This window comes from Ictidomys tridecemlineatus, chromosome 5 (assembly GCF_052094955.1).
Source record: "Ictidomys tridecemlineatus isolate mIctTri1 chromosome 5, mIctTri1.hap1, whole genome shotgun sequence".
In the NCBI taxonomy this organism is placed as follows: Eukaryota; Metazoa; Chordata; class Mammalia; order Rodentia; family Sciuridae; genus Ictidomys; species Ictidomys tridecemlineatus.
The window spans coordinates 136,532,355-136,820,712 of NC_135481.1; the positions used below are offsets into that span (position 1 = coordinate 136,532,355).

General features: G+C 41.0%; 4 protein-coding genes, 1 non-coding gene and 2 pseudogenes across 14 annotated transcripts; 3 read left to right on the plus strand and 4 right to left on the minus strand.

The window, feature by feature from the left end:
• Positions 1-5,508: 5,508 nt before the first annotated feature.
• Positions 5,509-5,581, minus strand: Trnar-ucg (transfer RNA arginine (anticodon UCG)). The gene has a single exon. It is a non-coding gene; the product is annotated as a tRNA-Arg (tRNA).
• Positions 5,582-5,792: 211 nt separating this feature from the next.
• Polg (DNA polymerase gamma, catalytic subunit) lies at positions 5,793-23,130 on the plus strand. 7 transcript variants are annotated; one of them, XR_013439433.1, is made up of 24 exons: positions 5,793-5,963; positions 6,666-7,442; positions 10,185-10,380; positions 11,473-11,637; positions 11,748-11,894; positions 12,044-12,123; positions 12,909-13,091; positions 13,183-13,325; positions 13,485-13,614; positions 14,444-14,680; positions 15,648-15,768; positions 15,978-16,064; positions 16,347-16,454; positions 16,909-17,069; positions 17,742-17,795; positions 17,899-18,016; positions 18,463-18,598; positions 18,687-18,933; positions 20,227-20,349; positions 20,497-20,665; positions 20,797-21,005; positions 21,901-21,998; positions 22,127-22,227; positions 22,666-22,721. XR_013439433.1 is itself a non-coding variant. In XM_013356317.4 (24 exons), the coding sequence occupies exons 2-24, from the start codon at positions 6,826-6,828 to the stop codon at positions 22,722-22,724; spliced, it is 3,684 nt and encodes a 1,227-aa protein (XP_013211771.2). In that variant the 5' UTR covers positions 5,793-5,963; positions 6,666-6,825; the 3' UTR covers positions 22,725-23,130. The 7 variants fall into 7 exon arrangements, 4 of the variants coding, with proteins under 4 accessions (XP_013211771.2, XP_021578572.2, XP_013211772.2 ...); XR_005730016.2 differs by having other exon boundaries at positions 21,909-21,998; positions 22,132-22,227; XR_005730017.2 differs by having other exon boundaries at positions 21,912-21,998; positions 22,132-22,227.
• Positions 22,229-103,757, minus strand: Fanci (FA complementation group I). The gene is made up of 39 exons (XM_078051181.1): positions 103,109-103,757; positions 95,720-95,889; positions 94,844-94,946; positions 78,074-78,146; positions 72,613-72,743; positions 71,911-72,067; positions 71,753-71,810; positions 69,878-69,919; positions 68,992-69,115; positions 68,398-68,483; positions 66,472-66,598; positions 64,064-64,153; positions 63,331-63,467; positions 62,356-62,536; positions 60,276-60,363; positions 52,346-52,476; positions 51,625-51,695; positions 49,671-49,785; positions 47,801-47,923; positions 45,157-45,225; positions 43,375-43,476; positions 42,120-42,290; positions 41,913-42,034; positions 40,999-41,163; positions 40,246-40,425; positions 35,000-35,166; positions 34,595-34,680; positions 33,666-33,782; positions 31,784-31,835; positions 30,859-30,986; positions 30,693-30,761; positions 30,419-30,512; positions 29,920-30,104; positions 29,058-29,111; positions 28,919-28,978; positions 26,118-26,189; positions 25,087-25,182; positions 24,101-24,208; positions 22,229-23,056 (listed from the first exon to the last, which is right to left on the minus strand). Exons 3-39 carry the CDS (start codon positions 94,925-94,927, stop codon positions 22,997-22,999), a joined length of 3,975 nt encoding a protein of 1,324 aa, XP_077907307.1. The 5' UTR covers positions 94,928-94,946; positions 95,720-95,889; positions 103,109-103,757; the 3' UTR covers positions 22,229-22,996.
• On the plus strand, positions 53,189-55,536 carry LOC101969844 (ras-related protein Rab-2B-like; annotated as a pseudogene).
• LOC120887063 (small nucleolar RNA SNORA40) lies at positions 76,943-77,050 on the minus strand (annotated as a pseudogene).
• A 47-nt stretch (positions 103,758-103,804) lies between the features above and the next one.
• On the plus strand, positions 103,805-115,341 carry Rlbp1 (retinaldehyde binding protein 1). Of its 2 annotated transcripts, XM_021722899.3 has the most exons (9): positions 103,805-103,973; positions 105,747-105,764; positions 106,531-106,633; positions 106,846-106,974; positions 108,613-108,817; positions 110,650-110,828; positions 112,273-112,431; positions 113,898-114,008; positions 114,318-115,341. In XM_021722899.3, the coding sequence occupies exons 3-9, from the start codon at positions 106,622-106,624 to the stop codon at positions 114,474-114,476; spliced, it is 954 nt and encodes a 317-aa protein (XP_021578574.1). In that variant the 5' UTR covers positions 103,805-103,973; positions 105,747-105,764; positions 106,531-106,621; the 3' UTR covers positions 114,477-115,341. The 2 variants fall into 2 exon arrangements, with proteins under 2 accessions (XP_021578574.1, XP_077907310.1); XM_078051184.1 differs by lacking the exons at positions 103,805-103,973; positions 105,747-105,764 and having other exon boundaries at positions 106,442-106,633.
• Positions 115,342-122,022: 6,681 nt separating this feature from the next.
• On the minus strand, positions 122,023-226,401 carry Abhd2 (abhydrolase domain containing 2, acylglycerol lipase). 3 transcript variants are annotated; one of them, XM_005320128.5, is made up of 11 exons: positions 226,267-226,401; positions 204,293-204,392; positions 201,748-201,947; positions 166,664-166,839; positions 161,950-162,117; positions 146,041-146,224; positions 136,628-136,720; positions 133,220-133,330; positions 131,310-131,379; positions 129,780-129,864; positions 122,023-127,889 (listed from the first exon to the last, which is right to left on the minus strand). In XM_005320128.5, the coding sequence occupies exons 3-11, from the start codon at positions 201,939-201,941 to the stop codon at positions 127,693-127,695; spliced, it is 1,278 nt and encodes a 425-aa protein (XP_005320185.1). In that variant the 5' UTR covers positions 201,942-201,947; positions 204,293-204,392; positions 226,267-226,401; the 3' UTR covers positions 122,023-127,692. The 3 variants fall into 3 exon arrangements, with proteins under 3 accessions (XP_005320185.1, XP_077907309.1, XP_077907308.1); XM_078051183.1 differs by lacking the exon at positions 226,267-226,401 and adding an exon at positions 224,590-224,715; XM_078051182.1 differs by lacking the exon at positions 204,293-204,392 and having other exon boundaries at positions 226,267-226,392.
• Positions 226,402-288,358: the final 61,957 nt, after the last annotated feature.

Sequence of the window (288,358 nt, forward strand, 5' to 3'; positions counted from 1 at the left end):
ACATGAAATGGACTGCTGCAGGACCCAGCAGGTGTAGGTCAGGGCTGAAGGTCAAAGCTGTGCTCATAGTGTAGGTGGCACTATGCTCATCTTATAGTGGTCACTGCTAGTTGGGCTTGCCCTGTCTAACTGTGACAGCTCAGGAAGTGGAATGCACAATTCTGGAACTGGCAAAAAGGTCGCAGGGATCGGCTAGGTCTCAGAGACCATGGACTTTTCCATCCCTCAGGAATGAAGGGTTCTTCCATCTGGGAGGATATGTGCCCAGATGACATGGCTTCAGGGATGGAGCCTTATGGTATCTACCTGTATAGAGATTTTTTTTTTTCAGCAATTGATCAAAATGTCACTTCTAAAAGTCAATATTTATTTAGTGTGTGATAAAAAAGTGTACAAAAGTGAACCGGAGTTGGCAGTACATGTAGATTGAGATTCTTGGAGTTACTATTATTACTTTTTTGAACCCAAGGTTGTTTATCCACTGAGCTACATCCCCAGTCAGTTTTTTGTGGTTTTTTTTTTTTTTTTGGTTTTATTTTGAGATAGGATCTCACTAAGTAGTTAGGACTTAGCTAAATTGCTGAGGTTTGTTTTGAACTTGCGATTCTCCTTCTTCAGCCTCCTGAATCATTGGGATTATAGTTGTTTGGCACTAAACCCAGCTAATTTTCTTCTTTTTTTTAAAGCTGGGGATGGAACCCAGGGCCTAAAACATGCTAGACCAGTGCTCCATTACTGAGCTGCACCCCCAGTTCTATCATCCAAAATGTTAAAACTAAATTGTCTTATTGACCTTTTAAGCTAAGAGACCTTAACTGAATAGATCCTTTTTATGCCCTGTTAAGAAAGTGCTCAGGGCTGGGGTTGTGGCTCAGAGGTAGAGGGCTCACCTAGCACGCTTGAAGCCCTGGGTTCGAGCCTCAACACCACATAAAAATATATAAAATAAAGGTATTGTGTCCAACTACAACTAAAAAAAAAATTTTTTTAAAAAGAAAGTGTTTAGGGCTGGGGATGTGGCTCAAACGGTAGCGTGCTCGCCTGGCATGTGTGTGGCCCAGGTTCTATCCTCAGCACCACATACAAATAAAGATGTTGTGTCCGCCGAAAAACTAAAAAACTAAATAAATATTGAAAAATCTAAAAGAAAAATTTTAAAAAAGGAAGTGTTTATTTCTCCTGATGGAAAAAATTATTTTCAGGTATGGAGTTTTGTAAACTGGTTGACTTTTTTTTTAACCAATATTTGGTATTTTAAAATTTTACATGTTAAAGTAAATGATATATATTGTGTTGTATATTCTAATATATAAATTACATATTGTATAGTAATATGTAGTTGCATATATTAAAATTGTACATGATGAGTGATAGGCGTTTTCAATTTATGATAAAATATCTATTGAGTCTCTTTGAAAAATAGTTACTTGTATCAGTGACAGCTCCAGGACCCTAGATCCTTGGGGAGCTAAGGTGAAATTATAAGGGTTTACAAACAGCAAATTGCAAAGCACTTTTTATGTGGAAGAATCTTATGTACAGCCTAGTCTCATCTCAGTGAGATTTCCTTCAGTAAAATTTAACTGAAGACATTTAAAAAACAAAAAGCTCATTCATGCTAGGTGCAGTGGCACATTCCTATAATCCCAGCTACTCAGGAGGCTGAGGCAGGAGGAGCATAAGTTCAAGACCAGCCTAGGCTTCTTAGCAAGACTCTGTTTCAAAAGAATAAAAAGGGCTGGGGATGTAGCTCAGTGGTAAAGCACCCCTGGATTGAATCCCCAGTATCAAAAAGATAGAGATAGACAGATACATAGATAGATAGATAGATAGATAGATAGATAGATAGATAAGGAAAAAAAAGCTCATTAATTTGGTCAGCAAATATTTCATGGATACCCAATCAGTAAGGGCTCTTTCCATCACAAGTGACAGAAAATCAAGTCTATATTAGTTAAAGCAAAAAAGAGGCCTTTGTCATTGAAAATTTCAATACTTATAATATGAAGGAAGTACTGTTAATTTTTTGAAAGGCCCAAATCGGCCCAGCATCGCTAATAAGCCTAGTTCCTGACTCTTAGGACCAAGTCAGCTCCTCAGCCCTGGCCAGCAGCTGCAGAAAGATGACTGTTGGTGTGAAAAAGAACAGCAAACATCTCCTCTCTGTGTCAGGTTGTATAGCTAGAGACACAAAAATGGAAAGGGTCCCATTTCTTCTCATCAGGAAGCTTCCCAATCACCAAAAAATTATTTGAATTTCCATCATAAATTCTCTTTTTACCTGCCCTTAAACTTTATCCAACCAACTAGATCATCTTTTAAAAATAGTCTATACCTCTCATCCTGAATATCACACACTGGTCATGAAGCCACATACTGATTTTACCCCATATGACTATTCTGAGGCTCAGGACTATACTGAGGCCCAGCAAGGCAGGACCTGACTACTCAGATGCTGTTCTCAATGCTTTATATGCAGACCTCTGTGAACCCTGGTGGCAACTCTGTGAGGTTGCTACTGTAAAATGTGCCCCATTTTACAGACCAGGATACTAAGGAACACCACATAAAAATTAAAAAAAAAAAAAGGTACTATGTCCAACTACAACTAAAAAATAAAATATTTTTTAAAATTAATTAATTATTTAAAAAATTCTGGGGATGTGGCTCAGTGGTTAAGCACCCCTGGGTTCAATCCCTGGGTCCAAAAACCAAAAATAAACAAACAAAAATCAACCCTTAACACCCTCTGCCATCTCCTCATACAGGTCCTCCTGCTCAACTCCCTTGGGGGTCCCGTTGGTCCAGGGGAAAGGAGGAAAATGTGAATAAGTTCCCAGATTGCTTTCTGACAGCTACTGGAGGGCAATTATTAGCTCCTAGGATGTTATGCAAAACATTCCTATGTGGGTCAGTCGCCAATCAGAGTGGGATTTTTGTTTTCCCAAACTTCCTTCTCTGCCTAGGGGGCTTGCAGAAACACTGGTAGCTTTGGAATCATACAGTGCTCGGTTCAAATTAGGCTGAGGACTCATTGTGTGCTCTTTGGATGAGTCAACCTTCTACTTCTTACTAGAACCTTTCTTTTCTTCTCTGTGAAAGAATTAATAGCAGTATCTACCTCATGGGATTAGAGAGGGGATTAAATGAGGTGGAATTTGAAAGGGTTCAGTCTGGTTCATTTGGAAATGGAACTCTTGATAAATATGAAGCAATGATATTTTCTTTCTGTGGCAGAGGCTACTGAAGCTGGGGCTTGACAAACACGGAGGAATATTGTAACAAGGAAGTAAGTACAAGAGAGGGATCCTGGAGGAGCTGCTGCCAAGGGAGGGGTTCTCTAGTCAGTAGCATTGAGGCAGAGCCTTCCCCAGCCTGCATCCTTAGCACCAGGACGTGCTGCCCACCAGGAGTTCAGAGTGTATGTGCCGTGCTGTACACTTATTGATATACTTGACCCTAGAACTGATCTCTCTGTGTTCGAGTCCCAGTTCTACCACTTATCAGCTATGGGGCTCTGGGCAAACTTCTTGACCTCTCTGTACTTTGATTGCCTCATCAATAAAAGGGAATAAAGCCAGTATTTCTATAGAGCCCAAAGTGAGCCCTTGGAACAGGACCTGGCATACTAGTAGTAGGCAGCAGTTATTATTACCAAGTTCTTGAACAGGTCACAGAATGAGATACAAGGCCAGTCCCTGTGGGAATTGACAGCAGTAGAAGGGGGAGATTTAAAACGATCATAATTTAGTTACAAATGAGGAACATGCTTTGAGGGAGTGTTTTGATGGGGACAGGGTCTTAATGAAGTTTGTCTCTTATTACGTGGGGAAGAGGTCTGGGGGACTGTAGGGAGATGTGTCTTTTTTTCCTCAGGGATTACCAGTAAGGACAGACTTTTCTAGGTTAAGGGGAGCTCCCAGAAAAGGATGGAAAGTGGAGGAACTTTGAGCAGAAAGACCTGGAACTTGGCAGGAAGGGCCTATTCCTCCAGCACCCTTCCTCAGCAGGAATGAGTGCCAACCATTTTTGTCCTTGCTGAAGATTCCAATTCCAGAGTGAGGGCATCAGACTCCAGAGAGGAGGGCATTTTGATGGCCATCTCCTAAGACAGACTCTAGAGGCAGGATTGTTCTCCCAGTGGACACCACACAGACCAATAACAGTATCTCCTCTGAAGGGGCAGTTAGGCCAAATGTTCTTAAATACATAAAACACACAGGATTATGTAGGAAACCAAACAATGAAATGTTAGGAAGGAACAAATAGGTGACATAACACCTGTGCTTTTGTATTAACTCATTAAATCACAGGGTCTAGAGTGGTGGCCTGGTAATACTGCTATCATGAAGTATTGTAAGATGAATGTAAACAATATTTTGAAAAATCTGCAGCAATTTGATGTGTTATGAAAATATCTGGGATTGCTACTAGAGAGAAAGTCACAGGTATATCTAAAACCACTGTGGCTGCTTGCCTCAGCTCATAACTGAAAGGGATGCTAAGTTTCGATAAGAGAATAGAAAAGTAAAAATTATTTATGTTGAGAATCCTGCCTTAGGCATTTTGTAAAAACTTTTCAATGTACAAGGTTATGGGAAAACAAACAGAAAACCCCTCTCACCTTACAAACCCTGCATTTCCAGTTGATCCTATTCCCCCCCAAACAAAACAAAACAAAACACTGTGAGTACATTAAGTACATCTAAAAAAGTGTATGAAATCTATTTCATACTTTAAAGAAAAGAGCAGTGTATAGAGGAATCCAGGCTCAATTCCAGTAGGCCAGGGCTTCCCATTGCCCCTCCTGGTGGCAGGAGCAGCCTGGTCTGGCATCAGCACGCAGGGCCTCAGTACCCACTCCCAGAAAAGGTCGACTTTTCAGGTCCAGTCACATGCACAGGTTGGTAGTGGACTAATCTGCTGTGAGCCTTCGTTTCATCTATGCAGCTAGATCTCCAGACTCCAGCCCGGAGGCTCTCCTTATTTCTCATAGGCCTTATTGTGAGGGGTACTTTTCAGTTTACCAACCACAAAGTGCTGCAAAAGACGACGGATACCAAAACTTGACACCACCTGAAGGGGACATGGTTTGACTGTGCGTGTGTGTGTGTGTGTGTGTGTGTGTGTGTGTGTGTGTGTGTGTAGTTCAGGACCTGAGAGCAGAATCCAGGAAACCTAGCGTTTTTCCTCATCAAAACAGCCCAGGACAAGGAGAGGTGGCGTGGGATTGTTTGGGCTGATTAGAGCCCCTTAGCCCCTGCCATCTATCAATTGATTATAAAGTAGGGATGGTTGTGCGTCTTCTCCACAATCTTCCACCTGGGTAGGTGTGCTGGCTATGGTATGTTTGAGAATCTAACAAGCCTGGAGCTTCTCAGTGGGGCGCTGGAAATGATTGAATGGAGGAAGATTCCCAGATTTCAGCGAGAGAAGGGAAATGAGCGAGAACACTTGCTGTCTCAACTGGAGCAGAGTATGAACTAAAAACTGAAAACCATCTCTTCCCGACCGCGGCAGGACTCGAACCTGCAATCTTCTGATCCGAAGTCAGACGCCTTATCCATTAGGCCACGCGGCCGTTAGCAACACAGAATGCTCTGCACAACTTACAGTGTCATAAGCCCACTGGTTAGCTGAGACCAACCCACCTGTTTCCTGGAGGGGGGTTGAACCTCGGTTCCCAGCGTTCCGCAGGGAGGACCCGCCCGGAAGTGCCCTTCTCCCCCCGCGGGCGGACCGCTCCATTGGCGGCCTTCCTATTGGTCGCGCTGGGAGTCTCCCGCCTGCTTCTCAGGCCGCCCCGGGACCTAGCGGGGCGCAGACGGGAAGTTGCGGCTGCCAGCGAGGCGGACTGGTCGTCGGAGGCCACACACTACCTGGCGCTGCGCAGGCCGCGCGGAGGGGACCCCGTGTCGTCAGCCTAGGGTCGAGGCAGGCCGACCGGGAAGCACCTGGCAGAGGTTTCCGGCGGGTTTGGCGGGGGCAGGCCGGTCGCCGAGGGGCTGTGCAGCCCCCTTCTCCAGGAAGGGAGCTTGCCGGGGCAGGGCGGCGGCTAGTCCCAGGGCGCACCGCGCGCCTCCGGGGCTGCCCCTTCACCCCCTGCAGGGCGCCATCGGCCGGGTCGTGGGTGGGGCGGGGGGACCGCGGCCTCCCAGCGGGTTCGAACCCAGGCGCCGGATTCCCAGTGCGGGGGCCCGGGCCGCGGCGCTCGCGACAATGGCAGCTACCATCTGCCGACTGCTTGCAGAGGGCAGGGCTGCGCGATGTGTGCGCCCTCTATCACCCCAACAGCAGTCTTCTGTGGCAGGTAGACCTAACCCCATTCTACAGAGTAGGAAATTGGGACCTAAAGCGCTTGCCCAAGGTCACACAGCTCGCGATAGCCGGAACCGGGGTTCGAGCCTGCGTGGTGCAGCTCCAGAATCTGCACTCTTAACCTGTGCCGCAGCTTCCCCAAGCTTGCTGATGAAGCTCTAAGGACCTCAGTTTCCTCAAGAGGGGTATTGCCATTTCCCAAGGTTGTTTGAGACTTAACAGAAAACATACCTAAAATATCTGGCATAGTGCCTTGGACGCAGTAAATATCCTAGGAACGACGATTAATAATACAACACATAATGTATATGTAACAAATAACACTTTATATCATCTATCTCCTTTAGGATTTGTGGGAGGAAGGCAGGCATGGTCAGACCCATTTCACTGACAGGAAAACAGAGACAGGACGTGTCTCTCTCCAAGTTTTTCACCCAGTAAAAGCAGCCAAACTGGAGGCCAAAGCCAGGTGTCCTGATTCCCAGCGGGGGGCTCCCTGCACCAACCATGAGCCGCCTGCTCTGGAAGAAGGTAGCCGGCGCCACCGTCGGGCCAGGGCTGGTTCCAGCAGCGGGCCGCTGGGTCTCCAGCTCCGTCCTCGACCCCGTCCCCAGCGACGGGCATCTGCGGCCTCAGCAGCCGCAAGTGCCATCCTCGGAGGGCGGGCAGCTGCGGCACAACCCATTGCACATCCAGATGCTCTCGAGAGGGCTGCACGAGCAAATCTTCGGGCACGGAGGGGAGATGCCCGACGAGGCCGCGGTGCGCCGCAGCGTCGAGCATCTGCAGAAGCACGGGCTCTGGGGGCAGCCGGCCGCGCCCATGCCAGACGTGGAGCTGCGCCTGCCGCCGCTCTACGGAGGCAGCCTGGACCAGCACTTCCGCCTCCTGGCCCAGAAGCAGAGCTTGCCTTACCTGGAGGCGGCCAACTCCCTGTTGCAGGCCCAGCTGCCCCCCCAGCCCCCGAGCTGGGCCTGGGAGGAGGGCTGGACCCGGTACGGCCCCGAGGGGGAGGCCGTACCCGTGGCCATCCCCGAGGAGCGGGCCCTGGTGTTCGACGTGGAGGTCTGCTTGGCAGAGGGAACTTGCCCCACATTGGCGGTGGCCATATCCCCCTCGGCCTGGTAAGTAGGGGCCAGGGCCAGGGCACTTTAGCACACATAGGGGGCCCAGCTTAATGGTTCAGTGGACACTGTTATTGAGCTCCAGCTATGTGCTAGGACTGCTGGTGTGCTTTAACCCTTGTTTCATGGGGCTCACTTTCTGGTGGGAAGGTAAAAGTGGGAAACACCTGGGCAAACAAATGTCAGTGATAATAGAGCCATTCAGAGAATTACATGGAGTGTTCTGAGACTTACGGGAAATCACTCGAAATCATCGTGATTGGTTGCCTGTACCCTTCCCCTACTAGCTTCATAAGTGAGTCTGAAAGACATTGAAAGGTGTTTCTGTTTGGGCATGGTGTTGGTTAATTTTGGGCAGGAGAAATTTCCCTTTTGTGGGATTGTCCCAGGCAGTATAAGACATTCAGCATCACCAGCCTCTCCCATAAACTTCAAACAAATCCCAGCATTTCCAAGTACCCCCTCTAGGTGGCATGCCCTTGGCCATCCCAGCTAAGAAACATTGCTTCCTTCCCCCCAGCCTCCCAAGCAGGCATTTTGATCCCAAACAGGTATATCCAATCTCTCTCTTTTCTTTTTAAATAACTTTCTAAGTGCTACCCAAGTTTCTTTTTCAAACAATGATGGCAGTACTGTTTCTCCCCTTTTTTATTCTTCATTCCAGGATTAAAATACTATTTACAACCTTAATGCTTTCAGGCATGGCCAGCAAAAAAAGTTGGCAGTTTCTTTATTCCTATTGGAAGCTACATCTTTGTAAAGAAAGCTGCGAAATGTTATATATGCAGTTGAAAATGGTGAAAGCATGGCTAAATAGATAAGGTAGGCATTAATGGCTGAAAAGAGCAAAACTAGATGATTTCACATTGATTTAGTTCTAGTTTTAATAAGAATCACAGTGCTTATTATGTAACTTGATGGTCAAAGTGAAGGGGAATACCAGCCATCATTAGAAAAGATGAAGTAGGCTTTGGTGGCTGAAAAAAAATTAGGAAACCAGTGACAAGAAGGATTTATTTTTTGATCTGTTGGTCATTTTTGGCCAGTTAAAGTCCTTTTTTCTTTTTATCTCCTCTTTCTCTTTTACCTCTCCTTTCTCTTTCTGTCCTTCCCATTCTGCCCTCATACTCATTCCATTCTTGCCAGTGGTGCTGGGGGCATTGCTTAGTTTGCCCAACAGCAGAAGTCATTGCTGAGGCCTGAGCATAGACTGGGACCTTCTTTCTAGTAGTCTGTGATGGGTGTGGGGAGGTGCCAGATGGTGTCCCTATAGCAGTCCACTTTTAAACTGGCACTCCCTGCCACATGGCTGTGACATTAGGTACCTCACCAGCCCATGGTTTCCAGGGGATAGAGGAAAGCCTTGGACAGCTCTGAGCCTTCTCAGGGCAGGTTCCTAAAGGCTCTTGGTAAGGGCTTTGGTCATCAGGCTAAAGAGACATCACTCAGGTCCCTGGCATTTATTTGAGAGTTACATGAAGACTGTAGTATTAATGACATGGATTCCAACTCATCTTAAATTTATCTAAGTATTTCATTTCAGCTTTCTTTTTTTTTTTAATCATAAATAAGTTGTTAAATCATAAATAAGATGGTTCCATGCATAGCTGCAGACCTGTGTGTTGACAACAATATGACTTTTTATTGTAACTAAAGCTTTTATCATCATAGCCTCAAATATTTGGTATTTAGCCTTTCTTCAGTGTTGTTTTTAAGGGCTTTGACATGCTGAATTTAAAAGGGAGAGGGTTGTAGTTTGAGTCCCTTGGAATATTCCCATAATTTGGAGGCTGAGTTAAATTTTGTTGTATTTAAAATTAGAAACCTCTTTTTGAAATAAACTAGTTTTATGTAGTTTGAAACTATTGAGGCAAATCACCCTTCTTCCTTTCCAAAAAGGTTGCAGGGCACTCCTTTGTAATGTTTTGCGGTTGATGTCCACACATGTGGCTTCATCACTCTGATGCCAAGTGGGACTCAACCCTTTGGAGCATCCGTGGCTTCCAACAGGCCTTTTTCAGTGGCCTTTGCCTACACTTAGCCTTTTGAATCTTGAGCAGACTGCAGTCTTCTCCTGAGTCAGTGTCAGGCCCCCACAGGCAGCACTCATCCCGTCTCTTCCACCCCCACCCTAGCACATGTACATACATTTTCTCATTCTGGCACTTTCCCTGGTCTCTCACTGAGGGTGGTTGCTTCTGTAGGGTGCATGATTTGCTCTTTGTCCTTCAGAATCTTTGCAGCTGTCAGATGACTCATCCTGTACATGTGTGCAGCATTTGTCTTTTTTTTGCCACTGTCAATTAAAACAAAAAATCTTCACTTTGGGTTCTATTGTATTCACCTATATCTTTTGCTAGCACTTTGAACACAGTTTTGTGTTTAAAGGAGGTTTGTCACATTTGTAAAATACCTCAGAGCCGCATGCAGATTCTGAATACTGGGTCTTGCAAGGGCCTCAATGGCCTAGGCCCAGCACCTGCATGTGGCACCCCGTATTGTAGCACTTAGCTCCATTTTCATCTGTGAGAGTTTGAAGAAGCTTTGTATTTCCTCTCCACAGTGTACACACGCACCCTGCCCCACTTGACCTGAGGGTGAGGAGCACCCCTTGGTCTCACTTATATCCCCAGCCACTAGAGCAGGACCTGGCATGTGGTGGTGGATATGCAGTGGGTGATATAGAGTAGAAGTTTAATGTCTCCGTGTACCTCTCACCTGTATACCTCTCACCTCCCTCAGGTATTCCTGGTGCAGCCGGCGGCTGGTGGAAGAGCGTTACTCTTGGACCAACCAGCTGTCGCCGGCTGACCTCATTCCCCTGGAGGTCCCTGCCAGTGCCAGCAGCTCCACCCAGCGGAATTGGCAGGAGCAGTTAGTGGTGGGACACAATGTTTCCTTTGATAGAGCCCATATCAGGGAGCAGTACCTGATTCAGGTAAGGTTCCTGTGAACTCCAGGTTCTGATACTGGATAGGCTAAGAGCCCTGTTCTCAGTGGCTAAGGAAAAGATTGCTTTCCTGATCACTCTCTCCATCCCCAGAACAAGTCTGGTTCAGAACCTGAGTGTCACAGAGTAATAATGGCCCTTATCTCTGTGTGGTGTTTTATAGCTTAGTAGGGGCCTTTGGAAGCTCTGAGCCACAGCCTATTCTTATTCTGCTTCAGCCACTAATGAGCAGTGAATATCTCTAAGCCTTAGTTTTCCTTTTTTGTATAAAGAGCACTAATAGATGTGATGGTGCACATCTGTAATCCCAGTGATTTGGGAGGCTGAGGCAGGAGGATCACAAGTTCTAGTTCAGCCTAGCAACTTAGTGAGACCCTGTCTCAAAATCAAAAGGGCTAGGAGTGTGGCTTAGTGGTAGAGCACCCCTGCATTCATTCCTCAGTATGTACATGCATTTGCGTGTTCATGCATGTACGCACACACAAAGAAAGAAGATGAAAGTGCACCAACAGAAGAAGCTCCTTCATGGGATTTTTTTAGGAGAATTTGAACACACATACATGTCAAACATTCAGAACTGTGTCTGGCATGTGGTGATGACATTTCTTAATTTTATGAAAATTGTTTTTTCACTATGCCTTCACAGTAGGCCTAGGAGAAAGAAAGGCAGGGCAGGGGAGAGTACTATTATCATAGAGCTAAGGGTGCTGAGGCTCAGACAGCCTTGTTGAGCATCTGTGCTCAGGGCCACAGAGCTTGTGAGGGGCTGGGACTGGGGTCAGACTGGTAGCTCCAAAGGTCTTGTTTTGACCATTCTGTATCCAAGTTGCTCAGAGTGGTTGCTGGAAGCCAGGAAATACTTGCATGTTGGGATCAAGCCAGGCCTGATGCTTCAAGGATGCCTAGGATTTGGGAGGCAGGCCCCTCAGGTCAAAGGCAAGCATAAAGATTTTGTGCCTCACATGTTGGAGACTTCTACAAAGGGAGACTGAAGAGCTCAGATGGGGCTGGGGTTAACACCACTGAAACAGTGGCTGGCAGACCCCTGCACTGTAGCCTACCCCCACCCCCATCCCCCAGGGCTCTCGCATGCGCTTCCTGGACACCATGAGCATGCACATGGCCATCTCAGGGCTGAGCAGCTTCCAGCGCAGTCTGTGGGTGGCAGCCAAACAGGGCAAGCACAAGGCCCGGCACCCTACACAGCGAGGCCAGAAGTCCCAGAGCAAAGCCAATGGCCACGTGGTGAGAATACATTTCTGGTGGGCAAGCTGCTTTGGACCCCCTCACCAACCAGCCCACCTGTCTGGCTTGAGGCCAGGCTGACCTGCATGTCACTTTCTCTGGTCCTCCAGATCTCATCCTGGGACTGGATGGACATCAGCAGCATCAACAATCTGGCAGACGTGCATCACCTCTATGTGGGGGGACCTCCCTTAGAGAAGGAACCTCGAGAATTGTTTGTCAAGGGTAGCATGCAGGACATCCGTGTGAACTTCCAGGTAAGGTATTAGTGAGAGGGTCCAGGGAGTTGGGCTGTGGCAGACCTACAGTTGTACTTGGGGAGGTGCAGCTGCCAGGCCTGACCCTGAGACCTGGCAGTGTTAATGGATGGCTGCCCACCCTGCACCTTCCTGTCACCTTGTTCTAGGACCTGATGCAGTACTGTGCCCGGGACGTGTGGGCTACCTATGAGGTTTTTCAGCAGCAGCTGCCGCTCTTCTTGGAAAGGTGAGGGGAACCTGGGTGGAATCCCTGGGGTTGGTGGGTCCCAGGATCCAGGCCCACTGTCATCAAGTGGCACTGGTTCTTTCTCAGGCTGGGTACTTAGCCTTTCCAGATTCAAAGAGTGGAACCCCTCTTTGAATCTGGAAAGGCTATCTTAATCTGGTGGTATCCATGTGGGCCCTGGACTCTGTTTTTACAGAGGCCCAAGGGGTTATACTCATATCTCATGTGTATGGTTCCTATTTATCAAGCACCTGCTCTGCCCTCAGAGAAGCCATGGGCTTCACATCTGTTCTGCTTGTTTATTAATCAGTGAATCTTAGAAAGTGTTCAGTTATAAGTGTCAGCAGATTTCATTCAAAGTTTGACTGTGATATCTTCCTCATTAACCTTAAGCAAGTTACTTGGTTTCTCTGAGCCTCAGTGCCCTGAAGACACTGAAATACTTCACTCCCCATTTGTGAGGTACATATGTGATCATTGGTGGTATAGGGAGAGTTAAGACTAAAATCACTCAAGTGGCAGCCAGTCTTTCTTTTGTGATGTGTCATTCCCACTTTACCTCTGAGAATGGGATATCATTCCTATGTTACAGGTGAAAGAACTGAGGTGCAGATAGAAATGACTGACGCAGGGCTAGGTATAGCGGAGCAGGGATTTAAGTTCCCATTTGACTTTAGAACTGTACCATGGGGTTGGTTGCGTCAAACTTGCCAAACTAGTTTAGGCATTGGGCCAAAGTCTTTCCTCTTGTGGTCATTTACAGCAGCCCTGGTATTTTCTCCAAGGTGTCCCCACCCTGTGACTCTAGCTGGCATGTTGGAGATGGGTGTCTCCTACCTGCCTGTCAACCAGAACTGGGAGCGATACCTCGCAGAGGCACAGAACACCTATGAAGAGCTCCAGCGGGAGATGAAGAAGTCACTGATGGACCTGGCCAATGATGCCTGCCAGCTGCTCTCAGGAGATAGGTAGTCAGGCCTCTGGTGGGCAGGGGACAGGCAGGCATGAGGCCAGGCCTTTGGCTCAGCCTTAACCCTCTCTGGTGGACTGGCTCTGTAGGTACAAAGAAGACCCCTGGCTCTGGGATTTGGAGTGGGACCTGCAAGAGTTCAAGCAGAAGAAGTCAAAGAAGGTGAAGAAGGAGTCAGCCACAGCCAGCAAGTTGCCTGTCGAGGAGGCTGGGGATCTCATTGATCGGGAAGGTGGGGAGCATGGTTGGGAGATGGGGAGGGTGGTCCCCAGGATGTTGTTAGGACTCAGGGAACCCTTGGAAGTATTACCCCAGCTTTCTGGAGATGACAGAAGTGGGTAGGTCTTCCTGAGTCCCCCTGGTCTTGACTGTCCTCCCCAACTCTGCACAGACCCCGGCCCCCCCAGCGAGGAGGAGGAGGTTCAACGAGATGTCATGGCCCATGCCTGCTTGCAACAGCTGAAGGGCACCACAGAGGTGCTATTGCCCAAGCGGCTCCAGCACCTTCCTGGACACCCTGGGTGAGCCCTGTTCCCTCTAATATATCCAGAGGTTGCCTTTATGCCATCCTTAGAACATCTCTCGTCTGGGCTCCAGTACGAAAGTGGCATACACTTTTGCTGCCATTGATAACTTTGCATGTGTTTACTCTGATGCCACCAGCTTCCTAGATTCTCACAGTTCAGTGTGCTGAGCACCTACTGTGTGCTGCCTGCAGCAGGAGCAGGTGGCAGGCCAAACCAGCACAAGTGATATGGAGATCTGTAGTGAGACAGTGAGCAGTGGTGTGGCAGTTCTGACTGTCTGGGGAAATCAAGGAAGGCTTCCTTGAGGTGACCTTTCAGAGTGGAAGAGATGAAAAAAAAGGCAGCCAGGTGAATATTAGGGTACCAACTTTGTACTTTCATAACCTAAGAATGAGTCCTCTGGACATCTTGCTAGCCTCTCCCTGGTAAATAGCCAGTGCAAGAGATGGAGCTCAGAAGGATCTGGTGTGTCTTGAAGGCAGCAAGGGGTGGGTCTGACAAGTGGGGAAGGCAGATCTGCACCTTCTGCTTCGAGGATGCAAGAGGCTCGGGAGGGAGCCTAGCTCTGGATGGGTGCTTGTTGATCTTGAGTCCTGATTAGTTCAGTGAGATTGACATAGGGTCTTTCCTTTGGAGATATGTGAATTATTCAAGGAGATTCCATAGGGCTAATCAAAGCATCTGAAAGGTAGAGATAGTGACTTGTAGGTCTGGGTTACTAGAAAGTCCTAGGACCTTGAAAGGTGAGTGGGGAAGTGGGGTGGGGGGACTTCCTTCCCTCCCCACATCTTCTGACACTGCTTTCCTTTCTGGTGAGGAATAGGTGGTACCGGAAGCTCTGTCCACGACTAGATGACCCTGAATGGACCCCAGGCCCCAGCCTTGTCAGCCTGCAGATGCGCATCACACCTAAACTCATGGCACTGACCTGGGACGGCTTCCCTCTGCACTACTCAGAGCGACATGGTTGGGGCTACCTGGTGCCTGGGCGGCGGGACAACCTGGCTAAAGTGCCAATGGGCACCACCCTAGAGTCACCTGGGGTGGCCTGCCCCTATAGGTGAGGCTCACGCCTGGGCTCCAGGGAGGAAAGGGTTGGAGAAATGACGTCTACTCAGGTTAGTGGGAAGAGCTGGGGTCCAGGAGTCTGGGATCTAATTCTTTTTCCATGACTTCCCTGCCCCCCTGGTAGGGGTATTGAAGTGTCCAAGTTGGAGGATAAAGGTCCTGTTCTTGGTCCCAGCAGTGTAGCTGCACTCACAGGAACATGAAAAGGGAGGGCTCTTGGAAAGTACAGGGTAAAGGGGCTTGTTTTTTCTTTCTTTCCTGTATAATTTGAGTACTGCTTATGTGCCATGCATTGCTAATGAACCTTTTCGGTGCTTACCTCATTTGTGCCCCGAGTAGCCCCATGAGATAGGATGGTGTCCCCGTATAATTTATATTTTTGTGTGATGTTTGGGCATAAACCTAGAGCTTTGTGCTTCAACATGCTGGACAAGTGCTTTACCACTGAGCTATACCCAGCCTTGTATTCCCATTTTATAATCCAGTAAGTTAGTTAACCTTTTTGTGATCACAAACCCTGAGCTTTTGACAAGCGGGTATTGGGAAGCCATGGCACTTAAAGAGGCCCAGAATTACTTAATTAGCCAGGACAGCCTGAGTCACTCTTCGTTTTGCTTTTGTATCAGAGTGGCTAAGATGAGCCTTGTTCCTTTGAGCCCATCCATGAATGAGTAATAGGACCAGCCCAAAGTGGGGCTTTGAGTCTTGACTTCTCTGCTCTCAGCTCTTCAGGCAACTCTGGTATAAGAGGAGCTTGGATTTGAATCAGACCAGGCCTGAAACCTCAGCCTGACACCAGTGTGCTGTGTTTGTCATTTCAAGTCATTCCCAGTCTAAAAACCAGGAAGTGCTGTCCACTTCTGTCTCAGGATTGAATATAGGGAATTGTGGGAGGCCCCCAATGAGTCACCTGGCCAAAGTAGCATCCATTAATTAGGCTGCTGCTGTTCTCTGCCCAGAGCCATCGAGTCCCTATACAGGAAGCACTGTCTTGAACAGGGGAAGCAGCAGGTGGAGCCCCAGGAGGCAGGCCTGGCTGAGGAGTTCCTGCTTTCTGATAACAGTACCATGTGGCAGACGGTGAGGGGGAAGGCTCTGCACCTAAGCCTCAGGGGTGGGACGAGGTGTCTCTAGTCATTGCGGGGAAAGGTCTGCCTTTTGGGTGGGGGCTGGCACTGGTTGTTCACTGCATACTGGCCTGGGGTGTCTGAGTGCCCTGCAGGGTAGGGCTTGTGGATCCAGGCCCATATAGCCCCCTGCCTCTCTGCCTTGGTCTTTGGGCCATCCAGGTAGAAGAACTAAGCTGCCTGGACATGGAGGCTGAGGCCAAGATGGAGAACCTGTGTGCTGCAGAACTGGGTCAACCCCAAGCTCTGGTGAGCGAGGCTCCTACTTAGGGGTTTTCTGGGTGGGTACTGGGTGGCAAGGGCTTCTTCTTGTCCACATAGCTCTTCCTCACCAGAGTTCCCTAGGTTTTGGGGGGGGTTTGGAGAGACTACCTGGTGCCCCTGTGGCCCCATACATGTTGGGAAGCCAAGGAGGAAGCCTGAGACCTCATGGCCTTCCTGTCATTTCCCAGCTTACCTGCTCACAGTTTCAGGCCCTTGCTGAATGCAGGTTCTGGAACAGGGCCTGATCTAGGTGTGTGGCCCCCACAGACTACTGCTTGTGGCCCCAAGGCCAGCCAGCCCAGTTATCATCATGGCAATGGACCTTACAATGATGTGGATATCCCTGGATGCTGGTTTTTCAAGCTGCCTCATAAGGTGTGTGGCCTGCTTTATGCTTGTCCCATGGTGTCCTGTGCTTGCTCTGCAGTAGGCCTCCAGAGTGACTTAGACCAGTAAACTGTCCTTTTTGAGAGAATGTTAGTATTCATGGGATAGTGTGCACTTTGGGGCAAATGTTGCTATCTCTCTAAGCTTTCATTTTTCTTCTAAAAATTAGATGGTGATGGGTTTTGATAGAATTAAAAATGACGTGTCTCACACCACATCTGAAAAGTTTTATTGATTGCTATTGTTGAGAGGAGCCAGGTTTGCTTGTTTCTGTATGTTAGTACCTGGCTTTGTGTGTGTGTTGGCAGCAGGAAACAGTTGAACAGACAGATGCAGTCAGAATTACCATGGAGAGCTTGAGGTTCTGTTGGGAAGAGCCCAGGGGCTCGCTCTCTGAGGTCTACCCTCTGCCTCCAGCCCTTGCTTCTTTTCCTCTCTCTAGGATGGCAATAGCTGTAATGTGGGCAGCCCCTTTGCAAAGGACTTCCTGCCCAAGATGGAGGATGGCACCCTGCAGGCTGGCCCAGGAGGTGCCAGTGGTCCCCGTGCCCTGGAAATCAACAAAATGATTTCTTTTTGGAGAAATGCCCATAAACGTATCAGGTGGGATGCCATGGGCAGAGAGGCCCATCTGCAGTCCTAGGACTCCTTTCCCCCCTATTCCTGTCCTGGGGTCCCTGACTTATCCTGGGCTGCCACAGAGGCCTGGCTACATGTCCTAGTACCATGTTCCTTGAGCAGGTCTTTTATCCTCTCCAGCTTGTTTCCCTGTTTATGTAAAGAGAATCATATTGTAGGACGTATTGTATGATGGCCCTTCCCTGTTCTAACTGAACCACTTGGTTTAATTGCTGGTGCAGTGGGATGTGGCTGAGGATCCTGGAGGGTTAGCTGTTCGGACTGGCACATAAATTCATCTTGAAGGCCCCTTCCAAAGTGGTTGTGGCTACAAGCACACTTATGAGTAGAACGTGATGGGTCTATCCTAGGTGTTGGGTGAGGCGTGATGGCAGGGGTGCCTCATAAATACCTTGGGAGACGAATAAGAAGCTGCCTTGGATACTTGCCAGTTCTCAGATGGCTCATCCCCTTGGTTGATGTTTCGTAGGACCTTGTGTAGAGTCAGGGGCTACTCTGAGTCAAGTTAGTAGGAAAAGGGTTGAGACAAGGCAAAAGAAGAGTTTTCAGCAGCCCAGAAGCTAAGTGGGTATGGGCCATGGTGGGATGGTGGATTTGGCTTCCTAGGGCTATGCCTTATCCTGTCTGTCTTCACAGCTCCCAGATGGTGGTGTGGCTTCCTAGGTCAGCTCTGCCCCGTGCTGTGACCAGGTACATATGGCCTGCTACATGATTGTGGAAAGAGAACTCAGTGGGACATAGCCTAGGGCCAAAGCAAGCTGCTGATATTCATTGCCACTCTTTCCCATCCTAGGCACCCTGACTATGATGAGGAAGGCTGCTATGGGGCCATCCTGCCCCAGGTAGTGACTGCTGGCACCATCACCCGCAGGGCTGTGGAGCCTACATGGCTCACTGCTAGCAATGCCCGGGTATGTGTCCTCTGCATCTTTGGCCTCTGTTCTTCCACTCAGGTCTTTAGAAATGAGGAGCTCAAAGGGCCTTTGGGGTTTAGCAGGGGGCATGAAAAGGAATCTGTTCTGAGCCAGGCAGGCTATAATTCACATCTGGCTTCGGGACTCTTGTCCGTTCCCTTAGCAACATGTTCTGGTTGCCTGCTCGTGGCCACAATACCAGGCACAATAGCCGCAACTGTTTAGATTAGGTCAGAGGCCATACATGGAATAGGGGTTCTCTATCTGCCTCATTGCTGAGCAGTAGCCCTCACTAGAAATGTGGAATTTTGAGTACTGCTGTCATTATCTAAAGACATTCCCTCTAGAAAGGCCCAGCATATTCCCAGTTAACTTTGGCTCCAGGAATAGGAATAGGAGTATCACCTGGTATCTAGGTGAGCCTGACCTCACTCTTTCTGCAGTCTGACCGAGTAGGCAGTGAGTTGAAAGCCATGGTGCAGGCTCCACCTGGCTATGTCCTTGTGGGTGCTGACGTGGATTCACAGGAGCTGTGGATTGCAGCTGTTCTCGGAGATGCCCACTTCGCTGGCATGCATGGTGAGTCTTGCAGGGGCAAGACAGCCCAAACCCTCAGCTAGGCCAACTGTTTCTGAGCTTCCTTTTTTACTCCTGCTTTGTCCTTTAGGCTGCACTGCTTTTGGGTGGATGACACTGCAGGGCAGGAAGAGCAGGGGCACTGACCTACACAGTAAGACAGCTACCACAGTAGGCATCAGCCGTGAGCATGCCAAAGTCTTCAACTATGGCCGCATCTATGGGGCTGGACAACCATTTGCTGAACGCCTACTGATGCAGTTCAACCACCGGCTTACGAGGCAGGAGGCAGCTGAGAAAGCCCAGCAGATGTATGCTGTCACTAAGGGCCTCCGACGGTGAGGGTCCTTCTACCCACCTTACTGCCCAGTCTCAGGCCTGCTTTATTGCTGCCATCTTTGTGTCACCTGAACTATCTCCCTCCAAAGCTTTGTGACCTAGCTACAGGGTGACTTGTCTTTGGAACTGTTTGCTTGTTTTTTCTGAAAGAGGTAAAGCTGTACTCAGGTTGTCACTGAGTGATAGCACTTCCACAGCTCTGGTTACACAGTATAAACAGCATAAGAGTCTTAAACTCAAGTGCCTGAGGAATGAGCGCATGAGACAAGAGTTGCCAGGAGAGCACTGTGGGTAACTGCAGAGTGCCGACTGATTCTGACATAGGAGAAGCTTGACCAGGCTTCCAGTTTACTTCTTACCTGTTCCACATACTTATACTGCACTTAGAGCCCTCACAGGCTTCTTGAGGAGGAGAGGTACAGGAACATTTACAGCTTTGTGCAGTATAATGAATACGTGTCCACATTTAATTAGCTCACTCAGTGTGGAAAACTAGCTTCCTCATAAAAGAACAAAAGTTGATGAAGTGGCAAATGGGGTAGCAGTGACTGTCAACATCAGTGCAGGGAAGGGGAGCCTAGTATTGTCGTAGGGGGTGCCTCATAGTTGCATGAGCTGGCTAAGGTCACACCGCAGTGTGTGCCTGGGGAAATGCAAAGGGCAGAGAAGAGAAAAGGTTTAGGCTTAATTGTGGAGATTCTAAAGGCATCAGAGAAGTTGAACCATAGGATCAGACAGTGACAACATTCAGGGGACAAGCCTAGTGGTGTGCATGATGGACTGAAGTCTGGGGGTTAAGGAGGGTAAGTAGGACCTCCCTATTCTCTGCTTCTCCAAATGCCTTGTACTCTTGAAGCTTCGAGTAATATGTTTTTACCCCTGGCTAAATTCCTTAGCCAGGGCAATTTAGCAAGACCCTGTCACTCCCCTGAAATCTGGAGTGATGGCCATTGCTGCCTCCCAAACACACACAGTGTCACTGATCATTGGACAGTTCACCATCTCAGGTATTAGGACAGTAAAAATAGTGATAGCTCTTGCATTACAGACTGTCCTTTATTGGGTACCATGGTGTAGCCCAGGCTTTGGGGCTACAAATGCCCAAATTCCTGTCTGGGCGGCTCCTCTTCCTTGCTGCATGACCCCAGGAAGTCATTTGAGCTTTTGTTTCCTTCTCTGAAATAAAGCCCTGTGGGGGAGAGGTATGACCCCAGGGCTGTTTTGGCAACTGAGTGAAGTGGGTATGGCACCGAGGTGCTCCTATAGGAATCATGGTGGTACACTATCTTCAGGTATCGACTTTCTGATGAGGGCGAGTGGCTGGTGAGACAGTTGAACCTCCCTGTGGAGAGGACTGAGGATGGATGGATTTCTCTGCAGGACCTGCGCAAGATCCAGAGAGCAGCTTCAAGGAAGTGAGAACTCTGTTTAAGATGGAGGGATGGGTGTGAGGTGGCTCCACAAGAGCTGGGTGCTTTGATTTTTCTTTTTTTCTTTTTTTTTTTTAAGCTCTGAAATGTTGAAAGACAAAGCCTATTCGTTTCTGCTCCTGCTTCCCCCAGGTCATGCTGGAAGAAATGGGAGGTGGTTGCTGAGCGAGCATGGATAGGGGGCACAGAATCAGAAATGTTCAACAAGTTGGAGAGTATAGCCACATCAGACACACCACAGACCCCAGTGCTGGGTTGCCGCATCAGCCGAGCCCTGGAGCCCTCAGCTGTCCAGGGGGAGGTAACTTGCCAACCTTTGAAGCAGGAGTGGGCACCACCAGTTTGACAAATGGGGCCAGAGTGGAGCTCCTGCCTGAGCTCTTAGATTCTCCACCCCAGAACTAACACCTGTGCCCACCTATCCTTCCCTAGTTTATGACCAGCCGTGTAAACTGGGTGGTGCAGAGCTCTGCTGTGGACTACTTACACCTCATGCTTGTGGCCATGAAGTGGCTATTTGAAGAGTTTGCCATTGATGGACGCTTTTGCATCAGTATCCACGATGAGGTTCGCTACCTGGTACGGGAAGAGGATCGCTACCGTGCTGCCCTGGCCCTGCAGATCACCAACCTCCTAACCAGGTATGTGGGGCCTATGGCCTCTCTGGCTCAGCCATGTGTTCCTTTCTTGGGTCCAGCTAAGCAGCAGTTTTAAATTTCATCAGCCCAGAAATGAACGTCTTTTAGCTTTTATCTCTAATTTTTAAAATATATTAAAGTCCTAAAAAAAAAAATTGGCCTCAACTTTTTAAAACAATTTGTTGGATTTCAAAGTGTCATATACCAAGGCTAGGTCACCAAACTCATGTTTAGGTCAGGGGAGTTGTTCCAAAGAGTAGTTCTCAAACTTTTCCCCTAGGAATAATACATTTTCCTCAATTCCTAGAAAAGTGAAATGTTTTCCTTTCACCCGTAAGTTGGGTGTGGTTGTACACACCTGTAATGCCAGAAACTCAAGAGGCTGGGACGGGAGGATCAAAGTCTGAGGCCATCTAGGGCAATTTAGCAAGACCCTGTCTCAAAAATAGAAAGGACTAGGGAGTGTAGCACCCCTGGGTTCAATCCCCAGTACAGAACAGAACAAAACTTCTGCCCCATAAATGTTTTCTTAAGTGCCACAAGTTCGTTAGTAGTCAGAATAACAGAAAACCCTGCTAATGGGGAAACTCGAATGTGAGTGAAGGAAACACTTTATTAGTTGAATTGTATTTTCTTATAGTAAAATGGTATTACCATTCCATGTTGCTCTGCCACCTAGAACCAGTTTGAAAACCATGATCTGTCCTGATTAATGGGTAAATAACAAATGTTCACAATGCTAACATTGTCACCATTGCCCTCTTAATTATCCCCTATGGGGTTTACTTAACAAAGTCTTCATTTACTGCTCAAACTCTGGCCCAATAATTGGAAATAATTTTATATCAATAAAGTGTAACAAACCGGAAAATGTGTGTTGTCCATAATTGCATCTCAGTCTCTCAGCAGGAGGCGTAGGCTGTTTGGAGCAGTGCTGCCCTCCAGCTCCCTGGTTGGGACTGGGGAATTGGTGCAGGGAAAGCTCTACTGTAAGGGGTATGTGATGGTTTCTCCTGGTTTTACAGCAGGGGCATGACTGAGAGGGGAGATTGGGTTTCTTTCAGGTGCATGTTTGCCTACAAGCTGGGTCTGAATGATTTGCCCCAGTCAGTCGCCTTTTTCAGTGCAGTCGATATTGACCAGTGCCTCAGGAAAGAAGTGACCATGGATTGTAAAACCCCTTCCAACCCAACTGGGATGGAAAGGAGATACAGGATTCCCCAGGGTGAGCACAACACATTTATTCCTCATATACATACAAAAGTGTGGGGTGGGCCAGAAAGTACAAAGTGGTCTTTGGTCAGAAAACAGGCAACTTGAGGCCCCAGTGAAGAAATCTACTCATGCAATATTCCAGGCTATTTCAGTTTATAAGGTGCCCTAGATCCAAAGTGAATGTGATGTTCAAATCAGAGGTCTGTTTCTAGAAAGCAGTTCATTTATACCTGTCCTTTCTTCAACCAAACGATAAAGTTTTAATGGATTTATTGTATAAAGTCAAAAGTGCCTTTGTTTGGTGTTTGTAGCACACATTTTTTTTTTTTCCCACCTAACAAATCAGAAAGCTTATTTTCTATTTGACCTTAAGTTAGGTCCTTTTCTGATTTCTGGGCTCTCAGTTATAAGTCTCAAGGCATCCTAACCAGTTTGCACTGTCTTTCAGGTGAAGCGCTGGATATTTACCAGATAATTGAACTCACCAAAGGCTCCTTGGAAAAATGAAGCCAGCCTGGACCATAGCTCTGCCTGGAGGCACTGTATTTGCTCCTGTGGAGCTTCATCGGGGCAGTGCAGGCTCCAAACTCAGGCTTTCAGCTGTGCTTTTTGCAAAAGGGCTTGCCTAAAGCCAGCCATTTTTCAGTAGCAGGACCTATCAAGAAGACTCCTTCTAACTGAAGGTGCAATTGATGCCAATATGGGTGTGGGCTGTAGGACACTGTTATGTTGGGCAAAAAGAAAGCAGACGCCCCAAAGTTCACACTAACTCAGGCACTTCATTTTTTTCTTTTCTTGGCTGGTTCTTCATTCTGTCCCCTGTGCTCTGATACAGTGCCCTAGAGGAGAGAGAGAATGTTCTATCGTGAGACACCTGCTCTAAGGCAGTGGAAATAAACACAAAAACCCTGTACCTTCTTGCATCAAAGCCTGTTATCAGTCATGTTGCCCCACCGCCATCTTTTTCTACTCATGGGAGGTAACTATGCTGAAAAAAGGGAGGGAGGCATTCCAAAGTAGACTAATTCCCTTAGGATATCTGTTACACTGGGGAATCAAGGGACAAGATGTTAGCCTCAAGAATAAAAATGCTACAGGACCTTCCTGCTTGAATGCAAGAAGGTTAAAGGGAGTGTGGGTGGGGCCAGGGACATTATGGCCCTCAAGTGTGATAATCTGAAATACAGGTTCAAAATTTTTGAGAATCCAGAAAACCAGATGCATTTGTTACTCCTAAGGATACACTGGGCCCTGTTTCAAAGATGCTAAAGGGATGGGAGTATGGTACTGTTAACTGGTAAAACTAAAGAGAGGAACAAGCAGGCATGCGAACAGAAGGAAGCACCACCCAATCTAAACAGTAGCCCTACTCTGAAGGCGTGTGTAACAGGAAGCAAACTGGTTTCCAACTCAGGATGCTAGCTGGTTGTGGTCCACAAAAAGACTGTCACCATCCTCTTCCTAGAAATATCTACCAAAAAGGTTATAAAGTGTGAATTGGATGTTGTTGTGGTGGTGCACTCCGGTAATCCAGTGACTGGTGCAACTAAAGCAGAAGAATCACAAGTTTCAGGCCAGTAGGGGCAATTTAGCAAGACCCTTAACAAAAAGACTAGAATGTAGCTTACTGGGAAAGCTCCCCTGGGTTCAGTCCTCAGTACTGAAAGAAAAAAAAGTTATGCAATCTGGCAACTTAACAGGATTTTGTTGGTTCTAGCCCCTCTCTTGAGATTCCTTAGCTTTCATCTTTGCCTGACCACTTCTTAGCCCTTTCTCAATCTGCTGGTTGCTTTTCTCCCACTAATATGCGGTTGCTCCCAAATAGGCTACTGTCAGTAAGTTGGGTAGGGCTTGCTGTGCTCCAGACGGAGGTGGCTACTGACCTCTTCACTTTCATCCTCCCTGTCCTCTCCAAGAACCATGTCCAGGATGTTTCCTTTGATCTTGAAGTCTCGTGAGGTGCTGAGCTTCATGTGCTGCATAAGGTTCACCTGTGACAGGATTATAAGCATGAGGCTATTTTTTTACTCAAAGGTCATGCTGAGGATAGATAGCTTAAGCCATATTTAGTGTACCTGACAACCCCTTCAGTTCCTACAGTATACTATATTTCACTGCATAGTTGTCACTGCATTCGTGTATATTTACGAGTATTCTCTCTTCCTACTTTTTTTTTTTTTTAAATATTTATTTTTTTTTAGTTCTCGGCAGACACAACATCTTTGTTGGTATGTGGTGCTGGGGATCGAACCCGGGCCGCACGCATGCCAGGCGAGAGCGCTACCGCTTGAGCCACATCCCCAGCCCCCTCTTCCTACTCTTAATACCAAAACCAGTTTGGTAAACAAATTATTTTTAAGTATTTAAAAAAAAGACTTGGGGGCTACAGTGGCTCAGTGTTTGCCCAGCATGTGTGAGGCACTTAGGTTTGATCCTCAGCACACATAAAAGTAAATAAAGGTATTGAGTCCATCTGCAACTAAGGGGAAAAAAAATTTAAAAACCGGTGGGGATAGAGTGGGTTTGAGATTATAGCTTAGTAGTAGAACATCCCTGGGTTCAACCCCCAATACCACCACCAAAAAAAGTTTCAAGTAATGCTCACTCCCCACTGTTTTACCAAAAAAACCCTCCAAAAAACAAAACAACAACAATAATCTGATGATTCTGCAGTGAAAAACAGTAAGCACATACCCTTTTGACCACTTTCCCATCAGTTTCCTACACAATGTTTCCATTCAGGCCATTAGAGCAAAGAAACAGGAATAAATAGTTCAAAATTTTCCTCCATTACAGTTGTGCTGCTTCAGTTTGCCAGATCCTCTCAACAGAACAAATGTAAATGGTAATAAACAATATGCATGTTTACCTTAGACTTTTTAGAAAGGTGGATCAGGAATTTTTCATACTGTTCAATGGCAAAAATGAGGTTAGGGATTGGCTTGGTTTCCCGAAGGACTCTGGCCTAAGGGTAAAGAACACAAGATGAAAATTTCAAGTTCAATGGTTTTTGAAATTTTCCTCTTTAACTGCCATGGCTTTGAAGAAAAACTAGTCAATCATCCAATAAAATGCTATTTATTTATATATATATATATATTTATATATATAATTATTATAAATAGATATTTTTTTATATATATACTAATATTCTAAGACTTGTAGCAATTTAATCTCAGAAGATCTAAATGCCCAGATTGCACTGAATCTTTCAAATTATAATTCCTAAATATTTGATACTGAAAGATTGGCAGGACCATTTGCAGAAACAAGTCTACTTCCTATTCCTGAAACAATGAGTAGCACTAGCTCTAGTTCCTTTTTCTAGTCTGCAAATGAATTTTCACTGCTGGAATTACGTATCTATTCCCTCAATCTGAATTATAATGTGTAGATCCTTTCAAATGTTAAGGTATAATTGTTCACATTTTTCAAATCCACAAATACAGACACTATACATTCTTTTTTAAAAAAAACTTATAAAAGAATTTAGTAGCGGACATTCACATCTGTATTTATGTCTACATAGAATTTTCCAGTATAAATGTACTATAACCTATTTAGCTAGTCCCTATTAATGGACATCTTTAATATTGTTTGTTGTCTTTCAAAAAAAGGAGCTAGGACCATCCTGTACCTATGTCTTTACATTTCTGTGTCTTAAAAGTAGAACTGTTATACCAGTGTGTGTGGGTCACAAAAATTAGTTACATCCTCTTCAGAGCTTGTACTCATTTTTGCCTTGGCTGGTAATGTACTGGATACTCATTTTCCTGCACTCTAATTCTTTGATTTCTTAGGAAGCACCTTTTGTGCTCACCAGCTTTTCCCGAAAACAATTTTTATGATCAACAGAGAATGATCAGCACTATACTCTAAGAACCAGTGTCAGCAGCTTACCATGGCAGTGGCAACAGCAGTTTTCTCCTTTTTCTTCTCTCCTGTATATTTCAGGTTGTTACTCTTCTTATTCTAAAGAAATAAACACACATTCTCTCATTCCTAAAGATTTTTCTGGAGAACTAGAAGATTAGTGGTTATTTTCCTAAAAGGTAATTCCAACAGATAGTCAAGAGTAAATTTGGGTGAACAGGATAATCTGTGTAATAAATGCTGCAAGATGGGGAAATTTTGTGATGCTTTATAATCTTAAGATGGCTCTTTTAATTGTTGGGAGGTATAGTGTCTGACTGTTCTTGGAGCTGGCACATGGAAAGTGAAGGCAGGACAATCATTACTGTACTGGGCCAGCCAAGGGACTTGTGAAGGTACAAAAGGATGGTTAAAATGGGAAGTGTCAAGGTGGCAGCAGGAATAGGCATTTTCCTGTTGAGTAGCTGTATAAGAGAAAGGAAATTAAGGGAGCTATCCAGGAGCCAGTAATATTCCCACTTAGAGGTTATCACTACATGTCTAACATGCACTGCAGTCAAACTAGATGGGGTCAATTTTCAGATCTGCCTCTTACTAGCTGTCTGTCCTTGGACATTTCAAATAACCTTTAATTTAGGGATAACTACTGATCACAAAACAGCAGGAAGAATGAAGTGACACATGAAGAGAGCTTAACATGACAGGCATTAGGAAAGGCAAATGTAATCTAATAAAATGAACAAAGTGACTTTGAAATTATAACAAGGGTGGTATATGTAATCTAATAGCAGTGTCTCACTGGCTGTCATCTGGAACACTATTCTTCCAAATGATAATGTTTATTACTAAAAAAATGTTCTTAAATAGGTTTGAAAAGTACTATTGAACATACCCTCAGGACCTTTAATATGCTAATGCACACTACAAATTAAGATAAATATGGGGGCTGGGGATGTGGCTCAAGTGGTAGCGCGCTCGCCTGGCACGTGTGCTGCCCGGGTTCGATCCTCAGCACCACATACAAACAAAGATGTTGTGTCCTCTGAAAACTAAAAAATAAATACTAAAATTCTCTCTCAAAAAAAAAAAAAAAAGATAAATATGGTAGGAATATTTCTCATAGAATTTTTTTTTTAATTTCACCTCAGTCTCTACAGGATACTTCCAGAAATGTGGCTTTGCAGGCATCTTTAAGACCTGGCTACGGGGGCTGGGGATGTGGCTCAAGTGGTAGCACGCTCGCCTGGCATGCGTGCTGTCCGGGTTCGATCCTCAGCACCACATACAAACAAAGATGTGGTGTCTGCCGAAAAATAAAAAATAAATATTTAAAAAAAAAAATTCTCTCTTAAAAAAAAAAAAAAAAAAAAAAAAAAGGACCTGGCAATGGGGGAATTCAAAACCCCAATTTAAGAAAGGAGGGATACATTCTCTTTAGAGACAACAGATTTGTTTGACAGAATGGCATGCACATAAAAATTTATGAGCATGAAGTTTGAGAAAGTATGTCTGCAAGCATTTGGGTGAGATAAAAAAGACTAAGTACAGCTTGATGAGAATAATCTATAGACTGTCTGGCCAAAACAGATGTTCCATTCCAGAGAACCTCAACATATGCACATTCCTGCGAATTCTTTCAGATAAATTTTCATGACAGTCCACTTGGTCACTAACTGTCAAAGACAAGGAGAAGGTAAACTTAGTATACATAATGAGGGAGAGTACCCACACAAGGGTGTTATGCCTATGATGTAGGGACAGTATCAAGTGAAGCATCACTACCTAATGTGCAATCTGGGGTTGGGAACAGCACTTGTGTCCAAGTTGGGGACAGCTCAGTGGTAAAGCACTTGCCTAGCATGCATAACACCCAGAATTAAATTCCCAGCGCCTTGCCCCCCGCCCCCCCCAGTCATAATCCATTGTTTTAATAAAGGATTCTAGAATCTTAAGATTTAACTTGGTGGGTCCATTCTGGTTCTTTAAAGATCAGTAACAGTCCTACAATATATTTACTACAGAGCCTAAGTGGCCTTAGGAAGCCTCCTATCACTTTTGCATTTAAACCAGTGGTTCTCAAACAGGCAATTTTGCCCCTTAGGGACATTGGGCAATTTCTGGACACATTTTTAGTTTTCTCAACAGGGAAGAATCTGCTACTGGAATCTGACAGGTAGAGTCAGAAATACTGCTAACCATTTTCAAATGCACAGAACAGGCCCCACAACAAAGCATTATCTGGTCCAACATGTTGATAGTGTAAGGTTAAAAAACTCTGGTTTAATGAAAGGGTAAAGGAGATTCAAGTACTGAAAGAATCTATTGTTATCTAGGATCAGATGAACTACTCTCTTCAAACCCTGAAGGAACCTATTACTTTATTAATTCAAAGAGGGAAGAAAAAGAGTATAGACAAATGAAAGTGAGAGCAGCAGCACTTTCAGGAAGGTAGAGGGGCTTTTTCTAACACCACCTAATCTCAGCTTTCTTCAGGTGCTTGCAGCTTCTTTACCCACATTCTGAAAAGTCTTTAACAGCATGGACTTCCAATCACACAGAAATGAACCAAGTCACTGAGTCAAAGTTTATTCCTTGCTCCAAAAGCTAGCATATCAAATGCTTTTTTTCTTTAAATTAAAATTATTTACTTAGTGTGAATAAATATCTTCTTGCTGCAAAGCCCCCAATTCTTAGATTGGTCTCAGATGAGCATTTCTATCTTATGGTAAGTAGGGAAGAAACTCAGCTCAGGTGACCAGTCAGCCCCTTGGGAACATAAGGAACCCTTTCTTGAAAATCTATTTTGATACTGCCTCTGAATCACTTACCTGTACGTAAGAAATGAAAGAATAACACAAGGGAGTCAGATGAGAACCAGATAGCTTCACCTGCAGCACAGAAGGAAACCAATGTAACCATAGCAATAAAATGCTTCCCCTATTCTTAGGAAAATCATTTTCAACTTACCAGCTTTTCCATATTTTTTGGAATTCCTCCAGAACTCCGACACACCTGGAGATACTAATAAAAAAAGATTACAGATTTAGTAAATTACCCTATGAAACTACAGGTGACTCTTACAGTGAGCCTATGAGTGACTAATCACCTTTACTAGAGAGGTAAAAGAAAAATTCATTGAGAAGCCAAGACACAAGGCTTCCTTTCCTGCTCCTTCAAAGTTTCAAAGCTTCCCAGAAAACAAGCAATGGAGGGTTTCTGTTTCTGACTTTCTCAGCTCATTGCTTTAAAAATACTTCAGGCCAAGAGTCCCTGCATCTAGAAAATCAGGGACTTGGTTAATTCTCTTAAAAATTCCCCCCAAAAGAGGCTCTTAGTATTTCTACTAGCATCTCAATAGCCACAACATTAGCTAGAGCTACATATTCTCAGACCTGGCTACACTACTGGTACAATGTGGGTTGGTCTTTTTTTTTAAAGTTGTCTGTGCATTTTGGATCTGTTGATAAAACTAAACTAACTAGTTCCTATCACCTTCTAAATCTGTTGAAGATCAGAATACTGAATGAACAAAAAAAGAGTTTCTTTGAAAACAGCATTCACTTTCTATCAGGTGCTAAAAATTTCACATACCAGGGAATAAAGACCTTTGAAAGCAAAATTTACAATTACACTATCAAATGTTTTCCTTTGGCTGTGAACACACCTGCCACCTACTGAGCAAACTAAAAATGAATCCATGACTTGCAAAGGTAAGGGCAAGAGCTCTGTTTAGGGGCATCCTGCAGCAGTAGGCAGCTGCCTCAGTGTTACATCCTGGCTAGCTGGGGTAGAATGGTGGGATTGATCTGATGGTCTCTTAGCTACTCACATATCTGACAAGAGCTGTAAGGATGGTGTACATTTTGCACAGGTCCTTTAACAGAGTGTCCACGCAGCTGCCTGATGGCAGGGCTGTCTGCACCAACTCATGGAAGAATGTAAGCAGAGTTCCCAATTGTATGATGATGGCTTTCTCAGCAGGATTATTTTGTGGGGTTGCTTGAGAAGTTTCTGCTTAGAGGAAATGAAATTGGCATATTTCAACCAGTCTTATTTTCTAACAGTAAAGAAGAACTAGAAATCAACTAAATAACCAATAGTTAGAAAGCTGGTACAGAAATGAGCATTCATTGTGCAGAGTGAATTGACTGTCAGTCTGTCATAGACTATTACTACCTTCTTCATCACATCAGAAATCTACCTCAAAACCAAGTGAAAAATATAGGAGACTTAACTCAAGGGTTCCACCTTTACACAGTGGTCTAATTTAGATTTGGATGGCTTTGCTCTTGTCACAATTCCTGAAACTCCACCTGAATTCATCTTACCTGACATGGTTTCTTGGCTCACTTGTCCCTTAAGCTTGGTGATCAACCAGTCTACTTCTTCTAGGACTTTCTCAGCCTGACTCAGAACAAGTAACTATGGAAGAAAAACATGCTTGACATGGTTCACTACACACACAGCTGTTGGGGGAATACAATAACCATGGCTTCTATAGGTAGGTTATAGGCCTCCCAACAAAAACCATTACAAATGACTCTATGAAGTACAATGGAAGAAAGACAAAGCTATTTCTCATGGACGGGGATCAATACTTACACAGATAGTGGGGGCAGCCGTTTTCAAATTCACCATTGCAAAGTGGTTTGTTTTTTCTACTTCTACATCCTGGGGAGGGAAAAAGAGGTAAGTCCTAATAGCAGTAATGCTGATCCCTTGACCTCCATCCCACACAGGCTGTTATACTGAAGGTTTGCTATAGTACTTGGTCTATGTCTCCAAGTTGCCCATGAATATCCTGGGACAGGTCACGTAGCAGGGTGACAGGACTCTTATACAAAACATGCAGGCTAAAGAGCAAGTTCATCAAGCTCTTGCAAAACGAGGCATCCTCTAGGAGTATGAAGGAAAGACAATTCAAAGGTAAGTTATAACCCAGCAACTCCTTTGTGTGACTGTACACACATGCCTAACCAGCACATGTGGCTTATCATGTCCAAGGCACAACCAACAGTCCTAGTGCTGCACATACTCCAAATAGCTGTACGACAACTGCACCCTTTTATCCATAAGTCCTATTACTAGTCCTAGTCATTGGATCCAAGTATTCAGATCAAGACCCCTCTCTTTCTCATCCCACCAAGAAAACTTCTATCCTGGCTTTTAACATCAGATTACTTTTGTCTAATTCTTAACTTTATCTAAATGGACTTATACAGCATCTGACTCTTTTGTTCCCCATTATGTTTGTTTGATCCTCTCGATGATGTTGCTGTAGGTCTAGTTAGTTCATTCTCCCTGCTGCATCGTATTCCACTGTGTGGCTATATCATAGTTCCTTTATTCATTCTACCAATGAACACTTAAGTTTGTTTTCACCTATTAAAATAGTGCTTCATTGATAATTGTTCCATGAATTTCTTTAGGAATGGAATTGTTGGGTCATAGACTTATATTTAACTTTAGTAGTTAGATATTGCCAGTTTTCCAGAGTGGTCATACCAATTTACACCTCCACCAGCATTAAATGAGAGGTCCAACTGCTCTACAGACTGGTCAACACCTGGTATCATCTATCTTTTTCCTGTTGACCACTCTGGTGAATATGTAATGAATATTCTTTTCTAAATACTAATTTGGTGATAATGATTTTACATAAAGCCTTTAGATAATGTAGCAGGAAAACTTACCCCGGCTGTTTTCCTTGCAAATCTTAGATGTCCAGGATAACATCTGCACAAACTAAACGAAAAGTCATTCAGATATTAAAGAAATATGCTAAGAATGGGGGTTGTCAGAACAGAAGAGTCCTAGTCCTTTCTGAGCCTAAGCAAATCACCTGCTAAAGATAAAGTCCAAAATTACAAATATTTCTTTTGGTACTGGGGACTGAACCCAGGGGCACTTTCCCATGGAGGTACACACTCATCCCTTTTTATTTATTTGAAGACAGAGTTTCACTAAGTTGCTTAGGCTGGCCTTGAACTTGTGATCCTCATGTCTCAGGCATGTGCCACTGCTCCTGGTGAAATTGTAATTACAAGACAGAATATGATTTAATTTTGAACATCTATGCCCTCATTAAGGGCCAAAAGGTCCTGGGGAATGGATCTGAGTCCTTGTATATGGGTTGGGTTTTTTTTTTTTTTTTTTGGGGGGGGGGGGTAGGGTTTTTTGTTCTCTTCTTTTTTGGAACTGGAGATTGAACCTAGGGCTTTGCAAATGTGAGGCAAACGCTTTGCCACTGAGCTACATCCCAGCACTGAGTCCTTGTATCTGAAGCTTCCTCTGCCTCCACTGTGCCACCACTGAGATCTCTCTTTTTCCTTCCTGGCCTACATACTTCAGACATCCTTTTTTTCTTCTTTTTTTTAATACTTGTTTTTTAGTTGTAGATGGACACCATACCTTTATTTTATTTATTTATGTTAATGTAGTGCTGAGGATTGAACGCAGGGCCTTGCACGTGTTAGGCGAGTGTTCTACCACTGAGCCACAACCCTAGCCCCATACTTCAGACATCTTTAAGGATATCAGGCTAACAAAGATGTGAGGAAGAGGAAGGGCCTAACCATAAGGATATAAGAATTAGCTCTTAGGAGCCAAAAGGTCAAAGGAGATTAGAACAGAATGGAACAAAAGAAGGAAAAAAGAGAGGTAAGGACTTCAACTTGATTTCCTTGCAGAAATCGAGGAAATTAGGAAAAAAGATATAGTAGGAGCACACAGGATTCCCTGGCTGCTGGGAATGTTCTTTACCATCCTAATGGGAAATTACTCCTGATGTAGACCCAACAGGTGTGGCCTTTCTTACTTTTCATGTGTGTATACACGCATTTCTGCGTGTACGCTCACATGGAGGCACAATTATATGTATATGTGGGCACACCCACATATATATACATACAACCTATCTAAGCAGAATGCTTTTTAAAAAATATATATATTTTTTAGTTGTAGATGGACACAATATCTTTATTTTTATTTATTTATTTACTTTTATGTGGTGCTGAGGATCGAACCCAGGGCCTTATGCATGCAAGGCAAGAGCTCCACCACTGAACTACAACTCCAATCCCAATGCAGAATGCTTTCTGTTTTGGGTCTATGGCCATGCTTTTCTGACTCAATCATCCTTTGTTGAATTTCCACCCCCGCCCCGGCCCCCCCCCACAAACTCAATACCAAGTAAGTTGAGAAATCCAATTACTGAATGTCAGCTACCCTACTGATAATTAGCATACTTTAAACTTAGAAAATAAAGGAAAACACCAAAACTGGGGAAGAACACAGCTTAAGAATGTTGAAGGCATCAAAGATGTTGTTTTTTTCTGTAGTGTTTATAGTTTACCCTGGACAGTGATCAAATAAAAGTACAATCTTGTCCTTATATGGCTGTATGTGTTACGATACAAATAATATATAGGAAAATACATCTTATGGTTTTATTAATTTGAGTGTAAATTTAAATATATTTAAAATAAGCTAGGCTCCAGAGAGAGATCTTTTACTACGCAATACTCCTTACCTTCTGAAGGCTGGTAAATGGGACTGAACAAGCAGTGCTAGTACCTGAGGGGAGGAAGGCTCCAGTAGCTTGGACAAGTTGGAGAGAACACTGACTAGGAGGAGGGCTTCTTTACTATTAAAGTCTTCCTCTTCACTGCTAAGTAAATTCAATAAGGACCTCTGAGGAAGGAAAGTATGCACAGAAATATCAATAGATATATTCCAATCAGAGAGAAGAGACACCTAGTTAGACATTTAAGACTGTGACAGAAAGAATCTAAAGCTACCAAAATTCCAAGAAGACACAATCTGAAAATGACCTTGCTTTGAACCTGTTTTCAACTACAAACCTGAAAAATTTATTGAAAACTATGGACTCTTTCCTCTCCAACTTCCCACCAAATATACATTAAGAATAAACAACATACAATTTCTGGTGGTTCTTATCTCTCTGAAGCCTATCCACTAAACTCATGTTATGTTTAGAATAAGCCCCAAACCCGGCATTCCCTACAGATCTTCTCTGTTAACTTAAATACCACGTGTTTTTTTCATTTGTCTTTCCCTACTATGATGTAAGCTTCATATTTCACTTTTGTTGCCTGCTGTATTCCCAGCAACACTTCCTGATAAGCAGTAGAAAATTTAAAATTTATTAAGTAAATGAAATCCTTATGATAGAATATCTTGATATTTTGACAATTTGTTAGAAACTAACAAGTTCCACTGTTAATTTCTACATCATCTGACAAAGCTTAATCATACCACAGACTCAAAATAAAAAATCACAACACCTATCTGAGCTACCTCTTCATGTCATCTCAAACAGTGGTTCTCAGAGGCAACAGGTAGGATTTGCTTAGATAAAATACACATTAGGATCCTTTTAAGAGCTGTTCCATTGATTCAATGTTGCAGGGGGGAAAAAATGCTCTATTTGTTCACATTCTGCCCTTTGTAAGAATCTTCAGGCCAGTACAACAGCTTCTTACCTGAAACTGCCGGATCTGGAAAGCTGCTCTTTGAGTGACACTGACATTTGCATCTTCTCCCTCATCTCCTTCCTGATCTGTGACATCTAGAAACAGAAAGAACTCTATTTGCTCTGAAGGTGATTCATTCCGTTTTGGACTTTTAAAAAGGTAAAATTTAAGAAATTCAAAAAAGTCTGGAGGCAGATTTAAGTGTATTTCTAACATCCTTCAGTTATTTTACATTCCATTTTCCAGTTGTCATTAAAATGTAAACTATTAAGTATGATCCTGTATCCACCAGTTGTTACTTCTCAACATCAGGACTGTACTCAGGTGTCCTCTGGTAGGTGAACAAATATGATTAAGGAGCATGGGTAAGAAGAAACCTAGAACAAGCAATTTTGTTGACACTGAAATGCCCACCTAGCGCCCTGAGGAACTGCTGGATCTTGGGCTGATAGAACTGTTGCACAACACTGAATATCTTTTGCAAACCCTCCAAGCACAGCAGTGAGATGCTCTTTCCTTTCTCTTTCTTTGCTGAATCTTCCACTGAAGTAGGGATTGAAGTGTATCTCCACAGCAAGACTCTGAAAATGGAAGGTGTGACAGATCATTTTTAAAGACTGGACTTTTCATTAAAGTAAATTTACATACAGTAAACTTTGTATCCTGGAAGTGAACAGTTCTATGGATTTTTTAAAAGCTTATACAGATGTGAAATCTCCTCACAATCAAGGCATTTCCATCACTCCGAAAGTTCCCTTGTGCTCCTTGGTAGCCAACGCTCTCACCCATTTGCTAGCAACTACTGATCTGATTTTCTGTCCCTACAGTTTGACTTTTTACAAAATACGTAAAAGTGGCATCATTCAACTTATAAGTTAAAGTCTGGCTTTGTTAACCCAGCATATGCTTTTGAGATTCACCTATGTTGTGTGTATTAGTAGCTTATTCTATTTTTCTGCTGAGCACTATTCCATTATGTGGTCCATTCACCCGTTATTCATCCACTGGGAACACTGGGATTCTTTACACATTTTGCTGTTACAAATAAAGCTGCAATGAATCTTTGTGTGCAACCCTTTACATGAACAGTTGCTTTCATATATGGCAGATCAGATAGATTATATGGTAGGTGCATACTTAACTTTTCTTCTTCTTTTTTTTTTTTTATCAGGGATTGAACTCAGGGACACTTAACCTCTAAGCCACATCTCCCATCCTTTTTGTTTTTTGAGACAGGGTCTAAGTTGCTTAGCAACTCACTACATTGCTGAGGCTGGTCTTGAACTTGCAATTCTCCTGTATCAGCCTTCTTAGTGGGATTATAGGCATGTGCCACAACATCTGGTATGTACTTAACTTTTGAAGAAACTGTCACACTGTTTTCCAAAGTGGCTGGACAATTCTAAACTTCCACTAAAAGTGTATACACTTTGATATGATCAATCTCTTAATTTTAGACATTCCAATAAATGCTTAGTGATATTTTTAAGTTTTGTTTTTAGTTGTTGATTGGCCTTTATTATTTATTTGTTTATATGTGGTGCTGAGAATCAAACCCAATGCCTCACACATTAGGCAAGCACTCAGCCACTGAGCCACAATCCCAGTCCCGTGCTTAGTGATATTTCATTATGACTTTGTTGTACATTTACCTAAAGGTCATGTCATCTATGTGTTTAGTTGCCATGTCTATGATATTTTTGGGTCAAGTGTCTACACAAAAATTTTACCCATCTTTTTAACTTCCCCGTTGTCCCTGTAGGGTGGGGTGGGATGGGATAGGTGGAGAATATGCTGGGGACTGAACCCAGGACATTATGATGCTAGGCAAGTGCTTAATCAGTGCTATACCCCCAGCCTCAACCATTTTTAAATTTAGCTGTTTCTTCTTATATTAAGTTTGAGAATTCTTTATATAATTCTGATTATCAATCCTTCACCAAACATGTTTTGCGAATATTTTCTCCTTATCTATGGCTTGTTTTTTCTCTTAAAGTTTTAGGAAAACAGAATTAAGAGTATTTCTCGGGCTGGGGAAGCTCAGCAGTAGAGTGCCTGCCTAGCACACGTGAGGCACTGGGGTTCAATCCTCAGCACTACATAAAAATAAATAAATAAGATTATTAAAACAAAAAGTACTTCTTATTTTCTGGATTGTGCTTTTTTGGTGTTACAGCTAAGAAATTTTTGCCTAAAAAAAAAAAAAAAGATCACCAGATTTTTCTTTTTGTTTTCTTCTATATTTAAGTATCTAATCCATTTCATTAATTTTTAAAACACGGAATGAGAAATGGAGAAAGGTTCATTCTAGATCCTTCACCACATAAATTTTAGAATCACTGTCAATTCTTACAATAAAGCTTAGTAGGAGTTTTTATTTGAGGGGGTTGCTGGGGATTGTATCTTTAGTCTCTGTATGCTAAGCAGATATTCTACCACTAAGCTACACTCCCATTTTCCCCTTGAAATTTTGACTGGGTTTATGTTGAATCTGCCAGTATTGAATCATTCATTCATATACAATGTATACATTCATATACAATGTCTATCTTTTAATTTACTTGGGGTCTTCTATGATTTCTTATTAATGTTTATTATAGTTTTCATCATACAAGTATTGTATGTTTATTAGATTTATTGCTAAGCAATCCATGATATTGTGATGCTAGCATAAATAGTTTTTAAAATTTCCATTTCCAATTATTTACTGCTGGTGTGTTAACTAAAATATTTTTATACTAAACATATTCTACAACCTTGTTAAATATTTAATAGATTTAATAACTTTGAAAAACTCTTAAATTTTTTTTGAGAATGTTAATTGCCTATGAATGAAGACAGTGTCATTTCTTTCTTCCCAATTTGGATGCCTTTTCTTTCTTCTTCTGCCATACTGCACTGGCTAGGATCTTTGGTATGATGTTAAATAGGAGAGGTAAAAGTACAAGGTGGGAAGGAAGTATTCAGTCTTTTCATCATTAAATAAGAGTTAACTATAGGGTTTTTGTAAATTCTCTTTACTGAATTGAAAAAAGATCTATTTCTAGTTTTCTGAGACTTATACCATGAATTTATGTTGAATCATAATTTTCTATACTTATTGAGATGATTCAGATAGTTTTCATCCCTCAGTCTGATATTCGAATTACATTGGTTGGTTTAGTGAACCAAACTTGCATTTCCACCCAATTATAATATTCTTCACATTGTTAAACTTAATTTGCTTGTCTTTTTTGCATCTATATTCATGAGGGAAATTGTACATAATCTTTTCTTCTATAAATGTCTTTTTCTGGGTTGATATTACTAATCTCATTAAAGTGAGAACATGTTCTCTTTTATCTTCTGAAGTGTTTGTACAGAATTGGTATTATTTCTTCCTTAAATATATACCTGGGGGTAGGGTGGGTACCAGTGGTTGAACCCAGAGACACTTAACCACTAAGCCACATTCCCAGTCCTTTTTATTTTGTATTTTGAGACTGGATCTCCTAAGTTGCTGAGGGCCTCACTAAATTGCTGAGGCTGGCCTGGAGCTTGCCATCTTCCTGCCTAAGCCTCCCAAGCTGCTGGGATTACAGGTATAGGCATGTACCACTGTGCCCAGCTGGCCTAGTGTGTATTTTTTTTTAAACATCACTTCCACTCTTTTAAAAATATTTCTTTGATTACAGATGGACACAATACCTTTATTTTTATGTAGTGCTGAGGATTGAACCTAGTGTCTTACACTTGCAGGGCAGGTGTTCTACCACTGAGCTACAAACCTCAGTCTCTTGGCTTAGTGTTTTAAGAGAAAAAGAAAAAAAAAAATTTTGGGGGGGGGGTACTGGGCATTGAACTCAGGGACACTTGACCACCGAGCCACATCCCTATCCCTTTTTTATATTTTACTTAGAGACAATGTCTCAGTGACTTGCTTAGTGCCTCACTGCTGCTGAGGAGGGTGAATTTGAACTTGTGATCCTTCTGCCTCAGCCTCTTGAGCTGTTGGGATTATAGGCATGTGCCACCACTTCTGGCTTAAGAGAAGAATTTAAACCTCAAGTTTAAATTCTTTTGTAGAAGTTGTATTTACTCATGTTATCTAATGCTTCTTGAGGGACCTTTCAAGAAATTTGGCCATTTAACTCATGAAGTTTAACACACAAAGTTTAACACACACAATTTTTTAATAGTTGTAGGATTAATAGTGATATTTCCTCACCCTCACTTTTGATATTTGTATTTTGTGTCTTCTTCCATTCTGATTAGTCTGGCTAAGGTTTATTAAACATATTCATCTCACAAAAAAATAGTTTTCTTTCATTTTTCTCTATTATTTGATTTTCATTATCAATGATTCTGTTTGTCATTATTATTTTCTTCCATCTATTTTCATTTTAATTTACTTTTTCTATTAATGTATAAGCTTTTATGGAGATTTAAAAAAAAATCAACTGCTATAAATTTCTACCTGAGCTGGGGGCAGTGGTACACACTTATAATCCTAGTGGCTCAGGAGGCTGAGGCAGGAGGACCCCAAGTTCAAAACCAGTCTCAGGAACTTAGGATGCCCTAGGCAACCTAGGGAGACCATGTCCCAAAATACAAAAAAAAAAAAGTGGGGGGAGGTAATGGCTGGAGATGTGGCTCAGTGGTTGAGCCTCCCGGAGTTCAACTCCTGGAAAAAAAACACATCTTCCTAAACAGTACTTTGGCTGGATTATACATATTTCATATGCTTCATATTCATTATCATCCTTCAAAGACATTTTCTAATTTCCTTTATGACTTTCCCTTTGACCTTGAGTAGAGGTTATTTAGAAGTACATTTAATTTTCAAATATATGAGGATTATCCCACTATCTTTTTTGTTTAGTTCTATGTGGTTAGAGAACCAACTAATCTCTATTTTTAAAATTTTCTGGTTTGTTTTATGGTCCAAAGTACAACTTGGTAACTGAATCATGCGTACATAAAAAGACTGTGTACTTGGAAGCTGTTGTTGAGTGATTTAGGTCAATTAAGTCAAACTGTAAGACAATATCGTTAAGGTCTTTTATTTCCTGATTTTCCATCTACTAGTCTTGCTCATTACTGAGAAATGACTAATAAAAAGTTTATCTTCAGGGCTGGGGTTGTGGCTCAGTGGTAGATGCTTGCCTAGCACATGTGAGGCACTGGTTTCGATCCTCAGCACCACATAAAAACAAATAAATAAAATAAATGTACTGTGTCCATCTACAATTTAAAAAAATATTTTAAAAAAAAGAATTTGTCTTCAATTTTATTGTCCCTCTCAGCCTTGCCCACTTTATGTATTCTGGGTCTTTGTCAGGAACACTTACATTTAGAATAATTATGCCGACTTGATCAATCATTTTGTTTTGGCTGTGCTGGGGAGGGAATCCTGCACCTTAAGTAGACAGGCAAGCACTTTACCATTGAGCTACATTTCCAACCCTGATGAAATCATTTGTTCATCATTTAATAATATCCTGACCTCTTTTTTACACGACTAACAACCTATACCAAAGTAGGATTAGGAAAAAACCAACTTCAGTGATTGTACTTTTGCTCTTTAGGCATGTCCAACCTCAAATCACCTTCATTCACATTCCTCTCTTGAAGAATCCATGGCAGATAAGTCAACAAGTTTGAGACAGTAAGTGGCTTACCGAGTTATGTCACAGAGGTTCTGAAAGATCTTGTCTAGGTTTTGGCCATCGGGGCCACTAACATGTCCTGTTTCTTTTAGCTGCTGCACCTTCTGCAGAGCAACAGTCACTGCATAGCGCATGAACTCATTGTTGGACCTCAGAACTGACAGGCTCTCTTCGTGACTTTGGGTACTATCCCTAGAGAGAGAAAGAAAGAGCATGGGGAAAAGAGTCCTCTATTGCTACTAGGATCTGCAATTAGGCTTCCTAGGGAAGAACAGCAGCAGCCAGCAAGTTTTAAATGGCAGACTCTATGAAAGCCTTTGCTAGAGTTATTGCCATGGTTGTTCTTTTACAATCATTCTTAGTGTCTGTTTTTTTCTCTCTCCTATAATTCTTACTTTGATAAAATTTAAATGTCTAAGTTTAAATAGATTTTCTTTTTTTTTTATTGGTTATTCAAAATATTACAAAGATTGCAGAATCACATCGGTTACACATCCACATTTTTACATAATGCCATAATAGTAACTACTACTGGCATTCATCTCTCTAGTTAGTCCATTGTTTCTGCTTTTAATAATTTAAAGTGCCTCTTTAAAATACCTACTTGTGATTGTCCAGCTTTCATTTTAAGAAAATTTAAGCCTCCTTACATTTCTTACTATATATATAGCAATATTTGTGAATCTAAACTAATACAAGTGAACTTGCACATGAAGAATTATCTTTACTAGGCTGTCGTCTTTATACAATCAATTAGAACCTTACCTGAAAAGAGCAGTAAGAAGATCAGAAACAAATTTCATGGACAAAAAACTATCATTTGTTTTGTTGGTCATTTTAGCTTTGCCTTTGCCAGCTTTTTCGATAAGGATATCAGAGAGTTTCTTGTAACACATGAATAAGCTCAGAACCTCCTCAAACTTATTCTTACTGTGTAAAAGGAACAGACAAAGATCAGAATTATGGTTTGATGTTACACATAACAATAAGGAAATCACAACGCTTCTTAAAATGTCATATTTTAGATATAACATTATAAATGAGTGGACCATCATTAACATAAACATAACACTCTCACTCATACACTGATCTATCTAGATCCCCTTCCCCCTTATTTATACTTTGTCAAAGCAGAACATATGAGTCCAACACTAGCACTAATACAAATTTCTATTAAAATGGGGAGTACTTGAGTTCAAGGTCTGGTGAGTTTTGAATAAATTAAAGCCTGCTAGAAGACAACATTCCTGCCTGGCATATTCTTCAATGTTCTCTGATAGAAAGAAAATAGTTTTGTCTTAGGCTAGAATTCTTTTTCTTTCTTTCTTTTTTTTTTTTTTGGTACTGGGGATTGAACTCAGGGGCACTCAACCACTGAGCCATATCCCTAGCCCTATTCTATATTTTATTTAGAGAGAGAGTCTCACTGAGTTGCTCAGCGCCTCGCCATTGCTGTGGCTGGCTTTGAACTTGCGATCCTCCTGTCTCAGCCTCTCAAAGCTGCTGGGATTACAGGTATGTGCCACCGTGCCTGGCTTATGCTAGATTTCTGTTTAAAAGATATTATAGTCTGTGGTCTATTTAGTGCCTAACCATATTGTGAAGAGTTAAAAAATCACATCCATTTGTATTCATGATATATTCATCAAACTACTAATGGAGTCACAATAATATCTTACCTGAAATTACTTATGCAGAAATTATATTCTATTAGAACCTCACAAACTCCCATCACAAGAAATGCAGAGATATTATTTTTGATGCCGATACCAGTGCTCTGAGAAAAATCTGCTGATTTATCCTAAAACCATAAGATAAATATTAATACATTAACTTATTAATAACAGTAACTACATTATTCAATAGATGGAGGACTTAGCCATTACCAGTTCAAAGTCTTCCAGCTCACTCTTAATCATTCTATTAGTAATAGACTCCAATATATCATCTAGTTCTTGGTAGAATCCCTCTTCTTCTTCCTCATCTCCCTGTTGCACTGACACCACTCTACTTTTATACCAGGCCAAACAATGCTGAATACAACACAGCAGATAATCCTGTAGAAGAAAAATAAGTAAATAATATTTTTATGAGTTAAGGGATAACCCAAGACACTACTGAAAATCAGTAAATAATTCTTCAGAAAGCTTAAGTAAGTTATTTGTTGGCATTACAAATCAAGTCTATCTGAATTTAAAAAACTGGGAAAACTTAATTGAACTAACAGGCATTGTTTAACAGAACTTTCTCAAAGAAACTGGTCTCATAAGTAGCTGACATTTCAGAATGCAACATCAGATATATTATCATTAGTTTGATAGAAAAAATCCTGGAGCCAGGTTGTGAAGTTAAATGGTTTCTAATTCCTTTGAGTCCCATTTTATGTTGAGGAAGCATCTTAAGTTGGAAACAAAATGCACATCAAGACAGGTTATGACAACTGAAAGACTTCCCTCCCTACTGCCACAAGTTCTAGGTCTCTGGGGCAGGAAATTTCAATTTTTGTTCTTTTTTATGTCTTTCTAATACCGGGTAACATGAAGAACAACCCATCCTAGATCCTTTGAAGGTCTGACAGAGCTCCAATCTAGCTCAACCTAAACCATGTACTTTCTCCAACTAAGCAGGTCCCTGGATTCATCTACTCCTGGGTGACATCCCCATTCTGAAATAATGGAGATAAACACTTATTTAAATACACTTATTTAATGTACATATTAACAGATAAGATGTTCCTTGATGTGGTGGATGCCATGATTTAGCAAAGTGCCAACATGAAGTAATTTTACCAATAGATACAAAGTGCTACTGCGTCAGAAATTATTTATTTATTTGGGTACTGGGGATTGAACCCAGGGGGACTTAACCACTGATCCACATCCCAGCACTTTTTAAAACTTTGAGACAGGGTTTTGCTAAGTTGCTGAGGCTGGCCTCAAACTTGGCAATCCTCCTGCTTCAGCCTCTGGAGATTACAGGCATGCACCACCACATTTGGCATTCAGCAGTGATAAGCAGGGAAGATTTCAGAGTAAAAATTCACTGTAAGAATTAGGAAGAAATTTTCACAGATCTCTTTCTGAAGATCAATTCTACCATTATCAGTAAAAATAACGGTTATAGGAGGAATAAAAATCTCACCAATGGTTCTTGTAGAGAGATCTGATCTCCCTGGGTCAGAATACAAGCTTCTAATTTCAGAGGAGGCAGCACATCAGGTTTTGACTCATAGAACTGTTTTAACTGTGTATAACAAGGGGGAAAAAAAAGTCATCACTGTTCATTAATACTTTTTTCACTTTTTTTTTAATTTTTATTTTTTGGTACTGGGGATTGAATTCAGGGGACATCTTACCACTGAGCTACCACCTCAGTCCTTTTGTATTTTGAGAAAGGGTCCACCATGTTGCTACAGCTGAACTTGAACTTGTGATCTTCCTGCCTATAGATCTGGGCACCACCATGCCCAGCTACATTTTGCATTTTTAAACTGGTCAAGATAAAGATTATTTCATATCTTATGCCTTCTTAAGTGTCTAAAGAACAGTACAGCAGAATTTGTATTGCTTTGTCTCAACTAGATCCTTTGGCCTTTGCTTCAAGCATAGTACTGATAAGAGGCATCTTTCCTATTTCACTTCCAGCATACTCCTTCACACCAATTCCTAAACTTGCACGGGAAATTAGCATTTTCAGTATAGTGTGGTATTTAAGAATATAGGCTCTAGAGTTAGACTAGTTGAGCCCAAAATACCAGAACCACCACTTATTACTGATTTTGATAAAGTTATTTATACCTTGGTTCCTCATTTGAAAAATAAGTATACTGTTAATATGAATGCTATATAAGAATTAAACATGACAACAGATGTAAAGAGCTTTAATCCACTACTTGACATACAACAGAACTGAAAAAACAAATGCTGGCTATTATTCTTTTTTTTTTTTTCCCTTTTCCTTTTCAAATCTGTATTTTAACCTCAATTGTGAAGCACTGCTCTTCCTTCAAACATAATTTTATATTTCTGTTAAGTATGTGACTAAAGCTTAATTATTATAATTTGAAAGATAGATATTATTAATCAGGATCTAAGTTTTATACAGGATCAATGTGAAGGCCCAGTGAAAAGCTTTTTGGATAGCAAAGGACCTTCCAATTATCTCCACACATTGAGAACTTAATTTCAAATGGAGCTTCTTCAGAATTATCACAGAACAATGACAAAACTAGTAAGCAAGCACACATGCTTATTTTCTACTAAAATGATGGACTAAGGGTCTACAACAACCCTTCTGATAAGAGAACAGTAACAATTACTGGCATATGAATTGTATCTTAATAAAGATTCAAATTAGTGCTTAATTAATACTGAAGAGTAAAAAGGTCTTGTTAACACCAGATATTTTCCACCTGAATTCTTCTCATTAACGTCAAAAGTAAAAGGTCTTATTTACACCAGATATTTTCCACCTGAATTGTCATCTTGATGGTCTTTTGAAATATTTCATAATTTTAAAAATCTTTTTTAAAATTAAAAAATACAGAAAATAACCTAACAGTTATCCATGTACGTGTCACTTGGATTGGACAGATGTCGACATTCTGCTCTATTTACTGTAGATTTCTTCTTTCTTTTAGAAAAAAAACATACAGATATAAATGCTAACAGCATTTGTAAATAGTTCTTCAAAAGGTCTCTGACTTAGGATATAGATTGCTAATTCACAGGGCTAATAGTTAAATGGTGGCAATATGGTAGGTAGTAAGTGGTAATTGACACAAAACAACCCAGAAGAGCATGACATACCACAGGCAACACAGTGTATTACTTAGGAATTATTTTGTTTTGAAAAGTCTAGAAAAATTCAATTGCCTCTCAAAGTCTCACCAATTTTCCTGTAATGTACATAAATACATTTTACCTGTGATAGCAGAGTCTGCATGATTGAATTAGCCAGTTGAGAGTTCCTTCGAAGAACATCATAGAAACCCTAGAAGCAGCAGAGAATAAGCTCTTTAACAAAAATGTTTTAAATAATCATAATTTTAAAATACTATTTTAATCCTACTTTTAGTTCTTTGATAAAGATGGAAACTCTATTTGCTAGAGGGAAAATGATTTAGAAAATTTAGATTATTTGTCTGCAGTAAGAGAACTCTGATTTCCATGAACTGGGTTAATGATCTCACCATAATTCTAACATTTTTTTTTGGGGGGGGGGGGGGTACCAGGGATTCAGTCCAGAGGCAATTAACCACTGAGAGACATCCCCAGATATTTTTTATATTTTATTTAGAGACAGGGTCTCGCTGAGTTGCTAAGTGCCTCTCTAAGTTGCTGAGGCTGACTTTAACCTCATGATCCTCCTGTCACAGCTTCTTGAGCTGCTGGGATTTACAGGTGTGTGACACTGAGTCTTAAATTCTCATAATTTTTAAGCAAAGGGTCAATATGGCTTTGGAGTACTCTCCCCCTTCAAAGTCAGGGATGTTCTAAGCTTCTATTCTTTTTACTTATCCTGTATTAGTGGCCTTTTAGGACATTCTTCCCACTTAGTTTATAGGGCTTCAAGGCCCTAAATACCCAAATATACATGATCTTTTTTTTTTTTTTTCCTATCTAAAATTATCCAATATTGTTAAAAACCACTCAGACTACACTTCTGGGGAGTTTTTTGGAACCTGCCAAAGAGGTTGTACAGCTCATCTCTGAGAAGAAGCAATAATAATTGACCAAAACTTTTTGTTTCAAGAAAAGCAATGAAATGATGGAAGATTAGCCCCTAGTAGGCATTAATATATCTTATAAGGCTTAATAATAATAAAAAGATGCTTGTCTTGGCACCGAAATATATAAGCAAAATAAAGGGCTAGCACACAAACATAATAGTACACATAAAGGAGGCAACTGAACAACTGGTTAACCTGAGGGGGAAGAGTTAGCTCCTTATAATGTTAAAACAAATTCCAGAGGAATTAAGTAACTAAACATAAAAACAAAAGCCAAAGCAAAAAATCCTAATTTGGAGAAAATGTTAGTGAATGTTCATAGGAAGAATATAGACTCTACATAAAAACACTAGATACCCTCAAAGGGGGAAAAAATAGATTTAGGTAGAATGCTTGCCTAGCAAGTGCAAGGCCATGGGTTTGATCCCTAGCGTACTCTGCTCCCTGGAAAGAAAATAATAATTAAAAATAAAAATAATAGTGCTTGCAAAGGTGTGCCATGAGACTAATCTTTGACCCAGAATGTGGTCAAACATTCATTCATACTAAACAACTACAAACATCTGAAATGCTCCAAAATAAGTTTAAAATACTCTATATTTTAAAAATATATAATTTGGCATTAAAAATCATGTTGTCCGATGGGCACTGTGGAGCACACCTGTAATCCCAGGTACTCAAAGAGGCTGAGAGGCAGGAGGATTGCAAATTTAAGGCCAGCCTTGGCAACTTAGTAAGACTCTGTCTCAAAAACAAAAACCAATTTTTAAAAGGGGACTGGGGATGTAGCTCAGCTCAGTGGTAAACTGTTCCTGGATTCCCCCCAGTTCCACAGAAATAAATAAATAAATATGCTGTCAAAGAATTTAATGAAGTGGGAAAATGATTACAACGTAATGTTGAGATAAAATCTATATAAATCTCATTTCAATTTTGCATAAATATGTATATACGAATGGTGGGATTAGCAATACTACAACATAGCATTTTTATATTCTCTCTGTATGTTCTACAATAAGCTAAAAAATTCAGTGCCTGGCAACTCCTGTAACTCTATTTTAAGATGAAAAATGAAGGTATTATAATAGCTGCTCTGTGAAATAACTTCTACTTAATGTACTTGTTTAGAGTATCTAATGCTCTTTATTCCTTCCATGAAACATGTGCTGAAATATGACTTACTTAATGCTAGAAATGTACCTCCATACCACATACTTCTGTTCCCACTAGGTGAGTTACATGCTAATACAAGTCAGTAGTTTTAACTGTCCACTAATTTTGGCAATCGTACTGCCTTTACAATTACGTAATTTAATCATATATTCTATAAACAGCTGGAAACCAAATGCAAAAAAGAGAAATCTTGTTCTGATAAAAACTAAGCTGAATATTTTAGAAAGATTTTAAAAACCAATTTCTGATGATTAGGTAATAAGCAAATTTAAAAAGCTAGGGAAACAACTAAACCCATCGAAAAGGTTTCTGTACTAAGTCTGTGTCTAGAGTATATTCAGGTTTTTTAGCACTTTAAGTAAACAAAAATTTGAAATTATAGGCAATAAATTAAGGGTATTGTTTATATGAGGAACAAGAAGTTACAAATGTCAAGCTTCCTCTTAAAAGACTAGCAAGTTAATGTACATTTAAGTATTTCAAATTAAAAGTTTAAGATGTAGCAACATTTATGATTTCTTATCTTAATTTTTTGACTATCACAATCTTTTGGTCCTAACTGTATAAGGGCATGACTCATGTATTTTTATATCCAAGAAAAAAATTAATTTCTTAGTTGGGGATAGGTAGGTTTGCTACATTCCTTCCATTCTACTGACTTACCTCATAAAGCATAAGTCGAACATCAGCCTGCTGGCCTAAGCATCTCCTCAAACTATCCATGATCTCAAGGCAAAAAGTTTCATTGGCAACAGAATTATAACGGCTATGAATATCCACATGAACCTAAAAGGAAGAGAGCCTAGTTCATGTCCATCTTACTAAGATAGTTTTCATTAAGGAGTAAAATGAGACTATATTCTTGTTCAAAGAAACATAGACTGAGCTTTCTCTATGCTAAAACCCAGAAATGAGGCAGACACTAAAATCACTATGTTTATGAACATCCCCTAAAGCAATAAATAAACAAATAAACAACCATGGGCAAGTTATTTAACCTCTATCAATTAGTTTCCATATACTTAAAATGGGAAGGATAAATGGGGGACAAATAAATGACACCATTCTTCATATTAATTTAACAAAATTAACCTTTTCCCCCGTTCCTTAGGTTTCCTTGACAATGTCAGCTGCTAGGAAGCATTAATAATCTTATATTACTAGAATATAGCAATCAGAATGTACATGATTTTATTTAAAAGGCCTACGACTTCCTGAAATACCTTTAGTAGCTAAAAGAATCTACCTCTTCCACAAATTCCAGAGATGTTCAGAGGAAGAGACTTTTGTTTAGAAATGGACATGACAAAGAACTGATATTCTTTTTGACTTCAAATAAAACTAGCAAGTACAAAGAATTTCTTAATCCGTACTTCAGATACAGTTAGGTAGCTCATACTGTCTGAAGTCAAATCCTAGTTCTACCCTTTACTGGTTACATAAATATAACCTTGGGGGGTGGGGGTATAGCTCAGGGTCAGAGTGCTTGCCTATCATGTGTGAGACCCTGAGTTCATGAACATTCCCTAAAGCAATAAATAAACAAACAAACAAATAACTTTGGGCAAGTTATTTAACCTCTATCAGTCTTAGTTTCTTTATCATTAAAATGGGAACAATAAATGGGGTACAAATAATGACACCCATTATGCTTCATATTTAATTTAAACTGTATGTTACTGACAGGTTTTATATATTATACTAGAGCAATAAAAGATTCCTAATAAAAATGCTAATTATGTCTATTTATCAACTCTATAAGATATCATTGAAATCATGAAGACAATTTTATTGCTCCAAAGCTCAGATTATGAAATTACTATAAAGTTTCATTTTCTCAGATTACATGGTTTAGTGGTGCATATCAAATATACTTATTTTAAAAATGGGTACAATAATACCAAGCCTCAGACAATGACAATTAAGATTAAATGATAATAAATACTTAAACAGTGTCTAGAACAAGGATATTCAATAACGATATTATGAACCACAAATATAAGCTACTTATATAATTTAAAAATTTCCAGTAGCCACATCAGAAAAGTAAAAGGATGTAGTAAGTTTTTTTTTTTTTTTTGGGGGGGGGAGGTCCAAGGATTAAAGCCAGGGGGGCTTAACCATTGAGCCATATCCCCAGCCCTATTTTTTTTTTTTAATTGTATTGGAGAAAGGGTCCGAGTTGCTTAGGGTCTCACTAAGTTGCTGAGGTTGGGTCTGAACTCACGATCCACCTGCCTCAGCCTTCTAAATTGCTAGGATTACAGGTATATACCACTGTACCTGGCTTGAAGTAAGTTTTAGTATTTTATTTAACCCAACAGATCACAAGTATTATAAACAATATAAAATTAATATAAAATAATTATTGAGGTAAGTAGTAACTGATACCACAACCATCATCATCTTCATGACAGAACTCAGTTTCACAATAGGTTCTTAAAACCATAATAGGAATTTTTTAAAAGTAGTTTTCATATTATTGGCTTCTGCTTTAATGCTCAAACTAAAAGTCAGTGTGAACAATCCTTACCTGACTGACGCCAATAGACTGACTGCACTGAGAGGATGACAGGCTGCCTAAAACTTTAAAGTTCTTCAGGAGCAGCAAAAACCCAGCAACTGCAGATTTTCGGGCATCAAGCTGGCTAGCTCAGGAATACATAGAGAAAGGTTAACAAATAGCATTAATTTTACAGGAAATATGAATATCCAGTGAGTCCCATGCAGAAAAAAAATACATATATAAAGAATGAAGCAAAAGCCGGGCACACTGGCACAAGCCTGGCACACTGGCACAAGCCTATAATCCCAGCAGCTTGGGAGGCTGAAGCAGGAGGATCACGAATTCAAAGCCAGCCTCAGCAACCATGAGGTGCTAAACAACTCAGCGAGACCCTATTTCTAAATAAAATACAAAATAGGAGCAAGGATATCACTCAGTGGTTGAGTACCCGAGTTTAATCCCTGATGCAAAAAAAAAAAAAAGCACAAAACAATCTGAATTTATATTCTCTCAAATTAACACATCAGCTATTTAAAGCAATTAGCAATACACAAACACAGCCAATTTTTTTTCATTATCTTCTTCACCTCGTGCCTTTATCTGTACTTTCTTCCAACCTGCTCTCAACTCTTTATTGGGTATGAAGTAGAGTGATGGGAGGTCATACAATGGGCTGCTAACTCAAATGAAAGTACTGAATGGTAAAGGAAATTGCTTGTTTTTCTGTGTCCAAAGAAGTGCTTCTCTTTACAGGCTCCCTTTCTTCACAGAGGAGTGCAATACTTTGTGCTATGTAAACCTTCTATCCAGAAAAATTACACATTCTTCTACAGGCTGAGGCTCCATGATTAACTCATGTTACACATTCTACAACATGCATTTTCGGTTTGGTGAGGAGTAATACAATACTGACAATTCTTGCTGAGAGCCATTGCCAAGTAGGAATGACGCATTGCAATTTCCTTGTCAGCCTACCCAATGTTGCTTAGAGGAAGGACTCTCCATATTGGACCCTGGTCATTTGCAGTGACATTGCATGAGAAAGGTGACCCTGCTCAAGGACCAGGGTGAATCCCAGTTTAGGGAGGATCCCGCTCCTTGGGTTTAGGGCGGTTCCAGGTTTAAGGTGTACCCTGCTGGGAATAGGACGTATCCCGCTGCCTCAGGCGAGTCCGCTCCTTGAGTTCCCCTTGAGTTCTCACGGGATTCAGAGAGTTTTTTGGGATACAGAGCCCAGTGGAGGTGTGGATTTTGCCCAGAATGTGTGTAGAGTGCCAGTGTGAGTTCGGGAATAAAGAGTTGCTGTTTGAATCTACAAGGTGTGAGTGGCTCATGATTTTGTGCCCAGCCAGACTGTGGCAAATTCTAGAACAGATAATAGCAGCATGTGTTCCTCTGAACATCTGTAATATCACATGGCTAATGTGATATTAATTGGGCATCTTATTCTCCAAATACGAAATGCTTTCTACATATTACTGTCTTTTAGAATATTTTATTACCATCCTGGTCCATGACCACAATCCTTATGTTCTTGAAAACCGATATTCTTACATATATTCTTAACTAAGATTATATGTAAGTTCCCTTTGGAACTGTTGCCAGCTCAGATTTCAGGGAATTTGGCAATGAAACTTTTTCCTGGAGCTTAATTCTAGGAGTGGTACAGCAGAGTACTTGAGATCATAAGCTTTGATGTTAAATTACTTCCATCATCAACTACTGCTTGACTTTTGGAAAGCTACTTAGATATTCTCTAACCCTAAATTTCTTTGTCTATGAAGTGGAACTGCAACATTGTTCACTTCACAGGGTTGCTCTAAAAACTAAATGAAAAGAAGCACAATGCCTTACTGGATGGGCATGCTCTGGTGGGTTAGGAATTTCGTGTGAATAGGGGATACTGAGAGATGGCAAAGACAACTTTTAGTCCCAACGCTAGAAGGCATAACTTCCTATGATTTCAAGGAATGCTACATACCTGGCAAACATAGCCTTCCGAAGGACAAGTATCAGGGAGTCTCTCATTGACATGCTGACTTTGAGAAGTGGCTGAAGGAAGAAAAATTACTGGTAAAAAACAGAATGAGTTTGCTTATTTATTAGCTCATTTCTTCTCAATATTGTTAGCATTTGCCTTATATAAAGAACTTTGGTTCTGTTTTATATACATGTTTTAATGTTGATTACATTTAATAAGAATAATCATATACTATGAAACAATAAATTGAAACTGATTTTGAAGATATTTGTAAACCATTGTATTCAACAATTTAAGAGAATTTCAATTACTTCAAAAACTTGAAAATGAATCCAAGGAGGGGCTGGGATTGTGGCTCAGCGGTAGAGTGCTCATCTAGCATGTGTAAGGCCCTGGGTTTGATCCTCAAACCCAGCACCACATAAAAATATAAATGAAATGAAGGTATTGTGTCCAACTACTTATAAAAAATAAATGTTTAAAAATAAAAAAATAGAAAAAAGAAAATGAATCCATGGAGAGCAAACAATGCTATGAAGAGGAATAAAATTGAAAACAGTCCAGCTCAACACTCTTACCATTTTACTACAAAGTTTTCTATAGAAGACTCAAGGGAAAATAGGATTTTGTGGACATTAATATTTATAAAGAAATGTATAAGACTTCCATTACACACTTAAACCTCATTTTTGGCAAGTTAACTTTGATATCAAAAACTTACCTGCACTGCCTTAAGTAGGCCTTGTGCAGTCTGAAGAGGCAGGAAGGACAAAAAGTCAAAAGTTTCTGTGACTTTAGAAGAACAGCTCTGAAGGACTAAGGGTGCATATGTGATGATATTTGAGAGCAAGTCTGAAAAAAAGAATCTATAGTCACTTACCTCAAATAACTATTTTTTAAAAGAGGGAAATAATATGGGGAAAGAAATGATAAAAAAAAAAAGTCTTGTTTCCTTTCTGAATTATTCAACAACATAAATTTCTACTTATCAAACATACTGTTTCTCCAGTCAATGTAGTCAGGACACTTCAACATTTTTTTGTGACAGTAAAAGACTACAAAAATTAAACTGCCAAAAAGAAAGGAAGAAATCCAACATAGTGGCTAGACAAGTAGCACATCCTCGTTTTTCCAAGATAAAATAAATCAATAAACCAATAAACATTTATAAATTTTATTACATGCAAGTGTAATATGGACCTATCAAGAATATCGAAAGCTTAAACTACGGATCTCTCTTCCTTCAAGAATTTGAAGAACGATAGTGAATCTCACCATCATGTACATCCACAAGACTAGGGTCCTAATTAGAATATTCCATGCTTGTATAATTATCAAAACGGACTTTGTCATACATAACAAAAAGGACCAATTTTTTAAAAAATAAGAAGGAACAACCAGGTTCTGAAAAATGAGTACCATTTAATGTTCAAATGATCACAGAATGGTCTACTAAATATAAAAATACAAGAAAGATAAGAATAATACTTAATCAGAGGATGAAAGGGAAACCAATGGAACTTGGGTGAAAAAGAATTCAGAAAAGTAAATCATTGAAGTTAATATGGGAAAAATAGGTTAGGATCAACTGAACGACCTGAAGTGCCAGGATGAAAAGCTGATAATTTTTTTTTAAGATGTTGATGGATCTTCATATTATTCATTTATATGCAGTGCTAAGAATCGAACCCAGTGCCTCACACATGCTAGGCAAGCGCATACTGCTGAGCCACAACTCCAGCTCCAAGAGCTAATAATTTATTAAAGAATATATTGATGATTTCAGAACAATAGGGTAGTTTTTTTTTTTTTTTTAGGAATACTAATATGGCACCAATATGTAGTCTGAAAACCATTTAGGAAGCTACGGGTCAATAAATTTAAGAATTATTGTCAAAGTATGTTCTCTAACTGCAAATTAGGATCAGTAACAAAGATCAAAAATGAAAAAAAATTTCAAATATTTGGAAACTAAATATACTTCTAAATAATTCATAAGTTTAAATACCCACCCCCCACCAAAAAAAATCACAAGGGAAATTAGAAAGTATTTGGAACTAAATGAAAATGAAAAAATTGATGGGATGTAGCTAAAACAGTGTTTAGAGGAAAACTGATATCTTAATGCTTACACTGGAGAAAAAGTAAGATTTCAAATTAATGACAAAAGCTTCCCATCAAAGGAAGAATAAATTAATCTCAAAGTAAGAAGAAGAAAAGAAACAAAACAAATAAAAAAGAAATGAAAGTGAAAATTACAGAAATTTAAAAACTCAAAAGCTGGTTCTTCAAGAATTTCAATAAAACCAGTAAATGTGCCAAACTGATAAGGAAAAATAGATAATACACAAATTATGACTCTTGGGAATGAGAAAAAGGACATCAACACAGATTCTTGAAGCATTAAAGGGAATATACGGGCAAGATGTGGTAGGACTGCAAACCGGTAAACCCAACTACTTGGGAAGCTGAAGCAGGAGGATAACAAGTTCAAGGCCAGCCTGAACAACTTAGTGAGACCCTGGCTCAAAATTAAAAAATTACAAAGACTGAGGTATGTAACTCAGTGACAGAATGCTTGACTCCTGTGTATTTTGCCCTGGGTTCAATCCCCGGGGCTGAAAAGAGAAGGGGGGGTGGTGGGCGGGGAGGGAATATTCTGAACAACTTATAGCAATAAACTTGGAAAAAAATGATCAAATTACTTCTAAGATAATTGGAATAGTCTATTTGTATTAAAGAAATTGATTTTGTAGTTGAAAATCCTTTCCACAAGCACAAGGAAACTTGGAATATAAGAGGAAAAAAGGGTAAATGTGGGTAAATATAATAGATGAGAAGTTGGTATTTTTCTTCCTATCAAAGGTCAGAAGGTGAATATTTTAGGCTTTATGGGCCTTATAATGTGTTACAACTACTCTGTTGGTCTAGTGTGAAGCAAAACAGTTAACACCTACAAATGAGCATGGCTATGTTGCAATAGTATTTGATTTATGAACTCTGAGATCTAGATTTTGCACTTCATGAAACATTCTTCTAATTCTTTCAATCATTAAAAACAGCAAAGCCAGGCATGGTGGCTCATGCCTGTAATCCCAGCAACTGGGGAGGCTGAGGCAGAAGGATTGCAAGCTCAGTGGTTAAGCACCCCAGGGCTCAATCCCTGGTACAAAAAAAAAAAAGGCAAAAACAAACAGAAAGGAGAAAAAACAAATAAGCAGCAATCAATGAAACTAAAAATGAAAAATAAAAATCAAACCAAAACCTCATTCTTTGACAGATTATTAAAACTGTCCTAGATGCCCAGAGTCTAGCAGCTGGAAAGTTCTTAGGCCTCATGCTTGCATATACATCCTCCTCTTTCAGTTGTGGGGAAGTCATGCCTCCTCCTGCAACTTATAGGCAAACAATCCCAGCCTGTCCATGACCTCACAATAGGTGTGGAGTTCGGGATCCATGTGGTCAACATTAAATCAAACAGCAAATCTGGGATACAGACAGGCAAGAATCCTTTCATCTTCCACCTGTTCCTACTACAGGGGAACAGTTGGAGCATTGCTGGTATATGACATTACAAGACATGAAACCTTCAATCACCTGGCCTCATGGTTAGAGGATGCCCACCAGCATTCTAGCATGTGGTTTTCATGAAAACTGGGAATAAAGGTGACCTAGAGTCCCACAGGGATGTGAAGAGAGGAGGAGGAAAGGCCTTTGCTCATGAGCATGACTTACATTCATGGAAACTCAGGCGAAACAGCCTGCAATGTTGAAGAGGCCTTCATTAACACAAAGAAATCTACAGGAAGATCCAGCAGGGTTTATCTGATGTCCACAATAAGGCAAACAGCATCAAGATTGGGCGCCAACGGTAGATTTTAACATCACGGGGACCTAGCACCTTCCAGCAGAACTGCTATGACACAGAGTGGGATTCTGGATGCCATTGAACACTTGGCCCAAACTTTTTTTTTTTTTTTCCTGGAACAGCTTCAGATAAATAGGCTTGAAGAAAAAAGTCTTACTTGCTCTGGCTGAGAGCAGCCTCTTTTCAAGATGTGATAATTTGCTTTTCCACTTAAAGAACGGGAGATTTGAGGACCTTCCTGACTTGTCCTTCTTTAGGGGCATGAACACTCTCTATAGATTGGGGTTCTTTTCATTCTCATTTAAATTTCTTAAATGGTAGGATTCAAAAATAAAGAATTTAATAAGCATATATAATATGCTCCCCACCAATAATTAGAAGTAAGGGTCAAGTATGCTCTGTTTGAACACTTGAGATGACCACGATCTGGCTGGCCTTAGGATATAAAATAGAGCCACTGCACAGGAATTTCTTTTGAGTTTTTTTTAACTTCTTTGCTCTTGAGGGTCTACTTGCCACTTTGGAGTTCTTGCAGAAAGCAGTTCCTTCTATTTGCTCACAGAAGCGGAAAGCTTCTCTACTGTCTTGACTGCTGCTTTCTGTCTCTTACATACCAAACTTGGGGGAAATGGAGTTGGTCCTGGACTTGTGGCCACTTATCCTTACCTAGATAAAATATTCATTCCTTATTCATTTTGTTTAGGGACCAGATCTAACATTGTAGTGTCTTTCACTGAACTGACTTCTACTGTTTCATCACACTCACTTCGTAACTAGATATATTGGGACTCTCTGATCAAGCTTGTTTACTGAACATGGTATATTTATTTTTCTGTATCTTTGCACATGCCCTACTCTCTACTAACACTACCTTTTAAAATCCAACATTTTTTTCCTTTAGGAAGCCTTCAGCAACTTTCCTAGGGACTTCTAAGTAAATATTTACATAGTACCCCTTAGCTTTCCTATGTTGGCTAGTCATATGTATATTTATTTGTATGTATGTTACTTTGTAAATATATTTTATAGTAGTTTTATACATAGAAGTTGTGTCCTCATATAGGTTATAAGCTCTGTAAAGGAGAATCCATGTCACCTTTTTATTTTTAAAAACTACTTTCCCCACCATTTCTTCATGGGTGCCTAATGCTACTTGTGATTATAGAATTTGACCAACACACCTAAAAACTTAGGACACTGACTTTAGAGGGAACAAAAGATCTTAGAGTCATCTCCATAATTCCTTCTCTCTTCCACCTGTTTACCCTGGGTTATACATTCTTCTTTTCCTCTCCTGCCTTTCTCTGGCACATAGCCTCCATTCTGTGCAGTTATCTGCCAAGCAATCAGATAACTGGTTGCTTCTTCAGCCTTTCTCCTTTTCAAATCATTTAATACTATCCAAGCCATATTTACCTTTGCTTTGCTCATCATATTACCTTCTGGGTCAGCAGCTTTTTTTCCTTGATATCTCATTTTCTTCCATAGTTCTGGGGTCTCATGAATTTTTATATTTTTTGTTGTTAATGAATGAACTGTTACATTATTAAATACATGCATATATTCCCCCCCCCCCCCCCCGCAAAGAAAGAGCTGACAAGTCCCTAGCTAGCCAGGCTGAAAAGAAAAAAGACAAATTACTGGGAATGTCTTGATTCACAGATGATGTAACTTCTATGTACAACAGCTTACACTGCTGTATATCTATATGCACAATTATAAATAAATTAAAAATTTTAAGAAATGCCTTACATCTATCTCAAAAGCATGTAAAATACTTAAAGATAATTCTGATAAAGGTATGCAAAGATCCATGCAATGAAAACAAAGCCATATTGCAAATAATTAAACAAGGTCTAAATAAATGAGAAATAAATGTGTTCACAGGTTAAAAGACTCAATATTGTTCAGATCCCAAACTAATCCCAAAGACTCAAAACAACCTCAATCAAAACTTGATCAATTTTCTCTAAAAATTGACAGACTGGAGTCTAAAATTTATTTGAAAATGCAAAGGACCTAAAAGATCCAAACCCATTTGAAAAGTAAAGTTCAAGGACTTAACAATATCTGATTTTATGACTTACTACAAAACTACAGCAATGAAAACAAACACTGACACATAGACCATTGCAATACTTCCTGAAATAGACCACACATAAATGGCTAGCTGATTTTTTAACAAAAATACCACTCAAGGGCTGAGGTTGTAGCTTAGTGGTCTACCACATGTGAGGCACTGGATTTGATCTAAGCACCACATAAAAATAAATAAAGGTATTGTGTCCATATACAACTAATAAAAATTTTTTAAAAACACTCAGAAAATTATTTTAAAAATTAGTCCAAAAAACAAGTTTTGACAAAACAACAAGATACTTATATGCAAAGTAAGAAATTAAAAACATTAAAATCCCTTTTACCTCACACCATAAACAATACTTAACAAAAATGGATCACAATCTAAGGATGAAAGTTACAACTATTTAAATTCTACTAGAAAACACAGGAGAAAATATTAGTGGTCTTTGGTTTGGCAAATATTTTTTACATTTGACACGAAAGTAGCAATCATAAAACAAAATCAATAAACTGGACTTCACTGAATTAAAAATTTTTGCTTCTTAAACCAGTATAACCAAAAATAAATAAATAAATAAACAGAATGGGTGAATATTTATTTGAAAACATGTGCAGTCAGACCTCCATATGAACAGATTCCATCCCGACAGGTTCCCCATCTATGGATTTAATCAACCATGTATAGAGAACTTGAAAAAAATGTGATTTTTGTTGCTGACATGTAGTTATGTCTATGATGATTATATTTGTACAAAGCATATATGTTCTATAATGGTTATATTTGTACAAAGCATATATGTTCTATTCTTTCTTACCATTTCCTAAACAATACATAAAAACTATGTATATAATAACTACACTATATTAGTATCATAAATAATTTAGAGATGATTTAAAGTTTATGAGAGGATGTATATAGATTATAGTAAATACTATACCATTTTATATAAAGAACAGAAGCACCTGTGGATTTTGGTATCCGAGGCAGTCCTGGAACCATTCCCTAATGGATACGAGGGAGATGATTATACCTGACACAACTTATTTAGAATATATAAAGAACTCTTCAAATACTAAGGCAAACATCTCAATTTTTTTAAATGGGCAAATGATTTGAATAGTCACTTGCCCAAAGATGATATACAGATGACAAACATATTAAAAAATGTTCAGCATCATCAGCCACAATTAGACACCATTATTAATATGAGAATGCCCAAAATTAAAAAGGATGACCATACCAAGTATTGATGTCAATGTGCAAAAACTGGGAACACTGCTGGAGAAATGCTGAATGGTACAACCACTTTGGAAAACAGTTTAACAGTTTATTCAACTGTTAAACATTTATTATATAATACACCCGATTCATTGCGTGTTTTCCCAAGAAATGAAATCATTATGGCTACACAAAACTTACAAACATGGGCAGGGGTTGTGGCTCAATGGTGAGCATTCGCTTAGCATGTGCGAGGCCCTGAGTTCAATCCTCAGCACAACATAAAAATAAAGGTATTGGATCCAACTACAACTAAAAAAAAAAAAAAAAAAACACACAGGAATGTTCAGAGTAGGTTTTGTTAGCTCCAAACCAGAAACAACCTAAAATATCTTCAGGTGAATGAATGAAAAAATTAGTTATATTCTTAAGATAAAATACTAACAACAAAAAGGAATCAACTATTGATACACATAACACAAATCATAGATAAATCAAAGAAGAATACTATGTGAAAGAAGTCATCATCCCCACCAAAAAAGTTATGTACACTACATCATTCCATTTGTATAAAATTCAAAAAATGGTATTTAAGGGCTGGAAGTATAATTCAGTGGCAGAATGTATGCTAGCATGTACAAGGCCCTGGGTTCAGTCCCTAGTGTGTGCGCGCGAGCACACACGCACACACAACATTTATAGTAACAGAAAACAGACTAGAGATGGAGAGTGGAAAAAGAAGAAACTGAGGAACAGACTACCAAGAGACATCAGGAAGCATCTGTGGGTGAGATAAATACATCTTGACTGTGGTAATGGTTTCACATATGTATACATGTATTGAAAATAATCAAACAGTTATACTTTCAATCTGGAGATTATTATGCATCAAGTATGCCTTAATAAAGCTGTCAACAAAGGGAAAAAAGCAGAATAAACTATTAAGTATTAAACTTTACAGACATTTAAGGATAGAAGAAAGAAAAGTTCCTATTAAAGAAAAAAAGAAAAAAAACTGGCCACAGGCATGAAAAGCAAACTAGTAGTCACCAGAACATCTATTTAAAAAGTTTCAGGAAGTTGTGAACAGACCGAATGAAAGAGAAACTAAGAAAATTGGTGACTGAGAAAAAGGCAATGTATTTAGATATTAGGAGATATGTACTAAACCCAGCAAATTTATAAGTCACCAAAGAGATGAATTCTGACTTCAGAATGTCTAGGTCTAAGCAGCTAGGAGGTCAACAAATAACAAAAAAGCAATCATTTGAGAAGTATTTAAAAAAACAAAACAACAACAAAAAAAAACTAATGAAAACTGAAAGCACCCCTCATTACTTAAATGTTCCTTTCCTTACTGATAACCACAGACAACACAGATGTATATGTCAAACTGGTATCACAATCAAAGATATTTCATTAAACTCTCCTGCATCATAAAGTATTTCCCAAAATCTTATCCATGTTTTCAAAGTTTAGTACCTAAGAAATGATTGATGGGAGAGGATGCTCTGGTAACAACCCTGTTGAGGACTTGCTCCAGAATTTCTTGTCTGATCATCTCATGGATCTAAAAAGAATAGAACCAACAGAATACTCCTGAGTGACCTTCAGCTTATAAGGTCATCAATGCATACCAGGCAGGATGAGAATAGTTTGAATATAGGTAAAACTCAACTGTTTTATTCTAAAAAAAATAAAATAAAATTTAAAAGTCCATTAAAATCTTTTAAGAAACATAAAAAACTTAACTTATTCCTGTTTCAAGAAGCAAAACAGCTGCCTGGAAAAGATCCATTCTAAATTTTCATTTGAATTTTAGTTAAAATTCTTACTTGAACTTGATTACTTTGAAGTACAGATTAATTTCTGTCAGACTTCAGACTACTGGTGACTTGTTAGAAATACGCTTTAGAGCCTGGTGCAGTAGTACACGCCTGTAATCCCAGCAGCTCAGGAGGCTGAGGCAGGAGATTCACGAGTTCAAAGCCAGCCTCAGCAAAAGCTAAGCAACTCAGTGAGACTTTGTCTCTAAATAAAGTTTTAAAAAACGGGCTAGGTTGAGTGCCTCTGAATTCAATTCCTGGTACACGCCTCCTACTCCCGCAAAAAGAAATATGCTTTAGAGATGCTTTGAAAAAGCCAACATCTGTGAAATGAAATCAAATGGATCTTGTTTTGAAAATCATTAATTTAAAACAAGAAGTTATTCTAAGAATGTTTTTAACTATTTTATTATTTAAAAGGTTTATTTATATTAAGTACATTTACCTCAAGAACTATGCCATTTACCTCATAGTTTTGGATCAAAACACTAGATTTTTTTAAGTTGTTGATGGACCTTTTATTTCATTTGTTTATATCAGTGCCTCACACATGCTAGGCAAGTGCTCTACCACTGAGCCACAACCCCAGTCCAAAACACTATCTCCAAATACTTGTGGTAGAGTTATATTAAAACAACTGAATGTCAAAAAGATAACTTAGAGCTGGGCACAGTGGTGCATACCTGTAATCTCAGTGGCTCAGGAGACTGAGGGAGGAAAAATGCAAGTTCAAAGCCAGCCTCAGCAATTTAGCAAGGCCCTAAGCAACTCAGCGAAACCCTGTCTCTAAATAATATAAAAAAGGGCTGGGGATGTGTCTCAGTGGTTGAGTTCAGTCCTTAGTTGGGCAGGGGTGGGATGCTGGGGGAGCTGGGGTTGTGGCTCAGTGGCAGAGTGCTTGCCTAGCATGTGGGAAGCACTGGGTTTAATTCTCAGCACTGCATATAAATAAATGAATAAAATAAAGGTGCATCAACAACTAAAAATATATATGAAAAAATTTAAAACAAACAAAAAAAGGGCTGGAGATATTGCCCAGTGGTTAAGCACCCATGGTTTTAATCCCTGGTACCAAAGAAAGAAAAAGAGTTAATTTAGAGAAATCACTAGCAAAATTTTTAGTATCAGATGTGACCATGCTTTTTTATTTCAAAGGAAATTAATTTTTTAAATTATTTCAAGAGATTATAAACTTGAACTTGATTACTTTGAAGTACAGATTGAGATAACAGTCATAATTTGGTAATAATGTAAAAATTTATTAATGTCACATTTAGGTTCTTCAAAAACAATGAACCAAGCAAATTCTTCAAGTCTAATGTTCTTTGGTGACCTAAAAAGTATTATGAAATAACATTAAATTCCTTTTATGTACAAGGAATAACAGATCAATCAGACCCTGAGAAATACAGTAAAAAAAAATAAGCAAAAAGTTAGAAGTGATCTGCTATTAGAGGAATAAGAGAAAAAATACATGTAGAAGCTATAATCAAATTTCTATGGTGTGATCCAAAACAACAGGATAAGTGGAATACATGAAAAATGTAATAAAAGAATAAGAAAGCAATTCAGCAAACTGGATCTATAATGTGCCTTTACCAACCTAAGCTCTGTCATAAATACTGTCAAAGTACTAAACCACAAATTTTCTTACCTTCCAAACTCCCAGACAAATGTCCTGCTCTACTGATATCACTTAAACAAAGTAGGAAATTGTTGCCAAACTAGAGTCTCACCTTAAAAGTTTCCAATAGGATATTAGCTCCAAGCTTACATGTACACTGGTTTGGCATTTTAGAAAGACTAGAGCTGGTTTCAACAGTTTTTCCATCAAGAATCTTCTTTGGCCCATATAAATCCATTAAAATGAAGCCAAGTTCTACCAGTCCCTGAGTAATATGATCCCAACTATGAACACTACAAGAAAAGAAAGCATAGTTAAAAAGAAAAACCTGGAAAGACATCTAGTTTTACACTCACTGCTATGTTACACACTCTCTAATAATTGGACGGATAAACCAATGCACTTCACGTATGAATCTTTTCATACAACCTTATCTGGCAGAATTCTGAATTCCTGAATGTATAGTAATGGGAATGAATTGGCAAGTGGTTTTCATGGACAACCAGAACAATAAATAAATCTAAAAACTACAAATACTCAAAAATATATATAAGAAATTAGAATATTTCAATGAATTAATCATTAAAGATTTCCATTTATTTAAAAATTAATTTTATTCTCATTCCCCTAATACTGACAATACTTACATGATATATAAACTTACACACCTCCCTCTCCCCCTATACTGAGATTCTCTAGGGCTGAAGCCATACTATCTAGCAGAAGGTTGGCTAACAAAGGTACTCAGTATATATTTATAACATAAATGAATAAATAACCTGGTTCCAGCACATGAGCTAAAACTATAAAAACACTTTTGTAAAACCGTAGACTCTTTGGTGATTATACCACTTACTGTTACCCTTTCAAGTGAAAGTGATAAGCTTATAAATAATCTTTATATCATTGTGTCTAGCTGTTTAACAGTAATTTGCTTGACCAATTTTAAGGGATTAAAACTTCATATTATGAAATCAACAGTTGTAATCATCAGTTTTCTTTGATGAGTCATAAGTATGGTGCCACATTACATTTTCTAATACTAAATACCATGTACAAGTATTTGGAATATGGTTCACCAACTCACCTATTCTTTACCACTTCCAAGATCATGGTTGAAACACAGGATCTATGGGGTACTAGATTCTGAAGAAATTTTGAGCCTTGGAGTAGCTGAAGATCCTTAAAGCTTTTCACAATGGAAGTTTTTAAAAGATCAAACACCTAATATGATGGAAGAAACAGGGAAATGAAACAAAATTATTGCTCATGCTGTGAATCTTAACCCTCTAACTGTTCCTTTAAGCTTAAACTCACATTTATCCCTATGAAAACTGTCTAGATGAAGATGACACAAATGTGACTTTCAGAGAAACCTAAGAATTGGAGAAATGCCATCTTTGATAAGAAAAATATATCATATTTTATAAATATTACCCAAGATCTGGGAACACACATGAGAAAAAGTGGCAAAAGATTTTATTTTCATCTTGTGATGACTATATTCTCACATTTGTTTCAACTCAATCAGGTCCAATTTTTTGGAAAGTTACAATGCAATAAAACTACTGGCAAATATCCATGGATACTTCCCATTCTTACTATGTAGGCTATGTGATATTTCCACCTTTTTCCTCATTTTACCACCTGGCTTACCTCACAATAGAAAATAGTTGTAGACCAAGTATCTGAAGTTTTCTAGAATCCCCACAGAACGGGAGTAGAATTGTTTAAGAAAGGATAATAACAAAAACAATTTCTTGTATATTTTCTTATCAACACAGAAGTAACCAAGATGTCATTAAAAAAAAAAAAAATACCTGTTCCTCAAATCTCTGTATTCTTGTTACAGAAAGAAGAAGAGCAATACTGAAGGGACATAAATTATTTGAATCTCCTTGCTGTCCTGCCTAAAATAAACCAAAAAAGAGTCATTATTTACATTTTAAAAAAGAAAATCTATACACATAAAAAGCATAAGGTAGCCTACTTAAAAATAGGCCCTTGAATGGATTCACAAACCTAAATGTAAGAGATAAAACTATAAAACTTTTAGAACTGAAAATCTTTAAAACCGTGGTCTAGGTAAGGATTTCTTAGACATAATATCAAAACATAATTTATACAAGAAAACTGATGAACTGGACTTCATCAAAATTAAAAACTTTTGTGCTTTAAAAGATACCATTTAAAAATTGCAGCCTGACACGGTGGTGCACACCTGTAATCCCAGCAGCACAGGAGGCTGAGGCAAAAGGATTGCCAAATTTAAAGTCAGCCTCAGCAAAGTGAGGTGCTAAGCAATTCAGTGAGACATAGTTTCTAAATAAAATACAAATAGGGCTGGGGATTTGGCTCAGTAGTTGAGTGCCCCTGAGCACTCAACTACTGATATCTCCCCAAAAATAAAATTTAAAAATGCAAAGATAAGTTAGAGACTGGGGAAAATATTTGCTAAATATACCTGATAAGTATATACACAAAATAAAGAATATATACCTGGTAAAGAATATTTTAAAAATCCTTACAACAGTATGACAAACACCACAATCATGAAATGGGCAAAATATTTGAATAGATATCTCACCAAAAACATGACAGCCAATGAGCATAAGAAAAGATACTCAATTATCATCAGTCATTAAGAAAATGCAAAGTAAACCTCAATGAGATATTACTTCACACCAATAGAATACAAGAAAAAAATACAATAAAAAAAGACACTATAAAATATTATTGTAGGATGTAGAGAACAGAAACAGAAACCTTCCTACAATGACAATGGGAATGTGAAATTATATACACCTACTTTGGAAAACACTTCCGCAGTTGGTTAAAAACTTAAACATAAGCCTGATTTGATGGCATATGCCTGTAATCCCAATGATTTGGGAGCCTGAGCCAGGAGGTTCAACAAGTTCCAAGGACAGTCTCTGCAACTTAATGAGTCCCTAAACAACTGAGTGAGACTTTGTCTCAAAATAAAAAATGAAAAGGGCTAGGAATGTGCCTCAGTGATTCAGAACCCCTGGTACCAATTCCCCAGAATCACTCCAAAACCAAAACAAAAACAATTTTTAAACATAAATGTATCATACAAATCAGTAATTCCACTCCTATTTCTCTACCCCAGAAAAATGAAATATACACCCAAAGATTCAGATTTAATTTTCAAAATAGTATGATTCCTAATAGCCAAACAGTAGGAAAAACTCTAACTACATCAACTGGTAAATAGCTAAACAAAACTGCTATATCCATAAAATGGAGTACTATTCAACAATATAGCTACTATAAATAGTTAGAGATGATAAAAGAATTATTGTTAATTTTCCCAGATGTGAGGATGGTATTGTGTTAACATGTCCTTATTCTCGAGAGGCACATACTGAAATATTCAGATGATAAAGAATTATGGTTTCTGCAACTTACTTTTAAATGACTTCGGGGGGAGTGTATGAGAGAGAGAAAGAGATAAGACAGATAAAACTGGTAAATCTAGATGAAGAAAATACAGATGCTTTCTGTGCTACAGAGTTTAAACTTTTCTGTGGATTAAAATTTTCGAAATAAAAAGTTGGAGGAGTTGGGTGCAATGGAGCACGCATATGCCTGTAATCCCAATGACTCTGGAAGATGAGGCAGGAGGATTTCAAGTTCAAAGACAGCTTCAGCAATTTAATGAGGCCCTCAGCAACTTAGTGAAATACTGAAAAAAAAGAACTGGGGATGTGGCTCAGCGGTTAAGCACAGAAGGAAGGAAGGAAGAAAGGAAGGGAGGGAGGGGGGAAGGGAGGGAGGGGGACGAGAGAAGAGTTGGAGGAAAAAACATAAATGTGTCCTTTTGTTTAAGAATTCAAAGCACTTCTGAATTTTTCTTTTTCTGCCTCACAGATCTAATGTTGAACGACTTAGCATCACAAAACTCTACTAGAAATAAGCAAGACCCTAATTCAAAAATGATGAAAAGTGAGGAAAAAGGTTGAAGATCACATAATAAAATTAGATTTTGATCTTGCTGATGAATAGTCCTCAGTTTTTTCTTTTCTAGCACTAGAATGTTTAAAGGAAAGTTTTAAAATTTCTGGTTTGCTTAAGATTGGGGTAACATGTTTTCAATTTCAAAGTGAAAAAAAGAGATCCTCTCAACCTAGGGCTCTTCTATTATAATATTTGTTTTCTGTCATTAACTGACATAAAATGGCTTAAATTCAAAGTCTGGTGCTACCTTTACATGTTTCAAAAGTTCTCTGCCTAGTTCACAGTCCAATTTGATGGCAAACACAATGTGCAGAATAATGGTGCCTTCCACATGACGAAGTTCACCTGATGGCACGGTAACAAGATCCAGCAGTCTAAAAGATTCAATAGTAAGATGAGTTAGAATGAGACATGCAGATGCTTCAATGAACAAGTAGACCAACTCAAGTTGAACTCACACAATCACTGGAAGCACAAAGTAAGTACAAAATATTGGCCAAATTATATTGTTATATTGTGTGTATATATGAATATGTAACAACAAATCTCATGTGTAATTATAATGCAACATTAGAAATCATGGAGAAAAAAGTAGCATGATAAACAGATTCTACTGCCCCATTTTCTGCTCCTCTTTAGAACAAAACTTACTGAAAGTATTCTCTATAGTCATTATTTTTACTTATCTCATATTGTCTTCCCAGTTCAACCCCATTCAACCAGGTTTCTGCCCTCTCTTAATCCCACCCTCAAATGCCACTTGACTCTTCTTACAAGGGTCAAATAACTGCTAAGCTGCCAAAGCAAATAAAGTCCCATCTCAATAGATTTAACAATTAACTACTACTTCCTCAAAACACATTCTCTTAGCTTCCAGGGCACCGTCACTGGTCTCATCTCAAAATTCTTTTTTCAGGACCATCTTCCCCTATTGCTTAACCTTTAAAATTTAGAATGCTTAAGAGTCAGGCTTGGATTTCTTTTTCTTCACACTTTCCCTACATAATTCATTCCATTCAATCCCATGGCTTTAGTCCCTTCAAATCTGTGTCTCCAGTTCAGTCTCTTCTCTACAATTTAGGACTACGGCTCCCATATCTATATGGAATGCTAATATACACATCAAACCTAAAATGACCAAAATTAAGCTAATTTTCTGTCCCAAACCTGACACTGTCAGCATTAATTCGCTAAGACTGCTTTCTAATCAATTGATCAAGCCTAGTAACTAGAAGTTATGATACAGAGGAACAGCAGACTGCACTATAGCTAACAGAAAGAACTCTTCAAACCAAATCTCAGGCCCACTACTTTATGGCTGTGTAACACTGTGAAATTCCTTAATTTCTTGACTCTTGGTTTCCACGTCCACAAAATGAGGCAAAATAGCATTGTGAGGTTTATAGTGCTTATAACTGCACTAATACACAATAAGCACTCTACAAATGCTTGCCAAAAAACAAAAACAAAAACAGGGGCTCAGTGGTAGAGTGCCTGCCTAGTATGTGTGAGGCACTGGGTTTAATTCTCAACATTGCATATAAATAAATAAATTAAATACAGATCCAACAACTTAAAAAAAACCCTCTTATATATGTCACTGCTTTTGTATTATTCCTTCACCTGAGAATGTTCTCTCTGATTTACATGTTGTGGTTCTTATCATTCAGGCTTCAGTTAAAATAACATCTTCTCAGGAAAAGATTTTCTTGATCCAATCTAAAGTAACTATGCTGTCACTATCACATCACCCCTTTGTATTACCTTCATAGCATCTTCCACTCTGTTTTCTTTCCACTAAAATGTAAGCTCAATAAGAGCAAGGAACTTGTTTGACTGGTTCATTAGTGTGACCACAGATCAAATAACTTTGTGGCACAGAGTAGACATTTAATAATATATAGGTTTTAAACCTACATGTTAGAGGACAATTATTGCTACTTTTCTGGAAGGTAACAAATTAGAGAACTGAAGACACTGCATTTTCTTAATTATTTATCATATTTTCTTAATTTCTCTTTATTATTATCTAGGAGAGGACTACAAAAATTCAGTGCTGAGGTTCTAAAGAAAGGACATGAAAAAGAAGGCAACAGGCAACAATAAAGAAATTAAAATATATAAGATGAATTTGTAAAAATAATATTTTTATCTATTTGTCTATATTACTCACTCATCACCACTTTTTTCCTCATTGTGCTGCTTATCCAGCTCATTGAAGAAGGTTATGATTCCATCCAAAATGCTCTTCCTGCTTCCCTAGGAGGATAGGGGAGATAAATTCTTCTAATTTAAGGATAAAATAACCATGCTAAATCAAAGTACTTTTCAAGGGTCTGAGGATGTAGTGGTAGGAGACATAGCTCAGTGATACAGCACTTGCCTCAAATGCACTAGGGCCTCAGCACTGCAAAAAAAGTACTTTTCAACCTAAAGGATTATAAAATACAGATTTACTTAAATAAACCTCAACCTAGAATCATAGGTTTAAACAGAATTTAAAATACCTTAGTGTCTGACTTTAAGGGGCCTATAGTTAACCCTTTCTGAAATCTCTTTCTTTTGCTACTAAAAAGAAAACATATTAATGGCAGAAATAACTATGTTTTCTTTGCCCGAGGAACATGATCTTTTTACTAAACTAAATCACCACACATAAAAACAAAACAGCTATGGCCTAGTACATAATCAGCAGTGTGAAAAAGCTGAATGGTGATAATTGGTTCAAACCACCAAAATAAAAGAGAAATCAATTTTTTTTAAATACCTTTGAAGAGAGAACAAGAAGCTGATAGACCAAAGGTGGTATTTCTTGAAGATTCAACTTGGAGAACATTTTCAACACTTTTCCCACCACAAATTCCACCTCTTCTGGAGTCAGAGGGACATCCCTATAGATCAAAATTTCAAAGGCTCTAGCCAGAACTCAACCGCCTTGTTTTTAGAAATTCAATTCAGTGCTAAAATTCCATTAAACATTTTCTTAAGAAACAAAATTTGGGAGCAAGAAATAAAGAAAATTTTAGAATATTATAATTATTCCTTTTGATTTTTCTCTTATAAAGAATCTTTAAGGGAACCAATAACTTTTCCTAAACAAAGTCATCTTGGAAAAAAAAAATCAGTATTACATTAAATAATTAAGCTGGACATGAGGGTGTGTGTCTGTAATCCTAACTACTCTGGAGGCTGAGGTAGGAGGATCTGAGTTGGAGGACAGCCTGAGCAACACAGCAAGACCCTGTTCCAAGAAGATGAAAGAAAACTAAAGTCAAAAAGGAGGTGGGGGAGCTGGGCATGGAGGTGCAGACTTGTAATCCGAGTGGCTTGGGAAGCTGAGGCAGGAGGATCATGAGTTCAGAGCCAGCCTGAGCAAAAGTGAGGCGCTAAGCAACTCAGAGATACCCTGTCTATAAATAAAAAATACAAAATAGGGCTAGGGATGTGGCTCAGTGGTTGGGTGTCCCCGAGTTTAATCCTCAGTACCAAAAAAAATGAAAGAGGAGGTGGGGGAGAGAATTCCTTAAAAGAAAACAAGAGGTACCAATATGCTTACTCAGAGGATAGTGACCTTTGAGCTTGCTGTTTTTCAATTTCTAGCAGGTAAGATCACAAAGCAGAAGATAAAGAGAAAAAGGAATAATGATTCTTACTTGAACATGGAGGTGAGTTGGATTACATACTGCTGATCCCATCTGGTTAAAGAAAATGACAAAGAACATGAATTTATTTCATTTTAACTTATTTATACTTAATTTTGTAAAACTAGTGAAGAGGTAAAACAAAATTAGGGACATTTCAAGTTTAATTTTGCAACACTTGAAACCAAGATTTTTAAAATACCATTTAGAACAATGATTTAAGTGTCAGTTTTTAACTTATCAGACTTAGAAAACCAAAGTTTGATGAGATTTGATTCCCAGAATCAAAAAATAAAAACCAAAACAAAATTCATGACACCCAGTATTGGTGAGATTATGGAAAATAAACACTATTCAAATACTATTTTAGGGAATGTAGGAGTCGATAATACTTATCAACTTTAAAAATGCACATAACCACAAACCCACCCAACTTACTGTTTGAAATACATTCCATATACATGCTTATAAAAGGTCATCTAGATGTATAAAAATAGAAATAAATAATCCAACAATCAAACATTAATCAAATAATATATTAAAATACTATGAAATCACTACAATGAATTCAGAGTTGTATTTACATGCTGACATAAACAGATATGTTAAATGAAAATGAAAAATATAAAATATAACGTATACTGAATAGGCACCTTACCACTGGACTACTCCCTTCCCTTTATTTGAGGAAAGGGTCTCACTATTAATGCTTAGGGTCTCAATAAGTTGCCCAGGCAATCCTCCTAGCTAAACCTCTCCAGTACCAGGATTATAGGAGTATGCCAACATAATCATTTTTAATAAAATTTTTATGTAATTAAAAACAAACAAACAGGGGCTATGGTTGTAGCTCAGCACTTGCCTAGCATGTATGAGGCACTGGGTTCAATCCTCAGCACCACATAAATATAAATAATTAAAATAAAGGTATTGTGCCATCTACAACTAAAACAAAAAAAAAAAAACAAGCCAGGCGCAGTGGCGCATGCCTCTAATCCTAGCAACTCAGGAAGGTGAGACAGAAGGACTCCAAATTCAAGGCAAACCTCAGCAACCTAGTGAGGCCCTAAGCTACTGAGACCCTGACTCAAAATAAAAAAAGGGTTGGAGATATGACTCGGTGTTAAGCACCTCTGGATCAATCTCCAGTACCAAAACAAATAAACCAAACAAAAGAACAGATGGACACATTAATTATAAGCCTAAAATAATTTACATCACGGCTCTTACATAAAGAAGTCTTGGATATTCTCTTATTCTTTTTAACATACTCAAGTATAATCACTGTAGTATGTAACTTAGTATTCTCTTTATTTTACCAACTATATATAATAAAAATTTTTCATCTTTGAAATATGCCTTTATATATTTCATTCTTAATAGGTATAAATTTCATAGTGGCTATACCTTAACTTACATAGCTTAAATGTCAGTTATGGTGTGCTCACTTGGGTCATAAGTTTCCGTGTTGAACATATTCATGTGTAAGAATTTTTTATATACTGGTGTCTTAACTAGGTAGAATCCCAGAAATACAATAATTGATTAAAGAATACAAACATTATTTTGTATTCTATTCCCTCAAAAAAAAAATTTTTTTTTTTTAGGGGCTAGGGAGATAGCTCAGTTGGTAGAGTGCTTGCCTTAGTTCAATCCCCAGCACCACCAAAAAAAAAAAAAAATTGAAAGATGTGACATCAAGACAACTTTCTTAGCCTTAAGGATCTTGGGACTCCAAATAATGCTACTATGTTAAAATGAACATTAATATGCGTGTTTAAAATGGCCTAAAAACCTCACAAATGTAAATTCCTGAAATAAATGATAGTCATTTTTTGTCCACTTGTAGTTCTGAGAAAGTTATACACATCAATGACAAAGACTGACCTGCCAGAACAGAGGGTGTTAATCAATTGCTTCTTACATTCTTCCCCACTCAATTCACCTAGAAGTGCAAAACACACTGTGAAACAAATCTGATTATGTGGGGAAAAAAAAAAAAAATCTGACTAGAGAAAAAGTCACTAGAATTGGAAGAAAATTACCTTTTCCATAAGATAGATTTTCCTTTTTAGTAGCCAAGGCAGTGAGAATGATGGGCAGTAACTCCAAAGATTTTCCATTCACTAGGCTGCCCTCTTTGATAGCATCAATAAACTCATTGGCTAATTCAATCAGTATCAGTCCTGGGAAATGGTAAGCCTAAAAGTTCGAAAAGAAAATCTTAAGTAGAAATCCAGTGTTTGATATCTCTTTCTAAGTAATAAGTCTTTGCTGGCAAACTGAATTGATGTTGAGACCCAAAACAGACCCTATAAAGGATTCACAGAGGGCTAGGAATATAGTTCAGTTGGTAGAGTGCTTCCCTCAAATGCACAAGGCCCTGGGTTCAATCCCCAGCACCACAAAAAAAGAAAAAGAAGATTCACAGAATCAAGTTGCTATATTACATATTTGTAATTGTAAAGATTTCAAAGGCTAGAACCCTTCATCAGTTCCTTAATGTTTTCAAATATGTCAGCTCTTCAAGGAGATATATGCTCAGGGTAACAAAAAGGTAATATATACATCTAGGTGGTTCATAACCCATTCATCCTAGGTGGTTCATAACCCATTTGTTTGTTTGTTTTGTTAACATTAGCTCTTATTCATAAATAGAAACTATGCTAGGATTGGCACAAAAGTTTTCCCTCCCTCAACAAATTACAACCTTTCAAAACAACTATCCCCAAACAATTCTATCTTACCTCCAACATTAGTAATCCAATGATCTCAGCTGCTACTTCTTTCTGTAAATCTCCTGATTCTACCAACTGGATACAACAAGTGTATACCTTACGTCTTCTAAGTGCTCCACCTTCCTCAGAGCAGGGAGAACCTTTAAATATATGGTAAGGAACAAGAAGGAAAAAAAAAAAGTCTTACAAGGTTAAAGGGTAAATAAGAAAAACAAAGAGCTTTATAGTTTATAGAAACAGAATTATCAAACTACTGATTATTATCAGCAACACGTAGGGGCTTTGAAAAAACATGCTCAATGTAACCAAAGTAAAGGGACCGAAATAACATCTTTTCTTCTTCCACTTATTAACTTAAAAATTACATAGTACAGGGGGCTGGGGTTGTATCTCAGTGATAGAGAGCTTGCCTTGCATTTGTAAGGCATGGGGTTCAATTCTCAGCACCACATTAAAAATAAATAAAGGTATTGTACTCATCTACAACTAAAAATAAATAATAATAATAATAATTATTATTATTGTTATACAGTACAGGAGGAGGAAGCCTTCTAGTATAACTTGCAGCATTTGGGGAAACTACAGTAATCCTAATTTAATGCCTTTAATATACTTCATTTCAAATTGTCATCACTAAGTGATATCTATAGGAACAGCAAAGTAACAAGGACCCTAGAAATTTCTCTCATCTATAAACAATAAAGGAACATTGACAGAAATAAGCAAAATCAACCTTCCAGAGCTCTGAAAATTAAGCAAAGGATTCCAATAATCCAGAAAGTGTCTACTCAAAAAAAAACCAAAAAACAGTTGAGGGGCTAGGATTGTGGCTCAGCGGTAGAATGCTCGCCTAGCATGTGCAAGGCCCTGGGTTCGATCCTCAGCACCACATAAAATAAAATAAAATGAAGATATTCTGTCCAACTACAACTAAAAAATAAATATTTAAAAATAAATAATAGATAATTAAATAAAGATGTTGTGTCCAACTACAACTAAAAAATAAATATAAAAAAACCTTAAAAGTTATTTTTTAAAAAAAAGAAAAGAAAAATAGTTGAATCTCGGTTAAAAACAACAAGCTTTGTGGCATTTTAACAACACTTCAATCCATTCCTTATCCCTATAATGTTAAAAACGGAAAGACATCACATGCTCATGGAATGGAAGATATGAATTAAGATAGCACTGATGGTGGTGTACACCAGTAACCCCATAACTCAGGAGGCTGAGGCAGGAGGATCACAAGTTCCAGGCCAGCCTTAGTAAGACCCTGCCTCAAAATAGAAAAACAGCTAGGATGTGACTCACTGGTAAAGCACCTCTGGGTTCAGTCTCTGGTAAAAAGATAACTTTGCTTCTCAAATTCATGTAAAAATTCAACAAAATATCTCTAACAACCCAACTTCCTTTTTTGCAGAACAAGCTTACTTTAAATTTATATGGAAATATGAAGAACCCACAATATCCAAGACAATCTAGAGAAAGCAGCACAAAACTCAAAAATATTCACAGTTCCTATGTGTATAACCTACTACAAAACTGACTTTAAACTTTCAATTCTCCTGCCTCAGCCTCCAAAATAGCCAAAATTACAAGTGTGTGGTATGACACCTGGCTCAGGCAATTTTTTTGGTACCAGGAATTTAATCCAGGAGTGCTCTACCACTGAGTCACCCTGTCCTTTTTACTTTTTATTCTGAAACATGGTCTCTCTGAGTTGCTTTTAGGGCCTCACTAAATTGCTGGGACTGGCTTCGAAGTTTCAATCTTCCTGCCTAGGCCTCCTGAGTCACTGGGTTTACAGGCATGTGCCACCACTCCCAGCTCAAGCAACAACTGATAAGTGTTAAGTGGAGGAATAAAATGAAACTGAACGTCTACCTCCTATCATACAAAAATCAACTTGAAATGGTTAAAAGATCTAAATGTTAAGAGCTAAAGCTATAAAACTCTCACAAGAAAACACACGCACAAACCTTTATGTTCTTGGTTTAGGTAATGGTACATGAGATATGACACCAAAAGCACAAACAAAAAAATAAGTGGATGTCATCAAAATTAAAAACTATGAGCTTCAAAGATTACCATAAAAGGAAAAAAAAAATAGCCAGGCATGATGGAGCACCCAAGTAATCACAGTTACTCAGGGGGTTGAGGCTGGAGAATCCAAGTTTGAGACCAACCTGGACAATTTAGTGAGACCCTGTCTCAAAATAAAAAGGATTGGGCGTAATAGTTGCACACCTGTAATCCCAGCAGCACAGAGGCTGAGGTAAGAGGTTTGCAAATTCAAAACCAGTCTCAGCAACTTAGCAAGGCCCTAAGTAACTCAGCAAGATACTGTCTCTAAATAAAATATTTTTAAAAAGGGTTGGGGACAAGGTTCAGTGGTTAAGCACCCTGTGTTCAATCCTTAGTACGAAAGACAGACTTGTACCTAAAATATATAAAAAACTATTACAACTCAATATTTTTTAAAAATCTGATTTTTTAATGAGTAAAAGATTTGAAGAGACAATTCTTCAAATATATACAAAAGATCAGTAAAGCACATGAAAAGATGGTCAACAAAATTAACATCACAGAAATGTAAATCAAAGCCACATACCACTTAAGTGCAAATAATTAATAACAAGTGTCGAAGAGAATGTGGGAGAAATCAGCATCCTCATACAGCCACTCTGAAAAATTTGGCGGTTCCTCAAATAGTTAAGCATAGAATTACCACATGACCTGGAATATTCCCCCTCCTGAATATATACTCAAGATACATAAAAGCATGTGTCCACACAAAAACTTGTACATAACTGTTTACAGCAACATGTTATGGTCAGAAATAGGTCATCAACTCATGAATGAAAAAAATTTGCTATATACAATGGAATATTATTTGGCAGTAAAAAAAATAAGATGCTACAACCTAGATAACGTGTAGATAAGTAATATTCAGAATAGGCAAATCTATAAAGACAGAAAGTAGATAAATGGCTTTTTAGAGCCAGGATGGACTGGTAGAGAGGTAAAAACCAATGGTACAATTTCTTTTAGGGGTAATGAAAACTATTTAAAATTCACTGTGGTGATAAATGCACAACCCTGTGACTACACTAAAAGTCATTGGATTATGCATTTTAAGGAGGTGAACTGGACATGACAATTACCTCATTTTAAAAATTTATACACTTTTGGGCTAGGGCTGAAGCTCAGTGGCAGAGCACTTGCCTAGCATGTGTGAGGCACTGGGTTTTGATTCTTAGCACCACATAAAAACAAAACAAATAAAATAAAGGCATTCTCTCCATCTACAACAACAAAAAAAATTTTTTTAATTTATATACTTTATTATTTATTTATTTAAAGAGAGAGTGAGAGAGGAGAGAGAGAGAGAGAGAGAGAGAGAGAGAGAATTTTTTTAATATTTATTTTTTAGTTCTCGGCGGACACAACGTCTTTGTTGGTATGTGGTGCTGAGGATCGAACCCGGGTCGCATGGCAGGCGAGCGCACTAACGCTTGAGCCACATCCCCAGCCCTAATTTATATACTTTAAAAAGGTAAATTTTTTTAGTATATGGATTATCACTCTTCTTTTTTGGGGGGAGAACTGACTACCTCATGCATGCTAGATAAGTGCTTTATTCAGCCCCCTATCACCCAGCTTATGTAAATCAATAAATTTTTATTTAAGGAATTTCTCATTGTGATTCCTTTACTGCCATCTCATCAATGCCCCTTTTTAAAGAACATGCTTAGGGGCTGGGGTTGTGGCTCAGCAGTAGAGTGCTAGTCTAGCATGTGCAAAGCACTGGGTTCAATCCTCAGCACCACATAAAAATAAATAAAATAAAGGCATTGTGTCCAACTAAAAAAAAAAAAAAAAAGAAAGAAAGAAAGAAAAAGAAAAACCAATGCTTAATCTAGTTGCCCCATCAGCCATGCCACCATTCTTTTTTTTTTGCAGGGAGGGGGGGCTTCTATTTTGACTTGAATTATGGACAATACTGATAATGATTCGATTGCTGAAACCTTCCTTAAACATCAATGAGTTCAAATCATACTAATTTCTATTATTACTCTCAGGAATAGTGCAGATGTGGAATATGCCAATTCGACAGGCAAACATGATCCAACACATTAAAATATATTTTCAACTCCATGAATCATTTTCTGAAGACAAAAGCCTCTAAAAAAGCCATCAGACTATCACAATATGAAAACTGGAATATTGAATCAATGTAACTGAGATTCTCTCAATACCTGTGCTTTTCATCAATCCGTTAATCTTAGAACTATCCTTTTTAGTTATCAATATCTCATCATTAAGCTGTTTTAGATATAATAGTCCTGCTTATATGTATCAAAACTCAAAATGAACAATGAGTTTTGGGTTGCAAAAAAGGCTATGTTTTGGGACGGGATTGTGGCTCAGCGGTAAAGTGCTCGCCTAGCTCATGCGAGGCCCCGGGTTCGTTCGATCCTCAGAACCACATACAAATAAATATAATAAAGATATTGTGTCCAACTACAGCTAATTTTTTTTTCAAAAGCTATGTTTTTCGCACTTGTCTTTGTCCAAAAGGTATACAAAAACATAAGTGCTCCCCACCTGGCTCTTTTGAGACAGGTCCAGTTAAGTTGCACAAGCTGGCCTTGAACTTGTGATCCTCCTTCCTTAACTTCATGAGTAGCTGGAATTATAGGTGTGCCCCATAGCAAATAGCTTATATCTCAGTTTTTAAAATGTCATCATTAGTTAGTTATTGGTCATATACCTAATAAGAGAACTAAAATGATTAAAAAGATAGTTTCCACAATACTTGATAATTCATGCAAATTCAAAGCAAGGTTTTCCAAAATCTGTTTTTAAATATAGTCACAAATTGGGAGTTCTAGTAATCTGTTCCAGGATTGTCTAACAAATAAACCATCAAATGCCACTGATCATCCATCGTTACCTTTTCTCTGGTATTTCTACAAAATATTTTGCAAGTTTCCATGAAAGTTTAGTCAACCAATTTTGAAATTTCTTTTATGAATAAGAGGTTGGGCGCAGTGGCACATGCCTGTAATCCCAGGGGCTCAAGGCTGAGATAGGAAGATCCCAAGTTCAAAGCCAGCCTCACCAAAAGTGAGATGCTAAGCAACTCAGTCAGACACCGTCTCTAAATAAAATACAATATAAAGCTGGGAATGTGCCTCAGTGGTCGTGAACCCCCGAGTTCAATCCCTGGTACCCCCCCCCAAAAAGGGAAGAAATCAACAATACAATCTCAGGTAGACACTCCAACTCCCTTTAATAAAATATTTTAGTATTCTAAACAGGAAACTGCTGCTTTAGTTGCTTCTGTGAAACACCAGAATATGTTCTAGTAGCCTTCAAATAGTAAAAGAAGCAATAATTGCCAAAGGTAAACAAATCTAGCAATGAACACAGTAAAAAACAAAAGTAAAATTAATTAACTCATTACCTTTGAAGATGGCTCTCAGGAGTGCTCCAGGAGCATTTCCTTTCACTGCTTGATTTTGAAGGAGATTAGTCAACTGCAATGAAAAAAAAAGAAAAAGCTACAAGACTGGTCACAGCTCCTTTATCCCAAAAACCTAAACACTCAAAATGGAAAAAGCACTCATCTGTCTGGTTCAGATCATTCAGAGACTAGAAGTACCTGAAAATAAACATACAGGGGATGAGACTGTAACTCAGTGATGGAGTGCTTGCTTCCATGTGTGAGGTACTGGGTTCCACAAAATATAAATAAATAAAATAAAGTTATTAAATAAAGAAATAACTTCGATCTTTACAAAAAATAAAAATTAAATATACATACATTTTGGATACCAGGGATTAAAGCCAAGGGCACTCAACCACTGAGCCATAACCCTAGCTCTTTTTCTATTGTTGAGACATGGTCTTACTACGTTTCTTAGGGCCTTGCTAAGTTGCTGAGGATGGCTTTGAACTTGCCATCTTCAACCTAACTGCCTCAGCCTCCCAAACTGCTAGAATTACAGGAGTGTAAAATCTATTCTACAAACATTTACTTAGAAGCACTTGGTATTGTATGGTTTTGAGATTAAATTCATCAACAAATATTTTTGGTGTATTTTCTTCTTTCTAGGGCCAATACAAGGATGAACAAGGGATGTGCACAAAGTAATTTTACTTGGTTTCTAACAGAAGAAAGGATGACAGAAAAAAATGTAATGGAAACAGAAGGATGAGGTAGACAATAATTTCAAAAAGGGAGGCAACTTCAGTTACAGTAGTTTTAAGTTTCTCTTATGTAAGTGACATTTAAGCAGAGACTTGGAGGATAAGAAAGAGCTAGTTATACAAGGGGAGGCAGTATCATCACTGCAAAGGCCCTGAAGGAGCAAAGACCTTGGCCTATTCAAGTACCTGAAAAAAAGACCAAGATAGGTGGAGAGTAGTAAGAAAAAGAATGCCAGAAGATGAGTTTGGAGCAACAGGCAAAGGATTATTATGAAAACTTACAGGCTATGGTAGGAATCTTAGATTTTAAGTATAAAAGAATTAGTTACTAAATGGGGGGGAAATGGAGTGATACAACAGATATGAAGTCAATTTTGCTCCTTGTGTAGAGAATGGCTTGTGGGGATATTCACAAGTAAAACAGGGATATCTGATAGGAGACTGCTATTATGTCCCAGCAAGAGAGAACAGTGGCCAAAATCAAGATGACAGCAGAAGAAATGTTATAAGCTGAACTGTGCCACCTCAAATTTCATAAGTTCTAACCCCAAACACCTAAAACTATGACCAAAATTGGAAGTCAGGTTGTTTTGAGCCCTAATTCATTGTAACTGATACCCTTTTTTGTTTTAGTTACACATGACAGTACAATGATCTTGACATATCATACATTTGAATCAGATGGGGTATAATTTCTCATTTTTCTGAGTGTACAGGTTGCAGAATCACATTGGTAATGCAGTCATGCATATATATAAAGCAATAATAATGTCTATTTTATTCTGTTGTCCTTCCTATCCCCGCTTTCCCTCCCCTCCCCTCCCATCACTTCTCTCTACCCAATCTAATGTGACACCCTTTTTTTTTTCCCCTCACATTGTCATACATGTATTCTGTATAACAATGAGGGTCTCCTTCCATTTTCCGTGCAATTCCCCTTCTCTCTCCCTTTCCCTCCCACCTCTCTTCCCTATTTAGTGGTAATCTTCTTCTCATGCTCTTCTTCCCTACCTCATTTTGAGTCACCCCTCTTATATCAGAGAAGATATTCGGCCTTTGTTTTTTAGTGATTGGCTAACTTCACATAGAACAATCTGCTCTAATGCCATCCATTTCCCTGCAAATGCCATTATCTTGTTATTTTTTAGTGCTGGGTAATATTCCATTGTGTATAACTGTCACATTTTTTTTTATCCATTCATCCATTGAGGAGCATTAGGTTGGTTCCACAGTCTAGCTATTGTGAATTGTGCTAATAAACATTGATGTGGCTGTGTCCCTGTAGTATGCTGTTTTTAAGTCTTCTGGGTATAGTCCCAGAAGGGGAATAGCTGGGTCAAATGGTGGTTCCATTCCCACTTTCCAAGGGCTCTCTATACTGATTTCCAAATTGGCTGCACCAACTTGCAGTCCCACCAGCAGTGTCTGAGTGTACCTTTTTCTCCACATCCTCACAAGCACTGGTTATTGTTTGACTTCATAATGGCTGCCATTCTTACTGGAGTGAGATGGGACTGATACCCTTTAAAAAGGGGGAAATCTAGACATAGACAACATGTATACACGGAGAATAAGACAAAGATAGAAAGCAGGTGTCAAGGAACATCAAAGATTGCCATCAAATCTGCAGAGACTGGAAGAGGGAGGCAGAACAGATTCTCACAGCCCTCAAAAGGAACCAACCCTGCCAACACCTTGATCTTGGACTGCTAGTTTTCAGAACCTTGAAAAAAAAAACTGCATTTATTTGAGCCATCCAGTTTGTGGTATTTTCTAACACAGCCTTAGCATACTAGTACAGGAGATGAAGAAAAGTAGATAATTTCAAAATATATCCCAGAACTAGGAATAGAAATTCTTCATAACTTGGTAGGGAAGGGGTGCAATCAACAAAAACTCCTAAATCTATGGCTTAAGCAACTAAATGGATGGATGATGATAACATCCAAAGAAAATGGTGAAATTTTGAGATCTAAATCACCTTGAAGATTACCAAAAGAGATTTCTGGGCTCTACCCAGTTTCTGATTCAGCTGGTCTTTCATGGGCTCCAAACCACTACTCTGAGATATTCAAGTGGAGATGCCAAGTAAACAACTAGATATATCCAAATGGACCCCACAGGAGAGTTCCATGGAAATAGATAAGAATATCCAGGAAGATTAACTTGAAGACAAGATAAACACCAACAGTTAGTCATTAAAACAAAAAGTTATATAAGGGGAGGCAGTGGGAGATGAGCAAAGCAAGTGAAGTCAGTAACCCACAAGGACAACCCAGAGAGAGGAGTGTCCCAGAAGTCAAGACTAATAATAAACAATAAATTTGATCTCTACCTCACCTACATAAATGTGGTCTTCCTAACCAGAGTCCATCTCTCCTTTCTTAAAGGTATAAGAAAGTATCTGACTGCTTTTGTCTGAACTCTCCAAATGAGAACTGATTCTCAGGGATGATTATTGTCCTCCAGGAGAAACTAGACAATATCAGGAGACATTTCTGACATCACAATGAAAGGGTGCTTCTGGAATCTAGTAAACAGATACCAGGAACCCTACTAAACATCTCATAATCCACAGAACAGCTGACCACAAGAAATTATTATTCAGTCCAAAATGCAAACAATGCCAAGATTGAGAAACTCTTGAGGTTTTTCCAAAAAGTTCAGTTTCAACACAAGTCAGTATGGCATAAAAAATAAAAAAGCTGTACTCAGAATTAGAAGACCTGAGCTATGAATTCTAGCTATGCCATCTACCAGCCATATAACCTCAGGTTAGTTATTTAAACTGTTATATGAGATCATTTCCTTAGCTCAAAGGACTAAGATGATGACTAGAGAACCTTGCATAGGACTCAGATTACAACAGGCAGTCAACAAATGTTAACTTCTTTTCCCTCTGTCCCCTACTTCCTTTCCTTCTCCCTCAATTTATATCTTCAAACTTCTTAAACTTTATACAGCTATGCTGTTTGGTACTGGGGAATGAACCCAGGACTACACACATCCTAAGCAAGAGCTCTACCACTGAAGTAAATCTCTAGATCTTTTTATTTTTAGATATTGTCTTGCTAAGATCCCCAAAATGGCCTCAAACTTGTGATCCTACTGCCTCAGCCTCCCTAGAAGCTGGGCTCACAGGTGTGTGCCACTGATGCCTGGCTCAGTAATGCTTTTAACTTCATTTAAAAATTACAAGTAGACTAAGATTAAGTATTCTTGTTACTTTAGAAGCCTGTAAAATTTTTCTTGTCACTGGCAATCTAGAACTACCAAGTTAACAGCACAGTCCAAATAAAGTATAAATTGAAAAAGAAAAAAAGGGCTGGAGATATAGCTCAGTGGTAGAGCACTTGCCAGCATGTACAAGGTCCTGGGTTTGATTTCTAGCATCACAAAAATAAATTCTCATTTTGTATAGTCTGATGTTTCCACATGGTTAGACTGAGTTTATGGAATTTTAACTGGAACACAGGTGATAGTGTATTCTCAGAGGATCACATGAGGAGGCACATGGTATCTATCTGTCCGTCACTTGGGATATCAATTCTAATTAGTAAGGTGTGTTGCCAGAGTTCCCTACTTTACAATTATTTCCCCCTCTCTTTGCAACCAGTAAGAAATTTGTAAGGAAATAATTTAAAACCATGCAATCATCTTGCCACTCATCTAATTTCCCCTCTATATGATGGAATAGCCCGCACAAACTACCTCTGCCAGGTTATTAAAGTCAATATTACCAGGAATGACAATCATGAGCCCAGTGATATATACTGAGAAGGGCATCACCATTTTTGTGATCCTTTCATCAGGGATATAGGGCCTAATAATAATTAGCCTAATAATTAGACCATAGCAAACAGACTCTAAGACATTAAAAAAAATAACTTATGAATACTCTCCATGACTCTCAAGATCAAAAGTGACATAAATTAATTCATCAAAGTAGCAAGATATAAAATTAACACCCATAAAATCAACTGTGTTCCTAAACATCAGTAATGATAAACTGAAAGAGAAAACAAGAAAACTACCAAATTCACAACAGCCTCAGAAAAAAATATAATATTTGGGAGTCAATCTAACAAAAGAGGAGAAAGGCCTCTACAATAAAAACTATAAAATGCTAAAGAAAAAATTAAAGAAGACTTAGAAAATGGAAAGATATTGGATAGTCAGAATTAATATTGTCAAAATGGCCATACTACCAAAAAGTGTTACATAGATTTAATGTAATTCCTATTAAAATTTCAGTGAGGTTCTTCATAGGAATAGAAAAAGCAGTCATGGAATTCATTTAGAAAAACAAGAGGCCTAGAATGGCCAAATCTATCCTCACCAAGAAAAGTAAAGCAGGAGGCATCACAAATACCAGACCTTAAATTATACTATAGAGCTATAGTAACAAAAACAGCATAGCACTGACACCAAAACAAGACATGAAGACCAATGGCATAGAATAGAAGACACAGAGACAAACCCACATAAATACAGTTATCACATACTAGATAAAGGTGCCATAAACATTCATTGGGAGAAAAGATAGCCTCTTCAACAAATGGGCTGCGAAAACTGGAAATCCACATGTAGCAAAACGAAATTAAATCCCTCTATCTCCCAATACAAAATTCGACTCAAGGATCAAGGACCTAAGCAGTAAGAGGAAGAAAAAGTAGGCCTAAATCTCTGCTTAGGAACCAAATTCTTCAACAAGATTCCTAAAGTGCAAGAAATAAAATAAAAAATCAATAAACAGGATGGTATCAAACTAAAAAGCTTCACAGCAAAGGAAACAATCAAGAATGTGAAGAGAGAACCTACAAAATGGGAGAAAATCTTTGCCACCTGCACCACAGATAAAGCATTAATCTCCAGAATATATAAGAACTCAAAATACTTAACACCAAAAAACAAATTACCCAACCAATAAATGGGCAAAGGAACTGAACAGACACTTCCCAGAAAAAATATAATTGGTCAACAAAAACACCAAAAAATGCTCAACTTCTCTAGCAAGTAGAGAAATGCAAATTAAAACTTCACTGAGATTTCATCTCACTCCAGTCAGAAAGGCAATTATCAAGAATACAAGTAACAATAAGTATTGGCAAGGATGTAGGAAAAAGGTACACTCAAGCATTGCTGGTGGGACTGCACACAGTGCAACCATTTTGGAAAGCAGTATGGATATTCCTCAGAAAACCTGGAATGGAACCACCATTTGACCCAGTTATTCTACTCCTCAGCATATACTCAAAGGACTTAAAATCAGCATGCTATAATGACCCATCCACATAATGTTTATAGAAGCTCAATTCACAATAGCTAAGCTATGAACCAAACTAGGTGCCCTTTGCCCTTCAACAGATGAATGGTTAAGGAAAATGTGATTATAACACATACAGACAGATACACACCCACACATACACACACAGGAATATTACTCAGCCATAAAGAAAAATGAAATTTTGGCATTTGCCATTAAATGCATTGAACTGAAGACTATTATGCTAAGTGAAATAAGCCAAACCCAAAAAAACAAAGAGGAGGTATATTCTCTCTGATATGTGGATGCTAACACACATGGGGGGGGGTGTAGAAGTACTCTGGATTAGACAAAGGAAATGAAGGGAAGAGAGGTTGGGAATAAGAAAGACAGTAGAATGATTTTAATCAAACATTACTTTCTTACATTCCTATATGAGTACATAACCAGTGTGACTCTTATGTACAATCACAAGAATGTATGTGTGTCAAAATATATTCCACTGTCATGTATAACTAGAAACAACAAATAATGAAAATAAAAATAAAAAAACAAAGCAAAAAAACAATCAATAGTGACAAGGAAAAGCTGAGAATTGTTGCTGACTACAGATCACGGAAAAAGGACAAGTATGCACAATATGGAATTCTAAAACATTAAGAAAACATTAAAAAAAAAAAAAAATCAGCCAGGCTCGGTGGCACATTCCTGTAATCCCATCGGCTTGAAAGACTGAATCGAGGTTCAAAAGTTCAAAACCAGACTCAGCAACAGTGAGACGTTGAGTGCCCATTGAGATCAATCCCTGGTACCTCTCCCCCAGGAAAAAAAAAAAAAAAAACAGTGTGCACATATGAATAACTAACAATAATGAATTCCACCATTATGTACAGCTGGAATGCACCAATAAGCCAGCCAAACCCAGCGGCTAAGAAGGGTAAGGAGCATCTTGAGTTCTATGCCAGTCTCAGCAATTTAGTGAAGTCCTAAGCAACTTAGCAAGACTCTATCTCAAAATAAAAAAGGCTGGGGATGTAGCTCTTTGGTTAAGTGACCGTGGTGTTCAATCCTGATAACCAGAACTTGTCATCGTGATTGCAAAATGCTGATTTTCCAACTCTAGCACTGTAAGCAAGAGATCTCCCTTTTCTTCATTTTTAAAAAATGATCAGAATGGGGGCTGGGAGTATAGCTCAGTTGGTAGAGTGCTTGCCTTGCATGCACAAGGCCCTGGGTTTGATTCCCAGTACCAAAAATAAACAAAACAAAACAATAAAAAAAAAAGATTAGTAGGTCTCCAAAATGTTTTCCAGTAGTTCACAATTGAACTTACTAGTATAATAACCCCAGACTGGCCCAATGGGAGTCCTTTCCAGATGGCCTTGTGACATGTCCACATTGTCTTGAGCACTTCTTACTTCCTGGTCAGTAAAGTTTTCCAAGTTCATCTTGTATCCATCCTGCGCACCCATGAAATCTACCATTTCTCTGAAATGCCTGGTTCCCTTGAGTGGGGAATGATTATCAGAAAGCAAATAATTAGATGACACATATGCTTATGGCTACTGTGGCATCTTTGCTTTTTGGTTCTTTCAGTGGAAAGCTTAGGAAAAATATGGATGCATATACACATACATACAAAAATACACAAGCAAAAGTATGTATATACAAACACACATTTGAGAAATCCTAAGTGTACACCGATACTTTTATTTTTTTTCTTTCCTAATATTTTATTTTGAAACAGAGTCTCACTGGCCCAAGCCAGCTTTGAACTTGTGACCCTTGTGCCTCAATCTTCTGAATAACTAGGATTATAGGCATGACCACCCCCTCAGCCAACATTTTCATTTCTAATTTATTCCCACAGGGTTCTTTCCACCCTTCCTACTTTCCATATTTGCATGTGCCTTCTACCACCTTCTACCCTAACTCCAGATGTCAACATACATACTTATCTGCTAACTATTTGATACATCCAAAACAGTTCCCAAATTGTTTCACCCATACTAAAACAATCAATCCTACTAAAGAGTTCAAGTTTATTTGCACTCCCCCCCACCCTGTCCAAGATAAGTTATGGTATTATTTCAAAGTTTTTTCCTGTAAAGACACACAGACCTTGTTTTATACAAAAAGTAGTACGATACACATTTTGCACTTTGCTTTTTTTAATTAAATATTTATTTATTTATTTTAAGGAGGGAGAGGGAGAGAGGGAGAGAGGGAGGGAGGGAGGGAGAGAGGGAGGGAGGGAGGGAGAGGGAGGGAGGGAGAGGGGGAGAGAGGGGGGGAGAGGGGGAGAGAGGGAGAGGGGGAGAGAGGGAGAGACGGAGAGGGGGAGAGAGAGAGAGACGAGAGAGAGAGACGAGAGAGAGAGAGAGAGAGAGAGAGAGAGAGAGAGAGAGAGAGAGAGAGAGAGAGATTTTTAATATTTATTTTTTAGTTTTCGGCGGACAAAACATCTTTGTTTGTATGTGGTGCTAAGGATCGAACCCGGGCTGCACGCATGCCAGCCGAGCGCACTACCGCTTGAGCCACATCCCCAGCCCTGCACTTTGCTTTATTCACTTAATTATATCTTCTGGAAATCACTCTTTCAGTTATAGATCTCTTCCTGATACTTTTTTTTTTTTTTACAGATTCAAAATATCATAACGAATAACATAAGTGTATATTGCTGGAGGTATAGCTTTTTTTAACTCTAATTTGTTATTGACAGCAGAATGCATTACAATTTATATTATACATATTGAGCATAATTTTTCATATCTCTGGTTGTACACAAATTAGAGTCACATCATTCATGTCTTCATACATGTACTTAGGGTAATGATGTCCATCTTATTCCACCGTCATTCTTACCCCCATGCCCCCTCTCTTCCCCTCCCTCCTCTTTGCTCTGTCTAGAGTTTGTCTAATCCTCTCATGCTCCGCCTACAACCCCATTATTAATCAGCCCTCCTTATATCAGAGAAAACATTCAGCATTTGGTTTTTGGGGATTGGCTAACTTCACTTAGCATTATATTCTCCAACTCCATCCATTTACCTAAAAATGTCATGATTTTTTTCTTTTAATGCTGATGGTATTCCATTATGTGTATATATACCACATTTTCTTTATCCATTCATCAACTGAAGGGCATCTAGATTGGTTCCAGTTTAGCTATTATGAATTGTGCTGCTATAAACATTGATGTGGCTGTGTCCCTATAGTGTGGGTATAGACTGAGGAGTGGGATAGCTGGGTCCAAGGGTGGTTCCATTCCCAGTTTTCCAAGGAATCTCCATACTGCTTTCCATATTGGCTGCATCAATTTGCAGTCCCACCAGCAATGTATGAGTGTGTCTTTTTCCCCCACATCCTCGCCAACACTTACTGTTGTTTGTATTCTTAAGAGCTGTCATTCTGACTGGAGTAAGATAAAATCTTAGAGTTTTGATTTTCATTTCTCTAATTGCTAGAGATGTTGAACTTTTTTTTTCATATATTTGTTGACTGATTGTATATCATCTTCTGAGAAGTATCTGTTCAGTTCCTGGGCCCATTTATTGATTGGGTTATTTATTTTGGTGTTAAGATTTTTGAGTTCTTTATATATCCTAGAGATTAGTGCTCTGATGTGTGTGTGGTAAGAATTTGTTCCCGGGGCTAGGGATGTGGCTCAAGCGGTAGCGCGTTCGTCTGGCATGCGTGCAGCCCAGGTTCGATCCTCAGCACCACATACAAACAAAGATGTTGTATCCACCAAAAACTAAAAAAAAATAATAAATATTTTTAAAAAAGAATTTGTTCCCAATTAGTAGGCTTTCTATTCACTTCACTGATAGTTTCTTTTGCTGAGAAGAAGCTTTTTAGTTTGAATGCACCCCATCTGTTGATTCTTGGTTTTAATTCTTGTGCTACAGGAGTCTTAGTAAGGAAATCGGGGACTAATCCGACATGGAGATTTAGGCCTACTTTTTCTTCTAATAGGAACAGTGTCTCAGGTTTAATTCCTAGGTCCTTGATCCACTCGGAGTTGAGTTTTGTGCATGGTAAGAGATAGGGGTTTAATTTGATTTTGTTGCATGTGGATTTCCAGTTTTCCCAGCACCATTTGTTGAAGAGGCTATCTTTTCTCCAATGTACCTTTTGGGTGCCTTTTATTAAAGATAACTGTAGTTATGTGGGTTTGTCTCTGTGTCCTCTATTCTGTACCACTGGCCTACAAGTCTATTTGGAGGTATACCTTTAGGGTAAATTCCTAGAAATGGGATAACTGGGTTGGATACAAATACTTATGTAGTTTTTTTAAAATATTACCAAATCCTAATAAAGGTCAAATCACTTATCATTTCTACAAACATCACCTTGCCAACCAGCATGTTGTCAAGTAGTTCAGTTTCTATAGAGAAACATTATGTTTTATATTTCCCCTGCTATGAGTGTTAAAGGCCATTTTTACATGTTTCTGTGATTATTCTGTGTCTTTTTTCTATAGGATTAAATCTTCTCTTATTATAAATTAATATAAATTAGGAATTTTGAACTTTTAGCTGTGATTTATTGTAATAATTGCCAGGTTTGTCAGTTATCTTTACTCAGTTGATGCTATTTTTAGCCAGGCAAACTTAAATTTATATGTAGACAAATACGTCAATCTTTTATTGCATCTAGATGTTGAGCCATAGAAGGCTTTTCCTTGCCCTGAGGCGAAAGAGGAATTAATTATGTCTTCTTCTACTATGTATTTAGATTTTTTTTTTTTTTTTAGAGAGAGAGAGAGAGAGAGAAAGAGAATTTTAATACTTATTTTTTAGTTTTCGGCGGACACAACATCTTTGTATGTGGTGCTAAGGATCGAACCCGGGCTGCACGCATGCCAGGCAAGGGCACTACCGCTTGAGCCACATCCACAGCCCCTTAGATTTTTTTTAATGTTTATTTTTTAGTTGCAGTTGGACATAATACTTTTATTTATTTTTATGTGGTGCTGAGAATTGAACCCAGGTCCTCGAACATGCTAGGCAAGCGCTCTGCCGCTGAGCCACAACCTCAGCCCCATAGATTTTATTTTTACATGTAGACCTTTTGACTAATTTGGAGCTCACGCTCAAATATTGTGAGGGTTGGTCTAATTTTACCAATGTCTACACAGCTGTTTCAACATTTATCAAAGGCTATCTTTAACCCAGAATTTTGAAATGCCATTTTTTCATACACTAGATTTTACATACTTGGGTCTATTTTGAGACATTTATTTAAGAGACATTATCTATTTTATCCATTATATTTTATTCTGTTCTTGCTATTGGATTCCATTATCTGATCATCTATTCATGCATCAGTACCACCTTCAATTATAGAAGTTTTTATGTTGTTTGGTATTTGATAGGGTTAGTCCTTCCTCAAAACTCTTCCTTTTCAGTGTTTTCCTTAACTATTCCTGTGTTTTATTTTCCTACATGATTTTTATAGTCAGTTAACCTAATTTCACAAAATAGCTCACTGGAATTTCAAACCTCATTGTATCAAATTCATAAATTAACTCAGGGAAAACTGACATCTTGATGAGATTGATATTCCCTAATCAAGAATAAACGATATCTTTCCAGTTGTCTATTTTTACATCTTTTATGTTTTATAGTTTTCTTCATACGGGAAGAGATACTTCTTAAGTTTATTAGCACTTTACCTTTTGTATTACTATTATAAACGTGACTTTTTCTTTCACTATACCTTTTAACTGGCTATTGTACGTAGGAATATTATTGATTTTTACATATTCATTTTATATTCTGCTACCTTGATGAATTGTTTATAGATGATTTTTATCACTGATTCCCCAGGGGTTCCCAAGTACACACCTTCTCTAAGCTAACTGTATTAACTAACAGATCAGAACAACCAGATCTACATTAAACCACAGTGGAGACAGCAGCATCATGGCTTTGTTCCTGGCCTAAATAGAAAAGCCTCTACAGTTTCCCATTAAGATTCTCACTCTAGGGGCTGGAGTCATGGCTCAGTGGTAGAGTGCTTGCCTAGCACCTGTAAGGCACTGAGTTTGATACTCAGCACCACGTGAAAATAAGTAAATAAAGGTATTGTGTCCATCTACAACTTAAAAAAAAAAAAAAAAAGATGCTAGAGTCAGCATCTATGTTTTATCATATTAAGGAAAAAGCCACCCCGTTCCTGTGGTCTCAAGTTTTTATTAGGAATGGTTGCTGAGTTTTGTCAAAGATTTTCTCTGATCTAAATCATAAGGTCTTTATAGTAACACACTTTTTAATATTGAGATAACCTTTATTCTTGCCATTAAAACCCTCCAGAGATAGGCACAGTGGTGTACATCTATAATTCCAGTAACTCAGGAGGCTGAGGTAGGATTATAAGTTCAAAGCCAACTCAACAATTTAGCAAGTCCCTAAGCAACTTAGGTCTTTTCTCAAAATAAAAAAATAAAAATAAAAAAGATGTAGCTCAGTGGGAAAGTGCCCCTGGGCTCAATCCCTAGTACCAAAACAAAAACAAACCTAAACCAGATCATGGCATGTTGTTTTTTTATTTTTGGTACAAGACACTGAGCCACATCCCCAACCCTTTTTTGTACTTTATTCAGAGAGAGATCTCACTGAGTTGCTTAGCACCTCACTTTCACTGAGGCTGGCTTTGAACTCACCATCAGCCTTCTCAGCCCCTGAGATTACAGGCATATGCCACCATGCCCAGCTGGAGTATTGTTTTTTTAATATGCTGTTGAAATCTGTCCTGATATTTAGGATTTTTTTTGTCAATATTTATGAAATTAGCTCATGATATCCTTTTTCTACACTATCTTTATAACGTATTAGGGTATGAAAGTTACACTCGATTCCAAGATTTTAGAAGTCTTCCTTCATTATTTAAGCTCTGAAACAATTTATGTAGTCTTAAGACTGTCTTTCTGATCTCTAAAACTTTGTTAGAAGTCTCCTATGAAACTATTTGGACCCTGGGCTGGAGCATAGTTCAGTGGTACAGCACCTGCCAGCAAGCACAAGGACCTGGGTTTGATCCCCAGAGAGGAAAATAGCAACTACATGGGCCCTGGGTGAAATAATTCCTTGATAATATTCTTTTTTTCTATGGAAACTGGCCTGGTTATACTTTTCATCCCAAATTGGGTCAATTTTATCAAGCTGTATGTGCCTAAGAAATTATCAATTTCCTCCAGGGTTTCAAATTTATGTGCATAGACAGAATAGTCTTATTTTTTGAGATTTTTTTTTTTTTTTTTTGCTGCATTCATATAAACAACTTGTCTCTTATCATTTCTTATTTTGTGGCTTTTTAGTTTTTTCTTTACTCCATTGTTTTGATTACAATTTTTAATGGTTTTTCTTTCAAAGAACAAGAATTCTTGATTAGTCTGATCTATTATTTTTCTATTATATATTAATTTCTATTTCTATTTTTAGCAGTTGTTATGGTTTATGAGATGTTCCCCTTAAAAGTTCATGTGACAATCCAAGAATTTTCAGAAATTAACCTAAATCAATGGTTAACCCATTGGTGAATCAAGAACTTGAATGGATTACTGGTTGGTAACTAAGCAGGTAGGGTGTAGCTGGAAGTAGGTTACTAGGGGATGCCCTTGGGGATTATATTTTGTCCCTTACACTCTCCTCCTTGGCTGCCATGAGCTAAGTAGCTTTCCTCCCTCATTCACTTGCCTAGTCATGCTCTGCCTTCCCCTCAGGTTCAAAGCAATATAGTGGGGTGTCCATAGACGGAACCTCTGAAAACTGTGAGCCTAAAATACTTTTTCTTCCTACAAGTTTTCTTGTTAGGTATTTTTGTCATAGCACAAGAGGAAAAGTGAAAAGTGGACCAACAGTAGTTTTTGTGGCTTATTATTGTTTAGAGCTTTTTTTTCTAGTTTTTTGAGTTCACAATTTTTTTAATATTTATTTTTTAGTTTTAATTGGACACAATATCTTTATTTTACATTTATGTGGTGCTGAGGATCAAACCCAGTGCCTCATGCATGCTAGGCAAGCACTCTACCACTGAGCCACAACCCCAGCTCCCACAATTTCATTTTCACTTTATTTTTATTAATATATGTGATATTTAACAATATTTCAAAGATTTTTTTTTTTTGGTTCAGGAATTTAACCCAGGGGTGTTTTACCACTGAGCCACATCCCCCACCCTTCTAATTTTTTTTTCCTTAGTTGTAGACAAACAGCATTCCTGTATTTATTTTTATGCAATGCTAAGGATCAAACCCAATGCCTCACACATGCTAGGTAAGCACTTTACAACTGAGCTACAGCCCCAACCCCCTTTTTATGACTTGAGACAGTGTCTCCCTAAGTTACTTACGGCCTAAGTTACTGAGGCTCACTTTGAACTCATGATCCTTCTGTCTCAGCCTCCTGAGTTGCTGGGATTACAGGCATGCACTATCACGCCCAGCTCTGATTTGTAGTGTTTTCATTATCATTATTTTCAGAAATCCTGTAATTTATTTATATATCTCTTTTCACTTGAGTTATTTAGTTGTATTTTAGTCAGGGTAGAAAGACCTTTGTGGTTTTATTTTTCATTTCCAGTTTGACTGCACTGTCATCAGAGCATGGTATGTAATATTTCTCTTATGGGGTCTACCAAGTTTTCTCTTTGTGCTCTAGTACTCGACATAACTAATATCTATGAATGTTCTTCTATGTGCTTAAGACACTCTTTTATCAAAGTACTCTCCACAGGCTGTAAACATTCTTCATATTTTCCACCTCTTTACAATCTGTGATTTAGATTATTTTTCTGTTATATATTATTATATTTAATAATATAGCTTTGTATTCCACTTTATTGATTTTTTTAACTGTGTTTGTTTATTAAACCATCTACTGAGGTTTTTGTTTTAAGAAATTTTCTTTTTTTTAAATTCATTCTTCTTGTTTTTATGGATTCTATTCCTGCACTTACAGCTTTGAATATGTTAAGTATCTGTTAAATATTTAAATTTACTTTCAGATTGCTCTATTTTCTCTAGATTCTTAAATGTGAATTTTCCCACTGCCAGATCTGAGGATCTTATCAAGGAACCTCTGAGTTTTATAATTTTTTATTCTGAGTTCATCTTCTGTGACATCTTATTAAGTGAACTAAATATATACACTACTGAAATGCATTACAAATTTGAAGAAAAGGGTAACTAATATAGTAGTCAACAAAACCAGGACACAAAAAAAATAGTGGTGTAAAATGAGATAACTAAAAAAAAAAAAAAAAAAAATACCCAAAAGATAAAAACATTTTTTATGGGTTCTAAGAACAAACTACAGAATTTCAGAGATGAAAGAAATTTAGGCTAATATCAATATATACAAAAATAACTTAAACAATGAGGCAACAGTATGACATTATGGCCCAAAAAGTTGATTCTGCCTTAATGGAAGAATAAGGGAAATACTAACAGTATTACTCTACTTAGTGATAATACATCTGGAACCCTGTGTTCTAATTTGAGGTATAAAACTGTAAAGGAAAATGCTGGGAGAAGAGAAATGTTCAGAGGACAGTGACTTTGCTGGTGAAGGGACTTATTGTCTATTAGATTTTAGATCCATTACATATGTTACATCATTTCATCCTCACAAAAACTGAGACAGCCATCTATTTATCATGAGTAAGAAAGAGAATATTATTTATCCACATCACGGATTTTGTTCTAGTTCTTATGGTATTTATTTAATTTTAGGGTTTTTTTTCCTTTTTATTTATTTTTTAGTTGTAGGTGGACAAAATATCTTTATTTCATTTTTATGTGGTGCTGAGGATGGAACCCAGAGCTTCACATGTGCTAGGAGAGCACTTTACCACTGAGCCACAACCCCAGCCCCTGCTTATTTAATTTTAAAAGACACATAATGTTACGGCTTCCTTTTGGAAGCAGGTAAAATACAGATTCTAAATAATGTAAATGCTTTTAATCAAATCTTGTCTATAACATGATTCACAATGCAACTCATGCAATGAGCTCTCAAAAAACTTCTGCAAAAGCAAAACTGGGTAATTTTAAGAAAAAAACTCAGAAAGCATCTCTACCTAAATTCCCAGTTATTACATTAGATAATAGATGCACCTAGTTTCTATGACTACAACAACCAGCACATAACAATTCCCTTAAAAACATTATAACAACTTTATGTGTGTTTAAGGTTCATCTTGAAGAGGTTTTCTTTTCCAGGCAAAAATCTGCACAAGCTAAGACCAATTATTATAGAAAAAGGAGTAATATATTGGGCAAGAAGAAAAAAAAACTGGAAAGGAAGATTAGAAAGAAATAACAGCCTAACATATGGGTCATTATTATTACATTTTATAATCATGTACTTAAAGTGGAGACTCAGGCATTAATTTTCTCTTTTACTAATACTTTAAAAATATTTTGCTGCTTATGAATTTATTTTTGTTAGAAAAATATAAATCCATAGCTATAGCCTAGACATTTTTCAAACAGGGTCCATTTGAGAACCACAAAAGTATACTAATTTGTACACATGCAAAAAGATTGTATTCCTATGCTATTTAAGGTTTAAATTTGGTCACAAATGTTGTTAACTTGTGCATTTCACGCACTCTCCTCTTTACATCTATGATTTGTTATCAAATAAGATCGTATCTCCTAAGGAGAATGGTATGAAGATAAAGCAGCAGTAGAAGTCTTCTACATTTGTTGATATTTGCTTTTAGCAGAATATGCTTGCCAATACTCACATCATCATCTTTCAGGGTTTGAAGAAATTTCTGCAGTTTTTCTGCTGTCTTTTCTGCTGCTAGACATAAAATTTTCTGATCCATTTTCACTCATATCAGAGAACTGTAAGGGTGAAAAAATGTCAGAGCTGGATGAAACTTCCAGAAGTAAACAAGCTTGATTTTTTTCCCCCCTTTATTGTCTTACAGACAATACACATACTGGGCAGTCAACAGATGAAGTACTAGTATGAGTTGGTGACTATCCTAACGAAAATAATCTCAAGAATTCCCTGGAATTTCCGTATTAGGAACTTGTAATCTAATCAAGTGGTTCAATAATTTTTGCCCACGTTTTCATAATCTACTCAGCATACTGCCTAGAACCAAATACTGTCAAATATGTAATACATTATAAATATAACACACTATATATTATCATAAATACGTAATAAAGTAATATTTGATAAATGATTAGTAGTGGAAATGCTAAATTCCAACTAAATAGTATAAAAAATAAAAAAAGTGGAAAAGCTAAAAATAAGTGGTCAGCCGAGTATATGGAATACTCGGGAAGAAAAATATTGCGAAAGCCCAGGCGCGCGGCGGGAAACCGCGGGCACGCCGGAATTCCCAGCCATAGAACTTCAAGAAGGCCACGTTAAAAAAAAAAGAGGGGAGCCTTCTTGTCCTAACAGACCTGCGTCTCCCAAAGACCGAGCCCCAACGCCCGGCAGCGCGCGAAGCAGCTCCACGAAGCCACTTCAGCTTCGCCGCCAACACAAGCTTCCAAAAAGCCCGCTTCCGAAAAACGCCACCACACTTCCGCCACCCTCAACAACAGGTCCCGCCCCCGCGGCTCATTTCCGCCGCCTGGCGCCCGTGGATGGAATATACCATTGAGGCCTAGAGGGTGGGGGGATCCTTCCGTCGATTCCACTCACAGTCGGAAAGAGGTGCACAGTGAGCATGCGCAGTGCCTGGAGCGTTGTGCAGTGGAGTGGAAGTAGTCACTGCAGGAAAGAATTATGAATGGATGATCCCGCAGGCCTTTGCATTGAAAGCAGCTGAAAAACAAGTGGGTTACATGCTCCACCTGTGTTCTGGAGCAGAAGCCCTTCCACCCTTGTGTAATCTGAGGGTTTAGCTCACAACCTGGCCGAAACAGTTAATATTTAATAAATATTTGCTAAATTAATACATGAAAACTCATAATGTAGCTCAATGGTAAAGCATTTGCCTAGCATGTGCAAGGTTCTGGGTTTGATCCCCAGTACAAAAAAAAAAAAAGTAAAAGTAAAAAAGAACACCTGACAGTAGAGTGAAGAGCAGGAAGGGGTAAGATGAGATTTGAGATTCTCTATTTTAGGTGAGGGAGCAGATTGTGTAAAGGGCCTGAGGGCAGGTGGGAGAAACAAGCTCTGAGATCAGAAGGCGAAGCTGCTTGCCACTTTTGAAGCTTCCTTTGAAAACAAAAGGTTCAAAACAACAATAAAAAGTGTTAGCTCCCTTCCCCAATCTGTTTCTTATTTCTCAAAGACCTGAACAAGAAGAAAATAAAAGAGGAAAGGAGAAGAAGCAGGGTAGTAATAATTCCTAAAAACTGGCCTTTTATCATTAGCAAATTTGATTAAGGTCTAGAGATTATCCAGTTGTATCAATGCTCAATTCCTCATTTTGGTCATTGTACCATGGTTAGAATATTTTAGACTATTTTTGAGGCTACTGAAGCCAGATTTAAAGTTAGGTAGTTAGTGTAGTTAGGTAAATCGGGTCTAATACCGAGTGAAATCTAAAATGGAGGCCATGCTGGGAATGACTCAGGGAAAACACAGGACAACTCATGGAATGTTAATGAAGTTCCGAAAAGGGCCTAGGCCAAAGTCCACCTGGAAGTATTAATGAACAGCCTCCGACAGATTTGAAGACAGCCCATCCCTAAGAAATGTTAATGAGCCCATCACAAAGAAGTGATAATGAAGTCCTTCCTGCTCAGACTACTTCTTTGGCCCTCCTGTGTCCCACCCCTGGGGCCTTCCAACCTACATTCCATCACTGAAAGAACTATAAAAAGGGAAAACAACCGCACTTCCACGGATTCCACCTCTTGGGTCCCCTTCTTCCTCCGGGAGAAGTCTTTTCTTCTGTCCTTTAATAAATTTCTAATTTCTACTCTGACCTTGCCTCGGCATGCTTCTTTGGTGTTATTCTTCAACATCGGGGAGCAAGAACTCGTCACCGGTCAACAGCGGTAACACTACTATAAAAAATATCATAGATCAGGTCACTTCTAAATGACAGAAATTTAATTTCTCAAAGTTTCAGAGACTAGAAAGTCCAAGATCAAGTTTAGGTAGATACAATGTCTGGGGAAGATGGCTTTCTCAAGGTGACTTCTCTCTGTATCTTCACATGGTAGAGGGGCAAGATCCTGTGGGTCCTCTTTTATGAAGGCCCTCTCTTTCCCCCCAAAGGCCCCACCTCCTAGTACCATCTCTGTGGGGGGTTAGTATTTTTAAAATATATTTGTTGATGGGGGAACACAAATATTCAGAACACAGCAAAGAGAATGTCTCTGTTTGTAGGAAATCCACACTGAAAGCGTTTGCAAATAGAAGAGCATCAAGTCAGCAATTTAATGTAAAGCAAAGGTGGTAAAAGGCATATGAGAATTCCTTGTACTATTCTTGTGCTTTCTCTGTAAATCTGAAATGATGTCAAAATTAGAAGGTGAAAATAAGGGGCTGGAGGGTTGGGATTGTGGCTCAGCGGTAGAGCGCTGAAGCCAGATTTAAAGTTAGGTAGTCAGTGTAGTTAGGTAAATCGGGTCTAATATCGAGTGAAATTTAAAATGGAGGCCATACTGGGAATGACTCAGGGAAAACAGGACAACTCATGGAATGTTAATGAAGTTCCGAAAAGGCCCTAGGCCAAAGTCCACCTGGAAGTATTAATGAACAGCCCCCAACAGATTTGAAGACAGCCCATCCCAAAGAAATGTTAATGAAGCCCAGGATACAGCCCCCAACAGATTTGGAGATAGCCCATCACAAAGAAGTGATAATGAAGTCCTTCCTGCTCAGACTACTTCTTTGGCCCACCTGTGTCCCACCCCTCGGGCCTTCCAACCTACATTCCATCACTGAAAGAACTATAAAAAGGGGAAACAACCGAACTTCCACGGATTCCACCTTTTGGGTCCCCTTCTTCCTCCAGGAGAAGTCTTTTCTTCTGTCCTTTAATAAATTTCTAATTTCTACTCTGGCCTTGCCTCAGCGTGCTTCTTTGGTGTTATTCTTCAACATCGGGGAGCAAGAACTCGTCACCGGTCAACAGCGGTAACAGCGCTCGCCTAGCACGTGCGAGGCCCTGGGTTAAATCCTCAGCCCTACATAAAAATAAAATAAAGATATTGTGTCCAACTACAACTAAAAAAATTTTAAAAATAAAAATGAAAATAAAAGGGGGCTAGGATTGTGGCTCAACGGTAGAGCGCTCACCTAGGTCCTCAGCACCACATAAAAATAAAAATAAAGAAAGATATAAAAAATAAAATAAAACACTCGAGTTACAAATCTAATAGACTGCTCTGATCTGTGAATAACCAACAAACTAAACCTGAGGAGCCCTTTCTGCCCCTTTCTGAGAGGTGGGTACCTTTTTTATTGTCTTCCTTTCATCTCTCTTCTGTTGTTATCCTGCATCACCCCCATGCTATGGAGCCTCTGGGGAACTCCACTCCCCACTCCATGACTTTCTCCTTTGTCTCCTTGGCCACTCACTTTCTCAGGTTACATCCTGAGTCTCCGTCCAAGTCACCCTTCAGACAACTTCTCACTCAGTTACTCTATTCAATACTCCTATTCTCCAGTCTTCACTGCCCCTCACTACTCCTCATCTTTAACTCCAAGATGTAACACACCATATTTGTACTAATATCCTCAACTTGCCTGCTTTTGCCTTTCCTGCTGTGTCATCCATGCCAACCCCTAACCCCATGAGACCTGCCATATTGCTTCATTGATACTATACCTGGCTGCTGGAATATACTGGAAAAAATCACATGAGTACCCTGTAAAGTCATTGCAACCAATCTCAAAGGAGTCTTCAACACTGTCAGACAATCTTCCCTGGTAAGTTTATTCTTTCTGGGCTAGGGTTGTGACTCAGTGGTAGAGCACTTGCCTGGCATGTGTGGGGCACCAGGTTGGATCCTCAGCACTACATAAGTATAAATAAAACAAAGGTATTGTGTCCATCTACAACTAAAAATATTTTTTTTTAAGTCCTGGGTTTAATCCCCAGAACCAAAAATAAATAAATAAATAAAGTTTATCCTTCTTTTCTACAAGAGGATTATTTCAAACTTTTCTATCTCTTCCTTTATTCTCAACAGATAACTTCACTTCCACTTGACCAGAAAAGAAAAGAAAAAAAATAGCCTTTTTTTTTTTTCCCTGTGTAGTAGAAGTTAAGATCATCTCCTTGCAATAAAAGCAGAGATGGGAGCTGGGGTTGTAGCTCAGTGGTAGAGTGCTTGCCTAACTAGCACACGTGAGGCCCTGGGTTCTATCCTCAGCACCACATAAAACTCAAATAAAGATATTGTGTCCACCTACAACTAAAAAATAAATATTAAAAAAAAAAAGAACAGATGGGAGCATGTCTGTAATCCCAGCTACTAGGGAGGCTGAGACATGAAAAACAAGTAAACAAGTGTGAGGCCATCCTGACAAATATAGTAAGATCCTGTTTCAAAATAAAAAATAAAAAGGAGGGGATGGGGATGTGGCTCAGATGGTAATGTGCTTGCCTGGCATGCAAGAGGCACTGGGTTTGATCCTCAGCACCACATAAAAATAAAATAAAGATATAAAAAACTAAAAAACAAAAAATAATTGTCCTACAAATGTGAAATAAATTTATTTTTAAAAATAAATAAATCAAAAGGACTGGAAATGTGGCTCAGTGGAAGAATGTCCCTGGGTTCAATCACCAATACTGCAAAAATATACAAACAGAAATGGAAAAAGTCTCAGGAATCCTTCTAAACAAAACAAACCCTCTGATCTGCATTGCCCTTCAGTTACCCCCCCACCCCTGCTCCCCCATCTGCTTTTGGCCAAATTTCTTGAAGTTTCCATCCATACTGTCTGTATTTTCCTGTCTCCTATTCACTCTTCTGTCCTTCTCTGCTTCTTAGCTCTATCAATTCACCAAAACTGCTAAAGCCAAGATCATGGCAAACCTTCTTGTCTAAAATCCATTGGATTTGATCCCATCTTGACCTCTCTACAACACTGGGTGAAAGACGTTAGCCCAGTTACCTAAGGCCAAGATATGAAACCAAGATACCAGGCACCAGGCATGCTTTCCAGACAACCGGTTGAAGAACAGAGCACCCACATCCTGGGGCATGAATGAATAAACAGGAACAGATAAGCAGGAACAGAAAGAATAGAATGCAGACCTGTGGTTTTTGGAATGCAGACCTGTACCCCCTAGGTGGCCTATATGCTAGATTTAAACAAACCAATAAGAAACCTGTTGCTTCCCGCCCACGCGAAACCTGTCCTAAACCCTATAAAAATCTCTGTATCCCCAAGCCCGGTGTGCCAGTTCACCAAAGCTCCGGCTGAGGTTCTGCTGGGCACCCGCAGGCGCCTGTGTCCCAATAAACCAACCTCTTGCTTTTGCAGCCAGTGTTTCGTGTGATTCTCCTTGGACAGGGATACGGGGGTCTTTCATTGGACGGGGGTCTTTCATGGGCACCCCTTTCCTTCTAAGCCACACTCCCCTAATGTGTATCTTCTCTGCTAGATTATGTGCAGTAAGGGCAGCATCTCCCCAGCACTTGGCCAGAGGCTGGTACATAGTTGGTGCTCAATCAATATTTATTAAATTGAAATCAAAATGCCTGGTGTGGTGGTGCATGCCTGCAGTCTCAATGACTTAGGAGGCTGACAGCAAAATGATGTCACCTTCTCCAGGAGAGGGTTGGGGTGGGAATAGGGCAGTTGTGACTTCCCTGAGCAGCCACACCAGGGCCAACCTTGTGTGTTGAACGATGAGAAGGCTTTAGAATGTGTGACTTTGGACAGGTCCTTTTCCTCCCCACCCCATCCCCTCTCAATTGCTTATTCTATAAAAAAGGGATTAGAGCCAGGTATGGTGGTGCACGCCTATAATCCCAGTTACTTGGGAGGCCAAGGCAGGAGAATCACAAGTTCAAAGCCAGACTAGGAAATTTAGCAAAACCTTGTCTCAGTATAAAAAGTGCTGGCGACGTAGCTCAGTGGTAAATACCATCTCAGTGGTAAATACCCCTAGGTTCAAACTCCAGTTCCATTTTTTAAATCCTATGCTTTCTAACCCACATTTGGAAGGATCTGATGAGATAATGCTGGTATGGTGCCTGCCACAGTACAGAATAGGGCACAGCAAATGTGAGCCTCCTCCCTTGCTGCCTTTAGTAAGGCAGAGCCAGGCAGGCCAGGGAGCCCACAGTTGTTTGCCAGCATGGCCAGCACAGGTGTCTGGGCCAATGAGGGCAGCGTCTCCTTTTTCACAGTGGCACTATTGTTCTGACCAGAGAAGCTAGAAGGGAATGTGACTCAGGATGGGGAGAGGGCAGGGGTATAAGCAGGAAAAGGGTTGTGAGCAAAAAGTAGTGCTGCAGAAAACTCTTTGCCCCAAAAAGGACTGCTAACATTCGGAGATGCCTGGTGCAGTCCAGTACCATCAGGGCTGTCCTTTAACTTGACAGTGTTCCTGACACACAGAAATATTCTCCACAATGGAGTCCATCACCTGGCTGGCATTGTCAGAGCCTTAATTCAAATTAAGTTTCTTAAATAAAATTTAAAATTTCAGTTCTTGAGTTGCATTACTCTTTCTTTCTTTCTTTCCTTTGTTTACTCGAATTGAACTCAGGAGAACTTTATCACTGAGCTATATCCTCAACCCTTTTTATTTTGAGACTGGGACTTGATAAGTTGTTGAGGGACTTGAACTTGCAATCTTCCTGCCTCAGCTTTCCCAGTTACTGGGATTACAGGCATGTGCCACCACACCCAGCATATTACTCCATTTTCAACTGCTGAAAAACTACAGGTGGCTAGTGGCTGCCTTATGGGACAAAGCAGAGGACTAGGCCCCCAGGGAGCAGAATGATAGAAATAGGGGAGTGGTATCACCATTTGTGTAGAGGATTTGGAGAGAAAACAGCCCTAGAGCCAGACAGCAGCTGGAACAGGAACCCAGGGAATGGGCTGTAAAAAACAAAGAGCTGAAGGCGTCTCAGACACAGCCCAAGATCTAAGCACCAGGCAATGCAGCCTGCTCTAGAGGGAGGGGTCCAGAGAGACAGGTGAGGAACAGATGTTCCTCAGGTGTTCCTTTAGGGATACTCCCACAGCTCCCCCACCCAGGTGTCTGGAGAGGCCACAGAAAGGTGAAGAGATCCCAAACTTGCCAAAGTAGGAATGAGTGGAAAGGCAAGAACTCTGTTGGGGGGAATTGGGGCTGGGGATGTAGTTCAATGTTAGAGCAAAGCTTTCCTGGCTTATATGAATCCCTGGGTTTAATCTCCAATGCTGAAAAAAACAAAACAAAACAAAAAGACAAAACAAAATTAAAAAACCAAACAAGCCAGGCAAAATAAAACAACAACAATAACAAGCCAGACAGAGTGGCACCTGTAATTTCAGCTACTTGGGAGACTGAGGCAGGAGGATCACAAGTTTGAGCCCAGCCTGGGCAACTTAGCAAGCCCCTGTCTCAAAATAAAAAATATAAAAAGGACTGGGGATGTGGCACAGTGGTAGAGCATCTCTGGGTTCAATCCGTGTACTGCAAACAAATACACAAAGAAAAACCCCCAAACAAACAAAAAAATCTCTGGGAAAATAAAGAAAAATATTTCTGAGACTGGATTCCACAGAATAACTGTACACAGAATCTTGATGTTGCCCTGGGCACCTCTAGATTGCAAAACCAGGGCCAAGGAGGATTGCAGGAAACTGCTTGAACTCAGACCAACGATGAGTTTTAAACAAAGGGAACTGTCCAGTAATGGAAAAATGGAGCTCCCCACCTTTAGAGTTCTTGACAGAAATGTTCTAAAGGAATAATCTCTCCCACACCCTAGTGGAATACCAAAGCAGAGACTGAGGGGCTGCAGAAGAGTTTCTTGCTGTACACATGGTTGTACTCCTCCCCTGGGGTGCCTGCTGATTCTGTATTTGGAGTAACTATGAACATTTACAGCATTTAAAGAGCACTTACCAAGTGTCAGGCATCTAAGTACTTTGCTCCCTAAAGCTGTGATCCTGGTCTTCTGGTTATTTCCACCTCTCAGATGGGAAACTGAGTCAAGGAATGGTGTAGTAACTTCTCACAGAGACAAGGTGCTGAAGCTAGGATTGAAAATTGGGCAGGGGCTAGAGCTATAGCTCAGTAGTGGAGCACTTGCCTAGTGTGCAAGAAGCCGAGGGTTCCATCCCCAGCAACACACACAGAAATTAAAAAAAAAAAAAAAAAAGGAATGGGCAATCTTGTTCCAGAACCTACACCTACCACTGCACCATACTGCCTAGAAGGCAGGTGGGCCTGCTTTGTCCTCCCTCTCTGCTCAGCTTTCACCCTCTACATCTCCCACTGGTCCCCTTTTCTGTGGCCTTCAGAGAAGGTGGGCCACAGGTCTGGATTTGCTAAGCTGTCATTGCATCTGGGATCACGTTTATAATTTCCCTTCACCTCTTTCCATGTCCTGTCCAGGCGGGTGCTCTCTCAAACTCCCCTGGGAGCTCAAGGAGAAAGGGCAGGGAAGAGGGGATGGGGCTGGCCTAGATCCCAGCCCACGCTGGCTTCCGCATGGCTAAGCAGGGACTCCGAAGCAGAAGCACACAAAGGAGGGCTTTGATACATCTGCAGCCTGAGGCCTCTCCCCTCTCTTCCCCCGTGCTTCACTTGCCCCACTCTGGGCCTCCCGTGAGCCCGATTTAATGGGAAACTGTGGGCGATGAGAAGTTTCTTGTGACACACTAATCCTGACCTGCTGACTGGGCCACACCCCCGGCCGAGGCAACCTTCAGACCTCCAGGGCATTCAGGTACCAGGTGGCCCCAAGGAGGAGCTGCTGACCTGGCAGGTAAGTCAGTACTAGGGGACTGTCTGCGCCAGGGAGCCCTAGACAGGGGAATCAGGGATGGGAACGGGGGACCACATACTGCCCTGCCTGTAAACTGAAACCAGATGGCTCTTCTCCGGTTAAGCCATACCAGTCTGATGGCAGACTTAGTAAATACAAATACAGAATGCTTAGTTCACTATGAATTCAAATGTACAACAAATACTTTTTTTGGTCCAAGTATGTACCAAATATTGAAAATTTTGTATTTTATATGGTGATACTAGGTGGCAGGGAACCATATCAATATGAAGTGAGAGACGGGCATTTTTCACTGTATATAGTTAATAAATAAGTATTTTAAAAAAATCAATGTTGAGGGCTGGGGATGTAGCTCAGCAGATGTTGCTATCCCAAGCTGAGGCAGGAGGATCACAAGTTCAAGACCAGCCACAGCCAATTTAGTGTGACCTTGTCTCAAAGAATAAAAAGACTCAGGGATGTAGCTCAGAGGTAAAGTGTCCCTGGGTTCTATCCCTAGTACCAAAGGGGGAAAAAAATTAAAAAGGAAGAAAGAAAAAGAAAATAAACTTAAAAAATAAAAGCAAAGTTTATTGCCTGGGCATGTTTAGGAAGAGTTGCTAGTTGCTGCATTGACTTTATATTTCTAAGAATTAGTATCTTTTTTTTTTAAGTTGTAGATGAACACAATACCTTTATTTTATTTATTTTTATGTGGTGCTGGGGATCAAACCTGGTGCCTCACACATGTTAGGCAAGCGCTCTACCACTGAGCCACAAAAGCAGCCCTAAGATCTAGTATCTTGTCCTTATGATCCCCTTAACAAACTGAGGATGTCTAGTCACTAATCTCTCCTACCTGAATTCCTCAGGGCAGTTGTACTGGCCTCTCCATTCCTGTTCCAGAAGACCTCAGGGGAACATGGCAGCATTTCAGTCTTTCTGTCTCTGTGCCTACACATGTAGATGTCTATCAGCCAAAGAGATGATTTACATTTGGTTCCTGTGGTAGATTCCAGTCCCCACAACTCCCTGCCCTTGCTGGGACTGCAGAGTGGGAGGGGCAGGAGGTGGGAGACCCTCAAATATTCCTGATAATCCTCCAAGTCTCTCTGTGCAACTTAGGATAATGCTTGGTATGATGCTAAGAAAGGGAAGAGGAACAATGTTCTAGAGCGAGACGCCTTGCTGGGCACATTAGAGAAATTATAGTGTTTTCATGAGGATCCTGTTTGGTGGGTACTGTTATTATTCTCAATTTGCAAACAAAAAAAAAAACTGAGGCTTAGTTAGATGGCTTGCCTGAGGGTGCATAGTGGCAAAGGACAAAGCCTGTTTCAAATCCAGGCCTAAGACACCAATTTTTCTAGGGAGTTTGTCTGGAGATGTCTTGGTTCTCTTGACATAAGACAGACTTGGTATGGGGCAGGCATGGGTTCAAGTCCCAACTCTACCATTTAGCAACTGTGAGTAGGTGACTGAACTGACTGATGGAATGAGGTCAGAGGCAGCAGCAGACGGTAAAGGAACATTTAAGCAGAAGAGAAAATCTGGGAACAGAAGAGCTGCCATTAAAAGTCCCTAGTGGGGGCTGGAGATATAGTTCAGTTGGTAGAATGCTTATCTTGCATGCACAAGGCCCTGGGTTCAATCCCCAGCACAACATTCACACACACACATAAAAGAAGTCCCTAGTGGGGAAGCAGGGTGGCATGTGGGCACTGCTTGTGTATACATTATTTAATTATACTTCCAATCTTTCCATCCCAACAGGAAACACCCAAGACTGAGGTGAGATTCCATAATTCTCATGTGGGAGAGACGGAACAGAAACCCAGGTCCAATTTCTCTGCTGCCCCAGCTGCCTCTCCATGCCAATAGAAGTCACAACTTAGATTTGAGTCCTGATCCTGGCTATTTTGGGTTGTATTACCTCGGACAAATCACTTAATGTCTTGGTCCTATTTCCTCCTATATAAAATAGAAATAATAATGCCAGGGCCTGAATCTGAGACAATGAATCTGAAATTATTTAATGCACCACAAAGTACTGAACACATACCCAGAATAATGACCATGAAACTTCACCAGCACTCCTGAGAATGAGTATGCTGAGGACAGGGTCAACCACGAGGCTGGGAAATTTCTGGGGTACCCTTTGGGCTAGGGAGGAAGAGCCTCAGAGGCAGTAGGGATTGTCTTAACCTGCTGTGATCTGAAAGAGATAGGAGCCCAACTCCACTTTTTTTCCTAGCTGGGCCAACTTAATAGCTGAGGTTTGAGGCATTTGTAGGTATGCCCCTTCCCAGAGCAGTGCTTCCCAGCATGTGGTCCAAGAACCTTCTCCTTCAGAGCCACCTTCAGGAGTCCTAACCTGGAAAGCCCTGGGCCCTGCCCAGACCTCCAATCAGAATCATGGGGGTGGGGCCCATGCAGCTGCCTTTCTAACAAATGCCCCAGGCAATTCTAATGCACTTGAATGTTTGAGATCCACTATTCTGAGACAATTGTAGAACAGACTCTCTACTGCCACTGCAGTGCTGACTTCCTTTCCTAGGTCCAGTGTGTGAAGCAGTCAGGACAGAGGAAGCAGGAAACTTTTTTTTTTTTTTTTTTTGGCCAAGGACTCAGCGTCTTTCAGAGGCAATATGACAGAGGTGGTAAGTACCCTGGTTCTCCTTCCCTTTTGCCCTCTTTCCATCCTTTCCTGCTTCTCTATCATCTACACCCTACAACTTCTCTGTGGGCCCTGCTCCCCAAAAAGGGAAGGTGCTTACCAACAATCTTGGGTTCAAAAGTACTAGTTTAGGGTCTCAGAAGTCCTGTTTGCCTGGCTCACTCAGGCTGCTGTCTCTAACTCTTCTCTATGCAGGTGGGCACATTCCGCATGGTCCCTGAAGAAGAACAGGAGCTCCGGGCCCAGTTGGAGCAGCTCACAACCCAGGACCATGGGCCCGTATTTGGCCCGTGCAGCCAACTGCCCCGCCACACCTTACAGAAGGTGAGGTGGCAGGTTTACGGGCTAGCCTATGGGGACAAAATGGGGTTGGCATGTGCATATAAGGGTTAAGGACAGGATAGCATCCTCAATCCTATAGAAATGGTCTAGCTTCACTCTCCAGGTCATCCTGGACCTGATAGATTGAATTGTTCTAGCATTCATTCTAGAGTTCAGGGCTACAGCAGCGGGCAGATCTGCATCCAAACTAGTTGAATCCAAGACTAGACTTGAGCCTCTGGAGTCAGATACGAGCAGCGCTGGTTTGAATGTGGCCCTTGTGAATAAGCATCCAACTGTTGCCCCACTGGACAAGCAAGAGGACTGAGATCTGGAATCTGACCTGCTGAGTGATCTTGAGCAAATAACTTTCCCTCTCTAAGTCTCGCCTTCTGTAACTATGAAAGATGGTTGTTGGATTGGCTCAGAGATCATGAGACTCTGTGGAAGTTGGCAGAATTGCTTTGGGGTTACTGGAGAGGGTGAGAAGTGGCTGAGCTGTGCCTGGGCTCCTGATACCCATCCCTGCATCTCTGAACATCTCAAAGGAAAAGTATTCTTAGGTCCCTCAATTTGACTCAGTTTCCCCTCATGCTGATCAGGGAGAGAGCTGCCTGAGAAGTGGGAAGGTTTCCTATCTTTCCCAGCAAAGGGAAAGAAATGTGCAACTGTGGGGCGGTGGGGGGTGGGCGGGGAGGTGAGGAGACAGGGAGGCCTCTGCTGGGGATCTTTGTTTTTAAAAAGATCAGAATTAAGTCTGGGAGGCTAAGTGTGTGACCCAACAGGAGTAGGGAGTCTCATCTCCACTCCTGTGTGAATGACCTTCACTCCAGCAGCCCTCAGTCTACTCATTTGAGAGATGGGATTTTAAGAAAACAACCCAACCAGGTATAGTGCACACACCTGTGATCCCAGCAACTGGGGAGGCTGAGACAGGTGGATCGCAAGTTCAAAGTCAGCCTCACCAAAAGCAAGGCACTAAGCAACTCAGTGAGACACTGTCTCTAAATAAAATTCAAAATAGAGCTAGGGACATGGCTCAGTGGTCAAGTACCCCAGAGTCCAATCTCCAGTACCACCACCACCCATCAAAAAAGAAAGAGTGGGCTCAGCAATTTAGTAAGAACTTTCCTCAAAAATTGAAAGGATGGGGCTGGGGTTGTAGCTCAGTGGTAGAGCACTTACCTAGCATGTGTGAGGCACTGGGTTTGATTCTCAGCACCATATATAAATATATGAATAAAATAAAGGTCCATCAATGTCTAAAAAAGTAAAGGAAAATTAAAAGGGCTGGGGTTGAGGATGATAAAGCACCCTTGGGTTCAATAATCCCCGGAGAAAAAAACAAATGAACAAAATCTAAACATGATGAGTTATGACAATGATTAAAAGGCATAATTCATTTAAAGAACTTTACAGAGTGCTCAAAAAAGGAGTAGTAAGTGTAGGTAGTTACTGTAGAACTGTAGGAACGCTTAGACTGTTGGCCATATCCTGCGAACAGAGCCAGGATGAACGGTTTCTCCAAACACCCTAAATTGAGAGGAGGCCAGTGCAGATGCTACCCTTGTGGACCCCAGAGGCAAGTCTCCCACAGGGTGAGGCGAGCCTCATTACATATGCCCTTCTCCCCTGTTGTAGGCCAAGGATGAGCTGAACGAGAGGGAGGAGACTCGGGAGGACGTGGTGAGAGAACTGCAGGAGCTGGTGGAGGCACAGGCCGCCTCTGGGGAGGAACTGGCCGTGGCGGTGGCGGAGAGGGTGCGAGACAGGGACAGCGCCTTTCTTCTCCGCTTCATCCGTGCACGGAAGTTCAACGTGGGCCGCGCCTACGAGCTGCTCAAAGGTGAGATGTGCGTGGTAGAGGGACCCTGGTGGGGAGGTGGGGCAGCCGTGGGGAGGTGGGAGGAGGGCATGAGGAGGGTGTCCATCTTCACCCAGGCACCTTGAATGTCCTTTCATGCTGTGGGTTTGTGCAGTGGGAAAGTCACTCTCTCAGTCTCCAAGTCCTTCTCAGTAAAATGGGAATCTGTGTGTGAACTAAACAGCTTCCAAGACCCCTTTCAGCTCTGTCAGTGAATGAATGAATGAACGAATGTCTATATCAGGACCAGTTTCTTAGAGGAATATCTTCTTTCCCAGCCTTTGGGACCCAATGGAATTCCAAATTTGAATGAGGGGCTAGGAGTGTGGCTCAGTGGCAGAGTGCTTGCCTAACATGCTCTAGGCCCTGGGTTCCACATCCTCAGCTTTGCTAAAAAAGAAAGAAAAAAAAAAAAGATGACAGAGTGAGGAGTCTCCCCCAGGATTCCCCCACCACCTCCACCGCCACCATGATTTGACTTTGGAATGCTCCAGAGAGTCATAGGTATGAGCTTCCCTCTTGGCAGTTACAATGGAAGTGAGGAGGGCGCTAACCCCAGGGTAGTATTACCCTGCCCCTGCTGGAAGGAGGAAGCGTTTTCCTAAAAAAAAAAAAAGTCAAGTTTTTGATTCCTGGATAAGGAAGGGTCTGGGCAGGCCCTCTCTCTGCAGGCTGATTTTCCTTTTTCTTACTTCTTCCTTCCTTCCCCAAATTTTAATTCAGTACTATGCTGTGCCAACCACTGTTTTAGGCCAAGGAATGCAAAACAGATAAGAATCCCTTTCCTTTGTAGGGCACGGGGGAACACACCTGTGATCCCAGCAACTTGGGAGGCTGAGGCAGGAGGATGGCCAGCCTGGGCAACTTAGTGAGACTCTGTCTCAAAATATAGTAAAAAGGGGTGAGGGGTGTAGCTCAGTGGTTAAGCACCCTGGGTTCAATCCTAGTAAACCCCCCCACCGAAAAAAAAAAACAACAAACCACAGGCATCCTCTGCCTTCATGGAATTTATATTCTAACTGTGGAAATGAAAAATCAGATAAGTAAAAGCATATAGATTATTAGTGACAGGGACAAGGAGAAAAATAAAGGAGGTGGATAAAGTGGTCAGGAAGCCCCCAGTGCAAAGTGAGACCCTAAGAACATGAGATGTTTGGGAGAAAAGCAGGGAACAACAAGGCAAAGGCAAGGTGGTGGGATGTGACTGGAGTGTTCTGGAATAGTGAGGAGGTTGGGGTGGCAGGCACCAAACTTGGCAAATGCTCTCCGAACACCTCCTCCAGGTCCAGCCTCTCCAAAGTTCATGTTTGGTGGTGCAAATAGCCACAGAGGAAGGGACCTGTTCAGGATAGGTGAGGATGGAGTTTGTGGTCAGTGGAGGTGTTGCTGGAATCAAGAATGGCCTCTGCATCTTCCTTGGGGTTTGGATTTTATCTTTGGGGCTTTACTACAGCCCTGTCTACACCCTCACTCAGCTAACCCTGAGCCCAACTGAAAAACCTGTGCCTTGTCCCCATGGGAAAGAACATAACCAGCAATAAATATCCCTGTGTTTAGGACTACATAGTTTACACCCTGAGTCTTGTTTGATTGCCATACCATTTGGTGAGATAGGACAATATTATCTTCCCATTTGTTGGAGAGGAAAATGGAGCTCAAATAGATTGAGAATCCTGTTTAGCTACACACAGAATGTGGAGGAGCCAGGAAGGAGCCCAGGTCTTCTTCTCCCACACTGTGTGCCTCCCTGGGAGGTGGGATGTATTAGGGTGGGGATGGCTCACTAAGGGGGCACTGGGTTCTTTTTCCACCAGGCTATGTGAACTTCCGGCTGCAGTACCCTGAACTCTTCGACAGCCTATCCCTGGAGGCTGTTCGCTGTACCATTGAGGCTGGCTACCCGGGTGTCCTTTCCAGTCGGGATAAGTATGGCCGAGTGGTCATGCTTTTCAAAATTGAGAACTGGCAATGTGAAGAAATCACCTTTGATGAGGTCAGTGGGAGCTCACCTGGCTCCTTCCCACCCTGTGGGTGAGCTGGGCTTCCTTCCCTAATCCTTGTCTCTAGTGAACCTTCATTCCTGATTCCTCAGGAAGCAAGGCCTATGGTGGGGAAAAGACAGGCAGCCACCTGTCACCTGGCCCTTCTGGTCAGGGGAAAATTCCTAGGATGTGCCAGGGCAGCTGGAAAGCCCAGGAGCTTTGCAAGCAGGGATCACTGGCCAATAGTACATGGCTGTCCCTGAGTGTCGCTGCCAAGTGCCAAACCGGGGCAGCAGCTGTGGGCCACGAGCAGAGGGCAGCCCTGCCAAATGCTTAAAGCTGAGAGAAAGAGAACAGGGATTAGTGGACTATGTGGGCTGGAAACGATTCTAGAAAGTTCCATCCTATTTAGCAGCTTGAGTTCTTTGTACTCATATTATGCGATTTTGTTTCTTTGAGCCCTTAAGAGGGCTGCCCTGAGCGGAAGAATTAAGGTCTATCTTGGGAGAATTTTGACATGTGCCACCAATGCTTAAATAGGTTACTTAAATTAGAAAAAAATAGTACAAACTCAATTTAGAAAATGTTATCTAGATATCCCAACACAACTTATTTAAAAGTCCATCTTTTCCTAATGACTTGAGGTGTCACACTTACCATAGTCTATATTTTCGTATGTACTTGGGTCCATTTCTGGATTTTCTATTTCGTTCCATTGGTCTCTCTTTTTATTTTTATTGTGGTACTAGGGATTGAACCCAGGAACACTGTGCCACTTAACTATATTGCATCCCTTTTTATTTTTTATTTTGAGACAGGCTCTTGTTAAGTTGCCTAGACTGACCTTGAACTTCTGATCCTTCTGCTTTAGCCTCTTGAGTTGCTGGGATTACAGGTGTGCGTCACTGAACCTGGTCATACACAAGTATTTTTCTTATAAAAATAGGTCCATGTTGTACAATGATAGACCATGAGCATTTTCCTGTATCGTTAGTCCTCTGCATCATTTTAAACTTCTCTGTGGTATAAATGTACCATAATTTCACCAGTCCCTTATTGATGGACAGTTAGGTCCACTGGTTCCACTATTATAAGTATTTATGTTGAGTTAACCACTTTGGTGTCTATCCATGAATATAACATTCATTTTTTGGGCTATGTACCCACAGAGGGGAATGGTCCTACATGGAAACCTGTGGCAAATTCCTCCAGTAAAGAATGTACTGGGTTGGGGCTGTAGCTCAGTGGTAGAATGCCCGCCTCACATCTGTGAGGCACTGGGTTCACTCCTCAGCACCACATAAAAAGTAAATAAATAAAGATATTGTGTCCAACTACAACTAAAAAAATTAAAAAAAAAAAAAAAGAATGTACCAATTAGCTCTTCTTTCAGGATCTTAAACCTTAATCATCTTTGCGGGTTGGATCTTATGCCCTGTCTACTCTGTGCTCCAGATCTTGCAGGCCTATTGCTTCATCCTGGAGAAGCTACTGGAGAATGAAGAAACTCAAATTAATGGCTTCTGTATCATTGAGAACTTTCAGGGCTTTACCATGCAGCAGGCCTCCAGGCTCCGGACTTCAGATCTCAGGAAGATGGTGGACATGCTCCAGGTGAGGCCTTGGGACCTACCATATAGGAACCTCCACAGGTGGAGTCCTGAGAGGCTAGGCCTGGTTTCCTAGATTCATGGTGCTGGCTGGAACCTAAGATATTGACCCTCTAGTGCCATAAAGAACAATGACAACCACAGTCCCAACCACAGACACTTGCACATTGATGGAAAGTTTGCCTGGTGTACAGTTATTATGTCATTGGATCCTCCAGAGTGTTCTCCCTCTGCTTTTTTTTCTTTTTTTTTTGCAAACCTAGAAACTGAGGCTCAAAATTTTAAGTGACTTCTCTCAAGGTCACATGGTAATAAAGTGGTAGAGACTGGACTTGAAAACATACACACACACACACACACACACACACACACACATATACATATATTTGGTACTGGGGATTGAACTCAGGGCACTCAACCACTGAGCCACATCTCCAGTCCTTTTTTATTTTATTTAGAGACGGGGTCTCACTGAATTGCTTAGGGTCTCACTAAGTTGCTGAGTCTGGCTTTGAACTCGACATCCTCCTGCCTCAGCCTCCTGAGCCACTGGGATTACAGGCATATGCCATCATGCTCAGCCTGTTTGTTTTTTTGAGATAAGATCTTGGTAATGCTGCAAAGGTTGGTCTCAAACTCCTGGGCTTAAGTGGGCCTCCTACTTCAGCCTCCCCAGTAGCTGAGACTACAGGTGTGCACCGTGATGCCCAGCTTAAACCTACATTTTCTACCTGGAATCCCAGGCTTTCTGTCCATTATATCATGCTACCTCTCTTTGTGAATTTACCCTGAAGAAGGGATATCATCAACTCCCTGATGGCTACTCCTATATATACTGATACGTCAGCCATCCTTTCTTAGAGCTATTTTAGAGCTATTCTATGTGTATTGGGAGAGTTGAAAGGGAGGGTTGTCAGAAAGGTGAAAAGACAATGAGTCATGACCATAGTGTCTCTGTGGTCTGTAATAGTTTGCAGTCCACTTGATGAGCAAGTGGGTCTGAAAACGCTGCCACTAAAAAACCAAGCAAGTCTACCATTTCATTTATTTTTTAATTTTAATTTTTAAAAATATTTTTATTAGTTGTTGATGGACCTTTATTTTATTTATTTATTTACATGCAGTGCTGAGAACCCAGTGCCTCACACATGCTAGGCAAGTGCTCTGCCACTGAGCCACAACCCCAGCCCCCATTTTATTGTTCAATTAATTGTAGTTTTTTTTTGTTTGTTTGTTTTTAAATCTGGGGGAGAGGGTTGGGCATGTGACTTCTGGTGCTTCCTACCTGCCACTTGGAGCCACAGTGAAGCCGGGGCTCCCTGCTAGCTGGCCTTCCATGGGGTGTTGGACTAGTTGGTCCTCATGCCATGAGGAGAGGCAGTCCCTGGGATAGGGGGTGATGGGGAGCTTCTGAAGTCATTAGGACTGTGGGGTTGGGGGGTTGTCTGAAAACACTCTCTGTCACTGCAGGATTCCTTCCCAGCACGGTTCAAGGCCATCCACTTCATCCACCAGCCGTGGTACTTCACCACCACCTACAATGTGGTCAAGCCCTTCTTGAAGAGCAAGCTGCTTGAGAGGGTGAGTGCATGGCCTGCCAGGCAGGTGCTGGTGAGCTAGTGAGTGAGTGTGGGGCTGGAGCAGGAAAGAGCTCACAATACAAGAGGGGTGAGAGGGCAGTGGGATGAGGACCCCACCGGAGCCCTTCTTAGACTGTGCCCTGTTCCCAAGCTGAGTGGATCCCCCTGATTGCACAGCATGGAGGACAGTGGAGAAGAATGTCACCAGGCAAGATACCACGATGCGGCTTTGTCCCTCTGTCCCTCTCCTGCCCTCATCCCTCATCCTCAGGGCACCTTTGGCTTAGCTGTCTTCCTTGCTTCCCTGCAGGTCTTTGTCCATGGAGATGACCTCTCTGGCTTCTTCCAGGAGATTGATGAGAACATTCTGCCAGCTGACTTTGGAGGCACGCAGCCCAAATATGATGGCAAAGCTGTGGCTGAGCTGCTCTTTGGCCCCCGGATCCAGGCTGAAAGCACAGCCTTGTGAGGACATGTCCAGCCATTTGAATTGTAGTTAGCATCCCTGGGCCTCTCCTCAGCCACCCTAGGCCTCTCTTCAGCCACCCTGGGCCTCTCCTCAGCCACCCTGGGCCTCTCCTCAGCCACCCTGCACCAAGGCTGGGAAAGGGCCTCCTGAGGTGACTTCCTAGGATTAGGTGAGCTCTGATGTCACCGTTTCCCCAAATTTGGGTCAGGGCAGTAAAGCAGAGGGAATTCCCTTGGAACAGAAGAATTCAGGCAGTTATATCTCCATGTGCCTCTAAAGCTATGGGACAGTGACTTTTATGTGAGGTTGCATTTCAAAGATTCTAAACAGGCTTCTCAATAATTTTTTTTTTTTGAAACAGAGTTTTTCTAGGGTCTGTGAAAACAGGCAAAGAGGCTGGGTTAAAAGCCTCCCTCGCCCATACAATTAAAAGAGGGAGGATTTAAGTTCAAATGATTTAAGTTCAAATGGAACACAGTGACCGTGGTGACTGGTTGACAGGCAAGGGGTTTTCCACAGAGAAATTCAGGGTGGAGGCAGCCTTAGAGCAGCTTCATTCTGGGATGACCTGCTCCCCTTGGTCAGGTGCAGTCTGATGTGTGCAATGATGGTTAGGAGCTTGGACCTCTTCCCAGGGTGGCAGTCATGTCCTCATCTGTCCTCCTTTCCACACAAAAAAACTCTCCCCTAGACCCCTTACCTTGATGAATGGTTTTACTTAAATTTACAGGTGATAATTTCTCTGAGCATACTCTCAGTCCTCAAGTTATACAATTAAACTCTTCTTCGCTTTAGTTTCAGGCACCTTGAAGTAATGAACTTATTAAATCTGCATGTTCTGACAAATATAAATGCTTTCCTCCTACGGAGTTGTCTTTCCTCCAGTGCTTAGAGATTTTTGAGTGTGTGTTCATTTTTGTAGTTGAGAAGCCTCTGCTGAGCATGTGACTTCCTCTGGCTCATCTGGCAAAGGGCTCCCAACCGTTGACAGATAATTCTCCTAAGATGCTATATTTACTTTCCCAACTGGAAGCAGACTCTCATTGCTATTGTCTGGCTAATGGTGATAGGGAAGGGTTGACTGCCTGGTTGCAACCACTGAGGTATCCCAATAAACCAAATCAAGATTTGTCTGCCCCAGCTGGTGGAGTAACCTTACTCCTTGCATGTATGAAGCACATTTGATGCTCTACCCACTGTTTGTGGCAGGGCCTTCCACTTGCTTTCACACCTTCCAGAATTTCTCTTATCTATAATGAGGCTATGTACATGTAAATGTGAACAAATGTATACATTGATCCCTTTTTCCATTCCTAGGGTTTGTAGTCTATGCTTATTACCCAAGTAACTTGTAACTTCTTTTTTTTTGGGGTGGGGGGAGGGTACTGGAGATTAAACCCAGGGAAGCTTTACCACTGAGCTACATCCCAAGTCCTTTTCAGTTTTTATTTTGAGACAGGATCTTGCTAAGTTGCTAAGGCTGGTCTTAGATTCGCAATCCTCCTGTCTCAGCCTCCCAAGTCACTGGGTTTATAGGTGTGTGCCACTAAATAACAGTAATTTCCTTCTTTATAACATTCACAGTCAAGATGAGCACAGTGGTGCACATCTGTAATCCCAGGCTGAGGCAGGAGGATTGTGAGTTTGAGGCTAGATTTAGTAGTATAGCCAGGGCCTAAGCAACTTAGTGAGATCCTATCTTTAAAAAAGTGGGGTGGAGCCAGGTGTGATGGAGCACACCCCTAATCCCAGAGACTTGGGAGGCTGAGGTAGGAGGGTTGTGAGTTCAAAGTTAGCCTCAGCAATTCAGCGAGACTTTCTTTCTAAATAAAATACAAAAATGAGCTGAGGATGTGGCTCAGTGGTTAAACACCCTTGGGTTCAATCCCTGGTACAAAAAAAAAAAAAAAATAAGAAAGAAAGAAAAAGAAAAGAAAGAAAAAAAAACTGAGATTGGGGTTGGGGATGTAGCTCACTGGGAAAGCTCCTGCCCTGGGTTCAATCCCAAGTACCCTTTCCCCCAAAATTGCAGTTAATAAGCAATGGTATTTACTTCTGAACTGGAGGAGGAATCAGTAAATTATTATTGTGGGTAGAATGAGAGGCTGCTGACCAGTGAGGATTTTCCCTCAAGCCCCTGCTTCGCTACTTTTTAAAAGTTGAGCCCCTCCTCCCTTTCAAATCACTTTGACGTGGAGTCTTGGCATACAAATGTAAACAGAACAAAGCTGCCCTGGTTAAAGGGGGCTCAGCAGCTTCAGTGCCCTCACCCTTCAGGATTTCCTAGGAACCTCTGGCACTTAGAAGGCATTACAAGTACAACAACCTGGGCAACTGTGTCCCAGGGGCAACTGAGTCAAATGGTGACAATGGAACTGACATCTGCCAAGATGGAGGGCACTGGAACCCTTTAAAGGGTGTCGCTGGCACAGTTGGGATGGGGATGGGCTGAGTTAAGGAATATTTTTTTTTAGTTGTAGATGGACACAATATCTTTATTTTTTTTGTTTATTTTTATGTGGTGCAGGGGGTCTAACCCTGTGCTTCATGCATGCTAGGCAAGCAGCTCTACCACTGAGCCACAACCCTGTCCCAGGAAATTTTTTTTTTTTTTTTTTTGGTAGTGCTAGGGGTTGAACCCAGGGCCTTGGGCATGCGAGGCAAGCACCGTACCAACTGAGCTACATCCCCAGCCCGAGTTAAGGAATTTAAAGGAATGAAAGCTGGGTGTGTTGGTGCATGGGGATGCACCAGAAGAGCCCTTGAACCCAGGAGTTGTGGAGACCAGCCTGAGCAACATAGCCAGACACTATTTAATAAAGTAAAATAAATCAAAAAATTAAAGAGGTGGGGGAAGGGAGGGAGAGAGGAGGAAAGGAAAGAGGAAGAGAAGCGGAATTGTTGGGGCTGGGGATGTAGCTCAGTGGTAGAGCACTTTCTAGCAAGCCCAGCACCAAAAAGGGGGGAAAAATTTTAGGAAATATTTTTTATGTTCTCCATATATATACTTCTAATTCTTTTGAAAGAGTTACATCCAAATCTAAGAGAACCAGTGGTTGATCCTGTCTGCTGACTCCCATCTCTCCCCTATCCCTTAGTTAAGCCAGGTGCCCTCCTGGACACAACCAGGCCGTCCTGATTTGTGGCAGTTCAGAATTTATAGAGTGGTCAGGATGGAGAGAAAGCGGCAGGCAAGTGCTAGCCAGGAGGCTCCTGGGTCAGCCTTGGATCCTACTTAAACTCTAGTATCTGAGGTTCCTCTTAAAGTTAGCAGGGCTGGGGGACCTAGCTCCGGGTTCTTTACCATAGCCTGGGGACTCTGTGTGACAAGAAAACCCAGTAGGTTTCTCAGGGAGAAGCCAGAGGGTTGGGACCCACTGAGCCTGCTCTGACTGTGAGCCAGCACCGCCCCCTGCTGACCCTGCCTTGGCACTGCCCCTTAGGCAAGGAGGGGGGCTGGCTGGCCAGATCTTTTCTAGGAAGGTGGTGCCACCACCATTGGGAGAACATGAGTGAAGATCACGAATATGAAAATATGACATACTCAGCTCCCACAAAATCCCAGCTGCTTATGTGTGCAAGTCCTACACGTGCTTTTTCCCCACCTGACACTCACATGAGAGAGAGCACAAGCGGGAGAGTGAGCATAAAAATACTCCTGAAAGCCACAGGAAGCAAGAATTTTATGACAACCATTTGGTGCCCAAGTGACTTCCTTTTGGAGACATCTGGGGTGAGGCAGGGATTCTGCTGCAAACGGCAATTGGAGCACAATGCGAGGGTGGAAGTTTGTGGCAATGTATTGCTGCATCCCCACATAGCCCCTTGGAGGAATGAAGACAGCAGACTCTGGAGGCCATTCATCCAGGTGTGGGTAGAGGTTTCACTAGAGAAATGTCCTCCAAGCCTCAGAGAGTCTCTGAGCAGGATCAGCCTCGGCTCGCATCCTTGAGTTCACCAAGTTACTGGAGGAGGCTAGTGCTGCCTGGTGAAGCTCCTGGAAGAGGTGTGTGCCTTTGTCATAGTCAAGCCAGCTAGGAAAAGAGGTGGACAGTCATCTAAAGGGTGAACTGGGCCATTTCTGATCTCTCTCCTATGAAACTCAGCAGTGTTGGTTTTGGAAGCTCAGCGGTTCCCCAGGAACCTCACCATTCACAGATCACCTGTTTAGAGCTCACTAGCAATGCATAATTGTAGCCCCACCCTAGATCTACTGAGTCTGAACCTGCATTTTTATAGCAAGACTCCCAGGGAATTGCCCATTAAAGAGCTCATCAAAACTTCCAAAGCAGTGGTTTGCAAACTTCCTGCCAGTTGGAATCCTCTGGGGAAGCTTTAAAATTATTTTACCCTGGGCTCCAGCCACGGGATTGGTTCACTTGTTCTGGCATACAGCCTGGCCATCCATATCTTTCCAAGCTCCCCAGGTAGCTAAAATGTGCACTGCTAAAGCACTGTGTATAGACATATGGAGAAGGTGAAGATGTGGAAGCTGGCAAGTTTTTTGTTTTTTTTTTTGTTTTTTTGCTACTAGGATCGAACCCAGGGTGCTTTACCATTGACCTACATCCATAGCCTTTCTTTCTTTTTTTTAAAAAAAATATTCATTTTTTAGTTTTAGGTGGACACAACATTTTTATTTTATTTTTATGTGGTGCTGAGAATCGAACCCAGTGCCTCACGAAGGGCTAGGCGAGCACGCTACCACTTGAGCCACATCCCCGGCCCCATCTTTCTTTCTTTTTTTTTTTTTTTTAATTTTATTTTTTAGTTGTAGATGGACACAATATCTTTATTTTTATTATTTTTAAATGTGGTACTGAGGATCGAACAAAGTGCCTCACATATACCAGGCAAATGCTCTACCGCTGAGCTATAAACCCAGGTCCTATTCTTATATTTTTATTAGTTATTAATAGACCTTTATTTATTTGCTTATATGTGATGCTGAGAAAGGAACCCAGTGCCTCACACATGCTAGGCAAGCACTCTACCACTGAGCCACAACTCCAGCCCCCTTTCTTATTTTTTGATAGAGGATCTTGTTAAGTTGCTTAGGGACTTGCTAAGTTGCTGAGGCTAACCTCAAACCTGTCATCCTCCTGCCTCAGCCTCCTGAGTTCCTGGGATTACAAGGTGTGTACCACTACACTTAGCTAATATCTAAGATTTTAAAGGCAAATTTTGCACTCGAGCAGAGAGGAGAGAAAAGCAGGGATGCTGAAGCCTGGCTCTTTCAGCCTGGGCTACAAAAGTCCAGGTGGGAAAGCAGCAGCCATAGGCCAAATTTCCTAGAATAAGAGCAATCTCCTCCCTGGGGCTGTGCTCAGAAGTAGCCATGTCATTAGGAAGAACATGTGTGATTTCTCAATATGACTATATTAATAAGGAAAAAATTAGGTTCAGGGTTTGATGGTGCACACTTGCCCAGAAATGTTTTGGAAACTAAACCTCTCCTTATTTTCCCTGAGGAGACTTTGGCATAGAGCTCCCCACGAGGACACTTGTCTTCTAGTTTCTACACTGTCCAGGAGATGATTTATGAGTGGGAACCAAACAAAGTCAAAACCACTGCCTGAAATAACAGGGACACTTTGAAAAACATTATTTGAAGCCCCTCAATATTCTGAGGCAGGCATTCTTATAGTCATCTTACAGGTAAAATATGAAAAAAATTTTATATGCAAATAAATACAAATATATTTATAGGTTTTGGAAACTAAATATATTAATTTTTTTGGAAACTAATTTATATATATTTTTGGAAACTATGTGTGTGTGTGTATATATAAAACCTGTAGGATGTGTGTGTGTGTGTGTGTGTGCACATATGACCTGCTTAGGATTAAAGGGCTAGAAAGTGGTCAGGATGGAACTCTAACCCAACAATTCTGGTTCTGAGTCCCTCTGGCTGTTACTACTTGTTTCAAATATTTGCTTCATTTATTTCTGGAGGTGGAGGAGGTGCAGGTAGAAAAGGGAAAGAGGAATAAGGAAGTAAGAACTTCATTTATGTCAGATCTGGGTCCCCAACCATCATCAGATAAAAGAGGAAACAATTTTAAGAAGAAACCAACCAGTGTTCAGTAGAGGTACTGATATAATTCCAACTAGTCAAAAGGAAGTTCTGGGTGGCACACAACCATAGGAGAGAGGGATTTAATTTGTCTCCTTTGGGGAGATTTTCAGTAGTTCAAGGCTAGACTGCTTGTAATGTCTTTCAACCACTCAGATAAGTGGCTGGTACCTTCCTGTAATTCCCTCTAAGGACAATTAAGAGAGAAATGAAGAGGGGAGATGGTCATACAGAGGGCCATCCAGTTAGATGTTCAGTCTTTACCATGGGAAAGTAACTCCCTACACAACCAGAGCTGAAAAGCCTATTAATGAAAGGTATAATTGAAAAAAATATTAGCTGTATTGGGGCAGCAACAAATGCTAAAAGTTTGCTTAGCAGAGATACAGCAAAGGACCACACTGGCAAGCAGTTAGCACCTACTTATTCAATACCCAGGAGCTGAAATCTCTTCTGTTTTTTCCTTTTTTGTACTGGGGATTGAACCTTGGAATGCTCTAACATCAAGCTACATCCCCGATGCTTTCTGAGACAGAATCTTTCCAAGTTGCCCAGGCTGGTCCTTAAGCTTGCAATCCTCCTGCCTCAGTCTCCCTAGTTGCTGAGATTACACGTGTGTGCCACTGTACCTGGCCCTTGTCGTGCTTTTCATAGGTAGTATTCTTTCCAAGTTTGTTTTCTTGGATCAAAATAGTCTGGTTATTTTGGGAGACAGACTAGAAATGGGGAGAAGCTTGTTAAGAAGGATGATATATTTGTAGCCTGATATATTTTTTAAATATTTATTTTTTAGTTTTAGGTGGACACAATATCTTTTATTTTATGTGGTGATGACAATCAAACCCAGTGCCTCATGCATGCTAGGCAAGCACGCTACCATTTGAGCCACATCGCCAGCCCCATAATCTGATATTGATCTTGCTAATGCCTATCTTCCAAAGCCAACACTCTCCACCTGACCCAGCTCAAAGGCTTTTCATGGCCCAGGAGGGAGGAGGGCTCTGAGTGCAAGGCTCTTGTGGGTGGGATAGCTCTCTTGGCTGAGCTGTGCCCGGCCCTGGGAGACACTTTGCTTGGGTTCAGAAAGATCCAATCACCACCAACCAAACCAATACCATTTTGATTTAGGTAACATTTGGCTAGTTATCTAAGAATGATACTGGAAAATCACCCAAACCATGCATGGCAAACATTACCTCCATCTTGCTTTGCATTCCATCTACATGGTTCACTTTAGCAGTTGGTTAAAATGTTGCCATCCTCACTTTATCAGTTCTTGGCTTTTTTGCCTGGAGAGGATGGGCTTGTGAGGACTCGTGGGCTGGTCGTATTTTTGGTATCTGTGTGCAAGGTTGGGTTGACATCAGTTGTGAGGAAAAACTGGTGTTTTGTGCATTTCTATTAAGCCCACGCTTTGGTGAAGGCACATCTACTTGGTTTTACCACTACACAAAGCACACACAGCCATGCCACATTTTTTAGACTTTATTTTTTTAAGTAAAGAAATTCAGTTGAATCAAAGATAACAAAATTACAGTTTTGTTTGTAATGATCTTTGTTCACCACCACACAGAATCATATAGAATCGAAAGTAATATGAGAACACAAAATGATCAAGGACACCATCATTTAGTATAATTTCTTAATAAAGGTAAATATCCTCATATTTAGAAAAAATTGCATTGCTAGTTGCGAATCTTAAACACCTCGGTGCTGAAGGATCCTGTTATTTCCCCCCAAAGATCCAGCAGCGTGGAGGCTTTCAGAACACAAACTCAAAAATACAATATTTTCAGGGCAGCATTTAAAAGTTTCAGAAAACCCAAAGAGAACAAAACAAAACGAAATGAACCAGAATCAGGAATGTGAAAGTGATGGTTCTCAAAAATCAATCTGAAGCAGATCTGCCAACAGAAGAATGTGGTTGAACTGAGTCTAACCAGGAAAAAGAGAGATGCAAACTGGCGCCCCCCCACCCCCCTCCCCCACACCCACTAAGGCAGCTGCAGTGGCAGAAATCAGAAGCTCAGGTACAGTGAAGGTCTTCCTGAGGCAGTGGGAGAGACCCAGACCATCTGGAACTGGTTGGAAAGGTGACAGGATTCTACATGGACTTGTGCTTTAGGAAAACTAAAGTGGCCAGAATGAAAAAAAAAAAAAAAATCTAACTCCTAATACCCAGGGACTTGGTCCACTTACATGGCCAGCCTGGGAGAGAAGTGGTTGGCACTGGGACCAAGCAGGTTGCAATTATTCTAGGCGACTGTTGGCTGCTGAATGTGAATGGTCTGGGAGGAGAATGCCCATTGAGACTAAGGGTATTTCTGCAGATACTATAGGTGGTCTGTCCCCAACTTATGGCAATAGTGGATTTCTTAGCTAATGGGGACCAAAAGGGAGAGAAGGTAGTTATGGATTTCATTACTAATTGATAGGAGTTCTAGTTAAAAGCTGAGAACTTTGTGAAACTCAGAATGTTTGACTTACTCCACCAGTGAGAAATTAACTTCAGCTTATTTATTAGCGATCCATGAAAGCTCTACCAGCATATGCCTGGAAAAAGGTTCAGAAAACATGGTGGACTGACTCTTCCAAAAGGGTAGCATCTATTCTGGGAGCCTGAGAATGGGGAGCTGGACTCCATGGCCTGAATTCAAGAGCCACGATGGAGGATGCTGGCTGCAGCACCCAGAAACGGCAGTAGCAGTGATGCAGGCACAGCTTTTGCTATGGATGGCTTTCCAGTTTTCTCTGCCAGCCAGCTTCAAATATAATTTGGCAAAAACAATCCTAGTTTATGAAGGATGGGGTACTTCCCTCTGCTAACAGGTGGAAGGAAAATTTGTCCCAATTGGTTGGCTTCTACATGCCACAGGCAGGCCACTTTTCATGACTTTTTGGAGCATCCAAGTAATCCAAAGAAGACATATGCCAGAGATGAGGGGTTTTGGCCCATCTGGATCATGTCTATTGTTGAGGGGTGGGAGGTGGGGACAGAACATAATAAAGAGCCTGCAGGACACTTGAGGATACTTTCTGGTTTTGTTTCAAAATTCCATAGCAGAAGAATTTTAATTCTTCCACCATGATATTGTAATACCAGGGGATTTTCTACAGGTGTGGTAAGGCTTTTGGGCAAAGAAAATAATTCCAGATGATACAGTGACAGAATGCTGCAGCAAAATGCTTACTTATGACTTTCCTGCCTTCCTAAAGGATGAAGACATGAGTCCTTCATGTCTTCATTTAGTGTCAGGACACTAGATGTGGTGTTTCAATGGTCTTTACTTTAAGTCAAGGCCACAGGAAAAGCCTCTCACATCTGGAACACCTGTGTGCTTGGCAAACACAAACAAAAACACACGTATCATTTCCTTGGAGCTGGCAAAATCCATCTCAAGTCACCTAGTTACAAAAAGAATTCTCATTTGATGTCAGAAGCTCAGCTGCCTACAAGTTCACTTCAATGAAGACTATGGGATAGAATGAAAGCCTGGGCAGGAAGGACTTCTGCCTTGGGCATTTTCCATGCTCTGCCTGATCACACTGAAGGATGAAGTTATTGTCCTCATCCTGATGGCCAGCACCTGCCATAGTCATGAGACTGCCCTTAGAATAGCAAGGATACTGCAATGACAACTCCCCTTGGGAGAGAAGCCAGTGAGACACAGGGCTTTAGAAGCTATTCAGGGGCCTAACCAGGAAAAGCTGAATGCACAAACTCCCTCATTCAAGTCCCTTCAAATAAGCTTTGGCCGATGACATGGCTGTTTGTTTCTACCTGCAAGGGCTTGAAGAGGCCAACTTCAGGCAAGTGTTCCACAAAGATCAGGCAAATGATATGTAAATTAAGTCGTCTTAGGATGGCCTAAGATGAGGTGACAGGCTCAGGCATGTGAAGTGACTTGCCCACTTGTCCAATGTGAATCAGAGACATTAGGGATGAGAAGCTACGTCTCCTGGACTCTGGTTCCCTAATACCAGGTCAAGAAAGGAACATTCCTTTTTAGTGTATTTCCACTCTCACAGTGGGGCCTAAGGTTCCCTTATGCCTGAAACGCTGCAGAGAAGTTAACAGAATATTGTAACAACAAATAACTCTCTATCTTCATTCTGGTCTGGAATCATTGGTGCAAACTCACCACAAAAAAGAGAAAAGGTTTTCTTCGAGTCTGTTGAACTCCCTTTTAACATACATGTATCAAAGAGACCCAATGCACTTTTTTAAGACAGGCAATACTAATTTGACTGGGAGCAACGTCTTTAAATTATCTGGGGGGTGGGGGGAGCAGGGAGCACAACTGGAGAAGAGTGGGGTGCTTCTTTCCCTTGGTTTCTGACATATTATTCCTGCCACAGAATTGTCTAGACCTATGCAATTTATATCCTTAATTTGATTTCAAAATAGAATATTCAAACACTTTCTGAAAATCCAGGCTTGTTTCAGCCCAGCTAAGACCTTCATAGCAAGAAGAGCATTCACATTATCATCAGAAAGGAATGACTTTGGGAAAAAAAGCGAGGAAGCCCAGAGAAAGGAGAAAAGATGACCTACATATAAAGTGCTGCTCCCTCATTTATTAGGCAAGTTTGCATCTCTACATTCAGTGCCTCTGTGCTCTCATTCAGGGACAAACAAGAATTTTCCTGTAAGACAGCCACAGTCATATTCTCATTTCCATGCCTGAGAGCCTGAAGCTTGAATAAAGGGCTTCAGTTGATTTCATGTGAACCAAAATGGAATGTAAGTGCCATTCAGAGTTCCACACTAAAGAGATTTCAGCTGGGACGTGGCCCCCCAGTCCTGGGGGTGGGGAATTCCGGCTGTGTGGCAACAAAGGCTCTGCCCCAGCCTGCCTCTCCTGGGGTGGGAGGCTTCCAGGCCTGCCATACAGGCCAGCTCCTGGGACAAGCCCGGCCCCCCTTCCTGTGTGTGAAGCCTCAGGACTGTTCTCCTGGAGGGAGGGGTACCTGGGCCACTACTTCCATAGCAGGTCAAGGATGTGGCCTCAAACAAGTGAAAGGAGCCCCTCACTTCCAAATGCTGATTCCATCCTATTAAGTTATTGCTTGATGGACCTATTTTAGTAAAAAGTCTGAGAAACGAAAGTATGGCCCTAAACCCAGATTACAGATGTGGGTGGTGGAGAGAAAAGCAACAGAGGAGAAAGACTAGCTTCCAAATCGAGGCATAGATAATAAAGTGCCAATTTGTGCTAAAAGAACATGAAGAGGAGATGCGTTAAAGAAATGTCAACTTGGGGGGGAAGTTGTAATGACAGGATTTAGCAAGTGTGAGAAATTATACCAAGACAAAGTCAAGACCACAGTAATCTCAGTCTTTTGAGATAATGGCTGTTTCTGATGTTATTAGGATGATCTGGTGATTGTCAGAAAACAACTTCAGGTTACAGATGTAATTGTCACAGTCACTTGGGCCAATGCCCAAACTGTGGCCACAGGGGCTGGCATTCAGGTGCCCAGGTGGCTCCCTTTATTCCTTAAACATCCACACAGACCACTTATTCCAGTCTGTCCTGGAGCCAAAGGAGATGCAGCAAAGAAAATATATTTTTTTAAAGTATTCAGGCAATTTCACTCATAGTTCTATTTAATTCCAGATAGCAACTGCTGATTTTTCAAAGCACAGGGTTCTTAGATCTTCAAGTACCACAGGATGGGAGAAAAGAAGTACTTGAAACCTATAGTGATATTTCCACTTGAAAAGACATTTCAGAAAGATCTAGCCAACCAACAACAAATAGAGGCTATTCATTTAAAAATCCAGTTTCAAAACAACACCCTCTTTGGTTGGAAATATCTTTCTTCTTCAAACTCGGATCCAACTTTTGAATTGTTCAGTATCAAAAGCCAGAGTTAGAGGGACCTGGGTTAAAAAAACTAAAATTACAATTAAGTGCTCAAAAAACCCCCAAAATCTCTTTATATGAAATGTGGGGGCGGGGGGGGGTGGCAGATAGGGAAAAAGAAAGGTAAATGCTTAGCCTGGGAGAAGAGCTCCCAGCCTCGCCTGGAGGGATGTTCTCTCAAAGCTCAGTAAACTGAGTTTGTCATTGAACTTAGGACTGGTGGTCATCTCAGCAATCTACCTGGTCCAAGTCCCTCATTTCATAGGCGAAGAGACTCAAGTCCAAAGAGACTTATCCAGGGTCATATAGCAGGTGAGAATCAGAGCCAGGGCTCAGCCCAAAGGCCCACTCCCACTCAGGGTCCTTTGTGGGGACACTACACTGATTACACAAGGGCAGCTATGCAACAGGCCTTGCTGCTCTGGAGGCCCCTGGGAGCAAAGAGACATCAATGACGATGAATTTCAATAAAATGAGCCACCAAGATGCTTCTAATTTAAAGGCGCTATAGAACAATGTGTCCCAAATTTGCCTCCTGATGAGAATCCCTTGGGGCACTTGTCAAAAATTAAAATCTCCAGGCTCCTTCCCAGACCCAATGAGTCAGCCTCTCTAAGGGGAGGGACCTGGGAGGCTGAATTTTTAAAAAGTGTCTCAAGCAACTCTCAGCAGTGGCAACAAGGTATGAGGGGACTGTCCTAGTGGATGGTGAGGGAGGAAACTTGGCTTGTGACTCAAGTGGAATTTCCTTTGCCATTTAAGAGGCTGCACTCTGGCCTGGGAATTGCAGGCTCCCAGATTCCCAGGCCGAGTCACATCTTCAGCATTGGCCCAGAATGGTGAGCTTTTGTCAGGGTCTACATAGGACACATACAACCACCACGAAACGACATATATCCTTCACTGTTCTCAGGGAAAAGCCTTTTGATTGGCAAAGCAGAATGGCTGTTCAGACACATTTTTAATAGGGAAACTAGATGTAATTGGCTTAAAAGCAATCAGAAGCTGAAAAAACCGGACAGAAGGGTGAGAACCCTGTCATTTGTCACCATGGCTAACAACGCAATGGAGAAAACCAGTAACTAAGCACAAAAATAGCCTGGAGCTCCCAGGGAGAGCCTCCTACTCAAGACACCTGTGCACGATGGGGCCCCGCTGATGATCGGAGGTCAGGTCCAGGTCGCTGAGGGAGATGGGAGACCTGAAACAGCGGGCAAGGGGACGCGGGTTCCAGAGGAGGGTTGCTGGAGCGCGCCAGAGTCCGGAGGCCTCACTCCAGCTCGGCCTCCATCTGCTCCGTGTCAGAGCACTGCGACTTGTTTCGTTCCCACTGGCAGATGGCATTCGCATACTCCACCACCAGCTTATCCATCCACGTCAGGGGTTCGGGAAACAGCACAGAGCCCTCAAAGAAGCCCAGGTGGCCCCCATGCAGAGGCAGCACAAACATGACATTCTCCCGTTTCTCTGCAGGGGAAAGGCAGAGAGTTACCGCACTCTAGTTAGCTTCAGGCAGGAGATGTGAAGGGGAGTGAGCTGGCTGGGATGGCCTGGGCTTTGCTAACAGGGAAAAATCATCTAAGTGGGCATCTAACCTCTGCTCTCACTGCCTTGTTCACCAAAGTTGGCCAGCCAAGACAGTGGAACCTAGCTAGCTTTGGGACCCGCATGCCTTTGGGAAGAATAGGCGTTGGCTTTAGAAATCCTTGGAACTCTTTTAAGTGGTTCTCAAACTTGGCTGCATATTAGAATCACCTGGGAAGCTTTTCAAGCTCCCTAAGTCTAGGCTGCACCCAGAGTAATTAAATCAGAGACTTAGGGGTGGGAGAAGAATGAGCAAGGGAGGGGAACCCAGGCACGGGTATTGCTAAAGCGCTCCAGGTGTTCGGTTATGCTTCCCAATTTTGTGCATCTGGATCCACCTGGGGTATCTTGTTAAAATGCAGTTCTGATTTAATAATCTGAGGGTGGGCGGACCCTAAGGAGAGGTTCATAACACTCAGAGTGTTATTTCCTAGAGTATAAGGAGAATTCAACAGAGTCAATCATTTTTCATCCCACTCATTTATCTTTGAGACTAAGACTTAAAGCTGCAAGTTGTGTTAAAGCCTGAGCTGCCAATGCCACATGCTAGACAGCCATTCTGGGTTAATGACCTAGAGCTTGACTTTCTGATTCCATATTTAGGTTGATCCCACAAGGCTAGTAAAGGCCACTACTGAAAATGTGTGTACATGGGGCAGACAGGGGCAGCCAAGTTTAATAGGAAGCACCTGTCTTCCCAGGGGAATGACTGAAGGGCCCCCTGGCTGGCTTTCCAGGGCTGTTTTCTAGTCTTACCCACTTAATTCTTGCTCTTCAGTTGCTGTTTTGTAAGTTTCTATGTGACAGCACTTGCGCTGTGAACATCACTTAGAGCTCCAGAAGGGGACAAGTGCTGTTGCTTTCTCTCACTGCCATGCACTTGTGGGTTGCACTTGTGCAGTGAGTCTGTGGTTGGATGGGGGTTGACAGGAGACAGATCCTTATCAATGTGACACTTGTCCTACACACAGCCTCCGACCTGGGCAGTGTAATAGGGCCCTGGCAGTGGTTCCTTTGTCTGCTCTACGATTTACTCTCCTGAGGGTCATGGGAGAATCAGAGGTATAGCTCTTCCTCTGGTTATTATATGATATTTGCAAGATTCATATAATGGTTTCAATGTCCCTTTCATGCACCAAGTGGTCATCAGTGAGGAGTGTGGAGATGATGTCCTAAGGATCTGAAATTACACTGAAAAGTAGCTGTGCAATTTCCTATCAAATCCTCCTTCTAAGCTCTCTGTGCTTTCTCTTTCTCCTACCCCACTGAGGATGGAACCAAGGACTTTGGGCATGCTAGGCCAGCACTCTATTTTCCCTTTTAGCTTCTTATTCAGCACGAAATGAGACTGTGCTCACATGAGGCACAGTAACATTTCCATGAGCAACATTCTTTGCCATTTCAGTTGCTTATATTTTTATCCCTAAAGCAGATGGAGAGGCTGTCACCAGAGGTAATAGAACTGGCTTTTTTTTGTTTTGCTTTTCAGGTCAAATTTTACATGTAAATATCTCTGAAGTCAAACTCTCCTACTTAATGAAACCATAACTCTGAGACAATAATTCTGCAGAACACCAAACTGTCTTGGTGATAGACATCAAGGCATCAAGGATGTTTCTGGCTCCTGAACGATGATACTCTGCCTAGGCCCTTCACAACTCCAGAACTTGGAGGATAGGCGTGAACTGTCCTTCCTTGAAGAGGTTGGTTCCTAGAGCTAAAGGAATAGTGAATTTGCTGAGTGGTTCGGGGAGCAGAAGAAGAAACACTTACCTGAAAGGGCCTTTGGAATGGTTAGAAGGCTTTCATGCACCAAGGGATCATCAGCTGCATTAACCAGCATGAGAGGCACATAAATCTACAACAACAAAAAGTTGAATGAAATGATCAATTCCCTTTTCTAGATCCCATTGATTTAAGGTTCAGAATCACTACCAGACATGTCTTTGAAGCAAAAGGAAGAGGGTCACAGATTGGCTTGCTAAACAGATGGGATAAGGATGCCTGGTATTCACTGGCAGTAGGCTGAGTTACAGGTGCCACTGTGATCATCACCTGGCAGCAGGTATGTGCAGGGGCAAAGTTCCCAGTGTCCTCAGGTACTGAAGAGAGGGGAGTGCCGAGTGGCATTCACTGTCAAAATAATTCTGATTGGTCTTCATAGTGTTTCAAATTAGTCACACATTTCAGAAAAATGACTTTACCAAGAGTTATGTGCCTACTCATTTGGTTTATATTGTGGGAAAGGAAAATGAAGTGCACTCCATTCCAGACAAAAAAGACTTTCCAGAAGAATCTGAAGGTTGAAATTATGAGTAGGCTGGTGAATAGCTGGGGATCTTGGCAGGATTGCATTCAGTATCCACTTTAGGTAAAACAGCCAATGGTCTCCTTTTGCATTTGAGTGGAAATGAGATTTTCCTGAACAGCCATGCCTAGTGAATGGCTGTGCTTTCCTGGAACTTTCTGATATTGGCTATACACAGCTCAACATTTATATAATGGCTTAAATAAATATGCCCAAAGCTGGGGTGATGATGCTAAAGTAGCTGGGAAGGCTACTAAAAGAGCAGAACTTTGATACACAATTATCTGCTATAGCTGGGGAAATGGTGAGCCAAACCAGCAGGTGGACCCTGACAGAGATAAATGAGAAGTTCTGTGATTGTATAAAAAAAGCAGTTGTGCCAAGAGAATAAGAGAGACTGGCTTGGTGATGGGCTAGGTCAAAAAGTATGTGGGAATTTTGATTAGCCACAAATTTAATACACACACTTATTGTAGCTGCTAAAAAAATGCATTGATGCAAACCAGTCTACTTAATCAACAGACATGCTCCTTATCATTTGGATAAATACATCCATTTGACTCTATACTCACTGGATCATGGCAGGAATTTGGAATTCCGTTCTAGGCACCACACTAACAAAATACATAATAGCCAAAAAGAAGGGTTCAGGATGATAAGAAACCTGGAGCTCCCATGAAGAAGGATGGTAGAAACTGGGTAGGATTACACTACCAAAGGGAGTGTAAGAAAAAAATGGGGTGTTGCAGCAATAAAAAAAGGCTTTCATATAGACTTGGGAGCAGCCTGGTCTAAGGGGTGGTTCTGGGATTAGTGTATGGTGGTCACAGAGGGACACACTTTGGTTTAATTAAAAAAAAAAAGAGTCAAAAACTAGAACAGATCCAGCTAGAGTCTGGCTGAGCTTCCACTAGGAAATTTAGGAGGTATATTTTTGTACCATGGATGGAGCTGGGTGGAGTGACACGAATTCTGAGCCAGTGTTGTCTACTCACCCTGTGCAGGTACCTCATGCAGCTTTCTTCCTCATAATACTCTTTCAGGGAGTTATAGCCATGGAACTTCCTGGAACATAACAAAAAAGAAAGAGAAAAAAAAAAGAAAAGGAAAAAGGACAAAACAACATTTGTCATAAGATGGAAATATTGAGCTGATTATTATCTAATTCTCACGCTAACTCACTGCATTGGTAGAATATGCACAGGCAGCCAAGTCTGGTCTAAATGCTGAGTTGATTTTATTACCACTCTAGTTTCTATATTAACTTGTCCTATCAGCAGAACAGGTAGCAGTGTTTAGGGTCAAGAATGCTGGCTTTGGCATCTGAGTTCAAATCCTGGCTCTGCTACTTACTGGCTGCGTGACTTCAAGAGAATGGTTCATCCTGTGTAAAATAGGTCTGAAAACAGGAACTTTTTGATGGTGCTGCAATAGTAATTGCACTTAAGTGCTACTAGCCTGGTAACTGGCTGAGAGGAACAACTCAGTGTCATCTATAATTATTAGTGAAACATCAATGAAACCATAAATCACCATAGAGAAACTTAATTCAAAGGCTACAACTTTCTTTTCAAAAGAGTTCTTATTGGTCACTTAAATGGGAATAAAATGTGGAGCAGTAATCAGAGACAAATTGACACTTAATAAAACCTTCAGTGCACCAGCCTGAAAGTCTTGTAGTTTGTTTTTTTGAACTAGGATTGAACCTGGGGCACTTCTACCCCAGCTGTCTTTGACGTCTTTGCCAAGAAAGCTCAGGCTGGACCATCAGGGACTCTTGCTGTGTAGACATCATCTCCAGTACCTCTGTCCCTGTGAAATCTGTCCCTTCTCATCCTATTCCTCCAGTATGACTGGTGAGAGATCTGTGAGGAGGTTGCCAAAACTGATATGAATCCGCTACTACCCGACATGATTATGAAGGAAGAAATTTATAAAGAGTTGAGAACATTCTCTTTTGGGCTTAAAAAATTGAGAAGATGAATTGAGAAATTAAAATTATTTTTTTTTCTTATTAGACACCACAGTAAGTCACATGCCCCATCTTAAGTGGGGGGCGGGGTATGGTTCCTTCTACTCTTTTTGAACATACCAATAATTTCCTAGTGTCTATTTCCCTTGAGAAACTGTTAACAAGCACATTTCAAGGCTACTTGGTATAAGAAGGCTACTAAAATCTTGAGAAGAAGAAAAGTAGAGTTTTCACGTCCTCAGGCCTTTCTCTCCCTATCGATTGGATAAATACTTGTTTGCTTTAGGTCACATCAAAGGTATCAAATGATTATTTAAAAAGGATGATCTTTTGTGGTCAGAGATCCACACCTTTTCCAGCTAAGGCCAACTTCTGTCAGACACTACTGGCAGCAGGAAAGAAGACACTGTGAGGGTCGTGTTACAGGCGCCAGGAGGGGCCAGGCAGGTGGAGAGAAAACAAGTGAAGTAGGCAGGGTTTGCATCTTACACAGAGACGTCTCCTGCCCCCAACGTAAGAGGCTCTGTCCATTTTGCTTGACACACACAGCTTTCTTGGTCTTTGTTTTTTTTTTTTCATTTTTGATGGTAACGTCACTTCCTTTCCTTCCACTGAGAAGGCAGGTTTATGTGACACCTGATCTTGCCCTGGTCCTGAGGCAGAACAGCCAGGGGAAGGACTGAGGGTGACTAGGGTGTGCACACCCAGCCCCTTGACTCATGTCAACTGTGCCATGTAGGACGAGTTGTCAGACCCTCTACCTATTTCTCAAGAAATTAGAATTTTTCTGTTAAATCTGTTTTTAAACACTGGCTGCTTATTCCCTTACCACTAAAGTGGGAAAAGCAAAGAGCTATGCTGGGCAGAGCTGGCCTGCAGCTTCCCGCCTCTCGGCCCACCCCCAAGCATTCCTCTCCAGCTTCATGGACCTACCTCATCACGTTGTCATCAATCTGCATCAAGGATGTAGCTGTGTAGAGCCGGCTCAAGTCCGTGTCCTCCAGGCTCTGGGGTTTCTTCACATGGTCTCCAAAAAGGGCTTGCCTTGGGGGAAGACACAAAAGCAAGGAGAAATTGACCAAATGATATCATTCTATTGAATGCATGTATGAACATGTAATAATGAATCCCACTATTATGTATAATTATAATACACCAATAGAATTAAAAAAAATCACATGCAGAGAGAAACCAACAGAGCCTGCTTCCATGTCCAGAAGCAAGTCCGGAGAGTTGTGACCACATGAACCAGAGTCCATGTGGTAAGTTAGAAACATCCTTTCAGCCTTTAGAATGTCCTAGAGGATGAACCTGAGTGGTGATTTTTGAAGAACGTTCAGAAAGATGAACACAAAGACCTTACTGTCCTCTTGGGGGCACTAGAAAAAACTAAAGATTGTGTGTCTGAAACTAGCTGAATATTACAGGACCTCAGCACAGAGGAGGTATCAGGATGAGTCCTGTGGTGAGTGGTGGGTAGTGACTTACCACTCACCCTTACACTGGTATTGACAATGACTCCTTTGGCAGGGCCCCTTGCCCTTTATGAGCCATTTATGTTGCTTAACAAGGAAGACAACGATAACCTATTCAGCATTTGGGTAAATCAACATCACCCAAAGACTTAGCTAAAAAGCTGTATAAGATCATTCCTTGGTATCCATGTGCGACTGGTTCTAAGACACCTCCCCACCCCAGATAACAAAATCCATGGATGCTCTAGTCCCTTCCATAAAATGGTGTAGGATTTATTTAGTGTGTGTGTGTGTGTTTGTGTTTTATTTTGGGTTGGGGTCTCACTGCGTTGCCTAGCCTGGCTTTGAACTCCTGGGCTTAAGTGCTTCTCCTGCCTCAGCATCCTGAGAGCTGAGATTATGGATGCATCCACAAACATGCCTTGCTTTAGGATTTGCACATGACCTATGCCATCCTCATGAATACTTTAAATCATCTATAGGTTACTTATAGTAATTAACACAGATGCTACGTAAAAGTTGTTGTATTGTTTAGGAAACAATGATAAGAAAAGTTTGTACATGTTCAGGACAGATACAACCTTTGTAGGTCTAATATTTTTATCCACTGTTGGTTGAAACAAGGGATGAAGAGCTCATGTAGATACAGAGCCAACTGTATTCAGTACAGTGGTTATTTCTAGGGAGAAGCAGATCCATCTTGAGAGCAACACAACAAAGGGGTCAAAATGTACATGGTAGCCTGCTCTTCCCAGCAAGAACTCTCAGTCACACAGCTAAGGGAGGAGTGAGTTTGCTTTGAGGTTTGGTTCTATGGTAGGAAAGTGTCATTACAGAAACTCAGTGTTCTGCATATTTTCACAACCTTTCCAAAAGAAGACAGATACATTACTCTAGCACTTATTTTTTTCAAGATAATTAGGAAGGGGCTGGGGCTGTAGCTCAGTGGTAAAGTGCTTGCCTCACATGTGTGAGGCACTGGGTTGATTCTCAGCACCACGTAAAAATAAAAAAAGATATTGTGTGTTCATCTACAAATAAATAAATATTTAAAAAAAGATAATTAGGAAGATTATCTTATATATCTATGGGACAGGGTTCACAAGTTAAAGTTTTTTAAAATTTCAGAGTATCTGGATTTAAAAAAAAATAATGTTTATTGTTGATGGACCTTCATTTTATTCATTTGTTTATATGTGGTGCTGAGAATTGAACCCAGAGCCTCACACATGCTAGGCAAGTGCTCTATCGCTGAGCCATAACGCCAGCACAGTATCTGGCTTTTTATAGAAAAAGTTTAAAAGATAAATATACTTATGCACATTTTTACAATTTGTTAAGAATCACATAATGAACTTTACAGACCATTTTATTTATTTATTTAATTTTTTTTAATATTTATTTTTTAGTTTTCGGCAGACACAACATCTTTGTATGTGGTGCTAAGGATCGAACCCGGGCCGCACCCATGCCAGGCGAGCACGTTACCGCTTGAGCCACATCCCCAGCCCCTACAGACCATTTTAGTAGCAAGACCAAATCCTTTAGCAAAAACAGATCTTGTCTGGAAGGAGTCTCGCTTGACTCCGGAAGTGTAGAGGGCAGAGGATTTGGATGTGGCCTTGGTGCCCTGACTCTGCCTCTTCTGGAATAATGACTCTGGCAAATCTCCGGAGTACCCACTCAGTTGAGTCACACCCATCTCAGTACATGGCTGATGCTCAAACTACATGAACTGAATGCAAATAGTTGATTATTATAGTACAGGGACATAAATGTCCCTCTGTTCTGTATCCACCCAACATGAGGACCTAAGGATATGCCTGGCAGCTTGGCAGCCTGAAGGGCTATAAGCCTCAGCCTTGCTCAGGCATCAGGTGGCCCATTCACAGGAAGCCCCACCTGGGGTCAGGCTGGAATGGGCAGCACAGCATCTCCATTTATTTATTTATTTAGGTACCAGGGATTGAACCCAGGGGTATTTAACCACTGAGCTACATCACCAACAACCCCCTTCTCCCCTTTTTTAAAAATGTTGAAACAGGGCCTTGCTAAGTTGCTAAGGACCTTGCTCAACAACATCTCCTTTTAACCATTGAAAAAAAGAGACTGAGAGCTGGGCATGATAGTGGACACCTATAGGCCCTGCTACTAAGAAGGCTGAGGCAGGAAGATCACTTGAGCCTAGGAGTTCAGGGCCAGCTTGGGCAACATAGTGAGACTACTTCTCAAACAAAAAAACCAGAGATTACAAAATAGATCACTTAGCTTGATTGCTTTTCCTAGTATAGTGACAAAAATCCCTCCAAAGTGTAATTTTTGAGTGCTCATGATGTGCCAGGCTCTGGGAAAAATCCAAACAAGCCCAAGCCCTCCAAGTCTTCCCATGTAGTTTAAGACCCAGGATTCACACAGGGGAAGCTGTAGAAAAGCAACCTGGCAGAGGATGAGACCTGAGATGGGCCTTAAAGGATGGGCTGGGTCTGCAAGCAGAGATGCTAGGAAAGGTAGTCATCAGGGAGGAAAAAGAGATGGGAGCAAAAACAGTAATGATAATGACATAATTATTGCTAATATTTGTCTCAGGCTCCTGTTCTCCAGGCACTGCTCTAAGTGCTTGATGGGTTAATCTGAGAAGGCAGGATGAGCATGATGAATGTGGAGCAGCTCCAGCCTCGAGCACGCAGGAGCTGACACTTCAACCTGAGCCTCCTGTCACAGCTGCTTGGGCAGGACCCCAAGGGCCACCACCCTGTTGTTTTTTTGTTTTGTTATTCTGGAAAAACAGGAGTTCTGGCTTTTAGTGATTCCCAAAACAGCTCAGAAAGAAGCCATGTGTTTCCTGAGAGAATGGAAAGGGCCATACCTGTGTGAGAGAATGATCTTCTTCATGTTGTCAGCCATGAGGAAGTTGTAGAAGCGCCGGCACTGGTCCCACTGCATGAAGGTTTCCTGGGCCCTGAAAGAACCATGGAGAGTGAGAGGGATGTGGTGGGGAGGTTGGGGTGGGTGCAGGCCAACTGGGGGCTCGTGCTGCTGCAGTGAGATACTATCATGGAGAGTTCTGGTTGTTCAGATGCTGGGACAGAGGCTTTGATGTGCATTGCTCAAACTTCTGTAGAGAGACCAGTGGAGGAACCACCATGTGCCCTTGAAGTTGATCTCAGCAGGACCAACTAGGGCCAGAGAGACCCTATTATTTGTGAACTATGCTCCTGACACTTGTCCAGCCAGCCTTCCCTTAGTCATAGAACTTTCCATAGTCTGCTTTGATGGCCATTTGAATACTTTCTCCATTTGACTTCCTACCCTGCAGGCAAAATTATCTGGCTTAACCCATTTTGTTCTATCATCCCAGATGTGAAATTTCCATAAAAACTCAAATATAATATACAATTATGTAATAATAAAACCATAATATTATAATAAAAATAATACAAAATATAATAATATATAAACTCTACATTATGATTTCCAACCAATTTTAATGCACCTGTGTCAATTTAAATGCAATATTTGCAGAATTGAAAACTTGGGACTTAATGGGTTAATATTGGGAGCCTCTAAGGTGAGGGTGGATGTGAAGTTTGGTGCAGAGAAAAACCTAAAAACAATTTCTCTTGTTGCTGTTTGAAAGGCAAAAGAAAATCATAAAATATGACCTTATCCAAGCAAACCTTTTTTTTTTTTTTTTGGATTAGCCTTAGAATATCAGAGTGGTGAGGAGACAGAAGTGAAGGCAGGGAGGCCAGTGACACCCCCTAGGCATAAGGGAGCTGGCTGGGAAGTCCTTCTGCTGTTAGGGCTATGCACGGTTAGCCTACCTGTTGAGGGTCATCTTTGACCCACGTAATTGTGGCACTAGGCTAGAAATAGTGTCCTTGTTTCCAGAGCCCGAGCTTGGCCATCACCCTGTGAGGGAGGCAATGGGAACACTGCTGGCCTTGTTTACAGGTCCCCGTAGCCTGATGTCCATGCCCACGTGACAGATGAACAAACCCAAAGGGCTCGTTTCTACCATGGGAACTTGGTCCTCCCCACTCAATGCTCTCCTCCTGGGTATGAATCCAAGCAGGCCACTTTTGGTCCACATCAATTAAAAAGAAAGTTTCATTTTGCAGATTTCTGAGTCTCTAGGCCTGATTCTATCCTGTCAATTCCTCTGGGTGACACTCTGCCCACATAGAATCCACAGGATTCATCTTCTAGATGGCAATAGAGACTGAATGGTTCACAGTTGTTTTGTTTTGTTTTGTTTTAAATCCAGAGAGTTTATAAAAGTAATTTCCCTAAAGCAGCCAACTTCAATTTTGGAATGACAAGCATTTCCCATAATATCTTGGAAAAAAAAAGTGGGGAATTAAAAGTGAAATGGTTTGTGAATTTAATGGCCTATAATATTCTTCTAAAACACAAGGGTCAAAAGTCAAAGTGGAGACTTAATACCACCTTCCAAGGTCAGAAGGTCACTATGTGAATGTATGGGAACCTCCCCCCACTCTACAGAAACAGAAAGGACAGGCCAGATCATTACTGAGGCAGCACTGTAGACACCTACCTCAGGGTCTGAGAAAGGGGGTCACCCAACCAGTGAGCCATGTGCTCCTCTTCTCTGAACTTATATCCAAGCTGCCCCTTCCCCTTAAGAGTCCCAGCTTTGTCTTGCATCATCCATTTCTCACTTTGCTGACCTTCTAACTGAAGGAACATTCTTGCTAATGTGAGTACCTCCCTTAAGAGAGGGGCTGCACAGGCAGGGAAGGGAGGAGGGGGCTGCCATAAAACTGTTAAGATATAAAAAGATGCTCTGGGACTGCAAGAAGATTTTCGCTGGAATAATAAATATCTCAATGAAAGTCTCTGGTGATTCACAGGTGCCTGGGCCCAAGGAGGGACCAGACAAGGATGTTGAGATCAGTGTCTCACTGGTTTATTTTGGCTAACATTGATTTCTAGGATCTTTGGTTTGCCACTCAGTCTGTTTAGGAGCTGTCTTTTACAACCTTTGGGTATATAATTAAGGAATTGAAACTTGATTTTATATAAGTTTAATAAAACATAATCAAAATTGGTGTGTTATAAAAAACACACAGTCCAATACTAAAAAGAAAGGTATTCCAAACTACTGAAAATTAATTGTCCCGCTGAGGAGTGTTAAAGATCAAAGAGATACAGAGAAGAGTCAAAAGTGAGTTTTAACTGGTTAGACTACAGTGGTCACAGTCACCATTTCCAGGGACAGAAAAAGAGACAAGTGGATTATCTGGATACACTGCCTATCAAGAGCCTCACACATGCAGCTCCCACAGATGCAAATTCTGATTTATCCACTTTGTTTTTGCAGTGAATGGAGGCAGGACAAAGGCATTTTGGGTCTGGTGAAGGGATAAAGGTCTAAGAAGATGTCTGGGCTCAAATGGTAGAGGGAGGACTTGAAACATGGCCCATAGGACACCTTGAGAAATTCACCAGGCTCTTCATGAGCAGCTTCAACCTTCCAAGGCTCGGTTTCCTATGTGCCAAATCAGGAGGTCGAACTAGAGAATTCATTGAACTACAGAATTCACCGAGATTGCTTCCATGCTGAGGTACCTAGGTAGTTTCGTGAGAGACAGAACAGAGGTCACTTTGGAGACCTTGGTGGTTTTCCTGCTCCTGTTAACAGAGGTTAGAATTCTGTAGACAGGCGGATGTGGTGAGTGGAGAGCTGGCCAGCAAGTGGTATTGAGAATGGGTGTGAACTCTGGCTTTAACCTGAGATAGGCAGCTCCTGGGCTAGATGGGTCACGTCTACCCATCTACCCAGGAACTACATGACCCAAAGAAGAAGGTTTAAAGGGAATGGTGGTGGGGCAGAAGAATACTTGTGATGAGAGTAAATGGGAAACTTCTAAGGGGAGGGAAGAGGACATTACAGTGTCAGAGAGCTAAATGCCAATGGGTGGAGCACAAACAAAAACAAACTAGCTCACAGAATACCTAAGATCTCAGTGGTGTCAGTGAGACTTCATGAGATGGGAAGGACCCTGGAATGGACACCATGTTACTCAAAATAAGGTCAATTTTCAGGAAGAGAAGCAGAATAAAGCTATATGGCTTAAGAAAACAGACCCATGTTGTCCAAAAACCTTGGGGAAAAACATGCAAAGAATGTTGGGTGAGAGCTGCCAAGTCAGATGGAAGAAATAAATTTTACAGTTTAGATGCAAATCACAAAATGGGCATGGAAGCCAAGGGCACTAGACACTGCCCAAACTTCTACTTGCCTAAATGGCAGAACATCCAACTCCTTAACCTGCCTTTAGAAAGTTATACTCTTTAGAAGAGAGAATGGATAGCAGGAACCGCAACCCAGGCCCATCCAGATACTGGTCCACCAGCAGAAACTGGGCTGAGGACCTGGCAAAGAACTGTGGAACCCAGAGAAAAAGTAGCTAGGTCACTGTTATAGGAAGGAGAGGCTTTGTGTAATCCAGAGTGAATTTTGTTGGTAGAAACACAGGTTTCAAAAACATCAGAAAGAACCAGGATCATTCCAATAGGAAAGAGGCCTCCTAAAAGTAGCAAAGCTCTAAAAAAGTGATGCTGTCATTGAGGTCACAAAGGAGAGGAGAATACCCTGCAAACAAGTATGGTTTCACTGTCAGTCTTACTTGAGAATGATGCATATGCATTTTTAAAAGCTCTATTGTCTATCCATCAATTTACTTATCCATTACCGAAATAAAGTTCTTGAAAGATGCCTTCACTACTTCTATCCAATACAAATTAAGTAATAATAATGTTACCTACAATGTTTTCACAGTTGTTGACTTTGAACTGTTAAAATAATTTAAAAAGGTGTTTTAGAAGGTAATAGTTTTTTATCAGAGATTGAACCTAGGGATGCCTAACTACTGGGCCACATCCCCAGCCCTTTCTTTATATTTTATTTTGAGATATGGTCTTGCTAAGTTGCTCAGGGCCTTGCCAAGTTACTGAGGCTAACTTTGAATTTGTGATCTTCCTGCCTAAGCCTCCCGAGCTGTTGGGGTTTACAGGTGTGTGCCACTGCACCTGACATATTTTTAAATCACTAAGAAAAGGGTCCATACAAACAGGCATTCATGATTATTTTTAGGGGTCCTGTTCAGAAAAGGCTGGACTTTCCAACTCCTCAACTTTGCAAAATGAGCAGACTAAGCACTGAGTAAAATGAAGAAAATGAACTGGAGAAACCGATCATCTAATGTCTAAATTAATTCAAATCTCCTGACTCACATAAATAGCTCAAATTCCTGCAAGACTGTGAGACAGCATGGTCTTTAAGAAAATATGGAGAGTGAGGATGAGAGAGAAGTCCTTAAATGGCTTAGATGGGCAAGCTTGGCTCTAATATTCCAAAAAGGGGAAAGAAGGCAAACTATGATTTAAGGTTGGTGATGAATTTATGGGATGTGCATCTAGGCAATATTAAAAAATACCTTGAAGGCAATATGCTTCATGAAACCTTAAAATTAGAGTACATTATGTATTTTCCTAGAATGCTATAGTATCAATATAAGATCTATTTTTACTTGGGCAAGGAGGGGATTCCCTTCCGGGCTTTGCCCAGATACAATCATATTTTCTCTTTTTTCATCCTGCAGATCTGAAACTCTATACTCATTAAATAATATCTTCCCATTTCTCCTTCCCTGCAATTGTATTTTATATAGCTGTTCTTTCCCCTAATTTTAATGTACACATTCTATCACATTATATATTTTTCTTGATGTTTTTAAATAAAAGCTGCCTGTAGTTCCATTGAGTCAGTGTATCATAATTTACTTAACTATCCCCCAAGCTGGACATACGGATTATTTCTAACTTAATGCTACAAGAGAGAAGTAAGCAGAGGAAGCCAAACCAGGAGTAGCCTAAAGGAAAGGGCAGGGCACAGACATATGGGCAGTCCTAGGCAGACCACCAGCACAGTACAGAGCTTGTGGCTTCTGAAGAGGGAGGTGGTCTCTAGCCCAGGCCAGCAACTGGTTGTCTTTCACAGGTGGAGCCAACCTGAGGAGAGGCTATAACCTCCATCTAGTTCAGCTTGAGAATATGAATGGAAGAAAACCAAGCCCTTGGGGAGGGGGCTAAGAGTCTTTGATACCTGTCTAACTGGGCCTTGGTACTTCTATTGGGGTAGCAGGATTTGGAACTCAGGCTAGCGTAAGAATGGCCACCCATCAACTCCCTTTCTTGCTTAGAATATTTTCTCTCAGAATATACATTTACAAGAATAGATTAGAATTAAGGGTACATACAGACTCCCTCATTTTTCTGATTAAAAACAATAAGCACAACAACAAAATAAACAAGAATCTTCAGGTGCTAAGGGCAAACCATTCGGTCAATTTTATAACTCTGTAGTGGAAAATCTGTTATTTCTGAGGACCTTGTAGCTGGTGTGTTGGTTTGTGGCCTTATAAATATCATCCTATTGTCATTAAATGCGATAAGGTCCTCATGTGTTGATTATTTTTGTTTAATCAACAAAATGCTTTTGTTTTAATTATAATTATTGGCCAATTCTTCAATGTCAGATTTTTTTTTTCCCAGTACTGGGGATGGTCTACCACTAAGCTGCATCCCCAGCCCTCTCGCCCTCTCTATTTTTATTTTTTTATTTTGACACAGGCTCTCTCTAAGTTGCCTAGGGCCTTGCTGAGTTGCTGAGGCCAGCCTCAAACTTGTGATCCTCCTGCCTCAGCCTTCCAAGCTGCTGAGTTTACAGGAGTATGCCATAGTGCCTGGCTTGCAATATCATATTTTTGAGAGCTTTGTCAGGAGAGATTGATTCTACCAAACCAAAAAAGGTTCCCTTCCCTCCTCCTTAAGCTCCATTAGGGAGCTTATTCAGGATTGTGTTTCCAATGCCCAGGAGGAAGTCTAACTGAAAGAATCAATGCATGATTTCACCTATCAGTAATCTTCTGGTCCCACTGGGTCTCTCTATCACACTCCTGTCTGGTCACTATTCATCAATGAATTTATCATCAATTATCTTCATAGTGAAGTTTCAGCTAAATAATTAAAGAAGATAGACTATGTCTGACCATGCAGCCTCCCTAGACTGATTGGCAGCTGCTTATGCTGAGAGAATATGTTAAAGTCCACCACATATCATGGAATATCAATCAAGACAGTCCCCCCACTCGCCATGTGCAGCATGTGGTAAGATGTAAGCTGGTTTAGCAGCAGCTAGTCTTTGCTAACTATAGCAAGCAGGTGGTTGGCTTCTCTCTGAGCCTTCCATTGGCTCTGGTGAGGCTAGAGGGGAGGGAGGTGAGTTACTAAGTTTGAGAAGGCAGTCTTCCAGGCTCAGCTAGAAAGGATTTACGAGAAGCACGAACTCCTGTGTGGCCCCTGCAGGGGCAGATGGGCCCTCCCACTCCACCTCCATGTAAGAGGACACACAGAGGCACAGCTGTCATCATCCCAGTGCCGAAAAGGATCATCATCCTCAAGTGTTGGCAAGAAAAAAAAAAGGTTATATTGTTTTAAAGGACAAAAATGTCCCTTTATTCATTCAGAAGATCTGGTTGAAAGGTTGAGGGTACCTGAGCCTCAGGTAGCATCAGCATACATGGGACAATGGTGCCTGTCTGACCTGCCACAAGTTTCCATGTGTGGAACTGTATGATCTTAGCTCAAACATTCTCTATACTCCCAAGAATAAAGTTGCCTGTTTTTCTCCTTATTGCATAAGACTTATGTGACCATATGTAATTATGTGTATGAAATCTTTTGAGAAGGGGCAAAATACAGAGCACCTTGCAGGTTCTAGTTTCCTACCCTCCTTAACCTGCTTTGCCTTAGTTAAGGACACTTGTTTGCTGACAGTGTGTGTCATATGCTATTGGCAACAGCAGATGGCGCTACTGCAGCAAAATGAAATGAAGTTATTGATTTTGCGTTTTGAAGAACAAAAAAGAAAAAAAGAACAAACTTGTTAATCTTCCTATTTATCAAATCCAAGGCTCTTTGAATATCCAGTCAGCATCCACAGCAAGTTCACAGAAGTTGGTTAGGAAAGGAATCTAGTGATTTCCATTTTCTAGGCTTGCTGAAAATTGTGCCAGCTGTCAGAACCTCCCAGCTCTTCAGGCCCAGCTCCCTCAGATCTGCTGGTAGGCTGGTCCCTTGCTCACTTATTTCCTATCCCAGCGACTGGGCAGGATGGGGCTTTAGTTAGCTCTAGTTACATATGGCTATGAACTTGGAGTTGAGTGTTCCAGTCAAGCTAAAGTAAAGGAACATGTCCTTTCAGGTGGCTTCCCAGGGTCCATAGGGAGCTTCCCAAAAGGAAGATGAAGGGCCAATCTAGTCCTTAGATGCCAGAACTGGAGAGACCTCTGAGGCCACCACATCAGTGTCTCCTAAATGTAGCTAAGATCAAGAGTCACCTGTGAAATGTATCAACAGGCAGATTCCTGGGGTCTCATGCCTTAGACTTCATCAATCAGAATCACTAGAGATAGTATTCCCCCCCAAACTGAATTTATTTCTAACATTATCCCCAAAGTGATTCTCAATGAAGTGAGACAGCCAGTAGTTCACCAGACTGGTCTTTGTGATCCACTAATCTAACCCACCTCCATCATTTTATAGTAAATAATAATAATAATAATGATGATGACCCAATAATTAAGAGTTCTGAGTTCCTTACATTCTATGTGTTAGGAACTGTTCTAAGTATTTCTACACATGAACTCATTTACCTACATAATGGAGCTATGCACTGGGGACTATTTCTTATTATTGTCCCCATATTGCAGATGAGGAAGACTGGAACCCCTTTCTTGGAAAAGTTTCATCAGGGACATTTGTCATGTCTGCTTTGGGTACATTTGAACCCTCCTTTTTGGCCAGCTTCAAGTTTAGGCAGAAGTTGAATTTGGGGCCCACATTTGCCCCCTGAATATGCTGGCTTCAAATTCCAGCAATAACTTTAGAAAGAATACAGATAAATTTAATCTGTCAGAATTATGAAATGGGCTTAAAATGCAGCATGAAATATGTAAGTAAGGCAAAAGGGAATGACTTTTACGAAGTATAAAGACTATCTGGCATTAGACAGGATCAATAAAGAAGTTTTTGTTTTTTTACTTCCTTGTGCAATTTTGGATTTATTCAAGAGATTTTCAATAATTGGTCATATAAAAGACATTATAATGAAGAGTGACTAAGGAAAAAAGAGGTTTTTTTTTTTTTTTTTTTTTTTTTAGGGGAGGTGATACTGGGGATTGAATCCAGGGTGCTCTACCAATGAGCCACATCTCAAGCCCTTTTAAATTTGTGAGACAGAGTCTTGCTAAATTGTTGAGACTGGCCTTAAACTTGCAATCCTTCTGTCTCTGACTTTTAAGTCGCTGGGATTATAGGTGTGCACCACTGTGCCTGGCTAGGAAAAAATACAAATGCATCTGAAGAGCCTGGAGAGAAGTGTGTGTGTGTGTGTGTGTGTGTGTGTGTGTGTGTGTGTGTGTGTTCAGATTTGGTACTTTACCTCTGAGCTATATCCCTAGATCTTTTTGTTTGGACAGGGTCTCGCTAAGTTGCTTAGGACCTTGCTAAGTTGCTGAGGCTGGCCTTGAACTTGCTGCCTTCCTGCTTCAGCCTTCCAAACTGCTGTGATTATAGGCATGTGCTACATGCTCAGTGACAGCACCAATCTTGAGGGGAGTCATCCTGTAGATGTCTGTGGGCAGGAGACCACCCAGTGGGTCAATACCTTTGTGAAGAGATCTGGGATGCCTAAGAGATATGAATACTTGCAGGTGAGGATGCTTGTAAAATGGTTTCCACAGAGCCCTTCCAGATGCCATTTGAGACTTGGCTCTTACAGAGGTAGGAGACATGTGCAATCACAAGGCCCCGCTCTTAGGTCCTAACTCACAACTTCCTGTGTCTTCTCCTAAACCCATGGTTCTGCCATATTCCTGAAGCATAAACACAGTAGTCACCTAACAGACACTCCCTAGGGAAAAAGCAGCTATTAACAGGGCCTTGGCTCACCCAATTATAGATCTGATCCTAACATGCAGCTACATATATCAGGCTTATAGAGTCTGCTATAACAACTCCAATGTATGATGTGAAATCAAAACAAGATGAGACCAAGACTCAGAAACTTCTGCTCAGTCGGCCATGGTGTTCTCAAACCATGTCTGGTGCATTGGGACATCTCAATAAACAAATGCTAACAGAAAACCTGAAGGAAAAAAGAAGTATGTGCACACAGTGGAGATGACTCACCTCAGTGCGCTGTACCCCTGACACACGCTGACGCAGCACAGAACCTTTTCTTGGTTTGCCTGGGTCTCCCCCAAGTACTTGCACACGATGTTACCACCCAGGCTGAAGCCCACAACAACCAACTGGGTCATGGGATAGGTCTTCTTAATGTAGTTCACCATGGCTCCAAATTCCCATGTGCAGCCTGTGGGCAAAAAACAAGTGAGGTCACTCAATTATTTTAGGTGCAACAAATGTTGGAGAAAATGCAAGCTGGAAGGTTACTAAATTGGTGCAAATATACTAAAAGACAAGAAATTTATGTGTGTTTTGAGGGAGGGTAGGGGGAGATAGGCAGACAGAAACTATTCTTTGGCTACTTAGAAGTCACTCCTCCCTCCCCCAGTATTAAACAAGCATCAGAAGTACCCGCAAGCAGAGGTTCCATGTATCAAATAGATGCTCCTTTAAGGATGGGTCATGAGAAACTAGTTTAGATGCTCATAGATATTGGAATAGATTCAGGTGTGCATGAATACATATGTTCACATACAAATGTAAATAAACCAAGAGTAAATCCCTTCGAGAATAGTTTCATGAGCTACATTGGGATGCTATACTCAGGTGGACAATGATTCATGTGTTAAGAAAAGTACCAAGTGGCTGTTATTTACAGGATCTTCTTGTCAGTGTAGGGGAGGGAAGGAAAGGCAAATTTAGTCCAGAGGGATGGCCAGGATGCTCTGTAGGATTAGGATAAGATGTTCTTTGTGACGTTGGGACAGGGTGCCAAGGGAGGCAGCCCCATTCAGAAATACTCAGAGGAGCCTTCTGGATGGAGAGGTGTTTGCCTAGTTTGCTCAGGAGGAATGACCTCAGCTGGTATCCCCTTGGGAAGCTAGGAGCCATGCTGTGTTTCTACAGCTTTGCTACGAAGAGGAGACAAATGGCCATATATAAGTAAAGCGATTCACCACATCCTTCTAAGACCCAACCTCAGACTCAGGAAGCCAACTTAAGTAACACCTACTGGGGAAAGTTAGGAATATTGGCAGGAAGCATATACAAAACAAATTGGTGATGAATGCAGTGGCACACACCCATTATCCCAGGGACTCGGGAGGCCAGAGTTAGGAGGATCACAAGTTCAAGGCTAGCCTCAGCAATTTATTGAGACTCTGTCTCAAAATTAAAAAATAATAAAAAGGGCTGGGTTTGTAGTTCAGTGGTTAAGTGCCCCTGGATTCAATTCCCAGTATCAAACCAAATAACCCAGACTGGTATGAGAAGAGAATGAATTTACAGTAGAAAGATGAGTTGCTGACCTGGGCACTGGCTCAGAAGTTTTGACATCCCTAATGGATTTGGACAGTTTCTTCCCTAATCAGCAAGCCATGCCTGGGGCAAGCTCCCAGGTATCTGTCTTCCTTTTATGGTGGGCTGCAGACTGAGTCAAACCAACACATGCAGGAGTTCTTAAATTGCAGTATGCCCAGAATCACCTGGACAGAGTGTCAGAAATGGGCAATCCTGGGCCTCACCCCCAGATATGCTGATTTTATGAAATGGGGACCAGGCCCAGGAATCTGAACAAAAATTTTTTCAGTAGTCAATTCATGCATATGGTACAGAATTCCAATGACATAAATGATGCTTAAAAAGTAAGTTTCCTATTTTCTCTTTCTCTCTCTCTCTCTCCCTCCCTCCCTCCATCTCTCTTTTAATACCAGTGGTAGCATACACATTCTTTAGTACTTTCCTTTATCCCTCTACAATGTCTTAGAAACCATTATGTATCAGTACAGTTGAGACCTATGCTCCACCTGGGAAGGAAGCAGGTCTCCCTCACTCCAGTGAGATGCTAGAGGATCAGGTTTCCTATTTTTCTCCCTCCTGCACCCATCAGGCTGGGACAGTCTGTAGTCTTCAATAAAGATGCCAATGAACAGAATGGACCCTCTGAAGGGTCAAGAAGCTGGTCCAAAGGGAACTGGCTTCTTCACTCTGGAATTTGAAAGGCCAGGCTTTCATGCCCACTTGGGTCAAATTTATCCAAATTTTTCTAAGATTTTCTTTTTAAAAAGGTAGCAACGGAAGAAACATGTACCTCTAGGAGGTGCTAGATTTAAAATGAGGTGCTGTAATGTAATGCACTCCACTGATATCACAGATGCTCAGTCACACAACAAATAAAAACTAAGAAATCTCATTAGAACATTTGTTCACCTCCTTCAGGACATTAGGGGCCCTAAATACAGGTTCATAAAGAAGCAGAGTGGCCTCAAGGCTAAGTGAAAGGGTCTGTGGTCAGACTGCCTGGGCTTACCTCCTAGTGGCCCCAAATGCTACTAGATTTCCCTCTGGTGACAGGTGGCCCTGGGTATGAGGAAAATCTACTGTTTCTGGTTTCCTGCTAGAGAGAGGCTCAGGGCCCACAGAAATGGGTATTTTTTAACCTATACTACAGATACTTTTTATCCTGAGAAACTTTGCCAAATATTGTTACCTTGGGCAAATTACAATTAATTCTGGGTTTGTTTCCTCTTCTGTAAATTGAAGGTAATAATAAATACTTCATAGAGTTGTTTGGAGGCCTGAATAAGGTGATACACATAAATGGCTTATAGTTGGGTCTAGAATATAATGAGCATTCAGTGTTATATGATTATGACTGATTGCAATTTTTTATTTTGAAAATATCATTTAAGTACATCTACGTTCATAGCAGCATTACTCACAACAGCCAAGAATATCAACAGATGAATGGACAAATCATCAAAACATAGTATTTTGCCTATAATGAAAGATATTCAGCCTTAAAAAAGAAGGAAATCATGACCATGCTACCACATGGATGCACCTTTAAGACATTACGTTAAATGAAAGAGGCCAGTTACAAAAACACAAATATTTATATGGTACCTAGAGTAGTTAAATTCATAAGAAAATAGAATGATGGTTGCCAAGTGCTGGAAAAAGGAGAAATTAGGAGTTGTTTAATGAATCTCAATTTTGCAAAGTGAAAATTCTGGAAATTAGTTGTACAACAAAGTGACAACACTACTGAATTGTAGAATTAAGATGGTAAATTTTATGTTATACATATTTTATCACAATTTAAAAAATCATTCAAACAAGGATCTGCAGCTTAACACTTGGAAAGGCCATGCTAAATTTCTGGATTTTTCTTTAAAGCAGTGTTCTTTAATCTGATTGTATATTTGAATCACCTGGCCCAATAAAAGCTAATGAATCAGGCCTAATGGTACATGCCTAAAATTCCAGTGGCTCAGGAGACAGAGGCAGGAGGATTGCAAGTTCAAAGTCAGCTTTAGCAACTTAGCAAGACTGTCTCTAAATAAAAAAGTACACACACACACACACACACACACACACACACACGTATAAATGGGCTCGGGATGTAGCTCAGTGCTTAAGCATCCCTGGGTTCAATTTCTGGTGCAAAATAAAAATAAGATAAAAATATATGCTAATGCATGACCCTCCCTCAGGATAATTAAATCAGAATGTCTGGGTAGGACCTGGGCATGACCTGGGCATGGGTATTCTTTTAGAGGATCCAATGTGCCTGGTACTTTACTGCTCTAAAGATCAAGGACCTCACCAGCTCAGACCAAAATGAGAAAGTATTTTTTGAGGCACCCCTTCTTCTATGCCTGGACCATCTCTTTTCCAACTTCTTTCCCTTCCACTTGCAATAAGCAGCCTTCAAAGATGGGGGCACTGCACAGACTTTGGAAGTATCTGAAGTGGAGACGTCAGACTGGTAGCAACTTTCTAAACATTTCCTCAATGCAAGGCTTCTACAGGGGCCAGTCCTCACTCAACACAACGAGATACACCCTCCAAACTCATCAAACACCTGACAAAAACAAGCTTTAAATCCTTAAATATATACAATTACTTGCTAGTGATCTTTCTTGTAAAAAGTGAGTCAGAAAAGCTACACGGAGGTGAAATGTCATCATAAGAATGATATATTAATCAGTTCTAGAAATAAGTTTAAACAGAGAGCTCCTTGAAACAGTCATCGGGAGCCCCAATTCCAGAGTTTTGGATTTAGAAAGTACAGGTAGGCTAAGCATTTGCCTTGTATCACAATTCTACATAAGTAATCGTACTTATGTATTGTTAGTTTTATTGTACTGTTTAATTATTGAAAGTCTTATTTTCCCCTGATTCCTTTTAGACTCATCTATCTTTATTCTGATTTGATATTAATTATTTGAGACCTAGGGCAGATGTTCAGATGTCACTGGGGCAGTTACAAAACTTGGATTTGCTATACCACTGAGGAACAATTAAAGCTTATTGTGTAGGCTCTTGGGGAGTTTCCTTTTAATTAAATCTAAACACATCTGATCTGGATAAAAGGCCAGCCTTGCCTGATGCTGGACAAGCTGTTGGGTGATCCATGAAGAGCTGCCACTTGCCCCAGGCAAGGGAAGGGCAAAGACATGGTGTGCCTGCCAAGCTCCAGCTCCAGGATTAGCCTTCTGGAAAACTGGGTCCTCCCGGGACCTCCACCTGATGCCAGTTACCAATACCCTCAGTGCCTGGGAGCCCCTCCCTGGCTTGTTAGGTTACCAAGAGCTACAGTAATCTGTTTTTTAATACGAGGGAGATTTTAATGAAGTTCTAGATATTTAATCCTTCTGGGATTAGCACTAGTAACACGATTAGATAGCTAACCTTGTTGCAGCTTTTCAAAGACAAGATGAAATTTAATACACTAGCCTGGCCTTAGAGAGAGGAAGAAGACAGGGCCATCCTGGAAAGGCCATCCCTGCTGAAAGTAGGAAAGGCTTGGTACCTTTTTCTTCAAGCCCCCACCCTCAAATAAAGACAAGGCAAAGGCCTTTTGAAAGCTACTATTTCAAAAGCCACTTTCCCAAATGACACTAACATGACTAAGTAAGGACCCAGGGACTTAGTGTTCCTTGTTCATGGAGACGTTGAGTCATCTCTGCATTCCCCATGCCAGGCATGGGCCTGGCACTTGGTGGGTGTGCCACAAAATGTTAGGTGGATAAGAAGGAAGTCTGATTCATATGGAATGACAACACACAGTGTTGGCCAGTGTGACTGCACAGTGAGTGGGAAACAAGCACTTGAATGTCTTTCCTACTAAGTTTCATCTGAGAGAAAAACATGGCCAGGCTAAGAACATGGCTCACTGACAGGTGGGTGGCTAAGAGGCCTGGCAGCTTGTCACTTTCATATCGAAAGTATGTGAGTCATTTCTTAAAGCCAAAAGGGAAGCTATTACTAAATTGGGTCACTTGGGAAGAAAATAGCTGTAGCAATAAGGTGGGAGCCCCTTTTTGCCCATCACTTTAGTTTGCTTGGGTGGGTCTCATCTCTGAAACAAAAAAGAGTACTTTTAGTTTTGTTTCTCCAGGTATAAACTGCCTAAAACTGCCCTCTTATAGCTGCCATCTTCAGCATTCAGATCTCATTCTGAAAGTGCAGAACCTATCATCACTGCCTCTCTACAATTCTGCTCTGGATATGACCCCTTTGCATGTCCTGAAGCTCCCAGCCCTGACTCTCAGCAGGTGGTCTTGCCAGATGCTGGAGCTTCCATATTTTACTCCTTTCCCTTTTATGTTCTCTCTCCTTTCACCTTTCCCCACCTCCTTCCTTCCCATTGTGTTCTTCTGCCATCATCAACTTGACTGTTTCAGGCAGAGGCAACATAATTCATATTTGTCAATCTGGAATCATGAACACAATCCCAAATTGAATCTCTATCAATTAAAATGGTAGATATGAGATGTCTATAGAAACATCTAGGTTCATGAGCTAATCAAATATTATAAGATGGATTGAACAGTAGAAAAAAATTGAAGTTTCTTTATTATATGTATCTCCTTTATGGTGAGGAATGACTGTCCATCCTAGTTTGTCTGAGAGAGTCCTGGGATCTGCCTGCTGTTTAGATGTAGCTATTAATAAGGTCCTTCTTTACTCTCAAAAATGTCCCAGTTGCAATACTATATTATACAGTCATTTCAGGTCCAGGGCCTCTCAATTCCAAGACTGAAAGGCTGCTCTCTAAGCAAAGTAAAATTTTCTGACCTTACCTTCAAGTTCCAAAAGGTATTTTAAAAAACAAAAACTTCTAGTGTTAAACTCAATTAAAGAGCTCCTTCTCTAAGCAACAGAATCCCAATGCTATGATTTTAGGTACTTCTCAGCTTGATGTCTAATGCTAGAGAGTCAAGAATTTAGAAGTAAGGAAAGGACTCATTTATTTATTATTTATAGTTAACTCACAGGAAGAATCAATTTACAACTTTTGAGCCCATTTTTCAATGCTTGGTGTTCTGGTCAGAAAAGGGTGTTAAGTTCTTAGGAGGCTCATGGTCATAAGGGACTTGGTCACCCTATGGGGGCCAAAGCTAGGTTATTTTTATTCCTGTCACCTGATATAGAAGAGACATAAAAATTTTAGTTTTTCTCTCTTCAAATCAAGATCAAACTCAGGATCCTTTTGCTCATCTCTTAACTTTCTGGCAATAAAACTTCAAGATATGAAGATGTGACACTAGGACCAGAATCATCATCAGCTGGAAAATTCTGGCTTCAGTTTACTCCTTGGCTGATAGACATGATCCAGTTATAGTTTGCTCTGAATATAAACACAGGACTGTTGGGGTATGAGGCTCTTTGCAAAGATAGGCTCTGAACTTTCTGGTCCCCAAACATCACTGACAAAAACACATTCCAAACATTGTCTGGGTTAGAAAATCAATTAAGTCAGTGTTCCAACTAAAGAGTAGGCTCTTTGTAAATAATATACTTCAAAACATTTTTAAGACTTCTCTGTCTTCCTTCTTTTCCAAGTGCTATTGACTGATCTCATCCACATCACAGAGATGGAACCTGGCCTGTTCCAGTGTAGTATCCCATTTCTTATTTACCAATAAGACAGTTTAGTGAACTTTAAGACAGGTTGAAAATTTCACTATGGTGGGTGCTACTAGTCATCCTAATAGGTTCATATTTTATTTTTGGCCATATCAGCTAATGTAATTTAATTTAATTTATTAAAAAGAAATATTTAATATTTTCTAGTTTAAAAAAGTCTATGGACTATATTGAGGTAAGTAGAAGAGAATTTTTTTAAAAGAAAGAAAAGTATCTTTATAAGTTAAAATACAGTAAACAAAGCACGGAAAGCAATTAAAAAATCTTTCCAGTACTAAGTTTAAGAGTTTACTCCAGGGCTGAGGTGTAACTCAGTGGTAGAGCACTTGGTCAGCATGTGTGAGCTCCTAGGTTCAATCCCCAGCACCACCTACTCACACACGAGCTGACTCTATTTGAATATTGAAACTAATAGCTTTGAGCTGAAGATGTGTGATCCACCCAGATTTGACTAGGAGGCCCATCCTGAAAGTTCTGCAACAGGAAAGCAAGCATTTCTCCTTCAAAATAACTCACAGGGCCTGGTCACCCCTGTGACCACAGAAAGAGACATAACTCAGACCAAGCTCAAAAAAGAAGAAAGCATTTTGCACTAAACAAGAATGGTGTCTCAAATTAGTCCTTGTGGAAGTTCAAATGTTCATAAGGTCACTATACGAAGCTGCTACAAAGGCAAGGTTGGTTAACTGTTCCTGTAAACACTTGCCTCTTCTTTTCTAAGTTGGCTCACAGAAAACACAAAGTTAGAGTAAAGGACTAATAAAGACAATCATCATTGTCATTGTCTGGTATCTGCTGGACTCTGTGCCTTTGTGTTACTGCTGATTCCCCCATAACCTTCCTCAACTCTTCCACTAGGCATTCAGCCTCCACCTATGGGTCTCTAAAGAACTGGCTCTTGCCCTGTGCAGTCTTTCCTGAGAAGATCTAAGAGAGGTACTACATGCAGGAGATTAACAGAAAATAATACAACAGTTAAAAAACTAAGATCTGGTTCTTGTCCCTGAAAAGTAGATACTCGTTTTGGATAAAGATACTCTTATTGGTAAATACTCTTTTTGGATAAAGCCAGCAAATAAGCTTAAACTGATTGTGGCCATATGCCCTTTCCTTAACCACGTTAGATGTGAGGTGCTCCTTATACACTGGGAGATTTCTGAAGGCAGGGACTTAAATTTATACCTGTATCTTCATTATAGGGGGTGGCCCCATGAGGCTCTGGAGGAAGCTGGATGAATGAACCCAAATCCACCAGGCCCATTTCTGTGGCTTTAAGCAGCTCTCAGGTGTTCTTTTGCCTTGTATCTAAAATGCATCTGAGTGAGACCTATTTCCTAACACCTCAGAAGTATCAGCAGGATGCACTTTTTTATATGAAAGGGAAAGTAGCCCATTGTTCTGGAGCATGAACTCTCAGACAACAGCTAGATTGCCTGAGCTTGAAACAGGGTCACCCATTCCTGTCAGCCTTGTGATATGGAGCATTACTACATCCTGCTGGACCCTCATCTGTAGAAGGGAGATGACTGGTTTAATTTGTACGTACATAGAGCCCGAGTAAATAATAAATGTACCTGGTACAGAGCAAACACCATGAAAGTGACAGCTATCAATACAAACAGTAATATCTACTGCCACCAAAGTGGAGAAAAACCTTTTTGAATGTTCAAATATCTTCCTGCTCCTCTCTATCCTAATGAACCATATTCTAAATAGGAAATTAACACAACAGCAGAGGTGTTATTGAATTGGGGTTAAGAATCATACAGTTTAGCCAGGTGTAGTGACATACGCTACAGTTACTGGTGAGGCTGAGGCAGGAGGACTGCAAGTTTGAGGCCAATATGGGCAACTTAGTGAGACTCTGTCTCAAAATAAAATTAAATCAAATTGGGGGGAAAAAAAAGAACAAGGGCTTGGGATGTAACTCAGTGGTAAAGTGCTCTGGGTTCAATCCCTAGCACCTCCCCAACCACAACAACAACAACAAAAAATCAGTTTGAATACTGGTTCTGCTTACTAATCACATGACCCTAAACAAGGAACTTAACCTCAACCTCCTCAAGCCTGTGATACTAATTATACCTACCTTTGAGGCAGTAAAGATCAAATGAAGCACACACACAAAATTCAGCACATGCCTGGCATTTATTAGTGTGAGATAGATGGTGACTACTATCATGAAGGACTTTCCTTAGTGAATTTATCTTTGAAAGGCAGCACCAACGATTCTGAGAATACCTAATTATCCACTTAGGACGTTCTTCTGAGCAAGAGAGATCTGTTTTCAACCATTTCTAATCACATCAGCAAAGATGGCTAGTAACAAGGGATTCACGCTTGCATGGATTGGAACAGTTAGTTTGATAAATAGGAAAAGATCTTTTGTAATTTTCTGAGAGAGATCTGAGGAGGTATATAACAGGAAAAGAAGAATATAGTGTTTTCATGTCAAAGTCCTTTATTGATTTCTTCTGGTGAAGACAACTATTTCAGAAAGCCAAAAGGGTATTCTTGGTGACTTGAATGGCTGGCCTCTGCTCTAGAGATGTGATTTGCACAAAGGAGGACTTGCAGAACAAACAGTAAGGCACACCCACTTAGACACCATACATTCACAAACTGCCATTTCACGTCCATCACCTGGATCCTCATTCAGTCAGCAGGCAGTAGTGTCTAAGGAGAGGAGCAAAGTCTATGGTTCATCAGGATTCTTGGAAATGGGAGCTACCACAGGGAGCACAAAGACTGCCTGTTCTCATGAAGTGGATTTTTTGGGTGGAGAGGCAGGTAATAAACATGTAAATATAAGTGAATATAAGTTCACAAATGATGAAAAAAAATACTGAACTTCAATTCTCAAGTGCCTTGAAAAATGTCAAGAATGTCATTAGGTAGAGGATGACTTGGGAGGTTGGAGCCACATTACATGGGGGGAGGAATTAATGAAGGACTCTCTGAAAAGGTGAAATGTTGGAGAAACTCAAATGACAGGGAGGAGCTGTGTGAAGGCCACAGGAAGGCCTTCCAAACAGAACTTGAATGGACCTGAGATAAGCAGGCTCTGGAGTACCTCTAGCACTTGGTGATGCCAGGGCCAGGCCCTGGCACTCACTCATATGCTTAGGGTGGGACCATGCAGCCTGACTTGTGGACTGCAGCGTGTCTTGAGGACCCAGAATGCCTCCCGATGTCACATCCAATCACTCCATACTGAAAAGGAAGCTGACTTAGTTGGGGAAGAAAGAAGATTAAAAGAAGCATAAGAAACCTATCAGCCAATTGAACATATTGATGGACCTGACTCGAATCCTGGAAGCAGGCAAGAGGAGCAAGTCCCATCTCCCTCTTTCAGATTTCATTTAGCATCAGCAGAAGTGAAGATTTCTTGTTTTATGGAAAAAAAAATCTGTGTCTCCCTGATAATATCCAACTATACTTTATACAAAAGAAGACATCTACACCAAATTTTCAAAATAAAGAGGGGGAAAGATTCCCATTTGCATCTATTTCTGGTAGAGACAAGACTGGTCAGAGTAACTGTTATGGGGTGATGGCACGTTGGGGTTTGTTCTGGTTTCATTCTACTATTATCCCTACTTCTGCATATTTTGAAAATTTCTATAATAAAAATTAAAAGCAAAACAAAACTAAAGAGGAAATGGAACAAGTCTTACGTCTGTGGCTTTGAAAACCTGGCTGAACCATGGGCTCCCCAGGAGCTGGCATCCAGCCCTGGGATCTTTAAAAAGTTCCCAGGGGGAATTCTACTATTGAGCCAGAGTACAGCCATGACCTACACGAGGAGAACTAGGAGTTTCAGAAAAATGCCACGTTCCTTAAGAAGAAAAGTACTGTACAAATGAACTCTTCAAGTTAACTTATATTTATTAATTCTATTAAAAATTGTAATAAACTGTGCAGAGTTTGCTAGTATCTATTTTCCCTTCCTGGAAGATGCATCTCTACCTCAATGGAGTTGGGTTTGGCCATTTTGTGTACTTTGGCCAATAAATTATGACCAGGAGTGACCTCTATGGTTTCTCAGAAGCTTCAAGAGTCAGGTTTTTTCCATTCTCTGTGAGGCTGGCTCCAGCTGGTGGCTGCTGCTCCAGCCTAAGCCCTAGGAAAATAATGATGGGGACCCGGAAGCCCCTGCTGTGCCACGATGGATGTGTCCTGTGAGGCAGAAAACATCTTTGTTTTTAAGAATTTGGGGAGCTGTTTGTTCCCACAGCATAATCAAATCTATTATATCTGACACAAATTTAACATAGAGCCTGAGTAAATAATTCTAAAGTCCAACAGAATGAAATAGAAAGGCAAGGAGAGAAAAGCACACCCTGAAGAAGCAAGAGAACTGCTGGATATTAGGCCAGATACAAAACAATACAATAGTAAACAATAGTAATAGTAGTTACAAAAAGTCACAAAACAATAGCAATTAAAAGTTAATGACATTGGGCATGGAAACAAAACGCTACAGATATGTTTTTGCTAATTTAAAAAGCCCATCCACGAATCCCAGAGGCTTGGAAGGCTGAGATAGGATGATTGCAAATTTGAAGCTAGCTGAGGCTAGCTTCAAATTTGCAACTCAGTGAGACCTTGTCTCTAAATAAAATACAAAATAGGGCTGGGGATGTGGCTCAGTGGTTGAGTGCCCCGGAGTTCAATCCCCAGTACAAAAACAAAACAGTGATGAGGGTTTTTCAGTTCCAGCATGTTAACTGTTGAGCTGCCTCAGTTTACCTACCAGAAGTAACAAGCCTGTCAGGCAAGGTGTTGCATGCTTAAAATCCCAGCAGCTCAGGAGGCTGAAGCAGAAGGATCTTGAGTTCAAAGCTAGCCTTAGCAACTTTGCAAGGCCCTAAGCAAATTAGTAAGATCTTGTCTCTAAATATAAAAAAGAGCTGGGGATGTGGCTCAGTAATGAAGCACCCCTCAGTTCAATCCTGGTACCAAAAAATAAAAATTAAAAAAATATATATGTATATGTATTTTAATTTTATATATAAGTATAAAAGTAATAAGCCTGGGCTTTGCCTTCATGCACAAGGCCACCTTCACTAAAGGAGTGCTCTTTATCCACCAGTCCAGAGAACCATTTATTAAAAACTCATAATTTTAAGCTAAAATAACATATATCACAATGGCACCAAAGGAAACACTAGCATTTCCTTTCCTTGGTGTCCTCCCAGCTACCATAGATGCTTTACATTTTAGATTTCAGTATTGTGTGTGACTTCTGGATCTTATACCCATTAAGGTCACATTTTTTTAAATCTTATTTCCAAAGGGTATAAGAGGCACTGTAAAGTTAAAAGATGCACCAATGTATTCAATTAAATAGCAGGGCTAGAAAAATCATCCCAAGTAACCTTTCGGGAAAACTACCAAAGTAAAACAAACTGTAGGAATTCACTTCTAAAATTCTGATGAAACAAAAATGTAACAAATAAAAGGAAATGGGGAAATGGGGGGTGACGGGGACAGGACTGATGTGTTCCCTAAATGGATCCACCTCAACCGTGTAGATTTTTTCATGCTCAGATATAACTCATTAGCCCAACTATACCACCAACTAGGCCCAACAAGCTGTTTTTCTGCTGGGATTATCCTGCCCAGAGCCCTTGTTTATAAGCTCACCTTTGAGGACCCAGCTCAATGCCTTTCTTGGGAGACTCCTCCCACTGCAGCATGACTCTTCACCTCCAGAGTTAGCTGGCGTCCCCATGCCCACCAGCCCCTCTTCTAGGGCACTCATCACACTAGGCTACAATGGTTTACTGATAGACTCAACTTTCCCTTCAGAATATGATTTTTTAAAAAAAATCTGGTCAAAAACATTAACCAACATTAACAGACCTCCAAGTATTGAAATAAGAATAAACCCAACATTTAATAAATGGTTACTACGTTAGTTTTTTAATCCCTCAACTACCTGCCAAGTACTCAGCAACCCACCTACTATTGTAGTTGAATCTGGAACTGAGGTTAAGCAAACTGCTCAAGGCCATGTGGCCAGTTGACAGCAGTGCTGCAGTAGCTGAGCCAGGGCCTGTCTCTTGACTGGGGTCCTTCCTGAGAGAACACTCCACACAGAGTCTGTTCTTCTCTGCACCTTTTTCTAACCAGATCCCCTGACTTGGTAATGCATTCATGTGGCCTCCTCTAGCCACCACTCAGAGTACACGGGGTATGGGGGGCCAATTCCCACAGAGCCAGCCATTCTACCAGCTCTGAGATGGTTCTGGAGGATGAGGTAGCAGGATTAGGTTCCTATCTTTTAACTCTTCTGTCTACAGGTTCCATGCCCTTGGCCAAATGGCTTAACTTTCTGTGTCTTAGTCTTTCAATCAGAAGTTCACTAATTCCTGGGTGAGGCTGAGGGGACAATATCTAGATGAGACAAGCACAGGGCTGGCTCACATTAAGTGCCTTCACTGGCATTTCTTGTGCAGTTTGGCACACTTGTGCTCCTAAGTCTCTGCTTGCCCTGCAGCCAAGCCACACCTCTCATCAACTATTTGTTTAGATGGAGCTCTAAGTCCACATACAGAACCTTACGATTATTTCCCACTGTTTTCATTTGTATTAGATTTTGCTTATTTAGGCCTTCTGGATCCAATTCTTTTTCTCACTCCCAAAATGCCTGTGTTTTATCTGCAAATCTGTATAATTGTCTGTCTTCAAGCCACTGACAAAACTGCTGAACAGAACAGAGCCTATACAATGGGTGTCTTCAGGTGTGGGAGTAAATGCAGAGGAGGAAACAGACTCAGAGTACCTAGCCCCAGGCCTGGATGTGCCCACTTCCCTGCCCTGCCCTTGGAGGAGAGTGACCTTATATGTTACCAAAGGCATCATGAACTGGAATGACCTTGCTAGAGGGCAATATATTGCTATGTATGAATACACATAAAAAATGTTAACTCCATAATTTCACTGGAAACTTACTCCAAAGAAGTCACTAAAGAGTTAAAGAGCTTCCACTTGCATCCTAAGGATCAGTGAAATCACTTCCTTGCACCAGAACCAGCTGTTTAGAACTTAAGAATAAGAGTATTTCATTAATTTTTTATAAGTCCATTATAAAAAATCCTGACTTGAAGCTTAATTATAATGAGAATGTTCATATTTATATTTTGAAGTTGTACATTGAAGAGCTTTTTCTTGCAGATTTTGTCAATGCATATACCTTAGAAATAAAAACATTTGTCTTTTTATGCTATGTCATATTTCTTGAATGTTCTGCTCATTGTTTCTTACCATTTTCATTGTGTTATCTACATTCTTTTCAATATAGTTATATTTGTCTTCATTGTCTGAGGTCCTGTCTTCCAAGTGGTCTAATCTATTGGTAATACTCAATTGAACTTTTAATTTAGTTTATTCTTTCATTTCAAGGCTTTCTGTTTTCTTTTTTTTTTTAGAACCTCTGTGTCCATATTGAAGTAATCTTTTGCTTTCTGTATTTCTTTCTGTAGCTCTTTGTCAAAATGATCTTTTGCTGACTGTATTTGCTGCTTATATCATTCTTTAATTCACAGAACATTTTAAATATGCACATCCTGAACTCCTTCTCAGTCTATCTTCTGCTGTGCTGGCCATGGATTCTAATATGTAGTATCTTGATTTGTTTGGGGGCAATTTCTTCCCTTGTCTTTTTATATTGCTTGTGTGTCTTCCCTTCTAGCACTGTGGATCCGGGGCATTACTGTTTTTACCCTGTAAGGCTTATAGTGCCCCTGTAGGGATCCAATACTTCTCCTTTGAGGTGAGGGACAATGTCATCAGATCCCAATATAAACAATATACCCCCTAAAAACAAATGTTTGCTAATAAGACGTTTACATTTGGTCGCAATGTAAAAAAAAAAGTTAAAAAGAGCTTCATAGCACCATCATTTAAAATGCTAAAAAACTTTAAATGACCTACATGTCCTAAAAGAGGAATGGTTAAATAAACTACAACAGAATAGTAATATCAATGTGGCTCTTAGAATAATTAAACAGAATAACTATCCATCTTTTATGCTGGTGACTATAGAGTTACTTTAAAAAGTCACCATAGGTACACATGCCATGACTACAACTCAATAAAAACTATATGCACATAGATACAGACAGAATGGGAGGAAGTAATAGAACATCATAGTTATTATGTGGTTGTTTCCCATTAAAACATATTATTTAGTCATAAACATCCCAAATGCTTGTGCACATACAGATGCATAATTCTGTTTATTATTGTATACTTATTATGTGAAGGGAGAACTAAATATTAATCAAGAATGAATAGTTCAGAAGCTAGAGCCTTAACAAATACAGGATTTCAATTAAAGTCAAGAAGGATTTGCCTACTGCAATCTGTATACGGGGTAAAAATGGGAGTTCATAACCCACTTGAATCAAAGTGTGAAATATGATATATTAAGAACTATGTAATGTTTTGAACAACCAACAATAAAAAATTAAAAAAAAAAAGAAGAAGGATTTGCCTAAATATGAGAACCAATTCTGGTCCTCGAGGAACTTGAAAATCCTGTAAGTTTCTAATGTGCCAGATTCCCTTCCTGACATTCACGTGTCTCATTACACACTTGCCTGAGAGTCAGGATGGCACAGTGGTGAGAGGCATAAGTTCTACTCCCAGATCTAGCTGGCTCCTAGCCCTGCTGTGACACTTATCAGCCAGGGTACCTAAGGAAAGGCCTTTCCTGTGAGCTTCGGTTTCTGCCTCTGTGAGCCAGGGGTGGTTGGCGTACCCACTTCTAAAACTGTGTTGAAGCATGGCATCATAAACATACAGCATAAGTTGCTACTGTTATAAATGTGTGCCCCACCATCTCTTGCAGATAGGCATAAATTCCACACAAGGCAGAAGCAAAAGCAACAGCACATTTGCAGAGAACAGAAAAGGGGGCCCCCATTTGTCCGAACTTGGACACTATTGGCCATACACCCTATTTACCGTAAGTGAACATGCGTGGTGAGGTCAATTCAATGTTGGGCAGGGCACCCAGGTGGTTCAACACTGCACACCGGTAGCCATTTTTCTGGGCATAGTCAACGAAGGTGCGGATGTACTGCTTCTCACTGTGATTGGCAATTCCAGGGCAGATGACCATGGTGACATCATCTATAGGGTGGAGAAAGAGATCCGGATGTATACAATGAATATGACAAAGAATATAAACAACTACACTTCACTGGATTTGAAGACAGGAGAAAGAAATTTTTAAAAATTCGAATTTGTTATCTATGACAGCAGAATGTATTACAATTCATATTATACATATAGAGCACAATTTTTCATATCTCTGGTTGTATAAAAAAAAGTATATTCCATCATTCGTGTCTTCATTACATGCACTTAGGATAATGATGTCCATCTCATTCCACCATCTTTCCTATCCCCATGTCCCCTCCCTTCCCCTCCTACCCCTTTGCCCTATCTAGTTTGTCTAATCTTCCCATGCTTCCCCTTCCAACCCCACTGAGAATCAGTCTCCTTATATCAGAGAAAACATCCCCGGCATTTGTTTTTTTGGGATTGGCTAACTTCACTTAGCATTATGTTCTCCAACTCCATCCATTTACCTGCAAATGCCATGATTTTATTCTCTTTTATTGCTGAGTAATATTCCATTGTGTATTTATAGGAGAAAGGAATTTAACATATATCTTTTCACTCAATTCTGTGAAAAACAGTATTTTTCCCTTCTAGCTGGAGCTATTTTGATGATTCCCAAACTATTTATGATGAAGGGTCAATTTAAAAATTTTCCAATCTGTCAGTCAGATACAGGTACATTTGAAAAATACAATAGAAATTATTTATTAAAAACAAATAGAGGGCTGGAGTTGTGGCTCAGTGGTAAGGCACTTGCTTAGCATGTGTGAGGCCCTGGGTTCGATTCTCGGTATCACATATAAATAAATGAATAAAATAAAGGTCCATCAACAGCTAAAAAATATTTTAAAAAATAAATAAAATGAAAAATATATAAATCTCAAAAAATTTTTTCTTAGTACTGGGGATTGAACCCAGAGGTTCTCTACCCCTGAGTTACACCCCAGCTTTTTTATTGTTTACTTTGAGACAGGGTCTTGCTAAGTTGCCCAGGCTGGTCTCAAACTTGTGATCTTCCTGGCTTAGCCTACTGAATGGCTGTGATTACAGGTGTGCATCATTGAATGGAGCTCAATTTTTTATTATTAATTCAATAGACATAAAATTACTATAAAAATTACTACACAAGTACCTGAACATTACTACTGTTCTGCATGAACAAATGAATAGGAAAATAAAAAGAAGTGTTTGCACAGACTCCTCTGACCCAGCAATTTTATTCTCAGGTATTTATCCCATAGATTAACCTGTACATATGAAAAACAGTATATATTTAGTAGGTTTTTAAGGGCAAAAGATTGAACATAATCTAAATGTCCAGAAACAGGGGTCTGGTTGAATAAATGACTGACTGCATGTCCAAGTGATGATATACATGTGACGTTTAAAAAAATTTAGATGTCTTTATATAATTTCATATGGCAAACTCTCCTATATATATTAAGTAAAAAGAGCTAGATGTAGAAAAGTTTATAATATGCTGCTATTTGTATGGAGGATAAAAGAATGTCTATGTTTATAAATGCATCCAGTAGCTCTGGAATCATACAAAAGAAACCTAACAGTGGGTACCAATGGGGAAGGGTGTGAGGGACAGTAGAGATGGGAAGAGAGACTTATACTTTCACTGTGTATCTTTAGTACATCTTATATTTTCTATCACAAGCATGAATTATCTACTTGAAAATGTGAATACATATTTTTTCATTAAATCTGACAAGTTTTCCTTTAAATTAAGAGGAAAAACAACTGAAAACTTCTTAATGCTGGCAGGGAAATGTGAATTAATAAGCAATTTTATAATATACATAAAGAACCTTAAAATTTGGCGACTAGGAATGTAGCTCAGTGAGAGAGTGCTTGTCTTGCATGTACTAGGCCCTAGGGTTGGTCTTCAGTACCAAAAAAAGAAAAGAAAAGAAAAGAAAAACCTTAGTATTTTTATAAACATTGACCTAGTATTCCAATTATCAGAATCTTGCCTAAAATTTTATAACTAAGGATGCTCATCATAGAATTATTCATAATGACAAAACTGTAAACAAGCTAACTGCCCAATAATAGAAGAATGGTTAAACTATGGAATATGACCACAACACAGACTATTAAGAAATCATTAAGGGCTGGGGATGTGGCTCAAGAGGTAGCGCACTCGCCTGGCATACGTGCGGGTTCGATCCTCAGCACCACATACAAATAAAGATGTTGTGTCTGCCAAAAACTAAAAAATAAATATCAAAAATTCTCTCTCTCTCTCTCTCTCACCTCTCTCTTTAAAAAAAAAACAAAACAGAAATCATTAAAACTATGTGTTTGGAGGCTAGGGTTGTGGCTCAGTGGTAGAGCACTTGCCTCACATGCATGAGGCACTGGGTTGGATCCTTAGCACCACATAAAAATGAATACATAAAATAAAGATATTTTGTCCATCTACAAATAAAAATGTTTAAAAAACTACATGTTTGAAGACTTTCAGACTTTTTTAAAATATTTTTTTAGTTGTAGATAGACAAAATATCTTTATTTATTTTTCTTTATTTGGCGCTGAGGATTGAACCCAGTGCCTCACTGGTGATAGGTGAGTGCTTCTACCAGTGAGCCACAACCCCAGCCTGACTTTCAGACTTTTAATGACATGAAATGAAAGTATTTCTAATATAATGTATAATAATTCAGAGTTTAGAAAAATAATAGAATAAAACTAGAAGGAAATAGAACAAGATGTTTAAAAAAGTATGTTGGATGGTGATTCTTTTAAAACTTCTCTGTATTATCTCAATTTTCTAAAATGAGCACTTATTTCTTTTATAGCCATAAAAAATCATGCAAGGGAAAAGAGAAGTTTTACTTGGAACATTTCTTGGGCACAGATATTGCCTTCCCCAGAATATCCTTCATAAACGGGGTGACAGAGAGGCACAGATATATACCACTAAAAAATCAGAGTTTTGCCCTTTTCAGCTCTCTACCTCAGTCCTGTAGAATGGTTAAGCTAAATTTAAAAAATTGTAGAGGAAGTAAAGCACTAAAAACAAGAGAATTGGGTACGGTGGAAAAATAAATATTTGAAAGATCAGCTACAAGATTTATAAACACAATGTGAATTCCTATCCCATTCATTTATCCATTCTTTCCATGACTGTTTATTGGGCTCTGGGGATTCCTGCATTCCAGCAGACAGATCATGAACAAGTACACAGATTACTTTAGAGACCATCAGGTACCATGAAAAACCAAAGCAGCGAAGCATGAGGAATCTACTAGGAAGGAAATGTTTGATAGAGGAGCTGGGACTCTGAGGAAGTGACATTTGAGTTGAGATCTGAATGACAAGGCAGCCAAGTGAAGGGTCTGGGGATGTGAATTTCAGGGAGAAGGAATAAAAATTAAACCTTTATTATCAGCTAATCAGCAGTTCTAGTTACTTTAAATAAATGAGAGTTATAATACATTTACTGGAATTTTCCCCCTACTGCTGGGGCTTGAACCCAGGGCCTTGTGTATGCTAGGCAAGCACTAGATCATAGAGCTACATCCTCATCCCTTTGTATTTTGTTTTTGTTATCATCATTTTATTTGTTTATGATACTAGAATTGAAGCCAGGACCTTATACTTGCTAGGCAAGCATTCTACTACTGGGCCCCTTTTTCATTTTGTTTTGAGATAGAGTCTCACTCAATTGCCCAGCTGGCCTTGAACTTGTGATCTTACTGCCTCAGCTTCTAGAGTAGCTGGAATTACAGGCATGCTATTTACCCATAAATAATTACCACACTCCTATAAAAAAAGGAGCTGCCTTTGAATATGTAAAAGACACATTTTCTTCTGATAGAAATGGCATTCAAAAGAATGCTGGCATCTAACTCCACTTTTTCAAAAGCCCTCACTATGAATTGTTTTATAACATGTATTTATTGTATAGATTGAATAGAATAATGCCCAATTCCAGCAGCAATGGAAAATGGAGTTGTTTCTCAGAAATAGATGTCCCTGACCCATGCACAATGACTATGACTTGAATGTGTCTTTTTGTCCAAGGAAACCTATGCATAGGGTATCCGATGGCTTTTAAATACTGTTATTCAACAAACAAAACCAGCCTATACTGCTTTTCCAAGCTTCAGTTTCCCCAGTAGTAAAGTGAGAATAAAAAAGCACTAATCTTGCAGGGCTGTGAGGAGGAGTAAATGAGATAACCTCATATATAAAGCACTTAGAATAATTGGGCCTCTGTTGCGATGTTGACTCAGCCCTGGTCCTGGGTGGGGATGCTGGGCCCCAGGCTCTCCCCAATCCTTTTAGACTACACTTCTGTATTTCACAAGAGAATTATACGACTGTTTTCTACAATGCTTTCTCTGGAGGGCTATTGGGACTGGAGCAAATTCTCATAGGACACTACTAAGTGATGACTCTCAGCCGACTTACAGCCCCCAAATGCAGTGGGACAGTGGGTGGCACAAGCCACATGTGTGCTCCTCACTGTGTTCCCCACTGACTAGTGTTCCTTCTCTGAGAGATGGCCCAATTTTATGACCTAAACTTGCTCACCTCCAACACAGTGCTCAGCCAAGGGCTCAAAGAGGTCAAAAGTAGAAGTGGCTCCATCAGACATGGTGATAAACTTCCGGTGCCCATAAGGGTGTGGTGACCTCACCCTTCCCATCTTCCCATACAAGGCTGTTTGGATGTGTCCACTTTTCCCCCAGATCAGTGGTGGAATGTATCTGAAAAACAGAAGAGAGGTCAATCTTCTCTACATTCCTTGAACAAACTTTCAAACTATTTGAGTTTTTTTCTTGACACATTCTATACCCTAAGCAAAAAGCAAGAGATTTTTTTTATTACCTTATGTCCTTGCCATGATTTACCCAATTCTCCCATTTATTAATGCATCCTGCATCATCAGAGTAGTTTTAGATTTCAACCAGGGTATGCTTATATAGAGAAGATTTCAAATTTAGAGTATTAAGTAATTCATCATGGGTTATTTCCATAATATAGAATAAAAGGAAAGAAATTTTGAACACATTCTAACTTGACAGGGTTAGCCTCCTTAGTATTGAATGAGCTAACCAATATAACACAGGTAGCACGGTGCATATGCCCACTAAAACGCTCACTTCTTTCCCTTCCCTTAACAAGACAGGTCACAGTTGCAGTGATTGCTCCATTAACCAAACCTGCTGCTCTCAGCCACACTGGGAAGGGCTGCAAACTCTTCTAAGAGTCCATAAGCGCCTTGGGATATGTTGGGCAGGGGAAGCATGACTATGTAACCCAGAGATTATGCTTGAAGGGCAGAGCAGTGTAAACATTTGTTGGATTAATGAAGGATAAAGGCTTGTTGGCCTAAGCAAGGTATGATGCCTCCCTTACAAATGTCCTTTGTGAAAACACCAAGGGACTCTGAACTTTGGTAAGAAATGCGAAGATGACACACCAGCTAATTACTGGGAAAAGGTGTTTCAAGTACAATTAAGAAATAATGATGATCACGACCACAGTATAAGGTGATTCCCATTTACTGAAACTGCAATTCCTTTCTTTTTTGTGGTTCTTCACCTAAGCCTGATAGTTGGCCAGGATGTGTCCTACATAAACTAGAGTCCTTATAATATAAGACGACATCAATCTTTCATCTATGTATTATGCCACAGAGGCGTTTTATTAATAATTCACCCTATTTGCCAATTCATGCCTGTCATTTCTCACAGAACCAGATGATCCCAGATGCACTTCTTTGATTTACTCTTTTTGTATATGTGTAATTAATTAAATGTACATTAAGTTAAGGGAAGTGAACTATCATCTTAAGCCAGTTCTCAGACAGCTTCCTCTCTGGGGGTAGGGAGAAGAGGAAGAGTATTTTAAGAACCAAAAGGACATGAAGCCACTTGCCAGTATAACACTACAGGTGCAAATATCAGGGCAGAAGCCATGGCATTTGGAAAGCAGACAAAGGCATTTATAAGAGTTGAGTGGATTATGACAGGAACAAAAAGCCAGCTTTATAAAAATTATGTCAAATTAGACAATTGGATACTATGTAAGATTTAGCTGTATAATACCAAAGGGTCTCAGACTACCAAGTTGGACATATACTGTACATAGATAGAGAGGAATGACCCAAGAAATCAAACTCCTGATTACTCTAAGAGGAAAATCAGAAGATTATTTTTCCTTATAATATTAATTAGATCTATAAATATGCTAAAGTTAAAAATATCAGAAGAATGGGTAAATTTCCTGTGCCTATCTTCTGATCTTGTTTACAATACAATAATAACTTAGAAAATATGACAAAGAAATGCAACAAAATTTCATTTTGGCTGTTCACAGATGTCACATGTAATTATGTGTTAACCCTGATACTGTGCTCCTAGTTCAAGATCATGTCACTCTGAATCTTGTCAACAATCCCCCACGTGGCCTCCTGGCCTTTACTCTTCCTCCTGCCTGCTCCATCCTCCACATTGCCAATGGAGGAATAACATCAATGCACAAATCTGATCAGAGCCCTCCAATGTATGGGTCCTAGCCCAGCCAGGGAGGCTGGCCACTTGTGGTGCTCATTTTATTTTCTGCATAACTCCAGTAAACCTTAACCATGGGCCTAATACCACCCCACATGGGCATGCCTCTACCCAAGGTGCCCATGCTCTGCTTTACACTCAAGTTCCTGCTGGCCAGCAATTGTCTTTCAGGACTCACTCCCAATCAGGTTGCTGGGGGAGTTGCCCCTTCTTTGTGCATAGTTCTGTCCTAGCACCCAGGTGGCCTAGTTAATTTGGAAGCTTTTTTTTAAGTACACCCCTTCTGCCATTCATTCACCTTTGGATCTATCCCTTGGGCACTTGAGGCACATTAAGCATTCAGGGGGAACTTGCTGAAATGATCAGAATACAGACCCACTTAGTAAATCTAAAAGGAAAAATATGTCTTTAAAATATACAAAAATATATTTTAAAATAATACACACCATGATAACATAAATTTGGCTATCGCATGATCTGCATTTGGCTAATGTCTTCTTTCCAGCCCATTCTTAGATGGGGGTAGGATAAAATCTTCACAGGGTGTGTGTGTGTGTGTGTGTGAGTGTGTGTGTGTGTGTGTGTTTGTGTGTGCGTGCATGTGTTTAGGAAACAACTGCCTCAAAATCACTTGAGACTTTCTCTGTGCAATGCAAAGTCAATTGTGCACAGCAAGTATCACAATCTTTAATTTGATGACAAGACCACCTACTGATGAAACACTGTTTTTAATTAGCTTCACAGTAATACAACAGCAAGATTTACAAAGCTGAGATTATGGAATGCATTTACTACAGTGGGGTTTTACTGTATGTTTTTGTGTTTATGTAACTTCTCCACAAACCACAAGGAAAAAATCTAAAAACAAAAAATAACAAAATAGGTGCCTAGTTACATGGTCTAGGTCAAGGGAGGAAATATGGCCCCAAACAATAAAATATTTTGAAATTTATATAAACATACAAACCCTGAAGAGATGCTGCTACATGAAAGAGTGTGTTTTATTCTAACTACCTACATGGTAGTCTGTCTGAAAATATAGCTGCCAATCATTTTACTTTTTCCTGTCTCCACAAATCATTCTCTGTTCTTCCCTTCAGGAACTTGATTCCTGTGAATCTAGGGTGGCCTATGACTAGATGGGTTAACAGAATGTGGTGGAAGGACTGCTGAGCAGATCTGGGTCCAACCCTTAAGAGACCTGGCAGGTTTTACTCTTTCCTTCTTGGAAGCCTATCCAGTGTGAGAGATCAGACAGAGGCAACCCAGGGGAATGAGAAATAGAACTGAGAGCTATGTGCATTATAAATTTTATAGATACTGCCAAATGGCCTTCCAAAACAGATGGATCAAATGGATCAATGTACATTCCCACACACAGTGCAAGACAATAATGTTCCTGTCTTCCTCACCCTCATCAATAATTTGCATTATGGATATTTTACATTCTGGCCACTTTAATTAATAAAAATGGACATCTCATTTCAACTTGTGTTTCTTAAGGTTGATCCAATATATAGCTAAAAAAAAAAGTTTCTTGCTTGAATTTGCATTTCTTTGATTGATTCACTAGTCACTTACTTTTGTCTTCTATGAATGGACTATATATATTGCTTGTCCATTTTTTTTATTATATTTTAACCTTTTTTTCCTATTAATTTCTAAGTATTATTTTTATTGCCTCTACATTAAGCCATTATCTATTATATGGTGCAAATGTTCTCTCATATTGTATATTTTAACTTCATTTTTACCTTCCATAATATTTATATTTTGTGATTAACTTTGGTAGTTCATTCAAACCTTTGTATTTTATATGTTGTTTTAAAAAGTGCCATTCTAATACCCAATTATAAATATATTCTCCATTGTTTCTTTCTGTTGTTCCCACAGTTTAAAAAAAAGGGATTAACATTAAGTCCATTTATTTCTGTAAATGATGTAAAGGAAAGATCTAACTCACTTTTTCCTAATAGATGAATCAATTGTCCTTGTACCATAAATGGCCCATCCATTCCTTACAGATTTCAACCATCATCTTTAATACATACCAAGTTCCTAATTAATTATTTATATTTGTTTCTATACTCTGTATTCTGGTTCATCTGTCCATTTTTCTATTCATGTGCCACTATGACTGCTTTATAGAATCAGATGGGATATTTTGAGAGTTGATAAGTTGGCAGACTGTTTTCCAGATGAATTATAAGACTAGCTTGATCAGTTACATGAAAATTTTGAAATTTTTGATTGGAAATGTACCAAACATATATTACCTTAGGGATAACTGACATCTTTAAAACATTAGCTTGTTCCCATCTAAGAACAGGGCACATCTCTCCCTTAGGTCCTATAGTAAAACTTTTTTTTCCTTTGTGTTAGAGTACTCAGTTTGACTACACTAATTTGTAGGTATTTCTATAGGCTGTTCTGAAGAGTTGAAGCATCTGGGCACATTTTGTTCCTAACTTCCTGAAAGCAGGAATTCTGCCTTCTAATTCTTTACTAATCCACATGCTATTTTGTCCAGTGCTATGCGTGACTTGTGGTTAATAAAGGCTTATTACCAAGAAATGAGCTAGACCCTGACGAAATATAGAGGCCAGACTGTCCTTATCTTCTGAACCTATTTATAATCAACATCTGGCTTTATTAACAAAACTATCCAATGGAAAAGACCACAAGGGAAAATCTGAACCTTTTCCCCACCCATGTCCTCTTCCCCCACACACAGCTTTTGGGCAGATGGAGCAAGAGCAGATGGTTGCTGGTCTCTTAAAGAGTTGAAAAAATAAAGGTGACTAATGCTCATTTTTGCCCTAAATCAGTGGATAACCAATTCTTGTGGTACCTGGTTCCTGTGGTTATAGAATAAACTACTTTACAGTTGGCTGGCATAGCCAGACTTAACTGTTATTCCCTTTGATTATCTCATACTTATCAAGTTAGCACAGGACTTAATATACAGTGGGTATTTAGGATATATTACCTGAGCTTGAGTCCCCATCAAACCAAATGCCCATCACCAGCTACTCTAACAGATAAGACGCTTCAATTAAAGCAACAAAACCCAACTCTGATGAATTTAAAAAAGGAAAATAAAGAGGGATGCTGGGCTGCTTATCAAATGAACAAGAGGCTGCAGAGACAGGTATGAAGAGCAGGCAGGATCCCAGAAAGAAATTGGGGGTCGCTCCAGGGATGTGCTCTTTGCACTGAAAGGAGCAGCATCCCCCAACTCCACTCGAGAGCCAGTGAGTATCCCATGAGTGGGACATCTGGAAAAAGGGATGTCTTCATTTTCAGAGAGGGTAGGTGGAGCACCTTAATTTATTAGCTGCAGACAGAGGGAGAGAAGAATGTCCCCAAAGAAATTTGTATGTCCTTCAAAAGGAAGAAGGAATGCTAGGCAACCAGAAAGGGACAGATGTCTCCTATAAGTTTTTGAGCTGACTTGTCTTTGGTTCAAGAGGCTTCTTTAGAATCCCTGATGCCCACATAGCCCCCATCAAGCCACTTTATTCCCACCTAGTTTTTCCAAAGTCTCTTTCTTGCAGTGCTTGTCCCCAACCCTGGTCCCAACCTTCAGCATTTCACATATTTCTCAAATGTATTTATCTGACTATAAGCATGTGCTTCACCTGTAATAATATAGATCAGAAATAGGCAACCTGATTGCTCAAGTGTTTTTTTTTTTTTTAACATGCACCCATCTTTCTTGAAAGCAAATCTACCCACACACATTAAGTGTGCTTCCTTTAAAAGAAACATTCAGGAAAGCAGAGGCTTATTTTCTTTTCAGAACTGGGAGTTGAATTCTACTACTGAGCTACATGCTCAGTTCTTTTATAAAAACTTTTATTTTGACACAGAGTCTTCCTAAGTCACCGAGGCTCACCTCAAATTTGGGATCCTCCTGCCTCAGCCTCCCGAGTGGTTGGGAATGACAGGTATGTACCACTGTGCCTGGCTGGTCAGGAAAGTAGAATTTTTAAAAAAATATCTTTTTAGTTGTTGATAGACCTTTATTTATTTATATGTGGTGCTGAGAATCAAACCCAGCGCTTCACACGTGCCAGGCAAGTGCACTACTGCTGAGCCCCAGCCCCAGCCCAGGAAAGTAGAATTTTTAAGACTCCTAGTCGATGATCTTTCCTGGTCTTAAAGTAGCACATTGTGAACCCACACCCTGTGCCCTTCCACTTTTTTGAGGTAAAATTCATATCACATGGAATTAACCATTTTAAAGTATGCAATTTAGTGGTGTTTAATACAATCACAATATTGGGCAACCATCAAATTCCAGAATGTTTTATCACTCCAAAGGAAATTCCATATGCAATCTGCTTTTTGTCTATATAAATTGACATACTCCACATATTTTATATGAATGAATTCATACAATCTGTGGCCTCCTCTCTTGTGCTTTTTCACTTAGCTTGATGTTTTTGAGGTTCACACATGCTGTAACATGTCATAGGTATTCATTCCTTGTTATGGCTAAAGATTTTATTGTATGGATATACCACATTTTGTTTATCCACTTGTCATTTGATAGACCTTGGGTGGTTTCCACCATTTGGCTATTAGAAGAGTGATGCTATGAATTTTGAATACAACCTTGTGCTGGGAAATCATTTTCTGTTCTCCTGGGTATGTACCTAGAAGTGAAATGTCTGCGTTGTACAGTAATTCTATAATTAGCTTTTTGAGAAACCTCAAAACTTTTCCATAGCAGCTGCACCATTTTACATTCCCATTAGCAACATACAAGGGCCCGAATTTCTCCACATCCTCATCAACACTTACAATTTTCTATTAAAAGAAAATTATCATAAACCAGGTGTGGTGGGGTGGCTCATGCCTGTGAGGCTGAAGTAGGAGAATCACAAGTTCCAGGCCAATCTGGACAACTTAGTAAGAACTGTTTCAAAATTAAAAAAATAAAAAGGGTTGAGGATATACCTCAATGGGAGAGCACCACTGGGTTCAATCCCCAGTACTGGGAAGGAAAAACAAACAAACAAAAAAAACTGTAGACATCCTAATTTGAGTAAAGTGGTATCTCATTGTGGTTTTGATTTATATTTTCTTTATGACTAATGATGTTTAGAATCCCTATCATTTTTGACTCTGGGTCATTTCCTTCTACTCTATTTTCATCTCTCTCTCTAAAATCAATTACAATTTAAAAAACAAATTAGCAGTGGCACATGTCTATAATCTCAACAGGTGAGGAGGCTGAGGTGGAGGATCATGAGTTCAAAGCCAGCCTCAGCAACTTAGTGAAACCCTATCTCAAAATAAAATAGAAAAAAAAAAAAAGAGGGCTGGGGATGTGGCTCAGTGGTTAAGGGCCCCTAGATTCAATCCCCGTACCCTTCCTCCCAAAAAGACTGATTAGTTGATAAATAAATATACTATCTGTCTCCTGTTCATCTCACAATTGCTATCACCTGAAAAGAAATTCTCTCTCTCCCCCCCCCCCCTCTCTCTCTCTCACACACACACACACAAAAAAAAAAAAAAAAAAATAGTTAAAACTGTGTAGCTTCTAAAAGTTGGCAAAAGAATCTAGTTTTCATAAAAACATTTAGACCTATACAATTTACCTGAAAGAACTGGACCTGCTGAAACTAAAACAGGAGAACTTAGCATAATGAAGCCATGTCACAATACATGTAACGGATGAAAAAGTGATTACTAACTCCCAAGACTGGTAGTACAATTTAAATGGAGAATCACCTTGATGAAGAAAAAAATTCATTGTATTATATTAAAAAATTCATCACAAAATCAAACAGGTTTAGCAGAATTTGTTTCAGGAAATACTTTCTCAAAGAAAACTCAGTTTAGTATAGTGGCATGTGCCAACAGTCCTAACTATATGGGAGGCAGAGGGAGAAGGATCACTTGAGCCCAGAAGTTGAGGCCAGCCTAGTCAACAAAGTGAAATCCTATCTATTAAAAGAAAATAAATAAGCTGGGTGTAGTGGCACATGCCTACAACCCTGGCTACTTAGGAGGCTGAGGTAGGAGGATTGTAAATTGAAGGCCAGCCTGGGCAACTTAGTAAGACCCTTTCTCAAAATAAACTAATAAATAAATACAAATAAAAAATTATTTAATGTTAATGTAACTCTGATGAAAATATTTATATTCAAAATGTCTGTGGGTTAACCCCTCCTGAGCGTGTTCTCAATAGGAGTACAGGTGGCTAGACCTCAACTCATTCTCCCTTCCTGCATGTTCCTTCTTACTTGACCAACCTGAGACCAGAGACTTACAAAAAAGATGACATGAGCTAAGAGGTAACCGTGTGCTGGAAAAGATCCCAGATGCATTATCTGCTGCAGGGCTGAGGAAAGGGAGGCTGGACAGGCTGCTTGGGGAGGAGCTCTGTGGCTGTCCATTGAGAGTCTTCTTCTCCTCCATGGCAAGGAAAGAATAAGGCTCATGATTTTGCAGAGGAAAAAAAGAATGGGAAGAAATAGTTACCATGCTCTAATTATCTAAAAGAATAAGATTCATGCTGGACAAAAGCCACTGGAATCTCAGTACAAAGAAATAGAGTTACCTAGGCTGGAGCCCGAAACCTCTCCTTAATGACTTAAGATACACTGGGTATCTTCCCCCAACAAACGGAGTCCTTTAGCAAAGGGAGACTGTCACTGTGAATTTATGTATCTTTTTCTTTGAACAGGAAGCATGATGAATAAAACTACTTTTTTAGTCATCTGTAGCACTTCACAGTTTTTTAAAGTCATGGTCTCATTTACCTTTGATGTCAGTTTTGTAAAATGGGCTGATGTTGTTAATCCTGTTTACCGTGGGGACCTAGATGCCGGAGAGTTAAGGGCTTTGTTGAAGTCACAATGCTGATCAACAATGGACTGAAGACTTCAACTAAGGCCTTGACCACTGTGTCCAGGGTTTAACTGGTTGATAAAACTGACATGAAGAGGACAAAGAGATGCTTTCATTCTAGAGATTCCACTAGTCATCCTTGAAAAATATGAGTTATCTAGAACCAATGCAAATGAGGCTGACCCTAAATAGCCAACAGCCAGCCAATTTAGTAGCCAAAGGCCAGCCACTAGATGTGCATATTCTGGTGTTGGCTTTTTGGGGGGATTACTAAGGATTGAATCCAGGGGTGCTTTACCACTGAGCTACATCCCCAGCCCCCTTTTTGTCTTATTTTTTGAGACATGGTCTTGCTAAGTTGCTAAGGCTGGCCTCAAACTTGCAATCCTCCTTCCTCAGCCTCTGAGTTGTTGCGATGATAAGTGTGCACTGTGGTCCACCCCAGCTAGTGCTGGCCATCTCCAAATGTGGTCTCCTTTTCAGCAACATGAGAGCCCTGGTAGTTGTTCCTGATAAACATCTGCTTATTGAGGACCTGGTGAATAAGGGCATCAAACCAGAAGCTGGTGATGAACAGGTGAAAGAGCAAACACTCAGACCAAGTTCCGGGGACTCAGCAAGTTTGTGACAATGACATTCATGGCAAAGGAGAATCACTCAGAAATAACTCCTTTCTCCCATTTTAACTTTGTTGTCATCTCCATCATTCTATTTTTTTTAATATTTATTTTTGAGTTGTAGTTGGACACAATATCTTTACTTTATTTACTTACTTACTTATTTTTATGTAGTGCTGAGGATCAAACCCAGGGTGCGAGGCGAGTGCGCTGCCGCTGAGCCACAACCCCAGCCCTCTGTCATTCTATTTTTAAGGGGGGGTCATGTCTCACCTGCAGCTTGGTTCTCAAGTTAAAAGGTGAAACTATCAACTATATTATCAAGTAACACCCTGATCATCCCACAGAAAGGTACACACTGTCTCTCTTCAGCATGGCCCAGGCAGATGGCTGGCATGTAGCTAAACACAGATGGTTTTGGTGGCTTTGAGGTTGGGGCCAGGTTGTGAAACAACAATAACAAAAAAAGAAACACAAAAAACCCCTCTTCAAATGCAAGGATGCAAGGGTGTAACAAGATGATCCCGCCAGTAGGAGAGGCACACTGCTCACTGGCAGTGGGAACTTAGGCTCCTCTGAGTAGAGAGGCTTGTAGACAGGCCAGCATGAGTGAAGCTGTGTGTCTCCCTCTCTCTCTCTCTTTTTTTTTTTTTTTGGTACTGGGAATTGAACCCAGGGGCACTTCTACTGAGCCACATTGGAAGCCACATTTTATATTTTATTTAGAGACAGAGTCTCGCTGAGTTACTTAGGGTTTCACTAAGTTGCTGAGACTCGCTTTGAACTCGTGATCCTCTTGCCTCAGCCTTTCCAACCACTGGGATCTCTCTTTCTTGACAGAGTTGAATTCGCATAAGTTAAATGTGCGTAAAATGCAACTCCACAGTATGTTAGAAAGCATATCAAGATAATAGTTAAATATTGCAATGATAACAAGAAATAAGGAATTCATCTTTAATATAAGTTCAAAGGCATTGGGTAGGAAAAGGAACTCTCAGCATAGAGAACTGTCAGCCATCCACAGCCCTGGAACTCATTCTTTTTTTTTTTTTTTTGAATTTTTAATATTTATTTTTTAGTTCTCGGCGGACACAACATCTTTGTTGGTATGTGGCACTGAGGATCGAACCCGGGCCGCACGCATGCCAGGCGAGCGCGCTACCGCTTGAGCCACATCCCCAGCCCTGGAACTCATTCTTGTTATAGGGATTTTTTTCCTTGCAGTATTGGAGATGGAACCCAGGGTCTTGTGCATGCTGGGCAAATGCTCTGCCACTGAGCTATAGCCCCAGCCCAGCCTGGAACTCTTTTTTGAGGCTTATTTAAAAGGTCAACTAGCATAGCTCAGTGGTAGAGCACTTTCCTAGCACACATGAGACATTGTGTTCAATTCCTGGCACCACATACAAATAAACAAATAAAGGTATTGTAAAAATAAATAAATAAATAAATATAAAAGGTAATCTAGCAAAACAGGTGACCATCTTCTTAAGTCTGATTCTAAAATGTCAGCACTGCAGCTCTTTTGGCAGGGCCTGGGGAGAAGCATTTGTGACTCTAACGCCTCCCTGGAAGCCTCCCCACTGCACAGACCCTGACTGTTCCTAACAGAGGCTGCTCAACTCTACCAACAGCTCCGCCCCTTTGCACTCTGCCCTGCAGGTTCCCTCTTTTGCAAGACCCAAAATGCAACTGAGGCAAAAAGCAGTGGGAGGGCTTCCCCACTGTCCCAGGAAGGCCACCCTAAAGAAACATCTCCCTCCATCAGATCCACAGAGCCTCGCCACATGGCTGCTCCTGGCAGCCTCACTCTCAAGTGCTGCTGATGTCCTCTTTTGGCCAAGATACCCACAGGGTTCAAGTCAGGCTGGCTGGGACTATCAAGGGACACGTGCTTAGGATGTCTCCTTGGTTTCCAAAGAATGCCCATCTCAACAGGCCCTCCACTCTGCTCAAAGTACACATTCGGGTAAAGAAAAACAAATTTCCCATTGTAGGAAAAATATTTGTTCACTGAGGAGGTGACCTTTACTCTGACAGAGAGATTTGTTTTAAGTAAGACATGTGGACCATAAATGCCTAACTAGAGGTGCACTGTCAGTTCCTGGTAACAAACCAAAGACAGTATCAGGGCCGAGCCTACCTCCCCTAGATTCTTTTGGCTTTTAAATATTGATTCAATAAAACTTGACAGATATGGGTACTATGAGGCAGACAGAGCATACAGCAAGTGACAGTCCCTGCCCTTTCAGGGTCTGTTATTTGGAGCAGGGATCATGTTGAACACCCAGAGGGCTACTGTCACAGAGAGGAGGGGAGAGCAATGGGTAGAGAGGCAAATGGAATGACATTACAGGATGCAACCACATGGCAGAGAAGCATCAGTTGAACTTGGTTCAAGAGGGGGAGCCCAGGGTTTCCAGGGAGCAGGAACACTTCTGAGCGTTCAGTCAGGGGTGGGCTAGTTATGTCTCTCACTCAATCTTCACAACAACTCTGGGAAACTGCATATCATCCTCATTTTACAGCTAAGAAAAACAGACCTGGACTTGCCCGGTATTGCACCGCCAGGTTAGAGGACACGCCTCCAGCTCACTGCAAAGCTCTTCTTCCCAGCCACGCTCACAGAGTTCTCACCAGCTCCCCCAAAATAACACTTCAACGTCCCTGTGCCTGGTTTTTCCTGTCTCATCAACTTGAAGAATGTTCTATGAAATCATGTTTCTCCAAATCGATAACTGAATTTGTGGAAACTTCTCTATGGCGTTCTTTACATGCATTCAACAGACAGCCATTTCTTTAGTTTTACATGTTTTTCATAACTGTAAATGCCTTCTGCATGTTAGTGGAGTTTTTTTTCCGGCAGAGACATCTGGAGGGTAATTATTTGAAGATTCACATTCGGTTATTTCTGAGATGAGGCCAGAATGATAATATGATCATAGTGGGTCTCTCCCCAGAGATAATGAGACTGGGGGCGGGGGGATGATAGTGTAACTAAGAGAGAAGGGAAATGCTTCTAGAAAGGTGACAGGTGTCTGATTTGGGGAAGCATTTTTGTCCTGCTTTAATAAATGAGAATAAATTCAACAGGCCCAGCATCGTTGGTGGGGAACTCTGGGAGCAAGCTTTGTAGTTATTCTAGGGATTGAAATGCTGGCCTCTGGGCCTTCCTCTGTGATTTGTGCATGTTTGTGCACGCATGCACACATGTGCACAACAGACATGGACACATAGGAGAGGCAAGGAAGCTGGGAAGGGGAGAACCCTTTGGTGTTTACAGGAACCTTCTGTAGATATGCATCCTGGATCCTGAACTGCCAGAGCTTCCCCTGCACAGGTCTGGGACTCAGGCCTCCTGCTGCTCCTGCTGGGTTTCTCTTTCCAATTCCCCTCCCAGCCTCTCTCCTGTACCCAGCTTGGGTCAACAGCAGATCTCTAGATAGCCCACCCACTGGGCTGCACCCTGCTCCACTAGGACTCAGCTGCCCAGAAGTTGCGCATTTTCAGGAGGCTGGCTGTGGAGCAGATCCTGCATACACATCATACCAGTTCTGCAGGAGTCAAAGGTGAGGCTGGGAAAGACTTCATCAGGAGCCTCAGGAACAAACATCGGGGCCTTTTATCTCATATTCAGCTTTCCAAATAGCCATTAATAGGCACATCAGAAATATGCTTTGAACACATTTCCCCTCCCAACTAGAGGCAAATACGACTTCACAGCTGCCACACATTACATTTTCACTGTTGTTGCTAAATATTCTATTCCTGATTTGCAGGATTCTGCACAGGAAAATTCCAATGCGAAGATTATTCTGTTTCTCCCAAATGACCAAAAGTGGCCTGAGGAAACAAGATAAAGATCATCTTCTGTCCCCTGTTACTGGTTTCTAAATACAGGATGGCAGGGCTGATGGGCCAAGCTGGCACATCTATGACCCTTCTTGGATGCTGTGTAAGCTATTAAACATGAATGCTAAAGAGAACAGGCCCATAAGTTACCATAAAACCACTTAAAATAAAACCACACTTCTTTGCTCTAAGGAAAAATAAAAACTTTTTTTAAAGTTCAAAGAAAACCAGTTAAAAAGCCTTAGAATTGTTTTCTCATGTTAAGTGTATCTGATCCCATCATCTTCCTTGTCCCACGAGCAGCATTCAGGACTGGCCACATCACTCCATATGTGGGAGCACATGTACAGTCCTCTCTCCTTGTGGATATCTCCACCTGGTTGGTTTTCTTGTTTTGATGTGGTGCTGAGGATTGAACCCAGGGCCTCCCACATGCTTCCACCTGGTTTGAAACTATACTTTAATTGGGGATATAATTGGCTAGACACCTTTAAAGTTCTTTTTTTTTTTTTAAAAAAAATTTAAAGTTATAGATGGACAAAATACCTTTATTTTATTTATTTATGTGGTGCTAAGGATCGAACCCAGTGCCCCACGCATGCAAGGCAAGCATGCTACCACTGAGTCACAACCCCAGCACAGCCTTGAAGTTCTACCCAACAAATGTCATTTATTAGAGAATTAGTTCTGCAAAAAGCTAGTCAAACTTGACCTTTGGAGGATGCACTGGAGCTCCTGAAACCAGGATGTCAAAGTGCTACGCATGAAGTACAAACACACTCTGTTTGCCCACACTTTACAGCAAAAACACTATTCCCTTGCTTCACCTTTCCTATTGTGAAATTATGGATTTGAAAAAGTCACCTGTGCTGACCAAACAGGATACATGTTGACACAAGGCAACCAGAACATCTTTCTTTTGTCCCCATTGCCCCAGTCACCTCTCTCCTGTCTAGAGGACAGGCACATAGATGCCAATGGTCTGCTCTTTGTCCAACCCAGTATTGCCTTTGGCTCCTTTTCAGCCCAAGTCCTCCTCAAAAGCTGTGCCATGTTTGGGTGGGAATTTCTGGAAAAATTCCATCATTTATCATCACTATTCCCGGTGGAGGAAAGGGAATACTTACTTGTGAAGCTCTTGCATTATCTACATGAAATCCTCTTTAAGAACAAGACTTCACATGAGAGAAAGGCTGGAGAGGATGCTAAGGAACAAAGCCACAGTGAAGGATGAGCCACAGAGAAGATCCGCAAGGCTATCTGCTAACCCTGCTCTTACAAAGCCAGAGCCCAAGTTTAAAAGGGCCCCTGCAAAGAAGGGGGAGAAGGTACCCAAAGGGAAAAAGAGAACAGTGGATGCTGGAGAGGATGGGAATAGCCCTGCCGAAAATGAAGATGCCAGAGCAGACCAGGCCCAGATAGTGCAAGATGCTGGAGATGCCAAGTGAAATGTGTGCGTTTTTGGTAACTCTATATTTCTGGTACACAGTTTGAAATATTATTTTTAATAAGTTTTTTAAAAATACAGAATTTTTACTTTATTTTTTTAAGCTATGTTGCTAGCACACAAAACACTTTGTTGATCTGTTCTTGGGAAAGGGTATATTTCACAGATAAAATATTTCCAAAGTAGGACTGCTGTGGGGAAAACCCCTGTCCCTTCTAATTTTGAAAGACTTCCTCTTGGCTCCCAGAAGGAGGGATTCCTTGACATTGACCCATATGGCCACCTTGGTACAAATGTCTTGTGTGTAGTGTGGGAAAACTTGTTTTCATGTCTTCTGCTCCTCTATGCCATTACAAGGTCTCCCTTAATCCCAGAGACCTGTTGGGACTTCACTTGCTCCCAAGTTACCAATATGTCAGGCCATCTGGACTTTTCAGTGACAACACTGAGATGGTATTCCTCAAAAGAGCAGAAGTTCCTTTTTTTAGACTTCAGATCTTCGGACTGGTAATTCTGCCATTTTCAGAAAGTCAGGATTGGCTTATAAAAAGTTACTAAACAACATGCTAAATGTGAAATGTCAATCTTCACTCTAAACTCTCCCTATTTAGAGCATCAGATGAAGACTTCATTGGGTTTTATAGTGGCTTTCTGATTTTGGTAGCCCATCCAAGAAGGAAGTTAGAAAGTTGCTGTATACTATTAATAATTGTCTGCCCATGTCTTGCATGGAATACCATGATTGTTTATGAAAAGTATCTTTAATAAAAGATGGATACAGTTTGGCTTAGAATGCTGCCCCTGATCTCCCACCTGTAGGGAACTGCTTTCTCCAAGGCTCTTAAGATGAGATGCATTCTGATGAAAGGTAACGGTGCCATTTACAGTCCGATGATCTTTCATTCATCTATGGTCAGACTCTAAAACACAGCAGTAGGTGGAATTGGGAAGAATCCTAGAGGTATAGATTGGAGGTGAAAGGTTGGGAGCAGAAAAGAAGCTTCTGTTTGTGGTTATGCAGCACTCCCTGAAGTATTATTATTATTATTATTTTTTTAGTTGTAGATGGACACAATACCTTTATTTTATGTATTTTTATATGGTTCTGAGAATCGAACCCAGTGCCTCACACATGCTAGGCAAGTGCTCTACCATTGACCCACATCCCCAGCCCCAAGTGTATTGTTTTTACATGGAGATTTTTGGTAAATCTAAGGTTTGGCCTAGTAGCTGAGCTGGGAGTCTCCCCACTTTGTTTCTATTGGCAACTTCTAAAATTTTCAGATTAATAGAATCTGCTCTAGGCTTCTCTTGAGAGACGTCCCTGTGTCTGGCCATAAGATGTTCAAGGAAGAGGACACACTGCTCCTAAGGAGGTTTTCAAACAAAGATGTCGATATTTTTTTTTTTTTTGGATACCTCTAAAGAGGACTTCTTTCTTCTAGTGAAGTGGCAAGAAGTTATGCTAGAGTATAGGACTTTAAATTAATTCACACTGGCAATTTGAAAAAAAAAAAGGAACTCAAATGTTGATATTTGACATGAGCACTTGGTAATACAGCTTGCCTTCCTCTGATATGCAGAAAATAACTCACAAAATGGCAAGCAATGATGTTAGAAAAAAAGATGGTTCTTAAAATATTTAATAAAAATGATTTTTTTTGTCAGTAATTATATAGATCATTACTAAGAAGCCACACTCAGAACCTGACTCTATTCTTGTTCCCAGTGAGTTCACAATCATGAGACAGAGAAAAAGAAGGAAACTTTATATAAAGCTCAAGGGACTTAAACAAATGAACTTGATCTGGAAAACTCTGCATCACAAACATGTCAATTCTCTCTCAATTGCCTATAAATTTAAAAGATGCACAATAAAAACAACAGAATTTTTACATGTGGAATTAAGCAAGCATTCACAAGTTCATCTGGAAAAATGAATTAGGTATAATTGCCTAGGAAATGATGAAAAAGAAAAGCAAAAAGGGTTATCTGCCCTGTCCCACTGCCCACCATAAAACATACTATACAACTACAAAACATGCTATAAAACTAATGGTATAGTCTCAGGATCATTAACATAAAAGGCTGGAAACAAGCCTGAACATATATCCAGGAAATTTAATCAGAGAAAAAGGTGGTATTTGAATAAATGCGATAAAGACATATTGTTCAACAAATGGTGTTGGGCAAAGAGTAGACATCTAGAAAAGTAAGCTGGAGATACCCCTCACACCAGGATAATTTCTACAAGGATCCAACATTTTATAATAAAAATGAAATCATACATGTGCTGGAAGAAATATCAGAATTTTTTTTTAATAATTCTGATACGAAGAAGACCTTTCTTAGGAAAACAGAAATTCCAGCAGCTGGCGGGGGGGGGGGCGGGGCGGGGAAGAGTGAAAAATTTAACTATGTACACATTTTAAAAAATTCTTCATAGCAAATACTACCATGGGCAAAGTCAAAAGACAAATGACAAACCAGGAACAAATATTTGCAATTCATATCACAAAGGGCTAATTTCCCTAGTATATAAAGAACTCTATTCTGGCTTTTGACCAGGAGAAAAATGGTCAGAGGCTACCAACAGGCAGTTGATAGAAAAGGAAATAAAAACAACTCTTAAATATATCTTTAAAAATACCAGTCTTTCGTCAAAGAAATACAAATTAAAACTACAGTGAGAAAATATTTCACCCACCAGTTTGGCAAATATCAAAAAGTAGGGGAGCCCTTGATGTTGACAGGCTTTGGGGAAACAGGTGCTTTCCTACAGGGATTCGGGGAGAGGCTAGAGGGACCACACCTAGCAAAATTTCCATGCACTTCCCTTTTGACCCAGCAATTCCACTTCTAGAAGTGCATCTGATGCTCACACGTGCACATCATGATGCAAATACAGAATGACTCATTGTGGCATTATGAAAGCAAAAGATTACAAATAAATGAAGCTTTCCTGCAGAAGACTGGTTAAACAAATTGTTTATGGGATATTTAGCAGCTAAGACACAAATGGAGATGTTCTTCCTAAAGTCATTTAGAAGATTCTCTAAGTGATTCCACAAAGAGAAGATGAAAGACGAATGTAAGAGCCTGCTGCCAACAAGGTCAGCACCAAGGGAGACAGCAAAGTCATAAATCTCACTGGTTGATGAGAAAGCTACTGGGAAATGCAGCCCTGAGCAGAAATGCAAAAGGAAGGAAATGCTGTAGCTGCCCTGACCTTTCAAGAAGAGGAACATAGTTCCAAAAAGCTCAAAGAAGCCACTGTTGATGGCTGTGGGTTAGTCCTGTTGAAATGGTAGCTCTCCCTATGGAGTGAGAATGCAAAAAAACATGTCCTCAAATGGTCAACAACTGTACCCTTGTGTAAAGTCAGGCAGCTTAAGGACCAGACCTTCCTTTTTGTCCACACAGTGAGACAGCACCACAAAACCGTATAGAAAAGCATGCTCTAGAAAGCTCTGCTAAAGTAAAGTTCATCTCTCTTTACACATGAAAGACAAATGCCAAGGTCAGGGGCTGTTGCTACCACTTATGGAGTGTCGAGTCCTATAGTTATGGGATTGCTGTTGGATATTGCCTTGATAATTTCCTTCCCTCTATTTTTTCTGGCCTTTTTTGTAACTAAAATTATTTGGTGTTACATTTTCTGGATTGATTCTCTAATTTTCTCTTCCACTTTCCATTCGCTTTTTTTTTTTTTTTTGTCTTTTTATTCTCCTTGCTGGAAGAGATACTCAATTATACCTTCCAATAATCTTTTTTTTTTCCTGCTCTAAAAGCTCATTCCTGTTCTCTGAATGTTCCAACTTTATAGTAGTTTATTCTTGCCAAATGCATACATATCCTCTCTTATCTGAGTATATGCATGACAGGTTTTAAGTTTACTTCAACTTATTTCATTGTGCTTCCTCTACTTCCTTTCTTCTGTTTGCTATCTTTATCTTTCATGTTCAAGGCTTTCTTCAAACGTCCTTCTATTCCTATTGCAAGATGAAGTGCTAAAACACTGACGCAGAGTTAGCTATCTGTAGACATGGGGAGGACTGTCAACCTGGGGGTTCCAGCTATTCTAAGAGGATCCTCAAAAAGCAGTGTCTCTGGAACTTTTCTCTGGGGATAGTAAGTTTCCCCTCAGGAAAATCCCTCCATCTCCCTGGGGAAATTGGCTAAGACTTAGGACTTGTTTGAAGGCAGACTCCATGGACTGGTGCCTCACACCCACCCTCAAGCTGCCAGTCTCTTGCCAGGGCAGAGCAGAGAGTCCTCTGGCTGTACGAGAGGAGAGAAGACTAGAGAACTTTCTACCAATCTTCATGTTGTCAGACACATTTCACACCCATGCTCAAAGATATCTGGTGCCTCCAACGCCTGAGCCTTCCAATCAGCTGATTCTTTCAGGATCCCCCTCTGCAAGCTTGGGTTTTAGATTTCTCTGGTCTTCTAAGTCAGTTTCCACCTGACCATCTGCTTTCTATTCATTCACTTCCATCTCCCCTCTAACGCTTATTAACATTTTAGTGGATATTAAGAGAAGAGTAGGAAAGATGGTGGAATGTGATGGTCATCATTACCCTAAGTACATGTACACAAAGGATGTGACTCTTACTTTGTGTACAACCAGAGATATGAAAAATTGTGCTCTATGTGTATAATATGAATTGTAATGTTTTCTGTTGTCATTTATAACAATTAAAATTTAATTAAAAAAAGAAAAAACAAAACAAAAAAAATAAAAAAGAGGAGTAAAGATAAACATGTTTTCAATCTGCCATTTTTTAATCAAGCCCCTGTGCTCTTATTTTTGTTTTAATTATTTCTTTGGGTTAAATTCATGATAGAAGAATCAATATTTTTTACTGTTTTATTTATAATCTGTTATACATTCAATAAATACTTAGTGAATACCTTCTATGTGCTGAATATCATACTGGGCAATGAGGATACTTGGCATAAGGAAAAGAACAAGGACTATGGGGTCAGAGAGACCAAGGTCAAATCTCATTCTGACAGTTGTGTGACTTTGGATAATTTATCTTGTTGAGTTGTGTTTACTCATTTGTTAAACACTGAAGGTAGAGGATTTTTTGGAAGACTAAAGAAAATACATGGTAATCACTGAAGTCAGTAGCCAGTGGAAACAGGAACCCTTAAAATTATAATATTTGTTATTCTGTTGCTGTTACCATTAAGTTATTTTATAATCTATCACAGTACATAGATTAGTAAGTAATACAAATAAATGTAAACTCCACAATGAAAGGACTGGACACTATAAAACCACCACTCTGAATGTGGAGGCTTCTTCAAAGAGGAGGGAATCTGTGTTCTCTCAAATAAGGAGGTGTGTGAAGTTATGAGGGTATTCCAGGAAGAAGGATCTCAGTGTAAAACACAGGCACAAGAGACTATGTGGGGTCATGGAAAGTGAGGGGATCTTAATCTAGACACAAGGCATGTGAGAGAGATGGAGCCAGTCAGGAGCCACTGCAGTCTAAATCAGGACTGTGATGCAGGATTTGTGCTTTAGAAAGATTACTTGGTGGTCTGCAGCAGAGAATGGAAGTGAGACTACTGTATTACACCAAGTGAAAGCTGGGGATGTCCTGGGCTGAGGCAGAGGCAGAGACAATGGGCTGGTGAGGAGAGAGAGACTGAAGGACTGAGAGGAGGTTCAAATGACAGGGCTGTATCTGTGGCCATCATTCTCCCTGCTTTTGGACACAGTAAGTGCACTTCTTGAGATAGGCATGGCCACACCCCTTCCTTTAAGCAGTAAAAAGGGAAAGGAAGTGATATGGTGCCACTTCCGGCCAATAGCCTTAAAGAGCCAGTGTGGGGTGCCACATCCCTCTTCAAGTCTCAGTGGTGACCACAGAAGCACTCTGTCAGCAGAGCCCTCCTTCTGATTGAAGTAAACATGTAGCACAAATGAGAAATGGATGCTTGTGTGATTAAGGCTGAGATTTAGGGGTAATTAGTTACCACAGCATAAACTAGCCCATCTTGACGAATTGTGTCTAATTTAATATCATATTGATAATACTTCCTGATTTTCCTCTGAATATCAAACAATACTTCATTTTTAAAAGTTTCATTGTTACCAATGCTAAGCATTATTTGGTACTTATTACTCACATTTCCTCTTATGGAAATTATCTAGACATATCCTCTACCTACGTTATCCACTGAGGACTTGTTAACATTCAAAGATACTTGCCTGAACTCTGTGTACATTATGTCCTTTATCGTTTGTACAACTAATCTGGCTAACAATATAAAAATAGCTATAATGATAGCAGCTATGCTTACTAAACTCTTACACATGCCAGGCGTCCTGTAAGTCATTTTGCACGCTCTTTTTCCTTCTCATTCGAACCTATGAGTTAAGACCAATTACTCTGTTTTCACAAAGCAGGGAGCAAAGCTGGCATCTGAGCCCAGGTAGGTCTCAGTCTGAGCCTGAGTTCTGGATCCCCACACCCTATTGCTCCCTAGCTTCTCCCCTCTGGAGCTTCTTCCTCTCAACAGGCACCTCTCACTTATATTTTCAATCTTAGGGGAAAACTTTCATTGAACTTTGATTTCTTCTCTAGTTTCTTATTTTTATTTCTTCCTTTCTCAGTCTTTTGTGTCCTCACTAGCTTCTTTGGTTTCCTTTCTCACCTTACTATTGAAAACACATCCTCCAACGTTCCTGAATCTTTCTAGCCAAGGTCTAAGGCCTTTGGTCAGACCTCATCCTCACGTTCTGTGGTTTCTGACACCTCCCTAATGGCTTTCCTTCTCTGGCTCCCGTGACACTTCAGGTCCCTGATCCTTTACTCCCCTGTCCTGTTGTCTGCTCTTGGCTATTTGCTGGTTCTACCTCCTTACTGACCATGGTGTGCCTCGGACACCAGTCCTCAGGGTCTCTCTCAGCCCTGCCCTTTTAAACTTCTTTGCCCCATGACCTGTAATCTGCATGTCTGGCATTGAGCTCACAGCTGTTCTGTAGCCACATGGATACCTGCCCATGTGTAATTCCCAGAGACAAGCCCCAAACCAAACAACCTTCCCCGAGAGAACAGCTGCCCCATGTGACTTCTCTATTTCTTCTTTTTTTTAAATATTTATTTTTTAGTTATAGGTGGACACATATCTTTATTTTATTTTTTATGGAGTGCTGAGGATCAAACCCAGTGTCTCACGCATGGTAGGCAAGCACTCTACCTCTGAGCCAGAACCCCAGCCCCATGACTTCTCTATTTCTGCTCATGATTCTATTATTTCTCAGTGCGTTGTAACCTTGGCATTATCTGTGACTCAGCCCTTTCCTCCAGTGCCCAAGGCTGTTATCCTCCTACACCACTGATTCCACTTTGGAGGCCTCAGAGTTTGACCTAACCTTCCATTTCCTACCACTACCAGGCACAAGTCCCAACTCCTTCCTTCTTGGATTTTTTTTTTTTTTTTTTTTATAAAGACAGAGTGAGAGAGGAGAGAGAGAGAGAAAGAGAGAGAGAGAGAGAGAGAGAGAGAGAGAGAGAGAGAGAGAGAGGAGAGAGAGAGAGAGAGAGAGAGAGAGAGAGAGAGAGAGAGAGAGAGAGAATTTTTAATATTTATTTTTTAGTTCTCGGCGGACACAACATCTTTGTTGGTGTGTGGTGCTGAGGATCGAACCCGGGCCGCACGCACGCCAGGCGAGCGCGCTACCGCTTGAGCCACATCCCCAGCCCTCCTTCTTGGAATTTTAGACTCCATGTGATCTGACCTCCTTTTCTTCCCTACAGATCAGGACTCTCAGGTGTAATCAGATAGCTCTTGTCACCAGATCATGACATGGGCACCTGTCTAAGGGCTGGCCAGGAAGCAACTGTGGAGACAGACCAGTGAGAGGGCCAGACACTCATTAGCAAACAAAATCAAAAGGACAATGAGCAAAGGGCAGACTAGGTGGCAGGTCCAAACACCATGCAAACAACACTAATTTCATCATTGGGAATTACGAGAGATGGTCAAAGTCTAATTATATGTAAATCATGGAACTGGGGGACAGGAGCATGAGGTGATGTGGGGTCAGGGTAAAGCAGCAACAATGAGGATATGTGCCAACTGTGCCGAGGTCTCTGCCACCTTCTTACCTTGGTATCGGGTTGGAAGGCCCACAGGACAAAAGGACAAATGTGGATAGGTGAGAAGTGCTGGCCTGGAAGGCAAAGCCAGTTTTCTGCCAGAATGCTTTCTTAAATGATGACTGTCATGGGCTCCTGCCCCACCAACCTCTGTGCCTTCTCTCTTACCATCCGACCTATTCAAAGTTGATGAATCTTTCAGACCTCCTCACTCTAGGTGCATAGTTCCATCTCCCCCTTTTTTAAAATATTATTTTTTAGTTGTAGTTGGATACAATGCCTTTATTTTATTTATTTTTATGAGGTGCTGAGGATCGAACCTAGTGCCTCGCACATGCTAGGTGAGCGCTCTACTGCTGAGCACCAGCCCCAGCCCCCATCTCCCTTTTTAATATTCCTTTATCCTTTGTCTAAATTACTCATTCTGACACTTGACCACATGTTCCTATCAAGACAATCTTCAAGCACTGGTGTTCACTGATCCTGCACAAAGTAGCAGCCATGGAGGACAGATAATTTTAAAACAGTTTTTGTCTTCAAGCCTCTAACATGGGGGTAAAGATATACACACGGAAGGTTTCTGCTTATATCCCCATCATTGGGGAAGAGCAAAAGAAACAGAGATGGGTAAATGCTAGAGGATGCTGGAGGAGGTAGGATTTAAGGTCTTGAAGGAAGGAGAGAGAGGATTTTGATGGCTAGAGAAGGTGGAAATAAGAGAAAAGGTATTGGGCTGGGGATGTGGCTCAAGCGGTAGCGCGCTCGCCTGACATGCGTGCGGCCTGGGTTCAATCCTCAGCACCACATACAAACAAAGATGTTGTCTGCCGATAACTAAACAATAAAACATTAAAAATTCTCTCTCTCTCTCTCTCCTCTCTCACTCTCTCTTTAAAAAAAAAAAAGAGAGAAAAGGTATTATGACTATATACAAGAAGAGGTGAATGTGCGGTGCAGGGGGTGAGCAGATTGCAAGAGTAGATTATTGACTATTATTAATTGATTATTAAAATACATAGTTCTTTACTTATTCATTCACAAGAAGAACCTTCCTTTATTCAAATACCAAGGCAGGAAAAGTCCATACTGTTATGGCTCATAAGTTCTAAGTTAAAAAAGAAATTATGGGGGCTCTCATTTCATATTAATATGGAACTCAAACTGATCTTTACCAACTTGTGTGAGTAAGTTCAGGGTCTTGCCAGGAGGAGGACCTGGTGCTACATGTCACAGGAAAATCAGGCTAGTTATGGCAATAGCACTAGCACTCAGTGGAAAAATGGAAAAATACATAACCTGCTGCTTCTCTTGAACCTCTACCCTTCCTGGGAGGCCACAGAATTCTGGGCTAGTCACTGACCTCCTGGGGAAGTTTCCCAAATGTTTCAGAGTACAGACTTTTTTTAATGGCTACCTCAGAAGTTAAGTAGTCTGGCTGGATGTCAAGTGCCCACACTAACCAAGAGCCCTCATTCTAAGATCAGAAGTTGACACAGGGTGGAGATTTAGGGTGGTTCCAAGGCTGTCACAATGACTGACTCACTTTCATGGCTCACCATAACACTGTAGGCAGCTACCTCAGGCAGATGAAGAGTGCTGAGGAGTACACTGTTGCTAGTTGTGGGCACTTCTCTATCAGTTGCTGGGGTGGCCACAACAACGGAATCTCATCTGATCATACACAAACCAGGATTACAGCTTTCTGTGTAAATAACAGCTTCCTAGAGTTCTGTGGATAGATTCCTTAAAAACCTGAAAAAAGCTGTCCTTGAGTAACTATGATATCACTACCATTCTGATCCTAAAACCAATCCCCCACAATAGACTCCAGACTCCATTTACAGGAACACCCCCATCCCCACTGCCGTACTGTGGATGGGACCCAGGGTCTTCCGCGTGCCTGGAAAGCTCTGTACCACTAAGCCACACCTCCAGCCCAGGAAAGATAGATAGTCTTGATGTTGCTGAAGATAACCAGGGTCCAAAGCTGGTCACTTCATTTACTGCTGCTTCAGACAGAGATGAAGTATGACTGTAGTGAGCTCTTGATCTCTAGCCACTGGAGGACTACACTGGCACTAAGAGTCTAGGAGTCACATTGTTACCCTCTAGAATATTATTTTTGGAGTCAATTATTGTCTTAAATATACTTTACCAATAAGTACATATTATTTTATAGTGGAAAATGTACTATCATAGTGAGGGGAGGCATGCTGAGAGGCAGGTAGAGAAAAAGATCGGCTTGAAATTAAAATTGGTAACTACGGAATTCATGGGATCAATAAAACATGAGGAACTGATAAAAGCTGGCTACACTTAGAAATTTTGCACTTTTCCAGAAGGTGAGATCCATTTTCTGCTCCTAGATATTGGAACAATTTTCAGGCAACAACATATTAAGAAGGACCACAAAGGTGGATACCAGGCAAGACCTATAAAGTAAAGTAAGTAAAGTAGTTTAAGTAGAGTTAGAAGTTAAGGATGGTGGGTCAAGATGGACCTTGGTTCCTAGTCTGAGAAAGACTGGAACGGAGGGGTAACTTAGTAACAGGATCTAGGACAGGAGTAGAGACCCACTTGTCCATCCATATGTGCTGGGTTTGACACTGTGTGATGTCACCATGTGACAATGGACTCTGCTGTGCACAGGTGGAATCTGCGGTGTACAGGTGGCTTTTATATTTTTGAAGATATAGTAGACCCCTGAAGAAAAACTTCAGGCTTGAGGAACAGGGCAGGAAGTAGGAAGGACAGACATTTGGAGAAAATGGTAACTTAAGAAACTGCTTTAGAGTGCATGGCATGAGATGAGACTTCTTCTATATGAACTAAATAGAGAAAGTCTTTAATATTTTGGATTCTGAATCTTTTTATATATTTCAGGCTTCAGCAATTCCTGAAAGAAGGCACAAAGACTCTTAAAAAAAAAAAAAAAAACAAGCCAAGCCTAGATCTAAGTTAGAGAAAGTGGATGAATTTTTTTAGCAGACTCAAGTTAGTCATCAGGATTCCACACAAGATGCCTCAAAGATGGTGGCACTTTCCTTCCTATCATGACTAGCTCCTTGAATAAGTGACCTGCTAGGGCAGAGACCATGCAGATAGCCCAATATCTAAGAGTTAAATTAAACCTTGCCACTGGCAAAGTATATATCACCTTCAAGTGAACACCCACTCAAAAAACCTCACCAAATGATGGCAGAAGTCAGTGAGTAAGAGTGTGACCAACTCATTCATGTTTACTTGTGACTTCTTCAGCATTAGCACAGAAATTCTCATGTCCTAGGAAACCTGTCAGTGCCAAACTAGAAAGTTTTGGCCAGCCTAGTACAGAGAACTACATCCTAAAGTCAGTAATTTAGGATTTTTTTTGTCTTGACAATTTAATTGTAATTACAATCACTCAAAATTGCGTAAGCAATTTTAAGATGAAGTCACTTGAAAAAGTAACCTCAGTTGAGGCTCTTCAGTCCCATCCAATAAAGATGATTTTGAGCCTTTCATCTTTCAGGATATACATTTATATCTTAAACTTAATGTAAGTTTGCAAGTAACTTAAGTTACAGTTAAGCAACTGTAAGTTTCCAGGTCTGAGGGCTATAACTGTTCATAGTTTACCACAAGCATCCAAGGAAATATTTGTATATCTCTTAAAATGGGTAAAATCAGGTCAATGGAATTAAAGCAATTAGGAGTTTATCCTGCAAAAAGGACAAAGCTTTAGTGTTCAGCCAAGGAGGAAAGGATTTAAATCTTATATGGAATGTCTGTGAGCAAGAAAAAACTAAGAGGAATTTAAGCCCAAGATAATGAAATTCTTTTCAGCTTTAACTCACTAGAAATAAGCTGTGCTGGCTCCAAAACTATACCTGGGAGGAGTCTTGGGTGGCACTCTGACTGAAGTGGGTGTGTGAAGCTGCATTTGCCTAATGTTGTATTTAACATTGAGAAAATATCTATCATCCACATCAAAGGCTTTTGTCACAGCCTCTGCTTTGGCACTGCCACTGCAAATAAATGGCCTTATAAAAATGAGGCAGGGAGAAAAAAAATGGCAGGAGAGTAGTTTACACAGGAGTCCTATGTTCTTTAGATCTGGAAAAGAACTCCATGTATTGCATTATTAGACATTTGAATCAGTTCTTTTTGTAGGGTATGTCTAACTAGACATATTATTTAATATTTCCTTGTAGATGAAGACAAAAATTGCTTATCTTGTACATCTATGACAAATTCAGTATGTGCTTACATAGAACCAGGCTTTTATTTGGGACAGAAAAAAGAAAAAAGGATTTTACTGTCAGGAAGTGAGTATATATAACCATAATAGAGAGATGGTATTGTTTGAGAGAAAAATCAAAAGTAGATTTGCTCTGCATGATCAGAAATAATTAGGAGGCAGAGTTGCAAAGAAATCAATTAAAAATGCCTCTAGAAAACTCCAAAATGAAAAGCTTCTTTTAAAATCATTATTTATTTGCAGTACTAGGATTGAACCCAGGGGTGTTCTACCACTGAGCCATGTACCCAGCCATTTTTATCTTTTTATTTTGAGACAAGATCTCACTAAGTTGTTTAGAACCTCACTAAGTTGCTGAGGCTGGCCTTGAATTTGCAATTCTTCTGCTTCAGCCTCCTGAACCACTGGGACTATAGGCATGTCCCACCATACCCAGTTCTAAAAATGATCTTTTAAAAATCCTTCCCAAAGAGGGCTGGGGTTGTAGCTCAGTGGCAGAGTGCTTGCCTAGCACATGTGAGGCACTGGGTTCGATCCTCAGCACCACGTAAAAATAATCAAATAAAATAAAGGTATTGTGTCCATCCATAATTAAAAAAAATATTTTTAAAAATTTCTCCCAACAACTTAGTCTCAAGACAAGTAGATCCTCAAATGTTCATGAACCAAAATGACCAGATGACTGATGAGAAACTAAAGATATTAACTAAGCAGGGTGAGAATGACATTTCAATATAATTCCCATTTGAGACTTATTCTCTGAGTGAAGACAGAAATGAAGAAACCCCCAGAAGATAACTCCATTACCACATACAGAAAAGCCATGGCTTGCTGCCATTCTCTTGTAACCCGGTAAAGCAGCTTCCATGAAGAAACATTCAGAGAGGGCACCATGCATAGAGGAGCTGTTATTTTTGGTATGGGGTTGGAATGGGCATGATCCTCACAGTCAAGTTTCAGGTATCTCAATCTCAGTGGAGAACAATAACATCTAGTTCTGAGTAAAACAGGTGGCAGCCAGTTGCAAAAAAGAAACTATTGTGTTTCTATCTCTGGGGAAGAAAGAACCACAGACACATGGCTGTGGTTTTGATCATACTGCTTTCACTTGCTGGACCCCACAGGGGCTCCTAGATGTCTCTTGCATCCCATAAAGATGCCTCAGCTCTCTGTTTTAGGTGTGTCTATTAGCTGAGCACTCCATCTTGCTTCTCCTAAATGCCTTCATCTTTAGCTACACCACGACCTGCTCTGACAAGCCTGCTAATGAGTGAAATAGCAGCAGCCTGGCTTCCCACAGGGAAATATATAACTTTAATAGCAGGTTCCAGAGACAGACACCTGCTACCCATCTTCACTTTCTAACCTGGACCTAGGTGACAGAAACTTCAGGGAGGCCCACAGGAAAAGGTAGAAGCCTCAGACTGCCATTATACATGGACTTGCAGCTGCACTGACTAATTAAAGACCAATAAATGAATGAAATCCATCTGCTTCCAGAGACAGGGGAGAGGCTTCCCAGAAAAACAAAGCTCTGTCAGAACTAAAGGTACATCTGATTCCCTGGGGTGCCACTGAACAAGCTGGAGACAGTGAAGTTTTTCTTGCTGGCCCACATGGCATTCTCCAAAACTGGAACATCTCTCACCTACACCTGTTTATGGAAAATGAGAGACAGAATGACATTGTACTAAAGATTGGGAACTGCCAGGATCCTAATCTGTCTCATCAAGTGGGTGGCTATTGATCCTGGTACATCTACTCCAGTGATAGGGAAGAGAGAGAGACACAAATTCTTACAAAACCAGTGGAACATGCAAAAGAGACTCAGAAGCTCCATGCTGGGGAAATGTGGTAGAAAAACATAAGAGGGACTCTTTCCGGCTGAAGGGGTATGGGGCAAGTGAGGGAAAGTTCCTCAGAATCAATGCTGCTCAAGTTTTTCTTGCAGGATAAGAGGTATTTGGGTGGAGAGAGAAGGGAATCTGGAGTAGCCAGAGGACAAGAGCCCAGGGGACAGGCACTTCCTGGCAACCGGAGAATGTCATGAGTGAGTTATGAAGCTGGACCGGTAGATTGGGGGTGTCACACTGCAGAATGCCTGAAGTAATACCCTGCTTGAGGAAGCCAACTCAAGTGGTGTTGTGACAGATGGTTGGATCAGAAGGAGGGAGGAGACTGGGGGTGCTCCTGTAAAAGCCCAAGGGAGTGGTGGTTACACAGCTGAATACATAGGTAAAAAGGTCCTGAACTGAATACTTAAGATTTATGCATTTTGCTATATAAAAATGATAGCTGAAAAAAAGTATTTAAAAAAAAAAAAAAGGGCTCAAGGGAAACAGTGCCAGCCTGTCCCCAGGGTATGGGGGATGGGAATGGAATAGTCAGGAGAGGACAGACACACAAGAAAATCCTTTTCTTTAGCTTCTTTCCTTGCCTGATATCAAGGGTCCTTCTTGGAGGACTTTTCTGATACTTGCTGGCAAAGCAAGAGTGTCAGAATCTGAGGATACTAGTGTCAAAGGGCAATGCACATATCTTGACTATTTCATTTTACATAGAAGGAACCTGGAGACCAAAGGGGCTGCACTTTATCTACAGTTTCCTGGCTAGTATGGAGGTAGAAGACCTAGGTTTGCCTACTAGTTCAAACTTCTCTCCACTACTGCTGTCAAACTATGAGGAAATTTGAATGAATGACAGAATGTTAAAAATTGAATGTTAGAAGACAGGCAGCAGTGTGGGCAAATGGTTATAGCATACAAAATGTTCAAACAGGTCACCAGGTAATATGCCTCATCCTGGGGCTAGGGATGTATGTGGCTCAGTGGTATAGCGCTTACCAGGCATGCTCAACGCCATGAGTTTAATCCCCAGCACCACACACACACACACACACACACACACACACACACACCAAACAAACCTCAAAACACAAACAAATCATACCATCCTATTTTTGTGGAAGGCGAGTACATTCACAAGAAAAGACTACAGATATGATTACCAAAATAGCAATGTTATGCTGTCTCTGGATGGAAGAATTACAGATGATTTTTGTGTGCTTTATTTTCTATTTTTAAAAAAATGAATATGCATTAAATCTTTTATTCTTGAAAAAAATGGAGATTTGTATCACCACCTAGATTTTCCTCATAGTTCAGAACTGAGCTTTGGTCTGCTTGTTTCACTAAAAGCAAACACTTCTTGAAAACAAAAAAATGAATCACTAGGTAAATATTGATCTGTTGCTAAGTGAACAAGAGTCACATCGTCCCACCGAAGCACAGGTCTTCCTTCAGACCTGGAAGTTTCATTTATGCTATATCTTTGGGTCAATTATCTTAAAACAGAGTTTAAAATTGACTTTACTGCTGAGAGGGGGAAAAAAATCCCTACTCTTACAGCATGCTTTGAATGTCCACCTTTCACCAATTCGCTTCTTGCCCCAGAGCAGCAGGGGGATATGTTCCGATTTGCATTAAGTCATAATAAGGAGTGCCAGTAGTCAGGGCTACTGAGTAATGCCAACAGCTTGCTGTAAATCAGTTAACCAACTTTCCAGCCTAGGCGAGATCTTGTGAAGGCTGCAGACAGGCTTCCTCATTAAAAAAAAAATCTTCAAAGTCCCAGGAGAAGGACTTTTACCCATAACAGACATTTCCTGCCCACAGCTTCAAATACACAAGAGGCTGTTTCGGAAATATGACACAGAGAAAGAACATCAGAGGATAGTGGGTTCCACCAGAGTGATGGGGGAAAAAGAAAGAGGTCATGCAGGGATCAAAGGGCACACAGGGCCTCTTTCTGCTCCATGTCTCAGTTCTCTCACCTACACCCTGACAAAACTCCCTCTCAGCTTCCCCCTGGATAAGAAAGGAATCAACTTTGGAATCACACTCCAGTTTGGGTTCAGTTTCCCTCACTGCTACTCCCAGTCTCATCCTTAACTGACAGGAATAATGAATCTGATCCCATAAGAGGATTAAGTGGCAGAATCTCTATGGGAGAGACTCAACAAATTTCAAATGCAGTAACATGGACAAAAGAGGAATCTAAAAACATTTTCCTGATATGTTTCATAAATACAGGATATAGGTGTTTCTAAAATTAGAATCCAAATCAGAAAAAAAGAGTTACTGAAAGTGGAGGGGAAAAGAATTCTTTGTCCTTTAACCATTTGTCATGTTCAAGTAAGAAAACTTGTGTAATTGCAATTCAGTTGCTTAAATAATGCTCCAATAATGCTGTAGGAGGGCCAGTCCTATAATCAAAAGAACAGGTTTTGGAAGTAAATTGTTTCTGGGGACTTTTCACACTCACCTTCAAACTGTAGCTAATTCCTAAACAAACACCAGTTCTGCCTTCAACCTAGGTCACCCCACCCTCCTAATCCAGACTTCCTGGGAGAGAGCCTGGCACGAGGCCAATAAACTAGGGCTCCAAATCAGTGCCACTGGCTCAGGTTGAGGCTCACTTTCTGCACACTGCCTGGGGCCTCCAAGAGGATGGGAGCAGGGACATTCTTCCAAATCAGGAGGTGGGTGGGGCCATCTCAAAGGACACCAGGCCAGTCCTTAAGGCTCATAAAGAATGTGTGCCAGCAAAAGTTAACTCAAAATGGATCAAGGAGCTTGATATCAAATCAGAGACATGGCATCTGATAGAAGAAAAAGTTGGCTACGACCTACATACTGTGGGGTCGGGCTCCAAATTCCTCAATAGGACACCCATAGCACAAGAGTTAATATCTAGAATCAACAAATGGGACTTACTCAAACTAAAAAGTTTTTTCTCAGCAAAAGAAACAATAAGAGAGGTAAATAGGGAGCCTACATCCTGGGAACAAATCTTTACTCCTCATACTTCAGATAGAGCCTTAATATCCAGAGTATACAAAGAACTCAAAAAATTAGACAATAAGATAACAAATAACCCAATCAACAAATGGGCCAAGGACCTGAACAGACACTTCTCAGAGGAGGACATACAATCAATCAACAAGTACATGAAAAAATGCTCACCATCTCTAGCAGTCAGAGAAATGCAAATCAAAACCACCCTAAGATACCATCTCACTCCAGTAAGATTGGCAGCCATTATGAAGTCAAACAACAACAAGTGCTGGCGAGGATGTGGGGAAAAGGGTACACTTGTACACTGTTGGTAGGACTGCAAATTGGCGCAGCCAATTTGGAAAGCAGTATGGAGATTCCTTGGAAAGCTGGAAATGGAACCACCATTTGACCCAGCTATTCCCCTTCTGGGTCTATTCCCTAAAGACCTAAAAAGAGCATGCACAGGGACACTGCTACATCGATGTTCATAGCAGCACAATTCACAATAGCAAGACTGTGGAAGCAACCTAGAAGCCCTTCAATAGACGAATGGATTTTAAAAATGTGGCATTTATACACAATGGAGTATTACTCTGCATTAAAAAAATGACAAAATCATAGAATTTGGAGGGAAATGGATGGCATTAGAGCAGATTATGCTAAGTGAAGCTAGCCAATCCCTAAATAACAAATGCCAAATGTCTTCTTTGATATAAGGAGAGTAACTAAGAACAGAGTAGGGAAGAAGAGCATGAGAAGAAGACTAACATTAAACAGGGATGAGAGGTGGGAGGGAAAGGGAGAGAGAAGGGAAATTGCATGGAAATGGAAGGAGACCCTCAGGGTTATACAAAATTACATACAAGAGGAAGTGAGGAGAAAGGGAAAAATAATACAAGGAGGAGAAATGAATTACAGTAGAGGGGGTAGAGAGAGAAGAGGGGAGGGGAGGGGAAGGGAGGGGGAATAGTAGAGGATAGGAAAGGCAGCAGAATACAACAGACATGAGTATGGCAATATGTAAATCAATGGAAGTGTAACTGATGTGATTCTGCAATCTGTATACGGGGTAAAAATGGGAGTTCATAACCCACTTGAATCAAAGTGTGAAATATGATATATCAAGAACTATGTAATGTTTTGAACAACCAACAAGAAAAAAAAAAGAAAAAAAAAAAAAAAAAGAATGTGTGCCAGGGAGGGAAAAAGGCAAAGGGAGACCTTGGGACTTCATGACTCTGCATTATTTTTGAAAGGGAAAATATGGAAACAACAACAAAAATAAAATTAAAAAATAAAAAGTATATTAAAACAACAACAGCAATAAAGAAAGAAGAATATGAAAGACATAAAAAACTACGATACTTAGCTTTTATTTACACTTTGACTAATTAGTACCGAATCAAACTTTACATGATGTTTTTCTGGCGCCTGGGCAACAGCAGCTTTCCCAAAGTTTCCTCTCTCTAATTACTAAGGTAGTAATGCTGGGTGCAAATTTACATTCATCTGCATATAAACTTGCAGGCTTTTAAATACCTTGGTTTTCAAAAGATCTCCTAAAATGATACAGATGATCAAGAAACTGGGTCTAGAAGTTCTCAATCTGAAAGGGTGCCAGGCCAAATTAGTGAATTACCTCAATTAAGTATTGGGGAAACATTCAAAGTGAAGTATGCACTAATGCAGGACAAATTCCAAAATATACAATTACTGTGCACATCCTCTGTGAGGAAGAGTTTTGACTGCAAACCCAGTGTGACATAAGAACACCACATCCTTAGTTTGATGCCTGGTTGTGGAACCTACTGTAAGGTCCATCACAAGGTCAGTTTCAAACTCAATATGATGACATTTGTGTTGTGTGTGGTGCACCACTGGTATTAAGCAACATCTCTTAGACTCGAGGTCATGATACCACTGACATGACTATGAGGAAACTGCATAGTCATATACAGGCACCCCAAGCACCAGAAGCCCACAATGTGAAAATCAACCAGATGACTGAACTGGACAAAGCAAGAAGCTGAACTCATGTCTCTGTTGCCCATTTGTCTGCTCTTAAAAGATAAGCACTCATCTAGGGTTACCAATCCTCAAAAGACAGTGGAGAGAAATGCTTCTATTATTATCCATTGAGCATTGGAAATTTTGTTAGTCAAGTAGAGAAGGAATACAGTTTGAGAAAGACATTTCTGCAAGGAGCTGCAGTCTTGTGAGGCCCACAAACAGAAAAGGATCAGCTGCAAGAGGTCGAGGAAAGCAACAATTCTAAGAAAGGAGTCTGGAATTTAGATTGATGGGAAGGGCATGGCATGCCCCAGGCTTGAGGCTTGGCTCAGCCCAAAGCAAGGCACAGTTATCAGAAGACAGCTGCACGGGAAAATTAATACTGCTATGTTAAAAACAGTATGTATGAGCTGGAAGGCAGTTGCCCTCGATTTTACAACTATGATTTCCTCTATCAGAAGCAGTGCCCACCTCTGCTACCTATAAAGTTCAGATCTAGGCTTGTGCAGAGAAACCTGGCACACTGGGAATGAAGCCACTCCCTTTTAGGACATTCTCTTAGCTAACCCTCGCCATATTTTTCAATATGGTGATGGAGAGTACCCAAATAAGCACAAAGGTCTATGCCTTTGTGCTTCTCAGTTATTTGGGGTAAGGATGGTTTCCCTGTCCTGTGATTGGCAATAGGGTGTTTGCTAAAGAACTAGTCCAAGTTTTCCATATCTACCTAACAATCAACTACCATTCCTGCAAAGTCCTTATCTTGGATAATGACACTACACTGGAGTACAGGAAATTTCCAGGCAACAAAAATCAGATTCTTTCTCCTACCCTCCAGGGTTTAAACACAAGACTGCTAACAAAACTGTGGCTGTTTTAACACCAATGGGTCCATTTTTCCAGTGATGCCTTAAGGACATAATCTGAGAAGTCTTTTGTGTTCTATCCCCATTTGGTGCTGGGGATGGAACCAGTACCCATGCATGTTAGGCAAGCCCTCTACCACCGAGCTGTATCCATGGCCCAACAAGGTTCTTCTCTGAATATCACACAAAGCCAAAGAGATCAGCAGGTTGGGCACACAGAGGGCACACGGTCTACTCACTCTTTGGTCAGAAGAGGACAAGACTTGAGCAGAAAGCGCGAGAGCCCCGAGTCCTGGAAGTAGAGGTCAGGTGGGGCTGTGGGACTCTTCAAGTTCAAACATCGGACAATCACGTACAGCACTGCAGCTACTGCAGCCAGCTTCACCCCGTCGAATACGGCGGGGAGCTCGGTGGTCTCCAGCATGGCATTCATTTTGACCTGGGGGTTAGAGCACAGGTGTGAGGGTTAGAGCCTACCCCACCACAGGGGCATGTCCTACTGTGACACAACCCACAGGTGAGCCCAGCCTGCCCCATCAGTCCTATGATTTCCTCTATCAGAAGCAGTGCCCACCTCTGCTGCCTCCAAAATTCAGATCTAGCCTTGTGCAGAGAACACACAGGCCACAGCCCTAATCACACACACACAGTCCTGAGTATGAGCAAACAGAGGAGGGTGTTCTATTCTTTCTTTAATCTCTTGAACATTTACAGGATAAGCAAATTGGAAAACACTGAGGATAGAGTTCTTTTTGAGAGTGGAAAAATAAGACTAGTCAGAAAGGCAAGAGAGGACCGGGGTGGGGGGGTGTAGTGCTTTGATTTCTGTTAACAGGCCACCTTAAATCTCCCCATAGACTTAATCTGCACCTGGAGCACCAGGTGTGCTTTCAGTGTTGTATTTACAGCCCTGGATGGAAATACAGAAAGGACTGCTGGTGCCAGCAGGTGTGGCTGTATTTACTGCCTGCTGACCCTACTTCTCTTTTTTCAAAGCAGGTAAAGATACAGAAACCTCAGTCTGACTTAGGCCCTCTGCTCACGGAGGCCCTGGTGCGAGGTCTAGTTAATTCTCAGCCTGGGTCACAGGGATCTTGGCTTTTGGGGGTTTTAGATAATGTGAAATGAAGCTCACCAATTATTTTTTCCTGCAGAAGGCACTGGACTGTTGCCATTAGTTCAAAATTAGGAAAAAAGATGGACCAGATTAAACCACTGGATCAAAATATTAAATTGCAGTATAGAAAATATATACGCACATGTGATTTTTCCCAAGCTCTCCTAATATTTCATCTTTTGAGGTAGCTTTGTCTTATGTACAAAACACACAACCCCCCCCCCACACACCACCCATGTCAAATGCATAAGACCAAATATCAGCAACACAACAAATGCAACAGCAACAAAAATCTAGTATTTTTCCTTGCTACTCAGCAGAATAACATTATCAGTTGTTACCTCAAGGATTAGGGAAACCACAAGGGAACCAAAAAGAGAAAATGGTAACTCTCACAGCCCAGGTAGCTATGGCAACTACTTCCCCCTGGAAGGGTTTCAAGTAGCCTCTGCTAAAAACAGTCATCTTGAGAACTCTGGTAGCCAACCATAGAGACAAAATAGACGGGCAAAAAAAAAAAAAAAAAAAAAAAAATCTCCAAAAAATGTTTGGGGTATAACTGACTCAGCTCTCCTGAGACCTAAGGCAAGTCCAGAGAGGTCTTTTCTAAAATCAAGATGACTCTGGCAAATACAGAACCAAAAAACAGTGCAGACAACCTCTGGTAGAGTTTCTCAACTGAACAAGGAAAGGAAATCAAAGGGCACAGCTCCTTCACTAGCAGCCTTCAGGGCAAGAAAACAATGTTTTTAAACTTACCCTGTTCAAAATTTTGCATTAAGACTAGACCTCAGGATCTGCCTTTGGCCTGTGATGAGCAGTTTTCTTAAAACTTACTGCTGGTGATTTTTCTCCTCACTCCTGGGGGTAAGGGTGAGGGTAAGCTTTTCGTGTCCCCTGAAAGCTTTCTACAGACTCCTACAACAAAAGTTCTTGACTTGAGATCTGTTGGTTCCTAAAGAATTCTAGGGTTGGGGAATCCCTGAAATCATATGTGAAAGCTTATGCGAGTATGTGATTTTCTGGGGAGAGGGTTCAGAGCTCTCAGATTCTCAGCAAGGTCCGCGGACTTAAAAAGTACACAGCACTGCACTAAAAGATGCTCAATGGGTTGAATCTGCAGCTCTCAGCCCTCACCTTGCTGGAGCTCTGCCATCTATGCTGGTCAGAACAATGCTCGACTAATATCCAAGATGAGGCAGTTTGTTAATATAGATTTTTAAGTCTAGTAAGTGGAAGCCCTAAAAATAAAACCTATCAGAAATTGCAGTTTCTCTGCCTGGGTGCTGATAATAGAACTGAAATGGAAGTCCTTCCTTATTGCCTTTGTTGGAGAGAACAGAGTAATGCAATGAATGGTTTTATCAGTCTCCTGGTTGATCTAAGTCAGTAATTCTTTTTTTTTTTTTTTAAGGGGGAGAGAGAGAGAGAGAGAGAGAGAGAGAGAGAGAGAGAGAGAATCTTTTTATGTGGTGCTGAGAATCAAACCCAGGTCTCCCCCGTGGTACCACTAAGCCACAATCCCAGCCCAAAGTTAATAATTCTCATTGAATAAAAAATAAATAAATAAAACAAATCCTTCCTCTTCCCCTTCTACTCACTGCTCACTACTCACATGGGGGGGGGTGGAAATGACACACAAACAGAAGAGTCCTTGCAATACATACCTATATCACTTATTCTTCTCACTGTGAATATTAACTTTACTCAACGAGTTGCACAGTTGGGCTGATCAGGTCAGATCTCTTGTTCAAATTAACCTGAAAGCTGAAAAGATTGGATGGTAAGGTTTTAAAGAATGAGAAACTATTTAATTGAAACACAATCAAGTCTAACTTTCTCTGCATTTAAAGTCTTTAGGAGAAAAGACAATTTCTTTAATTCACCCGCAGTGCCACACTCTTGGACACTTAGCCATTTTCACAAACCTGCTGGGAGAAGCCTGTGCTAACCCACCAAGAATAGACAGCTCTCTATGGCTGCTGGGACAAGTGATCTGCTGGGTCCTTATTGCCTTTGTTGGAGAGAAAGTGGCTAACGCAATTCCACACTGCTTTGACTCTATCTTACAACATGACCTTCAGCAATGCCTCAGAGAACAGGTGTCAACTCTGTGGTCAATGATATAATGTGATCAGGACAGCACAGTCATTTGACTCATTCCTTCTCAGACATGTCACAGTGAAAGGAAAAAACGTGAGCTAAGAAAAGTAAAAGGGTGCAGATGGGCTCAAAAACAAGGTAGTAGAAACAGAGCTCAAAGTACTGGTGAGGGAGCTATAGCAATGGCCAGGTCTGTGACTGGACAGGGGTCCCCAAGGCTGGCTGCAAAGTGGCACTAGAAGGTTCCAGTGCTTATCCAGAGATGGAGGGTCAGAGCCCCAAGTCCCCTGTGAGAATGTGCTAAAAGATCTATAAATTACAAAGCATCAGAGGAAACCAAAAAAAGAACATGGGGAAACAGACCATGTTTAAGTGGTGCAATCTATGCAGCAAGCTCTGCTCTTCATGCTTCATGTACATTAACTCATTTAATCCTTCCCATCTACCTCTGAAGTAGATGCTACCTTTGACAGATGAGGAAATGAGGCCTAGAAAGTTTATGTAACTTCCCCAAGGTAAGTGACACAGCAGGTAAAGAGAAAAGCCAGGATTCATCTCTGGCCCCAGAGACCTTCTCTTAACCACCATTCTATGCTACTTGAAAGCAGTAAAGATAGAGAAAGAGAAACAAGCAAGAAAACGAATTGTACAGGCACAAATGAGACACCAGAGGCTTGCCCAGAGTCACAGCTGTTAAGAGTTGAGTTGAGATTCAAACTCCATTGTTTTTTTCTGACTCCAAAATGATTGAAGAAGAAAATAAGAGCCAGTTGAAGGAGAGACTCAATTAACCTTCACAGTGGACTTGCTTAACTTCAAATCTTTATGATCTCTTCACATCCTGAGACAAATTAGCCACCGAGGACAAGCTGTGGTGAGGTGGAACTGCAGAGTTGCAGCCTCATCATAGGCATCTGACCCACCAAGCTCAGCTGCCAGCTGAAAAATAAGGTTGCAGACTCAAGAGCCTATATAGGCAGCCCATGGGTTGGTGGTGCATCTGCCTGGCATTTTTAAACTGAATTTATTAGTTGCCAAGTTATAAACATCAGGAAATTTCAGATAAAAAATCTAGACTTCTGGCTACTAAAAAAAAAAAAAAAGAGAAAATCTGGCAATATGCAGCCAGCATTTTCAAAAAGCAACAGTGAATAGGGCCGAGTGGTAGCTGCCCCCTTCAACAAGACAAGCTGTCTCCAGGTCCTCAATACTGACCCCACCTCTCCTGTTACCATTCTCAATATTGACGCCTGGCCCATTTTAACCATTTCTGGTTCCTGAATGGTCCCAGAATATGTGAACCTCAGAGAAAACTAAAGTCATTTCTAGCCCTGGATGAGTGTCAAAACTTATAGGTAACAAAGTATAATACCTTTTGATTGATATTTATTGAAGTCTATTTGCATCTTTAACTCTTTCAATAAACTATTAGAAATGGTTTCAATGAAACATCCTTTCTGACTAGATATGCATAGAGAATGACTTGGAAATGTGGCAGGCTTCTGACTGCTTCCCAAGATGTAAGTCTCTCCTTCATCCTTAGTAGCAGAACCTAGCACTGCACCTTCCTGAGAAATGACATACCCCAGCCTCCCTTGTAGCTTAGTGAGTTCAGGTGACTAAATTCTGGTCCATTCTGGAAGGATTGGTCTGATTTCTGGGAAGGCTCCTTAAAGATAGGAAGATAACATTCTGTCCTTCTTCCTTCCTGTCTCCTTGGAATACAAAGAGTATGGCTGTAATTCTAACAGCCATCTTAGGCCATGAAGTGACTTTAACATCACTCCATTAAGAGGACAGTGGATTAGAAAAACTGATGTCTGGGTCCCTGATGATTTAGTGGAGCCACCATATCAGACCTAGACTGCCTGTCTCAGGAGATCTTTTATATGAGAGAACAGTTTAACACCACTGTTAGGTCTGTATGCTTTAACTCTGCAATTTCCAATGACACATAAGGAAATACTATATAGCTAAATCTTCAAGATGCTAGAATTGCTAGTTAAGAATATTGAAAATTTTTCTCTATTTTCCAAAATTCACAATGACTTAAAATTATTTTTGTTATTAGAAAAAAAGCTTTTAGGGCTGGGAATGGGGATGTAGCTGGTGTTTACCATGCATGAGATCCTGCAATGTGCTTATCAATCCCCAGCATATTAAAAAAAAAAAAAAGCTTTAAAATGCAACAAAATTTAAGAAAAATTTTAAAACAAGGAAAATACATGTCAACATATGCAAGAATATGTATGTGACCCAGCTTAGATGGTCTCTGAGCTTTCTGACAGTCAGTGGGAGAAGGGAAACCCAGTCAATCTAATGGTTTCCCAAGATGGAGAGAGCTAATATAGATGCTCCTACTCCAAGACACATAACACAAATTCAATGGAAACAGGGCTTTTCTGGCACAGAATTATTTTTTTGAAAAATCTGTGGGACTTTATATAAAAGGACCTTGAGTGATGTGATAGACAGTGTCCTCCCACAACCTTTTTTTTTTTAAATAGCAAATGCAGCGGAGAATTAATTTCTGCAACCCTTGAAAAATGCCAAGGTTTAAAAATTCATTCAGGGCTGGGATTGTGGCTCAGAGGTAGACCGCTCACCTAGCATGGACGGGGCCCGGGTTCAATCCTCAGCACCACATAAAAAAAAAGATATTGTGTTAAAAAAAAAAAGGAAGAAAATTTTTAAAAAAATTCAATTCAATTTGGGAAAGACAATCCAATGAGCAATTTATGGTTATTGTGATCCAAATATGCAGCCTTGATCCAAGACCTGAGCTGAGGAACAGATCTGTTCTTCCACCTGTACTTAGGGCCTCTTCCCTTGAATCTCAGTGGGCTTAAGTTCCTGGCCACCTACTGTGTGCCTAGCATTTTGCAGGACTACAATTAAGTAGAGTTCGCATTTTAACTGGGGAGAAATTAAATTTATGTTAAGAATGTATGTACTTTAGAAACTTGGAGTTGAGAATAATTAGTCCAGGAAAAAATTAAGCAGGAAAGGACTTATGGATCTAGAACTGGGCCTTGGTGTATGAAATGTAGGACTGAGAAGTGTGTATATGAGCCTGTGTGTGTGTGTGTGTGTGTGTGTGTGTGTGTGTGTACAATGCATTTCTACTATCTATCTAGGTATCAAACCAGGAATTAACAGGCAATTTTAAAACAAAACTCATCACATTCATTTTAATTTACCTTGCATTTTATTTTATGGTGTGGTTTCCCAGACTGACCTGCCACTAAATATAAATATTCTGAATTTGTTCTAGAGGTTATAACAAACTCAAATTTTACTGTATTATATTTCACTCCCTTTTTTCTAGGTAGGTGAAATTTACCTAGAAAATGAAATGAACATGCAGCAGCTTACATAGGAAAAAAAAAGTCTCAGAAGGGCAGGAGGGCTGGGTATGTGAGGATGGAAAGGAAATGTGCTCCCAGTCCACAGTGTCTCCATCTCTGTGGTGGGCTGGGCTTCCTGTGTATCTGTATCAATCTCTCCCTGGCCCCACCTCCACCCCAGTATGAGTGGGATGTAGGTGCTATACGTGATAGTTAACTCCATCTGAAGTCTATATTTTAACAAAGGAACCCAAGGTGCTGCCAAGTGCCCAACAACTAGTCATTAAAGGAGCTTTTAGTATTGTCCTTTGTCTCTAACACACACTTGACTGGTATTTCCATCTCTGGTAAAGGCCAGGACTGTACCTCCCACGCTTCTCACTGTTCTCCAGAGGCCAAGGGCATCATTTTAAGATGGAGGCACAGGGACAGGAGAGGCAGTTTCTTCACTGTGCTCAGAGAAACACCAGTTTGGAGGTTCTGAGACCTGGGTCCTAGTGCTGCTTTGTCCCTTCGTGCCTGGTGACCTTCAACAAGTCACTTAACCTTTCAGACCCTAAAAACCTCATCTTCAAAATGAGAAGACTGGATTTGGAAATAGACAATGCCAGAGATTCTCTTTCAGTTCAAAATGCCTGAGATTCTGGGGACAGAACTACAGTCCTCAGCTAAAGAGGCAAAAATTATTTCTGTACTTTGTACTTTCCCCATGGTTTGCAGTCTACTTCTTTTAGACCATATAAAATAAAATTCATAAGAATGAACAACCCTCAGGGCCTCTGCTCTGTCTTCAAATAAATTGAACAATTATATATTTTAGGCTATGTTCTTTATGCCAATAATTCTATCATATTAATTCAATAAGTGCCTCAAAATATTAGCTATTACCATCACCAATACTGAATTCTCTTCCATTTTCCTCAGTAAACTATCTCATCTGACAGAAATTACAATAAAAGATACGCTTTCCTGACCAGAACAAAAGTCTAGCTGACTGACTTCTCTGACTTCCTCCACAAAGTTTAAAATTAATCCCAAGACATACTCTTCTTGATTCTTCTGAAGAGGAGTCATGTCAGATCTAATAAATCACTGGAAAAGCCAGGCATGGTGTTGTGTGCCTGTAATCCCAACTACTCTGGAGGCTGAGGCAGGAGGATGGCAAGTTTGAGGCCCACCTAGGCAATTTAGAGAGACCTTGTCTCAAAATAAAAATAAAAAGGACCAGCAATGTAGCTCAGTGGTAGAGCGCTTGACTAGCATGTCCAAGGCCCCGGGTTCCAGCCCCAGTACTGCAAAAAAAAAAAAAAAAAATCACTGGATAATAAATGGTGATCCTTAAGTCTCCTAATAGTTTCAAGATATGCTGTTCCTCTTTCTCTGCTAAAAGGGGTTCTTGAAATGCACAAATGGATCGCCCTCCTCCCAACACACACACACACACACACATACACCCCTTCTCTCTCCTTCCCATGAAAAGGATGCCCCCTCACCTGCATCTCCTCCTGCAGGTAAATCCCCTCTTACCTGGCCTGGCTGCCCTTCTCCAGACCTTCACATAAACCCGTAGGTCAGCACTAGAGATCTGGCTAGCTTCATTCCTCAAAACTGCCCTGCGAGGGTGAGGAGGGCAACGGAAGACCCCAACACTGGCATAAAAACATGATCTGCTTCCATCCCACATTATTCTTTTTGGTGGCCAAAAATGCCTCAACACTAATGTAGGCAACAGGATACCTTTGAGGAAAAAAACAGACAGGAAAAGGGCCAGCTTCTCCCTTTTATCTGCAATTTAACTAAAGAAGTCAGAGCTGTCATGGAAAAACAAAAGCCATGCCACAGGAGGTAGGCAAAAGAACAGAAGAATTCTAGGAGATAGCCCAGCACCCCTCCCAAGACATTTCTTTGAGCCCTTGAAGTTACTCACTGCTGTGGCATTGGAGAGCCTCAAAGGGACTGCCAGTCTGGAGATACGGCTTCCTCTACCGAGAGCTCTGCACCTCCTGATGACCTGGGCCCTGTTCCCACTTCCAGTGAAGTTTAATGTCACTGGGGAGGTGAGCACTAGAGCCAGCAGCTCACAGAACCACCTCTTAAAACATCTATGTTGATCTAGGCCTGTATGTCGTCCATAGAGTTCTGTAGGTAAGAGTGTTCAGAGTGCTCAGTACTCTGGGTTTTGAAAGATCCTCCCTCCCACCACCACCAACTCCAAATGGTAGAAAAATTCTGTCAACACAAGACCAACGCTATTTTCAAGAAATGTCAAGAGACATTTGTTTACTTATTTTTGCAGTGCTGGGGATCAAACCCAGGGTCTCATGCACACTAGGCAAGTGCTTTACCGTTGAGTTATATCCCCAGTCCTTTTTATTTTTTAGTTTGAGACAGGGTCTCACTAAACTACAATCCTCCTGCCTCAGCCTCTAGAGTAGCTGGGATTATAGGCGTGCACCATCGCACCCAGCTGACACATTAATTTTTGAGCACTAGGCAGTGAATACCCAGCTGCTTTCCTTCAACACGGTCAACCCCTAAGATCACCTAGGAGGTGGGAGCTGTCCCTGTGCACTGGCATAGAAGGCTGAAAGCAACAGAATGGAGAAGCGTCCCCCTCCCATCTCATCCCAATTCTCTTACAAATCAGGTGCTATGAGGGGAAGGGATTGTCCAAAGTTAATACAATTTGGTAACAGAGAAGCAGAGGAACTGACAATTAAATACACCTATGTTAATGTTGCTTTATGTTTCGTTCAAAATTAAGACCTTGAAATTGCCTTTTTGTGTAAACTCACTCAGGTGATAACAGCTTTACTTAACCATGTTCTTCCACAAAGTCATAAGGTCACACATAATCAACCTGCTGACATTTCAGAAAACTGCCTACAAGTTCCTAGTGAAAAAAAAGTTAACCAGAGCAAGAAAATGTGAACTTCATATTGAAATGTCAGGAATGGCTACTAACCTAGGAGTTTTCACAAAAGAAACTCACTAAACTAAAAATATCTGAAGCCTGAGTCACCAGTTCGACATGCACATTTAATTAACTTTACATGCCCTTACTAAAGTACAGCAGCAAAGCGGGCCTCTCCCACTCCTAAAGAAACCTCAGGAAAGAGTAGTATCTTCTAAAAATTAACAAGGAAGGTGCTTAGGAAATCTCAAGCAGAACTGGTTCTCTGTCCCTGAGAAACCAATCCACCCTAAAAAAAAAACAAAGAAACAAAAAAGAACATAAGCAGGTATATACTCTGAGAGTCTAGATTTTTCTAAGAGGACACTCACTTTAACAGAGAAATTCAACAGCTCTAAACATTGTTAAAAACAAAACCAAAACCAAAAAAACCTATACTATAATTGAATTCTGCAACATCAGAAGCAAAATCTCAGGTTTACAGAACCCAGTGAACTCAAGAATCTAGTTTACTGGAATTTTAAAAGACCTGGATACAACCAAAGAGAAGCTCATCTCCAGATTTATTGCACAAAAGAAACCTCCAGGACATGTCCAAGGAATAGCCCAGATCCTCGGGTCTTCTGTGTCTGCAAAGGAGCTTCCAGAAAGAGGAAACAGGGAATGGGTAGGAGGGCAGGTCTCTGTGCCTGGCACAGCACTTGATTGAAGGACCACTCACTCCCAGGACCTCAGTAAGGCAGGCAAAGAAAGTTTCCCTCAGATCTTAATAACTACCGTTAATGGGAAAATAAAAATTAGCAGTTCCCATTCCTGAGCATTCTGGTTTCCCAGGCCCCCAGTGTCAGAGCACCACAGAATTTGGCTAACACAAATAAATGCTTTTAGGCCTCTAATGGACACGTGTACACACGCAGCCCATTATAATGCAGATGATCATTCACTAAACCATGGCCTTCACCTCAGCAAGGGAGAGACCTATTCTGTCCACTCCCCCAGGCCTGGCAGGCCTGAGCTCACTCTCTCACCTCTCTCTCTTCCCTCTCCCAGCTCAGTGGCTGTCTGGTGAATTCTGCCAGTTGTGAGAGCAATAGCTCCCCTCCCTCAGGAATGGACCACCAGGGCCTTCGACACAAGGCTAGACAATAGGAAAAGTCTAGTCTCCTCGTCCTTCCAAGACTGAGGGGATGTTCTAGGGGCAAGAGTATACAGTGTGCACGGCATTTTAGGCATGCTTTACTTATTTCTGTTTTATAAATACCTCGGATGCTTTGAGTAGAAACAGGATCTCCTGCCAGTTTAGAGCTGCAGGCTTGGAGGTCACATGGATTCCACTGTGACCAAGTCTTAGAAAACAAATGCTTACCAGAAAAGGCAGATAAATGTGGAGGACTGATTTGTGCTCAGGTCTTTGGGCTAAAAATGAAGGAAAGGGTGAGAGAGCCATCCATCTGATGCTCATCAAGCCGGCACTAACGCTGGGCCTTCGGGGAGTCCTTATCTAACCTCTGCTATCACTCCTACTGATGCTGAGAGCTGAAAGAGTCTCAACTCCAATTTTAGGTCACAGACCAAGTAGAAAGACCCAGAAGTGCTAGATTCTGGAGGTCAGAGGAAGGAGGGGATCCCACTTATGTCTCTGCATTACTTGTTTCCAACGACATCTAGAATTATTCTCTCCTTAAGCACACTGTGCTCTGTAGCTCTGGGAGGGTTACTTGCCCTCTCTGGGGATTTTGAAGCTTAGCCTAAGACCCCACGTGGTATAACTGGAAAACATAAGCTTTAGAAAGAAAGGACCTAGATTTGAATCCTGGTTCTGCCAAGTTATCTTGGGAGTCATCTAAACTTTATGAAATTTTACGTTTTCTTCTGAAAAATGGGAGAGAGGAAGTTCCATTACAGATTACTGATGGAAAGTTGGTGAAATTCTGTGCGTTAAAAAATGTTTTGGTTTGTAAAATGTTTTGAACTCTTCAGAGAAAAGCTGCCTTAGTAAATATTTTAAGATTAGAAAAAAATGTTAGTTTTAAAGCAACTGCTAGAGAATTTGAATACATGAATAGGATGGGAATTGGTCTCCAGGCAATCTGGAGCTTGGCTTCATCAGCTCCCTGCACTGAGGATACTGAACAGTCTAGAAAAATAAAAATTCAAGAGGAAGCTCTTCAGGTTGATATATTTTAGGGTTTGCACTAAATGGGTTGCTTTTCCATTTAAAGAAGCAAGTAAAGAGACAGAAATCCACACCCGTAAGCGTTCCTGTCTCTCCACCCGTCCAATACAAACACTCCACTGTTGTTTTGTTCACTCCCTCCTGCCTCCCACTCAGGAAACAAATGTCCTCAGCCTTCTTTAAAGCCTGAGGGCAAGTCCCACTGCCACCCTAGCCTACCAGCAGCCTTTGTCCTTTGGTTTTTTCCAAACTTCGACTATAATAGGCAGGCTGTGCTCCAAGCCCAGTCCTGCTCTGCCTCCACGAAGAAAGATGCTATACAGAGCGGGCACACCACAGAAAGCAGATGCTCAGCCACTCTGCCCCTGTCCCATCCTGGGAGCTTCCTCTCTGGACTTTCCCAGTGCACACATATTGTTGCCTCATTGGGAGGTGATTGAGTGGCCATCGAGGAAGTTGGTTTCATTAGAATAGGGCAAATGCTTCTTTAAAACTGGAATACAAAATGGTGCCATTAACAAAAAATTAACTCACCTGCATAAATTGGCAGCACCTTCATAGAGAAAGCAGTGGTTTGCAAGTGAAAAGGACAAATCCAGCAGAAAAGTGTCAACACCACTGAGGGAGATGTTTAGCAAACTACATCCTTCCCCTCTGATATTCTACCTTGCTCCCCACAGGTTCAAAGGCACTCCCTGCATTCTAACTTTGGTGTGGGCTATAAAAGTATAATACATGGTCTCCACAACATAGGGTGGCACACACCTGTAATCCCAGTGGCTCAGGAGGCTGAGGCAGAAGGATCATGAGTTCAGAGTTAACCTCAGTAACTTAGTGAGTACCTAAGCAACTCAGTGAGACCCTGTCTCTAAATAAAATACAAAAAAGGGCTGGGATGTGTCTCAGTGGTTGAGTGCCCCTGGGTTCAATCCCCAGTACCAAAAAAAAAAAAAAAAAAAAGAAAACTAAATCCTGAAGAACCAACTACAAATACTAGAGAAATTCAAACAAAGGAGGCAGAAACAAAGAGGTGGATCACAGTTGGGGAACCACAGGAAAAGATGGGACAGAAGAGGTGAGAAGGAGAGGAGGGTATAGACATCAGGCAAGGCTCACAGCTGAGCCAAGGCAGGAGAATGCTGGGCATTCAGGAGAAGGCAGACTGGGCAAGAGGGATGGGTTTGGGAGCAGGAACAATGAATCATTGTGGATTGAAGCGTCAGTGCTTTGCTTACAAGGGGAATTCCAGACATCAGCCTGGAAGATGGTGCCACACATCTGCTGCTATGGCATGTGCTCTGGGTTGTGCTGCAATGTTGTACATGTGAGGAACTGACGTGAGAGCCTGTAGGTGTGAGAAGCATTTACTTGGGTACATGTAACGGGACTCATGACTCTGCAGACAAGCACTGTCACTGACCACTGGAACAACACCACAAGCTCTTGATGGCATTCAAGTGTTTTTGTAACCTACTGAACTACACAGGAATTTTCATTGGGGGCCCATTTCCTCTAGCTCCTAAAAATCATACTTGCCCATCTTCACGTTTTTTAAATACTCTACTTAAAAATTTGCCAGTCTCACCTCTACCTAAAAGTGATAATTCCTCTCTCTAATCTCTACTGGGGATTCTCATTGATGCCCTGCTAATTCAATCTCCATGTTTAAATTCTACACAAATTGAAATCTGGAGAGGTTGAGTACCTGATGGACATCTGTAAATATTTAATGGTCAATTGAGTTTGTGCAGAAGGCATGAGCCTGAAGCATCACCATCATGATCCCTGAAACAGAACTTCCTTACCAGACTATTCCATTAGGCTACAAGGTTCAGGCCTCTACAAGTTAACTGCCACACCACTGTGCACTGACAGAACAGCAGAATGTGACCCACTGTCCAGTGGTCTTTGGAGATTTTAAAGAACGATCTTGAAGTTCAGGCACATAACTTTCCATCCAAAATGAAAATTTTCCATTTTCTATCATTTAGAAGAGCTATTGTCCAAAGCCATATTGCTTCCACCCCTTTCTTTTTGTCTAAGGAATCTTACTACCAGGCTGAAAGTTAGAAATCTACTTCAGAAACTGCTGTCTCACAAAGAAAGGGAAAAAAAAAAAAAAAAGAAAGAAAGCAACAGGAAGGAAAGGTCCCAAAAGAGAAGAGAGACAGAAACCTACCCATTGGTTATTGGCATTCAGATAAATATTAAATACCATTAGAAGACCCATGATTTCGGCTAATCAGTCCAAACATCTAACAAAATTGCCTAGGGTATTTCCCAACTGACATGAGTTTATTTGGTCCATAAATTATAAATTTGAATAGCATTAATCCTAGGTAAACCTAGACCAAGATACTATGAATTATAAAAAATAGGGTTCCTTTTTAGCATCCAAGGAAAATACAAAAATCTTTTGTCAAATGTCTGTGGTATTCAAATTTTGTCAAATTTGTGGAAAGATAGTCAATTGGTGTCACAAAGACTCATGCTTTATTGAGAGGTTTCCTCTGGTGTGCCCTGATGGCAAGGTAGAGAGGCTCCTGGCAGGGGCACACAATCTGGCCCACACTGCAGCTATACTACATACTAGTTATGTGACTGGGCAAGTTCCTTAATGGTGGCACCTCTCTTTCCTTACCCATTAAGTGGGGATAATAAAACCTTCCTTGAAGAGTCATTATGAGGCACAAATGAGGTAGAGTAGGTCAAGTAACCTATTCCAGAGCATCCTGCTATTACAATAAAAATTAAAAACACAAACACGATGTGAATCTGGCAGTGGCAGTGCTTGCCAAGGAAGGCAGAGGGGCTTGCTCCAGCCACCAAGGATGGAGGATCCCAATCCAGAGCCAGATATCTGGATAGTCTGGTCTCTATCCTGCCTCTGAGTAGACACTACCAGCCCCAACTTAACCATCTTCTACAGACAACAGTTGGACCATGCATGCACATATTCCTTGCCCCATCGCAGACCATCAGCTGCTTTCAGCACCTCAAGTTCAGGGATCAATGACTTCCCTAGGGTACAATATTGCTCTCTGGCTCTGACATCATTATCTTTAACTTGCCAAATCTTTAAATAAAGGGCAAAACTAAAAGATACTAAAATGTCCTAATTATGTAGTCCTACAATTTATCAAGTGTTTGGATTTTAAAGCACTACCTCACTTACTCCTCAGACATGTCACAAAATGAATTTGTGTTGACAGTGGAGACCAAGTACATAATTTACTACTTAACAAAGTACACCCTCAGACATTACCTCATTTGGTGCTCACAACAGCCTTGTGACTTATTATGAATGTAAACAAGGAAACTGAGGCTAGAGGCACTCTCTGTGCCAGAGCCTGAATAAACCTCTTCAAATATAGAGGGGAAGGTACCTATCCATGAGAGGGCTTTTGGAGAGCTGGATGGATCCTACCACTCAGCCCTCTCACCAGAAGCTCTGTCAGGCCTCTTCCCACCAGTGAGATATAAAAAAAATTATACTCCTCTTAGAAGCTCCCTGGTGACAGAATCAAGATGTCTCTTGCAATTTCTGTGCAACGTCTAGTTTGCTATGTAGAGTCAATAATAATCACTGATGGATGATATTCATTATAGACCGAGGGAAAGGGACTGTTTTCTAAATTGGAAAAAAAACATCCCTGGCTATAATCTACTGGGCATGTGCCATCATCTCACTATTTAGAAGGATACGTTTTTCAATGTCCTTGACAAGAATGAGTGAGCACTTTATTTACATGATTAGAAAAGAGGAAGAAACTGCAGCCAGGGAATTTGGAATCTGAGAAGCTAAAGTTTACAGTGTGAATACAGTGCTGGCCACACAGGGAGCTTAGTGTGTATTCAGGGAAAGCCTCCTAGTGTGGCCAATGGTAGGTACAAGGTATCCAGGCCCCAGGGAAGACCTTGAGCGCAGAGGCCCAGCATATCCAGCAGAGAAAGGGCTCTGTAAATCTTTGCTGAACAAATGAAAATAATGAGCACTGCCCAGCTCTGAGGACTCTAGAGCAATCATATCATACTAGGAATACTGTGGTTTCCTCAACTAAAAGAGGGAGCAGAATAACATGTGCAATATGCTACTAGTTATATAAAAAAAGAAAGAAAAAGGATATGATGCAAACATACATTTGCCGGGCTATGCATGAAATATCCCCCCCACCCAAAAAATATATATAAGGTACTAGTGATGTTGATTGCTTCTGGGGAGAAAGGTTTTGCCCTTCTTACCATGATGTATCTGTTGAATTTTATGTCATGTGAATGTTTTACCTGTTCAAAAGTAAATAAGTCTCTCTATAGGACAAAATACTCGGTTTTTCCAATAAATTACTGGTAGCAAGGGGAGAAAAGCAAAGGAAGGGGACCTGTAGTTTAAAAAGAGACATAAATAAGTGGATCCAATCACAGGGTATGATTCTTATTTGAATCTGATTCAAAAAAATTAAACTTATGAAGATAAGCAACATTTTTAGACAACTGGGAATTTGAACAGTGATTTAAATACTAGATGTTAAAGGAATTATTGTTAATTTTTAAAATATAATAACAAATGTTTCATAAAGAAGCATAATCTTTAAGAGATTTCATGGAAATATTTATACATGAAACTGTATGATGTTTGGGATCGACTGTAAAATAAATATGGGTTGAGGGATGTGGCTAAGAGAATAGAAGAAACTCATCTGGTCGTGAATTGACTATAGTTAAAGCTGGTGATGGGTAAAGGGAACACGGGGGCTCACTGTTTAATTCAGTCTTTTTCTGTATGGCTTTAAAATTCTTAAAATAAGCCAGGTGCCTGGTGCATGCCTATAATCCCAGAGGCTCAGGATGCTGAGGAAGGAGGATCGCAAGTTCAAAGCCAGCATCAACAATGTAGGGAAGCCTTAAGCAACTTAGCAACCCTCTGTTTCAAAAACAAAAACCAAAAAACAGTAGGGAGGGATGTGGCTCAGTGGTTAAGTGTCCCTAGGTTCTATCTCTGGAACCCACCCCGCCAAAAAATTCTCATAATAAAAAGCTAATAAATGAATAGATGATTATTTAACAATAGGATAAATAGACTTGGTAGCCACTGAGTTCCGAGCTCCGAATGTTTGGCTGCAGTCAAGCCACCATAGTCCCTGAGCATTGAGTCACTTGTGGCAAATAAGTTTGGGCAACTGTCAACTACTATCATTCTTAATAACTGTTTAGGTCATACAAATATCAATAAGAGAACTTTACTATTCACTTCAAAAATAAATAACTGAAAAAGAACTGAAGAAATTACTTTGGGGAGGGTTCCCTTTCATTGGCATGAACAATAAACGCTGCTTGCATGTATACATAGGAGTGATAACTAGCATCTGTTCTCTCGTAAAGCATCTTCCCCAAACCTATACAAGTTCTCCAAATCACTTTACCACTTTCAAGATCTGAGCAAACAAGATTTCACTAAGACAAAAACCAAATGATGTCAACTAACTCTTCATTTCAATTCAACTCATATTTCCACACTGTTCAACACATGGAAAGGAACCATACATCATGCAAATAAGACTGGAAACCTCACAGAGCTTAGATTCCTGCACTGGGGTCTTTCAAATTTAGGTATCAAATGGCCCCTACTAAGGGGAAAAACTAATCTTGTCAAAACTACATGATTAAATTACTTTGTATTTGATTCTTAGATTTAAATTGAATTATTTTCATCTAATTATTATTTATCACATTATTTTTTAAACTGTATGAGCCTGAAACTAAAACTTCTTTTAGCACATTTATAATTAAGGAGACCAAAGCACATTCACAAATAAACAACTAAAATGACCCAAGCAGCAAAATTCAGATGAAATATATTAATGCAACAAGACTGACACCATTTTTCAGGTCTGAAATGCCTGCCAGCATCATCCAGTGTCAGTGTGGTCCCACCTGCTCCAGGGCAGGTCCTATGAGAGTCTGCACTACACCTGACACAGGTGTGATGACTATTCTCATGCTACCTTTCTCAGCTGGGACAGCTGCCATGGCCTTCATCCTCACAGTGCTGAGAGCTATCATTTAGCTTCACTGGATGCTACTGCCTCTTTACTAAATCCATCTCTGTATTTTTCTCTATACTGAGGCTAATCTGGCTCCAACTCATCAGAAATTCATTTATAATCAGGGGACACTGAGGCTATGAGGGTGGAATGATATAATTAGATATTCTAATTTTCTAGGATAGGCCTTGAAAATATGTCCAACTATCATTAACATGAAACCCAAAAAACCAAGTGTTCTTCACTTAATGGTAACTCTAGGAACCTCAAGAACACATCCTGGAGCCAGGTGCAGTGGCACAAGCCTGTAATCCCAGTGACTTGGGAGGCCGAGGCAGGAGGATCGAAAAGTTTGAGACCAGCCTCAGCAATTTAGTGAGACCATGTCTCAAAAATAAAAATGGGCTGGGTATAGCTCAGTTGGTAGAGTGCTTGCCTCATATGCACAAGGCCCTGGGGATGTGGCTCAGTGGTTAAGCACTGCTGGGTTCAATCCTTGGTACCAAAAAAAAAAAAAAAAAAAAAAAAAAACCAAAAAAAACCACACAAAACAAAAAAACAAAAAACAAAAAACAAAAAAAAAAAACACCATATCCTGGACCCGGTTTGGAAATTCTTAGCACAAGGTGAGTGTGCTACAGGAAGACCGCATCATGCCAGGGACCTAAATGAGAAATCACTCTTAATCTAAGAAAGAATTTGAGCCATCACCTGACATGCTAAATCATGAGTTTAATTGGTTTAAGCTCACTTCAAAAGAACCAACATGTAAACATGGCCGAAGGGCCTTACTTAAATCCAGGGAGTCTCTGAGATCCCTCCTCAGCCTCCTCCTTAAGAACTACAACATGACACTTTACATATGAACAATCAGGACAATTTCCAATGTTAGCTCGTATCAATACAACATGCTATAACTGCATATCAACATTGTAGGGTTTGCACCACTCAGAGTTCAAGACACAAAACCCCACCCTGTGATGCTGCTGGTGGGTTAGCTGGATTCAGTAAGTGGACTGACTTCCTAACAAGACTCTAGCAGGCATTAAGGAAACTGAGAAACTAGAATTGCTCCTACAATAGAATATTCTACTTCAGGCCTTCCCAAATGTCACAGTTTAATGACCATTAACTCAATCTTTTTATCAATCTATTTGTGCTCTTTATCCTAAGATATTGACCTCAGGACATTTTTTGGCAGGGGTGTAGGGGATGGTTACTGGTGATTTAACCCAGGGGTACTTCACAACTGAGCTACATCCCCAGTCCTTTTTTATTTTTTATTTTGAGACAAGGCCTCACTAAGTTGCTGAGTCTGGTCTTCAATTTGTGATCCTCCTCTCTCAGCCTCCTGAGTTGCTGGGATTACACACATGTACCATGTGCCCAGTTAGGGCCTTTGTATTGCTGTATTTGAAATAAAAAAATTGGCAATCCTCTGTTGAACTTCCTGATTTTTGTTCTTCACTGCCTGTGACTAAAGTAAATGTAAATATGTAAAAAAAAAAAAAAATACATAGAGGGCTGGGGTTGTGGCTCAGCAGTAGAGCATTCACCTAGCACAGTGAGGTCCAGGGTTGGTCTTCAGCACCACATAAAAATAAATAAAATAAAGGTATTGTGTTCAACTGCAACTAAAAAAGAAATATTAAGAATAAAGTGCATAGATAGATAAAAGCTTTAAAAAGTTGCTCTATCTCTTTTATCCAGGCAAGATTAGAAAATACTTAATTGATAACACTACCTCCCTCTCCTCACACTACACAACACAGTGTCTGAAGGATAATGTGGTCACCAACAATGAGCAAAGACCAAGAAATAAAGCCTCTAGATTAGCCTGGCTGACTAACATCTTGACCATTCAATTTCAAGGTGACTCTAAATCAGACTTGGAGGTAAATAAAAGCAGGATGAAGGTTAAGGCACTTTCAAAGAAAAGAGAAAATGAATACCCACAGGCAAAATCTGGGAACCACAGAAAACCCTATTTAAATCAGCGTGGTTATTTAAAACAAACATAACTATAGAAAATTCAAATATGAAGAACCTGAAAATTCTCTTGAAGACTCAATATCAGTGAAAGCTTTTGCTAGCAAGGCTAGTTTGGGTAAGACCTTGGCAGTGGTCAAGTGATTTGGAGATCTTTGGAAATATCTCCAAGGATGGCAACAAAAATCAGATCCAGGTTTAGGAAAGATGCTTCACAGAGGAACAGGTGCAACAGCTGGTAATTTAACTGGGTACTTAATAACACTCCCCAAACAGGAAGTCCGGTGATGAAGGGCAAGGTTCCTCTCTGATACTCAAAGGTGAGGACAAACACTGTGGATGCTGCAGTGCAGGATAAAGGGTCAGACACAACAGAGATGCTGGACATGTGCATTAGGGAAGCCAAGAGACTTCTCTGGAGACCAGAGAGAAAAACAGCAAACTTTCCCTGGCAATTCCAGTACATTCTGCCCAGAGGTAAAGGTGGAGGGCTTAAGGTCTAATGCACTGCTCATTCTCCAACGCCTCTGCTCTCCCTTCACAGGGTAACCTTCTACCTCACTCAGCCTCTTCTCAGGTTTAGGGCTATGGAACATAGAGAAGAAAAATATTTGTCCCCAACTCACCACACAATGCTTTAAAATCTCCATATGAAGCTGCAGCCAAAATAAGACTGGTTTCTCAACATCCTCAGAAGCAGAAAACAAGATATCGCAAATAAACAGCCTTCATTAAAAAAAGTGACGTGGAAGCTCTTTTCATATAGCCAAGAAATATTGAGTGAATAAAAGCAGGGATCTAAATAGTATGCATATAGTGCACCACCACTTGCCTAAAAAGGATGGGGTGCGCAGAACGTTCACGGTGAACTTACACTAGATATATAAAATATATTAGATGTGCATGGACTACCTCTGGAGGATGAAGAAATTAGTAACATTGGTTGCCTCTGAAGAGAGAAACCAGCTGGCAGGGATCAGAGTGGACCAAGACATATTTACTATATAACTTTTTGTGCCTTTCAAATATTTTCTTTCCTCACATACCTATTTTGAATTAAAAACATTAAAAATAGTTTTAAATTTAAAATAAAATCAATTTAAGAACAAAATAGTCTTTTTGCAACAAAGCAAATACTGCTGTTAATCTGGTTAATTGTGTTCCTGGCACACAGCAGATGCTCAACTTGTTGAACTTAATGAACTGCCACTTGAAAACAAAAGAAAATCAGAAACCTGGCAAACCCAAGGCCATCCATGTTCTAACTACTTAACTACTCAAAAGAACAGAGAATGGGTCCAAGTGTAACAGCAGGGCTCCTCATCTGTCCACAGCAGCCATTTTATAAACAGAAAAGATTTAATCCCCAAACCAAGACAACAAAAGCTCACATGCATAGATGCACATATGATCCTTAGGGAAATAATGTCAGCATCTATAGACTATTAATATAGAAATGGGGGCTTAGAATGTGGCTCAGTGGTAGAGTGCTTGTCCAGCATGCATGAGGCCTTAGGTTTGATCCCTAGCACCACCAGAAAACAAACAACAACCACAACAACAACAAAATGAAAGCACAGAGGTTAAAAATGGCCTTAATCATGCACTGATCAAAAAATGCTGGACCATGAAAAGCTGCTGTAAAATTCTAGCAAACCACATCAAGACACTCTGTACTTCCAGTGCTCTGTTCCTGGGGACAGTTCAGCCCAACATGAAACAGGAATGCTAGAACACCTCATGTCCCATGTCATCTACATCCTTAAACTCGTCAAGGAAGGTTCAAAATCCACTATCTGTCCCATGTCATCTACATCCTTAAACTCGTCAAGGAAGGTTCAAACTCCACTATCCAATAAAATCAGAATATTGTAAGCAGAAATTCTGCCACAAGGAATTCCATTATATTGGAAGTGTCTCTGTTGCCAGGGCTTTTCACACAGTAGGATTTTAGGCCAAAAACTAAGACAGACTCTTCCTGTCTTCCATAGGAAATTGTGCTGTGTTCTGGGCAGGAAGGATCTCTGGCAAGGGTGGTGGGAACCCATTGTAGGGTATGTGGGCCTGCCAGAGATCAATAAGAGAAAGGTAATAGTGAATGAGGCAAGGAAAATGGTGAACAAGAAGCCCTTCCACTACAATGTGCTGAGGAAAGAGCAAGATAGAAAGAAATGAAATGGCCAAGTGCTAGATTACCAAAGCTCCAGAGAAATAACGCAAAAGAAAGTGCTAATCAATGGACAGTAGTTGTATTGGGTTCAGTTGAGAAAACAGGTCAAAACAGAGAAGAGAAAAAAAATTTAAAAACAAGTTGACAGTGGGCTGGGTTGTGGCTCAGTTGGCAGAGCACTCGCCTAGCATGTGAGAGGCAATGGGTTCGATCCTCAGCACCACATAAAGTAAAATAAAGACATTTGTCCCCCTAAAACTAAAAAATAAATATTAAAAAAAAACAAGGTGATAGACATCTTTCCATTAAAAAGAAATGAGCTGGTAAACTGAGGGTACCCATTTGTCAAAATCATGAAGAACACAGAGGGGAAAGAAAATGAAAGTAAAAAGGGCTGAAACAAGAGGGAAAAGACCACAGACTGAATTTGCCCTCTGGTTAATTTCAAGTCCTTGAAAAGAACAGGAAAAATGCAGATAAATCAGTGAACAAGCTACATTACCAGCAAGAATCCATTTCATACTTCTGTCTCTGCCAGGTCATGCGGGTACTGCTGCTGCTCCCCCTACTCAAATGACTAAGGAACTTGCCTAAATGCATTTGACACTCGATCCCTGAACTTCCGAAAAGCACTTAATACAGTGGTTCATAAAATCTTAATCTAGAAATGTTCAGCCATTTATAATCAAGCTGCATCATACCGATAATCAGAGAGGAAGGTTGAACAGAGGGACTCTATACGTGAAAGGACTCCATGGAGATTGGCATCATTAGGGACTTTGCCACTTTGACAGATTCCCTCCCACCCCCTTTAAAGATAAAAAAGACTTGGCATCTAAGAAGAGTGTAATTACAAGAGAGAAACTGAATTATCTGAGTCAATGAAAGAAAAACATGTAAGATAAAAATGCAATGGTACTTGGAAATCCCTGCACATGACTATGATAAAATGAAATTTGGAATAAGTTTAAAAAATAAGTGGTGGGGTGGGTTGGAATTAGCTCCTGATAGAAAATATTGGGTGGTAGATACGAAGAAAAATTGTACAAAGGGACATCAAAACATTCTATTTAGCAAATCTATAGAAGCTACTGTGTGCCAGGCACTGTTCTAAATGCATCCAATATAAATCATGCACTTCTTTAAACAATCTTCTAACCTAAACAACATTATTTTCTTGTGTCATAAGTGAGGAGACAGGCATAGAGAGGTTAAGGAACTTACCCCAAGTCACACAGCTACTAAGAGGCAAAGCTAAGATTCAAACCCAGGCACTCAGCCATCAGGTCTGTGCTCCTAATCTCCCTGGTCTCCCCTAGAACTTGAGAATGAAAGAACTAGGCTAGGAATGAAATGCAAAGTCATGCACTGGCTAGATCTTAGGTCTATAAATCAGAGCCTTAGTCATGGCTCTCTGATGACCAGACAGCCTGGTGATTGCCACAGGTCTCAGTTTCCTCATCAGCACATTGAGGAGACCAAATTAGATGAGCTCCATCAAGTTCATGCTGGTAATTAGCAGTATGTGGACTAGTGTGTTTTTTGCTTGGCTCTTCAACCAAATTCATTCTTAAGCAGGCAGCAAGTTTTATAAGATTGTTCCTCTGCCTCCTGACCTTCAGATGATTATGTCCTCTCTATTCAGGCAAATGACAGAAGGTAGTAAAGGAGCAAAATAAATGGTTTCTCTTTTAGACTCTGCTTAATATGGTTATAACCAAATGGTCCATGAAAAGCTCTGGGCACAGATCATATTAACTCTGCTAGACTGCAATCTCAGGTCCTCTCCTAAGCCTATTCTGGAAGCTGCCTCTGGATTTGGTTACTGGAATGCAAGTGAAACTGACATTTGGAGGTGGAACAATCAAGAGAGAGGAATTAGAAAGACTAAATCTATAATAGTTCAAATTAAGGAATTTCATAGTAGAGAAGTAAACCATTTGGTTATTTATATTTTGGTAAATCTTTTCATATAATCCATTCTGTTTGCTTATACCAACTCTCAAGAGCTGAAACCTCAAAATTCATTATGGGTAAACTCAACACCCACTTTGAACCTACTGGTCCCCCATAAGTATCCTCAATCTAGGCATTAAATGTCAGCCATAGTGCATCTGTGGATGGAGAGAGTCCTTACAGATGGATCATGCAATGCTCCCTTGGGAATCCTTCCTAAGCATCCCTGACAGGTGGCTGTCATCCGGCCTCTGCCTGGACACTTCCAAGGTCGAGGAGCTGGTTGCCTGGTCTGGCAGGCTGCCTCCAGCGCTGCTGGACAGCTCTCGTTATGGGGAAAACCCATTAAGCGCCTAGAACAGAGACCCGCGTGGGGCCGAGCCCCATAAGTACACCTCCAAGTGGGTCAAAAACTGCCTCTCTAGAACTTGAACCCTTTGGTACTGAGTGCGCCCCCAGATCACCCAAATGCAGAGTCCCCCTCGAATATCCTCGGCTGTAAACAGAACCCTCAATCCTTTCCTTCCAGGTTTGGATCCTGGACCTTCTTCATCAAGAGTGGACCGGCAAATACCTCTCCAGACCTCTCAGGCCCCAAAAGTGCGCATCGATGGGACGGCAGCCAGGAGGCCGCGATCGGAGTTGTCTCCAGCCTCGGTTCTCCGAGCAGGAGGGGACAAAGGACCTTCCGGAAGGCGTATCCCTCCGTGGTCCTGGCTGTCTCCGCCACTGGGCGAGCCGACCCTGGGGACCCCCCTCAATGCCAGATGGCGGGACCCCTGAGGCGCCAGGTGACAAGACCGCGAGGATCCCCGAGGATCCGGGGCGCGCAGGCTGCGGTACTAAGGGCCGAGCCACGCTGGTAACCGCGAGGCCCGGGATGTTGGCGCGACGGCACCAGGGCGCGATCCTAGCTCCGCGGAGCTCGCTAGGTTAAGGCTTTACCTGCGCGACGTTGACTACAGTGGCCCAGCTCGTCCCCAGTCCGGCTCCCGCAGCTCCGCCGCTGCCGGCTGCGCTCATGGAAACGCAGCCGGAACCCCTGGCCAGTGCAGCTCCCGCCGCTACCGGCCCCGCCCAAGCAACTGCCGCCACGCCCCTGACTACCGCCTCTGCCACGCCCCCAGCTACAGGAGCCCGCCTATTCATTGGGTATATCAGCTGTTACTCTGCTTGCCTAACGCATCCATTGCACCTGATTGGCAGCCCATTGGTTAGTAGAGCTGCTTCTCAGAATGGAGGCGGGGGTCCTTATTGGAGAGCTCTTTAACTATTGGTTACTTTTGACGTCTTTGGCCCGTGGGCCAAGACGCTATTGGATAAGGCCCGCCCGGAGGGGGCTTGGAAAAGGGCGCTCAAGCTGCGAGACGGGTGGTGTTTGATGTTGATTAGGGTGGGGTGAAGAGAGGGGGCGATTGTGACCGCAAGCTGGTTTGGGAGGCTGGGTAAGGTCAGGTGTCATCTGAGGATGGGCGGAGAAAGGTCGGCTGGTAGCTAAGCTACAGGGTTCTGGTGGGCCCAAGCAGACCCACTGAAGCACCTGTAGCCAGGGCAGAACATAGGGGTCGACATTTGGGATAATAACGCAAGAGAGAGGAGAGAAAGTAATGAGTCGCCCAGCCAGAAGGACATGAAAGGATGTGGAGGCAGAGACCTCTGGGGAAAGGGGATGGGGACAGGAATCTGAGGGGCCAGATGGACTCAGTTATCCTTTTAGATCTTAACCAGCCCCTTGCCAGTAGGAGGTCTCCTGGAAGAATGTTTAAGGTCAGACCTAGAATTGGAGATGTGGGCTTGGGCAAAGTCACTTGTTTTCTCCCTGATTCCTCATTTGGCAACTAGAGGTAGCACTAGTAGTTGATGAGGGGATTAACTAACTCTGGTAAACATTAACAGTGCCTAGGCATTCATCAGGACTGATTCTTTACCCACTCACCCCATCCGTCTATGGAAGTAGGCCCAGTTCTAAAATTCTATGAGCCTGAAACTGCTTTTGCAATACATGTGCTTTACTAAGAATAGAACACTTGAGAGACTTGAAATGTAATTCCTGTGGGGCAGACAGGGACACACTACCAAGGCACAGTGGGGCTGAAAGAGAAGGAGCAGGGGATGCAATGGGAGGAGCCATGTAGCCAATAAAATGAAGTAGTATTTGAAGCAACACTAATTTTTTTCGGTATATTTCAGGATTGTGACAAGGAACCAGGCTGGATCAAGTTTTGTGAACTGTGACCAAATAAAATCCTTCAGTGGCTACTCAGTTCTGGATCAAAAATCACTGCAGGAAATACATTTATCAGACACTCCTGAAGCCCATTCCCCATTCTAAAGGTGTGGACATCTAAGAGTATGGACAGAAATAGTCTCTTCAGGCTGAATTGAGCCCCAGATCCTTTGTGCTCACCTTTGAAAGAACCCATACCCATGATACTTTAGAGTTAAGGAGGAGAAAGAATCCTTTGCCATTGATTTTTTTTTTAATTTTTGTTTTGTTTTGTACTGTTGATGGACTCAGAGGCACTTCACAGCCCTTTTTATTTTTTATTTTGAGATAGGATCTCACAAGTTGCTTAGGGTCTCACTGAGTTGCTGAGGTAACCTGGAACTTTCCATTCTCCTGCCTCAGTCTCCCTAGTCTCTGGGATTACAGGCATGTAACACCATGCTTGGCTTGTTGTTATATCTTTAATCCAATTGTCATATGACCTAAAATGAAGTTTCATCTCAACATTCATTTATTTTTCTATGTTCTCTTTCATCTTGGGAAAGACAAATCCAGGCTTTTGTAGCAAAGAATTTTAGTGAGGGACCCCTCCCCACCCACTCCAAGCTCTTGACTCTTGGTGTTAAAACAATTTAGACTTCCAGAAAAGATCTTTAGGTTTGTCACCAGATAAGTATGTGAAGCAATCAATGAATGTGTTATCTAGTTTGATGACATTCCACAATGTTTACATATATCAAAATGTTGTGTTATGGGCTGGGGATTTGGCTCAAGTGGTAGCGTGCTTGCCTGGCATGCGTGCAGCCTGGGTTCGATCCTCAGCACCACATACAAAACAAAGATGTTGTGTCCACTGATAACTAAAAAATAAATATTAAAAAAAAATGTCGTGTTATAAATATATACAATTTTTTGTCAATGAAAAATTTTAAAAATAATTTAAAAATAGATTTATTACTAGTCAGAGATGTCTATGTGTATGCATGCATGGGCATGCTTGGTTCTGATCCACAGTTTCCTGGTTCTTGTCCCTAAGAACCAGGAAAGAGCTGTTAGTGAACAGGCCAGGTCCAATGCAGGTTTGTTCCTGCCTATGTTTGCTAAGGAAGACTGAGATGTCCTGTTAGGCCCTGAAAAGCATGAAATGGTTCTTGAAATCCGCGATGATTTCTCCAGCTTGATTCAGAGCCACACAAAACAGCTGTTTGGAGTGAATTGCAGATGGGCTCACCATTGTGCAAATGGATTTTTCTTCCCATCTCAGGAACATAGGTTTAGCCAAGAGTTCTAGAAGGGATGTCTAGTTCAGGAATTGAAAACTATAGTTGTGTCTCTGAAGCTCAACAAGAGCTACAAACAGATCAGGCAGAGGAAGGAGAGTGAAAGTACATGTGTGTCTTCACTGCAATTCTGGTGGCTTAAAGAATGATATATTATTATTTCCTACACATAACTGTTTTCATATTTGCTTCTGATTTCTGTTTCCTCCCCTGTTCTGTGACTCTTGCCATATTCTGTTTAATCACAATATTTCATTCTACAAAGCATCTTTCTTTCTTTCTTATATTGGGAATCAAACCCATGAGTCCTCTACCACTGAGTCACATGCTCAGCCCTTTTTCTAAAATTTTGAGACAGAGTCTTACCAAGTTGCTTAGGGAATCACTAAGTTGCTAAGGCTGGCCTGGAACTTATGATCCTTCTGCCTCAGCCTCCTTAGTCCCTGGGAATACAGGTATGCATCACTACACCCAACTCTCTACCAAACATTTCTGTGGGAAGCCATTTAAGAGACAGTATGGCCTTATTTTTGCCTTCATGTTTATTAGTCTATCAGATTGAAGATTTGGTGAGCCTTGGCCTGAGAAAGCCAGGTATTGTGTCATGGCTGTAAAGTAAATTTCCAAAAGCATGAGAGTGCCTTGTTATAAAGAGAAGAGAGAAGGCGAGCTCCTACTCACATTCTGGGTTGGCTGGAGCTCCAGGACTTTATTGAAGTAGAACTGGCACTAATTCAATGGGGGGTGGGGTGGGGAGGAGACTCTCAGCAGAATTTCCTAACCTGAGAAAGTCCTCAAATTACCCTGGGAGACAGCAGGGAGCCGGTGGCCAGGACAGATAATATGCTCTGTTTATTCTCTTCTGGCAAAACCAGCAATTCACTTGGTTTGTTAGTTATTCTTTGTCCTCAGGGAATTGTTGAGAACATCAGCTTTGGAACCTCTCTACTACTGAGGCTCATATCCTTGTTCTGCCCTCCTTAACCTTGAGGCCGTGGGCAGGTACAGTCTCTCTCAGTGCTCTACTTTCTTCAATAAAATGCAGATGACAGAAACATGCTACCTTCATGGGGTCCTATGAATAAGCAAATGAGTAGGTAGATGTTAAGTGCATCAAACAATGCCTTCCATAGGGTTAATTCTTAATAAATGTAGTTATGATAGGAACCCACACTAAGAACCTTCCACAGGACTAGGGATGTGGCTCAGTGGTAGAGCACTTGCCTAGCATGTGCAAGGCACTGGGTTCCATTCCCAGCACTGCAAAACAAGACCTGTCTCTAAGGTGTTAACCCATTTCTAAGTTTTATCCCTCAGAAGTGGTGATCATGAGACTATAAATATGTAACTTTATTTTTTAACGTTTTAGGTTTATAGCAAAACTGAGCAAAGGACAAAGAGTTCTTATATACACCCCACCCCAACATATGCAGGATGTTTTAAAACTAGCAAAAGCTACTACCTGGTAAGAAGCAATTTTCTTTTGTATTATCTTTATTTAAAAAAAAAACAGTTCAAAAGATTGGGTTAAGGTTTTGAGTTTAGACCTCATCAACAAAATTGTGGTGAAGGAAATGGAAATGAATAAGGCTGACAAAATGTTGAAAGCGACAGCCCCAATGGCCTGCCTGGATTCCCCTGATGCCCAACATGAGTCAGACTGAGGAATCTATTGTCACATCCAGTATTGCTTATGGGCAGTCCAGGCAGGGGGTTCAGAATGCCCTGTGCTCAGGTCTCCTGGATAGATTTCATTTGATAATGAAGATTAAGTTTATTTAGAAATTTTAAATCCTGTTTTGCAGTAGTTCTGTGAGGACAAACTATGATGAAATTCAGGGGTTTGGCTCCTTTTGTACTTTGAAAAATCTTCCAGCTGCTCAGTGAAAATAATGATGAAAACAACCTTGTCTATGGTTTGGGCTGCTTCCTTAAACTTATATGTGAAGTTATCTATAATAAAATAATGAAAAGGACCATTCTGGCAAAATTTTAATAGTGCACCCTACTGGGGTAATCCTCAAAATCCTCCCAACTTGAATGATAAATTTTTATGATGATTCTTATACTTACATACATAGGACCCAACACTGAAAATGAAACACACACACACACACACACACATACATACATACACACACACACGTAGAAAGGTGTTCCAGTCTTATAATCAGATACAGAGACAAATGCTTGGCTAAAGGTGACTTCTTAGTCACCATGCATTGTTCTTCTTGATGTCATCCTTAATTACAGCAATAAAAATTGACTTCTTCATATTATCAATTCCAAGAGTCAATAAAACTTGTGTGTCAAATAAGTACGTCACATACCCTTTCCTGCATAAATTCATGTTATTGAGCTGTTTTAAAGCTGTTTATATCCTTTTAGAGACTCTTATATTGTTTTACCTTACATTTAAATTAACAAGGTAATAAATATTTTTAACGAGCAAGACATATAGTACTAGAAAGCTAGACAAAACCATAAAATAAAGTCCTATCCTTGCATAGGTGGGAGTATAAGACAAAGAGGAAATACTTGAAGATTCAAGAGCTTAAATGAACGAGGAGTAAGCAATACGGTATAATCAGGTCATCAATCATTATTCACAGGAGAGAACAATTTCTTCTGATTTGGATTCATGAGGACTTGAGCTGGTGCTTGAAGGTCCATGGGGCTAAATTTGGGTGGGGTGGTGGCATTCCGGGAACAGAGACCTCTTACTGGAAGAATACAAGATCGTTTGTCCCAAGCAGAGCCAAAGTGAAAAATCAGTAGGCATGATGAACAGGTGGAAGGGACCAATGGCAGAGGCCAGTTAATGCCTTCATCCTAGTGGCCTCATCTCAATCACTTGATATTTGGATATCCTAGCACAGTGCAGAGCATGGATCCCAAACTCCAGGGGTATTCATAACCCTGCTCATAATTTGGACTGTCTTGTACTTCCTCCTCTATGACTTACCTAACAATTTCCTTAAATTGACTCACTTTAAAAATGGAATGCCTTCTTCAGTCTCATTCTAAATTAGTGGTTCTCAACGGGGGCCAATTTTGTCCCTTAAGATAACTTTTTTTAATTATTATTAGTTATTCAAAACATTACATAGCTCTTGACATATCATATTTCATACATTTGATTCAAGTGGGTTATGAACTCCCACTTTTACCCCGTATACAGATTGCAGAATCACATCGGTTACACATCCACTGTTTTACATACTGCCATACTAGTGTCTGATGTGTTCTGCTGCCTTTCCTATCCTCTACTATCCCCCCTCCCCTCCCTTCCCCTCCCATCTTCTCTCTCTATCCCATCTACTGTAATTCATTTCTCTCCCTTGTTTTTTTCCCTTTCCCCTCACTTCCTCTTATATGTAATTTTGTATAACAATGAGGGTCTCCTTCAATTTCCGTGCAATTTCCCTTCTCTTTCCCTTTCCCTCCCCCCTCTCGTCCCTGTTTAATGTTAATCTTCTTCTCATGCTCTTCCTCCCTGCTCTGTTCTTAGTTGCTCTCCTTATATCAAAGAAGACATTTGGCATTTGTTTTTTAGGGATTGGCTAGCTTCACTTAGTATAATCTGCTCTAGTGCCATCCATTTCCCTGCAAATGCCATGATTTTGTCATTTTTTAGTGCAGAGTAATACTCCATTATGTATAAATGCCACATTTTTTTTATCCATTCATCTATTGAAGGGCATCTAGGTTGGTTCCACAGTCTAGCTATTGTGAATTGTGCTGCTATGAACATCAATGTAACAGTATCCCTATAGTATGCTCTTTTAAGGTCTTTAGGGAATAGTCCGAGAAGGGGAATAGCTGGGTCAAATAGTGGTTCCATTCCCAGCTTTCCAAGGAATCTCCATACTGCTTTCCAAATTGGCTTCACCAATTTGCAGTCCCACCAGCAATGTACAAGTGTACCCTTTTCCTCACATCCTCGCCAGCACTTGTTGTTTGACTTCATAATGGTTGCCAATTTTACTGGAGTGAGATAGTATCTTAGGTGGTTTTGATTTGCATTCTCTGACTGCTAGAGATGGTGAGCATTTTTTCATGTACTTGTTGATTGATTGTATGTCCTCCTCTGAGAAGTGTCTGTTCAGGTCCTTGGCCCATTTGTTGATTGGGTTATTTGTTATCTTATTGTCTAATTTTTTGAGTTCTTTGTATACTCTGGATATTAGGGCTCTATCTGAAGTGTGAGGAGTAAAGATTTGTTCCCAGGATGTAGGCTCCCTATTTACCTCTCTTATTGTTTCTTTTGCTGAGAAAAAACTTTTTAGTTTGAGTAAGTCCCATTTGTTGATTCTAGATATTAACTCTTGTGCTATGGGTGTCCTATTGAGGAATTTGGAGCCCGACCCCACAGTATGTAGATTGGAGCCAACTTTTTCTTCTATCAGACACAGAGTCTCTGATATCAAGCTCCTTGATCCATTTTGAGTTAACTTTTGTGCATGGTGAGAGAAAGGAATTCAGATTCATTTTGTTGCATATGGATTTCCAGTTTTCCCAGCACCATTTGTTGAAGATGCTATCCTTCCTCCATTGCATGCTTTTAGCCACTTTGTCAAATATAAGATAATTGTAATTTTGTGGATTGGTCTCTGTGTCCTCTATTCTGTACCATTGGTCTACCCGCCTGTTTTGGTACCAGTACCATGCTGTTTTGTTACTATTGCTCTGTAGTATAGTTTGAAGTCTGGTATCGCTATACCGCCTGATTCACTCTTACTGCTTAGAATTGCTTTTGCTATTCTGGGTCTTTTATTTTTCCATATGAATTTCATGATTGCTTTATCTATTTCTACAAGAAATGCTGTTGGGATTTTGATTGGCAAAATCAAAACCTATAGAGAACTTTTGGTAATATCGCCATTTTGATGATGTTAGTTCTGCCTATCCATGAACAGGGTATATTTTTCCATCTTCTAAGATCTTCTTCTATTTCTCTCTTTAGGGTTCTTTAGTTTTCATTGTATAAATCTTTCACCTCTTTTGTTAGGTTGATTCCCAAGTTTTTTTTTTTTTTTTGAGGATATTGTGAATGGGGTGGTTGTCCTCATTTCCATTTCAGAAGATTTGTTGCTGATAGCAGGAATGCCTTTGATTTATGCGTGTTGATTTTTATCCTGCCACTTTGCTGAATTCATTTATTAGCTCTAATAGTTTCTTTGTAGACCCTTTTGGGTCTGCTAAGATAATATTTAATAATGTCTGGAGAGGGCTGGAGTTGGGGCTCAGTGGTAGAGTGCTTGCCTAGCATATGTGAGGCACTGGGTTCTATTCTCAGCACCACATAAAAATAAATAAATAAAGGTCCATCGATGACTAAAAATATTTTTAAAATATAATGTCTGGAGATATTTTTGGTCACAAGTGGAGAGGAGCTGTTGGCATCCAGTGTGTAGACAGGGGATGCTGTTAACCATCCTAAGAGTGCAGCACCTCACAACACAGAATTTCCTGGCCTCACTTGTCAATAATGTTGAGATTGAGAAACTCTGTGGACTGAAGCAATATCTGTGATATTGCAGGCTTGGTGTGTTGATTGTAATTATTCTAATTACACTAAATCATGTCCTAACTATTAAATTTTAAAATGTTCTTCCATATGCTATCCTAAAATCATCTCTTACACCATCCACAATGCATTCATGGCACCTAAAAAGTTAAATTTGATTTGAATAGATAGTGGTATACCAAAGTTCATTGGGATTATTCATAATTGGGAAAAGAAGGAGACAACCCAAATGTCTATTCATGGGGTAATGGATTAGTAAAATGTGGTATATACATGTAATGGAATATTATTCAGCCTGTTAGGTGATCCTTGAGAACATCATGTTAAGTGAAATAAACCAATCATTAAAGGACAAAGACTGTATGATTCCACTTCTGTGAGGTACCCAGAATAGTCAAATTCAGAGACAGAAAGTAGATAGAATAGGACTAGAAGAAAGAGGTAATGGGGAGCTAGTGATTAATGGGTATAGGTTTTCAGTTTTGGAAGATGAAGAAGTTCTGAAGATGACTGGTGGTAGTGGTTGCACATCAGTGTAATGTACTTAATACCAATGAGTTGCACATTTATAAGTGGTTAAGAGGTAAATTTTGCTGGACACAGTGATGCATGCCTGTCATCCCAGCAACTCAGGAGCCTGAGGCAGGAGGATTGCAATTTATCGAGGCCCTAAGCAACTTAGTGAGACCCTGTCTGGGAATGTGGCTTGGGGGTAAAGCACCTCTGGATTCAATCCCCAGTATCCAAAAAAAAAAAAAAAAAAAAAAGGTAAATTTTTTTCTTAATCTTCATCCTCTGTGGAAACACAAGGCCTACCTTGTCACAGATAGTCAATAATGTCCACTAAATAAATTGAAAGGAATTAGATTTATCTTCTTCTAATGCATGAGAAACAACTGAAGAACATGCACTTTAGAAGGAAAGGATCCATCTGAATTCTATCTGATCAATCTAGACTGTGGTATATTTATTAGTTGTATTTTTATAATCAAATGATCTAAGGCTTTAATGAGTCTTAGTTTCTTCATTGATAACACAGAAAAAATAGTGCCCCTTTCATAATGCTGAAAAGTGAAATAATGCATGTGAAATATTTTAATACAATGCTCACTCTATAGTAAGTGTTCTATAAGTGATAGTCACTGTTTTTATCATGATTATTTTAATGCTTCATTGAGATATAATACATATACCATGCAATTCACCCAAAGTATACAATTCAATGGTTTATAGAGTAGTCACAGAGTATGCAACCATAATTACAATCAATTTTAGGACATCTTTATATCCTAAAAAGAATATCCTTTATATCCAAAAAAGAATCTTCTTGCCCATTAGCAATTACTCCCTATTTTCCTGCAACATCCCCTCTTCCACCCCAGCAATCATTAAGACTACTTTCTGTCGCTATAAATTTGGCTATTTTGAACATGTCATATAAATGGAATAATGTGCTGTGTGATCTTTATAATTATCTTCTTTCATTCAACATCAGGTTTTCAAGGTCCATCTCCACTGTAGAATATATAATTTTCCTTTTTATTACACGAATTATAAGAGTTTTTTATATTATTCTAAATACACATCCTTTATCAAATATATGATATATGAATATTATATCTTATTCTGTGAGTTGTCGTTTCATATTCTCAGAAATCCTTTGAAATACAGAGGTTTTGAAATGGGATGAAGCCCGATGTGTCTACTCTTGCTTATGATTTTTATGTCAGAAGAATTCTCTGCCAAACCCAAGATCATAGAGATGTATTTTATGTATTTTCTTCTAAGACTTTTATAGTTTTAGCCCATACATCTAGATTTACAATCCATTTTTAAGTTAATTTTTATGTACGGTGTGAGGGAATTGTCCAACTTCATTCTTTTGCCTGTGAATATTCAGTTGTCCCAGCACCATTTGTTGAAAAAAACTATTCTTCCCATTGAATAGCAGTCTTGTCAAAAATCAATTGACCTGAGATACAAGGGTTTCTTTCTGGACTCTCAATTTGATTCCACTGATCTATATGTCTATCCTTATGCATTGTCTGGGTTACTATAATTTTGTAATAAGTTTTAAAATTGGGAAGTGTCAACCCTTCAACTTTTTTGAAAACATTTATTTTTTAGTTATAGGTGGACACAATACCTTTATTTTATTTTTATGTGGAGTTGAGGATGAAACCCAGTGCCTCATGCATGCTGGGTGAGCTATCTACATCTGAGCCACAATCCCAGCCCTCAATCCTTCAACTTTATTCTTTTTTCAGGGTTGTTTTGACTCTTGTGAGTCTTCTAAAGAATTATTCTTTTTAGTTATTGTACTTTTTTGATTCCAGGATTTTCACTGGTTGGTTCACCACCACCACCAATATTTTTTTTATCTCTTTGCTGATATTCTCTATTTAGTGAGATATTGCCTCGTGCCTGACTTTCTTCCTTCTTTCCTTTTGTGGTACTGGGGATTGAACCCAGGGGTAGTCTACCACGGACCTATATTTCCAGTCTTTTTTTGTTTTTATTTGGAATCAGGGTCTCACTAAGTTGCCAAGACTGGCCTTAAACTTGGGATCCTCCTCCCTCAGCCTCCCGAATTGCTGGGATTATATGTATGCACCCTCATACCCTGCTTTCCTTCACTTCTTCAAGCATAGTTTCTTTAGTTCTTTCAAAATATTTATAACAATTGCCTTGAAGTCTTTTCTAAGTCGGACATCTGGGAACTCTCAAAGACATTCATTCTGATGCCCGGTTTTTTCCTTGTGTACAGATCACACAACCCTATTTCTTTGTAAGGGCCATGCTTTTTTTGTTGTTGTTCAAAATGGATACTTTAGGTAATAGAGGATAGCAACTTTGGATCTTGATTACTTCCCCCTCTGGGGTTTGTTGCAATTGCATTTGCTTTTTTATTCATATGGTGACTTGACTGGACTATTCCTCCATAGCGCATGGATTCTCCTGCCACCCCTCAGAGGGTGCAGCCATGGGCATGATATACACAGTCACCTTGGAATGTCACTGGTCTTCAAAGGGCTCTCTTCACCTCCCTACCTAACCTCTCTATTAAGCCGTTGGCCTGCTGTGGTATCACATCCTGTCAGCCTCCATCAATTGCCAGCTGATTTTTCTACTGGTTGACAACGTCCTGGGATATCAATTGCTTCAGGCTTGTTCAATTCAATTTGGCTCCTTTACAGGGGTAGTCTTTCAGATCAGTCTTTGAGGCTTCTTCCAATCCCAGAAGGCTTTTCTGAACTGACTCTTTCCTGGTTCTCTCTGGTACACTGGTCTACAGTTTAGCTCATTGCTCTAACGGAGCTCCCAAACTCCTCTTAATTACTTCCCAATAAAATCTCCATTGCTTTTGAGAGCACCCTTACACTTGAACTTCCCAAATTGTGTTCCAAATAAAGTGTTTTCTTGATAACTTTGGAACAATGTTCATATGTTCTTTTTTTATTTTTATTTTTTTAGTTATACACGGACACAATATTTTATTTCATTTATTGATTTTTTTATGTGGTGCTAAGGATCGAACCCCGTGCCTCACCTGTACGAGGCAAGTTGCTCTGCCACAACCCCAGCCCTGTTCATCTGCTCTTATGATAGCTCTGGAACCCTGTTCTTAATGGCTATATTCTCCCCCTGGGCAAAACTTCTGCATACTGTTCTAGAGCTTGGAGGAACCTAGCAGGGACAATGGCCCTCTTATCTCAGAGTGACAGTCTTGCCTAATGAGGAGGGTGTTGGACAGGGGGAGTAGCTCAGGGTTATCTTAGCCGGCCTCTCCCAGAATAGACTCTCTGCCCCATGAGCAAGCAGGGGCCAGAGTGATTAAGGCTCCAATATTCTTAGCCTGAAATAGAGCTTCTACCTACAAGTAGGGGCTGAGTGTAGGAAGGGAGCCTCAGACCGGCCAGCCAATCTTGCCTGGGGTAGAGCTTTTGAGACCTGGACCTGGAGGGCAGACTGCCTCTCCTCAAGGAGAACTGGGGCCAAAGGTAGGCTGTATTCTTGGCCTCAACTGTCTGGAATACAGTGGGAAAAAGGAAATGGTTTGTGGTTCAAAAGTCAGCAACTCTCTCAGTGTTCTTCCTGAAATGTAGTAGATTTTCTTGAAGAAAAAATTATTAATTTGCTATATGCCCTTAGGACAATTTCCAGAGGTTTTTTTAATTGCTGTGATTTTGATTTTCAAACAATTTTCACCAGTTGTGGTTGTTGTTTCTATAGGGAGAGAGTTCACAGGGTTAGTTCCTCATGTCCCCATTCCAGAAGTCATATGCCCTGTCAGGATTATTTATCATGCAGCAGCATGTGGTAAGGTTCCTCTGGAGGCAGTGTTCAGATTAAATTAGCCGTGGGCCAGGAAGGAGGGCAAACAGGTCATTAGATTAGTCTAGGTATAAAGTGATCGAGGACTGAACGAGACGATGTCACAAAAAGGAACATGAAGAAGAGAATGATTCAAGTGTAGGGAGATTCAAATGAACTTGCCTGCAGATTCGATATGGTACCAGGGAGAAGGAAGGGTCAGAGATGATTCCATGGTGGTCCCAAAAAAATTCCAAGAAAGAGAAACACAAGTCTGGTTGGGAGTTTGTGAGATTATGGAAACACACCAATTCTAGGAAAGAGCAAATAGTACATCCTCACCAGAAAGACTGGATTGGTGATGCTTGTAGACCCAGAGATTTGGAATCATAGTTTTTCATGTAACACTCTTCAAAATCATCCATGTATAAGACAGTGAACATTATGGGAGTAGATAAGTTAGAGGGAGGGATGGGTGAAGTATGCTAGGATAACTTGAACTTTGAAGAACAGAACATTTAGGAGGCAGGGGGAGGAAAACTGTGAAGGAGATTGAGAAGTGATCACAAGAAAGGTAAGGAGAAGAATAATCATAGCTAATCATTATCAAATCCTCACTAAGAGCCAAGCACTGTTCAAAGAGCTTCATGAAATTCTCAGTATAACACTAGAGGGTGGGTATTATTGACCTCATTTTACAGATCAAGAAATTAAGGCTAGACAAGGAACATAATGGACTCACACAAGTGGTATGTAGTAAAGTCAAGAATAAAACTTAGGCAACTGCAAGCATGCATAACTCTCATTCCTAAGTATATGCCCAAAGAAATCCATGAACAACAATATTCATAAAAGTACTGTATAGAGCGCTCATAATTAGTACGGTAGAGCGCTTGCCTAGCAAGTGTGAGGCCCTGGTTTCCATCCTCAGCACTACATAAAAATAAAAAATATGGAGGTGTTGTGTCCAACTACAACTGAAAAATAAATATTTTTTAAAAGAGTACCATATGTAATAGCCTAAGCCTGAAAACAGCCCAAGTGTTCATTAATACTAGAATGGATAAACAAATTGTGGTATATTCATATTTAATGGAATATTATACAGCATTGAGAACAAACCATTGCTGTAAGCACAACCTGGACAATATGTTGAGCCAAATAAGCCAGTCACAAAAGAACCCATGTTGTATGGTTCTATTTATATAAAGTTCAAAAAGAAGCAACAGGAGTTGGGCACAGTGGCAAGTGCCTATAATCCCAGCAATTCAAGAGGCCGAGGCAGGAGGATTTCAGATTTTAGGCCAATCTCAACAACTTAGTGACACATTGTCTAAAAAAAAAACGAAAAAGAAAAAAAAAGTGCTGTGGTATATATAGCTCAGTGATAGAGCACTCATTGTTTCAATTCCAGTACTGGGGGAAAAAAATTGACCACGAGTTGGCCATTGTTAAAAGTGTATGATGGGGCTGGAGTTGTAGCTTAGTGTTAGGTAGAACACTTTTCTTGCATGTATGAGGCAATGGGTTTGATTCTCAGCACCACATAAAAATAAATAAATAAATAAATAAAGGTACACACACACACACACACACACACACACATATATATATATATATTTGGGGGGGGGGTACCAGGGATTGAATTCAGGGCACTTGATACTGAGCCCTATTTTTTGTATTTTATTTAGAGACAAGGTCTCACTGAGTTGCTTAGTGCCTCACTTTTGCTGAGGCTGGCTTTGACTTTGCAATCCTCCTACCTCAGCCTCCTGAGCAGCTGGGATTGCAGGTGTGTGTTAAAAGTATAAACATTTTTTAAAAAAAAAGTGTATGATGGTGCTTGGCACCTGTAATCCCAGTGGCTCAGAAGGCTGAAGCAGGAGGATTGCAAGTTCAAGACCATCCTCAGCAATTTAACAGGGCCCTAAGCAACTTAGTGAGATCCTGTCTCAAAAAGACTTGGGATATAACACAGTAGCGAAGTGCCCCAGGTTCAATCCCTACACACACACACACACACACACACACACACACACACACACAAAAGCATATGATGGTTACCTGGGTTTCATCGTATTACTGGTAGTGCATGTGTTTGAACATTTTGTTAAACAACAAGAATTTTTTTAAAAAAATGAAAATAGGAGGAAGAGAAAAGTAACCTTCAGTGAGTGGCCAACGGAGTGGATTCCTGTGGCTTGATGTTTTTAAAATTTGGTTTTCCTTTGAGAGAGACAGAGAAGGGAGCAGACACATGAACCACAGGCTCGAGGACGGAGGGAATGTGACGGGTAGGGCTGAGACTTGCAGCATCCACTGCTGTGTTTTTATCCGGCCCCCAATGCTCCACTGGAGTGGCAAAGGTCCCCAGACCCTCTTACTGTCACATCCAGGATTGGTTTTCAGTCCCACTTACTTTACTTATTGATGGGCTGAGATGCTGGTGGCTAGGCCCACCTGCCTGCCAGGCACCCCTGGGATTCCCCTCCCAATTTTGTGAGCTCCTCTTCCTGTGGCTGACTCTTCAGCCCTGGGTTCTGTTCTCAGCCCTCTGCTCTTCTCCCCCATACCCTCTCCCCAAGCAGTTCTATCCTCTTTATAAAATGCAATCTTTTTTTTTCTTTTTAAATTTTTTTAGTTGTAGATGAACACAATATCTTTATTTATTTATTTATTTATGTGGTGCCAGGGATGGAACCCAGTGCCTCACGCCTGCTAGGCAAGCACTCTACCACTGAGCCACAGTCCTGGCCCAAAATGCCATCTTGATCAGTGGGTTCCCTTGTTAAAACCCATGAATAACCTTCCATTGCCCAAATGATAATATCCCGACTCATTAGAGGCACAAGAGATTCCTCAACATCTCTTTGTACCTCTGCCTCCTCTCTGCCTTCTCCTACCTCCCCTCCTCCCCTTCCCCTTCACAGCCTCCACATCAGCCAGTTACATTATCAACATTTCTGGAATGTGCCATGCTGTCTCTTCTTCCCATACCTTTGACTCCATCTGGAATACTGACCTACCCACACACTCCTCTGCCTGGAAAAGCCTACTCATCCTTCAGGACTCTGCTACAAGGTCACCCCATCTGCGAAGCATTTCTTTATCTTCCTGTGCCATTCACACATTCATCCAATCATTCATTCATTTGTTCATTTGAAAATTATTCATATGGGAGGCCCTGTGCTAAGGCTGACTGCCATGGGTGAGAACCACATAATCCACACTTTACATCATAATTCCTATCTTATCAACAGTACTGACTCGTTTACATAATATTTGTTCCTGAACTCTACCCATTGGGATCAAGAATGGTGAATGATTCATCTTTGTACCCAGTGATAGTAGGCACTAAAACAGGTATGTTCAATTGAATTAAAGGAGATAATTACTGAGAAGAACTTTTGTGTTTAGCCATTCAAACACCCTAGACAATCTTTAGCTTCTACCTAGTGAAGCTTAGGATCAGGGTCAAGGGAAGAGGCTTTTTCTTTGGAAAACCTAGGAATTGGCACAGTTGTAGGCCATTCGTTTGGGAAATATTCTCAGTGAGCAGAGGGAGGAGACATCATGGAAACAGGGTGAGTGATGCGGAGCGGGGAACTCAGGGTACTTTAAAAGACAAGAGAAGCCCGTGGGAAACAGACTTAAGATACTGGTGAGGGGAGAGAATGATCCAGAAGTAGAATGATAAAGGAGGCTAAATCTTTTTCTTTTTGAGGGGTGGGGGCAAATGAGCCTTGTACAGGCCTAGGGACAACCCTTCTTCTAAGATGGAAGGCAGGATAGGCAACCCTTCCTTTAAGATGGAAGGCAGAGCTATAGTACTCACTCCTGTTAGAATAGCTGTAATTGAACATATAAAAATAAATGCTGGCAAAGATGTGGAGAGAAGGGAATACTCATGTACTGTTGGGAATTAGTATTGCCATTATGGGAAATAGTATGGAGGTCCTCTAGAAACAGGAAATAAAATAAGCCTATGACCTGGAAATCCCTCTACTGGTTATATACCCAAAGGAAGTGAAATTATATCAAAGAGATACATTCTTCCATGTTCACTGCAGTATTATTCACAGTAGTCAACATATGGAATAGACTGAGATGTCTGTGATGGATGAATCGATTAAAAAATGTGATATATGTAGATACACACTTACATGCATGCCTATACACAATGGATTAGAAAAGAATGTCATCTTGTCATCTGTGACAATATGATGAGCCTGGAAGACCTTATGTTAAGGGAAATTAATTAAACACAGAAAGACAAATACTGCATGTTTTCACTTATTTGTCTTTCACTTATTTGAAGAGTTGACCACATAGTAGTGGGGAATGGTATAGCGGTCACTAGAGGCTAGTAAGGAAAAAGGATAGGGTAGAAAGAGGATGGTTAATGGTACCAAAATACAGTTGGTGAGGAGCTGTTCCAATGATCTGTAGCACAGTAGGGTCACTATAGTCTACAGCTATTAATTATATTTTTCATAAAACTAGAGAAGAAGGGTTCAAGTTTTCCAGGCACAATGACGAACACCTGTACTCCCAGCTTATCAGGAGGCTGAAGCAGGAAGATCACAAATTTGAGCCCATCTCAGCAATTTAGACCCTATTTCAAAATAAAAAATAAAAAGGGCTAGGGGGATGTTGCTCACAGGTAGAACATCCCTGGGTTCGATCCCTAGTATTTCCCCAAAAGAATGTAGAAGTTCCCAACACATAGAAATGATCATATTTGAAAATATGAAAGTGTTTATTACCCTGATTTGTTATTATATACATAATAACAAATGATAATACCATACGCCATAAATAAGTATAAATATTGAATATTAATTTTTAAAATGTGGAGTAGTAATAGTAGCCACTTTGCCTGCCTCATGCTAAAAAATAAATATTAAAAAATTATTTTATTAATATTTATTTTTTAGTTGTAGTTGGACACAATACCTTTATTTTTATTTATTTTTATTTGGTGCCAAGGATTGAACCCAGGGCCTTGCACATGCTAGGCAAGTGCTCTACTGCTGAGTCACAACCCCAGCCCCCAAGACATTTATATTTTAATGTTCAGACATTTTCATGGAAGGATTGGGTCAAAGTGTTTCAGGGTTTTCCACCTGGCTACACCTTATAATTACCTAGGTACTTGTTAAACAGCAAACATGGCCAGGCTCAGTGGTGCATACCTGTAATTCCGGAGGCTAGGGAGGTAAAGGCAGGAGGACCAATAGTTCAAAGCCAACTTGGGCTATAATGAGGTTCTGCATTTCTAACAACCTATAAAAAGGACTAGGGATGTAAAAAGCAAAGCAAAACAAAACAAAATCAAGATGCCAGTGTTCAAATCAGAAAAGTTGGGAGTAAGATGAAAGACCCAGGTCTGCTGAGAGGTTTTTGGTTTGTTTGCTTTTTGGCAGCACGGAGGATTGACCCCAGGGGCTTTCACGTGCTAGGCAAGTGCTCTACCATGAGCTACATCCCCAGCTCTTTTTATTTTTTACTTTGAGACAGGGTCTCATTAAGTTGCCCCGGCTGGTCTTGAACTTGTGATTCTCTTGCCTCAGCCTTCCATGAAGCTGGTTCTAGAGGCATGTGCCACAGCACCCAGAAAGTTCTTCAGGGGATTCTACTGTACAGTCAGAGTGGAGAGCCCATGTAAAGAAACTGTCAAAGATGGTCCTCTTGCTAAGATGGAATTTAACTTAGTTCTGCTGGTTCCAAAGTGTATACTTTCCCTCTTAGCACTGTGGTTCTCAAAGTGAGGACCCCTAGCAGTATCAGAAACACCTGGAATCCTTCTACCTTAAAAAAAAAAAATGTGCCTACCAAGTCAGGAAGCCTGGGATAGGCCCAGGCTTGAACAAATCTCTCCAGGTGGTCCAAATTTGAGAACTACTGCTCTGTAGTCTTGCTACTCTGTGTGATCCATAAATTTGTAGTATTGATGTCAGGATGTTAGAAATGCAGAACCTCAGGCACCACCCCAGATCTGCTGAATCAGAGTTGATTTTGGAAAGATCCAGAGGTGCTTCATGTATGCATTAAAATGTGAGACACCCTACCTTAGTCCCATGGCACACAACACTTACATTCAGATTCCATCGGCCAAACAGTTACAGGACACAATTTGCCTAGATGAATAGGGTGAGTGCTTATAATTAGTTCTCCAGTAGTGAGGATTTCCCATAGAAAGGGACAATAGATATTTTGAGTGATAACGCATTCTACTATAAAAGGGAAGCAGAAAAACCTCACAGACTCCAGGAGGCTTCAGGAGGAAAATAGAAATGGAAGGACATCCCTGATGGCAGAGCCAAGAGACATGAAGGACAATAGCCTGAGGAACCCCTTTCCCCCAGGAGCAGGACTGAAACCTGATCAAGAAGCATTTCACATCCCCTTAAATAAGGTATCTCTTGCCATGTTGGCCCAATGGAAGATCAAGATTTCCATTGACCAGTGACTACTCTGTCTCCCATTCTTTCCATCCTAAATGGTGTATTCTTTGGAATTACCTATTCCCCTTTTTCCATTGTCCATTCGGTGTGTGGAGGGCTACTAACATGTCTTTTTAGTTCCAGATCTCCAGATTCAGAGGAACCATTACCACATCTGAGGTAGGAACTATCAGGAGAACCCTGAATTGAAGTCTGATGGTAGAAATTACATGGGAATTTGAGTTGTTTCACCTCATGAGAAGACGTGAATTTATTTTGTAGAAGAGAGGAAACAAATATCTGTGATCCTGGGGAATATTGTAAGTTGTATTAGGGAAGCAAATAATTGTGACCAAGGGGGAATACTGTTATAGTTTATGTTATTATTCAAAATACCTGTTGCTACTCTCTTTGGAGTTCCTGTCTATATGAGGTTTACATTTGTGACCCCATAGACCTTAGACTTAGCCATGTGACTTTTTTTTGGCCAACAGAATATAAGTAGAACTGATAGGTTACTTCTGAGCAGAAGTTTGGAGAGATAGCATATGGTCCTTCACTGTACCAGATAAGGACAGCTCCTTCAGCCCGGATCCCAGACTGGACTTCCTGTCAACTTGCAACATACATATAACATGGAGTGAGAAATGCCAGATTTTAGTTATAAGCCACCAAGATCTTGGTGATGTTTATTACTAGAGCATAACCACACTATCCTGCCTGATCCAAGAGTAAATAAATAAGACCATGGAATCATACATACCTTTAGATAATTCCATTTTTGTAAAGTTTGCAAATACGCAAGGCTAAACAATATATTATTTAGGATTAAATTGGTAAAAATATGTAAAATTGTAAAGAAAGCAAGGACATGAATAACACAAGTCAGGAGAGCAGTTACTTCCGTTTGAGGGTCAGGGGGATACAAATGGAGAGCTCTAAATTATTCATGTCATATTTCTCCTCCTCCTCCTCCTCCTCCTCCTCCTCCTCCTCCTCCTCCTTCTCCTCCTCCTTCTCCTCCTCCTCAGTACTGAGAATGGAATTCAAGGCTTCACACATGTTAGGCCAAGTGCTCTACCACTGAATTATATACCCAGACCTGTTTTTTTTTTTTTTTTGAGACAGAATCTTACTAAGTTACTGAGGTTGGCCTCAAACTTGTGTTCCTCCTGCTTCAGCTTCCTGAGTAGCTGGGATTACAGGCATGTGCCACCACACCCAACTATATTCTTTTGTTCATGAATGATACGATTTAAATAAAAAGCATGGCAGTTGTGTCTTCCAGAAATAGATACAGTGATACCTGCTGTCTACAAATTCTACAAACATGCCCATTCCCCCATGCCTTGAACCTAGACAAACTGTATGATTGTCTTGACCAATCTAGTATGGTCAAGATACTTGCACTCTGTCTTCTTGGGACATCTTCTCTTGGATCCCAGCTACCAGCTAGTTTGAGAAAGCCCAGACTAGCCCACATGGAGAGACCACATGTGGAGATCACGAGTAGGTATTTGGGCTAACAGCCCAGTTGAGGTTCTAGCCAAACCATCAGACATGTGGGTGAAGACACCTCCATAGGACTGCAGCCCCCACTATGAATCACTCTCAGCTTTCAAGTCTTTCTAGCTAAGGTTCCAGACATCAGGAAGCAGAGGCTATCTGCCCCTGCTAGTTCCTGTCCAAGAGTCCATTAGCCAGCACAATGGATGGTTGTTTTATGCCACTAAGTTTGGGGGTATTTTATTTTGCAGATAACTTAAATTACATAAATGCAAACACACAGAGATGCTCCTTATGCTGTGATAAACCTAGCATATTGTCAAAAATATCATAAATAAAAATGCATTTAATACCCCACTAAACCCATTATAACAGGAAAAAGTTCCTGAGGTCTAGGGCTGCAGTCTTTGAGAAAAAAAAAGGAAGGTTTTTCAGTATTTGTGGGTAGAGAATCCCACTGAATATTTCTTTCATGCACTCATTCATTCATTCATTCATTTTTGAAGAATTTCTTTCATTTATCAAACAATTGCCCATCATCTTCAAAGTGCCAGAATGTGATGTCATGGTCCCTACTTCAAGGTTTGACCCCTGGGAGCCCAAAGGGGGAAGTGAAGGGCATTCACCCTGAGTGACTTTAGGATAGGTGATAGGCTCAAGGTGCTGTGAACACCACAGTCAATTCAAACCTCCATTCTCAACCCTACAGAATGTAGAGTAAATCTCAAAACCTTTTGTCTCTTTGTTTATTTATATCCTAAATTCCCTAAGCCCGATGACTTCACACAAAGCCAGCCACATTTTCCAAAGGGTGTAACATCCGCAGAAGGGATACCTAGCATAGTTGAGCCATGTCACTGTGCTCAGGGGCTCAACTGAGTACCAAAGGGCACTACCTCTCCACAGGCTGGCTCACCTGCTCTCCTGGCCATCGACTCACTTGGCCCTGCCACCACGAGTCTCTTTTCTCTGAAATGTTATTTTCCTCAGCACACAATTTGTGTCCAGCTCTCCTGCTGGGATTTGACTAAGGTAACATGTCCTACGACTTCTATGTGCTTGTCTGAACAGAGAGCAGTTTTCCTTCCTGTCCCAGGAAGAAGATAGGGCAGGAGAAAAACCTGATGACAGGGATGCCCAGGTTAGTGTGTTGAATCATATCCCACAAAAATAAATGTTTTGTGTGTGTGTGTGTGTGTGTGTGTGTGTGTGTGTGTATTCAAGACTTAGCCTCTGGTATCTGTGAATGTAATCTGATTTAGAAATAGGATCTTTTCAATTGTCAAGTTACAATGAGGTCATATTGGGTCAGGGTGGGCCCTAAATCCAACAACTGGTATCTTTATAAGTAAAGGTAGAGGAACATTTGAATACAGAGACATGAATCACAGGGAAGAAGAATCACATGTGATGATAGCAACAGAGATTGGAGGAGGCACCTATGACTTCAAAGGAATGCTAGGGATTGCCAGCAACCACAAAAAGGGAGGAAAGAGGCACTTGTATTAGTCAGTTTTTCACCACTATAATAAAATGCCTTGGATAACCAGCTTACAAGGAGAAAAGCTTTATTTTGGCTCACAGTTTTGGAGGTTCCAGTCCATCACCAATTGGCCCTGTTGTTTTGGGCCAGTGGTAAGGCAGCACATCATGGTAGGAGCACAGCAAAACTGCTACTTTGTAGCCAGGAAGCACAGAGTGAGGAGGAACGGCCTAAAAACCCCCCTAAAGACCCCACCTTTAAAGGCTCCACCATCTCCCCATAGTGCCACCTTTAACACACGAACTTTCAAATTCCAAACTATAGCTGTGTGGAAGAGTCTTCCTTTCAACTCTCAGGGGGACCAATCCTGCCAAAACTTTGATTTTGGACTTTGAGCCCCTAGATATATGAGAGAATATATTTCTGTTGCTTTAACCCACCAGGTGTGTGGTACTTATGGCAGCTCTGGGAAACTAATACCCCCAGAAAGAAAGTGTTTTTTCAAATGTTGCAGTTTTAAATACTTCCAAAGAAAGAGTATAAAGTATAATGGTCACATGTACACATTAAGTGCTGCACACAGCTGAACCAAGCTCTGAATTGATCCTTCATTAGCTGAGCCCTTGGATGCACGATTAAACATAAGTTTTCTTATATGCAAAAGTAAATTTTTTTCTCGTGCAATATATATAAAGTACCAGGAACATGCTAGCATTAATGAAATGGTAGCTAATATGATGATACCAGCTTCAGACTTCATTCTTCACAAATACCAAGGCAACTTTCCTTTTTCATGGGATTCTGCATTAGGACAGAAGTAGCAAGATGAAGATATATTTTATTAGGGGAAGAAGGCTTTTGGAAGAAAGGGCTAGCAGGTGCTTGAGATTTATCAAATCTATAATCCGCATAGGGGAGTAAGGCAAAGGTGGAGCTAAAATTTCTCTATAAAATGATGAAAAAAGTCTATATTAGTTTAGATTAAAAGACATCAATCGAATATACTCATTTAATGTGCATGTAAACAATAAAGTGGCTGAGATCATTGTTCTTAATAGAAGAGTGTTTGTATATTTACTCCTTTTTAAAAATGTGTGTATGCATGATAAATAACATATTTTACTTCAAAAATATCAAGACAAGTTCTTTTTTGACAACTGCCTTCAGTCTCAGTATAAGCTACAGGAAATAAAATGTATAGTTTGGGTTTTTTTAAAGTTTTTCTTTTCTTTTCTTTTTTTTTTTTTTGAGAGAGAGAGAGAGAGAGAGAGAGAGAGAAGAGAATTTTAATATTTATTTTTTAGTTTTCGGCGGACACAACATCTTTATTTTGTATGTGGTGCTAAGGATTGAACCCGGGCGGCATGCATGCCAGGTGAGCGCGCTACCGCTTGAGCCACATCCCCAGCCCAGTTTGGGTTTTTTACATAAAGATCTGTATATCATTCTGCAAAAAAAAAAAAAAAATGAAAATGTGTGCATTACTGGGAATTGAACTTGGGGCTGTGAGCATGCTGGGCAGGTTTTCTACCTCAGAGCTACATCCCCAGCCCTTTTAAATATTAAAAATAGAGTCTCTCTAAGTCACTCTGGCTGGCCTCCAGCTTGCAATCCTCCTGCCTCAACCTCCTGAGAAGCTGGACTTACAGGTGTGTGCCACAGCATCCAGTAATATTTTTTACTTATTTTTGTGCTGCTGGAGATTGGTAAGTGTTCTACCACCGAGCTACACCAGCTGCCCTTTGTTTCATTCATTTAAGAGTTACCTACAGGTTGTCGGGCAAACAAAACAAACCACAACAACAAAAAAGAAGTCCTGGGATATAACATACCCTAGAGGGGGGCTTCCAAAGTGGGGAGAGTGGAACATGAAGGTCTACCCTGGATGATTCTCCCCAAAATATGGTGCTATTCTAGATCCCTCTTTCACATTTCTGAAAAACATTCTGTGGATAATTACTGTTCCAAATGTGTTTGCCCTAATGGTTGGATGGGGTTGGAGGAGGAGTGTGGAGGGATTCTAACGTGATACCAACCTTGAGGGGAAGGTGGGAAGTCATACCAGTGGTGGTGGAGGGCCTCAGATGACAAGAGCTGGACATGCTGTTTGGAAAGAAAGGTCAGGACCTGGGATGCCCACAGCACCCTTGTTTTTTTCTGTTGTCCTGTAGCTTCATATTTAGGATCTTCTTTTGAGGGGAGGAGGTATATACATACCCATAAGATAAAATTATAGAGAAAAGCATGGAATGATTAGCATGAAGTTCAGATCAGCGATCCCTCTGGGAGAATGCAATGTGGCAGAGTCCAGGCGCCTTTAAGGATCTAATATTGTTCTGTTTCTTCATCATAGATTGGGGTAAAGGTGAACACTTTTTATTATCCTCTAAACTTTACATATACAGTATATCTGCTCATATATGATTTATTTCTCAAAGATTTATAAAGCTGAAAGGTTTATTAAGTAAAACTTTGTAAATAACCAAAGACTCATAATTAACAGTCTAGTTGAGTAGCATCGAATATCTGTTTAGCAAAATTCTAAATAGTCCATTAAAAATAATAATATTTCCTAGGTTCAATCCCCTGCACTGCCAAAAAAAATAATAATAAAATAATGTGGCCAGGTGTGGTGATGCACACCTGTAATCCCAGCTATTTAGGAGGCTGAGGCAGGAGAATCAAAAGTTCAAGGACAGCCTGGGCTGCTTAGTGAGATTCTGTCTCAAAAACAAAACAAAATAAAAAGAGGATGTAACTCAGTGGTAGAGCACCCTGGGTTCAATCCTAATAATAATAATAATAATAATAATAATAATAATAATAATAATAATAATAATACATTCAATAAGCACCAGAAATCAATAAGGCAAGAAATGACAAATTTAGCACTCCTTCTTTGATATGCTCATGTTACAATTGTCTTCTGAAACCACCCCTGTTGTTTTCTTCCCTGCTTGGAGCCACCATTCCTAATCCCTTCCTAAAGGGATTTTGTTAAAAAATGACCCATTTCAGGCCGGGCTCAGTGGTGTGTGCTTATAATCTCAGCAGTTTGGGAGGCTGACGCAGGAAGATTGCAAGTTCAAACCAGCCTGGGCCACTGAGTGACACCTTGCCTCAAAATAAAGAAAAAATGGGGATGGGGATGTAGCTCAGTAGTATATCACCCCTGGGTTAAATCCCTGATACTCAAATACAACAAGAAAAAATCCATCCCAAGACTCCTCCAGACTACACACTCTGCCCCAATGGCCAACAACATTCATATTTCTGAATGGATGGTAGCACTGGGGCCTCACATCCCTCCTTCACACATGTGCCTTTGTCTGGATTTCTGAACTCCAGCTATCTTTCTGAAGCCTGAAGTCCAAAGGGCGCCTCTCCTTTAATTTGTGTGAAGTAGCCTCCAGATCCTGTGTCCTTAGTTTCTGCTGTTCTTCGCATAGACCTCAGTGCCTCTGCCTGATCCAACTGAGTCTGTTTCCTCACCCAAGCTCTGTCACACCTTATTGGGGTAACTGTGGCCTCATGACCGGGTAAGGCTTAGAGCTGAGTCTTGCAGACATGATACTTTTATACCCTATTGGTGTGTACCATCGTGCAGAAATGCCACTGGACAATGGGAACCAAAGTTCTGAAAATAGTTATGCTCTTTGAATTCTTGGCCTTATCATTCCATTTCTAGGACTCTACCTTTAGGAAATATTCTAAACTGATGGGCAAAAATTCATGCAGAAATATTAATCACACAATTTAAATTATCAAGACAACAGAAACCACCTAGATGTTTTGGAATAGAGGACTGATCAGGCAAACTATAACGTATACATTATGGATATGCTATAATTAGGCAGCCATTAATATTTCTGAAGTACTGTCAATACCATGAGAAAATACTCAATAAAACTATATATACAGTACGATTTCAAGTGAAATTTAAAAAGGCATAGAAAAAGTCAGGTGTGGTGGTGCATGCCTGTAACCCCAGCTACTCGGGAGACTGAGGCAAGAAGACAGCAAGTTTGAGGCCAGCCTGGGCCACATAATGAGACCCTATCAAAATAAAATAAAAAAGGCTGGGGATATAGCTCAGTGATCGAACACTGCTGGGTAAAATCCTCAGCACTGCAAAAATAAAATAAAATAAGGTATAGAACAATAATAGGGAAAATATGTCAAAATATGAATAGTCTGCCTGCAGGAAGTGAGTTATGAATACTCCTCCCACCCTCACTTGTATATTTCAAGTTCTCTTCCGTACAAATCACTTTTATAATCTAGAGGCAGGAACTTCAAAAGACTTTGCACACATAAAAGAAGGAACAATTGAATTATACTCAAACCTGGCACCTACTTAACCACTAGGCTGCTGTGTACACAAGGGGACCTATGAAAACCCTGCTTTCTGTCCCTGAGTGAAGGACAAGAGGTTCCTGTTCCTGCAGGGTGGGTGAGGATAGACACCCCTCCAGGCGTTTGATACCATGCTCTTTCTGGTGGGGCCCTAACATGAAGGAACAGGGAATAAATCCTTTGTATTAGGGAGTTGGTGTTTTAAAAGGCCCTGGGGTGGTTCTCAGGGACTGGATAAAGGGACAGACTTTTCTCTGAAAAGCCATTGTCTGAATCCAGGTTCTTCTCTGGATAGAAAAGATGTAAAATGCCTGAAAGAACTGGGAGCCAAGAGCTAAGACACTGGGGGTGTCGGAGGGGGCCTCAACCTCATGCAAGATGCTGTGTTGGCTTGAGGGTGTCAGCTGGCCTGGACTGGGGCACAGCAGAGTGAGGTTTCCTCCAAGTGAGGAAAGTGTGGCACAGAGGAGGAACTGCAGCTCTGCAACAGTAGCCTGTAGCTTCCTTTGTCCCTCTGAGAGCAGAGCCTGGCAAACTTTGTTTGTGACAGGGTCCTCTGCGATGGCAGCAGAGCTCTACCCCTGCCCTGGTGCTCACCATCTTTAGAATGGCGACTGCAACTATTGTGACATTTTGTATAACATGGGCTAGTGGGTCATGCTTCTCGAGCCCATCCCCACACGAGAGAGAAATGTTCCAATTCTTATTTGTTCCTGTTATTCCATTCAAACCCTTATTTGTCTAGTATGGTGACAAGAAATTCAAAGTCTCTTTCCCAATTTATGAGTTATGGCTACCTGATATGAATTTTGATCAGATTCGTTGGTCAGGAAATTGGAATATGGAGTAATCTGTAGGTATCCACTCAGGGGCAAATAATTGCTAGCTTGGGTTTCTTCCAGGTCTGGGGTGGCAGGTGGTCAGGATGATGCCAGCTTAACCAGCAACAATGTGCATTTTGTTGAGGATGTTGGGTAGGTGCCATGTGCCTGGCCTGGGTGGGCAGAGTACCCTTCTTGAACATACTGGCAGATGGGCATTGGTAAGACTGAAGAGGTAGGGGAGGGTATAGCAGAGAAGGGAATCCCAAATTTGGACAGGGAGCATGATGGGATGTGCTGGAGAAGAGGGAAATTTTCCATTTGGCTTTCAGAGTTTCTCGCCATGTCCCCGGAGCACAGCAACTTGGCAGCTATCCAAGTACCCCATCCCTAGTCTTTCTTCATGAATTTTTCATTTCAGGCAAAGAGCCCTTATCTCTCACTGGGGCTGCTTCGAAAATCTGCTTTCCCATCAGCTGGAGACTGGGCTGATGAAGGGCTGCATTAAGGCCAGAATTATCTGTCCCCTGAGAAAGAAATGGTACTCTGTGCTCTTGAAAGACATCTCCTTCTCCGCTGCTCAACACTGTAAGCCTCTGTTGAACTTTGGGTTGCTGTTTTTTATTGAGATTTTTGGTGAGGACCGAGAGAGAAAGGGCTTCCAGGACAGCTGTGGTCTTGCCTGATGGATGAGGTCTTTCCTGTGCCAATCATTAGACACAAGGGGACTGCCACAGGCAGAAATGAGGAACTGAAAGGGGACGTGGCTATTACAACCAAACTTGCAGGAGCCCAGATGTCAGGGACAATCTTGCGTGATGGAAGAGGGTTAAGAATGTCATTGCTCCCTGCCCCCATACCCCATGCCTGGAGTCCAGAGCATGAGAAAGCCCCTGATCTGTGCCTTATTGGGTCATATTCCTTCCCACAGGGGAAGGAGTATATACACCCATCCCAGAATGAGTTTTAGGTACCAAGACCCCAGAATTCTAGCCCAAAAGATAGCAAGCCCTCTTCTAGAGCCTGCAAGGGCAATTCTCTGGATCTCTCTTCCCAATATGGACCTTACTGCTAGTGTTCAAATGCTAGAACCTAGGAGTGGGCAAGGGATGACTGTTTTCAGGGTTGTAGGGGCTGTGGGTACCCATGAAGTTTGGGTCCACGAGTTGAAATATCCATATGTGCACCTCTGGAGCTCTTTACAATCTGAGAGGATGAGGATAAGCCAAAGGCCAGAAAAGGAGAGCTGGGACATGGATCTCCAAGGAGTCAGAAAATTCTGTCTAAACTGGTCTTCCGGTGGTTATAAAGCATGCATGTCAAAGTGGAAGGATGGAACCTATTCATTTACTAGCTTATTCGCTTGAGTTAATAGATTAAAAATATTTAGAAAAAGAATAACTGAACCTCCATTTGTACCTTTGCCCCAGAGCCACATTCATGTTGCTGGGCCCACAATCTGAAAGTAGGAAACTAGGGAGTCCTAGTCCTGGGACCCCTGGCAGAAATGTGAGAGGGCTATGAGCTGCAGAGGACAAATCGGGGTCAGTGAACTAGAGTTTTAACTCACGAAGTCCTCTAAATCTGTTTTCTTTTTGTTATTTCTCACTTTAAGGACAGCCTAATGGGAAAATTCCAGCGGTTTCACAGCAGCAGCAAGGCAGCGTCATTGGCCGCTATGGGAGGGGGAGCAGCGCCACCCTGAGGTCACAGCGGGAATGGCAGAAGAAAGTGGGGAGCAAACCCAAAAGGCCCTGCCAGGCCCTCTCCGTGATTTCCACTGCCACTGCTACTTCAGAGGTGCTATTTTTAATATTCTTACCCAAAATAACTTTTGACTCAGAGACAGTAAAAATCAATCCTCCGAGCTCCTGAAGAATCCAGCCCATAAGTTTCCTGTGGCTCCTTTGTAAACCCCCTCCCCACCTCTTCCACATCTTCAGAGACCCTCACCTCCGTACCAGGCACCCAATTTATTTAGAAATGAAAGAAAGGAACTAGATGCGAGCAGCTTGGAAAGGCTGACCTGGGAACAGCCTCCCATGCGGAACTCCCAAGCTTGCAGCGAGGGCTAAATGTGGATCCTTTCCCTTTTCACTTAACTTAAAAAAAAAAAAAAAAAAAAAATTAGTTGTAAGTGGACACAACACCATTTTATTTTATTTTTCTGTGATGCTGAGGATCGAACCCAGTGTCTCATGCATACTAGGCCAGAGCTCAAATGATACCACTTACAGATTAAATTGGATTTATGGTGTGAAAAAATGTAATGTCCACTCATTTTGGTTTTTGGCACTGGGGATTGAACTCAGGGGCACTCAGCCTCTGAGCCACATCTCCAGCCCTATTTTGTATTTTATTTAGAGAGAGGATCTCATTGAATTGCTTAGTGCCTCACTAAATTGCTGAGGCTGGCTTTGAACTTACGATCCACCTGTCTCAGCCACCTGAGCTGCTGAGATCATTGGCTTGCACCCCTGTGCCCAGCTGTCTACTCACTTCAATTTCTGATATTGTCTGCATTTCAACCCTGACAGGCAGAGGTTGTTATCACTGGGGGTTGAACCCAGGTGTGCTTAAACACTGAGCCATATCTCCAGCCCTATTTTGTATTTTATTTAGAAATAGAGTCTCATTGAGTTTCTTAAGTCCTCCCTAAATTTCTGGGACTGGCTTTGAGCTTGGGATTCTCCTGCCCCAGCCTACTGAGCTTCGAGATTATAGGAGTGCACCATCAAGCTGTCTTGCCTTCATTTTACAGATAAGGAAACTAAGGCCCCAAGCAGTTAATGACTTACTCAAGTAATAATACTCAGTAATAAGGCACATTGATTGGTCTATCTGGTTATTTTCATTGCACTACTCTGTCTTCTGCAAGTGTCTCGAAGAGAATAAGCACTAAAATTCCTGCCACAATCTTGTTTTTATTTTTCTTTCTTTTAAAATGTTTCTTATTACATTATTCAAGTTGCAAAACCCAATATGTGTTTACTGTAACTAATCAATTTTTTGAGGTGAACAATATTAACATTTTGTGAGAGTGTTTTTTTCTTATCATTTTTCCTACAGAGATATAAATAGTCACAAATTTATAAAAACACATAGAAGGATTCCCCATCTCCATTTACAAAATTTTAATTGAAAGCAAACATCACATTATGGATTAGTTTGTGACCTATTTTTTTATCTTGATATGTCATAATCATGTTTAAAAATAATGTTGATCAATCTCATTCCTAATAGCAGTTCAAAATATCCTGGTACAGCTAGGCATGGTGGTGCACACATATAATCCCAGTGACTCAATCCCAGGCAGAGGCAGGAGGATCACAAGTTCAAGGCCAGCCTGGGAAATTCAGCAAGACTCTGTCTCAAAATAAAAATATAAAAGGGACTGGAGGTGTAGCTCAGAAGTAGAGCACCCCTGGGTTCAGTCCCTAGTGCCCCCCAAAATGTTATAGTACAAATGTTCACAGATTATTCAACCACTCCCCTATTGGCAGACATCTAGGTTATTTCTAGTGATTTTTGCTATTACCAATAAAAAACTATTGCAATAAACATCTCTGCAAATAAATTCTTGGGAACCAGTGTTTTACCTTTGTGGGGTATATTCTTAAAGGCAGGATTGTTAGATTGAAGGATATGCACATTAAAATCAGACACAAATTTCCAACAAAAGCAGAATGATTAAGCACATCCCACACAGTGAACACCCACTACAAACAATAACTTTTATTAATTTAGAAAAATGTTTATTGGAAGCAGTTCAGAGAAAAGGCATGTTATGAAACAACATAAATAGTACTGCCATTTTTTGTAAAAAAAAAAAAAACACATTCGCAGAATTAAAACTTGGGGAAAGAACAAACAGTGAGATATTAACAATTAGACTATTTCTGAGTAATGGAGTTACAGGTAGCTTTTATTTTCTTATTTTGCCTTGTCTATATTTTCTAAATTTCCTATGGGGATCATGCACTGCTATGTAGCAATGAATTATGCCCTTTGGGGTTGCAAGGCTAGAAACAGGCCTTGGTCCTCACCTGTTGGGGTGAAGTTTTTTTCAGCCTCCATGGGGAGTGAGGATGACAGGTGTCACATTGGCACATTATTCAGGTAAAGGTGGCTTTGGCACTCACCAGCAGTGGGGTGAATGTGTCCTCACCTTTCAAGATCAATGGGAGCACTCTTGTCTGAAGGGTTCCAGCCCAAGCATGTCTTGGCCCATTTTGCCTCTCCTCTTTGCATGCATGGTTCTTCCAGGGGTTCTGCTTATTGCCTCTTTTCTCTGGGTCTCTTGGTTTTAGCTCCTCCCTTCTGTGTCCCCCTTCTCTTCTCAGGGTCTTGTACTCTCTTTATACCCCCCAAGAAAGATGGTCTGATTGGGTGACCTGTATTGGGGAGCAACAGTTGGCCTCTCACACCAGGTCACATCAGAGGGCACTGACCAGCCTGCAGATGGCTGCCTCTGGTTCTGTTCAAGATCCCTGGGCCAAGGTGGTAGGATTACGTTGTCTATTACTTACCTGTTGCTACCACTGCAATGTCTTCATAGTTTGCTAGGGCTGCAAAGTGACAAAGTACCACAGACCAGGTGGCTTCAACAACAGAAATGTGTTGTTTTCTAGTTCTGGAGGCTTTGTAGCCTCTGAGACCAAGCCTCAGAAGGGTTGGTTCCTTCTGAGATCTGTAAGAGAAAATCTATTCCATGCCTCTCCCCCATGGGTAGTCGGCTGGCATTCACTGGAATTTCTTGGATGATTGAAACATTGCCCCAATTTCTGTCCTCTTCTTCACATGGCCTTTGCCCCATGTGTGACTGTGTCTGTGTCCAGATTCCGCCTTTTAATACAGACCCCAGGCATATTGGTTAGGGAATTAAGAGGCATTTTCACCAAACAGTACTGCTTTGGGCTATTACAAAATTTGAAAAACAGCCTGCCTGGTGATTTGGTAGTAATTTAGAATTCATTTCATCACTATCTTCTGCAAACAGAATACTCTAATATATAATCATAAATGTATATCAACTGCCAGCTTTGTTATTAAATACAATTAAAATCAGTCTTGTGATTTCTCAGGTTTAATTCCTTCCTAAACCATACCACACTCCACTCAGAAAGACCCTGGCCTTTGCAGACTCAGCCCTACAAGAGCGAGTCATGCCACAGGGCTCCTGTCTCTCTGAACCCTGAACTAGGGAATGACCATGAGTAATCTAGTTGAATTGTGCAGAGGAAATCTGTTTCCGTCCTCTGGCCTAAGAAACCAATGTCCATTTATGGTATTATTTCCATGGGAATATGCATTCCAAATTCCACACAGCTGATCTGTCTGCAAATGTTCACTCTGGATGTAGTGTTTTCTTATAGCTCAGTCTTCAGATAGCTTTCCACAAATCCTGTCCCTTGTCTCCCTTCTCATTTCCCACCTGCCCTGTATACCCACTCAATTTTCACATGTGTCTCAACTATGAAGACTCTGCTGTCCTCTCTCCCTGCCTTGAGCTCCTTGGATCTTTGGACCGGGCTATAATGCTTACTCTGCTTTACCTGGGTTGCAGAGAGCTGTGCATGAAGGTTTTGACTTTCTTACAGGGTCTTAGGATACTTGAGGGCAAAATTGTGTTTTCCACATCTTTGTATCCTTCTAGGAAGAATGTGAGGTGTCTAGCATTTATGAAGCACCTACTATGTGCTGGGCTCTGAAACATTGCTTTTTATATACTTAAAAAAAAAAAAAAAGAATTCCGCTGCATCTAGACCAGAGCCTGGCACATAGAAGCTACTCTTCAGCTGATTTCAAGTCCCCTTCTATGATGACATCCTTTATACACCTCCTTTCCCTTAGTCTCCTGGCCATTCATGCATGCTCTCCAAGCTCCATGCATCATGGGAGTTATTTAAACTACCCTTGCCTCCCTCAGGGCTGAGAAAACCGGGCAGGTGACAAGATTAGTAACCTAGGTAACAGTCATCTGGTGTTTGAGAAACAGCCAGGACCTCCTCCCCACCTCCCTTCCTAGCAGATGGGACCCAGTGAATTCACTGGCTCCTCTGCTCCAACAAGAAGGGGAACAGATTGGATGCCCGGGACTCACAATGTGAGAACATGTGCAGTGGGTAGAAATCTCAGTCCCCAAGTTCAGGGGTACGTGAGGTTTAATGTTGCTTTTCGAAAGTCAACTAGTCTAATAAACTGGGGTGCTAGTTAACTCCAACTCTTGGAGATGCCTTCCCTGCTCTTGCCTGCCTCCAACTCCACGCTGTGTTCCAGTTCCCGAGTCTTATTGTGTGCCAAACCATCTCATCATTGGATGATTGTCCACATGGTCACTCCTGAGACATCTATAATCCCTGTTCCATGGTCTCAAGCCTAGAAACTGCAAATTCCACCTACATTAGCTTCCCCTCCACCTAGACGCACTCTGCTGCCATCTTTCCCTGGGATCATGTGTGACCACTGGAGTCCACCAGACTAGGCTTGATCTGCTCCTGGGACCCATGGTTTCTCCCTGATCCCAGCCCCAGAGAAGGGGTGTCAGGGTCCCTTCACCCTACTCTAAGCCATTTTGTCTCCTCAGGAAATCCTCTCCACCTGGAGCCAAGGACAGAACCACTGAAAGGTAGTCCAGGAAGACAGCTAGCATTTTATGGGCAACTTTATTTTCTGCCCTTGTCAATGACCTGCCTGAGAAGAATGAGCACAGAGCCCACTTGCAGGGATGGAAAAGAGAAAAATACGAAGATGGGGGAAAACTCATAGAAGAATATATCAAAGTGTTTATCCCAACCACACATGCCTCGGAGATTACTTGCAACTCCAGATCATAGGCCCAGAGCAGACTTGCCTGGGTCAGGGTGTCAGGAAGAGCTGTGAGGGACTGACTGCCCATCTTCCTGCTGTCTGTCCTCCCCACAGTCATGTTGCTCACCCTTAGCCACTACAATAGCACTGAGAGCATTCACTAGAGGGCTCAAGGAGCTCATCCCAATGATTAGCACGGGCACAAGGGCAGACTGTAGCAAGCCCCGGAATGAGTGGTGCAAACCAATACACAGGGAAAATCAAGAAAGAAGTATTGCCAGGCATGGTGGTGCACGCCTGTACTCCCAGAAACTCAGGAGGCTGAGGCAGGAGGATTCAAGGCCAGCCTCAGTAATTTAGTGAGATCCTTGTCTCAAAATAAATAAAGGCATTATGTTGTGTCCATCTACACCTAAAAAATAAATATTAAAAAAAAGAGTAAAATAAAATAAAATGGACTGGGACTGTAGCTCAGTGGAAGAGCATCCCCTTGATTCAATCCCTAGTACTATTTTAAAAAAGAAGAACTGCTATATTTTCAGGAGAGAGAGGCAGGAGGGGCCTCACTGGGGAGCATGTGCTCCAAAAGCAGAGCTGTTTTTCTTACTTGGTGCTGGGGATGGAACCCAGCGCCTCTTACATGTGAAGCAAGTGCTCGACAACTGAGCTACACTCCCAGTCCCCAAGACTTATCAGTTTTTAAACTAAAATGTTGACTTGGTAAAAAGATGTTTGAGGGAGTAGAGTAAGAGCAAGATGACTAGGCTATAAAGAAGGTGGCCACGCAGGGCTCAGTGGCACATGCCTGTAACCCCAGTGACTACAGAGGCTGAGGCACAAGAATAGTAAGTTCAAGACCAGCCTCAGCAATTTAGTGAGACCCTCACCAACTTAGAGTCTGTCTCAAAATAAAAAGAGTTGATGTAGTTCAGTGGAAAAACATCCCTGGATTCAATTCCCAGTACAAATAAACAAACAAACAAACAAATAAATAAATGGCACAACCACAGATCCAGACATCAAAGAGGGCTCCAGGAGTCCTGATGTTTCAGTGCTCTTAAGTAGGTAAATGCTGATGGGCTGAGACAGCATTGTTATGAATACATAATAAATTATAATAAAGTAGAATTCAAGTCAAAACTCAGAAGGAAAGCAATCCCTTCAGTTCCATTGCAAACGGCCCCCAAACTTAGTGGCTTAAAACTGCAAAATTCATATTTTTCTTGTGATTCTGCAACATGAGCAAGGCTTGTCAAGGATGACTCATCTCCATTGCACATGGTGCCCACTGGGGCTGCTCCACTGAGGCTGGAGAATCCTGTTCCAGGATAGTGCACTCTCAGGGCTCAAGTTCATGCTGTTGGCTGGAGGCTCAGTGGGGCCTCTTCCCTACTCTGTCAAAGCTAAACTTATGTAACACGAAAGAGCTGGGTCCCAAGGGGTGGAGGCCCAGGAAGTAGCAGCCCAAGAGGACAGGCCCAGTGTGGATACTTTCTAAGCCTCTGCTGGCATTTTCTCACTAATGCCCCAATGGCCAAAGCTTGTCACCTGGCCAAGCCCAGAGTCAGTATGGGAGAGGACTTCATACAAGATGAATGCTGGAAGCCATAGCTTATTGGGTGCCACCAAAGTGCCAGACTGTCAACTTCTTTTTCCTAAGGGTCGCTCTTTTTGCTCTTGACACCCTTGCTTCCAGCTTCCTCTGAAATCTTGCTCTATCCAGCTTCCTGTTTCTTCCCTTGGCCATTACTCCATCTTCATTGAATCCCTCCTCCCAGCCAGCAGACCCACTCAGCACAACATCCTCAAACAGCTCCTCCCAGCCTGCTTCTACCACCCTGCCTCTCTCCTTCCTTTGCTTCCAAATATCTTCAAAGAACTGTAGATGCCAGAAGCATAAAATACCAGAAAAACAGTTTGCTAAGTTTACTGAATATTCTGACTTGACCATTCAAAAGATATTTTCTTTAATGTTTTCAGTGAATATAAATATGTACTTTTATTTTTTTCTCTTTTGTTTAATATTTTTGTTGTAGATGGACAAAATACCTTTATTTTATTTATTTATTTTTATGTGGTGCTGAGAAATAAACCCTGTGCCTCATACATGCAAGGCAAGCACTCTACCACTGAGCTACAACCTCAGCCCAAATATATACTTTTGTTGTTGTTGTTCTCAATAAATTCACTTTATTCAATAATTAGAAACAATAGTAGCATTATATTTTTAGATTATTTTTAAATTTTTTTAAAATTCTGATTTGTTATATATGCCAGCAGAATGCATTACAATTCATATTAAATATATAGATCACATTTTTTCATATCTCTGGTTGTATACAAAGTAGAGTCACACCATTCGTGTTTTCATACGTGTACTTAGGGTAATGATGTCCATCTCATTCCACCATCTTTTTTACACCCATGCCCCCTTTCTTCTCCTTCCACCCTTTGCCCTATCTAGAGTTTGTCTAATTTTTCCATCCTTTCCCTCCCAACCCCACTATGAATCAGCCTCCTTATATCAGAGAAAACATTCGGCATTTGAGTTTTGGGATTGAATAACTTCACTTAGCATTAAATTCTCCATCCATTTACCTGCAAATGACATGATTTTATCCTAATATATACTTTTAATGGACATCTTAGTAAACATATTCAACAATATGCTCTTCATGAATATATCCTATGACTCTTAACTTTCTGAAAATGGATGTTTCACCTGGGAGCAGTGGCACACACCTGTAATCCCAGTGGTTTGGGAGGCTAGGCAGGAGGACTGCAAGTTCAAGACCAGCCTGATCAACTTAGCAAGACCCTGTCTCAAAATACAAAACTGAAAAGGGCTGGGGCTGTAGTTCAGTGGTAGAGCACTTGTCTCACATGTGTCAGGCACTAGGTTTGATCCTCAGCACTACATTAAAATAAACGAAGTAAAGGTATTGTGTCCATCTACAACTAAAAATAAGACAAAAACTATTTTTAAAAATTAACTTAAAAGGGCTAGGGATGTAGCTCAGTGGTAGAATACCCCTCCTGAGTTCAATCCCCAGTACCTCCAAAAAAGAAAAAGAACATTGAAAATTGATTTTATGAAGAATATATTCATATTCACTGAAGAAAAATTCTTTAAAGTTATTTTTGATAAGTTTGACAAAATTGGCACCATCTTAATTGAGAAACTCTACTCCTTCATCCACCCAACAGATATTTATGAATGTCACATGTCCAGCATTAGGGACATCGTATGGCCAAATACACTCAGCCCTGGCTCTCATTAAATTTACAGTCAGGCTAGGTATGTAGTTCCGTGGTAGAGCTTGGGCTGAGCATGCATGAGGTCCTGGTTTCAATCTCCAGCACCAAAACAAAAACAAAAAGGAAAACAAATCAAAACAAAGTCTTACAGTGTGGTGGAGGAGATAGTTATTATCAAATGATCATTTCAAAGGAACATTGAAACTGCAATCTTACCAGCACGACCACTTTTTGAGCTCATGATGGGTCTTTTGACATTTCCCACTTGGGTATTTTGGCCATACTGCTCCCTTGGCTTGCAATCCCCTTTCCTGCTTTCTCGGATTGGCATACCCCATTATATTTTAAGACCTTGGCCAACAACAATCACCCTGAATCTCCTACCCTGACCCCTATCCTTGGGAAGGATTAATTGCTTCTTTATTCTATCTAGCAGAGTTTGGTATAAACTTCTAGTAGAGTACAAACCAAACACAATCTCCTACTAAATTTTAAGCTTAAAAGAGTCTCGAATTCTGTCTTCAGATGCTTGAACATAGTAAGTGTGCAAAAGAAAAAAAGTGTACAAAAAAAAAAAAAAAGTGACTGCTCCTGATAGGGAAAAATTCCCCTGAGCACCATTAGGGGGAGGCATTCCAATTTACACTTTCACCTTTGTTTAAAGCCTCTAAAAATTTATCCAACCATAAAGACATTAAAATAAATGTCAAGCCTGGGGTGCTGGTTCACACCTGTAATCCCAGCAATTCAGGAGGCTGAAGCAGAAGGATCACCAACTTTGAGATCAGCCTCAGCAACTGAGTGAGACCCTGTGTCAAAATCAAAAGGGCTGGGGGTGTAGCTCAGTGGTAGAGTGAACCAATACTCCCCAAATAATAATAATAAAATGATGCCAATAATAATTCTCGCCAGTGACCCACACTAACCAGATGAACTGTGTTCAAAAGAGCTGCCTGCAACATTAAACTAAGAAAATGGTGAAAAAGCACAGGACACAGAAGTAATTTTCATATTGAGGGTGGGACTGCTCTGTGACCTTAAGGGTCCTCTTCCACACAGGAAGGAAAGAGAGCGAGTGCATCTGGAACCCTTTTATTTATAGGGAAAAGACAACAAAGGATTTTCAATAGAATATTCTACACCAAATAAGGCAGGGGATAAGGTTTCAAAAGTGAAGTCTTGTGGTCCGCAGATTGATTGACATCTTGGCAAGTCACATGCATCTCAGGTGCTGAGAGGGATCACGGGCAGAACAAGAGAAAAGGTGCACTTGCATTGCACAGCCCAATCAGTGTGCAATGCCAGACCTGTCCCCTCGTGTAGCTACAATGCACATAGCTCACACACACAGTCCATGGATGGCTCATGACAAATAATCCATATATTTTATTGATTTAATGAACTAAACTTAAGGAGGCTGGGTATTGGCGGCAGCAGTGGAGGCAGGTGCTGCCTGTGGGTCTCAGCCTGGGGTGCAGCATGTAACTGCTATGTTGCCAGCCATCAAATGTCATGCTTCGTGGGGCAGGCACCTTGTTGCATTCATCTGTACACAGCAAGGCCTCACAGTGCTACATGTAGGCCCCTGAGAAGTATAAGATGAAGGACGCCTGCAACAAGCAACTGGACACTATTCTTTCCTGACCGTCACTCCCTTCAGAGTTCTGCTCTTCTCTAGTGAGTCTGAATCGGAAATAGCAATGCCCAAGAGCATTCTGGATGCAGAAGTAAGAATGCATTTATTTATTTTTGTAATATTGAGTATTAAACTCAGGGTGCTTAACCACTAGCCATATTCCATTATATATATATGATTGTTTTTAGTTTTTTGTTTTTTTTGACATGGGTTCTTGCTAGGTTGCCCAGGCTGGCCTTGAATTTGCCATCCTCCTGCTTCAGCCTCCTGAGTTGCTGGGATTACAGGTGTGTGCCACCATGCCCAGCTGAAGCAGGGATGCACTTTGGTCAGGTGAAAAATCTGCAGTATTGGACCCAGAGATTACCTAACAGACTATAGGTCTACGGGAAAGGTGCAAGGACTTTGTGATGAGACCCGCCAGCTGTAGAAAGGAGTGGCGCTTTCGGACCAACTTTAAAAGCAACAGACTTAAAGGGGAAGATGAAGGCCACAGGTGTTCAGAACTCTCCCAAATCCATAGCAACGCAGAAAGAAGCCCAAGAGCAGCAGCCTCAAACACTAATTGACAAGAAGAAAATACAGCTGAGCCGAAATAGGGTTGACGGTGAACACCAAACAGTGAATTTATTGACCAAATTATTTTTCAGAAATTAGTTGAAAATTTCTTTTTTCTTTTCTTTCTTTCTTTCTTTCTTTTTTTTTGTAGAAGGCAGGCAAAGGAAGGAAAGGAGGGAGGGAGGGAGGATGGGATGGATGAATAAAAAGGAAACACACAAAAACCAAACTACCCTGAAACAAAAAGAAAAGCACTTTTATACCATTCCAGGGACTTGACTAATGACCCAAGTGTGTCATCTGAGATGGAGCGTGAAGGCTGCAGTCTCTCTGAAGGCTGTGATACAAATCAGAGGGAGCTTGCTTTAAACATCAGTGCATATCCACTGGCACCCGGTGGTACAGGCACCCACTTCTTGCATTCTTCGTCTGACCGAAGCAATCTATAGGTGTTATTGTTTTGTGTGTGTGCGTGTGAATTCTCAAAGCTTTAGAAGGGAAAGCAATAAATTGTTTTCCAAAAATAAAATAAACTGAAGCAAAATAATACATCTGAGTACTTGCCAAGATGTCCTTCAGTATGTGAACCGATGTGTAAACTAGGTACATCCAGACTATACTAAATAGAAAAGGACCTTGGGTAATAATACTATGGCAATAAAGATTCTTTAATTGTAACAAATGGACCATTCTGGTGGGGGATGTTGACAGTGGGGAAGGTTGTGCTTGAGTGGTGGTGGCGATATATAGGAATTCTGTGTACCTCTCAATTTTTATGGAACCTAAAAACGGCTCTTAAAAACAAAGTTTTAAGGGCTGAGGTTGTGGCTCAGTGGTAGAATGCTTGCCTTGCATGCGTGAGGCACTGCATAAAACAATAAATAAAAATATTATGTCCATCTACATATATAAGTGTATATATATATATATATATATTTTTTTTTTTTTCCCAAAAAAGCTAGTCTAGGACTGGGATTGTGGCTTAGTGGTGTAGTGCTTGCCTAGGAAGTGTGAGGCACTGGGTTTGATTCTCAGCAGTGCATGTAATAAATAAATAAATAAAGGTCTATTTACAACTAAAAAAATTTTTTTTAATTCTATTTTTTTGAACTCTGACAACTAACTATATCACATGATGCTATTTGACAGTCCAGCACATGACTGATCCCACCAGCCCTTCGCTGCTTTGAAATTTCTCTCACCTATTTTATAAGAGCTGGCCATTATCCCAATCTTAAGTAGCTTTGTCTGGCATGATATAAGTGTGCCTTTTGCAGGAATTTCAGTCTGCAATATCTCCTCGTCTGCTCTGGGTACCCCTACTCTATGGGTCCTCAAAGTGAGCCAGGCACAGACCAACAGCATCTATATTACCAGAGACTTGTTAGCGCTGCAGAATCCTGGGCCCATGCCAGATTTAGTCAGATTCCATATTTTATTCAGATCCCCGGGGAACCTGTGTTCACATTACATCCAGAAAAGCCCTGTTACTGAAAAACTCTTTTTGACAGATGCCCTGCAAGGAAATAGACTTGGGGCTGGGGTTGTAACTCCGTGGTAGAGCACTTGCCTAGCACACGTGAGGCACTAGATTCAACCCTTAGCACCACACAGAAATAAATAAATGAAATAAAGGTACGTGTCCACCTATAACTAAAAAAAAAAAAAAAAATTAAAAAAGAGAAAATACAAACTTGAGCTGGGAGTGGTGGCACATGCCTGTAGTCCCAGTAAGTTTGAGGTCAGCCTGGGCAACTTAGCAAGACCTTATCTCAAAATAAAAAATAAAAAGGGTTGGGGATGTAGCTCAGTGGTAGAACACCCCTGGGTTCAATCCTTAGTACCTAAAAACAAACAAAAATCCAGTATCAAGGTTGTTTCTCCAACAATGCATTTATTTGCTTCATTAGTATCAACTTTAAACAACTTTACTGTTGTTTCTGTGACTTTTGGTATCCTTTTTAAATTTTTTTTTTTGCAGATTGATAGAATACTTTTATTTATTTTTATGTAATGCTGCTGAGAATCAAACCCCATGCCTCCCATGTGTTAAGCAAGCACTCTCGCACTGAGCTATAGCCCCAGCCCATCATTATCCTTTCATTTCAATGTGGAATCATACTAGAACCTTTTTGAAGACATTTTAAATGGCCACCTCAGCACATGTAGCATCAATGATGCACATAAATCATTTGAAGCGATGACAATACAAACGTTATAACCAGGCTTGCACATGTGTAGGCAATCACATCAACATGATGAGAGCCACCTGGCTGACAGTTATTGTAAGATACAACTTGCTTTCAGGGATGTTAAAATGCTGGAGGGCGTGAAGGGGAAGTAGATGTTAGAAATCACTCCTGCTGGCCATGATGGCACACACCTGTAATTCCAGTACCTCAGCAGCCTGAGGCAGGAGGATCACAATTAAAAAAAAACAAAAAACTTGTAGATGGACACAATACCTTTACTTCATTTGCTTATTTTTTTTTTTATATGGTGTTGAGGATCAAAACCAGTGCCTCACACATGCTAGGCAAGTGCTCTACCACTGAGCCACAACCCCAGTCCCACAATTTCAAGACCAGCTTAGGCAATTTAGTGACACTCTTTCTCAAAATAAAAAATAAAAAGGGCGGGCTGGGGCTGTAGCTCAGTGGAAGAGCACTCGCCTGGCATGTGTGAGGCACTGGGTTCAATCCTTAGCACTGCATAAAAATAAACAAATAAAATAAAGGCATGCTGTCCATATACAACTACAAAAAAAAAAAAAAAATCCTGGGGATGTAGCTCAGTGGTAGAGTGACCCTGGATCCAATCCCCAGTTCCAAAAGGAAGAAAGGAAGATAGGCAGGTAATATGGTAGGAAAATCAGTTGCTTTTAGGAAAGGATACTGGATGGCAGGAGAATGAACAGGAGGGAGACATTGCTTTGTATATGCATTTGCAACACTTGAGTTTTGAGTCTTACAAGTTTATTACATGTCATATCATATTTTTAAACTAATAATTTTGGCTTTAATCTAAAAGTTCTGTTTTGTGGGGCTGCGGATGTGGCTCAGTAAGAGAGCACTTGCCTAGCATAGGCAAGGACCTGGGTTCAATCCCTAGAACTGCAGGAAACAAAACAGTCTTGCTTTGTTATCCCAGAACCCAAACCCAAAATATGAGTCACCTTTGGAACACTTACATTATCTTATTGTAACTTTAGATTCTGTTGGCCAGGTGTGGTGACTCCTGTAATCCTGTGATTCTGGAGGCTGAGGCAAGAGGATTGCAAGTTTGAGGCCAGCCTTAGCAAGATCCTGTCTCTAAATTAAAAATATAAAAATCTGGGCTCAGGTTATGGCTCAGTGGTAGAGTGCTTGCCTAACATGTATGAGGCTCTGGGTTCTATCCTCACTACATAAATGTAAACTAATAAATAAATTTTTTAAAGTATATATATATATATGGCTGGGAATGTATCTCAGTGGTAAAGCATCCCTGAATTAAAATTCAAATCCCAATTTCTAAACACACACATACACACACACACACACACATATGAGAGAGAAAGAGACAGAGTTGGCTTCTTTTTGGAAGGCTTCATTATACCCCGATAGTTCATTTAGAGGCTATTCCAAAAAGAAAAAACAAAAATCTCTAAAACTTATAAGTACAATGCTTTAAAATTACTTATGTTCGTGATCTATAAACCTTTTTTTTTCTTTTCTTGGGAAGGAGGAACGGGGAAGATTTACATGTATTCCTGTTAGAATTGCTACTGGTGTCAAGCCATTGATCTAAACCTTTGGTTTTCAAACTCTAGTGTGCATCAGAGGCCACCTGGAGGGCTTGTTAAAACATAATTTTCTGGATCCTACTCAGGGAGTTTCTGATTGAGTAAATCTGAGGTGACACCTAAGAATTAGCATTTCTAGCAAGTTTCCAGGTGATGGTGATGTCTTGTCTTCATGATCATTTGCAGTAGTGGACCAGAGAATTGGGTGATCTCCTACCACAAATTAAATGCTCTGGTCTGCAATTAGCACAAATGATTTTCAACCACAACTCTTTGAATAGAACTAATTCCATGACCTTGCCCAACTATGGGGTGGAGGAGAGCAGAGAAATTCCATCCTCTCATGAGTTTGGGAGGAAAGAATAGCCAAAGGGTAAACCTTACAAGTCTCCATGACATTTGCTCCCATATCCCTTCATCACTCCCAGACTGCTTCTTCCTCTCCATAAATATCTTTTCTCATGTGTTTGATGTGTATCCTTTTATTTGCATGGGTTCTTGCAAAATGCATAGTGTTGTTTTATGGGCATGTGCTTTTGATTTATGTGGATGTTGTGCTTATTATATGTATCTTTTTTTTCACTCAACACTGGTTTAAAATATCCATCCACGTTGCTAAATGTGCATCTGATCTATTATTTTTATAAGTTGCATGTACCACATTTTATTTACCTATTTCCCCAGTGTTATGGTTTGAATATGAGGTGTTTCCCAAAAGCTCATGTGTTAGACAAGGCAAGAAGGTTCAGAAGAGAAATGATTGGGTTATGAGAGTCTTAATGCACGGTAGCTTGCCATCTTGGGAGGATCAGAAGCTTTCTCACTCCCATTTGTTCTGGGTCTCTGTCAAATACTGGGTGGCAAGGGTTAGATCAAAGGTCACACTTAAATGCCTGAGGCTGGATTGCTTACAGTGACGAAATAGCCAAGGGACAGTTAATAGGGAATGACGGGGCCTGGGGTGAACTAGGTGTGCATGTGCATTGCTCCAGGGTCATCATGAATCCAGAAAAGCAGATCTGTGGGAAATTTCCTCATTTCTTTGAAATGTCTCAGGGTTGAATTCATCTGAGGGTCCCCAATGTGCCTTCCAAGGGGTTTGTTTTGGTTGGGTTAGTGCCGAGGCTTGAACCCAGAGCCTTAGGAATGCTAAGCACATTCTTTACTATGTAGCTACACTCTGCCCCTGACATCCCTGGTTTTTTTTTTAATCCCTCCAGGTTCCTTTCAGATGTAACCAGGCAGAAGCCTTGGAGTGTAGCATATTCTTTGGAAGAATTTGCCAGGCTAAGAACTTTCTCGAAAATGGAAGCAACGTCTGTCCAGCACACTTTGTCCTTAATAAACCTGCACTGCAACCTTGACAGTTCACGGCCTGCAGTTCTTGGAATCTGTTTGTTCCTCTTTTAGAAAATCAGAACAATATTTGCCCATCTCTAGTCAGGTGCAGCCTCGCCCATTCTTCTGAATTCTTCCAAGATTACAAACATCAGTGGGGCCTTGGAACTTCACCAAAGAAGTCTTTGTTGACTTTTTCTTCTCCCTCACCTGCCTTGAAAAAATTTTTGTTTTTAAAAATCACCTTCACCTCCTTCTATGCTCAGACCTGCCCCTGTTCTTATGGTACTGTATCATTTATTTGTTTTGTTTGAACCTGGGGTAGTCTACCTCTAAGCTCCATCCCTAGCCCTTTTTATTTTTTGTGTTGAGACAGTGTCTCACTATGTTGCTGAGGCTGGCCTCAAATTTTCAATCCTTTTGCCTCAGCCTCCCGAGTTGCTGGGATTACAGGTGTGCACCATGGCATCTGGCTATTCCATCATGTTTTAAATATTTATATTGAGCTAAACTTCAGATCAGGTTGTGACACATCCCCTGGGGGCTGGGGATATAGCTCAGTTGATAGAGTGCTTGCCTTGCATGCCCCCAGTTCAATCCCTGGCACCACACACATACCGAGAGAGAGAGAGAGAGAGAGAGAGAGAGAGAGAGAGAGAGAGAGAGAGAGAGAGAGAGAGAGAGAGAGAGAGAGGGGGGGGGAGGGAGGGAGGGAGGGAGGGAGGGAGAGAGAGAGAGGGAAAGAACTTAGCAAGACGCTGTCTCAACCTTCTCCAACCTACATTCAAGCTAAAATATGGAGTCCCACCTTACTTGCATCATCTCAGGCAAAACACTAAACTGTGTCTCTGCGTTCTCTATTGGAAAGTCAAGGAGCTAAATAGGTGGTTACTGATGTTTCTTTCAGGTTGGAACTTTTGGGTTAAGGATTCCTTTGACAATTGTTAGAAATTATGGACTCTCATTTCAAGGAAAAAAAATTGTCACATGGCTTTACTGGCTAGATCATCACCACGTCCTTTGGGGACATTTCTCCCCAACTCTATTTGGCTTTGGATGAATTAGCAATAAAAATATCTCATCTCACCCTGCCAGGAAGGGGAAACAAATTCAAATCCACTTGTGTTTGTTTTTCTTCTTTTAAATGGAACAGGAAAATTTCTTTTCCTCTTGGCAGAGGGCCAAAGATTGAAGTCCAAAATTGCCTAAGGTCATATTTCCTGCTGTGCAGAGAATGTCCTTCTGTGTAGAAGAGAAGGAAGACCACAGGGAGATAAAGACCAAAAATTGGGGGTATAGGTGGAGGTGAAGGAGAAGGGCAGGGAAATGCCTCCTGCCCCATGGCAGTCCTGGATCCAGCCATGCCTGAATCGAGTCAGCTCCCACCTGTCTTTTCTAGCTTTTGCTTCAATGGACCAAAATTCCTTTGCCTGGTTGTTTGTGTGAGTTTTAGCCTACTAACTGGAGTTTGCAGCAGAATGAGTCCTGAGTAGTAGAGGTACTATCTTAACATACTTTGTATCATTGACCTCTTTAAATACTCTCTCATTCCTTGTCCTCATTCCTCATTTTCCTCACAAGATTCTAAGTTCTTTTAAGGCATCTTTAAAATGTCTTACTGCCTCCTTATACGTGAAAATTGGTTTAAATGAAATTAAAGTGTTATTTTCTGATGTACACTCCTGTTACCACACCTTCTCTGGTGGGACTACTCTGAGTTGTAGCTCAGAGTAGGGTACTTGCCAAGCATGTGTCACACCCTGGGTTTCATCCCCAGCCCTGAAAACAATAAAATTCCTGAAAAGTGCAGAGCACATGGGAAGAGCTCAAAAATGCTGGTGAGCTAGCGCGGTGGTGCACACCTGTAATCTCAATGGCTCGGGAGACTGAGGCAAGAGGATCGTGATTTCAAAGCCAGCCTCAGCAACTTAGTGAGGCCCTCAGCAACTCAGTGAGGACTGGCTCTAAATAAAATATAAAAAATAGCATTGGGGATGTGGCTCAGTAATTGAGCACCCCTGGATTTAATCCCCAGTACCAACCAACCAACCAACCAACAAACAAAAATTGCTGGTGATTGTGATGACAGCCAATCAACCTGGTGCACTGTAACATTCTTAAACATGCTGTGGGCCAGACGCTGTAGTGCACAGTCCCATACTTTAGTGACATGGGCGGTTGAGTCAGGAGATTTACAAGTTCAAGATCAGCATCAGCAATTTAGCAAGACCGTGTCTCAAAATACAAAATAAAAAGGACTCTGGGATTTAGCTCAGTGGTGGAGTGCCCCAAGGTTAAATCCCAGTGCTGTAAACAAAAAGTAAAAACAAAGTAAAACAATCAAACAAAAAAACACCAAACATGCCAGGAATGTGGACATCACAGAGGAATTGTGAATCAAACAAGTGACAGGACACATGGCAGTGGAAATCCTTCCCAGGAGTCCTCGGGTCCAGCAAGAAAGCTATACATGTGACTCCCCACAAACACCTTTAGGAATTTCAGTCCCCTGGTTAAAGAGGACAGCAGCTCTAGAACTTCCCCCACAATGAACTGAGCCCTGCACAGCGAAGGCCTTGAGACGGCCGGAAGTGGCTGGAGCCACGATCTGTTTTCATTAGAGCTGGGCTGACCTGGGCTGACCTGGCCCCGGTTATCGGATCTTGGACCCAAGGCTCTGGGAAGCTCCTGAATAGCAAGGGAGCCCAGCACACACTCAACACACACATACACACACCCACACATCACAGGATGCTGTCAGCACATCACACAAATGATGTGCTTTACCATTTATGTAACTGCAATGTTTCAAAAAACATTTCCTCAAGAAACAAGTGTTAAGGCACATCTACTGCCAGGTGCCACAGTGCATGACTAATCCCAGCGACGAAGAGGCTGAGGTAGGAGAACTGCAAGTTCAAGGGCAGCCTGGTCAGCTTGGTGAGACCTGTTTCAATAAAATAAAATAATACAATAAATTGGGCTGGGGATGTTGCTGAATGGTAGAGCCCTTGCCCAGCATATGAGAGATTTTGTTTAATCCCCAGCATCTCCCCCCCCCACCCAAAAAAAAAGAGAGAGAGAAAGAGAAAAATATGAAAGCCTATTAAAAAGCAGAATCAAACCTGATGGGCTCCGCTAAAAGATAGTCATTCATCAGACAAACTCTGGACTCTTGGAAGAGGGGGAAGAGGTAAATCAGGGGTTCCATGCCTTGACTGCCCCTGCGGACTTTTTAAAATCCCCATGTGCCTTGGTTGAATGAATACTGTTGTATTCATTCAAAACACTGAAGATAGCAGGAAACAGTTTTATTTGGCTGCAGCCAGGTCCAGAGGGCACAGCTTCTGCTGTAATCAATTAATCCCCTGAACTCCGAGTTCAGGTAGTTTCAGAATTTTATACCAGAATGTAAGGAGAGGGGCTCAGAAGTTCACAGTCTGCCTAAGTTCACACAAAAGCAGCTTTTTCTTTCACTCTTCTGGGCAAGTTAACCCTTCAAGGACAACACCTGAGAAAGGGAGAGCTTCTTTTCCCCTTTCTTTCCTCCTCCTGCCAGCTGTTACCATGGAGCCCAATTGGTAACTTATCTTAAAAATGTAGACATCTCTGTGAAGCCCAGCCAAGGCCAGAGGCCTTGTTAAAGGATTTGTCTTTTTTTTTTTTTAATCACATTTCACATTTGCAAACACACTTCTACAAACTACTATACTAGATACATATTTGTGAAAAACAAATAAAGGGGCTTTCAGCACCTGGAGTGCTGATTTCTCCCCGGCCAGTGGCCGAGTAAAATAGAACAACAGGAAAATAGGAAGTTTAACTACATTGAACTTTTTTTTAGTTCAATGAACTCTTTTGCTTTTAGTCTTAAAATCAATTATAGTGAAGATTTCTGGAGAAGCTTAGTGAAGTTTTTTTTTGTGTGTGTGTGTGGAGGATGGGGTGCCACTACAATACCATTCCCATATTGAAGCAAGGTGGGTACCCACAGTTTAGGTGATCTAAGGGAGGCGAGGAAGCCGTATCCAGTTAACCAGGAGAGGGCGCTGTGGAGCAGGAGATCGCAAGGAGCGCGGGGTGCTACTAACCTACCCCAAGCAGCAAAGACTAGACTAGGTCAGGGCCTCTCAGACACACGGAGCCAAAGCCTGAGACCAGCAGTGATTGCCTGGTAGCCGGATATGTACTTGAGGCATTCCACTACTTCCGCTTCCAGGAAAGACCAGGGAAGTTGCGCCTCTGTGGTAAAATTTCCGCAGTCCAAGGGAGGACTCTCAGATTCTGTGCCAAACTGGAGGGCTGTCCTGGCTGGGTCTCCTGCGTCTGGGACAAATCTGTGAACTTCTGGCTCACTAGGGTACTTAGGAGGGGTCCCCCAGGCAGTGAGGTGAGAGTGGACAACACAACCATTTTGTTTTTAAAAAGAAAAAAATCATTTAAATTGACAAATAAGGTTTGTATGTACTTACGGAGTATACTGCATGACGTTTTGAAAATGTGAAATGGCTAAAGCAAGCTGATTGTCAAATGCATTAACTGACATGTTTATCTGTCATGGAAACACCTAAAATCGACTCTTGGCAATTTTCAAGTGTAACTGCATTGTGATTAATTGTAGCCTCCATGTCGTTCAATAGCTCTCTTGAACTTATTCCATATTCTAACTGACATGTTGTATCCTTTGACCATTATCTCCCGCAATCCGTTCCCACCCCGCCCACTGGTAAACACACCATTCCACTCTCTGCTTCTGTGAGACCCTGCATCTGAGATCCTGCAGTATTTCTGACAGGGGTGATCATTCCTGTCTATAGCTGGCTCACCTTCTCAGCAGGCAACACTACTTTGGGACAGGAGCACCCTCAGTTTTTCCAGGTGAGTGGGTGTCCAGGAAGTGCCCACAGAGTTGCCTTCAGGACACTGAGTCATTTATTGGGAAAATGGCAAAAGAACTTATTTGCTGAGACCATAGAGATGTTTTACCCAAGAACTGAAGGTATGTCTTTTTCCAGTGCTGCCCTGATGTTGTCACTGGCAAGGGGACTGACTGCAGCAGCCAAGAAAAGGATTCCTGTCCCTTAAGCCTTTTGGCCAGCAGAGCATGGCCAGGATGGTTGACACACCAGGGGTGCTCCTCTGCACCTAGAAGGGGGGCGTGGAAACTCTCCCCTTTAAACCCCGACCCCTTCTAAATCAGCAGAACCCTTTGCCTGCTTATTAAATGAGCAGCTATTGACTCTCAGCTAGTCGAGAGCATTTCTCAAGTGTTCTACCCATAATGGATCAGGTCTGTGGAGTGAATGATGGCTTCACTGAGAAATGAAAGGCCAAATTAATTCCTTTAGTTTCTTTCCCTTCTCCCTCAGAAATTTATAATGTGTATATTTTTCTCTCCTTTCTCACCTTCCTTCTTTCCTTTTTCACATACCATAGAATTCATCCCTTTAAGGTGTATGGTTCAGCCTGGCATGGTGGGTGCATGCCTGTAATCCCAGCGACTGGGGAGACTGAGGCAGGTGGGTCACAAGTTCAAAGTCAGCCTGGGCAACTTAGTGAGATCCTGTCTCAAAACAAAAAGGGCTGGGGATGGAACTCAGTGGTGGAGCACCCCTGGGTTCAATCCCTAGTATGTGTATATGTGTGTGTGTGTGTGTGTGTGTGTGTGTGTGTGTGTATTGTATACAACTTGGAAGCTTTTAGTATATTTACAGCATTGCATAACGATCACCACTACCTAATTCTAGAACATTTTCATTATTCTGAGACCCTACCCCCATGAGCAATTCCTTCTTATTCCCTTCCCCCACATCTCCTGGAAATCACTAATCTATTTTCTGTCTCATGGATTTATTATTTTAGACAGTTCATATAAATGTAATCATATAATATATGGCCTTTTGTGACTGCTGCTATCTCTTAATATGTTCTCAAGGCTCATTCTTGTATTAGTGCTCTGTTCCTTTTTATTCTATTGTAAGGATTTACCACAATGTTTATCAGTTCATCAGCTGATGAGTATTTAGATTGTTTCCCTTCTTGGCTATTATAAATGATGCTATTGTATATCATTTGTGTATAACATTTTTTTCTTCTTCTGGTTCTGGGAATTGAATCCAGGGGTACCAGAGCCACATTCCTAGTCTTTTTTATTTTTAATTTTGACACAATATCTCACTAAGTAGCTAAGGCTGGCCTTGTGATTCTCCTGCTTCAGCCTTCCAAATCCCTGGGATTACAAACGTATGCCACCACTTCACCTGGCATGTGTACAACTTTTATTTTATTTTATTTTTTGGTACTGTGGATTTAATCCAGGGATGCCCTACCACTGATCTTCATCTTCTTATTTTTTGAGACAAGGTCTCACTAAATTGCTAAGGCTGATTTTGAACTCACAATCCTCCTGCCTCAGTCTCCCAAGTCTCTGGGATTATAGGCATGTGTCGCCAAGCCTGGATTTTGCCCATTTTTAAATTGAGTTGTCTTTTTGTTGTTAAAATTCCTTATATAATCTGAATATTAGCCCTTTATTAGACATATGACTTGAAAATATTTTCTCTCATTTTTTATGGGCTGTCTTTTTGCTTTTTAAATAGTGTCCTTTGAAGTACAAAAACTTTTAGTTTTTTGTTTCTTTATTATTATTATTATTTTCTTGTGCTGGAATTCAGCCCTTGTAATGGAACTCAGGGCCTTACACATGCTGTAGGCATGCATTGTACCACTGAACCATACCCCCAGCCCAAAAGTTTTTAGTTTTAATAAATTCCAATTTATCTGCTTTTTATTTTGTTGCTTGTGCTTCAAGTAGCTTATCTATGAAATCATTGCTGAAGCCATGTTCACAAATATTCATCCCTATGTTGTCTTCTGAGAGGTTTATAATTTTAGCACTTGCATTTAGGTTTTGATCCTTTTTGAGTTAATTTTTGTACATGATCAAGGTTTAACTCCTTCTTCTTTTTTTCTTTTTCTTTATTTTTTTAATGTAGATATTTAGTTGATTCAGCACCATTTTTTGAAAAGATACCTCTTCACCCCATTGGCTGGGTTTGGTCTTTTTGTCAAAAAATCAGTTTCAAGGGCTAGGGGTGTGGCTTAGTGGTAAAGAGCTTGCCTAGCATGTATGAGGCACTGGGTTTGATTTTCAGCATCTCATATAAATAAATAAAATAAAGGTCCATTGACAACTAAATATATATATATATATATATATATATATATATATATATATATATTCAATTAAAAAATGAATTTCCCGTAAATAGGAGGATTTTCTTCTAGATTTTCTGTTCACTTCTAGACTCTGTTCTGTTCCCTTGATTTATGTGTCTGTTCTTAACCCAGTATCTTACAGTCTTGATTAGTGTGTATTTGTAATAAGTTTTGAAATCAGAAAAACGTGCATCTTCCTACTTTGTTCTTTTTCAAGATTGCTTTGGCGATTCTAAGTTCTGGGCATTTCCATTTGAGTTTTAGAATCAGTTTGTCAATTTCTGCAAAACAAGCAGCTGAATTTTGATAGGCATTGTGCTATGGTTTGGGTGTGACTTGAGTATGTTCCTCAAATGTTCATGTGCTACAGGCTTGGTCCCTGGTGTGGCACCGTTCAGGTGGTAAAACCTCTGGGAGGTGAGGCCTAGTGGAAGGTCATTAGGTCACAGGGATGGGGGGGTCCACCTTCATGAATGGATTTCGCTGGTCTTGTGCAGTAGGTTGGGTTTCCTAGGAGTGAATTAGCTGGTGGGTCAGCAAGAGTTGGATGGTCATCAAGTGAGGCCACCTGCATGCTGTGTCTCTTCTGCATGTGACTAGTTTCCTTTCTATTTCTCTGCTATCTTGTGATATAGGCAGGATTCGAGTGTCTTGCTCTTTGGACCTTCCAGCCACCATAATCATGCGTCAAATAAACTTCTTTACTTATAAAGTATCAAGTCTCACAGCCTCAGATATTTTGTTGTAGCAGCACAGAATGGACTATGACAGACTGTATTGAACCTGTATGTTAATTTGAGTTGTATTGCCGTCTTAACAATACAAGTCTTCCAATCCATGAATGGAATTTCATTCCGTTTATTTAGGTCTTCCTCCTGCCTCTCCTCCCCCTAGACTGGGGATTGAACCCAAGGGCACTCTATCACTGAGCTGCACACCTAGTCCCTTTAGTTTTTTTCATTTTGAGATCTGGTCTTGCTAAATTGCCAAGGCTGGCCTCAAATTTGTGATCTTCCTGCTTTAGCCTTCCAAGTCTGGGATTATGGGGTCTGTGCGACTATGCCCAGTTTATTTATGTCTTTAATTTCTTTCACAGACCTTTGTAGTTTTTAGAGTACAAATCTTGCACCACTTTTGTTAGATGTAATTTCTAAGTATTGAATTCTTTTTGGTGCAATGGTAAATGGAATTGTTTTCTTCACTTCATTTTTGGATGGTTTATTTCTAGTATGTAAAAACACATTTAATGTTTGTATATTGATCTAGTATCCTGTATCTTTATTGAGCTTACTCATTAACTTTCATAGTTGTGTGTGTAATAGTTTAGAATTTTCTGTGTATAAGAGGTACAGGAGACAGAGGCAGGAGAATCCCAAACCGAAGGTCAGTCTGGGCAATTTAGTGAGACTTTGTCTGTAAATAAAATAAAAGGAGTGGTTATGTTACTCGGTGGTAGAACTCTTGTCTGCTCTGTGTGAGGCCCTGAGTTCAATCCCCAGTACCACAGAACAAAACAAAACAAAATTCCTTTTCATTTGTGAATGGTAGTTTTACTTCTTCCTTTTCCAACTGGATGTCCTTTATTTATTTTTCTTGCCCAATTGGCCTGGCTAGACTCTCCAGTGATGCATTAAGTAGAAGTACTGAAGGCAAACATCCTTGTTTTATTCCTGATCTTCTGATCGTCCTGGGAAAATATTCTGTCTTTCCCTTCAAGCTTGATGTTAGCTGTCGTTTTCATAGAGGCCCTTTTCAGGTTGAGGAAGTTCTTTTCTGTTCTTACTTGTTGAGTATTTTTATTGCGAAAGGGTGTTGGAATTTATTAAATATTTTTTCTGCATCGGCTGAGACGATCATGTGGTTTGTTTTTGTTGTTCTTTATTCTATTAATATGGTGTGTTACCTTAATTGATCTTCGATGTTAAACCAGTTTTGCATTTCTAGGCTAAATCTGACTTGGTCATGGTGTGTAATTCTTTTTATGATTCTACCCATTCTTTCTTTTTCTCTTATGTCACCCTCCCTGTATCATAGTTTTTACCTAGCTTCATAAAATATACTAATTCACATTATAAGAATAACCCATGAACACTATGAAGAAATGGTAATTCCTTCAGTATAACAAGGTATAACACAAAAATCAAAGACTTCTGCCTTACTGGGCCCAATAGTGCACTCCTGTAATCTCAATAACTCCAGAGGCTCAGGCAGGAGGATTGCATGTTCAAGGCCAACCCCCGAAAGCTAGAAAGACTCTCAGTAGCCTATCATGGTGGTACATGCCTGTAATACCAGTGGCTTGGCAAACTGAGTCAAGAAGGATTGTGAATTCAAAGCCAGCCACAGCAAAAGTGAGGCGCTAAGCAACTCAGTGAGACCCTGTCTCTAAATAAAATACAAAATAGGGCTGAGGATGTGGCATAGTGGTCGAGTGCCCCTGAGTTCAATCCCTGGTACCCCCACCTCCTCCAAAAAGAGACCCTCCCAAAATTTGGTGAGACCCTGTCTCAAAATAAAAAATTAAAAGAAGGGGGAATGTCTCTTAGTGGCAGAGTGCCCCAGGGTTCATTTTTCAGTATCAAAGAATACAAATAAAAAAGACTTCTCCCTCATATTCCCTAACCCCATTCCTATTACTCAGATGTAATCAGTTTACTATCTGTTTGTGGCTTTTCTGGTGGTCACCACCAGAAAACTATATAACATTTATGTCTGATGTTTATGTGTGAATATGACCTTATTTGGATAAAAAGTCTTTGCAAATGTAAGTGAGGGTCTTTTTTTTATTATTGGTTGTTCACAACATTACAAAGCTCTTGACATATCATATTTCATATATTAGAATCAAGTGGGTTATGAATTCCCATTTTTACCCCAAATACAGATTGCAGAATCACATCGGTTACACATCCACATTTTTACATACTGCCATATTAGTGACTGTTGTATTCTGCTACCATTCCTATCCTCTACTATCCCCCCTCCCCTCCCCTCTCATCTTCTCTCTCTACCCCATCTACTGTAATTCATTTCCCTCCTTGTTTATTATCCCATTCCCCTCACAACCTCTTACATGGAATTTTGTATAGCAATGAGGGTCTCTTTCCATTTTCATGCAATTCCCCTTTTCTCTCCCTTTCCCTCCCACCTCATGTCTCTGTTTAATGTTAATCTTTTCTTCCTGCTCTTCCTCCCTGCTCTGTTCTTAGTTGCTCTCATTATATCAAAGAAGACATTTGGTATTTGTTTTTTAGGGATTGGCTAGCTTCACTAAGCATAATCTGCTCTAGTAGTAAGGGTCTTTTTTTTTGTATTTGCAGTGCTAAGAATCAAATCCTGGCCTTTATACTCGAAATGCTCTACCTCTGAAGTGCACCCCCAGCTGAAGTTAAGGATCTTAAAATGAAGAGCCTATTCTGGATTATCTGAGTAAGGTTTTAATCAAAAGATGAGTACCCTGTGACTCTTACAAGAGTCATACAGAACCAGGTACAAGGGCACAGGCCTGTAATCCCAGCTAATCCAGAGACTGAGGAAGGAGGAATACAAGTTTGAAGCCAGCCTGGGCAGTTTAGCAAGACCCTATCTCAAAATAAAGATAAGAAGGGGGTGGGGCCCGGTGCAGAGATGCACACCTGTAATCCCAGTGGCTCCGGAGGCTGAGGCAGGGTGATCCCGAGTTCAAAATCAGCGTCAGCGAAAAGTGAGGCGCTAAGCAACTCAGTGAGACCCTGACTCTAAATAAAATATAAAATAGGGCTGGGGATGTGGCTCAGTGGTCAAGTGCCCCTGAATTCAATCCCTAGTACCCCCCCCCAAAAAAAGAAGAGGTGGATGTGGTGCAGTGCTGGAGCATTTTGTCTGGCCAGCAGGAGGCCCTGGGCTCAATCCCCAGCACTGGGGAAAGAAAAAGAATAAAAGTCAAGTCTCTTCTTAATTATTTTTTTTTTTTTTTAGGAGAGAGTAAGAGAGGAGAGAGAGAGAGAGAGAATTTTTTAGTATTTATTTTTTAGTTCTCGGTGGACACAACATCTTTGTTGGTATGTGGTGCTGAGGATCGAACCCGGGCCGCACGCATGCCAGGCGAGCGTGCTACCGCTTGAGCCACATCCCCAGCCCCCTTCTTAATTCTTATACTTCATCTATTTCTCAAAATTAGCTTGTTTCAAATCAATGGTTTTTGTGGGGAAGGGTGAGGAGAATTGACTGAGAAGGTACATGAAGGAATTTACTGGGGTGATGGAAATGTTCTTTGCCTTGATAGTGGTGTATATTAAATAAGTGTATGCATTTATCAAAAGTGACTGAATGGTACTCTTAGGGTCTGAGTATTTTCTCATAAGTACATTTTATCTCAAATATCTATTTATATCTGTAATAGTTTGCTTCATAGGTTGGTCACAACTTTCTTTTTCTTTTTTTTTTTTTGTACTGGGGATTGAACTCAGGGGCACTCGACCACTGAGCCACATCCCCAGCTCTATTTTGTATTTTATTTAGAGACAGGGTCTCACTGAGTTGCTTAACACCTCACTTTTGCCGAGGCTGACTTTGAACTTGTGATCCTCCTGTCTCAGCTTCTTGAGCTGCTGGGATTGCAAGCATGTGCCATGGTGCCCAACTCAATTTTCTTAAGTTACTAGTTTTTGTTTTTCCTGGAGTTTTTATTGCCCCTTAAAAAAAAAATCAATAGAAAACAAAGATTGTTCTTTTTTTTTTTTTAAGAGGCAAAAAAAGTTTATTTTGGCTCATGGTATCAGAGGTTCAGTCCATGGTTGACTGACTCTATAGCTCTGCGCCCAAAATAATGTAGAACATTATGGCAGAAGGGCATGGTGGAGGAAAGCTGCTCAGTTCATGAGTCAGGAAGCAGAGAAAGTTTGAGTGCAAGGAGTCCGGGAGGATATAATTCCCAGTGACCTACTGCCTCTAGTCATGCTTTACCTAACAGTTACCACCCATTAACTCATTCAATTTTTTAATCCATCACATGAATGGATTAACTGACTGATTGGGTTGGAACTCATATAATCTAATCACTGCACCTCTGAACATTCCTACATTGTCTCACGATTGAGCTTTTAGGAGATTATTCTCTTTCATAAACATTATCTATCCACTGGAACCCTTTTATTCTCAAAAATATTTTTCACATTAACTCTCTGACCCCCTACTCTAATTGAACTGCTAACTCTGCTGGTCTGTGGACAACTATCATTCTGGGATTATTATTTATTTTCTTCTTCATTATGCCCCTCAGTTGATGTCACTATTTCTTTTTTCCTGAATTCCTTTTTGATTTTGCTAGAGTACAACCTTAAACTTTTTTCTCTCCAGGAAAAAAAAAAAACCGCAAACATATAATTATAGCATCAAAACTCTGAGACCCCCCAAAGTTTCACTATTTTCAGTGTCTTCTAGAATCCAATAGTGTTGATAGCTTTGATGCTGGTTGGATATTTATTCTTTTGCAGATGATCTGTTTTTATCTCTCTGGAAACTTTGGGATTTTTTTAAAAAACCATAGCGGCCCACCCCACTTTAAGGAATCTCTTCATTATCCCTAGAGTGATGTAATATCATCAGGTTGTATCTGGAGTTTTGTTTTTGGCTTTGTTGAGTTTGTTTATCTTGCTTGACACCAGAGCCCTTCAGATCTGAAGACTCAGGCCTTCCTTCTACTGAGGGACATTTTCTTCTATTACTTCCATCCTCTTTCCTTCCTTTGTCTCTCCTACCCTCTTCTTTTTCTCAGTCTTTTCCAGATAACTGCCCCTCCTGTCCCTTATCTTTTCTCTCTCCTTCAAGTGCTGCAACTCCCCCAGCTTCCTGCCAGGGCCTCTCTTGTCACTCACCACTTCCTCTCTGGATGAGCAGGTGATCTCATCCACTCCTACAGCTTCTCCCATATTCTGAGGAACACACAAACCACAACGCCTCTCTCCACACTCCAACTCCCTTCTACCTCCTCGGCTGTCCACCCAGGCGTCTGGGAGGTACCCACAGGCTCACCATAGACAACCAAACCACTTTCCTGTCCCCACGTCACCAACTTCTCCATACTCTGTGTCAGAAAATGGCCGCACTGCCCAACCAGCCTCCAGACTCAGCCCGGGGTCCCCACTCTGTCCACCCTGCCTGTCCACTGTGCCTCTCGAATGGCTCCTGGACCTGCTCCTGTGTTTCCACCCCAAGGGGTTGGGCTGCTTCCTGCCCTGTTCTTTACCATCAGCTCCTAGAGTAGTGTCTCTGACCTCCTGGTCCTCAATTTTATGGAAATGACAGAAAAGGAGGGGAGGAAGGAGTGAGGAAGAAAAGGAAGGTTGGGAGGAAAGGAGAAGAAGGAAAGGATAGAGCCCGAGGGATGTCCCTGAGAGAGGCCAGGCTGCCAGGAAGTCTTTAATCAGTGAGTTTGTTTTTATACTGAGGTAGTTAGGATAAGTCACACTCAAGAGTAGCCTTAAAGGGGAAAAGAAGTGAAGTGGAAGGAGAGAGTAGGGGGGTCAGGGAGAGAGGGCCCGGAGGCAGGATTCCCAGCTCACTTTGTGCACAGATTATTGGCAGAGGGAGGGGGGGACTCTTTCTTCTCCTCAAGGTCCTCTTCAACCCCCAGTGTGAATAGTATCTGAGAACCAAGGCCTCTGCCCCAGAAGCCCCACAGATAGGGGACAGTGTAGACCTGGGATATAGTAAAAACCTGGATTGGTTCTGGTTCTGCAGAGTGGGAAGAGAGAGGGAGGAGGGAGAGAGAGAGATTTTTAAAGAATGGCTAGCAAATCTCAAATCTGTAGGCTGGAAATTTGGCAGGAATTGGTACTAGTCTTTTTTTTTTTTTTTTTGAGACAAGGCTCTGACTCTGATCTTGCCATCTTCCAGCTCAGCCTCCTGAGTAGCTGGGATCACAGGCCAGTCAATATCTGGGATCATAGGCTGTGCCACCAAGAGAGTGACAGTGCTGCAGTCTTCAGAGAATTCCTTCTTCCCCCAGGAAAACAACTTTTGGGTCTCAAGGCCTTTCAACTGATCAGAGATGTTAAAGCATTGGTGAAATTACCTTCACAGCAACACCTAAATCGGTGTTCCATTAAATAACTAGGTTATTCATAATACTGTACTTTAACTACTGCAGCCTAGCAAAGCTGACACATAAAACTAACCATCACAGTAGGTGAGTTTAGGAACAGAAAAGCCAGATGTCAAATTTGGTTTGAATTTTGCATTGTTTCTATTTTAAGGCAGAGAGAATCATGTAAAGTGGAAAAGAGCGAAGGCCTCACATAATTTACCTTTTGGTGTGTGTTTTGTTTCCTTTTGTTTTGGGACTGAGTATTGAACCCAGAGGCCTTTTACATTAAGCTACCCCCAAGTCCTTTGATTTTTATTTTGAGGTAGGGTCTTGATACATTGCCCAGGTGGGCCTCAAATTTGCAGTCCTCTGCCTTAGCTTCCAGAGTCGCTGGGATTATTAGGTGGTTTCCAATGCTCCTGGCCATGATTCACAATTTTGAATGAAAGTGAAGCTGTTTCCTGAGAGTTGGCTGTTGTTGATCTGAATACTAGGTAGAATTGGTTTCAGACATACTTGATGTTTTCCTCTTTGGTGTATCCAATGAGGTGCTGAATAATAGTAGAATGAGTACTCCGAGTTTATTTTAGGCATTCAAATTTAACAGGAATAAGGTATGACAGGCAAATGGGCAAGACATGCACTATGTTGATATAATATTGGTTAGTCAGCTTCCACTAGGTTCTGATGCAGTAACAAACAACTCCCAAATCTCAGTGGTTTGTGTGTTTCTCACTATATGTGTTGGTGGCTGTAGCGCTGCTCTATGTGACCTCTCATTCTAGGACCCGAGTTGAAGGAGGAGCCCCAAATGGAACTTGGTATTCCCAATGCAAAGAGAAGGAACAAGAGAATTGGAAGAAACACACAATGGTTCTTTTTGAGATAGGAATTTGGGAATTCAGGGAATGATGCTGAGTCTCAAAGGGAGTGCCTTTGACCTATGCCCTTGTAACAAGATGGCAATGCACAAGTGCAGGGAAAACTGGTGTGAAGATATATAGCTCCACCCTGGCTCCACCCCTACCTCAGCCTCTAGCAACTGTCCCTCTATAAATACTAACACCTCACACCAACCCCCTGGAGATTGCCCCCATTCTCCCTTGAATATGAATTTTCTTTTCTAAATAAACTTCTGTCTAGGCCTCTGACTGGCGTGTACTGAGATTCTTTTCCATCACGTATGTCAAGAACCCTGCTGGTCTTGAGTCAAATTCCCCCTTCTCTCTTATAGTTCTTCTTGGAGCCTTCTTCAGAGACATCTCTTTCTTCTTCTGTGACATTTTTTTTTCTTCTTCTTCTTAACGGGAGTTGAACCCAGGGGTGCTTTATCACTGAGCTACATACCCAGTCCTTTTAAAATTTTATTTTGAGACAAGGTCTCACTAAATTGCTGGCCTTAACTTTGAGATCCTCCAGCCTCAGCCTTCAGAGTCACTGCAATTACAGTTGTGTGCCACTGTTCCTGACCACAATGGCTCTTAAAGCTTCTGCTCAGAGCTGGCATGTGTCACTTCTACACTCATTTCCTGGACCATCCTGAATCAAGGGCCAGGCCTGATGATGGGGTAGGGAAGATACACTGTGTCCTCAGGAAGGCACTACAGATCTCATGGTTGGTGAGCATAAGCCCATCTCTCACAGGAAATGGGGCGGTGGATAAGAGGAACATCATGAAATGTCCCACAGCTGCTCGGCTTTCTTACTAGAGTTACAACTATGGTTGTAAGTTACATTGCTAGAGGTAGCATTATTTTATAAATGTGTCTGATTATCAAGAAAATCTTTTTACACCATGGAGCTAGCCCATGGAGAACAGGGATAAACCAGGCACTGCAGTGAAAAGGTCCAGAACCGGGCTGAGGGGACTCAGCCAGGGTCAGAGGAAGGCCAAGCCTTCCCAGGGCTGCTGGCATTCCCTAGGCACATATTCGGGAGATAGCCAGGTCACCACCTCCCTGGATTATGTTTCATCTGTCTGGGACCTTGGTGGCAGGGTATTTTCTTCTGTGTACACGTGTGTTTTTCTACTAATAAACAAAGTGAGGGGTCAGATGGGATGAGCTGGCTCCTGCTGTCTGAAGCAGGCAGTTGGAGTGCTGTGGTTTTGGGCTGCTATAAACATCTGGATGCCGGGCAGAGGCGTAGGCAATTGTGCAGGCAGACAAGACAGACATGCTCTTCAGAAGCCCAAGCCCCAATTTCTTCTTTCTGACCATATGGCAAAAGAATCAGATTGTTAAACTAGTAGAATTCCAGATCAGAAATAGAATTATAGGTGCTGATGGTGTAGCTCAGTGGTAGAGAGCTTGCGTGGTGTGCAGGAAGCCCTGGTTCCCATCCTCAGCACCAAAATAGATAAATAGATATCACAAATAGGCAAAATGTGTGTGTGTGTGTGTGTGTGTGTGTGTGTGTGTATGTGTGTGTGTGAGAGAGAGAGAGAGAGAGAATGTGTGTGTGTTTTACTAGAGATAGAACCCAGGGGCACTCTACCACTGAGCTACATCTCTAGTCCTTTTTATTTTAAAACAAGGTCTCAATGAATTGTAGAGGCTGGCCTCAAACTTGGGGTCCTCCTGCCTCAGTTTCCCAAGTCACTGGGACTAAAGGTGTATGCTACTGTGATTGGCCCAAAAGGTAAAATTTGGAAGGGGATGTGGGAATCATCTGGACATACCCTATCCAAAAAAAGAAATCCTGGGTATGTTAAAAGAAATCCCAGTAAGGGAAGGCTGGGGATATAGCTCAGTAGAGTGCTTGCCTCACATGCACAAGGCCCTGGGTTCAATCCCCAGCACCACACACACACACACAAAAAAAAAAAAAAAAAAGAAATCCCAGATAAGGGAAAGCCACATCCTGCCATTGCCAGCTTCCAGCACCTAGTGGTGCTAGTAAGGGAATGGATTCTTCCGTGAATCCCAAGCTCTCTGTTCCACCCCAGAATTTCCAGGTGACAGTTCGCATTTGGGAGGGGCCAGGCTGGAGGGTAATGGTCCAGTGTCTGGAATCCTTCCGGTTCCTAAGGTAGCTGGGAGGGTGCCCTGCGGTCTTTCCTGGTTTGCATCTCCATTTTCCGTCAATTTGACCTGGAAGTCTTTTGAGGTGTCCTGTGAGCCATCTATGGCCCACAGGCCAAGCAAGCAAATTGGGACACACCACTCTTGGGCCACAGACCTGACACTTCTGGTGGAAGTAGAGCTTCATGCAGACATCTCCAAAACTGACTGCTATAAACTGTTACACTGAGCTACACTTCAGATTCTGGGAGTCCACTTCAAGAGGAGGATGCTTATGGGTTGAATGGAATTTACAAAACGCCAAATTAAATAAAATTCAACAGGTTGTGTTAACAGTAACAAAACCAACCTTGATGGAGCCCTTGTGGCTTGCCAAGCACTGT

Excerpts from the sequence above, each read along its gene's own strand:
- Rlbp1 (XM_021722899.3), top strand. Across the intron at positions 110,829-112,272 it reads AAGAAATCACCTTTGATGAG|ATCTTGCAGGCCTATTGCTT; the intron begins GTCAGTGGGAGC and ends TCTGTGCTCCAG. Across the intron at positions 112,432-113,897 it reads AGATGGTGGACATGCTCCAG|GATTCCTTCCCAGCACGGTT; the intron begins GTGAGGCCTTGG and ends CTGTCACTGCAG.
- Fanci (XM_078051181.1), bottom strand. The coding sequence starts at position 94,927 with ATGGATCAGAAAATTTTATGTCTAGCAGCAGAAAAGACAGCAGAAAAA. Across the intron at positions 34,681-34,999 it reads GCAGTTCCTCAGGGCGCTAG|ATGTCACAGATCAGGAAGGA; the intron begins GTGGGCATTTCA and ends TTCTGTTTCTAG. Across the intron at positions 29,112-29,919 it reads TTACAGCTCTTGTCAGATAT|TATCTCCAGGTGTGTCGGAG; the intron begins GTGAGTAGCTAA and ends TTTTTTTATTAG.
- Polg (XM_013356317.4), top strand. The coding sequence starts at position 6,826 with ATGAGCCGCCTGCTCTGGAAGAAGGTAGCCGGCGCCACCGTCGGGCCA. Across the intron at positions 11,638-11,747 it reads GCAAAGCCAATGGCCACGTG|ATCTCATCCTGGGACTGGAT; the intron begins GTGAGAATACAT and ends CTGGTCCTCCAG. Across the intron at positions 13,092-13,182 it reads CAGCTGCTCTCAGGAGATAG|GTACAAAGAAGACCCCTGGC; the intron begins GTAGTCAGGCCT and ends CTGGCTCTGTAG.
- Abhd2 (XM_078051182.1), bottom strand. The coding sequence starts at position 226,344 with ATGAGCGCAGCCGGCAGCGGCGGAGCTGCGGGAGCCGGACTGGGGACG. Across the intron at positions 201,948-226,266 it reads CTGTAGTCAACGTCGCGCAG|GTCAAAATGAATGCCATGCT; the intron begins GTAAAGCCTTAA and ends TCTAACCCCCAG. Across the intron at positions 131,380-133,219 it reads ATTGATGACAACGTGATGAG|GAAGTTCCATGGCTATAACT; the intron begins GTAGGTCCATGA and ends GTTATGTTCCAG.